This window comes from Sturnira hondurensis, unplaced genomic scaffold (assembly GCF_014824575.4).
Source record: "Sturnira hondurensis isolate 20B ecotype Veracruz unplaced genomic scaffold, ASM1482457v3 Scaffold0020489, whole genome shotgun sequence".
Classification (NCBI taxonomy): Eukaryota; Metazoa; Chordata; class Mammalia; order Chiroptera; family Phyllostomidae; genus Sturnira; species Sturnira hondurensis.
Window position 1 is genome coordinate 1,387,501 of NW_028093120.1, and position 229,041 is coordinate 1,616,541.

At 37.4% G+C, this 229,041-nt stretch overlaps 3 protein-coding genes across 9 annotated transcripts; 1 reads left to right on the plus strand and 2 right to left on the minus strand.

The window, feature by feature from the left end:
* Positions 1–7,251: 7,251 nt before the first annotated feature.
* Positions 7,252–30,442, minus strand: FAM76B (family with sequence similarity 76 member B). 4 transcript variants are annotated; one of them, XM_037029707.1, is made up of 10 exons: positions 30,018–30,442; positions 29,104–29,168; positions 27,950–28,004; positions 26,786–26,941; positions 24,822–25,021; positions 21,978–22,025; positions 21,706–21,786; positions 20,916–21,048; positions 17,101–17,202; positions 7,252–9,896 (listed from the first exon to the last, which is right to left on the minus strand). In XM_037029707.1, the coding sequence occupies exons 1-10, from the start codon at positions 30,102–30,104 to the stop codon at positions 9,807–9,809; spliced, it is 1,017 nt and encodes a 338-aa protein (XP_036885602.1). In that variant the 5' UTR covers positions 30,105–30,442; the 3' UTR covers positions 7,252–9,806. The 4 variants fall into 4 exon arrangements, with proteins under 4 accessions (XP_036885602.1, XP_036885601.1, XP_036885599.1 ...); XM_037029706.1 differs by having other exon boundaries at positions 20,916–21,051; positions 30,018–30,441; XM_037029704.1 differs by lacking the exon at positions 30,018–30,442 and adding an exon at positions 29,489–29,999.
* A 653-nt stretch (positions 30,443–31,095) lies between these two features.
* Positions 31,096–85,775, plus strand: CEP57 (centrosomal protein 57). The gene is made up of 11 exons (XM_037029708.1): positions 31,096–31,378; positions 46,587–46,743; positions 51,730–51,909; positions 52,229–52,350; positions 69,280–69,396; positions 70,229–70,306; positions 75,030–75,137; positions 75,642–75,719; positions 81,655–81,896; positions 82,205–82,349; positions 83,987–85,775. Exons 1-11 carry the CDS (start codon positions 31,334–31,336, stop codon positions 84,218–84,220), a joined length of 1,506 nt encoding a protein of 501 aa, XP_036885603.1. The 5' UTR covers positions 31,096–31,333; the 3' UTR covers positions 84,221–85,775.
* A 10,736-nt stretch (positions 85,776–96,511) lies between these two features.
* Positions 96,512–209,349, minus strand: MTMR2 (myotubularin related protein 2). 4 transcript variants are annotated; one of them, XM_037029731.1, is made up of 16 exons: positions 209,107–209,192; positions 198,945–199,015; positions 167,433–167,538; positions 137,284–137,359; positions 132,405–132,499; positions 132,126–132,236; positions 129,980–130,081; positions 128,614–128,697; positions 125,997–126,146; positions 125,080–125,268; positions 113,565–113,750; positions 111,443–111,649; positions 104,512–104,604; positions 100,946–101,059; positions 98,730–98,906; positions 96,512–97,861 (listed from the first exon to the last, which is right to left on the minus strand). In XM_037029731.1, the coding sequence occupies exons 4-16, from the start codon at positions 137,327–137,329 to the stop codon at positions 97,700–97,702; spliced, it is 1,716 nt and encodes a 571-aa protein (XP_036885626.1). In that variant the 5' UTR covers positions 137,330–137,359; positions 167,433–167,538; positions 198,945–199,015; positions 209,107–209,192; the 3' UTR covers positions 96,512–97,699. The 4 variants fall into 4 exon arrangements, with proteins under 4 accessions (XP_036885626.1, XP_036885627.1, XP_036885624.1 ...); XM_037029732.1 differs by lacking the exon at positions 209,107–209,192 and adding an exon at positions 199,446–199,511; XM_037029729.1 differs by lacking the exon at positions 198,945–199,015 and having other exon boundaries at positions 209,107–209,349.
* Between the last annotated feature and the right edge of the window lie 19,692 nt (positions 209,350–229,041).

The following is a 229,041-nucleotide window of genomic DNA, read 5'->3' on the forward strand; positions in this document are numbered from 1 at the left end:
GCAACTAGCACAATACTGGCACACATTACAAAATTCATGTTCAACTGATACTGAGATTTAATAGGAAATTTGCCTCTCTGAAATGGAATGACTTGTACAACGAAAATTTAGGTTCTCGATTAATTCAAAGTTAGCAATAACTCAGACACCATTCAAATAACTGAGATGTTTAAATTATGTGGCATTATCAAGGACTTTTAGCCACCGACACTTGCTGTGTTGGATACTACTATGAAAAGGATAACATCTTTGCCCTGAATTCAACCAAAGTGTCTCAAGTTTTATGCATTGGGACTCTTGATAACATTGTATTTGATTAAAGAAAATTACTTCCATGACTACTAATTAATTTAATCAACCCTAATATTTTATTGTCATCAGACCCATCAGAGAAAGATGAAAATCAGTTAGCCTTCACATTATCTTAAGGATTTTTAGTTGATTAAATAAATAAAACAATTGTCTAATCATATTGTAAATCTAGTATGTGCCAGGGAATATGTGAAATGCTTCCCATATTAATACTTTTTCTTATTTAGGTCGTTTAAAACTCAATAAATTGTTAATGATACAGGTAAGGAAATTGAGGCTCAGAGATGCTAATCGATATCCCCCCCAAACCCCGAGCTAGCAATGACAAAGCTGGATTTGAAACCAGATGAGACTCCAAAAACAATGCTCTTGAATACTATGCTCCAGTGCCTCACATGTATGGCTGTGAAATTGTCAAATAGTTTTATACAGGCAGGGGTTGTTATGGAGGTGAAAAGTGAAGAATGGTTGGAACCAGAAGTCAAATTTACATTGTGGCATCATCATAGTCATTACTTACAGATGCTGCTGGAAGAAAATGTACAAAAGAGAAACATGAAAGTCTCCTGGTGGTAGAATTCTGGGTGTTCTTTCCCATCTTTATTTCTACTTTTTAAATATTGTCTGCATTTTGTTTTCAGTGAGCATGCCATGTTTAAGATGAGCTATAATTTGGCTAGCATGATGGTGTGGTGAGTGTTAGTTTTTATTATTGAATAAACTTAAAGATATATAAAGTTGAACCATAGTATAATGAACTGACATATAACAATTACTCAGTTCCAATAATTTAACAACTCACAGCCAACCATTTTATTTATATTCCCACCCATCTCCCTCCCTATGTTATTTTGAAGCAAATATCAAACATCATGCCATTTCAAGTATTTTAGTTGGTGTCTTGAGGAATCTTTAAAAAAATAAACATATTACTTCTCAGCTTTTGACTAAGTATAAAAAAATAATCATACTTGTAATATATAAAAATATCAAATCATTATTTTGTATACCTGAAACTCACTCACAGGTTATACTTCAGTTACATCTCAAAAAAATTAAACATAGCTGAAATGCCATATCACATCTGAAAAGTTAACAGTAACCAGTCAGTGTTCAAATTTCTGGTTGTCACAAATGATAATTTTTTTCAATTTTTAAGTTTCTTTGATTCAAGATCCATAGTGATCCATACATTGTAATTGGCTGATATCTCCTAAGTACCTCTTATGCTATAGGCTCCACTGCCATCACTTTTTTCTCCTTGCAATTTATTGAAGAAATAATTGTGCCAATTGCATCCATTCAGTGACAGCCAGTATGATCTTCTGTCTTATTTCCTGTAATTTGGTAGATGCTTGATCAGATTTGGGTGGAATTTTTTTTGGCAATACTCCTCTATGGGTAGCAGCATGCTCCTCCACCAGAAAGCATGTGGTGTTAAGAATCTTACCTTTTTTGACAGCATGGATGGACCTGGAGAGTATTCATGCTAAGTGAAATAAAGCCAGTCAGAGAAAGACAAATGCCACATGATTTCACTTACATGTGTAACCTAATGTACAAAGTAAACTAACAAAGTGGAGACAGATACATGGATACAGAGAACAGACTGACAGCTGTCAAATGGAAGGGGGTTGGGGACTGGGAGAGAAGGGTAAAGGGATTATTAAGCAAAGAAAAAAAAAGGCTCATGGCCACGGACCACAGTATAGTGATTGCCAGAGGGAGCAGGGAGGTAGAAGGAGGTCAAGGGGAATAAATGGTGATGGAAGGAGACTTGACTTGATGTGGTAAAGACACAATATAATATACAAATGATGTATGGCAGAATTGTAAACCTGAAACCTGTATAATTTTTATTAACTAATGTCACCCCAATAGAGTCAATAAAACAAAAATAAATAAGTACCATGGGGCAGGGGGGGAGTGTCTTCTGTACTCTCAACAGCTGACCAATACTTTTTATCCCATTAATTCATCGAAAGTTGCAAAACAGTGATATCGCAATTCCATCATCTCTTTTCCACTTAACTAGAAGGTGTTTTTAAGAGAAACTATCCCTCAGCTAACTTGTTTACCCTAATGGTACAGTTTGTATGGGAACTGCAGGAAATAGTTTTTTTCTGTTTCTTTCCCAATTTTCAAAATAAAATAATGAGTTAGCTCACTAGCATCCTCCAATGGTGAGTGATTAGTACTTTGGTTTTTGTATGATGTGTTTGTCTATTTAGTATCATCTGGGACTCATATTCAAACATATTCAATGTTTCAATCATTGTAATTATTTTCTATATTGATGTTCAGATTGTGTTACCTTCAAATTGGTTCAGGAGTCCTTTTGAGAGCATACTAAATAGTCTTCGAAAGTTTCCTTACTATCTTGCACAAAAATGTATTGTAGGCTCCTATACTTTTCCTAATGAATACATCTATTTTTCTTAAAGTATCTTGACTTTATACTGATAATGCTAATGAAAAACAGGAATACAGATTTTACTAAACATGTATCATCTTTCTGTTTTGCTAAGAATCCCAGTCCTAAGCAACAAGTGGAATGACGGAATTAGAAAACCGTGTTATTCACTCACCTTATCCTGCAGTGTTTTTATCCCACACGACAGTCTCAGAATAACAACACTAACACTGCCACCAAGGTGATTATTGTCAACAATGTAATATGATTTTTGCAGTTCTTTTTTACTATTTTAGGACATACCCCATGAGAAAGGTACACATTATTGAATTTTATAGCAATAAGAATAGCTCTCTGGGTTGTTATGGTACCAACTGGATATATATTTAAGTACATTCAGTTCATTTAAAGATTGCTTTATTTTATAATTAAAAAATATTTAAATGTCTCAAGTAAACTCAACAAAACATGATATATACAAAAATTGTAGCTTCTAACAACTTAAACAAACCAATCTTTTCAGTTAAAATACAAAATACAGTTTGACCCTTATGATGTAACTTTTTTCATAGTTTTAAGTATTTTTATTGATTATGCTATTAGTTTTCCCAATTTCTCCCCTTTATCCCCTCTCCACCCTGTCCCCCAAACCCTCCAGCATTCCCCCTCCTTAGTTCATGACCATGGGTTATACATATAAATTCTTTGAGTCCTGTTTCCTATACCATTTATTTTTCCTTGTGTATTTTAAGTCTACTAATTATGCTTCTTTTCCCTGTACCTTCCCCCCTATTCCTCCCTTCCCCCTCCCCACTGAACTCCCTCCATGTGATGTCCATTTCTCTGATTCTGCTCCTGTTCTGGTTGTTTGCTTAGTTTTTGTTTTCATTGTTTTTTTCTTTTAGGTTCATTTGTTGATAGTTTTAAGTTTGTTGTCATTTTACTCTTCCTAGTTTCTGATCTTTTTCTTAGATAAGTCCCTTTAATGTTTCATGTAATAATGGCTTGGTGATGATGAACTCCTCTAACTTGATTTTATATGGGATGCACTTTATCTGCCCTTCCATTCTAAAGAAAGCTTTGCTGGGTAGAGTAATCTTGGATGTAGGTCCTTGCCTTTCATAATTTCAAATACTTCTTTCCAGCCCCTTCTTGCCTGCAAGGTTTCTTTTGAGAAATCAGCTGATGGCCTTATGGGAACTCTTTTGTAGGTAACTGTCCCCTTTTCTCTTGCTGCTTTCAAGATTCTGTCTTTAATCTTGAGTAACTTAATGATGATGTGCCTTGGTGTGTTCCTCTTTGGATCCAGCTTCTTTGGGACTCTTTGGGTCTCCTGGACTTCCTGGAAGTCTTTTTTTTTTTTTTTCGCCAGATTGGAGAAATTTTCTTTCATTATTTATTCAAATAAGTTTTCCACTTGTTGCTCTTCATCTCCCCCTTCTGGTACCCCTTTAATTCGGATATTGGAACATTTCAGGTTGTCCCAGAGAATCCTAAGCCTCTCTTCTTTTTGGATTGTTTCTTCATTCTGATCTGGTTGGATGTTTATTTCTTCCTTTTGTTCCAAATTGTTGCTTTAAATCCTGGTTTCCTTCCTGTCACTATTGGTTCCCTGAATATTTTGCTTTATTTCATTTTGGGTATCTTTCACTTGTTTTTTCATTTTTCCACCAAGTTCAATCAGTTCTGTGAGCATTTTCATTACCAGGGCTTTAAATTCTCCATCAGGTAGATTGGCAATCTCCTCATCACTTAGTTCCGAGGCTTTGCTCTGTTCTTTCATTCAGGCCATATTTCTTTGTCTTGGCACAGCTGATAGGTTGTAAGGGGACAGGGACTTAGGTAATGACCTGGGCAGGGCGATCCTCCTTGTAGTGCCGCCACGTGCTGCCCATGAGGGAGGGGCCAGAGAGGGAACAGTGCAGCTCCCCTGCTTATCTCTGGCGCACTTTTCAACTCTTGTGCAAGACTGGGAGAAACTCCTACCAAGGCAACCCCAGCCAGAGCCCACAGTCAGCTCTGTTTTTCCTTCAAGTCAGTCCCTCCCTTGCAGCTCACCAAGCGCCGCAGCCAGCCCTGCCCCTCAGCTGCCTCGCCCATTTTTCTGAAGTCATCCTCGTGGTCTGCTGCCTTTCATGTCTGGTTGATTTTTTTCTTTAATTTCTTGGTTATTAAAGTTCCACGCAGTTTGATTTTTGGGTGCTTTTGGTTGTTTATTGATTTCAGATTGGTTGTTATCCTCCTTTTGGCTGTGTGAGAAAGGAAAGGATTTCTTTGCTTTCTCCATCCTGGCCAGATGCTTCCACCTTGGCCACCTATGCCTCCATCTTGGCCAGAACCAAAATGTACAATCTTTATGTAGAAAAATTCTAAATGCTCTAAAAAAATTTATAAGACCTAAATAAATGGGGAAAAAAACCCTCATGTTGGTGAAAAATAATGCTTAAAATTGCAAATTATGAAATATATTTATTTTCTGTATTTTTAATGCTTTGACATCTAGGGGGCCTTGATGAACCCTGACTGACTGCCTCTCCCCTCACGTAACTTCTCAGATTATATTTTTCCTAAGAAGTGGTGACTAGCACTACATATTCCAAATGTAATCATAAGCATTAGACATGAGAGAAAAAATACTGAGTTTGAGTCATCCACCATCTCCTTGGCAATTAAAAAACAAATTTCTGCATCTTAAAATATCAAGGCATTATTCTTTGTGCATAAACTTCTCATATTCACTTGACTTTTTTTCATTATCCTAAACCTCTTAGTGATGGCTGATACGACTATACATGTAACTCCTTAAAACTGATTGTTATTTGTGGCCAACTGCCTAGGTCACTTAAACCAAGCTACTCCAAATTCTTTTTGGAAAATGGCAAGGCTTTTAAATAAAAGTCAAAACAAGTCACATACCCTTTTTCTTGCTGTTTCCTTGGCTATAACATAAAGCAATAAAAAATAATAATAATAATTCCTGTATTTTCTAGTCTTCTAAACTAGTGTAAAATTATCTGGTCTTGCATCGTTTCTTTTTCAAAAACCTAGCAGTCTATACCCAAACTACTGTTAAAGTGGGTCTCTAAATAATTTTCCCCCAAATGTCTTCCATACATTATCCCTTCAACATCATAGATTTACTTTTTTGAAATATCACTGGTTCTTAAACTGTGGGCTCTAGACCAGCACTCTCGGGGAGACTGGAAGCGCTAATTTTCAGGGTCTATTCTGGACCTATAGACTCAATACTGCAGCTGAGGCCCAGCAGTTTAACAAATATCTCCCCCTCCCCCAATATAGACCTAGCAGCTGATGCATGCTCATATTGAGAAAACAGTAACAAGGTTTTCTCAGGATTCTTGGAATGCCCTTGCTAAAAGAGCACTTTATAATACCAAAGTTCTATTTTTTCATGTACATTGTCTCCCCAAGTACACTAAAAAAATCCCACCTTCAACTTTTAACCTGTCAAACAAACCTAGCATGGTTATAATCATGTTCTAAAGTTTTCAAATTTAACTATACATAACTTGATTTGTTGCTTTGAAATAGACCGTATTTCAAAAATAGGCCCTAAAGATTTATATAAATCTTTATTTATAAATCACCTAAAGACTTATATATTTACATAAATCAATCAATATTGAATGAACTGTTCATTCAATAAATATTTACATACTTTTTTTAAGCAAAGTATTTCATGAAAGCAGTCTGAATGAACAGGTAAGAAAATAGTTTGTTTGGCCTGAGCCAGTGATCTCAAACCAACTGTTTTAGGCCCCCATACTGGGGAAATGTAGATAAAGTCTTTATGGTGGGTTTACCCTGGCCTCTGATGGGTCATTTGGCTGGAGTACTACCCCATACACCAAAAGGTAGAAGGTTTGATGCCTGGGTGGGGAACATACCTAGGTTGCAGGTTCAATCCCCATACAGGAGGCAACCAATCAGTATCTCTCTCTCCCTCTTCCCGTCTGTAAAATCAATGGACATATCTTTGAGTAAGAATGTTTTTTAAAAGCTCATGGAAGGTTCAATAGTAGTTTTCATCCAAGATGTCTATGTTCGAATCCCTGGAATCTGTGATTGTTACCTTATTATGACAAAAGGGAGTTTGCAGATGTGATTAAGAATTTGAATTGGGGGACTAGTCTGTTCATCCAGGTGAGCCCAATGACACCCTTATAAAAGGGAGGGGAGGGAGATACTACAACCAAACAGAGGAGACCATATGATAATGAAGGCAGAGACTTAAAGATGCTACATTTGGGCTATTAAGATGGAGAAAGGGGCAAAGGGCCACCAAATGCAGGAATGCAGCTCCAGAAACTGGAAAAAGAAAGGAAATGGATTCTCCACTTAGAGCTTCCAAAAGATCTAGCCCCGCCAAAAGTTGACTTTAGCCAGTGAAATTGATTTTGGACTGCACTCCAGAACCATAAAAGAATTAATCTGTGCTGTTTTAAGCCACCAAGTTTGTGATAATTTGTTACAGCAGCAATAGGAAACTAATACAAAACTTTTGATAAGTTTTTATTGTGAAACATTGGATTTAGAAAAAGGTACAAAATGTCAACAGTCAGATGTGTACAAGTACAGTATTTCAAGTCTATACATGTGAACAGCTTAACAGGTTCACGCAGAATGCATATTTAGACCAATACAATCTAAAAAGGACTGTAATATTCACAGGCTATTAATACGTAAATAACTTGAGCCAAAATGACCCTCACTGGTAAATGCTAATAGCTGAAAACAGGCTAAAAAGCACAATACAGCACACCATAGTATCTCCTTACAGGTCCACATTTAAAGAGTATCAGCTCCTTGTGTTAACATAGAGATCCAGGTCTGGGACTCAATTGATAGTTTACACAACTGCAAAGAAATTAAGTTGTAAAATAAGACCATGAAATAAAGAGAAGGTATTTAATTAATGCTAAATAGTGTAAAACCCCTAAAAGATTTTAGCAAAGCTTAATTATTTGGACTGATTTTCAATTTTCAATCCATTACTTAAAAAAGTGGAGAGGGGCATCTTCCTTCTGTAGTGGCTTCAACCAGGTAAAGAACTATCACACAACTTATTTTAAAACCATAATAACCACTATGGATTGACAAATGACTATGAAACCAGAATATAAAACATTAAGAATTTTAGAGAAAGATAATGACTATTTCATAAACTTAGCAAATCCTGAAAACATTAAAATCTGTGTTAAGAAGGCAGTATGTAGCATTGTTGAAAGTACTAAATTTAGGAAAACTATTACATGAGGATATCATAAAAATAAACTGGTTTAGTTCTTTCAAGTCTGGCTGACTCAGTCCTTTGCTATCACTTGAAAATTACCCTAGATTGTATGTTTTCACACTGGACAATTATATGATATTGACATAATGAATAACCATAGGAGTAATCCACTGAAACATGAATAATGTTAAAAACAATTACAATTGTAATTGTTGGAATACATTTTTCATGTATTCCAAGAAAAATGACCTTTGATGACATTCGTAATCAATGTTTTTCCAAAAAATTTTCAAATTTGATTAAATATTCAGTGTACTTCAAACAAATTTACTCTTGTCTATAATTCCTAAGAGAGAGAACCTTCCATTCTACCCATTATATCTAGCAATGCCCGATGCTTTAAAATTCAACTAAAAGTCTGAACTGGCATATATAAAGTAGGAGATCAATTCCATTACAGGCTGAAAATCAATGGATCAAAATATAATTAGTCAATAACTTCCCATAACCTATCCCAACCTACCTTAATCTTTTATAGACAGTTTTAAAAAGACTCTTATATAAGTTTCTTATAAATAGTACCTGAAGCTTAAACAATAGATTCCCATTTATCAAAGATAGTCACAGATTGGTGTTAAAAGTTATTTAATTTTTTTCCCAGATTTGCCTTAAACTTACAAATTAAGTATGGTGTACATAAATATTAACTTAGATAACCACATATTATAAGGAAAGCAGATATATGGACCACTGCAGAAAAATTATAAAATTTTAAAATTTTTATAAAAAAAATAAAGCAAAACATGTAACTTACAAAATATGAACATGAAGCCATATCACATAAAAAATAAAATTACTCTATCAAGAAGTGATTTAAAATTAAATCTTTGGGGAAGTATTTTGACATAATTCAATGAAGTCAATGACCAATTGCTTCCCTTATCACACAGAAACAAACCACAAAATCATCTAAAGTCTATATGCATTATCAGTTCTTAATGCAACCTCAAACATTTTATTAGCAAGTTTGATTTCCTTTCGAAATAGGCTTCTGTACATATGCATTTATATACATTTATTAAACACGATTTTAAAACAAACTATATACAAAAGATCAGCATTCCTATAAATAAAAACATTAGGTGGCAAAAAGGCACTTGTAAGTAAAAATCCACAGTTGTTTTTACAAACCAAAACACATTTTACCTTGGATACTGTACAATAAACATTAATTCCTATAGCAATAATGAAAATACCAGTTTACTAACTAATGTTAATGATGTAAATTTAAAAAATATATTTACATATTCTCTGAAGTTCATTTAATAAAAGCACCATGATTCTCTCCTAAATTAATATTGATGCAAAGTGAAACAATCACCAAAAACCAGTATTCACCATTTTCCTCATTTAAAAGTTTTTGTATTTCTGAATTGAAACCTGTTTATCTAAAATTAGCATGGTGTAAAACAAAAATAAAACAAAAACCCTGCTTCTCTGATTTCTTAAAACCATACCTACTCTATTATTGCATGTTGCATTTTATAAAAAGCACTACTCATGCACTTCTTTTACAACTGTTTAATACTATTGCTGGCAAAAAAGCTCCTGGTATCATATAATTAAAAAGTTACTTCAAACCAGTTGAAGTTTTATTTGAATGTTTTACAACTTAAAAAATGCTGTATGTCAGTTACAAAAGTGAATAGGAAACACGCCAGTTCATTTGGTGTGCAAAAATATTTTTCCACTACACAGAATTTAAGGGCTTCACAGAGTATTTTTCAAATTTACATTTTCAGCAGAAACACTAAATCAGTAACTTTTTCAAGGGGATGTTAGTATGCTTCCACTTTTGTCAAACTTTTTACCCTTTGATAATGCTGCAACCTGTTTGAGTAGTTCTCTGTTTTTGGCCTGTGGGAACAAAAACATTTAAGATTAACAATGTTTAAAATAGTAAGTTATGTTGAAGAATACTTCTTATTTAATGCTGTTTTTTGTTTAAACTTATAGAACAATATTTCACTGATACACTAACAAAATTAAATGAAAGAATATATTTAGGTTCACCTATTTCACTACGGATATGTAGAGGGAAAATTGCAGATTGGTTTATAAATGTCAACACTGTTGTTTGAAGATATACAATCATTTACCAAAAAAAAGGAGAGGCAACTAAAGGTGAATCTGTTTAAAAGAATACCAACATTTTAAATGAGAAAAGAATGCTTGGCTCTTTATCCTAAAAACATGAAATGAAAATAAGTTTTATTTTATATAAAATCAATGACACAAGGGATGATCTCGGAGGAGTATTTCCCTACAAACTATACAGTCTTTCATTTGATGTTCACCTATTTATAAAATAAACATAAAAAGTGATTTTTGTAAAACACTGACTTTATCACTTTTCCAAAGGGACTCTCTTAATAATATTCAAAAAAATTTTTTGAAGCACCCATCAGAACCACCCTTTCTGGTCTTACTTTTGCTGTTTCAGTTGTCATATAGTCATTTGTTACTGGCTTTTACATAATTTGAGAAGTTATATCACCATTGTTTTTAGTTTCATGAAAGGCTGAAATTTTTTCCAAGATTCAGAATTTTAATTTGTCATCTATCTGGAACCCAATTTACACTTCATTCAAATGTCACCACTGACAGACAATACCTCTGAGTCAATGTGCTGTGAAAAATCACTAGTGTTTAGTGAGGAGGAATGTGTAAGTAGGGAACCTCAGTATACTTTTCATATTTTGACTGCCTGTCTCCCTATGCAATCTCTTAACTGTGGAAATGTAGATAATATGTGCCCTCCATATATATAAGTATATTAATGATCAAATACTTTTGGAGTTTTTGAGCCAAAATAGGGCAAATATTAACAGTTTGGAATCTGAGCATTGCTCTAAAATAACAAAATTTTAAGGTATCCTCAGTTCTGGCCAGGATGGAGGCATAGGTAGAAACCCTTCACTTCCTCACACAACCAAAAGGAGAACAACCACCCATCTAAAAACAATAAACAACCAGAAGCACCAGAAAATCAAACTGCTCGGAACTCCAACAACCAAAGAATTAAAGAAACAGTCAACCAGACCAACCACACCAGCAGAAGGGAGACAAGGGAGATCAGGGTGACAGATCAGATGGAGACAACCTGCAGCCAGGCAGGGGACCTTGAGAGCAGGGCTGGCTGATAGGACCCACAGTGAGGCAGTGGACCGCACAGGACGGGCTGACTGAATGGGGAACAGACTCAGAGCTGACTGTGGACTAGACAGGGAAGGAGGGGGGTTTGTTGCCCATGGAGGAAAACTCCTGGTCTCACAAGAGTCCACTGGAAAATGCACTAGAGACAAGCAGGAGAGCTGCACTGTTCCCTCTCTGGCCCCTCCCCCAAAGGCAGCACAGCAGGGCAACCCCCAAAGAGGGTTGCCCTGCCCGGGTGACTACCTAAGACATTGCCCCCTTACAACCTTTATCAGCTGTACCAAGATAAAGAAATGGGGCCCAAATGAAAGAACACAACAAAGCCTCAGAAAGAGAACTAAGCAGGGAGGAGGTCGCCAACCCATCTGATGGAGAATTTAAAGCCCTGGTAATCAAAATGCTCACAGAACTGATTGAGCTTGATCAAAAAATGAAAGAACAAATGAAGGATACCCAAAGTGAAATAAAGCAAAATATTCAGGGAACCAACAATGACAGGAAGGAAGAAACCAGGATTCAAACCAATGATCTGGAACAAAAGGAAGAAATAAACATCCAACTGGAACATAATGAAGAGAGGCTTAGGAACCTATGGGACAACTTTAAACGTTCCACTATCTGAATTATAGGTACCAGATGGAGAACAACAGCAAGAAATTGAAAACTTATTTGAACAAATAATGAAGGAAAATTTTCCCAATCTAGCAAAGGAAATAGACTTCCAGGAAGTCCAGGAAACCCAAAGAGTCCCAAAGAAGCTGGATCCAACGAGGAACATACCAAGGCACTTCATCATTAAGTTACCCAAGATTAAAGACAAAAAGAGAATCTTGAAACACAGCAACAGGAAAGAAGAGAGTTACCTACAAAGGAGTTTCCATCAGACTATCAGCTGACTTCTCAAAAGAAACCTTGGAAGCAAGAAGGGGCTGGAAAGAAGTATTCCAAGTCATGAAAGGCAAGGACCTACATCCAAGATTACTCTGTCCAGCAAAGCTTTCATTTAAAATGGAAGGGCAGATAAAGTGCTTCCCAGATAAGGTCAAGTTAAAGGAGTTCATGATCACCCAGCCCTTATTACATGAAATATTAAAGGGACTTATCTAAGAAACTGAAGAGGATCAAAAACTATGAAGAGTAAAATAACAACAAACTCCCAACTATCAACAAATAAACCTAAAAGAAAAGAAAAACAATGAGAACAAAAACTAAGCCAACAACTAGACCAGGAACAGATTCACCAAAATGGAGATCATATGGAGGGTTTTCAGTGGGGAGGGGGAAGGGAGAGGGGAGGAATGGGGGGAAAGGCACAGGGAATAAGAAGCATAATTGGTAGGCATACAATAGATGGGGAGAGGTTAAGAATGGTACAGGAAACAGAAAATTCAAAGAACTTATATGTACAACCTATGGACATGAACTAAGTGGGGGGGGATGTTGGAGAGCTGGGGGGGTGCAGACTGGGGGGTATAAAGGCAGAAAAATTGGGAAAACTTTAATAGCATAATCAATAAAATATACTTTAAAAACGATATGCTCTGGCTTATATTTGAGAACCATTTTCCTTTCCTTCATAGGTCTCAGGATTTCTTATCTAGATAAGACTTTTTTTTTAACCTCAGTGCCTCACCTACTCTAGTATTAGCCTTTCTATGGCAACATAACACCCTGCCTTCTCTGCATAGCATCTTAAACAGCAGTTTCATGAAACAGAAATCTTTGCAGGCTTTGTACTTTCAAACCCCCACTCTCCTCGAATCAAACCCTTCCTGATTAATACCTATGACCTCCAAAATGCAAATATTCTTAAAGCAATCGCATATTTGTAAGTCAAATGTTCTTTATGTTTGACCACACAATTAACAGCATTTCTCCATTCCTGATTATTAAATAATTAAAGGTGATAATGAAGAGTTTCGATTTAAAATTTAGAGAACCATCAAGAATTTAAAATTTTTTTTTCTTTTTAAAACTAAAGAGTTTGACAAATTCAGGATAAATCATTAAGAATGCATGGCAGTAAGTTCATGAAAATCAAGTAAACAGACTTATGATCTACTGGTTTATTACTCAGCTGACCAGTCCTAGTCAATGTTTTGAACTGTTTTCTCTCTCTTTACTGGGGTGACATCGGTTAATAAAAGTATACGGGTTTCAGGTGCACAATTAGAATTCTGTATTATCTGAATATTATATTGTGTGTTCACCACCAAAAGTCAAATTTCCTTCCATCACCTTATATTTGACCTTCTTTACCCTTTACTACCTCTCCCCAACCCCTTTTCTCTGTGATAACCACCATACTGTTATCTGTCTGAGTTGCGGTTTCTTTCATTTGCTGCTTTTGGATTTATACCTCACATGAGTAAAGTCATATGTTTCTTGACTTTTTCCATCTGACTTATTTCACTCAGTATAGTATTTTCAAGATCCATCCATGTTGTTGCAAATGGCAGTATTCTTTTTAATTGTTAGCTACAGAGTATTTAATTTATAATTATAATAAACTTACTGGCCGAAAAATGCATCTTAAGAAACAAATTTTAAAATACAAATTTAAGAAGAGCATAAAAAGAGATCAGTCTGCAAATTTGTTTTAATGAGATCACCATCACATTTTTCAGTTATGGTTATACAAAAGAATTTATTTTTTTAAAGATCATTTGTTTGTTTTTTCAAAGATTTTATTTATTTATTTTTAGACAGGAGAAGGGAGGGACAGGAGAGGGAGAGAAGTATCAATGAGTGGTTGCCTCTCATGTGCCCCCTACTGGGGACCTAGCCCACAACACAGGCCTGTGCCCTGACTGGGGGATCTAACTGGTGACCTTCTGTTTCGCAGACCCACACTCAATCACTGGAGCCACACCCGCTGGGGCCAGAAAGCATTTATAATGACATATGAAATCATTAAAAAGTTAATCTTCAAATTATTTTTTCTCAATCATTAAGAAATAAAAAATAGTTTATAATTTTCATATTCTAGCTATAAAATACCAGAACTCAAACATTTGGTATTGAAAGTAATTTTTCCTTTTAATTCTTTAGCAGCTAATTTTCAATCTGTATTTATATATTCAGTCTCTTAATCATGTCACTAAAAAATTTATCTGCCAATAAATTATGTAAGAAAAAAGCCTTTTAAGAAAAATATTTTAACAGTGCATCGGTTGTTAAATGGAGACAAAGCCAAATCTGTCTATTCTAATGTTGGTATAATAAAAAGATATTTTATAATGCAGTATTTAAATATAGATACAATTTTTATATTAATATTACTTTTCTATCCACACCCTCAAAACCCATTAAACTGTTTAAAAACTCTTAAGCAAGTTAAATTAAAAATGTTTAGAACATTTGGCTTTAAATCCTGGCTCTGCTACTTACCTGCTATGTAACCTGGAGTCTATTTCTCACACGTAAATAGAAACTTTACACCCCCCACAACAGGTGTTGAAAGAACTAATCAAATATATAAAACATTTAGTCAAACACAGTGGCTCATACATGCCACTCAAATGATAGCAACCTTTCCTTTTTTAACTTATCTCCTAAATGAAAGGTAACTTTTTAATTGGGCATTCCTGATTACTTCAGATAATTTAGGTTTTTCTGGTATTTTGTGCAATTTTTTTCTTATGATGCTCAGTGCTTTTTTCTTAGGTTTGATAGTTAAAAATGGTTCGAGAGCTATCACAACAGGGTAAATTTCGTACTACAGGGTTTAGTTTCTTATCACAAAAAGATAAGACAAATATTTAACTACATTTACTCACCTAGTAGTACATGGTTGCTAAAGAGAGTGGGGTTAAAAGAGTGTACTTAACTGTAACAGAATGTCTCTAGCAATAACACAAAAGATACAGGAAAGTGGTCTGATAACAAGGATAAAACAAAACCTAAGTAATCTGAGGTGGTAGGAAAGGTGTAGAACAGTAAAAAGTACAGTCAAATCAAAGTCAGAAAATGTAGGTTTCTATGTTATTTCTGACTAATCTTGTGAACAATTTCATACCACGTAAGGTATCTTGAGGAACAAATAAGATAGCCTATGTAAAATCATATTAGTTACTACTCTACCATACAAAAATTTAGGGGCCAATCAAGAGGAGGTAGGCTTAAGATATCGATCGGGCTGAAATGTCAAAGAGGTTCCCCTGTGCTTACACTAAAAAATAAAACAGCAACTGCCCTTCTGAACAGTGAGAAGCACCAAGTTTTATCATGTTAAAGAACTGCTCATAGTTTTTCTGTTACTTCATTCTGGTTACTCCAGAGTTACTCCAGAGTTTCAGTTAAAACATATTATATCGTATATCATCATACAGAAGATTCTGTTCCCAGGTAATTACTCAGCATTAATAACTGAATGAGAAAAATAAGAATATCATAAAACTAATACTGGTAGATGATAAATAATAATGTATAAGAACCCCCACCCAAAAAAGGAAACAAACAAATTGGCAATCCCCATACATCAATATTCATTCAACAAATTATTTGAATGCCTACTATGTTCCAGGTTCTATGTAAGGCTTCTCTTCAAAATTCTTTGTAATGGCACAAAAAATTAAGAGTTAGGAGCAGGCAATCTGTACCTTGAATTTAAACAGGTTCCCAAATCTACTTTCAATCTTACTCAATCTAAGCTACTTTCAAAGAGAGATAAAGAATACAAAGCCAAAAGACAGAAAGAGCAAATATTCCTTGGTGCTGCATTGTTTAAAACGAAAAAAACAGGGCTATATCCTTCCTTCTCAAGCTGTACTCTCCCACCCACTGTACGTGTTGGCATCATTTACGTTTTTTTTTTTAATGTAATTCTTGTTCAAGTACAGTTTTCTGTCTTATATTCCCAGCCCTGCCCCTGCCCCCCGCCCCCCGAGCGAAAACCCTGTTACTGAGGATTAATTCTACAAATGTAAGAGTATAAATCAACAGAACATGTAACTAATTTAATGGGGTCTAATTTCTAAGTCTATGAAAGCTAGGTAAGAAAAGCTTAAATAAGGAAATAATCTATATCCTCGTTGGATGCTCTCCATCTCAAGTGTGCCAGACATCAGATACCTGTTTGTAACTGGTGACTCTTGGTTGCACCACTCAATTGTTCTCTATATTAAAGTCCTACTGAGTATATATATACTTGGCAGTACTGAGGCTGACTTAGATGCCTTGCATCACAGCAAGCAGCGCAAATTTCCTCCACTTGAGATCCTTTAAAATTGGTTTTGTATACCCATCTCCCTTCCCATTATCTGGGAGGAAGTAAAAAGAATGACTGTACAATGTACTAAAGACCTGGTTTTCACAAATCTCATTTTTAATATTTTGTTTTTCAATGATCAATTGAACATATTGCAATGACATTCTCCTCTGAAAACATCACTTGAAGTTTAGGCAGGAGTTTTCAGAATCAATGTAAGTATATTAAATCCCCTATCTAGTAATTTCAAGCAGTAACTTTTTTTCAGACTTTATTTTTACTGTCGACACTCTCACAGATGTCCCCATTTTCCCCTGCTTTGCCTACCTCCACCCAGCCCCCCCACCCTTTTCCCTCTGGCCGTCACCACACTGTTGTCTGCATCTACGGATTATGTATGTATGTTCTCTGGCTGATCCCTTCACCTTCCTTCATCCAGTCTCCCCTCCTGCATCCCCTCTGACAAAAACCAGAGGCATGGATGCATGAAACAGACTTAACAGCTGTCAAACTATAACTTTTAATGAGAGCAGGCTTAAACTATTTTGCAATAGTTTATTGCAAAATCTGAATCAAAGCTGGAAATGCACCAAATATGCATAAAATAGGAATAGCAGTACCAGTCTAAGACAACGAATACTATTAACAAAATTTACTCTTCCTCGCCTAACACTTTACATATACAATGCCATTTACCTGAAGTTGTTCCACAGTTTCTTTGTGAGCTTTTTCCATACTGTTCATCTTTGTTCTCAAGTTTGACTCTTGGTACTGGAAGTCTGCCTTTAGTTCAGTTAACTGATTAAAAAAACAAAACAAAACATATGTATATATATATATATGCACATATACAAACAGATCATTTTAAATATTCTTTGCAATAAACTCAATTCATTATAAAAGTGAATTGTGAGTTTCTGAGTTTTATAACATATAGAATTTATGTCATATGAAATGATGAATTCTATCTATTATTAAATGTTTTAATTGATTTTCAGAGAGCAAGAGGAGGGGGAGAGGGAGGAACAAAGGGAGGGAAGGACATGAGAGAAAGAGGAAGAGAGAGAGAGAGAGAAGGCATTAATTTATTATTCCACTTATTTATGCATTTATTGGTTGCTTCTTATATGTGCCCTGACTGGAGATCACGTCAGATCAGCTAAAATAATCACTTCCATTAACTATACTTTCGAGTTGCCTCCAGATTACCCATTTCTGGATATTAAAGAATGTTTCTTTCTTACTCATGTTTGTATCCTCATGATCTAGTACGTGTCTGGCTCAGGGTAACACTTCAACCAACTGATGATACTGAACCATCAGTAAAACTTTTGAGAAGTTGTCTTTTTGTTTCTATTTAAAGGGTTTCACTGGACCCTTTAAAGAGAGCTTGGCAACTGATATGTTGAGAGTAAAGCTTAATGACTAATACCTTGAAAATGCTTCAACTAAATGTATTTTATGTTATATATGAACAAAGTAATAAAACTGGTTTCTAGTTAAAATATCTTTCAATAGTTAAGAAAAAAGTTTCACACAGGTGAGTACAAAGAGGAACAATCTTATGAACTGAAACCTATATTGCTTTCATGTGAAAATATAACAGAATTATGCATCCAATTCCAAGTAACATTTGAAGTTGAAATGGAGAACAAAGACACAAATACAACTAATAATTAACAAGGATGAAAAAGGGGTTACTTTAAAATTTGGGCTAAATTAGACAAATGTAAGAAAAAAGTCAGTAATCTGAGGAAGAAGGCAACATGACAAATTTTCATATCAATGATACACAAAAATAAAAAATATCATGAGCCCTGGCTGGTGTAGCTCAGTGGATTGAGCGCGGGCCTGCGAACCACACGATCGCGGTTCGATTCCCAGTCAGGGCACATGCCTGGGTTGCAGGCCAGTTCCCGGTTCCCGGCAGGGGATGCATGAGAGGCAACCATTCATTGATATTTCTCTCTCTCTCTCTCCTTCCCTTCCCCTCTAAGATAAATAAATAAAATCTTTTAAAAAAAATATCATGACACTAAAAAAATAAGTTGGCATTATGTAATTCCACAATCAGAATCAAGCATAAAAAAGCTTCTGGTCACTTTTACATAGTTTTCATTATGTTAAAGGTTTGTGGTTCTTTTTTATAATTACCTAGGAGCTAGAACACTGGAAGGTGGACAACAGCAAAAGGAGAGAAAGGAATTTATGGTGTCTTTTATTCTTATTTTCTGAATAAAGATCTACACTTTTGTCAAATCCAAATTGAATTCTCTCTTTTCCCTAGTACAAAGGAATTCCTATTCCCAATGCCAACTCACATCAGATCAACTATGATAATTATTCTCGTTACTATAATGTGACTTGCCTCCAGATTATGAATTTCTGTAAGGAATGTTTGCTATTTATTCATCTTCACATCCTCATGATCTAGTATGTGGCTGGCTCTAGAAGTCACTAAACGAAGTGAAATGAATTCAGAAAAATAACTTCTTTGACTAAGATTTACACTATAAGAAAAAAATGCAAGTATGTAGCTATTTTAGGCTTACAATTACTTCCCTTACCCATTAGTGTTTTTTAAGAAAAAAAGGAATGCTAAAAATAGCAGAAAACTCAACGAAGTACACTAATATACAATAATCATCCCAGAAAAGGACAAGTACCTAAAAAAAAACTTGTTTTTTGGTACAAGTGTTTTTTGGTACACTTGTTTTTTTTACTCAAAAAATAAGTGTTTTTTTTAGGATTCAAAATCCCACAATTTATTACTACTTGGTTATGGAATCATTATTATAGTAAACTTACCAGTTAACTTTTATCTAGGTGCATCCCAGTGCAATAGAAATGTCTCTAAATTTTAATTTTAGAGACGAAATTTAATTTTAAATTTGTTTTATAAAACAAATTTCCATAAAAACTCATTAATTTAAAAAATCCTGCAGTTACTCAAAATTAACCCTAAAAAATAAGATACAACTATCCTATTTTTACCTATGCCAACCCTAAATTTCCTATACTGATTTTGCTTCAAGTAAGGTACAAATGAATTAAAGTAAATTTAAATCTATTAAACCATCAAGGTATGGGAAAATGTAACATAAAAGTTGCTGAATGCCAGAGGAAAAAGCTAGCTCGGACTGAAGTACTACTATAGATACTCAGAAACAGATAATTCATATACAGGTAAATCATATCTTACTTATAATTTTAAAAATGAATGTTTTAATGTTTTCCTATTGCATAAGGTGTCTGAAATAGGTCAAACTAGCCTAGGATGATAAAACAAGTACAAAAGTAGGCTACACCCTCAAAGATGACCGGACCAAACATTAGTAATAGCATCTATGAGCACTTACACATGCCGGGAGTAAGTACTTTACATTTTCATTTAATCATAATAACCATCCCATGAGATGGCATTAATATTCTCATTTTTTTAACGTTTTTATTTTTATTTTATTATTTTTAAAGATTTTATTTATTTATCTTAGAGGGGAAGGGAAGGAGAGAGAGAGAGAGAGAAATATCAATGTATGGTTGCCTCTCATTCATCCCCTGCCGGGAACCGGGAACAGGGAACCGGGAACCAGGAACCGGCCTGCAACCCAGGCATGTGCCCTAACTGGGAATCGAACCTTGATCCTGTGGTTCGCAGGCCCGTGCTCAATCCACTGAGCTACACCAGCCAGGGCAATATTTTCATTTTTAAAATGAGGGAATTGAGGCTGAAAGAGGTAAAAGCATTCTGCTCAAGTTCACACAGAAAGTTTTAGAACTTTTCAGTAAATAGGCAACATATTTGATATTCCTCTTGATCTAACAGATAAAGTCCCAATAAATGTACTTACTTCCTATGAAATAATCTATACATGATTGGTATATCAAAGACTATACACAGTAACTTTTTTTATGCAATTACTTTTTTAAATCGTAAGAATTCACATAATGTACCATTTACATCTCAGTTTCAAAATAAGACATTAAATCTCTTTAAATTATAGGTTTAATGAAAACTAATGTTCAGCTCTGGCCAGGTGACTCAGTTGGCTTGGAATGTCATTCCATACACCAAAATGTTTTGGGTTCAATCTCCAGTGAGGGCAAATACCTAGCTTGCAGGTTCAATGCCCAGTTGGGGCACACTTGGGAGGCAACTAAATGATGTTTGTCTCTCACATCAATATTGATGTCTCACTCTTTCCTTCTTCTCTTTTCAAATCAGTAAACATATCCCCAGGTGAGGATTAAAAAAAAAACAACCAATGTTCAGAAATCATTACAATTCTAATTAGCTCTCAATGAACTCTTAGAACATAAATTCTGAAAGACTATTTTACCCATCTTCATTAGACTGCTAGGTTCCAATTTGGGCTTTTGTAATGTGTCTTAAAAGAATCACACACAACAAACATTACCAAATTATTAAAGGAAGTTGAGTAAAATTTGCAACTATCAAGCAAGAGTCAAGATGTAAATCTTAACCAGGCTTCAGTGAACCATGTTCTTACCTTTTTATCTTTTTCTAAAATGGTCTGGTCTCTCTGCTGTAAGAGACGTTTAAGTGACATCACTTCTTCTTTCAGTTGACTTATAAGGACAAAATTGTCTGTTCCCCCACTATCTGCTGACTGATTTATAGAGCTACTAAAAAGAAAAAAGTAAAACGCAGTTAAATGAAGTAGAAGGAAAATTAGCAGGTGTTCAAATTGCATAAATTAGACAATTCCACAAACATCCTTAAGGCTAATGCAAAAAAATATGTACCTGACAGAAATGGATGCAACTGGCAAATTACCTTACTAATGGCACACATTACATACACCTGCAGAAATATAATTCAGTATTAGCTTTTAGGGGGTCAATACTTCTAGTGTAAAGCAATAGGCAGCCAATTTGTACAGTAACATCAGCAAACTTTTGGCTAATGAACTAAAACAAAGTCACGCTCATAATACTTTAAATCTAAAAACATTTTCCAAGCAGGTCAATTTAAAATATCACAATTAGATTCGTGTTTCACTGAAGAATAATTAAAATAAAAAGAATGTTCTCTATTCAGATGTTTTCTTTTTTCCAAAACCCAAATTTATTCCCCGAATAGAACAACATAGTTCAGTGCCACTTTTTTATTGCCAAAATTAAGTTAAAAAATTTCAACTGATTATGTTTAGTTTTCTGGATGACTCAGAGAAGTCAATGTGGAAGACACATGTTTCTATTCTTTCACCTAGTAATAACCGGCAATCAACCATAACTATTCAACTAAGTTCAATTTTCGCTAAAGGAATTCATTTTTACCTATCTCCATTAGATGGCTTAGATTCCAATTTGGGCTTTTTCTTTGGAGTTTCATTCTGAATTGCTGCAGAGGATTTATGGCTGAAACCAAACATTAATAAGAATAATTAGAGTACAAATGGCTAAGGCACCAAGTTATAAGTTATTCTTCTTCCCTTACAATATTAGTGAACATCATTGATTTTTTTAAAGCCTAAGTAACAAGGATAAAGGGATATCACATTTGAAAAATACTTTTCAAAATACTTCAGAATATTTGTTAACATATTTACCTCTGTTTCCACAGTCCCTGCTCTTGTTCTGGACTCAGATTACTGATTCTGAAAAATATATAAAAAACATCTAATAACAATATTTATTTAATGCATTTGCATATCACAGCATTCTTACCAAAGAAATCAAGTTATATGGTTTATTATAATCTTTCACTCAGAAAAAGACATATTCAATTAAGTTTTTAGAGTAAGCAAATATATATTGAATAAATCGCATTCCAATAAGATAAATTCTAATCAAATGATTACCAGCTACCTTAAGTTCTTCAAGAAAGGTACAATGATAGGGACTGAGTTTTATTTTAATGAGGACCTCCAAATTCAGTTTAATATCATTAAGAATTAGGATATATGACCAGGAATAAAACAGGGTTCTATAATTACAGAGTCTGAGGATCACTGCACTTAGGCTGCCCTCACTATTTAAGATAGATGTTCTACCTTTAGATTGAAGGCCTTCCTAATAATCCTACATGAAGATTCTTACTTTGGAGTAACTCAAGTTGAACCAGAAAATATCTTAATTTCTTTGTTTCTTTCCTACTTCTCCTAAAAACTCTCTCCAAAGTCTCTAGATCTTTCTCAGTATTCTGAAGTCGTCATGCTGAAAATATTGGGAAATTTCAGTTAACAACTGATTTAGCTTTTACTTACTCCTTCATTTCCATTATGCCATAATGTTAATACAACCACATTATAATGTACTATGAATTCTACAAACTGTCCCCCTGTACCTGCACATTAGCCAACCCTTCATTAATCTCTAGTTTACTAACTCAACATGTATAAAGCATCTCCTTTGCATAAGACACCATATTTATACAACATAAAAGATATTAGAGATTGTGGGTTATGTGACATTTTGCAAGGTACTTAACATTCCTGAGCCTCAGTCACCTCACCTATATTACATGAGGATTAAATGAGTTATGTGTGTATTAAGTACAGTGCTAGCATGTATATGGTAGGTAGAAATATGTGTAGATGTATATAAAATTTACTGTTGTTTTAGCTGTCTAAGTTTTTTAAAGCAAAAGCAAAAAACAAACATACTCTTAAAAACCACTTTTAAGTAAATACCAAGTTGGGGAAATTAATTCTCTAATCTACGAACCTGAGTTTTTCTAGTGGCAATGTACGGCAACCCTACTAAGGAATTCAGTTGCAATTTTGTTGCTTTCAAAAATTTCATTATAAGCACTGGCAAGCCATACAATCACACATGACTTAACTGCACTATCCAGATCTCAAAACGAAAACAATCATACTAGCAATGATTAAACAAGAAAACAGAATTCTCACCCTCTCTTTCTGAGGGCCACTCCTGGATCCAGACTGACCAGAATTTCTGCCCTTCCCCTCCTCCATCACTATATATCTCAATATGTACTGTTCCTCATAATTGTTCTTATTTACTAAACTTAAGAGAGGACCCCACACACTGGTTAGCTACTTGTTGAACAGTTTGTATCTACCAAATACAAAATAGTATTTGTATTTCTTAAGTAATCAAAAAGAAAACAAGTCAACATCATCCTCTTTCTCTTTACTTTTGAAACCTATCACTTTTAAAAAAGATTAAGTTCTTGTCACAGAATTTGGTCCTTATAAACATACTCTGAGAGTGTCCTTTGATATCACACTAGGGACAAATTTATCTGTAAAGGACAAGGCAAAGGCACATTTCAGCTGAGTCTTAGGAGTAGGTCTGTCAGATCCCATTTGTCATATTGTTTATCAAAGCAAGAAGCAAAAACAAAAAAGATTTATGTTCCTTTGCCCACTGGAATATTCTTATACAAAGACCACGCAAGTTTTCTTCAAAATGGCCAGATTAGAAGTCTCTGTTCAGTCTACCACTGTTAACATCCAGAAAGGGCAACAGAGTGAGTAAAGCAAGTGAAAAAAAACTGTCCCTGAAGTAAACGACATCAGTGCCTCAATAACATTCCATTAAATTTAGTATGTGCTGACCTTGAGTCAAATTATATTATGTTTGACTCACATTACATTCCCAAAATATCACTGTGTTCCTGTGATAGGCACTGGATTTTTGTAAATAGAATTGTTTTTACCTATCTATAACTTTAAAGACTCATAAAGAAATTTTGGGAAATAACATGCATTCTTCTGAAAATCTGTATCATGTTCCTGTATTCTTCATTTAAATTTGTTTCAATATTCTTGATTTTTCCCCGATGACTAAAACCGCACTTAAGAACCTTTATACTACACATATAAAGTGTTAAAATATTACTACTATATAACTCCCCCAACTGCTCTTCAAAAACCACACAGTTGTTTGTATTTTAGACTTTCTGCCTATGTGTTTTTTAAAAATAAAGCAAAGCACCACCAGTTAAAAAAATTAGTTCTCATACTTTGAGAACCTTCAAAATTTAGAATGTTTCTATCATGGTCACAAATGACAGTGTTATAATCTCTTCTCAAAAATACTGAATGTACATTTCCTAGTCATCGATTTAATTTAGTTTTACCTAAAATATAATTTTTACAAGACTTAACAAGTACTGAAATAAAAAAATTGAGGTTCTTGACAACCTGAATAAATGAAGTATTAGTTACCTCTGATGTACCTGTATTTTGACTCCATGATACGATTATAATTTTACATAGTAAATTCCCTGAATGTCCTATCATTATTATTATGGTAAACAACTAAACACACTCAATATATGTAATTTTATACACTGAACAAAGTGGGGAAACAGCCCTAGACACTCAAGAAGTTTACCATATACAGTGGAAACTAGCACATAGCTAGTATTTGGCATTAAATGCCTGGAAGGATTTTAGAACACATGATTCTAAAGTACTTACTTGTGATGGCTAGTGCTGTGACGATGGTGATGGTGATGATGGTGGTGATGATGCTTTGAATGATGCTGGTCTTTCTCAGTAAGAGACGAAGAAGATGAATTTGAATGGGAAGATCCCAAGCTCTTCCTCTGTTCTTTTGTTTTCTGTAAAACTCTCTTGTATGATAAAGTACAGAGCCAGCATAATAATTTCCCATCAACCTTTAAAAAAACATATTTGTATTAGACTAAATGTACCTGTTAACTGGCCGTAAGATAAAGCACTCAACTTCTAGTTATTCTAACTGTATTTCACATATACACACACACAAGAGTGTTGCAAAATGAAAGTAAAATTAGACTACTGAACTTGGGAAAAAGCTTGTTTGGAGGATCATAAAATTGGTGAGGATGATATATGGACTTCCATTAGCTTTGAGGCTTTTTTTTTTTTTTTACTTTGGAGAGAAAAATCTGTTTTCTCATTACTTTGAAAATAAGAATTTATTGATGATTTATTTCCAAGAAATCTTATTAAAGCACTAGTTTGAATTCTTAAATTACTGTGTAATTACTCAAATGACAAAAAGTATTTCCCATTACAGTAAAAGCTATTAATTTATAGAAAAAAGGGAGAGCTTGAATGACACAAAGAGTCGATTCTCAATCACTGATTTCATATTTGTAAATTTACCACCTACTTGCTAAAATTTATCTGTAATCCCCAAATCAACTTGCAGTGCTTCTGTGATCACACACATACAGAGAGCAGCAATTTGTTCAGCTGGACTGAAAACCTTCCCAGCTCAGGTTGAACAAGGTGACGGTCTGCTGCCTTTCAGCTCTCATATTGTAAACAAGTATCCTTCTCATGATCTATTTAGCACCACATTTTCTGCATCTTGTCATTTTTTTGGTCAGTAATTTCAGTGTTTAAAATGGTTCCCAGGTATAGTGATGTGATGTGCACTGCATTGTTCCTAAGCACAAGGCTGTAATGTATCTTATCTAGAAAATAACATACGTTAGGTAAGCTTCATTCAGGCACACTGTAATGCTATTTGCTACAAGTTCAGTTTAATCAATCAACAATATAAAGTGTCTTTAAACAGAAACAGACAAAAAACAAAACATTATGTACTGATTACCATGTTGTGACCAGAGACAAAAACCTAATCCTGTCATTGCCCTTAGGGGCAATAGTTCAGTATTTACTAATTTAGTGTTGGCAGCAACTCAAGAGAGCGTAACTACTACAAATAATGAGAATCAACTGTATACACCAAAAAGAAATAAAAGAGACTTTTTTACAAAATTATTAAGACTAAACCTATGAAAATAAAATTGTTTTTAGCTTCTGTTTCTTCACCCGAAAAATGCCAGAGGGATGTTTCTTACAATTAGGGGACATATACTGCTATGGAGGCAGCTAAAAGCTCCTCAAAGACCATCATTTCCCAAATGAACTGAACACTGACAGATAATAGGAGGCCTGTGTGAATGCTGATCAATAGAGGAGTGTCACATGCATACACACACACACTTTTTAAGTCACTTTAGGTAGAGAAAAACAATGATTTAAAATATGAGCCCCAAATCAAGAGGCACAAGACTAACTTTGAATTAATACATGTTAATATGCCATCAGATTATTTTTTCATACCAGTAACTTCAAGTAACCAGCAAAAGGGTTAGGAGCTGAAAGGATTTAAATGCAGTAATTCTCCCAAACCAATTCTTAGACAACCAAGTAGTATAGAATAGCCATCCCAGAATATGTTTTAAAGCACAATAATCTCAACTGATCAACATGAATCTACATCCAATGCAAAAAAGAAAATGCACAATTTCTGCACCTTCATCTAACTACTTGCTTTCAGACTCAAAGAATACATCGAATCTTAGTAGTATATTAATTATAATAACTACCAATTTGTTTGGTGTTTTGTTTAATTTCCAGAATGTCAAAACATAAATAAAACATACCTTTCTTCTTCCTTCCTCCTTCCTATCAAAAGCACATTGTTGTTTGCACTGTTCACAGGTCTGAGGTGGTCCATATTTTTTTTCTGAATTTGTGCAACGCTGACACTTTGTACCAATAAATGCTGCAATTATGTTACAGTACTGACAAGGCTTAGGCTGAAAAAAAGACATATATTTTTACTTAACAGACATGTTTTAAAATACTAAAAATTTGCTACATAAGATATACCCAGTACACACACATATTCCTGGGATTAAGGAAACTAATAGGTAGAAAAATTTTTTGGTCAAATACAGCAAGTCCCAAGTTAACACCGACAATAGAGTATGTGACTTGAATAGAAATGATGTATATCAAAACCAATTTTACCACAGGACAACTGATATAAGTGAATTAAGTACCCATAGCATTTTATCAATTTCATAACAAAATGATGTTATTCAAGGACATGCTATAGGTTGCCCTATCATAGTCAATGACATTTATCATGTTTCTATTTTTTTAGTAACACTCACTTCTAGTTATGAAACATTTTGTTATTCTACTGAATAGTTTTTTATGAGAAACATTTATGATATACATATACAGGTACATAAGATGCAAGGAACACATACTATGTTTTCAACTCCAAAAAATGTCATAAGCATTTTCAATATAAACTATAACAAATACACCTTGATTTTCTTTGACATTCAAAAGACAATTCAGGATTTTATAGAGCCTTGAGGCCAGCACTTGGACTAATCATGACTACAATGTATCAGTAATAACTGGAATACACATGTAAGAATTTGTACTAGGATAATGTCATGACTTTTGTAAGTGCCTAAACTGTGCTGCTATATTAAAATTGTTGGAGGTTCTGAGAAAGGGAGAAAAGCATGATTATACAACAGTCAACAATAAGTAGGTTCTCTGTAACTAGGAGTTTGTCATATCTGAATCTTTAATGAATAAAGTCATAAATTTCCCCATTTTTTCAATATATGTGAAGCATATACATGACTATTTTTAAATGTCATCTTCCCCATAGACTTCTATAGAAAATTTATTTCCTGAAATATTTTGATATGTTGAGATATTTAAAAAACTATGCATAGTTTTTAAAAGGTCCATCTTTGTGACCAGTAATAACACAAAACGAAAATACATGACATACTTACCGTGCCAAACTGCTTCACATTTTGAGCACACTTCTTACAAATTGTATTAGTCTTGCTGAAAAGAAAATTGTAGGTAATCAAATTTATGTAACTTTCTGAGGTAATGAGCATGATGATTAACAAAGCAGATAAAGTGTACAACTTGTTCTAGTAGTATGTAAAGTTACTCTAGTATAAAACAAGAACTTAAAAAAATGCAATCATAAAGATCTTTTTATGGTTGTCTACTACTAAAATTTACTCATCTTCCTTTTTCAACCAAGGTGAATATTGAATATTGAATTGGCATGAATACTGTTTAAAACATGTAGTACCTGACTATTTAGTTGGGAGTACTGACCCCCTTTCCCTTAGATTGTCAAAAAAAATGACAACAGCCAACACAACAATAGCAGTCTGGTGCGAATGAATCAAATTATACCTATGTTTTGTTAGGTTGGAAAAAAATGCATTTTTTTGGTGTGCCAGAAAATTTTAGTAATTAGTTTACTTGTGCCATGAGAAGAAAAAGATAAAAAATTGCAGACCTAATGTGAATATTTTAAAAATATTTTCATTATGAATTTTTGGTAAACAAAAGCCTTAATGTTTCCTATCTTATTGCAAGATCTTCACACCTGCCACTATTTATGCACAGCATTACATGTTGGTGCCTACCCAAACTCCCACTGGGCCTTCCCTACTATTATGCCCATACCAAGTTATGAAGAAATTGCTTCTTCTTTTCTTGGGTTATTTTCATGTATAGACTCTTTTCTAACAGATCCATCCTATTTTAAAAGTACTAGATTTCACTCTTGGAAGATAGGTGGTAACACTACAGCCCTTTCCTCAGCCCATGTCAGCACTAATATTGTTCCATTTTTTTGAACTTAATAGTAACTGCTTATATTTGGAGTGTTCATTAGCAAGGCTATACATTTTCTATATAATAATTTACTTATTTCCTCACGTTCAAACTGAAGTCTAAATGTAAAATAACCATTAATTTTTTGGTCAACATTTTCTCTTCTACCATGTGTAAAATGCTTAGAACTTAAAATCTCAAAAGCTAAACCATTTAAAAAATACTTTAATGCAAATATGAAAATACAACCCCCAAGTATTTCTTACAGAAAATACTTTAACAATCAAAAACTGTTCAATATACAAACCTCTCTTGTTGAAATTCTGATCTGCAGTAAGTACATTTTACAATAGGATGTGCAATCCGACATTCCTGTAATAAGACAGTGAATTAATCAGTTATCTATCTCAACGTCCCAAGTTGCACTATTCTGGTTTAAGATTACCTAACCTAGACAATATCTAAAACATGAATAAAATCTGCCCCCCAATGTAGACAATTGTAGACGATTTACTATGTAAGTGGCCAATTACAGCATAACTGCTAAGGGAAGTCATAGGTGTCTTTGTCTTTATTAGATGTGTGTGTGGGGGGGGGGCGGGCATGCTACAGATGAATTAAGAAAGCTGTCAGGGCCGATTTCAAGTATTGGTTAAATGTGAAACTACTTATTATTTTGCACCGTTGCTCACAGACAGCATCCCGGCTTTAATGGGATGGGAGGAGCTCCAAATCATAGAGCATTCTGTTCCCAAGCCAGTCGCTTCGCTTTCCTGGACAGGGAAGAAGGATGCCATCAGCTTTGCTGCTTCAGGTTCCTAGCAAGAAAGTGCAAAAACCGTCCCCTGCCTCCGGGTGGAAGGAGAGGACCAGGCAAAAAAACAAAAAACAAAAAGAGATGAAAACATCTCCACCCCACGGTCTCTGCGGCATGGACAGGTGGATGCCTCAGTCAGCCCCACCCCTGAGACCCCTGAACGTTGTTGGGGCCAGGACCCGTCCTGGGCCGCCTGGAAGAGGGCAGGATTCTGTCCTCCTCTCAGGGGCCTTTCCCAGCTGTTGCCCAGGTCACCCGATAAAGGGGTGACGGGGCGAGGGGGCGAGGGCTCCAGACCCCCAAGACGCCGGCAAAGAGACCGGGGCTGCAGTGCAGCGGGCACCCAGCTCCCTCGGGCTACAGCCGAGGAAACCCCGCCCGCCCGCCGCCCAGCACCCACGGACCTTGCACAGCTGCTGGCCCTGGGAGAGCTCCTCGAACGGATAGCGCTGGGTACATTTGGTGCAGGCGTACAGGGCCGAGGCCGCCATCCTGCTCCTCAGTCTCCTCCTCCACGGCCGCCCGCTCCGAGGCGGGGCCCCACGGGGAACTCGGGCACCGCCGCCCGGGCCGCGGGCTCCTCCTCCTCCCCCTCCCCTACTTCGCGCCCACCAGGGCCTCGCAACGAGAGACCGAGTCCCTCTGGACGCCGCCGTCTCCCTCCGCCTCCACTTCCGCCCCAGCCCTCCCAGTGACGCCGTCCCAGCAGCTCCCGCTCAGTCCCGGATAGCGGCGGAGGGAGACCAAGCGGGTAGTTCGCTGCAGTTTAGCTGAGAGGCAGCGGATCCACTTCCTCCTTGGCCTCCCTTCCCCTTCCCTGATTAGCTGGGGAAGCTACTGCGTCACTTGGCCGCTCCTCCCAACCCCTAACCCCGACTACGCAGGGAGCTCCCACAAAGGAGGAGGGAGCTCCCACAAAGGGAGGAAGTCGCTGGCCAATGACAGCCCGACGCTCGAGGCGCGCCAAAGCCGCTTTAAACTCGCCCCGCCCGGAGGCCCGGGCCGTGGGTATTCTAACAGCCAGTCTCAGGTTTGGGTGAGAGCTCCCCAATCCGATTGGGCAAGTGTTCGAAGAGGTTTACTCTCTGCCTCAGCATCTTTTCCCTTGACTTGTATTGGACCAAATCACTAAACTGCTTCTCATTCTATTTGTTATTGGCCAAAAGGTGAGTACTTCACCTGGAGACGCGTCCCGGAGTCAAGCAAACGCTTTCCTCGGTGTTCAGTCCAAGAATTTTGATGGAGAGTTTGAACTTCGCACTCGCTTTAACTTGTGCCAATTATTCTACTCAATCGTCTCAGGAGACCAAACAGGCCCTTGCCTACGTTTCCTCCTTGAGAAGGCCCGCCCCTCAATAGAATCCCCTCCGAGTTGTAGAGTAGCCAGCCCCCTCCGTTACCGTCTCGGCGTTCTCGGCTACGCGCTACCTTGTGACGTCACCGAGGGAAGAGGCGGATTCGCTCCTATACCGGAAGACGCCTCCCTTTTTGATTGGCTGATCAAAACGTTCGTTAGGTCTTGTTGCCCTTCAGGCGTGCGCTCTGAGCGTGGGCGTCCCTGGGGGTGTGTGGTAGGGGTTTCTGGACCCCGCACCTGTTCGTTAGCCCTTTCCATCTGGGGCGCGGCTTAGGGTCGCCCCTGGTGGGCGGCTCTCGAATCTGGAAAAAGAGCACCAGAACCGGAGCGCTCCTGGGCTGCGGAGGTCCACTGTGCAGGAAGATGGCGACAGCATCGGTCTCTGCGACTTCTGGTTCTCAGTTCTCGGTAAGAAGCGGTTGACATTAGAACAGGCCCAGGTCTGCGCTGGCGCCTCTTTGTTTTTCTCATCCTCCAGAGTGCTTTCGGCCTGGCGTCTCACCCCAACCCGGGAACGGCGTTGGGCACCTGAAGTGTCGCAAGGTACCCGGGGTTCACTGCTTCTCTATCGAGGCTGCACCTTACCGTAGAAACAGGCCTAGCCGGTCTCTAACTCCCACGCCCCCTTCACCTTTTGGCCTTGCTAACTGCCCGGGTTACCGAACATTGCGACGACCCGCTAGGATGACTGTACCCACAGCCTGGATTACGAAAACCTTGCTCCTTTGGTCACGTGATGTAACGGCCCCTCTAGGAATCTTGCCCAAAACCAGGTAGGCGCCTAGTTCGGCCTAATTGGCAAGCATTGACTATTGAATAGTCCGCAATCTGGAGTGCCTACCTGCCCTTGCTTAAGTGCCTCCTTTGAGTGCAGTGCCTCCCCCTCGCATCTTCCCAGTAACTTTGTTCTATGCTTATCCTACACAGAGCTCGCGCCTCCCACCTCCCGCCTTATTACTGACTGCCACGTGTAAATGCCGATTAGAGAAGCGATGCGGGGAGCTGATCTTAATTATTGTTTTTACCTCCAGAGGGCCACTAGCCAATTAAGTCATTAATATTTGTCGCGTTGGAATGTGGAACACCTATCGGTTTGGAAACCGCCTCTAGGAATAATGCAGATAAGCAGTAAACGCGAGGAGCCCCAAGTTACGGCCATTAGCAAATACTGAGTTCCTGACAAACTTTTAGGCCCTAATATTACACGTAGGGTAGAATCCCTGCTCTAAGGAGCAAAGCACTGAAGAGAAACTGCAGTCATTAGATGATTACACAGAAAATTGATAAATTTTCCATACTGGAAAATCTTCCATACTGGTTGATAAATGCTTCCATACTGGAATAAACTAAGTGAGAGTGATTAGCAGTGCTTAGGTAGGCTACAGACAGTTTTCCTAGAAGGGAGGATGGGAAGGCTGGATGATGAAGGAATTCTAAATGCTTGTCATAAGATCAGGAAAGGAAAGAGAAAAACACACCCACCGGCGTTTCGGGTGTGTGGCAGGAGGGTAGATGCTTTCAGTAAACTTGAAACAATTTGGAATGAGCAGTGGTAATGGGGTAGAGTTGTATTTAGATAAATTATTAAAGTAGGTAAACACGAAAAAAAGGGATAATGAAGGAAGAAGACAGGAGAAGAATATCAGTGTAAAGTTATGGAGGCTAATGGGAAGTGTTTAGGGAATGTTAAAAAAGAGGTCAACTGGATAAAGACAGATTTTTCCTCAGTTTCAGTTTTTGGTGACTATTGTTAAGATCTGTGTTAATGAGGCTAGAAATAACCCTCAGGGTTTCAGCATAATGGGAGTAACAAAGGTTGCAGGGAAGATGAAGGAGAAATAAATGACTGAAGCAGTTGGAGTTCAATGAGGAATTAGATCAATAAAAGGAAATATAAAAGAGGAACCACTAGACTGTTAGTGTCAGTAAGTAGATGGATGCAATTATATAAGGATTGTGGTTAATTGAGCCTAATTGAGACCAGAGGTCTTTCACTGCTCTCAAAACAGCACTGGGAGGCTGAGTAAAGAATACTTTTTATACAGCCATACCTCAGAGATCCAGCGAGTTTGGTTCCAGACCATTGCAATAAAACAAGTAATCTTTTTGCTGAAGGAGGGTCTTTCAGTTTGTAAAACAAAGCAAAACAAAACAAATAAACATCTCTGAAGTGCAGTAAAGCAAAGCACAGTAAAATGAGGTATGCCTGTAAATGTGAACTGTGAGCTACAGTCTGCCAAGGACATCCAGCTGAGCAGTGGTATCGGGATGTGGTCAACCCTTAGTCTTTAAGGTAACCTTGTCAGAAATCTCAGTGTTTGACAGAAAAGCATACAGGCTTTATATGCTCAGCTGAGCTTTAAGTAGATTCTAAATAGCAAGAATACACTAAGAGTATCTAGGACCCTTTACAAATCAAAGCTTAACCAACTCTTAATTACCTTGACCTGCTATATCAGAATGTCTAATTCAGAAGTCACTATGTCTCAAAACAAAAATGACTAAATTTAGTTTATCAGAAGAAATGGCCCTTCTTAAACACTTGAACTGTCATGTCAGAAATAAGGCTAGTATTTACTACAGAATTTGTAAAGCGTTTTAGCTTAACAAACAGATGACCATAAAATATGACAATACAAAAAGACCTTTTAAAACTACATAAATTTAGAAGGCTACTCATACTCAGATTTCAGGAGCATTAACAATTCATACTTAACATTGATAACCCCAGCATGGAGCTTTTTTAAAAAAAATCAGGCAAATATTTATAACAGGCAGATTCACAAATAACACAGTCTTTAGGAAACAGCTACCATATAAATCTCAAAGGTGAACACCATGGAAGTAGGTGATACATTTGAATTCTTTTAAGTAGTCCTTCACTGCGAGAATAACAAGTAACAGTAACATTGAGTGAGTGCTCTGTATCAATTTACTAGTTGAGAGCAGCAGGAGAACAACAATGATTGGGCATAATATTAAATAGAAGAACAGGCAGCATAGTCTTGTTGGTCCTTTTTTGTTTTCCTAGTAACCATGGTTAGCACTTAGGACACTTTAAACTTAATTTATAAGCTAATCTAATTGGCCTCTCTGGCTTTTTAGCCAGCCCTTTAACCAGCCTGTTCCATATTTTTTTCTTCAAAATGTTTTATGAATATGTCAGATTTTATAACATTAAAAATATAAAAGATTTGGACTTCCGCCAAGATGGAGGCATAGGTGGAAACACTGTGCCTTCTCCCACAACCAAGTTTGAATACAACAAAGGTTTGGAGAAACAAAGACACAATTATACGGAAGTCCGACTACATCTAACCGTTCAACGGGGTCGGTAAGAGGGGCGGAGCCAGCAGCGAGCAGGGTCCGGCAGGACAGGGCCCCCGACCCAGGCCCGCAGGCAGCCCGGAACCAGTTGTGAGGGGCAGACCTCGGGCGCATATTCGCGCACAGTGAGACAGACCACGCAGGCCCCGGGGGTCGAGGGCTGATGGCGGTGGCACACTCGCATGCAGTGGGACAAAACATGTGGGCCCGGTGACGGCAGCAACTGCGGCACCGGTGAGGGCGGCAGGCGGCGGACAGGATGCCGTAGTCCCTCTTTGACCCCGCCCCCACATACAGCGTCACAACCCAGCAACTTAGTTGCCCTGCAATACCAGTGAGAGCCATTGTCCCCCTTTGACCCGGCCCCCACATACAACGTCACAACCCAGCGACTTAGTTGCCCTGTTCTAGTGAACACTTTAGGGCTCTGATCCTGCTATGGAACAGGCACGAACAGCCCAAAAGATGGTGCAAGAAGAACTCAAAGTCGCAGAGCCAATAGCTCTAAGCCACCGAGAAATTGCCAGCCTCTCAGAAGCACAATTCAAGACACTATTTATCAGGATGCTCACAGAACTGGTCGATTATAGTCACAAATTTGAGGAACATAGTCACAAATTAGAGGAAAGTATGAAGGCTAAACTAATTGAAATGAAGGGAGATGCACAGGAAACCAATAGTGATGGAAAGGAAACTGGGACTCAAATCAGTGGAATGGACCAGAAGGAATAACAAAACATCCCACCAGAAAGGAATGAAGAAATGAGAATTCAAACAAATGAGGAGAGGCTTAGGAACCTCCAGGACATCTTTAAACGTTCCAACATCCGGATTATAGGGGTACCAGAAGGGGGAAAGAAACAGCCACAAGTGGAAAACGTATTTGAACAAATAATAAAGGAGAACTTCCCCAGTCTGGCAAAGGAAATAGACTTCCAGGAAATCCAGGAAGCTCAGAGAGTGCCAAAGAAGTTGGACCCAAGAAGGAACACACCAAGGCACATCATAATTACATTAGCCAAGACCAAAATGAAGGAGAGAATCCTAGAAGCATCAAGGGATAAGGGGACAGTCACCTACAAAGGAGTACCCATCAGACTGTCAGCGGATTTCTCAAGAGACCTTACAGGCAAGAAGGGGCTGGAAAGAAGTATTCCAAGTCATGAAATCCAAAGACCTACAGCCAAGATTGCTTTATCCAGCAAAACTTTCATTTAGAATGGTCAAGTTCAAGGAGTTCATCATCACCAAGCCCTCATTATATGAAATGCTAAAGGGACTTATATAAGAAAGAGATGATGAAAAATATGAACAGTGAAAGGACAGCAAACACACAGTTATTAACAATCACACCTAAAACAAAAGCAAACCTAGAGAACAGCTAGATCAGGAGTGGAACCATAGAAATGAAGAACACATGGAGGGTTAGAAGCAGGGGGGTGGGAGAGGGAGAAGGGGGGAGAAGGCACAGAAAATAGCATAGATGGTCGGTAGAAAATAGATGGGGGGGAGGGTGAGAATAGTGGGGGAAATATAGAATCTAAAGAACTTGAGACACGTGGTTATAAACTAAGGGGGGGAGAATGGGGGAGGGAGTGTGCAGGTGGAGGGGAATGAAGGGGGGAATAGAACAACTGTAATGGTATAATCAATAAAATATATTTAAAAAATAAATAAATATTAAAAAAAGGTTTTAAAAAAGAAAAAAATGTAGTAAAACTTTTAAATCTTTTTTGTGATTTGTGTTTTGGGTTAAGAAAATCTTCTTTACAGCCAAAGCCTTAGTAATATTCTTTGTTATTTTTCTGTACGAATTTTAAAGTTGGGACCTTTTAAGTCCTTGATTTTCTTGAAATTTGTGTACTGTGAGTTAGGGATCCAGTTTAATGTTTTCATTTAAAATCCACAATTGTTCTAGCATTACTAGGTTGCTAACTCATCCTTTCCCCAATATGCAGTTTTAGCTATTAGTATATTAATTTCCATGTGTGATGGGTATGTTATAGGCTCTTTCTCTCATTCTATTTTTCTCTCCTTCTCTGTAGTCCCTGTCTTAGTGATTGTCCTTTTTATTTCTCTCAGAGAGTAACTGTCTTCCTTCATCCTCAATGGAAATGTTAACTATATTTGGTCCTTTGCTGTTCTTCGATAGAATTCTAGAGTCTGCTATTGGAATTTTTTATTGAAATTTCAAGTTCAATTTAGAAGCAACTGATGTCTTTACAATATTGAGCGTTCTATATGAACATGTTATGTCAGTCCAGTGTTTTTGGAACATTTTTTCAGTAAAATTTTAAAATTTCAGGTTTGGGGCTTCATTTATTAAATTTATTTCTAGTTTTCAAAAGTTCCATTTTCTAACTGAAATAGAAGTATTATTGATTCTTTCATATTAATTAGCAACTTTCCTGAACTCTTAATGCTAAGTCTTTGAGGATTCTTTGGTGTTTTCTATTTAGATGATCATAATCTAAAATTTGGAGTCTTCTTTTTCAATCTTAACATCTGTTATTTTTTTCCATTGTCTTAATGTGCGGGTTAGGAAATGCAGCACAACATTGAATAAATAGAGTTGTCTTGTAAATCTTTGTCTTGTTTCTGAATTTAAAAAAGAATGTTTTAAATTTTGCACCATTAAAATATATTGCCATTTTGGGGGTAATATTTCTTATCATAAGAAAATAGTTCTTTAATAATAGTTTTTGAATTTTATTGAATGCTTTTTTGCATTTATTGATGATCATATGTATTTTCACTTTAATGGGGTGGATTGCATTAAAAGATGTTACCATGTTCACATAGTCTTACCTGGAACAACCCCACCTTGATCATACTGTTTTGTCTCTAGAGTTGGGTACGGTTTACTAAATTATATTTAAACTTTCATGTACCGTGTCACACATTCTTTGAAAAGAAGGCAAATACACATTTTTTAATCATACTTTACACCTAACATATTTGTTAAGGAAATATTTGAATCATATGTATTCCTAAGTACAGTTTGCCCTAACAACTAAAACTACCAGAAAGAAAGTTGTTAGAAAAGAAAAGAAACATTTTGCCTTTAATCCTGAAAGTTTATCCTAGAATCGTGTCATTTTAGTTAGAAAAAAATTTATTATTGAGTGCTTGTGGTCGTGGAAGTAGTACTGGATTAGGTAGGAGTTGAACTTGGGCTGCTTAATAGCTATGAGACCTTAAGCAAATCGCTCTAAGTTTTCTTAGCCTGTTGTTTTCACCTACAGAGTGGGAACAGTGATATTTGCTGTGCTTACTTCACACGGTTCTTGTGATAATTACAGGGAAGTGTGAATGTGCTTTAAAAAAACAACAACAACAATGTGACAACAAGTCTAAAATGCCAGAATAAATTTAAGTATATCCTCCTGAACTATAAAGAGGAGATGCTTTCTTAAATGTCAGGATTGTTGTGAGGATCAACTCAGATAATGGAAGTGTAAAAGGTTAACTGCAATGCAAATTTATGGTTTATGGGTTGTTATTTTTAGTGTGTATGTGGGGAAAGGAACATTAACATTCTGCTTGAAGGATCTTTTGCCCTCCCAATAGTTTTCAGGTGCCCATGAATGGATGCCATATGGCATTGAAGGCAGGAAGAATAATTCACTTGAAATCTGTGATCCTAAATGAATGCTATCTTTAGAAAGGTCTGTTTACAAGGTTGGCTCTTGGTTGGCACTTATGAACTTAATAGTACATAATTTTCTACTCTGAGATAAAACTTTAGCTTAAATTAGCAATGTTCATCCACTGTGCCACAAGAATTTGTATGCGTGAAATATCTAACTATTTAGTTAGGAACATTGACCTCTTTCCTGTAGATTGTCAGATTAAAAAATAGCAACAGTGAACACAACAGTAGTTGTCTGTTGTGAATGAATCAAAATTATACCTTTTTTGTCAGATTGGCAAAAAAAGTTTTAGTGAGTCACAGGATTATAGTAACAAGTTTATGTGGACTGTGAGATGAAAAAGGTTGAATATTGCTGGTCTGAGTGATAAGAGTGGCTCGTCGTGCCTCAGCTGTTTGTACAATGTGGTTTATGCCGAACACCTGCTTTCTTTTTTCTAATTTTAATGTATTTTAGTGATTATGCTATTATAGTTGTCCCATTTTTTATCCCCTTTTATCCCCTCCACCCTGTACATCCTGTCCCACAATCATTCCCCCCCCCTTAGTTCATGTCCATGGGTCATACATATAAGTTCTTTGGCTTCTCCATTTCCCATACCATTCTTAACCTCTCCCTGTCTATTTTGTACCTACCATTTATGCTTCTTATTCCCTGTACCTTTCCCCCCATTCTCCCTGCTCCCCACTGATAGCCCTCCATGTGATCTCTATTTCTGTGAATCTGTTCCTCTTCTAGTTGCTTTCTTAGTTCGTTTTTGTTTTTGTTTTTTTAGGTTTGGTTGTTAATAATTATGACTTCGTTGTCATTTTACTGTTCATATTTTTCATCTTCTTTTTCTTAAATAAGTCCCTTTACATTTCATATAATAAGGCTTGGTGGTGACGAACTCCTTTCACTTGACCTTATCTGGAAAGCACTTTGCCTGCCCTTCCATTTAAATAATAGCTTTGCTGGATAGAGTACTCTTGGATGCAGGTTCTTGCCTTTCGTGACTTGGAATACTTCTTTCCATCCCCTTCCTACCTCTAGGGTCTCTTTTGAGAAATCAGCTGAGAGTCTTATGAGAACTCCTTTGTAGATAACTGTCTCCTTTTCTCTTGATGCTTTGAAGATTCTCTCCTTATCTTTAATCTTAGGGAATGAAATTATGATGTTCCTTGGGTCCAAGTTTTTTTGGACTCCCTGAGCTTCCTGGATTTCCTAGAAGTCTATTTCCTTTGCCAGATTGGGGAAGTTCTCCTTACTATGTTTTCAAAAAAGTTTCCAATTTCTTGCTCTTCCTCTTCTCCTTCTGGCACCCCCATGGTTCACATGTTGGAATGTTTTAAAGTTGTCCCGGAGGTTTCTAAGCCTCTCCTTGTTTTCTTGAATTATTGTTTCTTTATTCTGTTCTGATTGAAAGTTTATTTCCTCCTTCTGCTACAAACTGTTGATTTGAGTCCTGGTTTCCTTCTTATCACTGTTGGTTCCCTGTACATTTTTCTTTATTTCACTTTTCATAGCCTTCACTTTTTTCTCTATTTTGCAACTATATACTTAACTAGTTCTGTGAGCATCCAGATTACCAGAGTTTTGACTCTGCATCTGATGAGTTGGCTGTCTCCATCACTTAGTTGTATTTTTTCTGGAGCTTTCATCTGTTTCTTCATTTGGGCCATATATATATATGTATATATATATTTTTTTTTCTTGGTGTACCTGTTACATAGTAGGGGGCGGAGCCTCAGGTGTTCATCAGGGTGAGGTAACCCAAGTCCCTGAGTTGTAGAGCTGTATAAGGAGGAGGGGTCCAAGAGAGAATAATGGCATTTGCTCAGTTCTCATCTAGGTTTTAGTCACTTCTCCAGCTACCCACAAGCAAATTGGGCTCTTCTGGTGCTGAATCCAGGGTGAGTGGGTTTGTGTACGTTCTAGAACCTTGTGGGTCTATCCAGTGAACTCACCTGTGAGGCTAGGAGTTTCTCCCACTGCCTCAACCCCCCACAGGTTTTTCATTCAGAGGTTTTGAGGCTTTACTTCCCCACCCTGAATCCTTGGGTTTGCAGTCTGCCCTGCTCCGAAGTTGTTCCTCCCAGTTTATCTGCACACAAATGTGGGACCACCTGCTCTGTGAGCCACCGCCTTGCCTGCCCCAGTCCTCCAGTTGCTGCCTTGCCCTGAGTCCTCTGCATCCTGGCTACCCATCTCCTCCCGTCCTGCTGGTCTGGATGAATGTTTCTTCTTTAAGTCCTTGGTTGTAGGACTTCCATACAGTTCAATTTTCTGGCAGTTCTGGTTATTTTTCATTTTTAAATATGTTGTTCTTTTGGTTTTATGAGGAGGCAGAGTGTGTTTACCTATGTCTCCATCTTGTGAACACCTGCCTTCATTTTGAAAGTCAGAAATGTGACCAGCCCCCAATAAAACTTTGGCCACTAAGTGTGATTGGCCTTATTTATAGACTACATTTCCTGTAAGTTCTTATTATTAGTTACTAGAGGAATTACACACATCCCTTAAATAAGTAGAGGAAATTTTGAAAGCTTCCACCTGATTTTCTGTGGACTTCACCCTGTGTGTCCCTTTGCTGATTGATTCTGCTTTGTATCCTTTTGTTATAATAAATCACAGCCATGAGTATAACTATATGCTGAGTCCTGTGAGTCCTTCCAGCAAGTTATCAAGCCTGGGCCTGGTCTTGCGGACCCCTAACACTCATGGTAATAGTAGTTGGAACCTTCCCAAAATTCAGATTTCCAGATACTAGCCAAGAACCAACCTTGTAAGCAGACATTTCCAAGGGAAGTAGTTCTAAGTCTGCTGTTAACTCTCCTTCCTATGACAGTTGTGCTGTGTGTTTTTTCATACAAAAGAAACCAAAAGCTTTTATTGTCTTTCAGTGGGTTATAGTAACTTTATTGAATAGGATAATTCAGTTTAAAAACAATATAGGTTTTTTTTTCTGTTTTGTGTTCAACAGATTTCTTAAATGTATTTATAGAATGTCTTTATTAGAATTTAAACTTATTGGGGATGACTGTGCTTTTCTCACATCAGTTCCTGTGCCAACTGGGTGCTCTACAATTCATTCCACTCTGACAGTAACTTCCTGGAAATAATGCAGACCCCACAAGTTAAGGGATTAGGTGCCATATGGCTACTTCCACTTCAGTCGTCAGCTCTATGTCCCAGATGTCCCTAAGGTACCTACACTTCTGCACAGCCATCTGCAGATTAAGGGGTTACATAACTCTTCCTTCACATTTAATCAGCTTGCTAGAATGACTCTCAGAAGTCAGGAAATCAGTATACTTATGATTACAGGTTTTTAGTGAAAGACACAATTCAGACACAGGTAAATAGCAGACACCTAGGGCGAGATGTAAAAGGGTTTTCATGACCAATCCGGATGCTCTTGGAACCTCACTGTGCAAGAGTTTTTATGGGGGCTTCCTTATGTAGGGCATCACTGGTTATACCACTGGCCACTGGTGACTGAACTCAGTCTCCAGTTCATCTTCCTTCTTCTGAGGTCTGGGTGGGGGCTGAAATTTCTGGCTTACATCACTGTTTGGTTTTTCCAGCTGGTAGCCTCATCCTACAGTTATCTAAGGGGAGCTGCTATTAGCATAAATAACAAAGACACTGCTATTACTTAAGAAATTTCCGGAGATTTAAAATCTGTCAGGAACGAGGGACAGAAACCAAACGTATTTTTTATTATTCCACAGGACATACAGATAATAAATGTATCAGGTAGGGATAAGTATTTTTTTTAACAGAGTAAGGAGATTGAGTGACAGAAAGGCACTAGTTTAGATAGGGTAGGCAGAGAAAGCCTCACAGACTTTTGCACAGATTACACAACAGCATGAGGAAGGCAGCTTTCCAGGCAACATGAATTTAGCAAGTGAAAATGGAGTGTACTACGCATTCTAGAAATCAAAAGTTAGTCAGTATGGCTGGGAAGTGATGGTATAGTGGTATGGTGAGAGAGAGAGAGAGAGATACGGAATGAGGTCAGGGTTAACCTGGGTGAAATTATGTGGGGTCTTATAAGCCATGATGAGAATTGTTTATTCTGTGATGGAAGGTCATTGGAGAGTTTTGATTAGGGGTATAACTTAAATTGATTTACTTTTAAAAAAGAATCATGAGGACTACTATTTGGAGAATAGAGTAAGGGGATGCAGGCAAGAGTTCATAGGACACTTACCTGTTAGTCCAGTCACAATGGTGTCATCCAGGGCAATAGTAGTGGAATTGATGAGAAGTTGGAGAATTTCTCGATATATTCTGACAGAAACCCAGTGAAATTTACTGAGAGACTGGATGTAGAATGTATGAAAAATGCCTCCATTCAAGGGTTTTGGCCTGAGCAGCTGGGTAAATGGTGGTGCCGATTACTGTGGTATGCTGGAAGAGGAGCAGATTTTGGGACTTGACAGACCTAGGGAGGCCTGGGAGGAATCACCAGGCAGGAAACTGTACCATGGGAAACTGCCTGTTGACCCTACCCAGGACAAACAGATGCTCGGCTAAGATTGGGGTCTGGGGTCCGCCTATGTGGCATAACGGGATGCAGCTTTAACCTGACATGATGTATCAGGAACAATGGTCAGCAGAAACAGCACCCAGCCACCAGCTCTAGCCAGTCAGACTCTGACACCCAAACCAGTTACCCTTTACAGGTTTTTGTGCTTGAAAACCCTGCCCTAAGAACAACTGAGCAAGTCTTAACCTCCCTTGGTTGGTTCCCCAACCTCCCTTGGTTGGCCCTACTGCCCCTCTCATTCCCCACTAATAAACCTCGCTCCTTGGCTCACTGTGTCCGTCTGGTTTCTTGAATGACTCCAACCTAACAGGAGTAGATTCAGGAATTTGGTTATAGACTATTTGGAGTGCCCATATTGACATCCTAGTGAGAATGAGGGGGAAGTTTAATTTGAATATAGAGTTTAAGTGGGAGAGCTCTGGAAACCATATTCCAACTTGAAAGTTTTTAGGAAAGGCTCTTCAAAGGTGAGATCATCAAAGGAATCATGTAGGTGAAAATAAGAAGAGGTGGGGGAAGTAATAAGCATTGGGGACTCCAGAATTAGAGGAAAAGGAAAGAAGCAAGGAAGTTCTGAGGGAGGGGCCTGTATTAGGAGGAAAACCAAAACAGTGTGGTTCCATTCACTAAGGAAAGTGAAGTGATCTGTATCATTTCTGATGATACAGGTGAGCTTAAGAGCTGTTTCTCTGAATTGACAAAGACTCAAGTCTGATTGGAAGAGTTAGGAGGGAGGGGTAATTAAGAGGTGGCAGCAATTACTGTTACCACGAGGGACGTTTATTAAAGCTGAGGAATGAAACAGGAACTAGAGGGGAGTGCTTAAGTTCAGAAACTTCTTTCCCCCTTCTCTTCCTAGTCCTTCACTTTTTTCTTTTCCTTTATTTTCTTTTTCTTTCTTCTTTTCTTCTCTTGTTCTTAATAGCAATGTAAATGATCTGGTAGGGAGAGAGAACTAGATGGCACCCAGAGGGAGAGGAGTTGTATAGGAACCAAGATTTTGCATAGGTAACAGACATGTTCGTGACACCAGGCTCACTCCTTGTTTCATGGGAGGAAAGGCAGAGTGAGAACAGTCTATCCGTAGTGTAGATAGATTCGTGAGTTGTCTTAAGAACTAGTTAATTGTTCATTTAATCACATAGAATGTGATTCCCCTGATTCTACAAGAGATGAGGTTGGGAGCAGTGGGTATAATAGGGAGAGATAAGGCAAGTCAACTTTTTTTAACCTCCTTTCCTTTTTTTTTGGAAAACGGAGAGTATACTAGATTGTTTTTATGGTACTTCACAACTCTTTAAAAAAACTATTCTAATCCCGGAAGTTTATAACTTTTTCTCCATTGTTTTCTCACTTGGGGAGACCTGGCTATTAAAAATACTTAATATGTTTTTATTAGTCTTAGATGTTTACCTCATCTTTACCATCATAACCATTTTTAAGTGTACAGTTTAGTAGTATTAAGCCTATTCACCTTATTGTGAAACAGATCTTCAAGAACTTTTTCATCTTTTAAAATTGAAACTCTATATCCATTAAACAACTACCATTTACAACCTTGCTCAGTCCCTGGTAACCAAGATTCTACTTCTCTATTTCTATGAATTTAACTACCTTAGAGACCTCATGCCAGTGGAATTGTAAAATATGAGAGAGGGAGAGAAACGTCAATGTCAGAGAAACATGGATCAGTTGCCTCCCATATGTGCCCCAACCAGAGACCAAACTTGCAACCTAGGCTTGTACCCTGACTGGGAATTGATCCTTTCAGTTTACGGGACAGTGCTCCAACCAGCTGAGCCACACTGGCCATGGCATATCCATTGCTACTTTAATAGACATGTTTTGTGTGCATATAAATAAGACTTATTAGCTTTACATCTCTTGTTTTCACTTTATTTCAAAATAGTTATTGTAAATAATTTTTGCAAAACCATTTTATTTTCTTTCTTTTGCTTTTGGTTGATTTATGTATTCTTCTTATGTATTTATGTATTACTTGCTTCAGATGGGTGGCAAGAATGAGGACATTGACCCAATACATTCTTGATAACAATGATTTTCATTGATTAAACTTTGACATTCAAAATGAGTTGGCTAGCTTAGAAAACAGAATACATTTAGAATTGCTTTTCAAAAAAAACTTACTATAACTTGCATTTTTATATTAAAAAGCTTCGTATAATTTGTCTGCTGGCCCAACCCAAGCAGTATTTTGATAACATACACATAACAACATTTTGGGGACAAATCTTGAACTATTTTATAGGGGCTGGCAGGCAGTAAATTTAATGAGGTTGGCTTGTTTTCATTGTTTTGTTTTCTGGTAAATTATGCATCGTCCTTCTGCTAATATCTGTGCAATGTTCTATAATTCTAACAAAACTTGTTTTGAAAATTGTGAGAAAATTTGCAGGTAACTTAGGTTCATAAATGTATTGATAAGGAATATTTCCTAACCATTGTGACATAAGATTCTAGTGGGTTGTATGAAGACCTAAAATATTCTGTGAAAAATCATATTTAAAATTGCTATGTGATAATGCATGGTGCTTTGTGAGAGCTTTGCAGTATTTTGTGTGTGTGTGTGTGTGTGTATAAATATATATTTATACATATATTTTTTCCTTAAATGCACAGTTTGACAGGTTTTTAAAAAACATTTTATTTCTTTTTAGAGAGGGGGGAGAGAAGGAGAAAGAAATGGAGAGAAACATGAATGTGTGAGAGAGATATCTATCAGTTGCCTGTTGGCACCCAGCCTGCAACCCAGGCATGTGCCCTGACGGGAAATCAAACCAGTACCTTTCAGTTGGCAGGCCAACACTCCGTCTGCTGAGCCCTAGTAGTTATTTTAAGAACTGAAAACTCACCCTGATTTCTAGCCACCATAAAATCTGATGTGAGTTTGCCAGAAAGCTTGGAAAAATGTTAACTATCAGTCCTTGTGGAATGTCAACACATTTTTCACAGTAGACCTGGCATTTATTTACCACTTCTGGAACTTACTCCCAGCCCTTGCAAGTTCTTTGCCCCCTTTACCCCATAATGTGTGTGCTGCATTTGCTTTCTTAAGTCCACTGAAAAATTTCATGGTTTTTAACACAAAAATGGTGTTGATTTAGATACAATGTGGTTATTTTGATGGTATTTGTTTATGCAAGCAGGTGGTTTACTGTTACTATAAATATTCATATTCTTTTGCACTTTTCTGGAAACACTCTTCTGGTGCTTTATCAGTAGTATAGTTCTTCAAACGTAGGAGTTGGAAACCCAGATTGCTGTGACTACTTGAATAAGAAAAATGAATGTCTGAAGATTTTGAGCAGCTAGCAGTCATATCTGCTGCCTTTAGCTGTCAGTTTCTCCATTGCTTCCCCTGCTCTACGTGTCTTTTCCAACAGAAAGTTACCTATAGCAAGCAAAACTTCACACTTAGTGTCACCTGCACTGAAAATACCATGTGGAACATTGTCCCAAATGAAATAGAATCCCATTCATGACTGAAGGTGTATGTGTGGAAATAAACTTTGATGTTTAGGTGTTTAACAAGCTTTAATGTTTTCTTTGTTTCTCCTTTTTCCCCCTGACTAAATGTAAAGTTTTTGAGTCAAGACCTGTGTCTTATTTTCTTTATGTAAATTAATAGAGTTTTGGACATTTAATAAATTTTCATGAAATATTTAATTGGAGAGATTAATTTGGTCAATTTGTAGCAGTTTCTGGTACCGTAAAAAGATAGTATTTCCTTTTCTGAATGTATGCTTTACAGTAAGTATTTTTAAAATAAAATTCATTATGTCATATCTAAGTTTTTTGCACAGCATTTATATTCAAGTTGTGTGAACATTATCTCCTTTTTATGTCAGATACTATCTGACATGTAGTTGTACTTACACAAATGTGAAACAGATTCAGAGTTTTATTATTTTAAAGTAATGATTGAATTCTCTCATATATGATCAGTGGACTCTTTGTTTTGTCTCTACCAATAGAACGTATAAACAGTCCAGTTCTCAGTCATGAGCATTCCTACAAACATATATTTATATTTGCATTTAAAATTTTGAAAGGTAATTTCTCTATTTTTATTTTTCAGAACATCTTAGCCGAACCATCAAGGGCTAACGGAAATATGGTTCGCCATTCCTCATCTCCGTACGTAGTGTATCCACCTGATAAACCTTTCCTTAACAGTGATCTGCGACGCTCCCCAAATAAGCCAACACTAGCCTATCCAGAAAGCAACAGCAGAGGTAGGTAGTAAAGTCTATCAAAATAGTTGTTTTTTTGTGTTTGTGTTTACCCACTGCTTCCAAATTCTTAATTGTGTCTTCCATTTATTTTAAATTTAAAGGAGGAGAGTATATTTCTCCCTTCCTGTTTTTAACCTCCTCAAAATATTAAGGCCTTTTTAAATTTGTTTCTTGCCTGGTTGTTAAACATTGTAATTCTTATTTTATTCCCCAGTAATTTGTTTTTCTGTGAACTTTTTAAAAAGTTGTTTTACACAGATGTAAAGGTCAGAACTAGATGAACTGTTGTAACAGGAGCATTAATATCTAGTTCTTTGACCTTGTGTCCTGCTAGAACTCTGTTGCCTGGTTATTTTATTTTGACCTTTTCAAAAAAATTAAAACTTGCTAAAACTTAACTATTTTTATTCCACAGTGGACTTAGTTGTTTGTTTTTAGCTTTTTAAACCTATGTTAAGTTGTTTGAATGTTATATAACTTCTGTTATTTCTTAGAATTGCCCATCTTTAACTACTATATTCTGATAAATAGCACTTTATCAACCATTAAATTAATTACCATTTTCCTTATCATCATCTTGGAGACACAGTATGAGAGGGGACCCAAAACATATACTGGAATTATCTTCTGGAGGGTAGGCCCCATGTAGTATAGGCTTCCCTGCTAGGTGAATGTTCTAGGAACCCATCTATAACAGTACCAGCTAGTGGTGGTGTGAGAGATGGCGTTCGGCTTCAGTGGATTTTTTTTTTTAAGACTCTTTCGACATGTTTGCCCGTTTCCATGATGGATGATTTAGGAGCACACCTGCCCATACCACTCTTGAGTGTTCAGCAGTTCGTGATCAAAGACAGCATGACCCCATGACCCCCATATCCCGCCCTTCCTATTCACCTGAACCTCACCCTGAGTGACTTTGGTCTTGTTTACCTGGAAGAAAACTTACTCAAAGAGAAACGTTTTGCCAGTATGGAAGATGTGAAACAGAAAACTGCAGAAACACTAAAGGGCATCAAAATTGATGAGTTCCTTGCATACCAGGAAAAATAAGCTATCTATATTATAAAATGTATCAATCTCCTATTTGGGTCTGTCACAGTTTAGGCACTGAAAAATTTGGTGAGTGAATGAATTATGTTAATAGATGAAAAAGTATGCCTTATTTTTACTGAAGGCTCAATTTTTAAAAGATGACAATTTTTTCTACCTATTGTATAGTAGCTATAGTATACCTACTATAGTATAGTATAGTGGGTATAGTATACATGATGTTTCATTTAAATCAAAGTTTAGGCAAAATAATTCTAAGCATTTAATTTATGAAGATAATATTGAAATGGTTTAAAGACACAGAATATAGGAAACTAGCAGTATTAAGGATTATAAAATGTTAAAAATTAAAATATTGGCATAATACTAATGGAATCAGAATAAAAGGAAGTCCTGAAACTGACTTGGGCATATGTGTAAGTAGTAATTATATTTATATAAGTATATGTGGGAATTTGGGATCTGATAAAGTTTCTTTTTAAAGTTCTTTAATATAAAAATACAGTTTATTTTATTTATTTTTAAATGGTGATTTACAGTGGCTTTTTAAAATACTTTTTTTAAAGGTTTTATTTATTTATTTTTAGAGAGAAGGGAAATGAGGGAGAAGGAGAGAGAGAAATATCAATGTGTGGTTGCCTCTCATGTGCCGCCTACTGGGAACCTGGCCTGCAACCTAGGCATGTGCCCTGACTGGGAATTGAACCTGTAACCCTTTGCTTCACAGGCCCAGGCTCAATCCACTGAGCTACACCAGCCAGGGCAAAATACAGTTTATTTGACTTAAAGACTTAAATGTAAAAATCTGTGAAACTATTATACTTAAGTATAATAAAGGAAAATACAAAGTTTATCTAATCTTGTTTACAGAAAAACATTCTATATACATATAAACAATGTGATGGAAAAAATTGTTTCATATAACTGTATGGAAAATCAATACATCAGTACATCAAAACTAGAATTGAAAACATAATAAACAGAGGACTAGACTTTTTCTTATAGAAAAGTAGACAAAGAGAATTATAAATGGTAGAGAATTGACCAATAATATATTTAAACTTATAATAGAAATGCAAAATAAAATAGCTGTAAGTCGTATGTGTTCTATAGTCAGAATGGTGGAGACCTCTGGCCAAGATGGAGGCATAGGTAGATACACTGCCTGCTTGAACAATCAAAAGAAGGTTATCAAACAAACAACTAGAACTCACAGAAAATCGAATGGTATGGATGTCCAACAACCAAAGAGTTAAAGAAGGAACATTCATCCAGACTGGTAGGAGGGGCAGAGATGGGTAGCTAGGGTGGAGAGACTCGGGACAAGGCAGCAGCTGGTGGACCTGGCAGTCCCAGATTTATGTGCAGACAAATCAGGAGGAACAACTAGGGAGCAAGACAGACTGCACACACAGGGTTTCAGCGCAGGGAAATAAAACCTCAAAACCTCTGAATGATAAAACTTGTGGGGATTGCAGTGGTGGTAGAGGCACCTAGCCTCACAGATGGGTATGTTGGAGAGACCCACAGGGTTCTAGAATGTACACAAATCCACTTACCCAGGAATCAGCACCAGAAGGACCCAATTTGCTTGTGGGTAGTGGGGGAAGTGACTAAAAGCCTACAGAAGCCACGCAAGTGGCATTGTTCCCACTCTCACCTGTCCACCACATGCAGCTCCACAACTCAGTGACGTAGGTTGCCCCACCCTGGCAAATACCTAAGGCTCTGCCCCTTAGTATGTAACAGGCTTACTGAGACCAAAGGAAAAAAAAAGGCCCAAATGAAAGAACAGATCAGAACTCCAGAAAAAATAAACTAAGTGATGAAGAGATAGCCAACCTATTAGATGCAGAATTCAAAGCACTGGTAATCAGGATGCTCACAGAAATAGTTGAGTATGGTTACAAAATAGAGGAAAAAGTGAAGGCTATGAAAGGTGAAATAAAGAAAAATATATAGGGAACCAACAGTGATGGGAAGGAAACTGGGACTCAAATCACCAGTTTGGAACAGAAGGAAGAAATAAACATTCAACTAGAACAGAGTGAAGAATCAAAAATTCAAGAAAATGAGGAGAGGCTTAGAAACCTCCACAACCTTAAATGTTTCAACATGTGAATCATAGGGGTGCCAGAAGGAGAAGAGGAACAGCAGGAAATTGAAAACACAACGAAGGAGATCTTCCCCAATACGGCAAAGGAAATAGACTTCTGGGAAGTCCAGGAACCTCAGAAAGTCCCAAAGAAGTTGGACCCAAGAAGGAACACACCAAGGCACATCATAATTACATTAGCCAAGACCAAAATGAAGGAGAGAATCCTAGAAGCAGCAAGGGATAAGGGGACAGTCACCTACAAAGGAGTACCCATCAGACTGTCAGCGGATTTCTCAAAAGAGACCTTACAGGCAAGAAAGGGCTGGAAAGAAGTATTCCAAGTCATGAAAGGCAAGACCTGCATCCAAGATTGCTCTATGCAGCAAAGCAATCATTTAGAATGGAAAAGCAGATAAAGTGTTTTCCAGATAAAGTAAAATTAAAGGAGTTCATCATCACCAAGCCCTTATTATATGAAATGTTAAAAGGACTTATCTTAAGAAAAAGAAGATGAAAACTATGAACAGTAAAATGACAACAAAGTCACAATTATTAACAACCAAATCTAAAACAAGAACAACAACAACAAAAAGAAAACTAAGCAAACAACCAGAACAGGAACAGAATCAGGTAAATGGAGATCACATGGAGGGTTATCAGTGAGAAGGTGGAAGAAGTAATGGGGGAAAAGTACAGGGAATAAGAAATATAGAAGGTAAGTACAAAATAGGGGAAGGTTAAGAATAGTGTAGGAAATAAAGAAGCCAAAGAACTTATGTGTATGACCCATGGACATGAACTAAGGGGGTGGGGGATAATAAGTGGGTAAAATGGGACAACTGTAATAGCATAATCAATTAACTATATTTCAAAAAAATCGCAGATACTGTAATTAATGTCTGCTGGCAAAGACATACTTCTGATGAAAGTATAAATTGACGCAGCCTATTTTGAAGGTGATTTACTTTGTTTCAGGAGCCTTGAAAATATGAATATTTTTTACCTAAAATTTTTAGTTTTTATTTATTGGTAATAAGGAAATAACCTTTTACCGCAGCATAAGGTTATTATCTCTTGGTAGTAGAATTATCTGTTATTTTCCTTGTTGTAGTTTCCTGTGTCTTGTATAGTGAATTTATATTACTTTTTTTTTGTAATTAGGAACTTTTGTTGGGCAGTTACAGTGTGCTTAGATAATCTTTATCTACTTAGATGAAAAAATTGGGTATTAAACAATCATCCTTTTTGTTTGACTATTTTAACTCTGTGATTGGAATCTGCATGTGATCCTTTTATTGAAACAAAAGTTATAGTTAATATTCTTTGGGACAGTTGTATGAGCTTTGTATGATTAGCTAGATATTTTTACCGTTTTATAAAATTTTTGAAATGTTTTTACCATCATAATGTAGCTTTTACTTGAGTATTTAGCACATTTCAGAAACTCAGAAGATGTCTTTAAATGGATTTTTTTAAAAAAGAATTTCCCCCAGCTGGTGTAGCTGAGTGGATTGAGCACCGGCCTGGGAACCAGAGTATCATGGTCAGGGTATCATGTCTGGGTTGCAGGCCAGTTCCCAGGAGGGGGCGCATGAGAAGCAACCATACATTGATATTTCTCTTCCTCTCTCCTTCCCTTCCCCTCTAAAAATAAATAAATAAAATTAAAAAAGAAAGAATTATCGTGTGATGATAATTAAAATTTTGTCATTCCTAAAGTGATCCTGCACTGCACCCACCCATCAATTTTATTTTTTATTTAGATCGGGATATTATTTATAAGGGCACTTTCTCTTTTTATATTGTTATCTTATAGTATCCATATTTGTATTTGGCAGCCATATTCTCTGCTCTGAAGAATCTTCAGGATAAGATTCGACGCTTAGAACTTGAAAGGATTCAGGCAGAAGAAAGTGTGAAAACCTTGTCTAAAGAAACAATCGAATATAAGAAAGTATTGGATGAACAGATACAAGAAAGGGAGAATTCAAAAAATGAGGAATCAAAGCACAATCAAGGTTTGTTTAAGGAAATAAACACTCAAAATCAGTATTATAAAATTACTTCGAAATTGCCCATTAGCATTTTCTAGTAGCCACAAAACTGCGTTATATACCCTGGTGCGTTTTGAGGAATGAGGGCTGATGTCATTTTATTTACTGACTGAATTCAAGGCAGATTAGACCAGCATATAGGTCATCTGAGAAGGCTTCCAAGACTGCTGGAAAGTGGTTATTATATAAACAGTAGGCTTAATTCCTTTTAACAGCTTGTTAAAACTGTTCTACAAGTGACCTAATTTCTGCTTTTTTTTTTTTTTTTACATATTCTTTTTAGAACTGACATCTCAGTTGCTAGCTGCAGAAAATAAATGTAATCTTTTAGAAAAACAATTGGAATATATGCGTAATATGATAAAGCATGCAGAAAAGGAAAGGACATCTGTCTTGGAGAAACAGGTATAGTACCTCACAGATTCATTCTCAAGGACAGTTAATGGGAAAAATTAAAGTGACTGTAAGGCAGCAGGTTTCAGGGTTTTTAATGCTTTGAAAACCTGATTTTATGTTAAAGTGTAGTTAATATACAGTTTTGGGTGTACAGATAGAGATTTAACATTTATATACCTTATAATGTGATCATCGTGATAAGTCTTGTTACCATCTGTCACCATACAGCTATTACAATATTGACTCTGTTCCCTGTGTTGTACCAGTACACACATGTGACATTTATTTTGTAAGTGGAATTTTGTACTTTTTAAGTCCCCTTCACCTTTTTTCTTTCATTCCCCCACCCCCTTTTTGGGGGCATCCATTAGTTTGTTCTCTGTGTCAGTGACTGTTTTTGTTTTATTCATTTGTTTTGTGTTTTACTTTTAGATTTCACATATGAGTGAAGTCGTGCAGTATTTATTATGTCTTACTTTATTTAGCATGTTACCCTTTAGGTTCATTTTGTGGGTGTGTGTCTCCCTTATTTGGTTCATCTCTTGATGGACAGCTAGGTTATTTCCATATTTTGGCTGCTGTAAAAAATGCGGCAGTGAACATAGAGGTGCATGTATCTTTTGAATTGGTGTTTTCATTTTAGGGCTCTTCTTTCTCCACATCCTTACTACCATTTGTTATTTGTGGTTTTTTTGATACTGCTGTTCTGACAGATGTGAGGTGATAATTCACTGTGATTTTCATTTGTATTTCCCTAATAGTTACTGCTGTTGAGCATCTTTGTGGATGTCTCTAGACAAAGTATGTCTTCTGTGTAGAAATGTCTATTTAGGTCCTCTGCCCTTTTTTAAAAAGATCTATGAGAAGGGTGTTTTTGTTTATTTTTGTCTTGTTTTTCTTTTCTTATGCAGAGTTTTGTGATTTTAAAAAATATTTTAGATAGTTACCGTTACTGGTTATATACTTTGCAGATATCTTCTGCCATTCATTTCTTTTGTTGTTATGTTGATTATTTCCTTAGTTGTACAAAGGATTTTTAGTTTGATGTCGTCTCGTATGGTTAGTTTTTCTTTTTTTGCCTTTGCCTGAGGAGTCATTAAAAAAATACTGCTAAAACCAATGTCAAAGGGTTTACTGCCTATGTTTTCTTCCAGAAGTTTTATGGTTTCAGGGCTTATACGTAAGTCTTTAATCGTTAAGGTTGCTTTACTTTCTTTGGTTACACTGGGTCTTCTATGATTTTATATAAATTTTAGGATTATTTGTTCTAATTCTGTGGAAAATGCCATTGGTATTTTGAGAAGGATTAGTACATTGAATCTGTAGATTGCTTTTGATGGTATGGACATTTTAATGATAGTTTTTTAATCCATGAACGCAGTATATCCCTCCATTTATTACTGTCTTCAGCTTCTTTCATTAACATCTTATAGTTTTCAGAGTACAGGTCTTTTACTCTGGCTAAATTCCTGGTCTTTAACTCCTTGGTTAAATTTATTGCTAGATATTTTATTCTTAATTTCTTTTCTGTTTGTTATTTGTGCACAGAAACACAACTGATTCATGAATATTTAACTTTGTATTCTGCAGCTTGACTGAATTCATTTATTAGTGTTAATGCTTTTTTGGTGAAGTCTTTAGAATTCTTTTAACATTTTATTATATGTCTATATGGTTGAGGATTTTGCATCTATGTTCATCTGAGGTGTTAGCATGTAACTTTTTAAATATGACTTTAGTTTTTGATATTAGGGTAATGCTGGCCTCATAGAAAGAGTTTGGCAGCATTTCTTTCTCATGTGTTTTTTGGAATAGTTTGAGAAGGACAGTTCTTATTTAAAAGCTTGATAGAATTTACCTGTGAAACCTTCTGGTCCTGCAATTTGTTGTTGGGAGTTTCTTGATTACTGGTTCAATTTCATTACTAGTAAATGGTCAGTTTGGATTTTCTGTTTCTTCTTTTACTCTCTGAAGGTTGCTGTTTCTAGAAATTTACCCATTACTTGTCCAATTTTTTGATCTATAATTGTTTGTAGTATTCTCTAATGATCTTTGTATTTCTGTGGTGTCAGTTTTCACTTCTGTTTAATTTCTGATTTTATTTGGAGCATCTCTTTTTCTTTTTTTTTTTAAGTATGGCTAAAGGTTTATCAATTTCATTTATCTTTTTAAAGAACCAGTTTCATTGATCTTAACTTTCACTTATTTCTCTTCAGACCTTTATTATTTTCTTCTAACTTAGAACTTTGTTTTTTGTGTTTCTATTATTTTTAGATGTAAACTTAGATTGTTGATACAGGATTTTTCTTGTCTAAAGGTAGGCTTATATCACTGGGCACTTCTCTCTCAGAACTGTTTTTGCTGCTTTCCATAGATTTTGGAAAGTTGTGTTTTCATTGTCATTTGTTTCGAGGTATTTTTTTAATTTCCTCTCTTTAATATTTCCTTAACCCACTGGTTGTTTAGAAGTGTGTTTAGTCTCTTTAAGTGTTTGTGTTTCTTGCAGTTTTCTTTTTGTGATTGGTTTCTAGTTTTATATTGCTGTAGTTGGAAAAGATGCTTGCTATGATGTCAGTGTTCTTAAATTTATTGTGACTTTTTTTGTGTCCTAATGTAGTCTATCCTGGAGAATATATAAGTGCACTTGAAAAGGATGTGTATTCTGCAGTTTGGGGATAAAATGTACTGTATAAATCTGTTACGTCCATGTCATTTGATGTGTCCTTTAGGCCAATGTTTTATTTAGTTTTGGTCTGTAATGATGTATTTGTTGATGTAAATAGATTGTTAATGTTCCATATTTCTGTCAGTTTTTTCCCTTTATGCCTATTAATATTTTCTTTATATATTTAGGTTGTCCTATATTTGGTATATAAATATTTATGATTGTTATAAACTTTTTTGGAGCATTACATAATGTCCTTTATCCTTCATTACAGTCTGTTTTAATGTCTATTTTGTCTAATTGGAGTATTGCTAACCCAGTTTTCCTTTGGTTTTTATTTGCATGGCTCCACTCCTCGAAGTCTCTGTGTGTCTTTGTTATTTGAAATGAGTGTCTTGCATCTGGAAGGCAGTCAGCCACTTTTGACTGGAGCTTTTAGTCCAATTACATTTAAAGTAATTATTGATAGGTATGTTCTCATTGCCATTTCATTAACTGTTTTCCAGTTATTTTTGTAGTTCTTTGTTTCTTTCCTCTTTTGTTCTCTTGTGGTTTGCTGGTTTTCTTTAGTGTTATGTTTTGGTTCCTGCGTGTGCGTGTATTTGTTGTAGGTTTTTGGTTTGCATTTACCATGAGGTTCATATATATTGACCTGTATATACATACCAGTCTATTTTTAATGGGTAGGCTTTTAAGTTTGAATGCATTCTAAAAGTGCCACATTTTTACTCCCCCCGCACGTTTTATCTTTTTTACATCATATTTTAGATCTTTCTTGTGTGTATCTCCTTGCTACTTGATTGCAGTTTTAGTTGGTTTTATTATTTTTCTCTTAACCTTTTTGCTAACTTTTTAGGTGGTTTATCCACTGCCTTTTCTATATATTTGCCTTTGCCAACTAGATTTTTGTTTTGTTTATTTTATTACTTCTGATTGAGGCCTTTTTCTCTATTCTCCCATGTTCTTTATCTTTGAGCATTTTTATCACCATTACTTTGATTTTTTTTCCCAGATAAATTAACTTACTTGTGTGTCATTAGGGTTTTGGCAGGGAGATTGGTTTTGCTCTTTTATTTGGAACATATACCTCAGTCTCCTTGTTTTGTTGGTCACACTGTGTTCGTTTCTGTGAAGTAGGTGAAACAGCCACCTCTCCCAGTCTTGAAGGAGTGGCCTTTTATTTTATAGGGTCAACCCCTGCTTAGACTGTGCGTATCAGTGGCTTTGACAAGCTGCCTAGAGATGGAATGGACATGGCCAACATGTCTGGAGGCCACTCTGATGGGAGGGCTATTTAGAGCTGGGGCAGGAATGGGCTAAGGTGTCCTGTGGTTTGCATTTCCAGGTCCCTTCTGGTGGGTGGCAAGCTGGAGTTGGGTGGGCTTTTGAGGTATCCTGGTGCCCTGAGCTCCAGAACCACCTGATAGGCTGTCTGACTATAGGTGGAGAGCTATCGTCATCTCCAGGTCCCCGATGAGCTGGGGGCGCTTTATAGGCTGGCTAGAGTGTTAGCCCAACCCGTGCTACCCAGGTGGAGGGGGAATGTAAAGCGTGGTCTCTTTTATTAATTAATTTATTTATTTATTTATTTATTTTTTAGTTGCCTGGCATGAGCTACAAAGCAGTCTGCACATGGCTGCTATTTTGCTGGGCTTGGAGATACCTGAGAAAGGCCAAGCTGCAAACCAAGGCCAGTTAGTTTTGGGCCTGAGGCCATTTTTTAGGAAAGTCCACCGCTTCAACCAGGCTGGTTGTTTATATGGAAAAGTCACTGGAAAGGGCTTTTGTAGGCCTGCAAGTTGGATGAGGCAGGGCTTCAGGGCATCACCAGGGCAATTTGAACAGTGCTAGACAGGTAGGTGGAACCCAGATATGGTATACACCAGCCAGCTCTGTGAGGGGGAGGGAGCATCAGAAGAACAATGGCCTCTGCCATCTCTTCTGTCTGAGAAAAACTGCCCACCCCCGCAGTTCTTGCCCCAATACTAGGCAGTTCATTTCCTCTCTGTATGTCCCTCGTTCCTTTTGAGTTGCTGTCCTAGGGCTGGCGCTCAGAGAGAGTGAATGTGAGTAAGTCAATGTGCTGGCTCTTTAAAACAAATGCCTGGGACCCCAGAAGCATTTTGTGTGACTAGCCTCAGTCCCCACTGGTTTTTACAACCAAAGTTGTAGATGCCTGACTTCCTTTTCACTGGAACCTTGTTCTGGGGGCACCTGGTATGAGGGCGGGATACCTCCCTCCTTTGAGTGGACCTCAACAAGTGAGATATCTCTCCCGGTTTTTATCTGCCACGTGTGAGTGTGGGACCAGCCCAATCTGCATCTCCACCCCTCCTACCACTCTTGATGTGACTTCCTTAATTCCCTAGTTGTAGGACTTCCATTCAGCTATATTTCAGGGGTTCTGAATGATGGTTGTTTGTAGCATAGTTGTAATTTTTTAAACATTTTTTAAAATAATTTTATTTACTTTTTTAAAATTTTATTTATTTATCTTTAGAAGGAAAGGGAAGGAGAGAGGGAGAGAAATATCAGTGTATGGTTGCTTCTTGTTCATCCCCTGCTGGGAACTGGCCTGCAACCCAGGCATGTGCTCTGACTGGGAATCAAACTGCGATCCTCTGATTCACAGGCCCGTGCTCAATCCACTGAGCTACACCAGCTAGGGCATTTTTAACGTTTTATTTATTGTTCAAGTATAGTTTTCCACCTTCCCCTCCCACCCAGCCCTCCCCACCTCCCTCCTCTGTTTCCACTCCCCCTTGTTGTTGTCCCTGTGTCCTTTATAATTGTTCCTGCAAACCCTTCACCCTTTCCCCCTATAACCCTGCCTATCTCCCCTCGGGTCACTGTCAGCCTGTTCTTTATTTCAGTGTCTTTGGTTATATTTTGCTTGCTTGTTCATTTTGTTGATTATATTCCTGTTAAAAGTGAGATCATATGGTATTTGTCTTTCACTGCCTGATGTATTTCACTTAGCATAATGCTCTCCAGTTCCATCCAGGCTGTCACAAAGGGTAGGAGCTCCTTTTTTCTTTCTGCTGCATTGAATTCCATTGCGTAAATATGTATCGGAGTTTTTTGTGTTTTTTAAAAATTAATTTATGTATTTATTTACCTTTAGAGAGGAAGGGAAGGAGAGAAGTATCAATGTATGGTTGCCTCTTGTGAGTCCCCTGCTGGGAACTAGCCAGCAACCCAGGCATGTGCCCTGATTGGGAATCGAACCGCGATAGTGTGGTTCACAGGCCCTTGCTTGTACCAGAGTTTTTTTTGATCCATTCTTTTACTGATGGGCGCTTAGGTTGCTTCCAGCACTTAGCTATCGTTAATTGTGCTGCTATGAACATTGAGGTGCATAGGTTCTTTTGAATTGGTGTTTTAGGGTTCTTAGGATATAATCCTAGCAGTGGAATTGCTGGGTCAAAAGGCAGCTCCATTTTTAGTTTTCTGAGAAAATTCCATACAGTTTTCCATAATGGTTGTACCAGTCTGCAATGCCACCAACAGTGCACTCGGGTCCCCTCTTCTCCACAACCTCTCCAACACTTGTCTGTTGCTTTGCATATGTGACAGCCATTCTCAATGGTTTGAGGTGGTATCTCATTGTGGTTTTAATTTGCATCTCTCTGATACCTAGTGGTACTGAGCATCTTTTCCTGTGTCTCTGGATCCTCTGTATGTCCTCTTTGGAGAAGTGTTTGTTCAAGTCCTTTGCCCATTTTTTAATTGGGTCCCTTGTCTTCTTAGAGTGGAGTCGTGTGAGTTCTTTGTGTATTTTGGAGATTAAATCCTTGTCTGAGGTATCATTGTCAAATATGTTTTCCCATACAGTTGGTTCTCTTTTCATTTTAATGCTGTTTTCTTTAGCTATGCAGAAGCTTTTTATTTTGATGAGATCCCACGTGTTTATTCTTTCCTTTATGTCCCTTGCTTTTGGGGACATATCAGTGAAAATATTGCTGTGTGAAATATCTGAGATTTTCCTGCCTATGTTCTCCTCTAGGATTTTAATGGTGTCACAATTTATATTTACACCTTTTAACTACCTTGAATTTATTTTTGTGTATGGTGTAAGTTGGTGGTCAAGTTTCATTTTTTTGTGTGTAGCTGTCCAGCTCTCCCAACACTATTTGTTGAAGAGGCTATTTTTACTCCATTTAATGCTGCTGCCCCCTTGTACAATATTAATTTACTACTGTAGAGACTTGGGTTTACTTCTGGGCTCTCTGTTCGGTTCCATTAGTCTGTGTGTCTGTTCTTATGCCAGTACCAGGCTGTTTTAATTACAGTGGCCTTGTAATACACTTGGATATCAGATATTGTGATTCAGCCTACTTTGCTCTTCTTTCTCAAAATTGCTGCAGCTATTTGGAGTCGTTTATGGTTCCATATAAATTTGTGAAGTGTTTGTTCTGTGTCTGTGAGATATGCCATTGGTACTTTAATAGGTATTGAGTTGAATGTATAAATTGCTTTGGGTAGTATGAACATTTTGATGATGTTAATTCTTTTGATCCATGAACACAGTATATGTTTCCATGTTTTTGTGTCTTCCTTAATTTCTTTCTTCACTGTTGTGTAGTTTTCTGAGTACAGATCTTTTACCTCCTTGGTTAGTTTTATTCCTAGGTATTTGATTTTTCTTGTTGCTATATCAAAAGGGATTTTTTTTCTTGATTTCTGCTTCTGATGTTTCATTATTGGTATACCAAAAAACACCTTTGATTTCTGGATATTCACTTACTATCCCGCTGTTTTGCCAAATTATTCTATTAGGTCGAGCAGTTTTTTTTGGTAGAGTCTATACGATTTTCTATGTAAAGTACCATGTCATCTGGAAACAATGATAGTTTTATTTTCTCCTTTCCAGTTTGGATGCTTGTTATTTCTTTTTCTTGTCTGATTGCTGTGGCTAGGACTTGCAGTACTATGTTGAATAGAAGTGGTGAAAGTGGACAACTTTGTCTTGTTCCTGATCTTAGTGGGGAAGTTTTTAGTTTTTGCCCATTGAGTGTGATGTTGGCTGTAGGTCTCTCATACATGGCCTTTATTATGTTGAGGAATGTTCCCTCTATTCCCACTTTGCTGAGTGTTTTTATCATAAATGGGTGCTGTACCTTATCAAGTGCTTTTTCTTTATTTATTGATATAATCATGTGATTTTTCTTTGTTTTTTTTTTAATGTGATGTATTAGTTTATTGCTTTGCGAATATTGTACCATCCTTGCATCCCTGGGATGAATCCCACTTGTTCATGGTGTATGATCTTTCTAATGTATTGCTGGATGTGGTTTGCCAATATGTTGAGGATTTTAGCGTCTATGTTCATCAGCAATATTGGCCTGAAGTTTTCCTTCTTTATCTGGTTGTGTCTTTATCTGGTTTTTAGATTAGGATGATGGTGGCTTTGTAAAGAGAGTTTGGGAACTTTCTATCTTCTTGGATTTTTTGGAATAGTCTGAAGGACAGAGTTAGTTCTTAAATGCTTTGTAGAATTCTCCTGTAACACTGGTCCAGGGCTTTTGTTTGTCAGGAGTTTTTTGATTACTGTTTCAATTTCATCTGCTGTTACTGGTCTGTTCACGCTTTCTGTTTCTTCACTGAGTTTTGGAAGATTGTATTTTTCTAGAAATTTGTCCATGTCACCTAGGTTTTCAAATTTCTTGGCATATAGTTCTTCATAGTAATTTCTTACAATCCTTTGTATTTCTGTGGTATCAGTTGTAATCTCTCCTTTTTCAATTCTGATTGTGTTTATTTGGGTCCTTTCTCTTTTTTTCTTGATGAGCGTGCTTAAAGGTTTATTGATTTTCTTTATCCTTTCAGAGAACCAGCTCTTGGGTTTATTGATCTGTAGACTTGTGCTTTTAGTCTCTATGTCATTTAATTCTGCTCTGATCTTGGTTATTTCCTTCCTTCTACTTTCTCTGGGCTGTCTTTGTTGTTGTTCCTCGAGTTCTTGTAGGTGTAGGGTTAGGTTGTTTATTTGAAATGTTTCTATCTTTTTTAGGTAGGCTGTGAACTTCACTCTCAAGACTGCCTTTGCTGTGTCCCATAAATTTTGGGTTGTTGTGAATTCATTTTCATTTGTTTCCAGAAACTTTTTGATTTCTTCCTTGATCTCATTCTAGACCCATTCATTGTTCAATAGCATGCTATTCAATCTCCATGAATTTTAGTGTTTTTGAGTTTTTTCCTTGGGATTGGTTTCCAGTTTCAGTCCCTTGTGGTCAGAGAAAATGCTTGATGTGATTTCAGTTTTCTTGAATTTGTTGAGGCTGGTTTTGTGTCCTATCATGTGGTCTGTCTTTGAAAATGTTCCATATGCGTTTCAAAAGAAGGTGGATTTTGCTTCTTTGGGATGATTTAAATTCTATTTTGTCTGATATGAGTATTGCTACCCCGACTTTTTTCCCCCCATCCATTTGCTTGGAAATTTTGTTTCCAGCCCTTCACTTTCAGTCTGTGTAAGTCTTTTGTTCTGAGGTGGGTCTCTTGTAGGTAGCATATATGTGGGTCATGCTTTCTTATCCATTCAGCTATTCTGTGTCTTTTGATTGGAACATTTAATCCATTTATGTTTAAGGTTATTATTGATAGGTACTTATTCATTGCCATTTTTTCTTACCTGTGTTCCTCTCTATCTGTCTCTCTTCTTTCTTTTTCTTAAAGCAGTCCCTTTAGCATGTCTTGCAGAACTGGTTTGCTGGAGGTGTATTTTTTTAGACTTTCTTTGTCTGGAAAGCTCCTTATTTGGCCTTTTTTCTTGACTGAGAGCCTTGCTGGGTAAAGTAGCCTTGGTTGCAGGCTTCTGGTTCTCATTACTTGGAATATTTCTTGCTATTCTCTCTGGCTTGGAGAATTTCCATTGAGAAGTCAGCTGCTAATCTTATCAGGGCTCCTTTGTACGTTACTTTCCTTTTCTCCCTTGCTGCCTTTAAGATTCTCTCTTTGTGTTGGAATTTTGCCATTTTAATTATGATTTGTCTTGAAGTGAGCCCCTTTGGGTTCCTCTTGATTGGTACTCTCTGTGTTTCCTGGATTTGTGTGACTTTTTCTTTCATCAAATTAGGGAAGTTTTCCATCATTACTTTTTCAAGCAAATAGGTTTTCTAGCCCTTGCCTTTCTTCCTCTTCTTCTGTTATCTTTATTATATGGATATTATTACATTTCATGTTGTCCTGCAGTTCCCTGAACCCCTCTTCATTTTTCCTGAGCCTCTTTTTTGTTTCTTGGTCTTTCTGGGTATTGTTTTCTACCTTGTCCTCCAGCTCGCTGATCCGATCCTCTGCTTCATGGAGTCTGCTTTTGATTCTCTCTACTGTGTTCTTCAGTTCAGATATTGTGTTCTTCATTTTTTCTTGGCCCTTGTTGATAGTTTCTGTTTCCTTTTTCATGCTGATATAGTTTGCAGTGAGTTCATTGTAGTTTCCTTGTACTTTTGCTAATTCTTTATGAGCTAGTTGAGCTTCCTGATAACCATTGCTTTGAACTCAGTATCTGATAGCTGACTTGCCTCTATTTCATTTAGCATATTTTCTGAGGCCTCCTCCTTTCCTTTCATTTGGGGATTGTTAGTTTGTCTTCCCATTGTTTGTGAGACTCTTCTTGTTAGCCTCAGCTTCTTAAATTGATCTGTTCTGACTCCATGGTTTTCTGGTGTAAACTTATGTGGTAGAACACCTGTGAGGTTCAGTGGTACAGTCTCCTTGATCTCCTGAGCTCGCTGGTCTTGGGCTGTCATTTATGTTGGCTCTCTGTATGTCTTTGGGTTTTGATTGTTGTTGCACCTTTCTTTGGTGGGTCCTTCCCTTCAGCTGGTTAACTGAGGGCCACGCCGTCTACCATGTCTTGTATTCTGTTGTGCAGATGTAGACGGGTTGAGTTGAAGCTGGTTCTTGTGTGTGTACAAGGTTTTGAGGCTTCTCTCTTGCTCTTGTTCATTTGTTTGTTTTGGGTAATTTCTTCACCATTTAGTTCTTTTCCAGATCAGTTCTGGATTGAGGTTAGTATGGCTTCCACTCCCTCCTTCACCTTCTTCCATTGTTACCTGTTAGTGGTGCCTTGGTTGGTGGATTTCCTCTTCCAGCAGCTATACTGGTGTTCACAGCTCCTACCTACTCATCTGATTTTTCAATGTCCTCTATAATTCTTGGTCTCCAATCTTCATATACGCTGGGATACCATTGTCTGTTAACTGTCTTCCTCAGAAGATTGACCAGATGTTTCACCTGTGCACAGGGGGAAGTGGACTCTTAAATTGTGTCCTCTTAGCAGAGAGACTTCTAGAGGTTCCCCACCCTTTTGGCAGATGTTTTAGGGTTAATAAATGGATTTCTTTCATATTAAAGCCTAGGTGCCCTTTAAACCACTGGTTTGTTTGCTGTGTTCCAGGGCAAGTGAATCTGTGTGTGCCTCTCAGTGATCTTCCTCCATCCTGAGGGGTGGTGTGTCTGGGGTGCATTCTCACTGTTCTCATGTCTCTGTCTTTGCTACCCTTTTCTTTGTGGTTCCACTGTTGGTTGTTGGGAAGAAGCTGCTCAGTGAGCCTCTTCCAGAGGAGTTGCTCTCTATATTGGTCTATCTAGATATTCAGTGTGTCCATGGAAGAAACTGAGTTAAGGGTCTTTCTACGCCATCATCTTGGACCTGCACCCCACCCGTGCTTTGAAAAACTATGTGTATACCTTTGCGAGAAGACATCTGCAACATGTCGTGTGTGTGTGTGTGTGTGTGTGTGTGTGTGTGTAATGTTTTTAAATACCTCTTTTTCCTAAGAATCTGGACTTTGAATTCACGAATACCATAATTTCTGGGCATCTTAATTTTATTATGCAAAATTTGAAGTTTTATGTGTTTAACATTTTGCCTAGATGATCTGCAATATGAAAATTTTTGTGCTTTATACCTTCAGCCAGCTTTCTGTCCAAGTTAGAAATACTAGACCTATAAGAAATATTTGAATAATTACACAACAGTATTTGAGAAGATGGTTTACTAATTCTCAAGTGCATTATAGGTCTCTTTAGTATGGTATTGGGTATATTTTAGTGATGATATTTTTTGCTTCCAATTGGATCTTCTTTGGTCCACTTTCAGTTCACCATAACTTAAGTTTTTATTCCTTCCTTTTATCTTTTTAAACACTAACTTTTTTCAGTTTCTTCTTAATTATCTTATATCTTCAGAGTATCAGTTCTGTCGTTCATTGTATCTGTCGAGTCACTTTATGGTGTTTTTTTTCTATAGGAAATACATACACATATATATTTATATTTTTTCATGGTGCACTTAATATTCTTCTGAGTTTTTTTTCTTTTCCCCTGGGGCATTTTATACTTAACTAGTTGTGTTAACAATCTTAGGTTGCAGTTGTTAATTTACCTTTGCTCAGGCTTGATGGTTTTCATGGTTCCGGTGCAGATTTATGTTAATTTAGTGGCTGAGGGTTTTTGCATCACCAGATGGTACATTGCCTGAGACTTTTTGTCATGTGTATTTAATATATCAAGGCTCCAGTACTGCCTCATGTGATATTTCACTTCCATATCCCTTCATTGCTTTTGATTTCCTATGTCTTTTTCTTGCATCTGGAGATTTTTCTTTTAGGCTTTCAAACTTAATTACATAATAATTTATTGTTGCTGTGGTTTGTCTAACACTTTTATGTGATGGGTTGTGTAAGGAAGGGAGTGAGGGGGAAGGGAGTGTTCGGTTTAATCTGCCACATGCTTGGAAATGTAAAACATTATGTATAGTAATAGAGTAAGTCTCTTTATTGGAATATTCCAGTTTTTATGTTAGAAAGCATTTATAAGACAATAGTAAAATGTCTTGCCTAATACAGGCATACATCATTTTATTGTACTTCCTTTTACTTAGTTTCAAAGATAGTACTTTACAAATTGAAGGTAAGATCCTTTACCAGCAAGTAAATTACAGTTTGATGAACCCTGAGATGATTATTCACATTTTTTAACAATAAAGTATTTTTATTGTTATACACATTTTTTAAAGATTTTATTTATTTTTAGAGAGGGGGAAGGGAGGGAGAAAGAAAGGGAGAGACACATCAGTGTGTGGTTGCCTCTCATGCACCCCCTACTGTGGACCTGGCTCACAACCCAGGCATGTGCCCTGAGTGGGAATTGAACCAGTGATCCTTTGCTTCACAGTCTGTTGCTCAGTCCACTGAGCCACACCAGTCAGGGCTAAGTTATATATACATTGTTTTTTTATACACAATGCTATTGCACACTTGATAGACTACAATTTTGTGCAGACATAATGTTTATATGCAGTGGTAAACCAAATAATTCACAGGCCTGCTTTATTGGAATATTTGCCTTAATTATTTAAAGTATGGAAGCAAACCTACAAATTTGCCAAGGAATACCTGTTACACATACATCATGTGCTTTATCACAATGTTTTGGTCAGTTTGGACTGTATATACAATGTTGGTCCCTTAAGAATTTAATGGAGTTGAAAAATTTCTATCAGCTAGGAATGTTGTGGTTGCTGTAACACCATAATGCAACAGATTACTCAGTGGTGATGCTGATGTAAATAAACTTTTAATGCATTGCTGGTCACATATGATTGTGTACACTCTATTATACTTGAAAGTGATAAGTAACTATGTTACTGATTTCTGTATTTTCTGTACTATCCTTTTTATTCTTTTAGATTACACTGTTTCTCCTTATGAAAAATGAAAGTTTGCTATAAAACAAAAATACCATGTTATGCCAGCAGCAGCCCTACACATTCCCATATTTAACAACTCTTGATTGCATCATTTTCTCTTGTGTTTGATTTACTGGTTTGTTTTTTATTTTTGTACAGTAAAATGCTTTACACGCTTGTAACCTAAGAGCAATAGGCTATGCCATATATAATGTAGGTCTGTAGTAGTGTAGGTCTATAGTGTAGGTTTATTTAAGTACACTCTATGATGTTTGCACAATGACAAAGTCTCCTAATGATGCATTTCTTTTTTTCAATATCCTATTTGTATTTTATTATTTTTTCCTTTTTTAAATATATTTTATTGATTATGCCATTACAGTTGTCCCATTCCCCCCTTCACTCCCCTCCACCCTTCACACCCCTCCCCCACCATTCCCCCCCCCTTCGTTCATGTCCATGTGTCACAAGTTCTTTAGATTCTGTATTTCCCATAGTATTCCTGCCCTCCCCCCTGTCTATTTTCTACCTACCATCTATGCTACTTATTCTCTGTACCTTCTCCTCTCTCTCCTCCTCCCACTCCCCTGTTGCTAACCCTCCATGTGATCTCCATTTCTATGGTTCCGCTCCTGATCTAGCTGTCCTCTTGGTTTGATTTTGTTTTAGGTGTGGTTGTTAATAACTGTGAGTTTGCTGTCCTTTCACTGTTAACATTTTTTATCTTCTTTTTCTTAGATAAGTCCCTTTAACATTTCATAGAATAAGGGCTTGGTGATGACGAACTCCTTGAATTTGACCTTATCTGAGAAGCACTTTATCTGCCCTCCCATTCTAAATGAAAGCTTTGCTGGATAGAGCAATCTTAGATGTATGTCCTTGCCTTTCATGACTTGAAATACTTCTTTCCAGCTCCTTCTTGCCTGTAAGGTCTCTTTTGAGAAATCCTCTGACAGTCTGATGGGAACTCCTTTGTAGGTGACTGTCCCCTTATCTCTTGCTGCTTCTAGGATCCTCTCCTTCATTTGAATCTTGGCTAATGTAATTATGATGTGCCTTGGTGTGTTCCTTCTTGGGTCCAAGTTCTTTGGGACTCTCTGAGCTTCCTGGATCTCCTGGAAGTCTATTTCCTTTGCCAGATTGGGGAAGTTCTCCTTTATTATTTGTTCAAATAAGTTTTCCACTTGCTGGTGTTCCTCTTCCCCTTCTCGTACCCCTATGATTCGGATGTTGGAACGTTTAAAGATGTCCTGGAGGTTCCTAAGCCTCTCCTCATTTTTTTGAATTCTTGTTTCTTCCTTCTTTTCTGTTTGGTCATTTTTTTCTTCCTTCTGGTCCACTCCCTTGATTTGAGTCCCAGTTTCCTTTCCATCACTATTGGTTTCCTGTGCATTTCCCTTCATTTCAATTAGTTTAGTCTTCATATGTTCCTCTAATTTGTGGCTAAAATCAACCAATTCTGTGAGCATCCTGATCAGCAGTATTTTGAACTGTGCATCTGAAAGGTTGGCTATTTCTTGGTCACTTAGAATTATAGGCCTTGGGGCTTTGAGCTGTTCTTGAGCATGATGTTTGGTCTCTTCCCACCTGTTGTGTATGAGGGGCAGAGCCTTAGCTGTTCACCAGGGTGGAGCACCTCAGTTGCTGGGTTGTGATGCTGTATATGGGGGTGGGGTCAGAGAGGGGAAAAAAATGATGCTTTGCCCCGCTCTGCTTTCTCAGATTTCGGTCCCCTCTGCAGCTTCCCACAAGCAAATTGGGCCCCTCTGGTGCTGGTTCCCGGGTGTGTGGGCCCATGTACTCTCCAGGACCCTGTGGATCTCTCCAACGAACTCTTTGTGAGCCTGGGAGCCTCTCCCGGCCCCTCGACCCCAAGAAAGTCTTTCTAGTTGGTGCTTTCAGGCTCTAATTCCTATTGCTGGGGCCCTAGCCTGAGCAGTCTGTCTCACTGTTTGCTCCTTCACTTGGTTCATCTATGCACAAATGTGTAACCTCATGTCAGCCAGCTGCCCTGCACCCTCACTAGGTCCGCTAGTCGCCACCCCACGCCTGGGATCCACCAACTGCCTCCACCTCTGCTTCTGGGTTGGTTGGACCGAACGATCTTTCCAGCCTGACCCCACTCCGCTGCTGACTCCACCGCTCTTACTGGTCTGGCCGAGTGGTTCGTTGTTGTCGGACTTCTGTACAGTTCAATTTTCACTGTTTTGGCTGTGTTTTTGTTTACTAAAACTTCGCTATCTTTAAATTTTGTTGTGGGAGGGGGCACAGTGTTTCCACGTATGCCTCCATCTTGGCTGGAAGTCCCCTCCTAGTAATGCATTACTGAGAACGCATCCCTGTTGTTAAATGGTGCATGACTGTATGTAATAAATTACTTTGAAGTATAGCCCCATTTAATTGGTGAATTTTAAATATCTAGCCCTGGCTGGTGTAGCTCAGTGGATTGAGTGCGGGCCTGTGAACTAGATGATCACGGTTCGATTCCCAGTCAGGGCACATCCCTGGGGTGCAGGCCAGTTCCCGGCAGGGGCCAGTTCCCAGCAAGGGATGTACGAGAAGCAACCATACATTGAAGTTTCTCTTCCTCTCTCCTTCCCTTCCCCTCTAAAGATAAACCATTTAATTGGTGAATTTTAAATATCTTGCTTAATAGGAATTGTTCTAATGCTGGATAAAATATAATTTTTGCCAATTTTTAACTTAATGTATTAAGGGCAGTAAACTATCCACAGTGATAAGAGGAAATTAGTAGTTCACACAAATTCCTGGAAAAAAATTTGCTTTATATACTTCATCAAATTCAAATTGCCGGTAGTATATTACCTACTACTGTAGACTTGTATGTGAAGATATATACTCTTTACTAGTTCAGGTGTACAGTCTGTGGTGATATGGCTTTTTACCAACAGACCTAAATTTAGCATACATCCACTTCTTACCTAGTTTAGTATGAACAGTTCTTAAACCTGACAGATGACAGTGTTTTTAAATTTTTTATCCTAACCTGGGCGGGGGGAGATGTTTTACTTATAATTCAGAGGAAGTATAAATGGTAAAAACCAAAATCATAATTATTGCCTTAATTAAGAGATGAACTATTTAAGAGAACCAGACTAATTGAAAGTGTGTGTTTGTGTGTGTGTGTAGTGTATTGTTTGTCTAGTAAATATGCTATCTTAAAGTATAATGATAGTCTCACTATAATAGAACCAAATGTTACAATGTATAGTGAGAACAAAAGTATACTTGTTATTAATTGATATTTCTGCATTTTCATCTTAATCTTTTATTTCCCTAGAATTCTTCTTAACAGTATCTCAAGTTTTATGAAAGGGCAGGGAAAAAATAGCATATATTGTATTCTTAGTTACACTTGGTATTGTTTTTTGGAGTTGTGTTTTTTTTTTTTTTTGTCAAATTATCATGCTGTATTTACTATTATTTACCAGGTTTCCCTAGAAAGAGAACGACAACATGATCAAACACATGTTCAGAGCCAGCTGGAAAAACTGGACNTTTGGAATTGTTTTTTTTTTTTTTGTCAAATTATCATGCTGTATTTACTATTATTTACCAGGTTTCCCTAGAAAGAGAACGACAACATGATCAAACACATGTTCAGAGCCAGCTGGAAAAACTGGACCTTCTTGAGCAGGAATATAACAAACTCACCGCAATGCAGGCGCTTGCAGAAGTCAGTGAACGTACTTTTCACTCATCAGTGTACAATATCAGTTCGTTTATGAAACTGATCTTTTTTTTAAAGATGTAATTTTTTTATTTTTAGAGAAGAGGGGAAGGGAGGGAGAAAGAGAGGGAGAGAAAGATCAGTGTGTGGTTGTCTCTCATGTACCCCCTACTGGGGACCTGGCCTGCAACCCAGGCATGTGCCCTGACTGGGAATCCAACCAGTGCCCCTTTGGTTCACAGGTCAGTGTTCAATTCATTGTGCTACACCAGCCAGGGCTAAAATTGGTCATTTTGCAATACTAGATATTTATAGGAAGGTGATCTTATAATAAAGAAACGTAGACATTTTTTAAAGGGAGAAGTGTAATTTGGAGAGAATGTTCACATTTTAAAACCTTGATGTACATGAGAAGGAGTTTTGTTTTTTCTTAATGTTTGAAGATTAAATGTTTTTGAGTATTCCTAAGGCTTGTATCACTTGGTTTAAGTTGTTCTGTGACCTAAGTTTAGTTTTAATTGATTTTCTTGGGAAGCGTTTAATACCACTGACACTACTATTTCAGATTTAGCTTCCATCTAACCTGAGTGCCTTCATACGGAGCCGGGTTGTCTGGCCATAGATTTTACCCATAATTCTGTTGAACCTCACAACTACCTTGCAAATGACCAACAGTGAATCACAAGGGAGCGTCAGTGACACTGGCAGACTGAGAGCTATTACCAGAATGAACTAACAAGCTTGTGTTTGCTGTGCTAAATGTGTACTCATATTCTTCTGTTGCTGTACTAGACTTTTTCACTGTTAACCACTTTGAATGGTTTTTTTTTTTCACTAGAAAAAAATGGAAGAGTTGGAAGCAAAACTTCGTGAAGAAGAAAAGGAAAGAAAACGTATGCAGGCTAAAGCAGCTGAGGTACATTTTGAAATGTGAACAGTTCAGCCCCTCCTATATTGTACTACTCTCTTTATATGAATAGATGATTAACTGGGCTTCTTAGGTTATTTATATTTTGGAATGGTCTCATATAAATTCTTAGATATATAGCTTAATAGGGAAAAATTACAAGCATTTCTACACAGTAAAAACTCAGCCTTTCTTTAGAGTTTTTCACAATACAATCAGTATTTTAAAAAATCAATAGACTAAATATCAGACTATATACATAATAAGGTAATTATGTAAAACTTTTCACATGGGCCACTATTAGAAATACGTGAAAGCCATTGCTCAGTATCCTATAGGCGCTTTCTTTTCCTTGGTAGCCTCAAGACACCAAAATAGAAGCTGAGGTAATGGACTGCCCCAGTAGCTATTGATGTACTAATTCACCAAAGCTACCACATTAGAAAAATGAGTTTGCTCACTAGTCCTAGATTTTTCTCCTATTCAGCGGCCACTAGGTAGAATGGGTAAGGCAATGTGGATTCCCCAAAACATTTTTATATACAAAAACTAGAACTACATTTCTAGATGAACTAGCAATACTTCTGTACCCAATAAGTCTTACGGACAGGCTCAGTAAAAATCTTAATGTTTATAACTGTTGACTCTCTCCCCTTAGGATCTTATTCAAATGTCTCCCATATATTGCCCCCCCAATTCCAGTCTTTTTTTTCACATGCATAACATTTGCATCTATCTTTTCTCATTATAATATTAACACAAGAAGCAGGACCTGATTCCAAAACAATTAGGAGTGGGAGCTTTCTAATTCAGTCTATGATCAGATGCCTGGCGTCACTTCACGAGTGTGCTCACAGGACTGTAACCATTCTGTTAATTTCATCTTTGTTGCCTTGTCTTCCTTTTCATGATTCCCAGAATTCACTGAGTTAGCATATTCTCTCTCTATTAAAGCTGATATATTTTTCTCACATGTTTGCCTTTTGGTTGGTTTGTATATTTTTCCCCTCAGTGTGCTTTCTGAGCTGTGTAGTCATGTGGCTTTATTTTTGACTGCCAACAAACTTTGAAATTACTTGGTTTCTCTGCCAATTTCACTTTAAAGTGGGCCACTTACTGTATCTACATTTCCTCACTTGTAACATGAAACTTACGGGTTGTGCTTTATATATCTTGTGGTGAGTCCCATTGTACATGCAATACAAAATTAAACAAGTTCGTTATTTATTAATTCGAAAACTTATTTTATGGTATTTTTGCTTTTTTTATTTAGCAGACATAAGAGTAGGGACCAAATCAGTTATTACTGATAATGTAATATCAGTAAAGGTTTTACATTCTTATAGTGAAACTGTTGTAGTGAAAGAACAATGGCCAAATGTCATGGTAAATGGTTCGAAGTCTAGACCACCCAGATTTGTATAGCCTTAAGCAAGGTGTTTAACCATTCAGGGCTTGAATTTGACTGGTGATAAACTGGTCTTCTTCATTTTATACCTTCTTAGTGGTAGATCGAACAAGAGAAAAAGATAATTAAAGCGCTTTTTAAAGCATTTTTTATTGATTATGCTATTACACTTTTCCCAATTTTTCCCCCTTTACCCACCCCTGCCCTGCCACACCAGCCCTCCAGCATCCCCCCACCCTTAGTTCATGTCCATGGGTTTTGCACATAAGTTCTTTGAGTCTTGTGTTCCCTATACCATTTTTTAATCTCTCCCGTCTGTTTTATACCTGCCAATTATACTACTTCTTCCATGTACTTCCCCCTCATTCCTCCTTTCCCCCTCCCCACTGAACTCCCTCTGTGTGATGCCCATTTATCTGATTCTGTTCCTGTTCTGGTTGCTTGCTTAGTTTTTGTTTTCCTTGTTTTTTGTTTCTTTTAGGTTCATTTGTTGATAGTTGTGAGTTTGTTGTCATTTTACTGTTCATATTTTTCATCTTCTTTTTCTTAGATAAGTCCCTTTAACTTTTCCTGTAATGTAATAAGGGCTTGGAGATGATGAACTCCTTTAACTTGACCTTATCTGGGAAGCACTTTATCTGCCCTTCCATTCTAAATGAAGGCTTTGCTGGATAGAGTAATCTTGGTTGTAAGGCAAGGACCTTGCCTTTCATGACTTCAAAAACTTCTTTCCAGCCCCTTCTTGCCTGCAAGGTTTCTTTTGAGAAATCAGCTGATAGCCTTATGGGCACCCCTTTGTAGGTAACTTTATTTTTTCTCCTAGCTTCTTCTAGGATTTTCTCTTTATGTTTAATCTTGGGTAACTTAATGATGCAGTGTCTTGGTGTGTTACTCTTTGGGTCCAACCTCTTTGGGACTCTCTGGGTTTCCTGGAAGTCTGTTTCTTTTGACAAATTGGGGAAGTTTTCCTTCTTTATTTGTTCAAATATGTTTTCAATTTTTTGCTGCTGTTCTTCTCCTTCTGGCACCTCTATAATTCGGATGTTGGAACGTTTAAAGTTGTCCCAGAGGTTTGTAAGACTCTCTTCAATTTTTTGAATTCTCATTTCTTCATTTTGTTCTAGATATGTGTTTATTTATTCCTTTTGTTTCAAATTGTTGGTTTGAGTCCTGGTTTCTTCCTTCCTGTCACTGTTGGTTCCCTGAATATTTTGCTTTCTTTCACTTTGGGTATCCTTCATTTGTTTTTTCATTTTTCGACTAAACTCAATCAGATCTGAGCATTTTGATTACCAGGGCTTTAAATTCTCCATCAGGTAGGTTGGTGATCTCCTCATCGCTTAGCTCTTTCTCTGGAGTTTTGCTCTGTTCTTTCATTTGGGCCATATTTCTTGGTCTTGGTGCAGCTAAGTTGTCAGGGGGCAGGGCCTTAGGTATTCACCCCCCAGGCAGGGCAACCCTCTTTGACCTCAGAGCTGCCTGTGGGGGAGGGGCCGAACAATGCAGCTCACCTGCTTATCTGTAGTGCACTTTTCAATGGATTCTCTCTGGTGAGACTGGGAGTATCTCCCACCCCAGCCACCCCCTCCATAGTCCACTGCCACCTCTGAGACTCACTTTCACCTTCAGTCAGCCCCTCCCTTGCAGGCTCACCAGAACCAGCCCTACCAGAGCCAGCCCTTCCCCCAAGCCCTCCCCCCTTCAGGGCTGGCCAAGGTTTTTGAGTCCTCCTGCATGGTCTGCCGCCTTACTGGTATGGTTCTCATTGATTTTTTCTTTAAGTCCTTGGTTGTCTGAATTCCATGCAGTTTGATTTTTTGGTGCTTTTGGTTATTCATTGATTTTAGATTGATTGTTATCCTCCTTTTGGTTATGCAAGGAAGCAAAGGGTTTCTACTTTGCCTCTATCTTGGCCGGAACTCCTAATTAAAGCACTTTAAAATGTTAAAACTCTGCCACACAAATATGACAGCTCCCAGAAAGAACTAAAAAGCTGGAAGTTAAATTACTGGAAAAATTGTTCTTTTGTGTACTTTTCAAACTCATTGGTTTTTTAGGTCTTCTAGGATAGTAATATCATGTTCATTGAATTATATTTAATCAGTTTATTGCTTATAAACATTGTTAAATGTGTGGGAATTTAGATGCTCCTCAGAATGAAGATTCTGTCTTCCTTTGTCACTGACTAGAGCCTTTCCCCAGAGAATTCAGTCGTTGAGGGGAGTGTTAGCAATGATCTCAGTTTGGGTTTTTTGTTTTTTTTAGGTTTTATTTATTTATTTTTAGAGAGAGGGGAAGGGAGGGACAAAGAGAGAAAGAAACATCGATGTGAGAAAGGTCAATTGGTTGCCTTTTGTACACAGTCTGACTAGAGGTCGTACCCACAACCTAGGCAAGTGCCCTAACGAGGAATCATACCAGTGACCTTTTGGTTTGCGGGATGATGCCCAGCCCACTGAGCCACACTGCTCAGGGCTCAGTATTTCTTTTAACAAATCCATTATTTTGGATCCATCTTAATTTCCCAAGGAACTTTAAAATACTTTTAAATACAGGTTTTCCAAACCTGGAAAGTTCAAAATCATGAGGTCTGGAGAGGAGCAATCTGACTTTTTCTTATAATCTTCAGATGATTTTGATACACAGGCGGGTTTGAAAACCACATTCTAGACTAAGAAACTTGTAAATGCGTACGTGTGTATTAAATTTTTTAAGTAAAGTTGTAAGTTGGTTTAGAGAAAAGAGCAGCCCTTATTTGAAATCCTTAGTAATCGCCTGTGTAATTTCTACCATGTAGACGGAGATTATTTGTAATGTAGTTACTAACCTTCTGAAGGGGCTTGGCATTTGCTGACATACCTTCCAGTTCTTTTGGACATAAATTTTCGGTCTTTTTTCTTATCTTTTAAGTGTATGAGTTTATAAAAAAGGAAGAAATGTGTTTTGCTCTCAAACTGGTTTTGTGTCTGACACTGTTGTAGATTCTGTGTGTAAAAGGAAGAAAATACTGAAGCATAAGTTTGCAGGTAGATTTAGTGCATTTAACTCATTAGCTACAATTTGTGGAGCAACTATGAATAATTAGGCTAAGATGGGACAAATTATAACACTGTACTTCAAGATAAATTGAGGTACTGGTTATTGATTTAAAATGTTTGACAGATATTGATAGATTAGTTGAAGACTTAGTTATACAGCTAGGATGTGTTTCCTAGTCAGATTTTACTGACTGAGTGTAGGTTTTACAGGCTTTTACATGACAAATCTCAAATCGTAGCTTTTATTTCTACAGCATTAACTAAAGGCTCTCTTATTTTTTTCTAGTTGCAGACGGGTCTAGAAACAAATAGACTTATCTTGGAAGATAAGGCAACTTCTTGTGTCCCCAGTGCAAGAAAAATTAAAAAAAAGAAGTCAAAACCACCAGAAAAGGTATGAAAACAACCAGTAAGTCAAAGTACTGATTACTGTGGGGTGTAATTTTTATGAAAACACTCATTAACCATGTGATACTACAACCTTGGATAAGCACATTAAATCTTCTTTATTCTCAGTATCTTCTTTAAGAGAATGGAGATAAGTAATACCTATTTCTCAGTTTTTACCCTGATAGTGAGGTAATACATATGAAAGCATTTTAGAATTATAAAACACTGCATAAATGTTAGTTGTTAATATTCAGTATTGCATGAATTACCTGTTGCTCTCAAAATGTTTTATACACACAACACCAGGCTGTAACTGCTATTTTGTCAGGTACCGTTTTTTCTTTCCTAGGCTAGGATGCTTGTTGACAAGTATTAGGATCTTGAGACCATAATGCCAATATTGATGAGGCAAGTAGTAGACCAGCATAAGCTGAAGATTCAGGTTAGTCATGTATAGTTAGCTTTTATTGTCATGTGAGTAAAATTGTTTTTTTCCCTCTCTACTCAGAAAGGTTCTAGGAATTATTTTGCTGCACAACCACATTATAGATTATGCTTGGGTGATATGCCATTTGTAGCTGGAAAGGTGAGTTGATTGAACTCTGGATTTTTTTTTCTGTATAATTTAAATCTCTGCATTAAATGTACTCATTTGTGTGTATACTTGTATATGGTGAAAACATTTTCTGTTCCTTTATCATTGTGGATCATTGTGGATCATGGTAATGGGAGAATGAGATGGAGAAAGGTTTTATGGGATTGGGGAAGCAGGGAGGAGAGACTGTGGGGCGCTTTAAAGCAGATAAAGTATTTGTGGAAGGGGATTTACTAACAAAATAGAGACTGGTTTGGAGAAGATGCGGTTGCAGAGAAGGTCAAGGGAATAAGAAACAGTATGTTTGTAGCATTGAATGTTTAGTATCCTATTGATTTATATTTAGATATATTTAAATAAATAATCACATTCTGTTACCCACTTTCATATTGCTCATAAGACTCATTCTCCAAGAAGCACTTATACATGAACTTGAATCTTATGTTCTTTTAGTGCTTAAATGTAGAGGTGATAATTTTGTCAAATATCAGCAAGTAATGAGAAATTTCTAAGTGCTTAGCACTATATGTTAGTTTATACCACTTTTTGATTAACTGCTTGTATTGTTGGTTTCACATATAGATGCCTTGAACACCCAACTAGATTGTGAGTTTAAGAGGCCTTGGAAGTACATTTTAATTTTAATTGCCATATTTATTTGATTTTAACCCCCCCTGCCCCCCCATCAAATCCTCACTGAAAGCTTGGGGAATAGACTGTTTCCTGGGTTTTCCACTTGCCCTTTGCAGATGTGTGAGGCCCAGAGCACTTGAAACAAAGCATTGCTGTTGGCTCTGCGCTTCCCTTACCCTCCACTCACTCCCCTGTTGGACTGCAGACTATCTTTTGACCCGTGTTATTTTCTCGATCTTTTCCTCCTACCTGGCTTCTTTTGTTTCACCATAGAATCTTTGCCTTAGGTTGGAAATACAGGTTTCTCAATGAATGACCAGTTGCATCAGGATCACTGAGTATGCATTGGAAAAGCAGATTACAATTCTACTAAATCTGAATATTCTGGATGTGAGGTCTAGAAAATATTTTTGACTGTACCCTAGTCCCCGTCTTTCATTCAGTTTGATTACAGGCGCACTACATACTTCCCTGTCCACTCTTTTCATTATGTAAACATCCGGAATAATGATTGCATATTCTTTTCAAATTTGCCTACCCATGAGACATCATTATACCTCAGATATCCCATCATATTTCTTGATAGCTTTATTTGAAAGTTCTGAAGTGAGTTCAAATCCATCACTGTATAAATTCTATTCATCAGTCTTTTTCTACTCTTAGGGATTCACATGAAACATAAATGAACCCATGACTATTGTAAAATTAAAAAATTTTTAAAGATAGCTTTATCTTTATTCTCACCTTTTTACTCTGTACTAGGTTATAAGTAAAGGCGACATTTTCCTCAGCTCTTAATCATAAGATGTGCTTTATGAGTTTTTTTATTGTCTCATCACTCTTTTTCTTCCAAAGTTGAATGTAGCCCTCTAAATGTAGTGTGACTAGCACAGAGTAATCTGTGTCATATTCTGGACAGTCTGCTAACTCAGCCTAGTACCTTGTATGTTATGGGGGGAGCCACACCGTCCCTTCCACTTGTCACTTCTGTAGCCAAACGAAATTACAGAAAAGATTACTGAATCTTTTCATCAGCCTCTGTGGGTTCTGTACTTGTGCAGTTGATTTTTTTATACGGACTTCTTAATGAAATGAAGCTCTATAGGCAGAGATTCACCCAGTCTCACATTAGATTAGAATTGAGTTTGGTTTTCCCTTGTATTTGTATTATTCCCAAATTTAATCACCTATCTTTGGTAATTCTCATTGATGTCATTAATACAAAGGTTGAACAAAACAGGTTCAAAGACAGAGCTTTTCAATCTGAGCTCCCATTTTGAAGTTATTTGTATTCTTTGGGAAATATTATTCAAACAACTGAGAATGTGCTGCCACCTAGCTGAGTGTTTCTCAAACTATGGTGAAGGACCAATTTTTATTTTTAATAATATGTTGTCATAGAATAATTTTTTTTTATCAATGTATGGTTGCTTCTCATGCGTCTCCTGTTGGGAACTGGCTCCTGCTGGGAACTGGCCTGCAACCCAGGTGTGTGCCTTGACTGGGAATCGAACTGCGATCGTCTGGTTCGCAGGCCCGCGCTCAAACCACTGAGCTACACCAGCCAGGGCAGAATAATACTTTTGTAAAATGCAACAAAAATGAATTACTAGAAGCATGAAATTAAAAAGACAAAATACAAGTCCCAGTGTTTTATTATTAGATTCAACATACATTAATAAATAGCAATCAGAAAAATAACAGGAAAAAGATTTTCAAAAGCTATATACTGCTTGAGAGTGTGTACATAAACAATTAGTATGATGAATACATATTACAAGTTATGAGCACTGTAGTGTGATTTCCCATATTTAGCACATTTTCAAATATATGTCAATGTTTAAAGTTATGAATGAGACATGAATTTGTATCCTGGTAATCAAGGTTGTATTGATGACATTGTAACTTGCAAGAGGAGTTACCATTTCTAAACCTTTTGATTGTAGTTGAATTTAAATTATCTTGATAAAACATGGATTAACTTTTTATTTTGAAATGATTATAAATTCATAGAACATTGCAAAAAATAATATAAAATGGTCCTATTTACCATTCATCCAGCTTACCCCAATAGTGATATAGTACCTAACTGAAGTACAGTATCAAGGCCAGGAGATTAACATCAGTTCAATGCACAGACCTTTCAGGTTTCTGTAGTTTTACATGTACTCCTGTGTGTGTGTGTGTGTGTGTGTGTGTGTGTGTGTGAATATGCAAACACAGGTCATTGCAGTTTTATCATGTGTATTTGTGTAACCACCACCATATCATATCTACAGTTTTGTCATTTCCAAATGTTACAAAATGGGAGCATACAGTTATGGGGTGTTTTGAAATTGACTTTTTCACTCAGCATAATTCCCTTCAGATCCATCAAATTATTATGTGTTCATAGGTCTTCTATTGCCAAGTAGTACTCCATAGTATGGACGCACCACAGTTTGTTTACGCATTCACCCATTGAAGGACATTTGGGTTGTTTCCAGTTTTTGGCTTTTCCAAATAGAGCCAGTGTGAACATTCATGTACAGGGTTTTATGTGGGCATATATTTTTATTTCTCAGGGATAAATATTCAGGATTTTGACTCTTGGATTGTATGGTAAGTGTATATTTAGTTTTTAAAGAAACTGCCCAACTATTTTTAAGTAGCTATATCATTTTACATTCCTAATAGCAATGTGTGAAAGATGCAGTTTTTCTCACCATTTAGTATTGGTATTATCACATTTTATTTCAGCTATTCTGATTAGTATTTTGTGAGACCTCACTATGATTTTGATTTGTATTACGCTAATGACTGATGATGTTTGAACATTTTTATGCGCTTATGTGCTACCCATATACCTAGCAAAATGTGTATTTATATATTTTGCCCTTTTTAATTGGATTTTCTTTTTTACTGTTAGGTTTTCAGGATATATATACACACACACACACACACACACACACATACACACTAGGTACGAGGCATGTTTAAGATACGTGGTTTGCAAATATATTCTCCCAGTAGTAGACAGAGTGTAATTAATTTTATTTTTGCTTTGCTTTTATGGATCATGCATTTGGTTTCATGTGTAAGAACTCTTTGCCTAGACCTCTATTGTATTGTTGTATAGATTTTTACTTATGTTTCCATCTGTGTTTTATAGTTTTGTATTTTATATTTAAACCTGTAATTCACTTGAAATGGTTTTTATGTGTAATATGAAGCTGTTAGGTCAAGATTCATTTTTTATTCTGTTTGATACATGTGTTTACCTCTTTGCCAGTACACACTACCTGGATTACTGTAGCTTTGTATAGTAAGTCTTAATGTCAGACAAAGTGATTCTTCCTATCTTATTTTTTTTCAAAATTGTTTTAGTTTTTCTAGTTCCTCTGCCACCCCATATGAATTTTAAAATAAACTTGTCTCTATCTTAAAAACAAGTCTTACTGGATTGTAATAGAAATTCTATTACATCTGTAGATCAGTTTGGGGAGATTCCACATTCTTGTTGAATCTTCCAGCCCATGTGTATAGTATGCCTATCATTTATGTAGGTCTTTGATTTCTTTTATCAGTGTTGTACAGTTGTTGACATAATAGTTCCATATGTTTTATTAGCTTTATGCTTTATACTCAATTTGGGAGGGGGGTTGTTTGTGAATTATATTTGGTTTTAATCTGTTTCTACATGGTCATTGCTAGTATATTTGGTTTTTGTATGTTGGTCTTACATTCTGTTACCTTGCTAAATTATTAATCCCAGGAATTATTTTTTGGATTACTTAAGATTTACTATGTAGAGAATCATGTCATCTCAAAATAGGGACAGTTTAAATTCTCCCTTTTTAATTTGTATGCCTTCTATTTTCTTTTCTTGCCTTACTGCACTGGCTAGGATTTCCAGTGTTATGTCATGTAAGAGTGATGAGAGTAGACATTCTTGCCCTTTTTTCTGATGTTAAGGGAAAAGCATTTGGTCTTTCACCAGTAAGTATATTAGGTATAGTTTCTTTGTCAGTGCTCTTTATCAACGTGAGGAAATTTCCCTCTGTTCATACTTTCCTGAATGTTAATGCCCAGAATGGGTATTGGATTTTCTCAAATGCTTCATCAAATGATATGATTACACATTTTTTATTCTGTTGAGGTACTGGATTACATTGACTGATTTTTGGATCTTGAATTAGCTTTGCATCCCTGGAATAAGCTTTACTTGGATGTGGTGTATACCTTTTTGTATAAATTGGCAAAATCAACTTACTACCTAACAATAGAAATTAGGGTTAGAAAAGAACATACATTTAGCTTAGCACAGTGGTTTCCAAACCTCAGAGTCAATTTGGCAGTCTTAAAAATAAGTATCTCCAGTCCATTACCCCACACCAATTGAGTTTGGAGTGCAGCCTAACAATCTGCATTTTAAATATGTTATCTGGGTGATTCTTTTGGAGCCAAGTTAGCTCATCCATCCGTTTGTGAGTTGAAATAGCATGTTAAATTACTGTGTAATGTTCAAAACAAAAATTTTGAGGAAACTACCAGTTTTTTTGTGTTGATTATGTGGCAGACATAACCTTAGTGCTTTCTAGTGTGTGAGGATAGGGAAATGAGTGTAGTAACAATCCCTATCACCGGGAAGTACAGGCACTAATAGGTGAAACAGATGGAAGTACAGTGTAGGGCGATGAGCGCTGTGGTAGCACCAAAGGCTAGAAGTAATCTGAGTTGGACAAATTAATTACCTGAAGGGGTTAAGGAAATCTTTAAAATTATATATTGGAACTGGGTTTTAAAGAATGGTATAAAAATGTCACACAAAAGAAAATGGCATGTACAACTATGATTTTTTCAAATAATGGAGGGAAATCATTGCATGGAACATGAGGCTAGGAAGTATAAATTGCAGCTCAGTTTATGTAGGACCTTATTTTTTATATTGAGTTTGGAACCAGTGGGCTTAACATCGGAGGGTTTCAAATAGGAGAACAACATGCTCAGAATAGTATTTTAGGGTAGCTGATAGTACTGTGGAGTTAGAGACCGGAGAGGCTGGGAACAAAGAGACCAGTTGGGGTAATCTTCCTGTGGCTAGGAGGTGGGTGCATAAGCCAAGTGAATTGACAGTAGGGTGGGGAATAAAAGGACAGGAGATATTTCAAATGTTAAATGCAGAAGATTTGGTTATTGATTTGACTGAACTAAGGCATATCCTAGGCGTTGGAGGGGAGGTAGGGGCTCTTTTTAAACAAGGTTAGGGAGTCAAAAAGATGGCTTCGAATTACTTCTCTTCGTTTTTCTTCAGTCCACCAGTCCCAGTCATGCCGTGGTAGCCAATGTTCAGCATGTCTTGCACCTAATGAAGCAGCACAGTAAAGCCCTGTGCAATGACCGAGTCGTCAACAGTGTTCCTCTGGCAAAGCAAGCGTCTTCACGAAGTGGTAAAAGTAAGAAGTTGTCCGCAACGCCTCCCTCGTGTAGCAGCATTAATGAAGAGTTGTCGGAGGTCTTACAGACTTTACAAGATGAATTTGGGCAGATGAGCTTGTGAGTTTTAGTTAATTACTTTTAATTGTAAAATCTTGTTTTAACTGTAATGACTTCACTAGTCATATCTTTTGTTTGTTCAACAAATATTTGCGGAGCACAATCCTTGCACCAACCACTGAACAACTTATTAGGACTTTAGCAAATGCAACTCTTACTATCACTGATAATTTGTAAATGTATTACTCTATTTAAAAAATGGAGACATTTTTTAATGCAGAGAGTAGTGGTCCTGTGGTGAGTGACATACGTGGACTAACCATGAAAACATGGAAATGTAACCAAGCCCCGCTTTTGTTTCCATGTAGTGATCACCAGCAGCTTGCAAAACTTATCCAAGAATCACCAACTGCCGAACTGAAAGACAATTTAGAGTGCGAACTGGAGACCTTAGTGGGAAGGATGGAGGCAAAAGCCAATCAAATAACTAAAGTTCGAAAATATCAAGCCCAGGTAACTGAGGTTCCCTTTACTCATTTCTAACAATTAAGAAAACAAACAACCCTGTCTTCACATGTGGTAATTGATGACATTGTGAATGTATCATAGAGAGGGAGCTAAAGCAAGTCATTTTTTACTGTAGACATTTGTTAATTCAATTTATTATTAAGAATTGGTGTTAAGTTGGCTGGGAAAAAGACACTGTCTTGTCTCTCAGAATAGATTTTTGTAGTCTAAAATGCATCTTTTAAATACTGAATGTGTTTCATATTCTGATCTTGACATGAACAGACTTCCAGTCTCTGTGATGAATATAAATGGTTTCAGGTTAACCCAGGTTTTTTTAAAGCACCTAAAAATTCTCATTTCTCAAGGAATAAGTTGGTTGTTACTAATTGCATTAAATTAATAAAACAACCATCTATTTAGCTATCTGCTAAGTGCAGTAGGAAGCCACATTCCAGAGTTTTCATCTGGAGAGAAATGTAATGATTCAGAGAAATGTAATGATTCAGAGATTACAGTGACTGCGAGGAGGGTCATTGGGGTGGTGCACAGAGGCCGAGAGACCCGTGAGACCATTAACCCTCCCTCCATCTGAGGTTGCCAGTGAAGCAGAAAGATCTGAGATGTGTGTTTTGAAAGAAATGTCAAGGCAACTTGGCATCTGGATCTCATGTGGAGGGAGAGGGTGGCGAGTAACCACTGTCTGCAGTGGAGAAGGCTGACAGCAGAACAGGTTTGGCTGACATTTAGTACTAGGTTGCTGTGTAATGGGCACGGGCAGAGTGCTTTGAATATGTATTCCCATTTATTTGTCACAGAAGGCTTGCGAAGTACATGTATTATGTCATTTTATAGATGAGAAAACTGGAGCTAAGTTTCCTAGCAGGTAGACATATCCTAAATGAAAGTAAGTAACTTGCCCAAGGACGTACTAAGTGCACTGTTAAATGGCACAGGTAGGATGCCAACTTGGGTCTTTTAAACTCCCAAACCTAAGATTTTAAGCACTTTTTTAAAGTTTGTTTTCAAAAAATAAATGGGATTCCTCTAGGAGTAATGATCTGACTTGTTTCTTGTCTCAGACTTGATACTGTGCTCTGTGATGGAACGGCAGCACGCCAGCAGCAGTTTCAATTTAGTCAGCGGCTAAAGTAAAAATAAAGCTCCCTACGTTAAATCAAATTATCTGATAATAGTGAAATCAAATAAAAACCCACTTCATAGTATTACTGTAGTACCACCACTTCTCTTTATCCCTCTGGAAAGGGCTTCCTCACCTGCTCAAACCAGGTGCCCTCCCCTTCGTTCCCCGTGTCAGGTTTCCCTCCTTCGGGAGGTCGTCCCCAGACCCCCTGCTGCTCGCCCGCCCTGCTCCGCGACACCCCCTGTGGCAGCAGGGCCTCCACTCCTGCTGCTGCACCAGGGCTAACCTGCTCACGCTCATTTTCTTGTTCGGCTGCCACTGTGTAGTTTAGGCACTGAGGAGTTAAGTGACTAGTACATTAGAGTTTTGAAGTCTTTAAAAAACAGTCAACCCAGAACATACTATTTGCGTTTTAATTAGTATGAGAGTTTAAAGTACTGGTTTGTCACAGAGTTTTCATTAAATTTGCCTTTTTCTCTGGCTTGGTTATTTGATGTAGCTGGAGAAACAGAAGACAGAGAAGCAGAAGAGGGAATTAAGAACCACCAAAAAGACTCTTGATGAAGAAGGAAACAGCAGCAGCCGTTCCTCTGGAGCCACAGGGACCACAAACAAGAAGGACTTTACCAAACTCAGACCTGGAGAAAAAAGCAGGAAAAATCTTCAGTTACTGAAGGACATGCAAACCATACAGAGTTCATTACAAAGCAATAATTTGAGTTGGGATTACTGACTGGTACCAGGTCATAAATTTTATTCAGATAATGTGTACCTCATCAATCAAATGTTGCCACTTTACTTTCCGGGTCTCGTCCTCTTATGTTGGAATTAATAGGTGTTAAGGGGTCCACGCTTTATACATTACACATTCTTGTGTTATCCATCACGACTAAATGTTAAACCATCTAAATGGAAATCGGGGGAGTTTTAAAAGCAAAGAAGCCACACATACTCTGTTTCTTTGAGATGAATTTGCTGTACTGAAATATTGTGCTTTGTAAACAAATGACCAATTTTTTACTTGTGGGTGTGATTTTTTGAAATAGTTCTTTATATGTCTGAGTGAAATTAGGTTTAAATTGTCAAAATGTGAGGCTGTCCCATAGGCAATGATTGCTTGAAAAGTCTCATTTTTAAATCTTCCCGGGGCATGAATTGCCTCTCTAGTTTCTACTAAAACCATTAAATATACTTTGTTTTGACTTTTGATGGAGTTTTTCTATATTTAAATATTTATACATATTTAAGAAGATTGTTTTGTTTTGCTTTTTGTCATTTCAAACATCAATCCTATTGAATACACTGGTATTAATTTTTAATCCACCGTTAAAGTTTTTGGAAGACCTACGCTTTCATTTCAAGTCAATTAACTGTGAAGATTATAAAAGAATATTTTAAAGGATAAACAAATTGTTAATGAAGTAAATGAGATTTTGGAATCAAGTGAGAAAGGGAAGGTGTTGTAAAACATGCCTTTGTTGTCCTTATATGGTACGTGTCTAATCATGCTATTCCATTCAAAGCATTGTGGGCTTTAGACTTTATGAAGAACCCTTTAGATACTTACTTTTATTGGTGTACAGTGTCAGTGCAAGCTTAACTGTACACATGCAATTGTCATGTTAATAATGTAAACCAATTTTGAATATATTAAAACTTGTTAAGTTTTTATAAATTTGCCACTTAATAAAGCAGCTTTTTTAAGGAAACACTGAATTTTTCCTTAACAGCCTGTTAATAAAGGCTTTGTTTGTTATAATCTCTTCAAAAATGCATTTCTAAATAGGAAATTAACATATTATGAGAAATAATAAGAATATATGGTGTTTAGTACGTAATTTACTTGCCTTTCTCCTGCTTACATGGAAATTAATCCCAAGAAAACTGAATTATCTCCTGGTATATAAGATAACAACAGTACTAAGGAACACATTAACCACATAGTAAAGGGATTCTTTTTTATGACTCCTCTGGGATTGGAATAGATTTCTAGGATTTTATCTAAATAACTAGCATGAATCGTAGTGGCTGACTGGGCACTAAGGCTTGTTGGATTATTTTTCAAGAGAGTTTTTACTAGGGTCTTTAGATTTGGGGACATTTGGGAATCCCCTGAAATTGTATGTATACTTTTGCTTGCATGTACAATTTTCTGATGAGCAGGTTTGTGTCTTCATTGAATTCCTAACAGTGAGTCCATAGACCCAGGGAATCACTGCTCTGTGCAATGGAAAATATTTCTTGTGTTTCAGCCACCTTTTTAAATATTAAAACTTTTGTTACCTTTATGTTTGAATGTCAGGTCATTAAATTGTATACTCCTCACTCGCATTGTACTGGCTCCACATCCTAATTAGACGAGTGGTCTGATGTTGATAAAACCCACCCCACCCCTCAGAAGGCAAACAAATACCCACACTAGCTTTGATACACTCAAGTGGAAATTGAAAGCAAGGAAACACTTCAGCTGGCTTATTGGAGAGATTGCAGAGAATTATGTTGTCATTCGTCCACTCCTGTTTGTGTATTCTTTACATGTTTAAACTTAAGTCACCTTCAAAGTTCTCTTCATTTGAATGAACACACCTATCAAGACTTCTTTTCCACTGCTCAAAACAGTTTTTGAATTCGTCCATTTTTGATGCCTTTTAGTGGTTCCGCCATTTTTTGGTTTCACCTCATCTACCTCAGCAAAACATTTCTCTTTGAGGACTGTTTTCATACAGGAAAACAGTAAAAAGTTGCTTGGGGTGACATCAAATGAGTAGGGAGGGTGGAGCACAGGGGTCATGCCACTTTTGGTTAAAAACTGCTGAATGCTTAGCGTGATGTAGGCAGGTGAGCTCATAAATCATCCACTGTNTAGCTTTGATACACTCAAGTGAAAATTGAAAGCAAGGAAACACTTCAGCTGGCTTATTGGAGAGATTGCAGAGAATTATGTTGTCATTCATCCACTCCTGTTTGTGTATTCTTTACATGCTTAAACTTAAGTCACCTTCAAAGTTCTCTTCATTTGATGCAACACACCTATCAAGACTTCTTTTCCACTGCTCAAAACAGTTTCTGAATTCGTCCATTTTTGATGCCTTTTAGTGGTTCCGCCATTTTTTTGTTTCACCTCATCTACCTCAGCAAAACATTTCTCTTTGAGGACTGTTTTCATACAGGAAAACAGTAAAAAGTTGCTTGGGGTGACATCAAATGAGTAGGGAGGGTGGAGCACAGGGGTCATGCCACTTTTGGTTAAAAACTGCTGAATGCTTAGCGTGATGTAGGCAGCTGAGCTCATAAGTCATCCACTGTGAAATGAGCAAATGCTGTTGTCTTAAAAAATACAGAAGCCAAATGCTTCCTCTCATAACAGTGCCAGCTGGTACAGTGACACAGATAGGTTCCTAGAACACTCGCCTAGTGGGGGAGCCTGTACTATAAGAGGCCTGCCCTCCAGAAGATAATTGTTTTGGGGCCCCCCTTGTATTCATTTCAATACAATGCGAATACAGTGGCAGTAGTGTGTTCACACTGTGTTACAAGTGCACAGAGGGAGGTGGGGCACGGCAGAGATGGTACTGATGAATCAGGAAACGCTTTCTGGAGGAAGAAATGATGCCTGAACACTAGAGAACAGGAATTGGCCACAAGTTTCTGGTCAGTAAGATGGAATGAACACAAGCAAGGAGCAAGAATCTGCAGTTTACATAGAATTGTGACTAGCTAAGTACTGGTATACAGTATACGGAGAAGAAAGATAAGCAGGTAAGTCACAAGAGGCTACAAAGGAGCTTCAACTATACACACACACACACACACACACACACACACTGGTCTTTAAATGTTATATCCCTGATCATAAAAAATAACACCTGTACAAGCAACATTCATAGATATGTATAGTTATATTTTCTTTGGGGAAATGTCCTAAGTTTTGTCCCCCTTTATTTGGAAAATCATATTGTTGGGGGTTTCAAGTTTGTATGAGCTCAAGTTGCATATCTTTTCAATTAAGTATGTATTACAGTTGTCCCCTTTTCCTCTATTCCCCTATGCCCTGCAACCCCCCTCCCACCATCCTTCTCCCACTTAGTTCATGTCCATGGGTCATACATGTAAGTTCTTCGGCTTCTCAGTTCCCTGTACTATTCTTAACCTCCCCCTGTCTATTTTGTACCTATCATTTATGCTACTTATACTCTGTACCTTTCCCCCCATTCTCCTGTCCCCTTGTTGCTGATAACCCTCCATGTGATCTCCATTTCTGTGAATCTGTTCCTGTTCTATTTGCTTAGTTCATTTTTTTGTTTTAGGTTCAATTGTTGATGTTTGTTGTCATTTTACTGTTCAATTTTTTTTACCTTTTTCTTAGATAGATCCTTTTAACATTTCATATATTAAGGGCTTGGTGATGATGAACCCCTTTAACTTGACCTTGTCTGGGAAGCACTTTATCTGCCCTTCCATTCTAAATGATAGCCTTGCTGGATACAGCAGTCTTGGATGCAGGTCCTTGCCTTTCATAGCTGAATACTTTTCAGCCCCTTTGTGCCAGCAAAGTTTCCTTGAAGAAATCAGCTTATAGTCTTATGGGAACTCCTTTGTAGATAACTGTCTCTTTTTCTTTGCTGCTTTTAAGATTCTCTCCTTATCTTTAATCTTGGGGAATGAAATTATGATGGGCCTTGGTGTGTGCTTCCTTGGGTCCAAGTGTTTTGGGACTCTGGACTTCCTGGAAGTCTATTTCCTTTGCCAGATTAGAGAATTCCTCCTTTGTCATGTTTTCAGAAAAGTATTAAATTTCTTGCTCTTCCTCTTCTTCTGGCACCCCTGTGATTTGGATTTTTGAACATTTAAAGATGTCCTGGAGGTTCCCAGGCCTCTCATTTTTTGAATTCTTGTTTCTTCATTCCGTTGTGGTTAAATGTTTATTTCTTCCTTCAGTTCCAAATTGTTGATTTGAGTCCTGGCTTCCTTCCCTTCAATGTTGATTCCCTGTACATTTTCCTTTATTTCATTTTTCATAGTCTTCACTTTCCCCTCTTATTTTATGACCATACTCAATCATTTCTGTGAGCATCCTGATTAGCAGTGTTTCGAACTCTGCATCTGATAGTTCGGCTGTCCATCATTTAGTTGTATTTTTTCTGGAGCTTTGATCTGTTCTTTCATTTGGGCCATTTTTTTGTTCTTGGTACACCTGTTAGGTATTCGCCAGGATGGGGCAACCTATGTCACTGAGTTGTGGTGCTATATGTGGGGGAGGGGAGGGGTCTGAGAGGGACCAATGCCTCTTGCTCAGCTATTGGCTGACTTTCAGCCACTTCCACCACTACCCACAAGTCAGTTGGGCACTTCCAGTGATAGTTCCTGGATGGGTGAGTGTGTGTATGTTGTAGGATCCTGTGGGTCTCTCCAACAAACATTGGTGAGGCTGGAAGTTTCTCCCACTGCTTCAACCCCCACAGGTTTTTTTAGTCAGAAGTTTTCAGGCTTTCTTTCCTGACACTGCAGCTGTGGGCTGTCCTGCTCCCCAGTTGTTCCCAGTTTATCTGCGTGCAAATGCGGGACCTCCTGCTCCACCAGCTGCTGCCTTGCCCAACTTGGTCCTCTGGCTGCTGCCTTGCGGCAAGTCCTCTTCACTCTTGGCTGCCCTTCTCCGCCTAGGTCTGTATAAATGTTTCTTCTTTAATTTCTTGGTTGTTGGACTTCTATACATTTCAATTTTCTGAAAGTGCTGGTTATTTTTTGTTTTAAATTTGTTGTTTTTGGTTGGGTGAGAAGAAAAAGTGTATCTACCTATGGCTTCACCTTGGCCAGAAATCCCTCTATATTTTCTTAAAGAAGTCCCTTTAATATTTTATATAATGGTTTAGTGATGATGAACTTTAATTTTTTTTTTGTCTGAGAAGATCTGCCCTTCCATTCTAAATGATGTTGTTGCTGAGTAGAGCAATCTTGACTGGATGTACCTGCTTTTCATGACTTTGAATATTTCTTGCCAATCCCTTCTAGCAGGCAGTTTCTTTACAGAAATCAGCTGATAGTCTAATGGGAACTCCCCTGTAGGTAAGTAACTTCTTTTCTCTTGCTGCTTTTAATATACTCTTCATCTTTAACCTTTGGCATTTTACTTATGATGTATCTTGGAGTGGGCCTCTTTGCATTCATCTTGTTTGGGGCTCTGCTTCCTGGACTTGCGTGTTAATTGCCTTCACCAAATTAGGGAAGTGTTATTTCATTAGTTTTTTTCAAATTTCCAACTTCTTGTTCTTTCTGTTCTTCTGGCATCCCTGTGACGCAAATGTTAGAATGCTTAAAGTTGTCCCAGCTGCTGCTTATATTATCCTCATTTGTTTGGATTCTTCTTATTTCTTGTTCTTATTAGTTGTTTTTTTGGTTCCTTATGTTCCAAATCACTGATTTGATTCTCAGCTTCATCCATTCAACTGTTGTTTCCTTGTAAATTGTTCTTTATTTTAATTGGTGTATCCTTCATTTCTGACTAGATCTTTTTAATGCTGTTTTCTTCACTAAGTTCCTTGAGTATCCTTATAACCAGTGTTTTGAATGCTGCATCTGATAGATTTCTTTTCTGTTTCACTTTAGATCTTTTTCTGGAGTTTTGATCTGTTCTTTTATTTGGGCCGTGTTTCTCTGTCTCCTCTTTGTGGCAGCCTTCCTGTGTTTCTTTCTATGTATTAGGCAGACCTGCCTTGACTCTATCTTGTTGCATGACCTAATATAATAGGTGTCCTGTAGGGTCCAGCGGCACAGACTCCCCTATCACCCAAGCTGGGTACTCGAGGGGTGCTCTTTGTGTGTGCTGAGTATACCCTCCTCTTGTAATTGAGCCTTGGTTGCTAAGGGGGATTTACCCAGGCCAGTCAGCTGCTAGGACTGGCCGTGTCCACTGACCACCAAACTCTGCCCTCTGTGGAGGATCAGCTGTTCAGTGACAGGGTGGTGGTGTTCTGATGTGGTCTGTAGCTGTTCACTGGGTGAGCTGGCCCTAGGGTTTCCCAGAAGGCAGAGGTCGAGGTCAGTCCCCAACTGTGTTTTGCCCAGGGCCACCCTGCCTAAGCTATAAAGCACAAGTGGCAAACACAAGGCTTGCAGCCCAAATCTGGCCCTCCACCTTGTAGTATCCTGTTGTAGACCACTCTGCCTGGTCTACAGGATACAGGAATTGTATCTCGACCCCCTGTGGCTAAGGGCGAGGGACAACCTTTGGAATGCTAGCCGCAGGAGACAAATCTTGTCTCTGGTAGCAAACGCTGCCTCAGTTTCCTATCCCTGCCCCCAAAGCCTGGTCAGAAGTCAATGACGGGTAAGACCCCTCACAGCGGGGGGGCGAAATCAAGAAACAAGCCAGAAAGAAGCCAGACTTGATCACTTGGGAGGCCTTCATGGAAGGACTGCAGCAAAGAGCAATGGACTCTCACCCCCTGGCTTTGACATAGTCTGAGTCCCCATGTTCTCTGGGAGAAGTGCTTCCTGGCTCTAATCCCCTTAAGCCTGAATACCTGTGGGGAGGGGTGCAGCTCTTTGCCTTGCTAGTGGGGAATAATCTGGTATCACAAAGACTTCCTGAAAAACCTGTGAAATCTGCTCTGCTAAGAGTGCTTTCATTCATATGCTAAGGGTTTGAGCAGGAAACCCTAAAACTCTGTTCCTGACAGACTCAGACTCATACTAAGCCCTCAGATTTCTTTGAAATGTTATCTACTGTTTGATCCTTGCTGCTCTGTATTCCTGTGTATTACAACCCAATAAAAGGCCCTGAGGAGGGGGCTCGAGGCTTTTTTCTCCTTGGAGAAACTGGCCCCTGCTCACGGCCTTTTTCCTCTGGGAAAATGGCCACTCCTCCTCCCTAAGCAGATCACATCATGTCTCAGTCATGTTTACTTTCATCTGTGGCACCTGGGGGGGAAGTGTGAGGAAAGTCGCTTCCACTTTGTTTCTACCCGGCAAAGGCCAAGCTCCTTGCCCCTAGTTAAGGAGTAGTTACATTTATACAGTCCTAAAATTACACTCGGCCCTATGAAGGCAACCAAGAGATTGATGTGGCCTCCGGTAAAAATGAGTTTGACACCCCTACTATAAAGCAATCTGAGATGGCTGCTATTTGTGCTGGGCTTGGAGGTTCCCAGGTGAAGCCAAGCTGCTGCTAATGCTAGGCTTGGGGCTTACTGGAGCTCCCTATGGCTTGTTTAATAGGATTTAGGAAGTTGTGAAGCATGAGCCAAGTCCAGCCATTCATACGGAAAAGTAGCTTGGGTGGGCCAATTCAAGTGTCTTGGGATCTCCAAGGCAGATCAAACAGTGTTAGCCAGGTTGATATGGTCTCAGATACGGTACTAGATTACTAGCTCACTAGCTCTGGTGGGTGAGGGGAGGGATTAGAAAAGAGACCATTGTCTCTGCTTTTGAAACCAGACTTCAGTTTCTCCCTGTATAGCACTGGTGCCTTTCAAGTTGCTGCTCTGGTGCTGGAGCTCAGATGGAGTGAGTCTGAAAAGGTGGGTCCCTGTGTGGGTTCTTTAAGAACTGCTTATGGCTCCAGAATTTTCTTCCACCAACTCAATCCACATTGGCTTTTGTACCCAGAAAGTTGTTGGGGCTTATTTTCCTGGCACTGGAACCCTGGAATGGGTGCCTGGTGTGGGCCTGGGACTCTGTTCCAAAGATATTCTTTCTGAATTTTTATCTACCACACATGAGGGTGGGACCATCCTGTTCTTCATCTGCACTCCCCCTACCAGTCTGGATGTGGTTTCTTTAGTTCCATAGTTGTCAGACTTCTATTCAGCTTGATTTTTGAGGTTTTAGTTATAATTTTGATGTGGTTGAGCAAACAGGCAAGCCATGTTTGCCTAGATCTCCATCTTAACTGGAAGTCTGTTTTTATGCCTGTATCATGCTGTTTTGATTACTATAGCCCTATAGTATAGTTAGATAGTAGGTAGTGTGATTCCTCTAACTTTGTCCTCCTTTCTCAGGATTGCTGTTGCTGTGTGGGGCCTTTTATCATTCCACATAAACTTTATAGAAATATTTGTTCTAGTTCTGTGAAACACATTATTGGAATATTGATAAGAATTGCATTGAATCTGTAGATTGCTTTGGGTAGTATGGACATTTTAACGTTAATTCTTCCTATGAACATTATGTGCTTCCACTTATTTGCAAATTATCTTTTTATTCTGTGAATATGTTAAATTGGAGTAACCAGTTGTTTTTAATGCTACTTTTATGCTATAATTGTTTATGCTGCTATTCTAAAGGAGTTACAGTTCTCAATCTGATTATCACTTTAGTAATAGTCCTGTGCAAATTTGTCTTTTCATTTCAGTTTGAAGACCTTCCTTCAACATTTCTTGTATGTGGTGAACTCCCTCACTCTTTGTTTGGGAAAACCTTTATTTCTCCTGCATATCTGAAGGATAACTTTGCTTGAGAGTGTTGGGTAGCAATTTTTATCTTTCAATACTTTGAATATGTCATTCTACTCTCTCCTGCTCTGTAGAGTTTCTCCTTATAAATCTGTGGACAACAGATTCCTTTGTATGTTAGTCTTTTTTTCTGTGCTGCATTTAAAATTTTTATTTTAATTGTTCAAATACAGTTTTCTGCCTTTTATCCCCATCCCAGCCCATCCCCCATCCCTCCCCACCTCCTTCCCATTTTCACCCCCCTTGTTATTGTTCATGTGTCCTTTATACTCGTTCCTCTAAACCCTTCCCCTTTTCCCCTGAAATTCCCTGTCAGCCTGTTCTCTATTTCAGTGTCTTTGGTTATATTTTGTTTGTTTGTTTTGTTGATTAGGTTCTTATTAAAGGTGAGATCATATGGTATTTGTGTCTCACCACCTGGCTTATTTCACTCAGCATGCTGCTTTCCAGTTCCATCCATGCTGTTGCAAAGGGTAGAAGCTCCTTTTTTCTTTCTGCTGCATAGAATTCCATTGTGTAAGTGTACCATAGTTTTTGGATCCAGTCATTGACCGATGGGCATCTAGGTTGCTTCCAACTCTTGGATATCATAAATTGTGCTGCTATGAACATTGGGGTGCATAGGTTCTTTTGGATTAGTGTTTCAGGGTTCTTAGGATATAATCCTAGCAGTGGAATTGCTGGGTCAAAAGGCAGCTCCATTTTTAGTTTTCTGAGAAAATTCCATACAGTTTTCCATAGTGGTTGTACCAGTCTGCAATGCCACCAACATTCGGGTTCTGCACTCGGGTTCGCTTTTCTCCACATCCTCTCCAACACTTGTTATTTGTTGCTTTGTATATATGATGGTCATTCTCAATGGTGTGAAGTGGTATCTCATTGTGGTTTTAATTTGCATCTCTCTGATACCTAGTGGTACTGAGCATCTTTTCCTGTGTCTCTGGATCCTCTGTATGTCCTCTTTGGAGAAGTGTCTGTTCGAGTTCTTTGCCCATTTTTTAATTGGGTTGCTTGTCTTCTCAGAGTGGAGTCATGTGAGTTCTTTGTCTATTTTGGAGATTAAACCCTTGTCTGAGGTATCATGGCAAGTACATTTTCCCATACGGTTGGTTCTCTTTTCATTTTAATGCTGTTTTCTTTAGCCATGCAGAAGCTTTTTATTTTGATGAGATCCCATGTGTTTATTCTTTCCTTTATGTCCCTTGCTCTAGGGGACGTATCAGTGAAAATATTGCTGTGTGAAATATCTGAGGTTTTCCTGCCTATGTTCTCCTCTAGGATTTTAATGGTGTCAAAACTTGTATTTATGTCTTTTATCCACCTTAAATTTATTTTTGTGTATGGTGTAAGTTGGTGGTGGTTTCATTTTTTTGCATGTAGCTGTCCAGTTCTCTCAGCATCATTTGTTGAAGAGGCTATTTTTACTCCATCTTATGTTGCTGCCCACTTTGTTGAATATTAATTGACTGTAGAGACTTGGGTTTACTTCTGGGCTCTCTGTTGCACTTAAAATTCTTTATCACCTACTTTTCACAATTTCATTATGTGTTTTGGAGGTCTTATGCATTGAAATAATAAACTGTTCTGTTAGCTTCTTGCATTTGTATCCCTTGTTTCTTCCACAGCTTTGGGAAATTCTCAGCTATTATTTATTCAAATGTTCTGCTTCATTCTTTTCTCCTGTCATACCCATTACTCTCATGTTGGCTTTCCTAGTAGAATCTGATGACTCTTGTAGTATTTCTTCACTTTAAAAAAACCTTTTATGAAGATTTTATTTTTAGAAAGAAGGAAGGGAGAAAGGGAAAGAAACATCAATGTGTGATTGCTTCTCACGCACCTCCTACTGGGGCTCTGGCACATAACTGAGGCACGTCCCCTGACTGGGAATCAAACTGGCAAGCCTTTGGTTGGTAGGCCAGTGCCCAATCCACTGAGCCACACCAGCCAGGGGTAAGAGTTTTTGTTGTTTGTTCTTTTTCACCTAAATAATTTTTAAATTCCTATCCTGCAGCTAATATATTTTCAGTTCCATCTGATCTTCTGCCATACTTGCTAATGTATTCTTGTCATTCATCTGAGTTCATCAACTCCAGCTGTTTTTCTCCAGAATTTCAGTCTCTTTGGTAAAGTACTGCTTCTGTTCACTAATATCACTCAAGTTCATTGAATTGCCTTTCTGAGCTCATAGCTTTCATCATAGTAGCTATTTTGAATTCTTTACCAGTTTGACCATAATATTCTGTCTTTTGGTTTGCTGAAGTTTTTCTTTTTGTGATATTACCAAGATTTTAATAAATGTCTTAAAAAGCCCTGGCTGGTGTAGCTCAGTGGATTGAGCACGGGCCTGCGAACCAGAGGATCGTGGTTCAATTCCCAGTCAGGGCACATGCCTCAGTTGCAGGCCAGTTCCCTGCAGGCCAACTCCCAGCAGGGGACGCATGAAAGGCAACCATACATTGATGTTTCTCTTCCTCTCTCCTTCCCCTCTAAAGATAAATAAATAAAATCTTAAAAAAATAAAATTAAATTTAAAAAAAATGTCTGAAAAAGTGTGCCTCTGCTGCTACCTTCGGGTAGTGAACACCTTTTTGGTTTAGGTAAGGCTAAACTTCTATTCCACCAGTTCAACAGTGGGCAATTAGAAGTTTGTTTCCCAGAAGGTGGTGCTATAGTGTAAATTTTTGTTTCTCTGACTGAAGCTGACTTGGGGTAAAGTTGAAAATGTAAGCATTAAAATGGTGGCTTAAAAAAAAGGCTGGTGGCAGAGTTGGGGGAAGTGCAGGCTCATTAGCCCTTGGGGCTCTGGGTGTGCCCACAGCCCAGTAGGGAGATCCTTGACTGGGGGAGCCCTAGAATCCAAGGGCTGACAGCAGGAAATGTCTTCCTTCAGTTATCGTTGCCTTCTCTTCCCTGTCCTTCTCCACCTCCTCTTCCCCAGAGAGGTCTCAGAAATCCAGGTGTTGCTGAAGAGCAGTGGGCCCCTTGACTACAGTCCATACGGCTGGGCAGACTTCGACTCACCCCTTCCACTTTCCACCTCCTCTGCTAGTAAGTTTGCCACCATCACCACTGGTGAGATGCCTCTGGCTCTGTAGCCTCCTACCAGGTCCAGTTCACCTGCTTTGGGACACAATGATGGATGACCCGGAGTCCTAGGGCATAGTGCACTCATCTACGTGACCCGGGTGACAAAAGCTTAAGTAAGGAAAATGGTGGAATGGACAGGAGAGTATGGATTCATAAAATATTTTAAATAGAAAACTTAGCTTTCATACTGATAGACTGCTCACTTAAATACTGTTATACATTTTAAGACACTATGCATGATGACCAAATTATTTTGGTGCCAATTTTGCATAGACCAAGAGGAGCAGGGCTAAGGTTCAGACTATAATGAATTAACAAGTGAAAAAACAGTATATAGTTTTTAGTATTGTCTGATTTGTGTATTAGAAGAAGTGAGCATTTCATTTTGAAGCGGATGCTAGGAGACACTACTTTCCTCAAAAAAGTTTGGAAATAACATTTCTGTAAAAGAAACTTAAGGTAAATAACTAGAGCAAGAACAAAGGTTAAAAGTCAGCCGAAATCTTCTTTTAATTAAAGACCCAATGGACAAGAAGCTCCTTTGTTACAGGGCATAACACATGGCTGTTTTATAGCGTGAAACAGACCTCAATGAGCTGGTGTTCGTGCCAGCACTGACTCCTCCAGCAGGTGACCAGTGAAGCGGGGTCTCCCTACTGGCACTGAGACTGCAATACATGTTCACATGCAGTAAGCTCTTTGGTAGACTTCATCATTCAGTGGAATTACAGAATTTGCAAAGGAGAGTAATAGTAAAATATTACATGTGAGATGTGAACATAGTGCTTCTCAACATAAGCAATTTATACAGACCTCAGAAAAAAGTCAATCCTAGTAAACTTTTTAAAATATTGCCTGAAAACTTACCAAATACCTTCTGTGTTCAAATACATAGACACACAAAACAAATCTAAAGTAGGGCAGATAATGAGTTTCTAAAATGTTTGGTCATGATATTCCTAGTAATTGGCCGATGGAAGTTAATCTGAAGGACGTGGAATTCTTTGAAAGCCTGGACAGCTACTCCTTCCTCCTCTCTGACACCCCCACCCCCAGCACCTCTCTAAGGCACCATTTTGGACAGCTGTCACACGAATGATGGTAATAATATTTTTCAACTATGACACTATAACGTCCTCAAGACTTTGCCTTATCATATGAAGCATGTGGGTGTTTAAAGGCTGCTCTTAAGTAGATCACTTACCACAAAAAAGATAACTCTGTGATAGGGACAGGACTATCAATGTGCTCTGTCACGAGACTGAAGAGTGCAGAACGCCAGGGAATTGCAGTGTTGACTCGAAAATTGGTGCAACAAGCTCTCTTCCTTCAAGGGGTATGTTTTTGAAATGGTTTGCATTTTGATTTTACCAGACACCAAAATTTCTAAGACAGCATTTTTCTTTTAAAATGAGAAACATTCCCACTGTGGATCCAGGACTGAAGCATTTTAATATTGTTTAGGTGACTAATAAGTTAGTGTTATAATCATATGATTACCTATGGGATTATTTCATGTAAACCACCTGCACTGCTACAGTTCTAAACTCAGATTCAAAATAAATAAAGTGACTGAACTCTTTCAGGTGGGTTGTAAATTCAGAAGACTTTCTGCTCCAAGCTGCCATTGTAATCAGGAGTCTGTGGCAACGCCGGCCTGACCCACGGCGCTCTCACACGACCGTCTGGACCGGAGTGCCGCACTGCGCGGGCGAGCTGGCCCGCTCCGAGGAGGAGGTGGACCGGTTAGAAATCTCTCTCTGCAGCTCCTCTACTTTCTTCTGAAGTTCTGCTCGTTTAGCGAGCAGTTCTTTGTATCTGTTGTGAATGGGCTCCTGTAAGAGCAAAACACCACAAAATTATTCCAACTAGGAAATCCTAAGCAAACCCCAAATCAAATTCTGGTATGTGGCTCTTTCCTAAACGCTGCAACGTGGCGGCGCGGCCCACGCCCACCTCCCAGCGCTGCGGCTCTTCCACCGGCCTGCCTGCCCCACGTCTGTCCACAGAAGGTCCGGAAGCTGGTACTTTCCCAAACACTGTCATTAACAACGCAATCTACAGGCCAGGGCTCAAAGATTTCCTATCATTCATCTAGTTTCAGGTGTTTAGTCTTTTTTTTTTTAAAGATTTTATTTATTTATCTTTAGAGAGGGAGAGAAGGAGAGAAATAACAATGTATGGTTGCCTCTTGTGAGTCCCCTGCTGGGAACTGGCCTGCAACCCAGGCATGTGCCCTGACTGGGAATCGAACCAGGATGTGTGGTTCGCAGGTCCGCGCTCAATCCACTGAGCTACACCAGCCAGGGCTTCAGGTGTTTAGTCTTTTAAACAGTTCTAAGTAGTAAATATTCCATATTCCTGAATGGACCAGAATTTTGTTAAGATTTTTATATTCTTAAAGCTATTTCTCTAACATATTAAAGCAAGGCCTCTAGAAGTTAACCAGTCCGACACTTCATCTTACGGAGAAGGGAAGAAAAGACAAAACTGAAGTGGTTTGTCCAAAGCTATCCAAGCAAAGTTATGGTAAGAACCGAATATACTGATTACCCCTGTGTGGTACTTTTTCTATTGTACATAACTATTAACAGGAAAAAGGGACAATTTTGAATATGCACAGATAATTTTCCTAGCTGCTTCAAAGGGAACAAACATAATTTATACGACTGCATGGATGACAACTCCCACTGCACAGCATACCTGTGGTTTCATCCGCGGATTCCACCTTACGTAATATCCCACCCAGAGCTCTAGGTGGCGCATGCTGGCTACTGGATAAAGGACGTGATTGGAGTAGCTCCCGTAGAGAGGGTTAGTGAAGTCTTCCAGCTGGCTATTTATGTAAGACCACAGTGACACAGTCCTTTTAGGAAGATTCTGCAAGAAGAAAAAAAGATTCTCCATCATATAAGCTGTTTATACTAGGTGGAAGTTGTAAAGGGGTATATTATGATCATTAAGATCTCTATAGAGGGAGATAACTTTGACACTTCAGTGCTTGCCCCACTTACATTAAATCAGAGGATATTGGAACATGGTGCAATTCCCCAAAAAGTTGAACTGAGAGTTACCATGCCAGCAATTCCAGTCTTTGGTACACACACAAGACAACTAGGAAGATGGACACAAAATCTTGTACACTGATGTTTGAAGCAGCATTACTTATAATAGCCAAAAAAGTAGAAACCCAGAAGTCTACCAGCTGATAAATGGGTAAGATAGTTTCTGTGTATAATGGAATATTCAGCTATAAAAAAGAACAAAGTATTGGTACATGCTACAAATTGAGCTGTATATTGGGTTGTCAGTGATTTTCAATCTTTTTCATCTCATGGCTCACAAACTAATTCCTAAAATTCTGTAAGCACACCAAAAATATCTTTTTTCTGATATGAGAAAAAATACGTGTAATTTTAATTCACTCAGACCGCACAGATATTGTTGCATTGGCTGTTGTCATTTTTAATTTGACAACCTAAGGGGAAAGAGATCCGTCCCCTGACTAGTCAAGTACTGCATGTTTTAAAGATTCTTGCAGCACACAGGTTGGAAATCGCTGTGCTAAGTGAAAAAGGCAGGACAGTAAGGCCACATCTTGAATGACTCCACTTCTCCGAAATGTCCAGAAGGAATCCACAGAGTAGATCAGTGTTTGTCAGGGGCTGGGAGGGAAGGAGAACGGAGAGTAACTACTAACAAGAACACAGTTTCTTTTCAATGTTCTGAACACAGTGGTGATGGTTATATAACCCTGTACCTACATTAAAAACCACTAAATTATACACTTGAAATGAGTGAACTTTGTGGAATGCAAACTATACCTTGGTAAAAATGTTTCTTTTTTAAAATAAAGACATGGTAAATCTTATTCAAGGCTTTAAAAAATGAAAGTAGCTTTGGAACTTAGCTATTCTTAATTATCCAATTTCTAATCAATCCCTGAGTGTCTCCTATACATGAAGGTATTTACTGTGTGCTAGTAGACACTGAAGATGTAATGGTGAATTAAAAATACAGTCTAGGAAGCACTCACTACATGGCAGTCACTGCAGTGTTTTGTGTGGTTCCTTTAATTCTCAACACCGCAAGTACTATCAGCCCTGTTTTACAGAAGCAGAAATTAACTTGCCCAAGGTCTCACAGCGAGTGACCAGTCCGAGGCTGGAGCCCAGGCAGCCTGGCCCCACAGCAAGCACTCTGCCACTGCGTTCTGCGGGAAGGCACCGCAACCCTTTCACAACCACACTGTTGAAAAATGAAGACTGATGAAGAGAGAAGCATCAATATGCTTCTCAAGAGAATATGATTAAGAATGTCATACATGGGATGGATACATTTTGAGGAAAATAGACGCATTTTACACTAAAACATAATGTGTTCTAAATAATACCAACCACTAGTAATATCTCTGGGAGATTAGGGTAACAGACATTAACTTTCTGCATAGTGTCTTTTGGGGTGTGAATGTTTTACAGTAGTATCTTAAAATTTAAAAAAACTAAAATGTCTCACAAACACAATATATTTGGATTTGAGCTGCTCATTCATTCAAATGTATATATTTTACTAATTATATCTGTCAGCACCTGCTTTGAAGGATTTCCATCCTGCAAGGACTAACTGGTGGCCCCGTGCTCCTCTGACGCACACACACTTCAAATCTCTCTAGTAGCTACGAATTCCCACCCATCAACTCACCTGACATCTGACAGCTGGCATCGTTAGCCTTGCAGCAAAGGTACTTTAAAAAGGTCAGGTTCAGCTATATAGAAGTAATCATATTAAAGCATACAAAATAAAGTATGGCCAAAGAAATCATTCAAAAGAACAAACGTGCTGCTGAAATCCATCATAAAATGCACTTTAGTAAAAAAAATACACATTGGGGGTAGGCCAGGATGGGGCTCATATTTTACCTCTTTTCCTCTCTGCTGTTCACTGTTACAAAGGAATGTTCCGAATAAGCAGCTGTATAGGTGGTCCAAAATGGTAATGAGAAAATACTCATTGAATTCAAATGCTGTAGGAAACTGCAAATCAAACACCACAAACACAAAACTTAGTATTTTAAGACATTTTTTCAAGCATAATTATCCCTGTATATGGGTAGATCCTTTCTAATACTTCTTAAAATTAGGCTAAATAATATTCAAAACTACAAGGTCCAGCAGAAGTAATGTCTGTTTCAGTGTGGTTGGCAGGGTAATACTATGGGTGTAATAGTTTATAGTTTTAATTCAAACATTTCACCTAAAATATTGTATGGTGTGCTTCAGTGTGATATTATATTACAGAATTACATGCTTATAATTTTTAAATAAAAGACTCTATAATAAAAACAGGCATTATTTGTTCCAGATCCTGTATAAATTTCTAAGCCATTCTGGCATCATCTGTTTGGTTTTTGGTTCAAATAATCACTTTACCACTTTCTAAGATAATTTCTCCCAAATCTGCATTTCATATGCGGCAAGAATTTGAATGTTCTGACCTTGATGCTTCTGTATCTCCCACAATCTGTTAACCCAACTAGCAGGCTAATGAATTTTGACCTGGGCAATTCTGGCAATTTTAATCTTTTTTTTAAATATTTTATTTTTTATTTTATTTTATTTTTTAAAATATTTTATTTATTTATCTTTTTAGAGGGGAAGGGAAGGAGAGAGGAAAGAAACATCAATGTATGGTTGCTTCTCGTGCATCCCCTGCCGGGAACTGGCCCCTGCCGGAAACTGGCTTGCAACCCAAGCATGTGCCCGGACTGGGAATCGAACCGCGATCTTCTGGTTCGCAGGCCTGCACTCAATCCACTGAGCTACACCAGCCAGGGCCAATTTTAATCTTTTTCTTCTAAAAATGACCATAAGCAACATGCTAAGATTTTTCTTAAGTTTTCAAAAACATTGTTTTGTTTTTAGGAATTACACAAAAAGTAGCATCAATGTCTCCAGAAAATGTCAGCAATGCGTAAAAATAACTATCCAAGGCAGCTGTGCACATCAATAAAAGCCAACCTGCTCATCTTTTTAAGGACCATCCAGTCACACAGGAGCACCTTGTAATCCAGTACTTGGGCAGCCTCTTTCTAACAAAGAAAATTCACTTTCTCTTTAACCTCAGGACAAAGGCTTACTGGTATCTTAATATTACACAAACAACACAATTTGTGGGGAACTCATCAAGGACAAAATACAGATCCCAGGAAGGTAAAGGCTTCAGTTTAATCCAGCCTGTCAATGGCACATTTCAAGATTATTCCAAAATTTCTATGTAAGAGTGGACAAATATGTGACCTGTGAAGAGGAATTCCATGAATATCTGGATTGCAGATTTGGGAAATATAAATATTTATTCCAAGTTTTTCTTTGAATGATCCCTACCCAAAAGTGAAGGAAAATGGCACAAACTATAAGCAAAAGGGGGTAGGAACCTGTAAGCAGGGTAATGGGCACATTTCTCAGACAACGAAGGGTAAGTGCCATGCAGTGGCTGCGAAGCTGAGCAGAGCGGGCACTGAAGCACACGCAACAATCCGAAAGGGCTGAGCCTGTCTGCGGTCTTCATCTCCTTGGCAAGACCATTAGCTCAGCTTTATCAGTGGGCATTTCCTCACAAAACAAAACACGAAACCCCAAAACAAAAAAATAAAACCTAGAATAGCAGAATATTAACTGCTGGTATTGCTTGTAAAGAGTAGTATTTTGTCTTTCTTATTTGTAAAACTGAAGACTGCCAATAAACACTGTGACCACCGAACATTTCAGTTCAGGAGGAAAACACACAAAAACATAACTAGATGTCCAAAATAAAGACTCATCACTATGTATATTTTAAGTTCTACCTAAGAAACACAGGGTTAAACTGATTTTCTAACTTTTACTAACTTAAGCTCAGAACTGAAGTTAAACTGCTTCTACAACAGACATATAGCATATAGAAAGTTAACACAATTGCTAAGGAAACATGTACTTGTCATCTACTCTCCTACTCAAACAACTGGTAGCTGTGATTAATTCTTTTTCTAGCAAACGCATCAGAACTAATATTTTCCCGTACGCTGCCCCCTGAGGACAGTCCCCCCCGACAGCAGTCCACAGAACCATCAATGATACCACGGCTTCAAACAACTTTCCAAGTCCTGTGATACGGTACACGTGATTTTTTTGCCAATAGTCAAATGTTATTTTTAAATGTTATTAAAAAATTGAATATGGCAGCACTCAGAACTGGATCCTACTGTTTTTAGTCGAACACCCCAAAAAAGGTTTCGAAGGATTTGTGTAGGTGATATACTACCTCAAAGGCAATTCCAAAGGGAAAATTCAAACCTACTCCAAGAAGTAGTGAAACTATTAAAATAAGTATGTAGCATCTCCCCTCCCTACAACATACAAGGTCTAATGTACAGAGGAAAACTGGGTTGTACACACATTTGTAGTATATGTGTGAAATACTGTGGTTAGCTACAATACAATTAACCTGGCAGGTTTCAAACTAATCTAACCAAACTGAAAATCTGATGGGGGAAAAAGACAAACTATTCAATATATTGTATAACTGATATATTGGTCCTAAGGATCACCCCCTCCTTTAAATGAAATATTTTCTTGAAATGCAAATGTGATCCTAAAAGGAAGCAGAGCCAGTGACTGTCTGGCCTCATATCGAAGGGGCACCGTAACAAAAGCCAGGTCTAATACACCCTGGGGTGAAGAGTTAACTCACGTACCAATAAGCTGGATCCAACTTTGGGGTTCTGAGATGATTTTTTCTTGAATAGAGTTAAATATTTTTAAGACACCAAACCCTTGCTTCATCACTGGGGTGATCCCATAATAAACGAGGTATTTTTTCAGTCTCCTCTGGTATCTTTCCAAAAACAACCAAATCCATTTACAGTAAATTTCACATGTGTTTGTTAGAAAGTTGGTAGACGGTCTAAAAAATGTAATCTCTGTATATCTAAGGAAAAAAAGAACTGAATCTATTATATACCTACCTTGCCATAGTTTACCACCTAACCCATTTTTTTCCTCATTAAAATTACCTGCCTATTTTTTCATCTCTTTACCTGTTTAGCAATATATAGATGAGCTTCTGGGTGAATATATGGCCATCATTTAATACTACTTGTCTAAAATAGAGGAGGAGGGGAGAGGTGGATTTAAGGGGACTGAAAGGTATTGTAAGAGAAAATACCGTAAAGATTAAAATAAATAAATAAACAAAACAAAGGAGGAACCCTCTTGGGTTACTATCAGTGCCACTCATCGAAATGCTCATGAAACCACATTGTCAAGTGTGTAACACAACTCTCAAATAATATTCTTTAGCCTAAATCACAATGTGATAATTTGGTAAAAGTTCTATTACTTAGAATTTCTGTTTTACATGAAATGTAGGATAACCAGTGGCCAAACCTCTCAACTCTGACTGGACAGCTGAAAAAAGAGCTGTAGGAATGGATACACAGAGCCGCTACCTGTCTCGTCATCTGCCAGACAGAGTCGACGAACTGAAGGAAAACGGGCGATCTGTCTGCATCCGCATGGTTCTTGTCTCCATGGCCAAGTCTCTGAGTCAAAGACAGTGAAACAGTATATGAACCTTGTGGGATTTTCCATTTTTTAATGGACATTATTTTCCAATAAAAGTACTATTTCTTCAATATTTTTAAAAATTCAGAAAATCTTTTTAAAAGAGCACAGTCAAGAAAACAGCAATAACTTGTCACCCTACCTGTGAAATGTCTATTAACATTTTGATGTACAAATGCCAGATTATTTTTTAACACGAGATGCTTGTAATTGGAATTACAACTCTGTGTAATAAGTGAAACCCAGAAGGTAAGAGGCTGATAATGGAAGACAGGAACAGTGAGACCTCAGAGCCCAGATTTTGGTCCTGGAGATCTAATTTTGCCCTGAATGTTACATGACTTGGGCAACAGCCTCAGAATGCACCCTTCTCCTTTAACGTACTGGCCAGTGCATGAAAAGGACCTGTTGTATTGCATGGCTCCAGTCTGTCTTTATCCAGAAGTATCACATTAGCACAAATCTTCATACACCTCTAAAAAATGGCTGACTTCTGCCCTCCAAGCATGCACTCCCCCAGTTTCTCCATTCTTTTTCTTCTCTGAGAACTTTTGCCACAGATGACCAAAACAGATCCCCACCCTGTATGCTGAAGTCATTGATTCTAAAGGTACGGCCCACAGACTTCTCAGGTGGGGGCAGTGCGGGGTGGAGGTGGGAGGAATGTGAGGTTTAAACTACTTTCCTAATAGTAGAACATTACCTGCTTTTTTCAATTTATTGATGTTTGCACTGATGGTGCAAAAGTGATGAAGGATAAAACTTTGGGTGCCTTAGGAGGAATCGAGCAAGACAGTGGAACCAAACTGCACTGTGGGTGGCATTCTGCCTTGCCACACACTCCCAGTTAAATGAAAAGGACAAAGCCAATCGCTCTCAAGCCAATTTCCTTGAGGAAGTGGTAAAAATTATTAACTTTATTAAATCTCTCCTATTGCACACAATTTTTTAATAGTTTGTGTAAGTACACAAAATGGAAAATACCCATAATGTGCTTCTGCTGCAAACTTAAGTAAGATGGTAGGAAATGACACTTTTTCATGGAACATGATTTTGACTTGGAAGAACAACTAATAAGTGAACTATGGTTATTAAGACTTGAATATCTGGAAACATAGAACTTCCAGACAAGATGGAGGCATAGGTAGACACACTGTGCCTCCTTGCACAACCAAAATAAGGACAACAACAATTTAGAAACAAAATAACAACCAGAACTGACAAAAAATTAAACTGTATGGAAGTCTGACAACCAAGGAGTTAAAATAAAATCACTCATCCAGATTGGTAGAAAGGGCGTTGGGCAGTTGAGCAGAGAGGGGTTGAAGCAAAAAAATCCCCAAAAAACAAAAAAGTGGTGGCACCAGGGCACAAGTTGGCAGTAGGTGGATGGACCCTGGGTGCACAGGCGGTGGCTGGCAGACCCTGGGCACGGGATGGCAACAGGCAGACCTATCCAGGTGGCGACTGTGAAGCAGGGCACAGCACACAAGGCGGCTGGCTGACTGGGTGGTTCCGCATTCACGTGCAGATAAACCAGGTGAAACTGGGGAGTGAGACAGACCGTGTAACCCGGGGTCTCAGTGCAGGGAAATAAAGCGTCAAAACACCAATTGAAAACATCTGTGGGGGCTGAGGTGCCAGGAGAAACTCCCAACTTCATAGGAGAGTTTGTAGGAGAGAGACCTGCTGAGTCCTAAAACATACACAAACCCACCCACATGGGAATCAGCACCAGAAGGCCCCAGTTTGCTTGGGGGAGCGCAGAAAGGACAGAAATCTGACAAAGAGTGGGGCAAGTGCCATTGTTCCCTCTTGGACCCCGCCCCCACATATGTCACAGCCCAGCAACTTGGGTTGCCCCGCCCTCGTAACCTACCACTCCGCCCCTCATAACAGGCGAGACAAGACAAAAAAAATGGCCCAAATGGAAGAACAGATCAAAGCTCCACAGCAAATACAACTAGGCTATGAACAGATAGCCAACCTATCAGATGCACAGTTCAAAGCACTGGTGATCAGGATGCTCACAGAACTGGTTGATTTTAGTCACAAATTAGAGGAACAAAAGAAGGCTACACTAAGTGAAATGAAGAAAAATGCACAGGGAACCAACAGTGATGGGAAGGAAACTGGGACTCAGATCAATGGAGTGGACCAGAAGGAAGAAAGAAACAACCAAACAGAAAAGAAGAAACAAGAATTCAAAAAAATGAGGAGAGGCTTAGGAACCTTCAGGACATCTTTAAATGTCCCAACATCCAAATTAGAGGGGTACCAGAAAAGGAAGAGGAAGAGCAACAAGTGGAAACGTTATCTGAAAAATACTAAAGAGAACTTCCCCAATCTGGCAAAGGCAATAGACTTCCAGGAAGTCCAGGAAGCCCAGAGAGTCCCAAAGAAGTTGGGCCAAGGAGGAATACACCAAGGCACATCATAATTACATTACCCAAGATTAAAATGGAGAGAATCCTAGTAGCAGCAAGACATAGACAGTCACCTACAAAGGAGTTCCCATCAGACTGTCAGCTGATTTCTCAAGAGACCTTGCGGGCAAGAAGGGGCTGGAAAGAAGTATTCCAAGCCATGAAAGGCAAGGATCTACAGCCAAGATTGCTCTATCCAGCAAAGCTTTCATTTAGAATGAAAGGGCAAAGTGCTTCCCAGATAAGGTCAAGTTAAAGGAGTTCATCATCACCAAGCCCTTATTATATGAAATGTTAAAGGGACTTATCTAAGGAAAAGAAGATAAACAACATGTATAGTAAAATGACACCAAATTCACAATTACTAAAAACCACACCTAAAACAAAAACAGAAACAAACTAAGCAAACAACTAGACCAGGAACAGAACCACAGAAATGGAGATCCCATGGAGGATTAGCAACAGGGGAGTGGGAGGAGGAGAAGGTACAGAGCATAAGTAGCATAGATGGTAGGTAGAAAATAGACAGTGGGAGGGCAAGAATAGTATGGGAAATACAGAATCTAAAGAACTTGTGACACATGGACATGAATGAAAGGGAGGAATGGTGGGGGAGGGGTGTGCAGGGTGGAAGAATGAAGGGGGGGAAATGGGACAACTGTAATAGCATAATCAATAAAATATATTTAAAAAGAAAAAAGACATGAATATCTTACAGACTTTCTGGAAACGTACAAAGTGACTATGCCACTTCAAGGGAAACAATGGGTGATATTTATTGCCAATGATAAAAAATTCAAGCTTTTGAGTAAAAATTTATTTTAGGAAAATTTTTATCTGGAAAACATGAGCTTGATAATAGTTAGACTTTTCTGATAAAATCAGTGGCGGTACTAACAACTGTGGTTTTATGGTATAACATAAAGAAACGCATTAATAATGGAAGAGGAATATAGCTAGACAAACAAGTATTTTTCAAGTAACTAACACCCAATATTACAAAATCATGTGTGGGTATAAGGTCTATTCAAAGTGCAAGACAGACTGATGGGACCTAATGGAACAAACAACAAAATCTCATTTAGTTCTGGATTCCACATTACACCTAACCTTCAAGAAACTACTACCATTTGTCAAGTTTTGGCATAGTAACAAAGTAGTGTATCAACGATTCCTTTAAAAGCTATTAAAATACTCTTTACTTTTCAAACTACATATCTGTGTGTGGTCAGATTTTTTTCCTCATATACGTCAACCAGCAGGACATATTGCAACAGACTGAATACAGAAGATACGAAACTTAGCTGTTTTCTATTAAGCCAGACATTAAAAAAATTTGCCCTCCAAAATGTAGAACAATGCCACTCTTCTCATGCAACCCCTTCTTGTTTTAAAAAACATTTTTCTTTAAGATGTTATTTATGTTAGTTTTTAATAGTACTGTAGTCGGAATGTTTGTGTTCCCCTCGAAATCCTATGTTGGAACTAATGTGACGGTACCAGGAAGAAGAGTCTTTGGTGGAACCCTGGTGGGTGGGGTTAGTGCTCACATCCGAGACCCCTCAGGGCTCCTTGGCCTCCTCCCTCCATGTGATGACACAGTGAGAAGAGGGTCTTCACCAGAACAGGCGAAGACCCTGTTGCTCCACACTTTGTCAGATTTCTGTCCTTTCTGGCTATGCTGGCACCCTCATTTTGGGCTTTCAGCCTTCAAAACAGTGAGAAATAAACCGCTGCTGTTTATAAGGCATTTGGTCTATGGTATTGTTACAGCAGCCCAGATGGACTGAGATAAATAATTTCTTTTTTTTTTTTTTTAAATATTTTATTTATTTATCTTTAGAGGGGAAGGGAAGGAGAGAGGGAGAGAAATATCAATGTATGGTTGCCTCTGCCGAGGACACACAATGTATCGTGTGTCCCTTGCCGGGAACTGGCCTGCAACCCAGGTATGTGCCCTGACTGGGAATTGAACCGCGATCCTCTGGTTCGCAGGCCCGTGCTCAATCCACTGAGCTACACCAGCCAGGGCTAAATAATTTCTTTAATTAATAAATATTTAAAATGTTTAAAATACAATTTCTGATACAGTAAATATGGATCGTTACCCTCTATTAACCATGTGTGAACATACCATCTTGACCAGATGCCCTTTATTTGTCAAGTTCTGCTTTCATATAACAACTAGGGGAAAAACTGCATCGGTAACCAGAATTAGCAATTTAGGATTCCATGGCAATTTCAAACAGTCTAAAATGTTTATGAGTTTGGTCACATTTACATGAACATGTGCAGCTTTGGCTAACTAAAACTTTATCCTTTGAAGCAAAAGTCTTTTTGTTTTTTCTTAAATGGTCTTCTCATGATAAATACATTTTACAGAGAATTAAAAAACATGAATCATCTGAATTGATACTCTCTCGATGTCCAACTTTATTTAACAACTGAAGTTCAAAAGAGCAGATCACCTTTAAATGTCAGTTTCTCTCAGGTCTTTTATAAACACTGCTCACTTACCCTCGTTACTACTGGATACTGAAGGCAACCATCAGAGACAGCATCTGGGCAAACATCTTTCAGAAAGTCTCTCCGCTAATCCAGGAAAATGCTGCCATGACCCACCCACGAACCACAGTGTCAGTGGTCTCAAGGTCGCCGACACTCCAACTCCCTCCCCTCTCCAAGACTCTCTAAACCTCATGCGCCCTCCTCTCTACTCTGGCCACGCTCAACGCCACCCAGACATATTTGCTCCCCCTGCTCGTCCTTCCTGGGAAAGTATGACTATTCTGCACTCTCCAAATTCTGTGATTACAACTAACAGATAGGCAATACATAACCACCAAATTTTCTGATCCCAAATTTAGTGCTTAGTAGAAGAAACAGCTAAAATGCACATGAACGTGTATTTAATTGAAAGCTACATGAATCCAAAGTGTGAGGTAACAAGAAAGCAAATGTGAAAGCATAGTATCCTTTGAAAGAGACACACCCCATTCCTCCATTTGATGACCTGTGGCTAGTTCTGGCCACCCCACCTGTTGAAAAGCCAGGACCGAAGTCCAGAGGCCAACTGGGCTGGTGAGGAGCTTCAGCTATGACAGAAGAATGGATGGCCAGTCAGAAGAAGTGAGGACTATCAAGGACATGAGCTGACAGCTACTTTCTAATACATGAAGGGCTGTTTTATATGGACAAGTAGTTACATTTGTTCTTGTCCCCAAAGAGGAACGTGGAAACATGGGAAGCAAATTTTAGTTCACCACGAGGAAGAAGTCTCTGATTGGTAGACTTTCTGAAGGGAGACTGTATAGCCTCAGGAAGAGATTCGTCGCTTATTTCTAGAGGTATTAATGAAGAAACTGAACAATCATTTTGGGGACACCACTGAAGGACCAACAATTGTTGCTGGGCTCTGACTTCCTTCTAACTCTTACCTTCTGCTGATGTTACCAACAATAACATCAGCATAAACTGTGACACACAGAGGAAAGAGAAATTTGTCATTTCCATAAAACTAACTGCAATACTTTCCATACACATGGTCATTACAGTGTTAGTAGCTTAAGAAACATAATAGAAATGTTGTTTTATTCCAAACTCTGAGTTACATTTTATTTATTTTTCTCTTAGTCCCAGATTTGTTTTAGACTCTGATCCTGTGTGAGCAACACTAGTTTGTAGGGCTGTTTTAAACTGAGACTATTAAACCATTCTGATCTTTTAAATCTATTTTGTTAAACTTAAAAAACTTTTAATTTATTTATTTTAGACAGAGGGGAAGGAAAGGAAAAAGAGGGAGAGAAGCATCAATGTGTGGATGCCTTTCATACGCCTCTCACTGGCGACCTGGCCCCAGGCATGGGCCCTGACTGGTAATTGAACCCACAACCCTTAGGTTTGCAGGTGGGCACTCAACCCACTGAGCCACACCAGCCAGGGCTATTTTGTTAACCTTTTAAAACATTTAGTTGCTGCTGCTGCTGCTGTTGTTCAGTTACAGTTGTCCTGCCTTTCCCCCTTTGCTCTCCCCACCCCATCCCCGCCCCCACTCCCACAGTAAAAGAAAAGCTAGAAGTGCCTTGTAATTCCATTACCATTTATGTTAATCTGAACTGTTAAGTGAAGGTGGAGAGAAGACACCCCTGGAAATCATGAAATGGTACTGAATGTCTCCTGGTAAAGATCAAGGAACAGACTGGGTCAGCCAGAAAAGTCACGACAGGATATCCTAACGCTTTCCAAAGCAAAAATGTTCTCCTGAGAAGTTTAACCCTCTAGAATAAACAATCAATTTTAGATGACTATCTAATGAATAAAAAGCATTATTTTCCCAAGTCTGATGTGAGAGGAAGGTAACAAACACATCAAGCCAAGGATCTTTACTCACAAGCTGAAATCGATGTCCAAAGCTCAGCCACTCTTTCTCCACAAGGACTTCAAACCCTCGGATGGTCCGATAGTGTCCATCCAGCATGAGCATGGCGAGGGACGTCAGCTGCGCTGTGCGGTCCCAACCGTCACTGCAGTGCACCACCACAGACGTCTTTCCCGACTCTACTTTGTCCGCAATCCTAAGAGCCCCAGCAAGAATAAGCTGCAAAGCAGATTTTTAAAAGATAAAAAATATTAAAAAATTAAATGCTTTCTTCTTCAAAATGTATTAATAGAGTTTTTCTAGAGATGACTGTGTCAGTAACACATAGAAAAGATTGGTCCCTTCCTAAAACAATGTTTTTAAATAGTAGAAGATACAGAATTTTGCTTTTAAAAGTAGAAAAATCTCATAAATGCAAACTCTAAAAAACCTGCACAATGAAATACCCAGGTGAGAGGTATCTCTGGGATGTAAACAGACCAACAGTGTGCGAGAGAGAAACAGATCTAAATTCTAAAAGGATCCATTTTTAAGAATCGTCAAATATTCCAAATATCATCCATTTAAATAAAAATAATATCCCAACTGAAGTCTTATCTGTTATTTATAACAATGCTTGCTTAACCAAATTAGGATATGCATGAAAACAATAAAATTGATCTGTTTTAAAATATTCTATACTTCCACAGCATTTATTTTACTGTTTTTACATATGTCACATAGCATACAGAAAGTATAGCATAAAACTTTAGAGTAAGCTACTTTTATGTAAGAGTATGAATAAAAAATTCTCATCACATCAATAAAACATGTTAGATACCATGTCAATTTAACTGGTATCTAAAATAATTTTAATTATTTTTTAAATATGCAGACTCTTTGTAAAATAATTTACCTTCTCTGAAGTTGATCTTAAGTTAAAACTAAATAGAATTAGATGTAACCAAAAAAGAAGCAAAAAAGTATCATCTCCTTTGAAAAGGACAGTCTAGCACTGTTCTTCTCTTTGGTGACCAGACCACACTTAAAAAACAGAATGGCTCCACAAACACAGATCGGAATGAAAGAAAACAGGGTTACTAGCTAGGCTAGGGAGTCTCATGAGAGGCTCCTTTTGACCATGACTGTAGGCACATTCTGGAAATGGGATACTGTGAAGCAATCTCAATCCTGACTGTGCCTGAGTCATCTGGGAGCACTTCCCTCCCCCCCCAAACTGCTTGGGCTCCAATCTCCACCAATCCTAACTCACGATTTTAAATAACTTCCACCAGTAATTCAAATGCATATGCAGATTTACAAATCATCAACCCAAAGGATGAGAACAGTTGGAAAGCTAAGACTGACCAGGAAGATATGTCCTAAGCCATCAAGTGGTCACTTCAATTCATGTACTCATTTATAAAAGTAACATCTATGGAGGCCCTTACTACGCAGCAGGCATGGCTCTAGGTACTGGAGACATAGTAGTCAACAGAACTGAACAAAGCATTGGTCTGATGAAGTTTACATTCTGGCTGGAGAGGCCAGCCAGATGCAAACAAATAAGGAAATACGTAACGTGTCAGAGAGCAGTAGCCGAGAAAGCACCACATGGTTCTAGGGGCTTCCAGGAGGACCGCTACTCGGTATGGAGTGGTTGGGAAAGGCCTCTCTGGGAAGGTGATATCTGAGGAAGGGAAAAAAGAAATATGGCTATGATTTATTCAGCCCTGATCTCCACTGAATTAACAATCTATGTGGGTTGACATGAAAGTAATTAAATGAAGTGCAAGATAGTGCCTGATTAAATGGAAAGAAAAAGTAAAGTGAAAACTTCAGAGGAAATGGACATGGATGGAATCTGGTAAGAGTTCACGGAATAAATGAAATCTGAACTGGGACCTGAGGATGGGCAGCACTCAGACAGGGTGGGAAAGAACATGAAAGAAGTTCAACAGAACTCCATGCACAAGACAGGAAAACCATTCGTTCAAGCATCAAAACTGAGCAGTAGTTCTGGTGATCAATGCAGGTATCAATTCTTCACTGTTAGAAATCATTTTCATTTCAATCATAAAAGCCAACACAGACAAAGGGCAGAGAAAGACCTTGTTTGATATTCTTTCTATAGCGGTATGATGAAACAACCCACCTTAATATGTTCCAGCCAGTGAGTAGATTCCAAGTTTGATAGCCAGTGGGTCTCCTCAATGTTGGGGTACACAATCTCCTTAAGTTTTCGTAACGATTCTCTCATAACATGAATATTGTGGATATCTAGAAAAACTAGTTCTGCATTCTGATAGGCATCTTCACTTTCATAACCTCCACCCTTTGCCTGGGGAAAAAAGCACACCCCACAGGAAATCTATAACGAATGCACATCCATTATATGTTGACATCCATGAAAAAGTGCCATAAAATATCCAAGAGCATGAAAGATGATACATGTTACGGATAAACAGGAAACCCTCTGGGAAAACATGGATAGCGCAGGGCAATTTAACAAAACTACTCTCTACCACGTTTTCTTTATAAAACAGGAATATACATTCTCACCCTGACTTTTTTATGTGGCTGTTATAAAAATTAAATGTGATAATATAGATGAAGGTACTTAAACATTTTCAATCACTAAATTTCCCCATGCGTATTTCAAAACCTGCCCCAAAATTTCTTACAGAAGGCTGAAATCACCAGACTAGTAAGTTCCACAAGCAGAAAATACATCTGTCTAGTTTACCACTAGCCCATGCTGCTTCACCTCATTTTAATTTTTTTAATTATTTATTTATTTATCTTTAGAGGGGAAGGAGAGAGGGAGAGAAACATCAATGTATGGTTGCCTTTCATGCATCCCCTGCTGGGAGTTGGCCTGCAGGGAACTGGCCTGCAACCCAGCCATGTGCCCTGATTGGGAATTGAACCACGATCCTCTGGTTCACAGGCCTGTGCTCAATCCACTGAGCTACGCCAGCCAGGGCTTCATTTTAATATTTTAAAAAAAATTTTACTTTAGCAAGAGGGGAAGGATTGGAGACAGAGAGGGAGACAGACATCTCTGTGAGAGGGAAACATTGACTGGCTGCCTGCCATACATCCCCAGACGGGGCACCAAACCTGCAACCCAGGCATGTGCCTTCACCAGGAATCAAACCAGTGAACTTTCAATTTGCAGCACACCAGCTGGGGCTGATTTTAATCTTAATATTTACAAAATACTTTGCAATCATAAAGACTTACTTTTATTTCAACCATATAATTATTTTTTCTAAATATATTTTATTGATTATATTATTACACTTGCCTCATACTTTTCCTCCCTTTTATTCCCCTCCACCCTGCACTACTCCTTGCACCCACATCCCCCACTTAGGTCATACATATCAGTTCCTTGGCTTCTCCATTTCCTATACTATTCTTACCCTCTCCCTGTCTATTTTGTACCTACCATTTATACTTCTTATACCCTGTACCTTATCCCCCATTATCCCCTCTCCTTCCCCACTGATAACCCTCCATGTGATTTCCATTTTGTGATTCTGTTCCCGTTTCAGTTGCTTGATTAGTTTATTTTTGTTTTTGTTTTCTTTAAGGTTAGTTATTGATAGTTGTTTGTTGTCATTTTGCTGTTCATAGTTTTGATCTTCTTCTTAGATAATTCCCTTTAACATTTCATATAATAAGGGCTCCGTGATGATGAACTCCTCTAACTCGACCTTATCAGGGAAGCACTTTATCTGTCCTTCCATTCTAAATGATAGCTTTGCTGGATTGAGTAATCTTGGATGTAGGTCCTTGCCTTTCATGACTTGGAATACTTCTTTCCAGCCCCTTCTTGCCTGTACAGTTTCTTTTGAGAAGTCAGCTGATAGTCTTATGGGAATTCCTTTGTAGGTAACTGTCTTTTCTTTTGCTTTGAAGATTCTTTCCTTATGTTTAATCTTGGGTAATGAAATTATGATGTGCCTTGGTGTGTGCTTCATTGGGTCCAACTTCTTTGGAAATTTCTGGGCTTCCTGAACTTCCTGAAAGTCTATTGCCTTTGCCAGATTAGGGAAGTTCTCCTTCATTATTTTTTTTCCAATTTTTTAATTTAATTATTTTTCAAGTACAGTTTTCTATTTCTCCCATCCCATCCCACCCCCGTGCCCCACCCTCCCATTCCACCCTTCTCAGTTGTTGTCCATATATCCTTTATATATGTTCCTCTAAATCCCTCCCCTCTCCCCTCTGGTCACTGTCAGCCTGTTCTCTATTTCAGTGTCTTTGGTTATATTTTGCTTGCTGGTTTGTTTTGTTGTTTAGCTTCCTGTTAGAGGTGAGATCATATGGTATTTGTCCTTCAGCACCTGGCTTATTTCACTCAGCATAATGCTTTCCAGTTCCATCCATGATGTTGCAAAAGGTAGGAGCTCCTTCTTTCTTTCTGCGGCATAAAATTCCATTGTGTATATGTACCATAGTTTTTTGATCCATTCATTTACTGACGGGCACCTAGGTTGTTTCCAACTCTTGGCTATCATAAATTGTGCTGCTATGAACATTGGGGTGCGTATGTTCTTTGGGATTGGTGTTTTAGGGCTCTTAGGATACAATCCTAGCAGTGGAATTGCTGGGTCAAAAGGCAAGTCCAATTTTAGTTTTCTGAGAAAATTCCATACTGTTTTCCATAATGGTTGTACCAGTCTGCAATCCCACCAACAGTGGACCAGAGTCCCCTTTTCCCCACACCCTCTCCAACATTTGTTGTTTATTGCTTTGTTTATGATAGCCATTCTCACCGGTGTAAAGTGGTATCTCATTGTAGTTTTAATTTGCATCTCTCTGATAGCTAGTGATATTGAGCATCTTTTCATGTGTCTCTGGATCCTCTGTATGTCCTCCTTGCAGAAGTGTCTGTTCAAGTCCTTTCCCCATTTTTTAATTGGGTTAGTTGTCTTCTTAGAGTGAAGTCGTGTGAGTTCTTTGTATATTTTGGAGATTAAACCTTTGTCTGAGGTATCATTGGCAAATATGTTTTCCCATATAGTTGGTTGTCTTTTAATTTTAATGCTGTTTTCTTTAGCTGCACAGAAGCTTTTTATTTTGATGAGATCCCATTTGTTTATTCTTTCCTTTATATTCCTTGCTCTAGGGGACATATCAGTAAAAATGTTGCTGTGTGAAATATCTGATATTTTCCTGCCAATGTTCTCCTCTAGGACTTTAATGGTGTCACGGCTTATATTTAAGTCTTTTATCGACCTTGAATTTACTTTGGTGTATGATGTAAGTTGGTGCTCGAGTTTCATTTTTTTGCATGTAGCTGTCCAGTTCTCCCAACACCATTTGTTGAAGAGGCTATCTTTACCCCATTTTATGTTACTGCCCCCTTTGTCGAACATTGACTGTAGAGAGTTGGGTTTATTTCTGGGTGCTCAGTTCTGTTCCATTGGTCTATGTGCCTGTTTTTATGCCAGTACCAGGCTGTTTTGATTACAGTGGCCTTGTAATACAGTTTGATATCAGGTATTGTGATCCCTCCTACTTTGTTATTCTTTCTTAACATTGCACCTGCTATTCGGGGTCTTTTATGGTTCCATATAAATTTTTGAAGTGTTTGTTCTATGGCTGTGAAATATGCCATTGGTACTTTAATAGGTACTGCATTGAATCTGTAAATTGCTTTGGGTAGTATGGACATTTTGATCATGTTAATTCTTCTAATCCATGAACACGGTATATGTTTCTGTTTGTTTGTGTCTTCCTTGATTTCTTTCTTCAGTGTTGTGTAGTTTTCTGCATATAGGTCTTTTACCTCCTTGGTTAGATTTATTCACAGATATTTTATTTTTGTTTTTGCTATATCGAATGGGATTTTTTCTTGATTTCTGCTTCTGCTGATTCATTGTTAGTACACAAAAATGCCTTTGATATCTGGATTTTGATTTTGTATCCCGCTGTTTTGCCAAATTCATTTATTAGTTCAAGCAGTTTTTTGGTAGAGTCTATGGGATTCTCCATATACACTACCATGACATCTGCAAAGAATGACAGTTTTGTTTCCTCCTTTCCAATTTGAATGCCTTTTATTCCCTTTTCTTGCCTAATCGCTGAGGCTAAAACTTCCAATACTATATTAAACAGAAGTGGTGAAAGTGGACAACCTTGTCTGCTTCCTGATCTTAGTGGAAAAGCTTTTCGTTTTTGCCCATTGAGTATGATGTTGGCTGTAGGTCTTTCATACATGGCCTTTATTATATTGAGGAATGCTCCCTCTATCCCCACTTTGCTGAGTACCTTTATCATAAGTGGGTATTGTATCCTTCATTATTTTTTGAAATAAGTTTTCCACTTTTTGGTCTTTTTCTTCACCTTCTGGCACTCCTATGATTCAGATGTTAGAATGTTTAAAGTTGTCTCAAAGGTCCAAAGCCTCTCCTCACTTTTTTGAATTCCTGTTTCTTCATTCTGTTCTGGTTGAATATTTATTTCTTTGTTTGGCTCCAAATCATTGATTTAAGCCCCAGTTTCCTTCTCTTCACTGCTGGTTCCCTATGTATTTTTATTAATTTCACTTTGCACAGCCTGCACTTTTTCCTCCATTTTTTGACTATACTCAACCATTTCTGTGAGCATCCTGATTACCAGTGCTTTGAACTCTGAATCTGATAGGTTGGCTATTTCTTCATCATTCTGTTGTTATTTTTTCTGGAGCTTTGATGTATTCTTTCATTTGGGCCATATTTTTTTGTCGCGGTGCAGTTGTTGCACTCTAAGGGGTGGAGCCTTAGGTATTCACCAGGCCAGGACAGCCCTCTTTGCTGTGTTGTGATGATGTATGTGGGAAGGGGTCCAAGAGGAAACAATGTTGCCTCCTCTGCTCTCAGCTGGCTTTCAGTCATTTCCCCCACTACCCACAAACAAATTGGGCCCTTCTGGTGCTGATTTCCAGGTGGGTGGGTTTGTGTACATTCTAGGGCCCTGTGGTGTGGGGGCAACTTTGCCCTTTAGTCCCCCCATCTGCCACGGATGAAAGTAGCACTACCAAGACATGATCTGCTTTGGGAGGAGAGGTGGCCAGTTTCTCAGAGGAAAAAGCCCAGGAGCCCTTTCTCAACAGCTTTTATTGGGTTGTAATACACAGGAATACAGGCAGCAAGGATCAAACAGTAGATAACATTTCAAAGAAATCTGAGGGTTTAGTCTGAGTCTGTCTGTCAGGAAAGGGGGTTGCAGAAACTTTGGAGACATACTCATTTCCTGCTCGGACCCTTAAGATAGGAATGAAAGCACTCTTAGCAAAGCAGGTTTCACAGGACTTTTAGAAAATCCTTCTTAAGCCAGATTTACTCCGGATCCCACTCTAGCAAGGCAAGGAACTGCACCCCCTCCCCATCACAGGTTTTCAGGCTTAAGTGGATTAGAGCCAGGAAGTGCTTCTCCCAGAGGACATGGAGACTTGGGCCATGTCAGAATAACTAGGGCATGAGGGTCCATGACTCCCTCTTTGTTGCAGCCCCCCGAGTCCTTCCATGATGGCCTCTCAAGTGATCGTGTCTGGCTTAAGTTGCCCCCAATGCATGGTTGATAGTCCATGATGGGTAGAGAGAGGACCATCATCGACTATCAACCATGCATTGGGGGCAGGGGAGTAAGCAGAGGCAGCATTTGCTACCAGAGACAAGCTTTGTCTCCTTAGTGGCTTGCATCCCAGAGGTTGATCACTCAGCCTTAGCCATGGGGGGTAGTTACAATCCCTGAAACCAGGCAGAGCGGTTGCCAACATTGTAAGTCTCTCCATCAAACTCTCCTGTGAGGCTTGGAGTTTCTCCAGCCGCCTCAACCCTCACAGATTTTTACTGCTAAAGTTTTTTGAGCCTTTATGTCCCCACACTGGAATTGGGGATGGTATGGTCTCACTACCCAGGTGTTCTTCCCCATTATCTGCACTCAAATGTGGGACCACCCCTGTCTGTCAGCTGCCACCTTGAGGCCCATTCTCTCCATCTCCACCCCTCCTACCAGTCTGAATGAACATTTCTTCTCGAACTGCTTGGTTGTCAGACTTCCATACAGTTCGATTTTCTCACAGTTCTGGTTATTTTTTGTTTTTAAATTTGTTGTCCTTCTTTTTGGTTGTGCAAGGAAGCAAAGTGTATTCACCTACGCATCCATAAAAGGCAAGGACCTACATTCAAAATTACTCTATCCAGCAAAGCTGTCATTTAGAATGGAAGGGCAGATAAGAGTACTTCCCTGATAAGGTCAAGTTAAAGGAGTTGATCACCACGGAGCCCTTATATGAAAGGTTAAAGGGACTTATATAAAACAAGAAGAAGATCAAAACTATGAACAGTAAAATGACAACAAACTCACAACTATCAACAACTGAACCTAAAAAAAAAAAAAAACTAAGCAAACAACTGGAACAGGAACAATCAGAGAAATGAAATGCAGATCACATGGAGAGTTATCAGTGGGGAAGAGGAGGGGAGTTAACAGGGGAAAAGGAACAGGGCATAAGAAGCATAATTGGAAGGTACAAAATAGATAGGGGGTGGTTAAGAATAGTATAGGAAATGGAGAAAATAAGGAACTGATATGTATGACCCATGGACATGAACTAAAGGGGGGGGTGATTCTGGTAGAAGGGGTGGTACAAGGCAGAGGAGAATAAAGGGGAGAGAAAATGGGACAACTGTAACAGCATAATCAATAAAACATACTTTAAAAAAAGAAAAAAAACAAACCCATGATTCTCCAGCCTTGTGTCATGAATTAGAAATACAGTGTGAGCCAAAGGTGCAATTTTAAACTTCCTCACAGCCACATTAAAAAAACTGAAAATAGACATAATTCATATTATTATATTTTATGTAACTCAGTATATCCAAAATATTATCATTTCAACATGTAATCAATATTTGAAAAATTATTAATACAACGTTTTACATTTTTTATACTACATCCTCAAAAATGCAGTCTGTATTTTACACATACAGGTATCCTTATTCAGACACTATATTTTCACTGGAAATAACTGATCTGCAGTTAGATTTAATAAAATTTATAGTTGAAAAGACATATTCACATGTTATTGAACATTCAGAAGTTTTTCCATAACTGAATCAAGTATCAGTTTTCAATTTAAGTTTAAATTAAAAAAATAAAGATTCATGAGCCACATTTTAAGTTTTAAACAGACACATATGGATAGTAGCTACCATACTGGACAGAGCAGATCTCAGCTGTAAACATCACACGGTCAAGGACTCAGTTGTCTTTTTCACCCAAGAGAGAGCATAAAATATAAGTGCTCAATAAATATCTGGGGAATGGAGGGAAGAAGGAGACGGATTTAAACCAACCTATTACAACTTTGCTTGCCATTCTTCCTTTAATTATAGTCAACTCATTTGGTATGCTAACAAAAGAAAAAATGCCCTGGCTGGTGTGGCTCAAAAAAAAAATACATGCATTCATAATGGTATTTTTAAAAAATAATCTTCATGGGATAATAGGAAATAAATTCATTATTGGAAAAACTGGTAACTAAGGAGAAAATCGAGCATTAACTCTGGCCTTCTTATATGAACTCAAGTGCTGGTTAACCAAAATATAGATAATAGAAAGTGTTTTCTTTTTAGAAAGAGTTCAACTAAGAGCTGAAAAAAATCATGAAATTAGAATATCAACATTCCGCAATCCCAGTGATTTAATGTATTTAGGCATTGAACTCAACAGTTGGTAACATCCCAAAAAGAGAATCAGCCATAAATTATATGCTTCATGACACATCTCCTATAGCCTTTCCAAAAATATTGAACCTGAATCTCAATAAACCTCTGAATTTGTGTGAAGGAAATTCAGGACAGAAAAAAGTTGAACCATACCATAGGGGAATTAGCAAAATCTAGACTATGGGAAACTTTTAAATATAAAGAAAAGAAAGAGAGAGGCAAGAGGAAGACTATAGATTAAGAAAAACTTAAAAGACACATCAAACACAATAAGGCAAGGCTAAACTGTATTGTCTAGGGATGTATGTTTTAGTAATAAAAGCATAAAGAAATGCAAAATGTCCTGGCAGGTGTGTCTCAGTGGAATGGGCGTCGTCCTGCAAAGCAAAAGGTCCTGCCAGTTCTATTCCCAGTCGGCATGTGCCTGGGTTGCGGGCTAGGTCCCTGGTTAAGGGTGTGCAAGAGGTAATTGATCAATGCTTCTCTCACACATCAATGTTTCTCTTTCTCCACCCTCCTCTCTAAAAATAAATGAATAAAATCTTTAAGAAAATAAATGCAAGAAGATGACTGCTAAAGAAGTTAGAAAAATGGTTATCTTTAGCAGGGGTAGAAGGTAAATTTGACTGGGGTGGGGTATACACAGAACACAGTGCCTAGCAAAGTTTTAATTCTTGCCATGGGCCATGGTTGCAAGGTCATCTGTCACATTCATATCAATTAAGCTATAAAACTTTTCTTACCATGCAGGCAAAAAATATTTGTTACAACAAGATATATAATTTTGCATATTAAAAAGGGGGATAGATGGGGAAATTGGGTGAAGGTGGTCAGATGGTACCAACTTAATTTGTACAAACTTATATAAGATGAATAAGTTTTAGAAATCTAATGTACAGTATGGTGACTGTAGTTATTACTTCTCTGAATATTTGAAAGTTGCTAAGAGAGTAGACCTTAAAAGTTCTCATCACAAGAAAAAAAACTGTAACTATGTAAGTGATGGATGTTAAACTGAAATTATTGTGGTAATCATTTCATAATATGGGGTCTGTCTGAAAAAGTCCAGCCATTGTTCATATAACAAAAACAGTTTGCCCAACATTCATGTAACCTGGCAGCCAAGGAGAGTGGACTGGAATGCACATGTGCGAACAATGACGACTTCACTGTACTAGTCAGTGGGTAGACACCATTCAGTGAGCATGTATACTGTGTATGTCGCATTCAAAATGAGTAAGTAGAGCAACCAATCTGCATCAAATTTTGTGTTAAGCTCGAACATTCCTCCATGGGAACTATTCAGGAGATTCAGAAGGCTGCAGCTATGGGCAACAGGTGATTGGCAGCTTCATCACAACAATGCGCCTGCTCATGCATGTCTTATGCAGTTTTGAGGCAAAACATCAAATCACCCAGATGACTTGGTCCCGCTACAGCCCAGATTTGGCACCCTGCAACTTCTGGCTCTTCCCAAAACTAAAATCACCTTTGAAAGGCAAGAGATTTCAGACCATCGATGAGATTCAGGAAAATACAACAGGGCAGCTAATGGTGACTGGGAGAACTGTGTAAGGTCCCAAGGTGCCTACTTTGAAGGGGACTGAGGTGTCATTGTCCCATATGTTTCTTGTACTTTATACCTTCTTCAGTTAAATGCCTCTATTTTTCACAGTACATGGCTGGTTACTCTCTGGACAGGTGTTGCATATACATATCTCAAATCATTATATTGTGTACCTTAAACTTATACAATGTTAAATGTCAATTATATCTCAATAAAGCAGGGGAATGGCATTAGGTTAGTAAAATAACTCAACCTTTCTGAAGAATATTTGCAATATGCAACAAAACTTTTCAAATAGGCATATTTTAAATTTTGATATAGTAATTGTATATCTAAGAAACTATTTTAAGGAAACAAAGATGCCAGCAATCCCTGACCAGTGTGGTTCAGTGGGTTGAGTATTGTCCTGTAAACTAACAGGTTGTAGGTTTAACTCCTTATCGGGGCACATGCCTAGGCTGCGGGCTCATCCCGGCAAGGGCACATGCAAGGGGCAACCAGTCTATGTTCTCTCTCACATCAATGTTTCTCTCCATTTCTCTCTTCCTTCTGTCCCCTCTAAAATCAATGGGCATGTCCCCAGGTGAGGATTAAAAAGAAAGATGCCAACAAAAGCTATTTATTTCAGCTATATTTAAAATACTAAATACTTAAATGCCCAGTATTACAAGAATGATTCAATAAATGATATACCTATATGATGAGTACCATTGTTAAGAATATTTCATGAAAAGAAATGATTCTTATAATGCAATAGTAAGATAAAAGAAATAACCAATACTTAAATGCATAGAAAAAAGTAGTGGAGGAAAATGTATCAAAATATTAGTGATTATGAGTAATTTTATATTTTTTTCTATAGTTTTTCTGTGGCTTCCTAGTTTTTTTATATATCCTACTCATATTTTGTAATCAGATTTCAGTCTTTAAAAATAGAGGGGATTTATATAACGAAACATATGTGGAAATTTAAGACGAGTATAACAGTTTGTTCTACCACCTTTTCTGGCTTACATTCATTCCCCTCTCCTTCCCTCATCCTAAAAAACATCCTAAATCTCATTCCTGCTAATTCATGGCATAAAGTTTAGAGAGGGAAACAAGTAATTACTGAAAAAATATGCCAGTCCCTGGGCTACAGGGTTCATATACACATTACCTCATTGCTCCTTTAAGAAGGAACATCACAGCCTAATAGAGAATGCCCAGAACTCACAAAACCCTCAAAACAGTAAACAAAATGAAAAAATCACCATATTTTGCCATGTATAATGTACACCCACATTTTTGTGTGCCTTATTCACAGGATTATACTTGTACTCATGGTATGTAATCATTATACCCATGTATAATGTGCATCATTATTTTGCCCTAAAAAATTTTAGTAAAAGTGCACATCATACACAGCAAAATATAACAGGTACCCACTCCACAATTTAAAGGATAATAACTGCAGCATTGTAATATTAGCAAAAAAACAAACAGAAATAAATTAAATAACTAACAACAGTTGGTGTTATTAGTTATTATACCCTTAAAATAATTTTATAGATGAATATTTATTGGCATAGAGTGTCAATTTGAGTTACAATTATCCCATTCTGTTTTAAATATATGAATGTATGCATATACACATAGGTCTGGGAGTATAACCATGATCTAATGATGTTTCTCTCCTAGTCATAGGATTAAGGGTGTTTTGAAATATTTTCTTCTTGCTCATATGCATAGGATAATTCTTTTATAATACATATACAATGTTTACTGGGGATTAAACAGAAGAGGTACCTCCTTAAAGCCAAGTTGTATTCTCTCACCTCCTCCTATGGTAAATTTTGTCAATGGAACCAGAATTGCTGTTTCCACAGTGCGAATATTTATTCTGTAGCAGTAATCAGGACAACTGCTCCAGCTAACTGACTGCAAGTCTTCAGTCTGAATAACTTGTACAGGCGGAAGCCTGTCGGAAGAGGGCACCACTGGTCACTGAGAGCACTGCTTCTCAATTACTACAGCAGTGCTGTGCAGACTTGCCTCAGTCATAAACTCAGTTGTCCAGTTTGGAAAGAGAAGAAAGAAAAAAAAAATTCCCAAACACCTACCTTAGTGCGCACGGGGTTACGCACTATTTTTTCGTTAGATGATTTTGTCTCTAACAATCCTGTTAGCTACTAGTATTCTCATTTTATAAATGAGCAAATTAAGGTCTAAAAAGGTTAAACAATGAACTCAAAGTCATACCACCAAATAGGAGGGCCAGAATGAAATCCACATCTTTATCACTGGAAAGTCTGAACTCTTTATACTGCTCTGTGGCTCCCACCAAATAGCTGATTCATGCAACTGTAATCTTAATTAATGAAAAATAATCTCACCTTATTGGCAACAGCATTAACACTTGGCCGGGCATCAAATATAAAGATTTTATGAGACTGGGCATTGGAGTCCATGATGGCTTGAAGGTATTTTTCATCTTCTTTGCTTCGCTTCCCACTCACTCCTACCATGGGCTGGCTGCACCGAGTGATTGTGGCTTGACTTTCTGGATGAATCCACGATAGAACCTAAATGGGGGAAAGTAGTGACACCCACTTTATATACTCCTCTGTTTATAATTCTTCTCAGAAACATTATGCTATGAAATTCTGCTTCCTAACTGAATCCAAAGCCTAGCCAGGAATAGGTAGATGAGGCTGCTATGAAGTATCATCACCTTTCTTTCAGGCAACTCTGGGACTTAGAAAACTTGGTCTAAATCTTTAATGAGATATCAGTTTAAGAAAGTCACTGACTATTGGTAAGTGTTGTCTCTAGAAAACCTACATTAAATGGGGACTAAGTAAGCCCCGCTTGTAAACTTTTATTACTATATAAGCAAAATTGTCCAACTATAAAATCTTTTAATCTATGAATTTTGTACCTAAAACTTGAGCTAATTTTTCTAGAACACAGTAATTCATCAAGATTTTGTAAAGATTTCTTCTTCCTAGAATTTAAAGGAAAAAAACTTATCACCATGACTAAAGAATGTGTCAAGAAATGGCCGATCACACAAAGAACCAACATTGTTTTCAAGTTAAGAATCACAGGATTTCATGCACTTCTCTGACACCAGACTCTCCAGACACTTCCTGAATCAAAGTCATTCCCCCAGTTTTAGTTTTATTAAATAACTTACTCTCTAATATCCCCGTAAAAGGCCTGCTGCTGTACCTGTTTCTATCCTGCATCCATTCTCCCATTTGTTAATCTAAACGGCATTTACAAAGTCTCATTAAAGCTTCCCACTCACTGGGATTCGGCCCCTCGATCTGAAGGATGCCACTCTCTTCAGTTCTTCATCAGGAATATTTGCTGGCACAACCAAGAGGGCAGGGTACGTATCACAAAGGTCGTATCGTTCATTTATCTTTGTTATCCTCCAACTTTCATTTGGAATTCCCTGTATGAGGAAAAACATAAAACAAATTACTGCCTTACTAAAGTATCATTGGACATCAGAAGAGAAGCTTATTCAGACTCTCATTTCCACTTTCCAGCTCTTCAGTAGCTGCAACAGTTACGATCCGCCTGTGACCAGCCTAGGACAATGAGACATTCTAAGGTAGTGATATGATATGTGTTCTTTTTAACTTTCAACTTCATGTTAATAGATTTATTAAGTCATTAAATACTGACTGTGTGCTGGGTCTGTGTTAAGCATATCCAATAGGAAGGAAGAAAACAGTGAGATTGCAAATAATCCCTGTTTTAAAAAAGAAGAGGCTCATTCCATTTCATTGGATTAATTTTGTTGCCATTCATCAATTCAAAGGAATTTGAGAGGGCAGGCACCAAGTGTCTACCACAATGCTGTATACATATTTATTATTCACATATTAGAAAAGCAAGGAAGTAACAGAAGCAAAACCAAAAAGACAAAAGACAAGAGAAATACTCAAAACATTAATAAAAACCACATTGATTATTTAGCTCTCACTGGGTCCTTCAATATTTACTACATATATAACTAGGGCACTCCTTTACATACAGGATTATCTTGTTGTTCTTAAAATTCTCCAGAAAATAAAGCCATTATATGAAATGGTTGGAATTTTTTTTATATTTCTTTTTAGATTTTATGACCTCTGACAACTCATAGCATCACAGACAAGAAACCAAATTACAGTAAAACATACATTTATTGAACACTATGTGCAGGTACTATGCCAGCAGCCTTTTTGCACACACAGACACAGAAAGTGTGCACAGAGCCCTATCATCTGCTTAAAAAATAATATCCATTCATTCATAAGCTTTGCAGGCATAAAATCTCTGGAGTGATACATAGATCATTCCAGTAACAATAGTTCCTAAAGGGAGAGGAACTGGGATAGCACAGGGACAAGGGTAGCCTAGAAGGTAATCTACCTTTCAATACACCCGTGTGTGCTTTTTGAATTTTATACAGAGTGCAAGTATTACCACTTTCAACTTTTTCAATCTTTTTAAAAAAGAAATACTCTGATGCTGTATCTCTAGTCTTAAAGTTTATATTAAGAAACTATCTTCATTTTCTTCTATAATATACATAAAATATATATATTAAAAAACAACAGTTCTTTCTCCACTAGACTTTGGCTTGGCTTATTCAGAGACAAGTAAAGTATCTAACTGCAGAAAAAGGTCAACAAAGTAATGTAGAGTTCAATGCTCTCTTCTGACTGCCACATTTCCTAATATCATTATTATTTTTTTGTGTGGACGTAGTTGTTAATTTACTCTTATTTATTCTTTTTAATAATAACTTATTTTCTCTGGGCGCAGCTGTCTCATATGCTTTCTAAAGTTCTATGTTGAATCCTACTAAAACAGAGCAATTTCTGCCCAGATTCCCAGAGAATATTCCTTTGTTTTTACAATTCTTAAAACATTTGTTAGATTTGCTGCTTGTTTTCCAGCTAATTTTGACATTGGATTTTTGGATTAGCAAAAACCTTACAATGTCACTTGTCAACTCTCGGTTTTAATTGATCACTTTTTAAAAATATTCTACTTCATATTTTGGCAGCAGATGGTTTTATAACTAAATGAAAAATTTTACTTACCACATGTGATTAAATGAGAAGCACTATAATTAAAATGCAATGTATGAAATCTAAATATAAAGTCACAGCTTAATGATTTTCATATCTGAAGTCTAGGATAATTTGGATATCAAATCTAATGATTACCAAGAAATAATCAATGTGCTTGCACTTAAATTCTCAAGAAAAGCACAGTGGATATGTAGAACGTTGAAAATAAAGACTATTTTAGGTGGAGTTTAAGTATTACAGAATAGGGACTCTTTGGGTAAGTAGTGTATTGATGAAGAACGGAGAATCACACACTCACTATGACAGATTTTAAGTATGGATTCAGCTATATCTCTTACTGTAGTAAATTAAATCATATTAATAAGCATTCAAATATTAAAACAACCCACCTTAGTCATGATATCGGATTTAATTTGTTAACATTTTACATAAAAGTGTAAAGTGTATCCTCTCTGAATATGTAAAACTTTCTGTTTATGTCTACTACATGCTTCTCAGAATTAAATCACAGGATTTCCAAAAGAGAAAATTTGACTAATTTTAATGACATAAGACTATTAAAGTATAAATGTATTTACCATATTGTTTAAAAATTATTAAATATTTTAAAAATGAACTCATTTACCTATAAAATAAAGAAAGGATTCATTAAAGATCATTGGCAGAGTCTGAAAATAAGTTAAAGAAACTGAAAGGAAACCCCAAACTCAAGACTACCCTCCATTTAAAGACACATACACAGTTGTATAAAGCTGTTTACTTCTACCTATAAAATGTTTGTTGTGACAAAAAGGATGCAATATATTAAAATTAAAAGAAAAACGTACATACCTGCCTTCTATATTCTAAAACAGGGTCATATACTTTCCATCCATTTTCAGGGAATATTTCTTTGTATTCAAAAGCAAAAAGAGGCTAAAAAAAGTAAACAGCTAAGAGTTAACAGCTACACAGACATTTAAGGAGGCAATGAATCAGAAATGTATCCTAATCAAATCCATTGGTGTCTTTTTTACACTGTTCTTTTAGCTTTTATTTTTATAATTTTAAAAACTTACTTTTTTCATATATTTCCACCACACAAAAAACACAGAGGCCCACCACCAAGATTTATTACAGGTTAACATGTCCTCGTATTCCCTCCAGATACCACTGGCAGCTGTTCTAGGTTTACTTCTAAATAATGAAAGACATTTCACAAAAATGTGTCTTCTGATATAATTAATTAGTTTGACATCACAGATATCAGGAGTTAAACAGCTTGGAAGTTTATGTTACATTTTCTAAGTCACACTGAATAAACTTTTTGAATATTTTGGGGTATGTAATGTGTAAAAAAATTAACTTATGTGGACAGAATGGCAGAACCTATTGGTGAAAAACATTCAAATTAGAATACTGATTCCAAATCTTATTCCCTACTAACTAGCTATGCCCTTGAGTTATTTACTTTTCTCTTCCTAGATTCAACTTTAAAATCAGAACAAAAAATATTTACCTCCATAGGGCCATTGTGGAAGTTAAAGTATACGACACAAATTAGAAAGCCTAACACTGCTGACAACACGTTGTAGGAATTCCCTCTTAAGGTTATCTGTCCTCTGAAAGTTGCTACACTTCACTGTCAACTCCAACTTAGAAAGGAGATTTCAAACCCCAATAAACCTACATACAGCTTTTCACCATGGATACACCCTGGGTAGAAAGAGCATATAATTATACAATGTCAGTACATAGGAATGGACCTTTGAAATCATCTAGTCCAGCTTCCTCATCTTATGCCTAAAAAGTTTGGTTTTTTCTTCACACATGAGGGGATCTTGTGTGCTGTTTGGAAATCTGGGTTGTCTCAGAAAATGAATTACGAAGATAAACTGAGGTGTGCTGAGGAAAAGCTTTCTCACAGTTACCAGTGTGGTGTGGTCTTGCAAACTGGAAGGATTCATGTGGAACCTGAACATTCATTCATAAGATAGACAGCAAATAATAGTTTAACAGATGATCCCTGGAGTGAGCTGAATGGTATCCCCGGAACCTCTACCCAGAACCTCAGATTATGTTAAAAATCTTAATTATACATCTTGTTAAATAGCAAAGCAGGATTGTAAATGTGGAGATTCTAGATAGCCTACACAAGCTTCTTTAAATTACATCAATAATTCTAATACAGATTTTTAAAAAATAAGAAACATCTTACCAGATTATTAGAGACAGGAAATGCATATTTCATTAGATTCTCAAATATGGATCGTCTCGTTCGCCCCTCAGGTTTATGAGCAAACCGTAAATTTCGAATATCCTAGAAAGATTTAGGATCCAAGTCATCTATCATTGTTTACTTTTTATTTAGTGAACAAATCAGGTAACTTGGAACTATCTTGTCAAATGTTAATGTCTGTGACTGTGGAATACAAAAATAAACTATACATCTCTCCTGAAGGCAAGGAAATCACAAAGCCTCACTGAGAGAAATAAAAAGAAACGCAAGGCACTCCAATACAAGGCAGAGCTCAGAGGACAGAAAATTTACCATTGCTTATGCACTCAAGACAGGTCAGCGAAAGAGGGCACCCAAGATTAGCGATACTTTATCTGAAGCTTAATATCATGACTGAGACATATTACTAGTATATGTCCCTTATCTGGGAGAGCCAATTTCCTGTCATGAATTTCTCTATTAAAAACCTGATTAATCGCTGTTATATTTCTCCATGCCCATTAGGCCTGGTAATCATTTTCCTACTTCAGATCTCTTCCCAGGACTCAATTCCACTGGATCTTCTCTTTATGAGTCTCCTGATATTACACTGATCTGAACTCTGCCTAAAGGCCTCCTTCCAACTCCACGTCTAAGTTCTTCAACCACCTACTGCCGGATTAAACAGTGTGATTGGCATCAGCCAGTCATATCTAAAGACCCAGATTCCCTTCCATCATTTGTCCTCAAAAATTTTCTATGTTTAGTCTGAATGTAGATGTTCATGTTCTGGTTTACTGAAGTCTTAACAGCACTGACAAAAAATTTAGGACTAAGAATAATTTCAAGACTTCATTTTATTTAAGTGTTTTCATCTAGGCAGAACTCAAAACAGCTTTATTATACCCTATTCTATAAAATCAAACAGAGACATCCCATTACAATGTACCTACAGTACATGACAAATGGACATTTCACTACAAATCTGACCCAAAACTAGGATGCGAGCTCCACCATCCTTTAAAACAAACACATGCGGGAATCTAAACTGATACCTTGTTTTTCCTCAGGAAATATCTTTAAAGATACTCAAAAACACTCTGTTAACCATAGAGCTCTCTCAAATCACCACGGCAGAAGCCCTACAAATGTCTGGGCTTGTTAATAGTCTTGTTTCATGAAAAAAAAATCATACCTAAAATGATCAAGATTTCCCAGTCACCCTCTTTCATTTTCTCTTTCAGTCTATGCTCTATTTACTTTTATACTACAAAAACGGGATCAGGAGACAATGCGCTGGACCCACTCTTACACTCTAAGTTAAAACAGGGCCAAGATCTAAGAGTTATTACACTCTTAGAGCCATTCTGAATACAATGAAAAAGCAAAAAGAAATTGTTAACTCAGTCACTAGTTTCAATAATAGATTCGCGAAACTTCCAAGATTAATGTAGGAAGGTAGCTGGAAAGTGAAGCATGTACCGTTGCCTTTATTGTTGGCTCTGGCAGGTCAGCAGACGGAAGGAACAGGGCAAAGTACAAAGAAATGCGATGTGCGCAGGTGTCAGGCCACAGTGAGCAGAAGAATGGCCTGCGGAAGTGGCACATGGTATTAAGTATCTACGACTGGATGTTAAAAGTGTAACAATCCGAGGTTCATTCAAGTATTGATACATTTAAAGAATGCCAGTGAGATGAGACAACAGGGAGGGTTAGCAGTGTCAGGTCTGCCCCACCACTGCTTCAGAAGCAGAAAATGACGAGGACCAAAAGAGGAAAAGCTGATGATGTTGACTGTATCAGAACCAGTTCTCCCACTACAAAGTGCCATGCCTCAACTGCGCAGACCCTTTTGTTTCTGATATGCAAACTAAAGGGAATAACGTCTACCATGCCTATGTCAGTACTTTTATGAGGCTCAACATGAAATAATAAAAGTGAAAGTACTTTTTACTGAGTCCAAAAGAATTCAAGCCTAATTCATAATAGATCAGGTTTTTATTACTCCTATTGTTTTTTTTTCTTACTAGAATGACATTTCTAATACAAATACATTTGATTTTTGGAAACCAGTTTCTAAAATAGGGGCTAATTAATAGAAAGCTTTCCAAACCAAATAAAATTGCATGCATATTATGAAATTTACCTTGCACACAGTCTCTAGTCCGTAAGAGTTTTCACCTCGACTAGAAGCACCACCAATTTTTTCTACTCTACTTATCACACCAAGAGACGCATCTAAGACAAATGGGGGATCCTAAAGGAAGAAAAGAAAAAATAACCTGAGCTATCAATGGATACTGTACAATTATAGCTGAGAAAAATCATAATTAGTAATGATTTAATTAAAACTTATCAAAAATGACTAAAGCTGTCTGCAAACAACAGAGATGTACATACATAAATCCAATCCAACAAGTCTTACCCGTTCCATGCTTTTGAAATATAACCTGTAATTCGTCACAGTCAGGGTTCCTCGGACAGCACCAGTGAACGGACATATGTAAGTTACATCTTTGGCTGCAAAGGCAAAGAGTCCACAATTTACTGTATATTGTGCACTATTAAAAACTGCACTCTGATCTTTTCACAAATAAAATTTAATAGAATTCTGATTGCTATTCAACTCATGCTAAAAAATCACAGAATCTGTGATTCAAAGTAAACACAGAAGCCAAATTCAATCTTCCAACCATGCAATAATCTGGGGAAGAAATCTGAAACAATTAGGAAGGACTGAAGAGGCAGACGATACCCCTTACCCTGAGACAGAACAGAAGGAGACTAAGATGGCCACTAGCCCTCTTGGGTAAAACAGATACGGCTGTTATAGTCATGGCTGAGGGGTGATGGTCAAGGAGATTAACAACAGTAAATGTCTCATGTCAGTCACCAGTCATCTTGCCACAGTTTCAAGATCACCCCACCAATCTGCTGGTCTTCTGGCTACAGTCTAGTCTGTCAACATACCTCTAAAAGTACAGTATCTGAACCACATAACACCAGAAACTTCTGACTTGATTATATTTATATGGAAATATTGTAGGAAAGAAGTACATGCGGAATATAAATAGTGTAATATAGAAAAATAATAGTATAATAAGAGGATATCATATTCCTGACCAAGCAACTGGTGCCCAACTTTGTAGATAAATAATCACAAACACTGTTTTATTAAATAATGATAATTCTATACAGCATTAGGCTTTTTATTTAATTTTTTTTTAGTTTTTATTTACTTTTAGAAAAAGAGGAAGGGAGGAAGAAAGAGAGGAAGAAAACATCAGCTCGTGAGAGAAACATCAGCTCGTGAGAGAAACATCAGTTGGCTGCCTCTCATACATGCCCTGACTAGAGACTGAAACTGCAGCCCAGACTTGTGCCCTTACTGGGAAACCAACCAGCAACCTTTCGACCTTTCACTTTGTGGGATGATGCCCAACCAAGTCACACCAGTCAGGGCAGCATTAGACTTTTAAAAACACACATTAATTAACTCAACTACCGCTGCCTCCAAATAGTATTTAATGTGGTAAAGCTCATAATGCCTAGTACAAAGTTTTTAATATCTTAAAATATTCATAAATCCCTGCAATGTCATTATTGCAGCAAATCAGCAAATAGATATCTTCATTGTTCCAAGGAATTAAGACACAATTAGGAGCAAAAAATTCCTAAGAACCTTAAAAGAGGCTTCTGGGAAAACTTAAAATGCATTTAATAAGGTATTGCAACTTCCTGACTTTGCTTTTTAGTTACCACTTTGAAGAAATGACTGCTTTGTAAGGAATTTGAAATGAGAATAATTTTCTAACGAACATGTTTAACCTTTAAAATAGTTCCCTTGGGAATGTTCAAGTATGAGCAACATTTTTAAAATCATCATTTCCAATGAATGTTTCATTTAAAGGGAAGCTTTTAAAATTAAATAAACTCATCATTACAGAAAGATACACAAACCTGCCTTGCATACATTTTCTTGTCCTTATGAAATCCCACCTCAACTAGGAAAGCTGTGTTTCCTGTTACTAAAGTCACTTCTGTGTTCTCCATAGAGCCAGTTCTCTCAGCCACACAAGAAAATCAACCCTACCATTCTATATTTCAATACAGAACACGTCCCTCTTTATTCAATGTTCTTGTTACACCTTCCCTTTCATTCTAAAATCATAAGATAATATACATGACAGTGACTCCAAAGTTAAAAGTATTATACAAGGGTTCCCACCTACATTACTATCATCATTAGGCTCTGCTTTGTTCTGTCTGCTTTACCCTTACCCCTTGGGCTTGGGGTAGCTAAGACACTCTGAAGTAAAAGCTTATGCTTAGCAGGGTTTGAGTAGGAGGGAGACTGTGACTAGGCACCTTACCAAAGCCAATGACAATAACAACAACCAGCATTGATAGCCTAGCACTTCAGAGTGTATAAAGTAACTTCCACCTGAGTACCTCTTTTAATCTTTATAAAAACCCATAAATATAAGACCTGGAATTAGCTACAATTTTGAGATGAGAATACTAGGGCTCAGAGAAGTAAAAACAAACTGCCTAATGTTTCAGAACCAGTAACTGCTAAGATTAAGACTCTTTGGGTCTACCATTTAAGTCTTGAATCCATTTTGAATATATTCTTGCATGTGGTGTAAGAAGATGGTCTAGTTTCATTTTTCTGCACATATCTGTCCAATTCCCCAACACCATTTATTGAATAAACTTAGACCCAAAATCATAAAAATCTTAAAAGAAAACATAGGCATCAAAAAAATCAGATGTAGCTCACAGCAACATTTAATCAGATGTACCTCCTCAAGTAAGGGAAACAAAAAACAAATGAATGAGACTACATCAAACTAAAAACTTTTTGCAGAGCAAAGGAAATCATCGACAAAATAAAAAAATGACCCACAATATGGGAGAACATATCCACTGATATATCTGATGAGGGATTAATTTCCAAAATTCATAAAGAACTTACTAAACTCAACACCAAAAAAAACACCCACACCCCACAATTTAAAAAAGGGCAAAGGACTTGAGTAAACACTTCTTTGAAGAGGCCATTCAGATGGCCAACAGACTATATGAAAAGATGCTCAAACTCACCAATCATCAGAGAAATGCAAATTAAAACCACAATGAGGTATCAGTTCACACCTGTCAGAATGGCCATCATCAGTAAATCAACAAGTGCTAGAGATGGTAAGGCAGCACTGGATGCAGAGAAAGAACCTAATCCAGTTCCCAGAAGTGGGAAGTAAAGTACCTGTTTGGATAGAGGTTAAGTGTACATACTGGTTCTCTGTAATTTACACTATATCGCACTGTCTCACTCCTCAGTTTCCCACCCGGTTCCTTTTCTGCCAAATAATTATAAAATGTTTACCTAAGCTATGCTCTTGGCCTTCTTCTCACTCCATATGCTCTCTGGGTTACTTTCTTCCTCTCATTTTTCAACTAATATCCATTTTCTGATGATTTTGAAATATAGGCTTCCAACCCTGGTCTGTCTCCTAAGCTCCTAAGATATCTCTCCTAGATATCTATCTACACTTGAAGTTTCCCATAGGTACCTGGAATTAAATTTACATAAATATGATACCAACGGCTCATGAATATTGAGAAGCTGAATTCAAAAAATTCTTAGAGATTGAGTCTTTTGGATATGATAACTGACTGGACGTCAGAGTTCAGAAAAAAGCAGTCTTGGTACAACCCGCAGATTTCTGCCTCAAGTGAACGGACAGCTGTCTTTAACATTAACCGAGGGAGAGAATAAAAAAAGAGTAAATTTAGGAGATGTTGGTTATGAGGGCTATATACAAGATACCCAAGGGTATGTGTCTAAGATGCAGGCATTTCTTTATATGCATTAGAAGCTGATATTAGTAATAACAAATTCTGAAGTCATCAGTAAATATATAGTAAATTAAGGTACTAATTTAGATATGGTCAACCAAAAAGAACACATGGAGGGAAAAGGGAAATGGGTCAAGGATGAAGTCCCAAAGGGAGTCATGCTACTTAAGGAGAGGAGCCAACAAAAGAGACTGAGTGGTAAATTGAAATTCTTTCATAAGGTCAGTTATCAAAGTGGCAACAGAATGTGCTTTAGGTTCAGACAAGGGAAAGAAATTGTCACAGTGTTAGCTATAACTTTACTACCTAGGTAATCACTCTATGTTTTAGTTTCATCTACTAAATGGGATTAATACCTTCTCAGATGACTACTGAGAGGATGATTAAATGAGACAGTACGCACAAAATAACAACTACTGTTATCATATAATATCCAATGCTGATAATATGTAATACCTAACTTTGTGAGCAGTTCACCAGAATAAGAGCCTAGGGTGTACCTGAGGCTGAGTAAGGGAAAAAACAAGACTGGGGTCGTATTCAATCAGGAGCGAAGAGTCAGAAGAGACAAATACCACAAAGTACGAAAGAACTAAATGTCATGTACACAAGATAACCCATTTGGGCGCAGTTTCTCCCTTTGGTTCACTTAGTTTTGCCCAAGGAAATAACAACTGGCCAGGTTAAAATAAGCGTTTACTATGTCCTTTTAAAATTTTGATTGATAATAAAATGAAAGGTGGTTTTACTCTGGCTAAGAAACCATTTGTTTTAATTATATTACTTTATATTCTCCTATTCCATTATTGTATATTATAAGAACTATGGGTATTTAAAAGTTAAAGCATGAAGAAAAAAAATAGCTCAAATGTTTGTTTCTAGTTTCCAGACTATATAAGCTAATGCTTGGTTCTGTGGGCTAGAAAAAGAAAGGCACCCATATGCCAATGGCTTGCTTTGCAATGGAGATGAAATATTTTCATACAAAAATTGACCTCAGTTTATTCAGAGTAGAAAAATAAAGAAAAGGGAGAGAATGTGTTCTTAGGAAAAATTACGTGTACGAAGTAACAATTCAATGTTTTTTTTTTTTTTTAATCTAGGCAACCCAGTATCTTCCTGTGGTAATTCAAAATAATGAAGTCTGCTTTCACAGAATTCAGCAACAGTTAAAAAATAAAGCCACCTACTTTCAATGAAAGTAAAGCAAACCAGAAGTAGCGGAATATTCCATTTGTATGTTTTCCTGCAGTCCAAATACAAACAAAACCAACAAGTCTAGACATAGGCTTAAGAATACACTAAAGGCTGGGAAGGCTGGCAGGAAAGAGCCTTGCCAGACAGACTGAGTCTCGGATAGCCTGTTCTCTGTCTGTCAGGAGGACTGAATAGTCTGTATAGTCAGAAAGGAGAAGGAAATTCAACAAAAAAATACCATTACAGACCCATGTCTTTAATATTTTCTCCTGGAAGCAAGGGCGGTTCTTCCATTTCTGCTAATTTGTTAGACTCTCTCAGGACCTGGATTGGAAAATGGAGGAGGGGCAAAAAAAGAAATATTTTTTTTACTCAAAGGTTAATTTTTCACTCAAATTTCAACTAAGTATGCTTGCTCTTATGTAAAGTTATTATATTACAACACTATATCAATTATAAAAACTGCAGTCTTGGCATATATAACAATGTGAAGTTCCTATTTTTCTACAAAGCATTTACCAAGTGCCTACTTTGTAAAAGGTACTATATTAAACACTTTACACATTTTCTCATTGAATCCTATAACAGCCTTGTAAGCACAGGTGTTATCATCCTCAATCCTAGAAGAAGACAAAAAGGCTCGAAGTGACAATTTGTTCAAGGTCACATAGCTAAAATGTGTCAGAATCTAGATTTGAATTACAGTTTCTGGTGGACTACAAAGTGTATTTTCTTTCTATTAAGTCATGCCCAAAGGCCTTGGGGCATTTAAACTCAAAGTAAATCAAGTTCTTATGTAGATTTAATTTTTACAGAATTTGGAAATAATGTTGAGAAAGAATCTTGTTGAAAAAGAGATATTTAAATTAATTAAAATCATGATCAACAATGTTACTGAGCCTTATGAAATGTCACCAACCTTATGAAAGATGCTACACTGGATTGTAAGAATGTAAAGATACAGAAACACAGTTTTGTAATGCAGTTATAACTCAGAGAAGACACACACACACACACACACAAAGTGGGTCATATGTCAAATACATCCCCTAGCTACCACAAGCCTCCCACTCCATCCCTTTCACTCCCAAATAATAAACTTCACTGCCAACAATTCTTTACTTCCCATTAATTCCGAAATATTCTGGAATTCTGGCTTTGCCACCTAGCCTAACCCCATGCAGGAAGGAACCTGCTTTCTCCCCAATAAACTTCTCATTATTAAAGATAATGGATATTTCCATCTTTATTTTTATCTGTTTGCTACTTCTGACACTATCTGCACAGGAGCTTGGCTAAACATCTCTTCTGGCCATTGTTTTTCAAAGACCTTTACATTCTCTTTCCTTGACCTTTCCTGTCCCTCAGAGGTTTGTCCATTTTTCATTTAGTCACTTCCCAATGATCTCATACTCCATCTATGACTTCACCTAATTTCAATCTACATTGACAATGGAGATTTTTCTTGGACTCTAGTTCCATGCCTCCAGGTGACTAATGTTCCTCCCCATCTAAATGTCCCACAGATACCTTGAACTCAGCAGATCTCAGATTGACCTGTGTTCCATACTTAGCAAGTAGCACTACCATCCATTTCGTTGTCTAAACCAGCTCTGAGGGAAGGCCAAGCAGTGGTCTCTGTGAGCAGATGCAAGCCTTCTACCTCAATTTTGATTTGTTTCATCACTGAGAACCAATAGCACTAAAATAAATGACTCTCAAACACTTTTTTAATCTTCACAGGATATGTTTATTGATATTAGAGAGAGAGGAAGGGAGGGGTGAGAGGGGAGAGAGGAAGGCAGTAGGGAGAGAGGAGGAAAGAGAGCGAAACGTCTATTAGTTGCCTCCCACACAAGCCAGAAACAGAAGGATTGAACCACAACCTAGGTATGTGCCCTGATCAGGGATCAAACCCACAACCTTTTGGTGTACAGTATGATGCTCCAACCAACTGAGCCACAGGTCAGAGCATCAAACATTTTTTAAAAGCTTTTCACTTTCATTTCCTTCAACCCAAGAGTAGACCTAAGAGTTCTCAATAGAAGGTATAAAAGTAAGAAAACACAAAGTACTGTATATTAACTGCCTTAAAGGAGACCTTCTGCAGGCTCTCAAACTGCGTTAGATGTCTCCTACGCATGAGCTCCAACATCTTACCACCCACTTTAGCTGCTTGTCTGACTTCTTCCCAACCAATCTCCTAAAGAGGTATCCCATCTTGTCCACTTTTGAACACTCAATAGAAATTGAGTATTCAAACAGGAGCCATATATGCAATTTTTAATGGTCTAGAAGCCACTTTAAAAAAAGGAAACACAGGTAAAATTGATTTTAACATATTTTATTCAATCCAGCAAGTCAAAAATATGATCATAAAAATGTAATAATTTTAAAAGTATTTTTAAAATATATTTTATTGATTATACCATTATAGTTGTTCTATTCCCCCCTTCATTCCCCTCCACCCTGTACACTCCCTCCCCAACCCTTCCCCCCTTTAGTTTATGACCACGTGTCTCAACTTCTTTAGATTCTACATTTCCCCTACTATTCTTGCCCTCTCCCTATCTATTTTCTACCTACCATCTATGCTACTTATGTTCTGTGTCTTCTCCCCCCATCTCCTACTCCCCTGTTGCTAACCCTCCATGTAATCTCCATTTATATGGTTCTGCTCCTGATCTAGCTGTCTCTTGGTTTGATTTTGTTTTAGGTGTGGTTGTTGATAAGTGTGAGTTTGCTGTCCTTTCACTGTTCCTATTTTTTATCTTCTTTTTCTTAGATAAGTCCCTTTAACATTTCATAGAATAAGGGCTTGGTGATGATGAACTCCTTGAATTTGATCTTATCTGAGAAGCACTTTATCTGCCCTTCCATTCTAAATGAAAGCTTTGCTGAATAAAGCAAGCTTTGATGTAGGTCTTTGGATTTCATGACTTGGAATACTTCTTTCCAGCCCCTTCTTGCCTGTAAGGTCTCTTTTGAGAAATCCGCTGACAGTCTGATGGGAAGTCCTTTGTAGGTGACTGTCCCCTTATCTCTTGCTGCTGCCAGGATTCTCTCCTTCATTTTAATCTTGGCTAGTGTAATTATGATGTGCCTTGGTATGTTCCTTCTTGGGTCCAAGTTCTTTGGGACTCTCTGAGCTTCCTGGATTTTCTGGACGTCTATTTCCTTGGCCAGATTGGGGAAGTTCTCCTTTATTATTTGTTCAAATAAGTTTTCCCCTCGTGGCTGTTTCTTTTCCCCTTCTGGTACCCTTATAATTTGGATGTTGGAACATTTAAAGATGTCCTGGAGGTTCCTAAGCCTCTCCTCATTTTTTTTAATTCTTGTTTCTTCATTCTTTTCTGGTTGGATGTTTCATTCTTCCTTCTGGTCCACTCCCTTGATTTGAGTCCCAGTTTCCTTTCCATCACTGTTAGTTTCTTGTGCATTTCCCTTCATTTCAATCAGTTTAGCCTTCATATGTTCCTCTAATTTGTCACTAAAATCAACCAATTCTGTGAGCATCCTGATCAGCAGTAGTTTGAACTGTGCATCTGATAGGTTGGCTATTTCTTGGTCGCTTAGAGTTATAGGCTCTGGGGCTTTGAGTTCTTCTTTAGCCATATTTTGGACTGTTTATGTCTCCACAAGGAGTGGAGCCCTAGGTGTTCACCAGGGCGGGGCACCTCGGTTGCTGGGTTGTGAGGCTGTATGTGGGGGCGGGGTCAGAAGGGACAATGGCAGTCCCCTCTGCTGCTTCCAGCCGCTAGGGCCTGCAAGGTCTGTCTCACTGCACGCAAATGTGTGACCGCAGTCAGCCCGCTGCCCTGCACCCTCACTGGGTCTGCCCAATGCTACCCCAGCTGCCTGGGTGCCTGGGGTCGGGGGATCTTTCTTGCCTGTCCCCACTCTGCTGCTGGCTCTGCCCCTCTTACTGGTGCGGGTTGAACGGTTCGTTGTTGTTGGACTTCTGTATAGTTCAATTTTCTGTTCTTTGGCTGCATCTTTGTTTACTAAACCTTTGTTGTATTCAAACTTGGTTGTGGGAGAAGGCACAGTGTTTCCACCTACACCTCCTTCTTGGCAGAAGTCTGACCAAATATTTTTAAAGTATTAATGAGGACTTCTGGCCAAGACGGAGGCATAGATAGATTGGCTTCACTTTCTCACACAACCAAAAGAAAGACAACAACCAATTTAAAAACAAAAACAACCAGAACTGCCAGAAAATCAAACTGTATGGAAGTCCTACAGCCAAAAGTTAAAGAAGCAACATTTATCCAGACTGGTAGGAGGCGCAGAGACAGGCAGCCAGGGCAGAAAGGACTGGTGGCGAGGTGGCAGCAGGTAGATGAGGCAGCCTCACATTCATGTACAGATAAACAGAGAAGTACAACTGGGGATTGACACAGACCATGTAACGCAGAGCTCCAGCACAGGGAAATAAAGCCTCAGAACCTGTGGCTATAAGAAGCTATGAGAAGCTTGTGGTGGTGGAAGAAACTTCTAGTCTCACACAGGAGAGTCTGTTGGAGGGGCCCATGGGATTCTAGAATGTAACAAAACCACCCATCCAGAATTGGCACCAGAAAGGTGCAATTTGCTTGTGGGTAGCGGGGAAAGTAACTGAAAGCATTGTGAGAGCCAAGCAAGTGGTATGGTCCCGTCTCTGATGCTTCCCCCACATACAGTGACACAAGGCAGGGAAGTGGGTTGGCCTACCCCGGCAAATACCTAATGTTCCACTTGTTATAATGTAACAGGTGCACTGAGACAAAGAAATATGGCCCACGTGAAAGAACACAGCAAAATTCCAAAACAGAACTATGTGATGAAGAGATAGCCAACCTATCAGATGCAGAATTCAAAACACTGGTAATCAGGATGTTCACAGAAATAGTTGAAGATGGTCGCAAAATAAAGGAAGAAGTGAAGGCTATAAAAAGTGAAATGAGGGAATGTACAGGAAACCAACAGTGACAGGAAAGAAACTTGGACTCAAATCAATGATTTGGAAAGAAGGAAGAACAACATTTAACCGGAACAAAATGAAGAAATAAGAATTTAAAAAACGAGAGGCTTAGAAACCTCTGGGACAACTTTAAACTTTTCAACATCTGAATCACAGGGATGCCAGAAGGAGAAGAGGAAGAGCAAGAAACTGAAATCTTATTTGAAAAAATAATGAAGGAGAACTTCCTCAGTCTGGTGAAAGAAATAGACTTCCGGGAAGTCCAGGAAGCTCAGAGAGTCCCAAAGAAGGTGGACCCAAGGAAACACAAACCAAGGCACATCATAATGACACTACCCAAGATTAAAGATAAGGAGAGAATCTTCAGATCAACAAGAGAAAAGAAGACAGTTACCTATGAAGGAGTTCCCATTAGACTATCAGCTGACTACTCAAAAGAAACCTTACAGGCAAGAAGGGGCTGGAAAGAAGTATCCAAAATCATGAAAAACAAGGACCTACATCCAAGATTCTTTTATCTAGAAAAGCTATCATATAGAGTGGAAGGACAGACACAAGTGCTTCCCAGATAAAGTCAAGTTATAGGAGTTCATCACCAAGCCTTTATTACATGAAATGTTAAAGGTACTTATTTAAGAAAATGAAGATCAAAACTATGGACAGTAGAATGACAACAAAATCGCAACTATCAACTACTGAACCTTAAAAACAAAAACAAATTAAGCAAACAAGTAGAAAAGGAACAAAATCACAGAAATGGAGATCACATAGAGGATTGTCAGTGGGGAAGAGGACTAGGAGAATGGGGGAAAGGGTACAGGGAATAAGGAACATAAATAGTAGGTACAGAATAGACAGAAGAGGTTAAGAATAGTAGGGGAAATGGAGAAGCCCAAGAACTTACATGTACGACCCATGGACATGAACTAATGCTGAAACAGGGGGGTTGCAGGATAGAGGTATATAAGGGGGAGAAAAAAAGGACAACTGTAATAGCACAATGAATAAAATACACTTAAAAATTTAAAAAAACTGAAATTTTTGGTGCACAGCAAAGCCTTAAGTTATTATATCTTCATATCCCTACTATAGCCAAAAGAAGAAAAAGAAGAGGAAAACAAGAAAAAGATTTACTGCCACCACACTAACTTCTGTATCTTAATTTCACCATTTATATCATGATAATATTAATATCCATCTTACAGGTTTCTAAGTATGAAATGAGATAGTTATAACATAAAGGGATTTGCAAAATGATATTAAAATGTAAGAAATACCCACTAATCACTCATTAATAATAGAAGCAACAACAGAAGTTTTCACTATCTCTTCTCACAATGATCTATTCACACGGTGGTTTGTTTTTCTGTTGTAAAGTAAATAGGGATTAATGATATCTTACAAATGTCTGAATTGCATTAATCTCAGAGCAATAAACATAATGTCTCCATAATGTCCTAAATAAAATATTAGATATACTATACAAAATAAAGTAAAATAAAATATAGCCATTAATATTTGAGACAGCATGTCATAAAGAGAACCATAAACCTAACTCTTAAACTACTGACTTCCAGATTTAGCTACAGAATAGACAGCATCCTATTCTAAGGAAAGCAAGATGAGGAATGATGTCAGTGTCTTGGCCGTGTCAGACAGCCCTCATTTTTGTTGCTCTTTAACTTCTAAAATTTGGCATCTATCCATGAGCAAAAGGGCCTCCATGGGAGCTGTGAGATCCAGCACCACATGCCAAGGGGCCCAGGAGAAGTCACCCCCACTAGTGCATCATGTACTAGACAGACCCTGGTGAGGGCTGTGGAACCAGCAGGAGTCTGTGAACTGACTCCAACCCCTCTTGGCCACAGCACCTGGAAAACAATGACTTGGGTATACACTCACAGATGAGAAAGCATTCATAGAAATCCAGGTCTCTACAGAAGTTGTAGCAACTTCTACTTCACTCATCTGGAGCAAAAAAATATACACAAGTTTGGATGCATCAGAGTGGATAAGAGGAACTCTGCCAGCATCACCTTTGCCCATGAGGCAGCAAATCTTAGAGAAAGAGGAAGTTGGGGATCCCTCCTGTGGAGAAAAGGGGTGAGCAGTGAGTGAGCACTCAACTCTGCCAGCTGTCGGGCTGCTGCTACTCTTGCCCACAGCACCCAGAGTACTAAAGCAAGAGCTCCATTAAGTAGGAAGAGCTTCCTTGAGGTAGGAAGGAGTTCACGAAAGAGGCAGGTAAGAATTTCAGAAGTCATTAAAGGAATGTAGTTCTCTGGGTTCTAGATTCTAGCAGAAAGCCTAATTACAAGATGCTGGAAAAATTTCACCCCAGGATTCCTTTACCTGACCCACGGGAGCCCCCCAAATCCTCAAGTGCCAAAACCAGACTCTCCCCTTTCTGCAGTCAGCTCCTTGTCCATGTTTCAGAAAACAATGGCAAGAGCAAGCTCAGGTACACTAGGACTGTCTGCAGAAGAGCCAGGGTCGGTGGACAAGGGAGAAATAATCATCAACTGTACTGCACCTCTGGAACAATGAAAGAGAGGTTCCAACAGCTAGCCTGATTTACTGTAAGATCAAGAGAAGACACACAGCTTAAGAATCCTGCCACAAGAGGAAGCAAGAAGTGTGGAACAGGTGTATTCATACAAGGACAGAAGAAGCCCCAGAATATAAGCCAAGCCAACAAAAAGAATCTCTCACATAAAGGCAGCTAGTAAAGGTTGACGGAGGTGGCTGCTACCTCAAATGCCGAAACAGCAACACAAAACTACAACTAACATAAAGAATCAAGGGAATGTGACATCATCAAAAGATTACAATACCCCCCAATAACTGAACCCAAAGACAGAGACCTGTGATTTAACCAATAAAGAATTTTAAAAAGCTGTTTTGAGGGAACTCAATGACCTAGAAAAAAATAAAGACAATTCAATGAAATCAAGAAAACAATAAATGAATAAAATGAGAAATAGACAGATAAATTTCATTAAAAATTACGGAAATTCTGGAGCTGAAGAATTCACTGAATGAAATAAAGAATGCAAGACAAGAGTACTAACAGCAGAAGAGAACAGGCAGAAGACAGAAACAGTGAATTAAAGAATAGGAACTTCGAAGTAACCCAGTGGAGAACAAAGAAAAAAGAATCAAAAAGAGTGAAGCAAACCTACATGATTTATAAGACACCATCAAGAGAACCAGTATCACAATCACTAGAGTTCCAGAAGAAGAAGAAAAAGGGGGCATAAAGCTTATTAGGAATTCCAGACCTGGGGGGGAGAGATTTGGACTTCCGAGTACATGAAGCTCATAGATCCTCTCATTATTTCAATGCAAAACAATCCTCTTTAAGACACGTTATAATGAAACTGTTAAAAATCAAAGATAAAAGGAGAATCCTTAAAGTAATAAAAAAAACCCCAAAACCAAAACAAAACACTTTAACCTACAAAGGAACCCCCATTAGGCTATCAGCAGATTTCTCAGCAGAAACCTTCCAAGCTGGGAGAGAATGAATTGATATATTCAAAATGCTGAAAGGTAAAAACTGCCAGCCAAGAGTACTCTATCTGGCAAAGGAATCTTTCAGAAATGAGGAAATACTTTTCCAGACAAACAAAAGCTGAGAGAGTTCATCACCACTATGTCTGTCTTACAAAAAATGCTGAAATTCTTCAAGTTGAAATGAAAATATCCTAATAGTTATACAAAAATGTACAAAGCACTGGTAAAGGTAAATATACAGTTCGATTCAGAAAAGTCTAATTCTGTAATGGGATGCTGTGTTAAACAACTGACTATGTTAGAAGCATTAAAGAAAAGAGTATTAAAAATAATTACAGCCAGGATGACTTCTTTATGAATACACAATATAAAATGTGGTAAATTGTAGGACTGACAACATAAAATGTTCAATACAATCCCTATAAAAATTCCACTGGCATTTTTCACAGAAATAAAAAAAAATTAAATTTGAATGGAACCATAAGATTCCAAATAGCCAAAGCAATCTTGAGGGCGGGGGGAAAGCTAGAGGCATCACAATTCCTTTAAACTATATTACAAAGCTACAGTCATCAAACCTGGATGGCATTATCCTATAAACAGATGCATAGGCCTATGGAACAGAATAAAGAGCACAGAAATAACCTATGCATATAAGATCAATTAATTTATAACACATTACCTAGAATATACAGTGAGGAAATAGTTTTTTCAATAAAATGGTGCCAGGAAAACTGGACAGCCAAATGCAAGAGTAAAATTGGATTCCTGTCTTGCACTATAAACAAATCCCAACTCAAAATGGATTAAAGACTTAAACATAAAACTTGAAAGCATAAAACTAGAAGGAACCATGGAACCATAGCAGGTAAAGCCCCTCGACATCAGTCTTTGCAATGATTTTTTTGCTTTGACACCAAAAGGAAAGGCAACAAAAGCAAAAACAAGCAGGACTATACCAAACCACAAAGCTTCTGTAGGGCAAAGAAGACTATCAACAAAATAAAACAGCAACTTACTGATTTGAAGAAAATGTTTACAAAGCATGTATCTGCTAAGAGGTTAATAGCCAGAATACATAGAAAAGACATACAACTCAACAGTGTGTTTGGAAATTTTTATAATGTAATACTGGGGAGGGAGTTAAGACTTTTAAACTTGACCAGTCACGTGAAAGAAATCATTGCAGGCCTCTGGTAGAGGTAATGGTACAGCAGAGCAAGTGCACAAAACTGGATATAATGAAGATGAAATTATAATAATCTAGAAAAGAAACATCAAAAGCCTGGATTATTCTGGTATTAAAAATGAAGTGGTAGCAGAAAAAAAGAGGAATATTTGATGCTTGTTGGAAGAAGTGGTTAAATTGACCATAGGCTTAAAAACACCTGATGATTTTTACTTGGGAGGAATTGCATTTAAGGTATATCAATAATGGAAGAAGAAATATGGATTAACAAAAAAGGAGGTAAGGTCAAAACAAGAGGGCGACTCAAAAATACCAGGAATCTACCTTCCTACAATGGGAACTAGGAAGCTAAGGCAGCAAAATCACACTGATTCATTGGCTTTTCTGCATTCACAGGGAGCTAGCATTAGTGGGAAAAAGTTATATAATTCTCCCATATGAGAAGGAGAGAGAAATCCCATCAGGAGAACCCCCCCAAAAGACAAAACACTTTTCTCTTGCTGGGCCAAAATAATGTTACTAAATGGCTATCTGATCTGTTTCCTATCAGATTCATTCGACCGCTGCCTGCTTCAGGAGCTCTGGTTCTATCAATAGATAAGATCATGCACATCTTCCCTTTGATTGCATTTAATACAATATTTAATTATTTGCTTATTATCAAGAAAAGTCTATAGAACACATTAAAATCTTACTGGTGAAAAAAACACAGATGGAAATTTATACGTTTTTTAACTCCTAAAACCTAATCAATTCACAGTTATGCTCCCCCCAAACGTGTTTTCCTTGTTGTCTTCTATGCCCTCTCTATCAAACCTGAACTTTCCATGTGACTTTACCCTAAATCCCTTCTCTCCCTCTCTCTGATCTAGAAATTACTAAAAAGGAAATTCAGAAAACTTATCTAAAATGATGATCTGGAAGTTGGCAAGTTTATGGGTCGGTTTTCACATGGAATGTCAGATGACAGAAAAACAGGAAAGAATTTTTCTGAAATGTGAAAAACACTAAATTAAAATCATCTGAAAGGAAAAAATGAGTCTGCAGAAGTTACAAACTATCCTCCAGTTTCTTTGTATGTACTAAAATGGCAAAGGAAAAAATAATGAACTTATTCTTCACTGAATAATTCTACTAAATAAAATTCTTTACATCAACTTTACTTTAGTCTATTTTTTAGTACAACCAGGCTGTGTTGACATAAAAATATCCAAACCTGTAAAGAAGCTTTATGAGTTTGAGCCAAATGACATATGCCACGGAGCAAGATCTCAATTGCTCCAGAGAATAACAGTTTTGTAGTTTCCTTTATGCATTTGAAATGAAGGAGGGGAAAAAAGGAAGATTATAGAAAGTGGAAGAAAGTTAAAGCAGGAAATTACAGGTGCTCTCATGCTTTAGAAGGATGGGGTCTGAAAGGGGGCATTTCAAAGGGGGTACGTTAATCTAGATGCACAGAAACGATGAACAGGGTTTAAGGCACAGATAAGCCTTCTAATAAAGAAGTTACATGCCTAGGGCATGAGTACCCAAATGACTGGCCCAGTTAGGAATTTATGATCAAGTCACTTGTGAAGTTACTTTCCATAGAACCCCTTTTTCTTCCATTAATTGACAAACAAGCAAGTAGGCAAATGAACCACACACATAACAACAATCTGGCCCTGGCTGGTGTGGCTCAGTGGATTGAATGCCAGCCTGTAAAGCAAAGAGTGGCCAGTCTGATTCCCAGTCAGGGCTCATTCCTGGGTTGCAGGCCAGGTCCCCGGTAGGGAGTATGTGAGGGGCAACCACACAATGATGTTTCTCTTCCTCTTTTCCTCTCTCCCTTCCCCTCTCTAAAAATAAATAAATAAAATCTTTTTAAAAATCTGAACAGGGCAGAACCAAAGACTGGCATCTGGGATGGATCTTACTGGTTATATATCTGAAAGCAGTACATCCAAATTTGAGCCCAAAGAAACCCTTTCGTTTCATAACACTGCCAACAACAGTTTGGTTTTCACCTGAAACCACACTCAGCAACAGTTGGATAACATTACATCACAACCATCAACTACAAATAGGGTGAGTAGCCAAAGAGGTATAGGCCGAAAAGCATCACTTTGTGCTACGGGTTGAACTGTGCCCTCCAAGAGATAAAGACAGGTTGAAGTCCTAACTGACAAAACCTCAGCTTGTGACCTCATCTGGAAGTAGGGTGATTCCAGGTAGGGTCACTGTAATTAGTCAAGACGACGATACAATGGAGTAGGGTGGGCAGCTAATCCAACATGATGTTGTCATTATTAGAACGCAGACCTGTGAAGACACAGAGACACTTCCATGGATGCAGAAATCAAAGTGATGGTCTACACACCAAGAAGACCAAGGACCCTTGCCCTTCGCTAGCAGTTAGGAAAGAGGTAACATAAGCAGAATTGGCCACTCCAAAATACGCCTTCTGGGATATTGATTTTAAACTGGTTATTAAAGAACAAAAGGCTAGCAACAGCCTTTGACCATCCCCCGTTACGTGCCTACAGGAACTTAGATAAGAGGACCTGCTCTAGAAAGGGAGACATCATAACAGATAATTATAGTTTAATATAAACTGTGTGGTAGAGAGGAACCTACCAGGGCCATTTGTTCGAAGTCCTTTCTGTGTTCCATTGTTGAAGATGGTCCGCCAAACACTTACTCAGTAAACACTTGCTTTTCCATCTGCATGTGAGTTATCTTCCTGCCCTGAGAAGTCCCGAATCCCACCCCACCCCAATAGTCATACTGCAGAACCACGGGACAGTAAATTTCTGTTGTTTCAAGCCATCTACTTTGCAGTGCTCTGTTACAGCAACCCTAGGACATGAATATACCCTAATGTCAACAAAAGATTAAAATTTGAATACTAAAATGCAACCTGTTCATAACTGCTAAACTTTGGAAGCAACTGAAAAGTCTTTCAGTATATGACTGGATAAACAAACTGTGTTACATCCATACAAAGGAATACTATTCGGTGATGAAATAATCTATCAAACAGCAAAAAAAAAAAATATGGAGAAAACTTAAAGGTATATTCCTAAGTGAAAGAAGCCAATCTGTCTATGTATTAAATGATTCCAACTGACAACCTGGAAAAGGCAAAACTATGGAGGCAGTAAAAAGGTCAGTGGTTGCCCGAGGTTGGGGCAGAGGAAGGGAAGGACAAATAGGTGAAGGGCAGCTGATTTTTAAGGCAGTGAAACTATTCTGCTTGAGACAGCAATAGTAGAAATACGCCACTCTACATTTGCCAAAACCCATAGAATGTACAACACAAACAGTAAACCCCAATGTAAACTATGAATTTTAATTAATAATGTATTAATATGATTCATCAATTGTAACAAATGCACTACACTAAGAAAAGATAAAAACAATAGAAGAAACTGTAGGAATGAGGTGGAAATAACATAGGGCTGCAGACTTTTAAAAAAGTAACTTAGAACATTAAAATAACCACAGTAACACCTACCACCTATTAGCAACATAATCTCATAAAAAAAGGACATTGTTAAAACCAAAAAAAGTTAGAAGGATACAATCTTCAGATAAAGAACAGGTCTTCCCAAAAAAGGACAGTGCATAACAGAATATCTGCCAAAACCAAAACAGAACAGAAGTAGATAGGAAGGATAAAATATTATCTCAGTTACCTTCATTTTGCCTCAAACCAAGAAAAATATCACCATGAACTGGCCCAGGAGATTATTCATCTACTGCTCAGAAGATTTTCAGGGGATTATTCATCTACTGCTCATAATATCCCTGAATGAGAAGCAGTATACTTACTTCCATTTTTATTTATTTTAATTAAATGTATTGGGGTGACACTGGTTAATAAGATCGTATAGCCTTCAAGTGTACATTTCCATGACACTAGATCTGTATGTGCACAGTATGCTCACCAGCTATCTTCCGTCACCACATATTAGGTCCCCGTCCACCCCCCATGCCCTTCCCTCTGGCGACCACCACACTGCTGTGTCCATGAGTGTCAGTTTTATACCTATATAGAAGTGAAATCATATGGTTATTTTACTTCGCATGACATTCTCAAGGTCCACCCATGTTGTCGCAAATGGCAATATTTCATCTTTTCTAATGGCTGAGAAGGATTCCATTGTGTATCAACCACATCTTCTTTATCCAATCCTCTATCAATGGACACTGGTTATTCCCACTTTAAAATGTGGTAATTGACAACAGTACAAGAACTTCATTTCTTTAATATGACTTTTTCCTTAATTCAACCTAGCTTTATCCAGTCTAACAACACCATGACTTACCTGCCTCCTTTCAACCAAATCCTTCTACCTTTACACACATTGTACATCTACTCCCTTAATTACTAAGCCCTCAGAACAATTAGGTTCTGGTCATTGTTAAACTACCTTAAAAAGCAAAGCCTCAGGTCTGTTGACCATAGAAACAGTGTTTCAGCCAAACTAAAGATAACATCTTGACCTCAGCTGTGTTTCAGCCCCAGACCCTTGAAAGTGGAATGACCCTACTGACCACATCCTTGCAAAGTCATACGGAACAATGCCATGATGACGTCAGGACCGCATGCAATAATCAACTAGCCCGTACCCTGGCTCCAACCAATCAGCAGAGCTCACAACCCGAACCCTAACTCCCTTAGTCACCCTGACTAATGATTTCCCCCTATATAACCCAGACCCCAGAGCACCGGAAAGCCAGGTTTTAGACTACTAGCTCACCTTTTCTCCAAACATGGTGCCATCTCCTTAAATAAACCATTACTTTCTGCTGCAAACTCCTGTTTATGCTTATTGGGCTTTGATGCTCGCAGGCAAGGGAATCCCTTTAGCTCAGGGGTGTCACACTCATTTTCACCAGGGGCCACATCAGCCTCACGGTTGCCTTCAAAGGGCCAAATGTAATTTTAGGACTGTATAACTGTAACTACTCCTTAACTAGGGACAAAGAGCTCGGCACTGCCACCGGGTAGAAACAAGGTACCAGGCAGGATAAAACAAGGTGGAGGCTGGATTTGGCCCGTGGGCCTTGTGTTTGCCACCTGTGCTTCAGCTGGATAACACCCTTATAAAAGTTAAGCAACTCTTCCAAGGTGTCATATACCTCACAACAGTGGCTGAACTTGAACGTATTTATGACTAATGCTATAATAATGACACGATGGCATCCAAGTGCAATTGTATAGCAATAAACTGATACAAGGGAACACAGGCAGAGAAAGAGATCTACACAAGGCAAGGATGTGGGAATCATCTATGAAGAGATGGCAGCTGAAGCCATGAGAGAAAATATGGGAAGCTTTAACGTGTTATACCCACATATATATTTTTAAAATTTGTCCCTTGCTCTACACGTCATTACCCTAGTACATGCCCTTCATGAATTTTTTCTTAGAATTGTTCGAACTGCCTCCAAACATTTTTCCTTGTTTCCATTTTGTCTGCCTCTACTACTATCTCCTTATGTATCCACATGTTCTGACTTTTACATACCTGCTATGTTTCTATTATAGTTAGTTGACTGTTTTGATCTAAAATTTGATCACGTTTATAGCTTTTATTCTTTTATGTCATAAAGGGGTTAATATCTATAAACCATGTCAGAATAATTGCAAACCCAATAAACATGCTATAGACTATTAAATATACACATTTCCGTAGAGAAGGCAAGATTTCCAACTTACTATTACCTCACTAATTGCTGACATCATAAGTTTGTGGTGAGTAGAGTTGAAGAGCTTTTATTCTGGTATACAACCTTATAACTGCAAAGTTCTAAATAGAAACTTTTAAAGAAAAGTTTCTGTGTACCAAATACTAACAATAAGATAGTAGTAAAAGTACTGGTGATTTAATTTTTTCCTTAATCTTAGTTCTATTTCCCATAAATTTTTATAATAAAAATAATTTTTTAAAAACCTCTCAATGTTATTATAAAAGACACAAAATTTTACAACGGAAAGTTAATGGTAACTTTGGAGAGAAAAGTTTCAGTAAAATGGAAATCATGAGAGTTTGGACTACAGTTCAAGCCTATTAAGGATGGAATGAGACAACTGTGAACATTTTCAAATGGATTTAAGTGGCTCTTTGATGAAGAAGAGTTAGTGACTATCTTACTTCTCTTTTGCAAACTTTTCTCATATAACTGCTTCGAAATTTTTTTCAACATTGGTATCTCTGATTTTTATCTATCTACCTCCCATCAGAAAAAAAAGTAAAGATCATAATGGGCTACAAGGGTCAGAGACGGGGCTAAGCCTATGATTAGCCAGCTGACCATGACCTGTTTCACTGAAGAGCACAAGACAGTATAGTCCAGATGTGTAGGTTGGTGTGAATGGAAGTGAGAATGAGCACATTGATAAGGGGCTCTAAGAAGAATCCCCAAATATGTATGTGGTTTTATTTGGGAACAGCTAGAGATACAGTGTGAGAGCACCAAACACAAAAACCCTAAACACAAGACCTAGAAGTATGTGCTTTCTACTATAAGAAACAAATATCCCCTTGAAGAATTTTTTAAACAGGGGTATTACATTATGAAAGTAATGTCAGAGAAAGATGAACCTTAGAGAAAGACAAGCCTATCAGACATAAGAAATAGGAGACAATTAAGAATGGAAAGTAAAAGAGAAATAAGTATTTCTCCAAAGATATGACATTTGATAAAAGGGAAAATAACAGTATTTATCATTCTCTTCCACTGAGTCAGTCAAATTTTTTCTAGGCAAATTCCACATTCCTGAGAGAATGACCTCTAAGAAAACAGTAATGAACAAGATAGATGTCTACCCTCAAGGGGCTTATAGGAATATATTCTTTTCTCCAGTAGTTTATCTTAAAATTCTTGTTTTTGTAAATACCCTCCAAATATTTTCTTGTATTTTTAAATGCAGTCATGTACAAGGAAACTCCCAGAAGACTGTCAGCTGATTTTGCAATAGAAACTTTGCAGGCCAGAAGGGATGAAACAAAATATTCAAACTGATGAAAAACAAGGACCTACAGCCATGATTACTCTACCCAGAAAAGCTATCATTTAGAACCAAAGGAGAAAGTATTTCCACACAAGATAAACCTAGAGGAGGAGTTCATCACCTCAAAACCAGTATTACAAGAAATGTCAAAGAAACTTCTTTAAGAAAAAAAAGATAAAAACTGTAAGAAAACATAGCAAATAAAAAACTCTCACTGACAAATACATAATAAAGTAGTGGATCCACCAACTATAAAGCTAGTACAAAGGATAGAAGACAAAGGTAGAAAGATATGTGTAATTACAATAATAAATTAAGAAATACACAAAAACACAGACAAAAAAAGTAAAGAATAATGCCAAAAACATAAACATACAAGGGGTGAGTAAAAATGATAGTGACTTTGGAATGTGTTCAAACTTAAGCAACCATCAATGTAAAATAGACTGATGTAAACCACAAATCAAAAATCTACAAGAGATATACAAGAGTTAAAGAGAAAGGAATCCACTACACAAAGTACACAAAAGCTAGAGACATAATAATAAACAGAAAATAATTACAAAAACAATCAGAAAACAATTAATGAAATGACAATAACATACCTATTAGTAACTACCTTAAATGTAAATGGACTAAATGCTCTAATCAAATCGAATGAGCTAGCATAGCCGAAATGGTAAGAAAACAAGACTCATGTTGCCCACAAGAGGCTCACTTCAGATGAAAGACACACACAAACTGAAAGTAAAGGGATCAAGGAAAATATTTCATGCAAATGGAAATGGAAGAGAAAAGCTGGTTTGGCAAAACTTGTATCAGACAAAATAGACTTTAACAAAGGCTGTAACAGGAGACAAGGAAGGACATTTTGTAAAGATATAAGATCAATCCAACAAGACAATGTAACTTAAAGCTCTTGTAAACATTTATGCACTTTACGTAGAAGCACATGATATATAAGACAAATGCAGAGGGACATAACGAGAGAGAGACTCACAGTACTGTAACAGTAAGGGGCTTTAACACCCTCCTGACATCAATGGATAGATTATTCTGACAAAAAAACAGTGGCCTTAAATGATACTTTAGACCAGGTGGATTTAATTAATAAATTTAGAACATTTCACCCAAAAGAACAGAATGTACATTCTTTTCAAGTACACATGGAACATTTTCCAGGACAGAACATGTTAAGCCAAAGAACAAGTCTCTATATATTTACGAAGACTGGAACCATAGCAAATATCTTCTCTAATCATAATGGTATTGAAACTAAAAACCGGTTACGAGAAGAAACTGAAATATACATAAATACATGGAAGCTAAATAACATGCTATTAAACAATAAATGGGTTATCAAAGAAATCAAAAGATGAGTTAAAACAAATAAAAATAAAAACAGACAACCCCAAATCTATGTAACAATAGCCAAGGCAGTTCAAAGAATGAAATTCATAACAATACAGACCTACCTCAAAAAAAAAATCTCAGATGATCAATCTAATCCTAAACTGAAAGGAACCAGAAAGAGGATAACAAACAAAGCCCAAAGTGAGTACAGGGAAGGAAAATAAAGATCACAGCAGAACTAAACAAAATAGAGTCTAAAAAAGGCAAAAGATCAACAAAGTCAAGAGCTGGTTCTTTGAAAAGATAAACAAAATTGATAAACCTTTAAACAGGCATGTCAAGTAAAAAACAGAGAGGACCCGAAGAAAGAAAATCAGACATGAAAGGCGAGAAGTGAAAACCAAAACCACAGAAACACAAAGGGCTATAATAAAATACTACAAATAATTATATGCCAACAAACTGGACAACCAGGAAGAAATAAACTCCTAGAAATATACAGTCATCCAAGACTGAATCAAGAAAAAACAGGAAATCAGAACAGACTAATACTTACCAACAAAATCAAGTCATCAATCAAAAAGCTTCCAACAATTTAATATCTATCCTTCTCAAACTACTCCAGAAAATTGAAGAGGAGGGAAGGCTTGGATTTGACAAGTCCAGCATTACCCTGATTCCAAAACCAGACAAGGATACCATAAGAAAAGACAATGACAGGCTATTATTTCTGATAATCATAGATGTAAAAATCCTCAACAAAATACAGTGGAACCTTGGTAACTGAACTTAATTCGTTCTGGAAAACTGTTAATTCAAGTGGGAAAACTGTTTAAAAAGAGATTCGTAAACCAAACCTCCTTTGTTGCTTGAGAGACATGTGACTGATCATATAGGTATCAGCACGAAAGGGTTGTCAGAAGAGAACTGAGACCCAAAGGTTTGTTAGATAAGCAAGACTTTTTCCCATGAACAATTTGGTTGAGAAATGAAGATTTTGAGAACAAAGGTTTGACTGTATTAGCATTCCAAATTTAACAACACATTAAATGGATCATAAACCGTGACCAGGTGGGATTTATTTCGAGGATGTAAAATTGGTTCAATATACGCAAACCAATCGACAAGACACACCACGTCAACAAAATGAAAGACAAAAGTCATTATCAATAAATGTAGAAAAAGCATTTCACAAAATCCAGCATCCATTTATGATTAAAAAAACTCTCAGCACAGTGGGAATAGAGGAAACATATCTCAACATGATAGAGGCCATATGTAACAAACCCACAACTAACCTCATGTTTAACAAGGAAAAGCTAAAAGGTTATTATTTAAGCTCAGAAACAAGACAATGATGGCCATCTTCACTACTTTTATTCAACACAGTATTGGGAGTCCTAGCCACAGCAATCAGACAAGAAAAAGAAATAAAATTTCCATCCAAATTGAAAAGATGTAAAACTCAATATTTGCATATGGCATGATACTACATAGAGAGAACCCTAAAAACTCTACCAAAAAAAATTTAGAACTGATAAATTCAGTAAAGTGGCAGGATATAAAAATTAATAGTTAGAAACCAGTTGCATATTTATATATTAATAGTGAACTATAAGAAAAATTAAGGAAAACCCCACATATAACTTCATCAAAGAAAAAAACACACCTAGAAATACATTTAACAAAGGAGGTAAAAGACCTGTACAAAAAATTGTAAAACAATGAAAAAAGAAACTGAAGACACAATTGAAAGTATAGATTATGCTCATGGATAATAAAAATTAACATTGTTAAAATGTCCACACTACCCATAGCAATCCCCAGATAGAATGCAATCTGTACCAAAATACTAGTAGCATTTTCACAGAAGTAGAACAAGTAATTCTAAAATTTATATGGAACCACCCACAAAAGACCCTAAAATGCCAAAGCAATCTCGAGAATAAAGAATAAAGTTAGAGGTATCACTCTACCTGATATCCAATTATACTACAAGGCTAAAGTAATCAAAACAGCATGATTCTGGCATTAAAACATATATGCACATAAATGAATGGAAAAAATAAAGAGCATAGAAATAAATCCATACACCTATGGTCAATTAATCTCTGAAAATGAGGGAAAAATGGTGGTGAGAAAACTGGACACATGCAAACGAATGAAATTAGATCACTTTCTTACACTGTATACAAGAACAGACTCAAAATGAATTAAAGACTTAAATGTAAGACCAGAACCCATAAAACTCCTAGAAGAAAACATAGGTAGTAAACCTGACATTTCTCTTAGTAACATTTTTTTCTTTTTTTCTGATATATCTCCTCAGGCAATGGTAACAAAAGAAAAAATAATCAAATGGGGCTACAACAAACTAAAAAGTTTTTGCAAGGTGAACAAAATGAAAAGACAACACAATGAATGGGAGAACACACTCTGTAACAATACATCTGACAAGAGCTTAATACCCAAAATTTACTACAAAAACTTATACAACTCAACACCAGAAAAACAATCTATTTGAAAAACGGTCAAAAGACCTGAATGAACACTTCTCCAAAGAAAACATAAAGATGGTCAACAGACATATGAAAAGAGGCCCAACATCACTAATCATCAGGGTAATGCAAATTAAAACCACAATAAGATATTTCTTCATACTTGTCAGAATGGCTATCATAAATCAATCAACAAACAAATGTTGGTGAGGATATGGAGAAAAGGAAACCATTGTGTACTGCTGGTTGCATTGCAAATTGGTGCCACCACTGTGAAAAACAGCATGAAGTGTCTTCAAAAAAGTAAAAATAAAATGGCCATATAACCCAACAATAATTTGTAAAGATATATGCACCTCTATGTTCATTGCAGCATTCTTTACAATAGCGAAGATATGGAAGCAGTTGACGTGTCCATCCACATATGACTAACTAAAGATGTGGCACATATATACAATGGAATACTAGCCATATAAAAAGGAATGGAATCTTGCCATTTGCAATAACATGGATTGACCTAGAGGGTGTTTTGCTAAGTGAATTAAGTCAGAGGAAGGCACATGCCATATGACTTTCCTTAGCACGTAGAAACTAAAAAACAAAATGAACAAACAAAACAGAAACAGAGTCCTAGATACAGAGAACATTTCAACAGCTGCCACATGGGAGGGCTGGGTAATAAAGGGGAAGGGATCAAGAAGTACAAATTTGACAGTTATAAAACCATCATGGTGCTATAAAGTACAGCACAGTCAATAATATTATAATAACTATGTATGGCACCAGGTGGGTACTAGATTTATCAGGGTGATCACTTTGTTACGCTACGTAAGTGTCTGGTCACTATGTCGTACACCGGAAACTAATATAATACTGTATGTCAACTTTAATTTTTTAACAAGGAGGCTTTGTTGTGGAGTTCTGATGGTTATCCTTTATCCAGCTGAAGTTCTATTCTTTTCATTTTTACGTTCTTATGAGTTGATATTGGTGTGAGATAGTGGTGGTAATCATGAATAAGTGCTAACTTTGATAATCTTTCCTCTATTAAAATGATTATGTGTAACTGATACTACACATAATCAAACATTGCTCCTGAGCCTTAACTCATTCTGACTAGATTTGCATATCTGAGAACATGATAACATTACATTCAGGGACATACTCAAGATAAGACACAATCCAGTGATCTCTGACATTTGTTCCATAAAGAAAATTTGAATAACATACATTTTGAAGGGATAATTACATTTGTGGATTAAAGACATTAAATATTTTAAGGTAAGGGCAGATGGTTAAGAACAAAACCCAAAACACTCTAATTTTAATCTCCTATATTATACATATATTTATATATACATAAATAACATATTCTGATTCCATTTTAATATTTGATTCTGAACTGTAGACAAACATTGGTATAAGTATAGGCATCACAAAGTACAAGAAACACTGCATAGCTCAACGTTTGATTTCTCTTTTAATCACTACCATTTAAGGGACATATTCTAATTAATAAAAGACCAATGCTAAGCAAATTTAAAAACAAATAGAGCTATGTGCTTGAACTTTAAAATCCTATATTTCATGGGATTTTTTCTTCAGTCACCAAATAAAGCAATCAGACACAAGTTCCCTAGGTTCTTAATTATACTGAAGTATCAAACTTTAAAAAATAGATTCCTATTAAAGAAAGCCTAATTTTGACTTTAGGTCAAGAGAGCAGCATAGGTAAACATGGTTCACCTTCTTACATAACCACCTCAAATTACAACTAAAATATAGAGCAATCATCACTCAGAACACTCAGAAATTGAGCTGAGTAGAAGTCTGACAACAGAGAAATTAAAGAAACCACATCCATGCAGACTTCTAGCAGAAGTGGAGATGCTGAACAGGCTGGTCCCACACCCATGTGTGGTAGATAAAAATTTGGGAGGGATATCTTGAGAGTGAGAAGTCCCAGCTCCACACCATGCCTCCCAGCTCAGGGTTCAGGTGCCAGAAAGATAAGTCCCCATAACTTCTGGCTGCAAAACATGGTGTGGGTTGAGTTGGTGGAAGAAACTACTGGAGTCCCAAGCAATTCCCCTTAAAGAACCCACACATGGACTTATTCAGATTGACTCCCTTGAGCTCCAGCCCTGGCATAGCAGCTTGAAAGGCACTTGTAGCACACAGTGGGGAACAGAAGTGTCTGGCATTCAGGTGATAGGTGGGGCACAGCTTTCTCCCAGACAGAAAGACAGACAAAGGCCACTGTCCCCTTTCTGAGCCCTGCCCCCACAGAGCCAGAGAGCCACAGAACCTACAGGTAGGTGCCATATCTGAGACTCCATCAACCCGACTAACACTGTTAGCCCCATCCTGGAGATCCCCTGAGACTGTGCCCCACCCAACTTATGGGCCCTCCCAAACTGTTAACTGTAAGTTTTCCATATGAGTGGCTAGATGTGGCTCATATTTCACAACTTCCTAAATCTTATTGGTCAAGAAACAGATGGCCTCAGTGACACCCCTGCTTCTGTATCCCTTGCTAAGTGGCCCCAGGCCTGGCACTAGCAGCAGCCAACCTAGGTCCATGGTTCAGCTTCGCCTGGGGATTTCTAAGCCCAGCACAAGTAGCAGCCATCTCAAACTGCTTTATAGCTCATGCAGGTAGGAACTGACATTGGCCTGAATCACCTGGAAACCCTAGAGCCTGCACACCCAGTGGACAGCTCCAGACCATGTCAGAGCAGCTCCACCCTGCCCCTGCACAGCTGATCTTCCACAGAGGTGGGAGGTTAGTGGTCAATGGTCACAACCAGTCCTTGAAGCTGGCTGGCCTGGGTAATTCCCTCCCATTGATCTGCCAACAGCAACCAAGGCTCAACCAGAAGAGGAGGGTATACTTATCCCATACGAAGGGCAAAACCCAAGTATCAAGCTTGGATGATAGGGGAGGATGTATGACTGGGCCCTACCAGACACCTACTATAGTAGACCATGCTACCAAGACAGGGAGTCATAGCAGCTCTATTTAATACCCAATAGAACTAAAGACAGAGAGGCTGTCAAAATAAGGGGAAAAAAGAAACATGGCTCAAATGAAAGAACAGGTCAAAACTCTAAAAAAACAACTAAAAAAAATGGAGACAAGCAATCTATCAGATGCAGAGTTCAAAACACTGGTTATAAAGATGCTCAAGGAACTTTCCCTGGCTGGTGTAGTGGATTGAACACAGGCTGCAAACCAAAGGGTCGCCGGTTCGATCCCTAGTCAGGGCATATGCCTAGGTTGTGGGCCAGGTCCCCAGTGGGGGCCACATGAGAGGCAATCACACAGTGATGTTTCTCTCCCTCTCTTTCTCCCTCCCTTCCCCTCTCTCTAAAAATAAACAAATAAAATCTAAATAAATAAAATCTAAAAAAAAAGATGCTCAAGGAACTTACTCAAGAAAATAACAGCATAAAAAAGATTCAGTCAAGCCCTGGCTGGCATAGCTCAGTGGAATGAGCGCCGGGTTGCAAACCACACGATTGCGGTTCGATTCCCAGTCAGGGTACATGCCTGGGTTGCAGGCCAATTCCCAGCAGGGGACTCACGAGAGGCAACCATACATTGATACTTCTTCCCTTCCCCTCTAAGGATAAATAAATTTTTTAAAAATCCTTAAAAAAAAGATCCAGTCAGAAGCAAAGGCTACACTAATTGAAATAAAGAACAATTTACAGGGAAACCACATTTGATTCTCAAGTGTTGCTGAGAATCATCAATGGTTTGGAACAAAAGAAGCACAAAACAACAATACAGAACAACAAGAAGAAAAGAGAATCAAAAAATACGAGGACAGTGTAAGCAGCCTCTGGGACAACTTCAAGTGTTCCAACATTTGCACAACAGCAGTGCCAGGAGAGAAAAGAAAGAGCAACAAATTGGAAGTCTACTTAAAAAAAATAATGAAAGAACACTTCCCTAATTTGGTGAAGGAAACAGACAAACAAGTCCAGAAAGCACAGAGAGTCCCAAACAAGATCGGTGCAAAGAGGCCCACTTCAAGACACATCAATTAAAATGCCAAAGGTTAAAGGTAAAGAGAATCTTAAAAACAGCAAGAGAAAAGCAGTTTGTTACCTACAGGGAAGTTCCCATAAGACTATCAGCTAGTTTCTAAAAATAGACATTGCAGGCTAGAAAGGATTGGCAAGAAATATTCCAAGTCATGAAAAGCAGGAACCTACAGCTAAGATGGCTCTACTCAGAAAAGACACCATTTAGAATGGAAGGGCAGATAAAAAACTTCCCAGACAAGGAAAAAACTAAAGGAGTTCATTATCATCAAACCATTATTATATGAAATGTTAGAGGGAATTATTTAAGAAAAAGATAAAAACTATGAACAATAAAATGGCAATAAATACATATCTATCAACAATTGAATCTAAAAATAAAAACTAAGCAAAAAAGAAAGAGAGAAAGAATTATGGATAGGGAGAGCATTTTGATGGTTGCCAGATGAGAAGAAGGTGTGGGAGGATGGGTGAAGATGCGAGGGGATTAAGAGCACATATAGGTAGTTACAGAATAGCCACAGGGGTGTAAAGTACAGTATAGGAAATGGAATAGCCAAAGAACTTATACTCATGACTCAAGGATATGAACAATGGTTGGGGATTGCCTGAGGGAGTTGGGTGTGCTGTGTGCAGCAGGATTAAGGGGGAAAAATCAGGACAACTATAATAGCAAAATCAACAAAACAGAATTTTTTAAAATATAGAAAGCATAGTTTAAAAAATAGCAAATTAGAAAAAATAATTTGCATTATTAAAAACTCTATATGAAAGGATTTTTAAAATGTTTTAAAAATGAAATTAAACAGGTTTTCCTGCCAAGTGAAGAGTACATGAAGCAAAGAAAAACTCTGTAATTATGTCACTGAGGAAACATGATCCAATTTACCAAGCCTGTATTTGTGCTCAACTTTTCAGAAATACATCTACTGGATTATATTAATATGTGGCTTTTCCACAACACATAAGGCTAACAAGGTGAAAATAATAATAGAATTCACTGAAGAAATACAAGTTGAAGATATCTAGAATAGTTCCATACCCCAGGTGGTTTTCCATTCTGCGTTACTGACACACAGATGGCAAATTTTGACTGCATAAGAAATCCTTAACAGCCCTGGTTGGTGTAACTCAGTGTATTGAGCGCGGGCCTACAAACCACATGATCGCGGTTCAATTCCCAGTCAGGGCACATGCCTGGGTTGCAGGCCAGTTCCCAGCAGGGGATTCACAAGGGGCAACCATACATTGACATTTCTCTCCTCTCCTTCTCTCCTTCCCTTCCCCTCTAAAGATAAATAAATAAAATCTTTTAAAAAAAAAGAAATTCTTAACAGAAGCTTTCACATTTGGCTGTTAATCTACTAAGACACTATCTTTTCAGGAAGGTGTCACTGCATGGTGCCTGAAGCAAAAAACATACACAACATGATGTAACATTTTTAATAAAACTGAATTAGCTTTTCAGTGTATTGTTTTTTCTGCCATTACTGAAGTTACTTATAAAATGTTGAGTCTTAAGTCAGGGATATATGGTGAGGCCATGAGAACTCAAAGCCTAAATATCTTTGAACGATGATTTTCAAAAGCATTGTACCAAGCCCCTCATCTCATACAGTGAGCCACAGTGTGGTCAGTCAAAAAGCAACACACAGCTGTCTGTGGTTAGTTCTACCCACAATTAACTAGAACACTACCATTTTATGGCCAATAAAGGTATATATACTAAAAGCAAAATATCATTAACAAATTGGGGAGGGGACACATTAGATTTTACTACAACACCCTCATTTTCTGATTATTTAGAAAAATGATTCTCATTTATTAAGTAACACTGAAAACTGCCATTTCTACCTAAAAAGTGCATAACAGATATTCTTTTGAACTAAGAAATTCTCACTTCACATTTGAAAAAAACAGCACAATCATGAAGGACAGTGTCTGGGTAACGTGCTGTACAGGAACATGACTAGCCTCAGATGAAGTAAGGGCAACAGCTGACTGTGTGCCCATACGCACTTGACTTATTCCACCTCTTCTGAATATCAGGTTTCTCATCAGTCAAATGGGGCAATAATGTCTGTCCCACAGGACTACTGTGAAAGTTAAATGAGGTATGTATATACTTTTATTACAATAGCAGGGTAGATTTTTTTTAATTATTAGAAGCTCATCCTCCCTCCTACCCTACCGCTGAAACATATACTTGAAATAGGCTGCATTTTCTAAATGATACTAACATTTAATATAATGTTAGTCATTCATCTCCCTCACACAACTGACACACTGTGATTCAAGCAAAGATATATCTAGCAATTGACGATGACTTTAAAAATGGAAAAAAAAACCAGGTAGGCAGACTAATCATATCAGTTCTCTTTTTTTAAAGATTTCATTTATTTATTTTTAGAGAGGGGGAAAGGATGGAGAAAGAGAGGGAGAGAAACAGTGGTGCATGAAATAAACACCTACTGGTTGCCACTCGTACACCCCCAGTGGGGGCCTGGCCTACAACCTGGCATGTGCGCTGTCTGGGAATCAAGCCTGTGACTTTTCACTTGGCGGGATGAGACCTAACACACTCACTTAGTCACACCAGTCGGGGCTAGTTTTCTTTTGTCACTTTAGGCGCTCTACAATGCAAAGTACAGTTAACCTTTGTTGACCAAAACCATTTTTTCCTTAATTTAACATTTAACAACTGTCTCTTCATTCAGCTAATAAAATGTTCTGAGGGCCCCACAAGGTTGTGAAAGATGCAGAATTCATATGGCATTAATGAGAATAGTTCCTGCAGTCATGGAACTGATGCATAAACTGAACAGATTCTCTTGGTACCACTGTGTTAAGAGAGTCAATAGTTCAGGATATTCTTGTGTCTACTGTTAAACCTGAAGGGACAGCAGGCATAAAATAAGTCTGCTCTGGACAAACTTGCATATATGATCACTCTACCCATATTATCTCCAAGCAGGATGCATGCAAATAATCTTTTGCTTCAAAAGGAAAATTAAAGGGAGCACACCTAGTATCCCTATCTTGGCTCCTTATTACCATTCTCCAATTAAAAACACTTTGGCTCCTTGAGAAACAGATGATGGTTCTAGAAGTGGGGGAGGAAAGTATCAACATGAGTTTGGAACATCTTGTAGTGCCAAAAAGGAAAGAAGGGCTCAAAAACAACAATAACAATGGCAACAAAACCACACCCCCAAAACACTGCAAAACTGCACACACACAAAAAGCCAAACTAAACAAAAACACCACAATGTGTTCAAAGCGACACAAGATGTGACTTTAAAACCTCACACTTTGGACTTGGAACAACATGAGCAACAAGGTAGTACTGGATTGTAATCTAAAATATAAAATAAATATCCATGACTCTGTACTGATATAAATGATTGCATAAATCAATAAATGAGGGAGAAGAGACCAATCTCCCATGCAGAATTTAAAAAATTCATGTAGACTCTGCACTTTTAACAAGGTAGAGCGAAACTTCACGCTTTTCAAGTGTGAGTTGTGTGTGCACAGCCTCTTCTTGCCAAAGAGTATAGTACAAGGAGAAGGAAGGGAGAAAAAGAGCATTTTACTACAAAAACCCCCCATCAAAACCTAACATAACCTCAACCAAGTAATTAAGCTTAAAATCAACAATGTAAATCATGTTGATAATATATACTCTTAATATGTTGTGATAACAATGGCTCTTTACCTCTGTAGTCTTCCACCCCCAAACAAATAACCCCAATCTACTAATGGGCACAAGGTCAGACATCCTATAGAATACCTGACCGGTGCTCTTCAAAACTGCCAGGGTCATCAAAACCCAAGTCTGAAAACCTGTCTCAGCCAAGGGGTGCCTAAGGAGACATGATTACTGAATGCAGTGTGGTATCCTGGATGGAACCCTGGAACAGTAAGGACTTGGGTTAAAAACTAAAGATATCTGAATAAAGCATGGACTTCAGTTAATTAAAATGTACCAACAGTGGCTCATTAATTTGACAAGTGGACTATACAAATGTGATATTAACAACAGGGGAAACTGGATGTCAACTCCATTAGAGCTCTGTACTATCTCTGCAATTTTTCTGTGAATCTAACACTAAAATTAAAAAAATTATTTAATGGAAATCAGAAGTAAATGGGCAATATTTAACATAAAGATTAACATCATGACTCTCAGATTGTTCCAGTGTAACCCAGTGCTCTTATTTGTGGTGCGTGTGGTGTCCTGAGGAGCTGAAGGGGTCTGTGTGCAGAGGAGCCGGCAGAGGAGGCCCCCTTCCAGCACCTGCTGGGTGCTGCAACGCCCGTGCGAGCCTGGTAGGGGAGTTCACTTAAACTCACCCTCACAAACATACATAAATGGTTTAAAACATTTCAGGTAGAACACAATATGAATAATGTACAGAGTAAAAGTGACATTTCTCTCACTCTTAGTAGGCATTCTTTATCAGTCACAATATGAGGTTAAAAACAAAGAAGTTTTTAACTAATGTGATCTAACCAAAAGTAGGCCAAAAAATTTCAAAATTATCAAGAGGCCAATAGGTCCTTACTGGATTTTTATTAATGTAGTGAATAAAACAAAAGTTAGATACATATATAAAATATGTATTTTAAATAGTAAAAAAATAAGAAGAGATGAGGAATCCACAATTATTAATGTACCCCAACCTAAATGCATGCTTCAAGATAATAGCTAATGATATTGAGACCTTCATAATTATTACAACATATATCCAGATTATAAATATAAATCTTTATCATTTGTAGTGACATTTAAAGTCAGGTTATACCCAATCTAGTATTTTATGACAATTAACAGAAAGTAATGACAAATTTGTAGAAGCCTTTATAGATGTTTTTTTTATCTGTCTACTTACATGGATTTGTTGGATTGTGCTTTGAAAATGAAATATTGAATACATGAAAGAGATATTCTCCATATATGCTCACGAAGAAATGACTTCATAAATGAAAATAATGTTTTAGCTAAAATTATGACAGCATAACACTGACAGAGCAGTCACTAAATCAGAATAAGAAGATTCTGAGGTAAACTTAAAGGGTTAGCACCACATGTGAAATTCATTTTGTATATCATTCATAGACAAGCAGTTGTAGAAAAGGAGATGAATCTAAAAACATAAAAAGTGCTACAGGATATTGCTGATGTGGTTAATTTCATAGCAACAAGGCCTTTAATAAATAGAAGAATACTTACTATAATGAGATGTGTAGCAACTACAGGGCAGCATTTAAGTGACTTAGCTCCAGAACTGAAATGCATGAGCTAGAATACTGGCAACAGAACTTAGTAGCTATAAGACCTGAAATATGTTACTAATCTTAGTTATTATCATGTGTAGAATAGTGATGATAATAGTCTCTATCTTGAAGAATTGGTAGAGGTATTATAAGAGATCTTTCATTAAGAGATCAGTCCTTAGAAAAATGCGTGGCACATGGAAAAGTATTCACTAAAGGTTAGCTATTACTGGAAGTAATGTTAGCTATTACATGGGAGTAATCATGAAAATCTTTTACATCACAATGAAAATCATTACTTATCTTTTGGCAAAGAACTTAAAAGTTATCAAACTTAGCAATGAATTACACATTTCCTTTTACAAATAAATAAGACTTCCAAATTTGCTGGCCTGTTCTGGGATATTTTATAAAGATTGAGTGGTCTTCGAGAATGTATGCCATCAACATTGCCTGCTTACTCAGTTAAGGATTATATTGATAGCACTGGCCACAAAGAGCTAACAGAACACTTCATCAGAACTTAGAAACAGTATACATACCCTCAAATCAGGAGAAAAGTTGTCTGCAGAAGTGGAAATGGAATCTGATGACACGACAGAAGCTGATTTTGAATGCACTGAATTCTCTGAATGAGAAGTGGAAGCACTACAAAATAAAAAGCATAGTATGTTGAAAAAAGGGGGGCTTTTAAAAACCACTTTCAGAAATTTTAATTATAACTCCATTATTTAACAAAACTTCCATTGTCAACTAGCCATACTTTACCCATCCAAACTTATCGCCAAATACTGATAAACTACAAACTCTGTATTCCTGCACAGTTAAGTATTCCTACCATCCACAATCCCTCTGGACAGACTTCCCCAGTACTCATGAATACACTCCCAGCTAATTTCTTTATCCAACTTATCCATTCTTTTGTTCAGTGAACATTCACTGAACGGCCCAATGTGCAAAACCATCACATGAGGCAGTATGATCTGGAGATAAATACAATATAATCCTCATGTTCATGAAGCTCACAAGTATGTAGCTAGGACAGATAATAAATAAATGCAATGTAATAATGACTATGACTATAGAGTGAATTAGATAGCCAGATAGACAGAGAAAGAACACACACTCGACGGAAGAAAAGGAAGCACCTAACCACCTGGGAAATTCAGGGAAGACCTCACAGAGGGGAGGATATTTCAACTGAGTCTGGAAAGAGGAAATTGCCAGGCTGACAAACAAGTAAGGGAATTTAAAAAACAACCGAACAAAACACACTACAATATTACAGAATTATCATAGAGCATAGAACATTTGAGAAACTACAAGTAGTTCAACAGGGCAGGATAAGCAGAACAGCAGAAGATAAAGATGGAAAGACAAGCCTATCATTGTACCGAATGTCTTTCTACCACATCAAATTCTGTAAGTTCTGTAAATTCTCTTTAACATGCCTATCTCAAATATTCACTCCTTCCATTATACTAAGTAATTACACTGTCCAATTACTTTTATTATCTTAAGTTCCTATAGAACTTTTGATACCTGGTCACATACTGCCTTTTATTGTTTATTGATGTCAGGTATATATATATTTTGTCTCACTGACTAAATTTTAAATATCCCAATAAAAAGGATTATGTCTTTATTTCCCACAAAATCAACTTTAATGCCTGTGTATACTGTTAATATGTATTGTTTGCTAAACTCAAAATCACAGTTACAATATATCTATGTCACAAACAAAATGATTTACATCATTTCCTTTTATCAGTAAAAACCAGTTAAAATTTAATGTAAGAAAAAAATCAATGGTGAAAAAAATCGCAAGGCACTTTGAATTGAAGTTTAAAATATTTTTCTAAAGCTTCATTTCCAATTTCTTAAGTCTCCCTCACAACAAAAGTCAAATATTTTTCATTAGATATTGATGAAATAATCCATCTTGAGGTTATGATCACATTTAAGAACCACATTTTTATTTTCAAATTGGTTCACCCTAAACCTGCCTATAACAATAATGGAATTATTTATATAATGTGAGATCATCTCCCCCAAGAGAGAGGATATGATTTTCCCCTCCTGTCACTTTATTTTTGTTATCTTCATCTCTGAGATATAATTCATAAGTAAAAATTGTATCTTGAAGTGTACATTTTGATAAAGGTAGAAATGAATACACTGTGAAATGATTACCACAATTAAGCTAAAGTACCCATCACCTAACAGTTATCTTTCGTGTGAGGTGGGGGTCAGAGTTTGAGACCTACTCTCTGGGCAGTATAGTGTTGCTAACTATAGTCACCACGCTGTACGTTAGGGCCCCAGAACTCATTCACTTTATATTTGAAAATTCGTCCCTTTTGATCACTGTCTTCCCTTCTCCCCCTTATCAGATACATGTCACAAACTGAATGATTTACATCATTTTTACATCATTTGAAACTATCCTCTTCCCTTCTGTAGGACACCTTTTCATTTTGTTGATTGTTTACTTTGTTGTGGAGAAAATTCTTTAAAAAACTTTTATTGTAATTTTTTTCCATTACCACATTTAGCCCCTTTATAGCTCCCTCCTCCCCAGAATCATCACACACTGTTGTCCATGTCCATGAGTCCTTTTTGTGGAGAACTTTTTAGTTTGACGTAGTCTCACTAAGCCTATGTTGCTTTTGTTGCTTGTGCTGACGATGTCAAATCCAGGAAACCATCCTCAAGACCAACGCCAAGGAGGTTTCCCCCATATTTTCCACTAGGGGCTTTACAGTCTCAAGTTCTACATTGAAATGTTTAACCCATTTTGGCATTTTGCGTTGATTTTTGTGAGTGGTGTAATATAAGGGTCCATTTTCACTCTTTTGCATGTAGATAAACACTTTTTACCAACACCGTTTTTTTTTTTTGCCACTGTAGAAAACCCTCAAATCCCCAGGGGGTCCCACATTTCACTCTCTTTCGACTTCATAAGGTAGCATTTCAACCTCTAAAAGTTGTTTCTTCCAATGCAGCCAGTAGCTTGGGATGTCACCCCACCCTAATGCCACTGTGTAAACAGTCCCTGGGCAATCCAAGGGTCGCAGGATCACCAGGCCCGTGTGAGATGGTTCCAGCACCCCACTCGGCAGCTTCCCTGTGATCCCACTCCCTCATTCCTATCAAGGATCAGTGAAGAAACAGACTGTATTTCTATTCACTTTTTCAAAGTTCAGACCTACCTCATTTATATATCAAGAAAATTTTCTCAAGTATAATGTGTTAAAAAAAGTATAATAATGTGTTTACCATTTTCCTATAGTTCAAATGACTGACATACATCTTTCCCCTACCTCTAAAATTCCTTTCTTTTTCACCTTCATTTTCTAAATTGATTCTTACTGTAAAAAAAACCTAAATGATGTGAATTTGTTATGCATATTAGCAATCTGTTATTGATATTAGCATATCAATACAAAAATGCACAGAGGTGGTATATAACACTTACAGTAACAGGTTAGAGTATTGAGTTGGCCAAAAAGTTCATTTTTTTATACAAAAGCTCTAGTAGTGTGTCTTTAACTTCATTCAAAACAATTTTGTTACACTGTATTGTGATAGCTGTCATATCAGTGTGCATTTTTTAAAAAACCATAAAAATTGGTGAATTTCTGTGCCGCCATGTTAATATTGAAGATGGAAAAAAACATGCAACAACTTTGGCATATTATGCTTTATTATTTCAAGAAAGGTAAAAATGCAACTAAAATGCAAAAAAAAAAGATTTATGCAGTGTATTGAGAAGGTACTGTTGATCAAACATGTCAAAAGTGGTTTGCACACTTTCCTGGTATTAATGACATTTTGGTCAAATAGTTCTTTGCTTTCTCTTATGCAATGGAAGATGTTCAGCAGCACCCAGGCCTCTACCCAAGAGATGCCAATATTGGGAGATAGCCAACATTCTCAAAATATCCAAATCAATAAAGTTACTGATGAAAATGAAAAATGTATTTTTTATCTTGCAAGAAAAAACTAAACAGACTTTTTGGCCAACGCAACACAAAGTCAAGAAAGAAGAATCTGAAGTATTAAGAGCTGTTCTGAAATAAGCCTATGTACAATGATACTACTGTAGCTTCATTAGAATTTTCCCTCACCAACTATTCAAGTAGTGTAAAAATCTGCAGTTAAAATACATGGCAGTCACTCCATATACTGCACCCCCAACCCTCCCAACTTCTGAATAGGGCTTTTTCAAAGTTTATGCCCTTTTAGTTTAAATTTAATTATAAATTCATAATACATTTAACAATGTATCCCCAGAGAACATTTCAAATTATCAAGATTTTAATGTGCCTAGAGAGAAATCTTACTGAGAGAATAGCAGTAACTATTTTCCAATAAATATTGAGTGGAAACCAATTTTAACCCCCATCTGAGGTTATACACTTGCTATTTTGGAGAACCCTAGTGCTATAAATGAGACAATTGTAACAACCATCCAAGACAATAAAAAACATGCACACACGCACATTGGCTATTGGCTGCAGGGGAGACAGGGCATCAATACCATTTCTTGAAGAGTCTATCATATTCCTATCATGGCACCATTTTCAAAGACAAATAGACTATATATGTATGGTTTTATTTCTGGGCTCTCTGTTCTGCTCCATTGGTCTGTGTCTGTTTTTGTGCCAGTATCATACTGTTTTGGTAACTATAGTTTTGTAATACAGTTTAAAATTAAGAAGTATAATGTTTTCAGCTTTGTTCTTTGTGCTCAAGATTGCTTTAGCTATCTGACATCCTCTGTGGTTCCACACTGATTTCAGAATTGTTCTTTCTTTCTATAAAAAATGCCATTGTAAGTTTTACAGAGAATTAAATGTGTAATAACTTTGAGTGGCATGGCCATTTTAATAATATCGATTCTTCCAATCCATTAATATGGGTTAACTTTCTATTAATCTGCATCTTTCTTCAATTTCTTCCACCACTATTTTATAATTTTCTTTGTACAGGTCTTTAACCTCCTTCGTTAAATTGACTTCGAAGTATTTCATTCTTTTTGATGAAATTACAATTGGATCATTCTCTTAATATCTTTGTCAAAGAGTCTGTTGTTACATATAGAAATGTATTTTCTTCAATGGGAAGTAGTCATGTCGATTTTATACCCTTCGGCTTTTGTACATTTGTTTATTAGTTTTAACAGATTTTTTTTAAGTTTTTATAGTTTTCTACATATAAGATCATGCCATCTCCAAAATGGCATGTATGTCTCTTTTTTATGTATTGATATAATATGAAAATCATCTCCCCTAAAAGAATTCAGTTAAATGGAGGAAAATGGTATTCCAGTGGGAACACTTTATACATTTTTCAAATGCAAACATCTCTTTATTTTATTAACTATTTCAAATTATGATTATGGTTGCTATTTATGTCCAATAACCAATAATATTATAAAAAGGAACAGGCATAAGAAATTCTATTATCTAGCCTTATAACAAAAGACAAGCTGATAGGGGGGAAATTTCCTTTCTTTCTTTCTGTTGTTTTTGTAGTCAACTTCTGACTAACTGAATGCCATCTGCATTAAAATAACAGGCAAAATGAGCAAACTCCAGGCACAATACTTTAAGAGAGATATTTGTGTGCTGCCTACTCCATATCTGTGTCTATCTCTACACCTGTGCACACACACTCCCTTTTTCCCAACTTTAATCTGGGTAGTTTGTGCCCAGCCCAAAATGAAGGTGACATGCTTGCTTTTGGCTTTTGTAGGGGCCAGGAAAGCCATGTGACATAATTCTGATCAATGAGATGTAAGGTAAAGTCTTGATAGTTATGGAAATTTTTTATTTTCTTAATAAAGGACAGCAGTAGTAGCAGAGTAGCCCTTAACCTCCCCCCCTCTTGGGGGGGGGGCTGGAACAAGAACGTAGGAATTGGAAATATTGTAGCCACCTTATCAGCATGCTGGTGTGCTAAGGACAGGGAGACAAACAACAGTTAAAACACAAAGGCCTCATGTTTTAGCAGCCAAATCTACACCAACAAATCCCTACTTGTGAAATTTCTGTTGTGTAAAATATATGGAGTTCAATTTTTAAAATAACTGTAATGGAGTTTTATATTCTGTATAGCCAAAAACAATTCTAAGTGATACAGCAATCAATACCTTATAAAGTACATTTTGGACAAGCTCACATGTGTAATAATACTTTTTATGCATGTGACCTTCTGGGAGAATAGATTAAACTCTTAAAGGCAATAAAACACAATTGGAAATTATGGGTAGTACATTACTCAGAAAAAATATTGACAGAATATAATAGCATGTACCACGAAGAAACCAAATGGTTCTTTATAGCCAAAGTATGAGTAAATAAATCTAAGAGAAATAAAATAACAAAACCAGGTTCTGCATATAATACTTCCCAGAGTCAGATTCAAAGAATCAGTCTTTCAATCATAAGTGTAGCGAATATTCTTTAATTAATAACTAATCATTTTAGTTATGCATTAACATAAATACTACAATCCACGATGTTATATTTCAATAAGTAATAATGTGTATATTAATATAACCAATCTACAAAAGGTTTTAAACTTCAGGCAAGACATGAAAGGCTGGGGTTGGGGCTGGGAATATACACAGTATGGTTTTTGTGATCATAGTGGACACTCGCACAGACACACACACAGCAGTAGAATCGATTTTTTTCTTTACTACAGATCATTTCTCCACCTTGCTCCCAATAAAAAAATGTAAAGTGTCTAAAAAATAATATCAGGTGCATTAAGCATTAGCTATTGTTATTTGTAACAACTGAGTGGTTACTGCACACATATTATTCAAGTCCAATCAGATACATAAATAAAATCATAATGGCAAAGCTGCTGTTTCATCTCTCATTAATACTACTTTCAGCTGGGACATATTACAAGTGAGAATACAAATGTCCCCCAGTAACTGTAACCAATGACTTACTGTAAGGAATAAAGCAACAAGAACAACAATTAAAGACCTGGTATTTATAAAACAAGAAATTATGTGTCTTGTACAATATTATGTTAGATGTATTTAAAACATAAATATTATTTCTACTATAAAAGTATTTGTGTTGGCACTGTAAATGTCATTTAAAAATTAAATCTGTCATTACCAAGGACTAAATTTAAATTATATTTCCCCCAAACCCCCTTCCCCTAAAATTTTTTATGTTGAAGCTCCAACCACTAAAGTGATTGTAATTTGAAATCATGGCTTTTAGGAGGTAACCAAGGTTAATTAAAGCCTAAGGGTGGGGGCCTAATCTGCTAAGATTGTTGGCTTTATAAAAAGAGGAAGAGACCCACTGGTGTTTGTTCCTTCCTTTAGCCCCTGCTCCATCTCTCTTTCTCTCTCTCTCTCCCCCCACCCCACCCCCCTCTCTCCCTCCCGGCCCCCCTCCCATTCATTGAGAAAACGCCATGTGAGGAATAATGAGAAGATAGCTATCTGCAAACCAGTCAAAGACAGCCCTCACCAGGAACCAAATCAGCCAACACCTTGATGTTGGACTTCCCACCCTCCAAGTATTGTGAGAAATAAACTTCTATTATTTAAGCCAAGTCCATAGAATGTTGGAAGCAAGCCCTAGCTGACTAATAGTCACTGAAGATGTGTGTCATCAAAGGAGTTTCTCTTAATTTTTGAAGTGAAAGATTTCCAAATTTGAAATTGTAATTTAAAATTATTTTTTCTATATAAAAATGGCTTAGAAGTTCTAAACAGTATTAAAAAGAACGGGATAGTCCACTGGAAGAGGAAAACTAATTATGTCATCAATAACATTCCTCTAGCCTTTTAACATGTATTCAACACAAAAAGTTATTTGTCAGATATTTTCTGTTTTTTATTTCATACTATGTGGTATGCATTTTACACCTACAGCACAACTCAGTTTAGACTAGCCATATTTCAACTGCTCAACAGCCACATGCACACGGCTAATGTACTGGATAGCGCGAGTCTAGAAGAACAAGTAAAATAAACCACAAAGACTCTATCCAGAATGCTGACTGTTCCAAAGGAAAAACCCAAAGATATGCAATGAAGTGAAAAGTGAAAGTGGGGAAACTGCTCTAAATTAAGAGGTTAACTATAAGTAATACTGGTACATGACTTTGGATCCTAATTTTTAAAAAAATCAACTAGAAAGAGATGGCTTTTTTAGACATGTAAGGAAATTTGGTACGAATGAACATTAAATAAAAAAAAGGACTGCACTTAATTTTAATCAAGTGTGATTTACGAGATTATGTGAGAAAATATCCACATTTTTTTAGAAATGTGCAATGCAGATTATAGGAATGAAAGAATATGATTTGCTTCAAAAATAGTTCAGCAAAAAAAGAAAAAGATAAATGTAACATATTCTTGGTAACTAACTGCTCTGTCTGGGTGATAGATAATCAGGGGTTTATTTTCTACTTCTCCCTTTTGTGTACACTTGAAAATTTGTTTAAAAATTTAAAAAATATAGCCCTGGTCATATTTATATTTATAAATATAAATATTTATAGCCCATTGTGGCCCAGTTGGTTGGAGCATGGTCCTGTACACCAAAAGGTCGCAGGTTGTATTCCCAGTCAGGGAACATGCCTAGGTTGCAGGTTCGGTCCCTTGTTGGTGTCTGTGAGAGGCAACCCATCAATGCTTCTCTCTCTCCCTTCCCCTCTCTCTGACATCAATGAGCATGACCTTCAGTAAGTATAAAAAACAAGTGAACGTAATAATAATTATAGATCTAAAAAAGGAACCTAGAATTCACTAGAACATAGCCACCAAGGTGTTGACAAGCAGCAGTCTTAAAAGCCCTGAAGCAGGATAGAAATATCACTGGACTGTAATACAACTGGCTGGAGTTATGGTTCTGACAACATCAAACGATCAATGTGTGACACCCTGGGCTTTCCTATCAATTTCCTGAAAATAGCTTCAAGTGATCTAAAAAGAGACGTTGAGTAACTTGCCCAAGGTCAAACAGCTGTGAGAGCCAGCACTGTCCAGATCCAGTTTGTAAAAAAAATACGTACATCTATGTATAATAACCTTTATCTGAGACAACAATTGAGTAGAAAATGGTTATTTTGCCTAGTTTTGTTTTCCACAGAACTACATTTCCCAAAACCATTTACACCAACTATATAGACACTCCAAATGAACAAAGTAATTTTCATGAAACAAGTTTATATTTGTTTCTTCCCTTCATTTCTTTCATATTAAATATAATTTTTTATTTCCGGTTTTCAAGTCTCACTCTAGCTCAGTAAACCTTGGCTCAAAAAAGCCAGAATCAGCCCTCATCCAGATTCACTCAGGGACATTGGTCTCATCTAATGTATTATATTCAAATCTGCAAAAACAATTTTCTTCCAGCAGCAGTCCAATGATTCCTTGGACTTGCACTCCTTATGGAAGATGCTTAAACTGGCAGTGGCACCCAACTGCCACGGAATCAAATTAAAACTCATCATCATTGCTTTCAGAGGGCCGTGCCTCTCTACCACACCTAATTCTACACCAAGGCTGTATCTCACTCCAGCCAGACAAAACTGTTCCTCGCCACAGATCATGAGAACCAGGCTCTCCTCACTTTCTACTTGGACTATCTTTTCATTTACTCTGAAAACTCTTCTTTTCTGACCAGTAAGTCTAGTCTTCCCAACATGTCTGCATTTGTATTCAGTTATAGTTAGGTTCATATTTGTGTCCTCTGTTTATACTGATTCATTTTTATTTGTATCAATTCATTATATAGTATATATATTCCTTCAAAAGAAATTTAACAGTTGCCAAACCCTAACTACGTACAAAACACTGCATCACAGAACAGCCTCTGCCGTTGAGATTTCAGCCCTGTGAGAGACATCACACCACATAAGCACATCGGTAATACCATGAGAGATACAAACAAGGGCTAGGAGAAAAAAACTCAAAGGAAATAGTAACTTGAAGATTAGAGGAAAGCAAGAAATACATTAAGTCAAACCATTTGAGATTGTTCTTTTTATAAATTAATGGTCAAGTATCAAGTATTTCATATGGTTGGATGTAATAAAATGGAGACAAGAAATTTCGATGGGCCTTTAAGGATGGCAAGGCACAGACCAAGGCTTTGCAAAACACAAGTACGCACTCAAAAAGAAGTATTTTTAAAAACTTAGGAAAGTATAGGGCATATTTTGTGACTAATAAGTGGTTTACTCAAACTAAATAAATAAAAGGCTAAAAAGGTAATCTGGTGCCAAATCACTGAAAATCCCAAATGTCAGGTTTAAGAGCATTGTTAAGAAAAAGGCAAGGGGCTTGCAATGTACCATTCTACACCTTGTAGGGTCATAACTATAAGCTAAAAGACAGAAAATAACAAGTGTTATCAAAGGTGTTGAGAAATTCAAACTCTCACACACTGCTGGTGGGAATGTAAAAATGGTATAGGCACTTTGGAAACAGTCTGACAGTTCTGTAAAAAGTTAAACAGTTACCAAATAACCCAGCAATTCCAATCATAAACATATAGCCAAGAGAAATGAAAACATATGTCCACATATAAAAAACACATAAATACACATGAATGTTCACAGCATTATTCATAATAGCCAAAGAGTCTAGAAGCCCCATCTCCCTAACCTGCTCTCCTCAGTCCAAGTACACCAGCCTTCTTCAAGATTCTCAGATACGCTGACCCCTCTGCAGGGAGCACGGTTCTACCAAACTCCCTCCTGACTTAAGTTCTTGAACATCGCTTCCTCAGTGAAACAGGCTGCATGCCCCAGACCAGTCCTCCTAGTGGTCATCCTCAGATCATTTTGTGTTCTTTCTTTGCACTTAGCCAAAATCTGTTCTTACATTTCTTTTCAAATGTTTAATACCTTAAGACTACAAACTTTACGAAGAAACAATGTCAATCGTGCTCACCATTCTATTCCTAGGACCTAGCATGGTGACTGGCATAGAGTAGGCACTGAGGAAATGTTTGTTGAATTAATTAGTAATTAATTAATTACTAGTTGAATTAATTAGTAATTAATTAATTAATTAGAATTAATTAGAACGTAAAGATTGGATTATTCTAATCAAATTCATCAGAGGCCATAAAGAGAACATCTAAAACAAAATGAAAAAGAAACATGGTAGAAGGGGAGGTGTAAAACAAGTTTAAGGGAAGATAAGCAGAAAGTCTCATTTTCTTTCTTAAGTTACTGTGTATATATTACTTTTTATACTATATATAGTGTCCCACTTCCATTTTAAAACTTTAAATCACACTAGGGAAAATATTTCTTTTAAAGAGATTATATCTTAAGTGAAGGACAAATAATCCTTACCCAACTGGTGGGAATCCATATATTTCCACTGGTGTAGTTAAAGTGGAGCTTGGGCACTGAAACACCAGGTTTTTCGTCCTATCTAGCTCACAGCACTATCCTAGGCCAAGAGGTGTAATCCCCACTCTCCATCACAGTTACAGTATCTGTGAAATGATTAGATTATTTTAGTGGTTAGCTTTTTGGTGATCATATACCTATTTAAGAATCTCATGAAACAGCCCTGGCTGGTGTAGCTCAGTGGATTCAGCACGGGCCTTCGAACCAAAGAAGTTCATGAAACCTAGTCCCTGAACTGCTTACAACGTCAGGGGCTTTCAGGTTAAGAACACTGGCCTAGATGATCCCTTTTAGTTCTAACGCAGTCCAGGGCTTCTGCAATGAGTATTCTACCTTTTAAATAATTAAATTAATCATCGAAAAAGCGTATGTGTATGAAAGTGTTAGTGTCTACATACATAGGGTGGAGCAAAAGTAGGTTTACAGTTGTTCATATGGAAAATAATACAATAATTAATATATAATAAGAATAAACTCTGTTTTGCATACTCACAACTGTAAACCTACTTTTGCCCCGTACTGTGTTTTCTAATTATATAACCACAGCTTTATTCTTGAATATGAAATTAAGATTCATAGACCAAATAAAAATATTCCAATATCATATTTCTTACAATAAAGTCTTTATGGAAGATTTATGTACAATAGAATAAAAAGGAAACTAAATCTAGTAGCTACACTTACTTCAGAAACTCTGGGCTATCACTATGCAAATTCGACACCCCTGCTTACATGTAAATATAAATGACATCCTATCAAAAAATATAAGCCACAATTTCTTTAAATATTTTCACTGTTCTCACATTAAGTGATTTCACCAGAAATTGCTTCTTTTAAGATACATTTGAAAAATATTCTAATATAGCTAAGTAATGATTTATTTGAAATGTCTTACACTTCAAAATATATCTGCAATAATTAAAGGGATAGACCCCCCCTAAAATATATAAATATATATGGTTGGCTCAGTAACTTTTCTCTTTGAAATAATTTCAACAAACTGAACTGGAACAGAGGAATATAAACTCAACTGTCTCAGAACATCACCCTTGCCAGTGCCCAATAGGGTTATGTTTACAAGACTTCTTATTTCTGTGATTTGCACACTTGCTCTAACCTCGTGACCTCAGCGCACTGGAACTCATTATTAGCATCAGCGGCCTGATTCATCTGGAGTACTTCTACTGTGCCAAGGTGAAAAACGAAAACACATGACTTGGAGTAAACTTGGCACTTGCATTTCCGACAGCACACTCATTTTTCTTTCAAACACTTCATGTGGTTTTCCTTCACAAATCTCTTTCCAAATCTGCCCACCATATTCCATTTCTTAAGAGTCTGGCCACCTTCCACACCACCACAAACTGCCTATCCTCACTGGCTCCATTTTCTCAGTGTCCACTCCGTAATCCCTTACTATCTGACTTCTGCCTCTACCGATCCTGTAAATAATAGTGTTTTCTCAGTTCTGATATAAATTCTCATCTCCCTTCACCAGCATATATGTTGGTTATCCCATATCTCAGCTTAATTTAATTAATCCCCTTGAGCACTTATTATGTACAATATACTACATTTCTAGGAACTTCTACAGAAACAGAGATAAATACTTAACACGAGGTAGCTGTTTCTAGTAAATTTTCATTCCAATGCCCTTGATTCAAATAAAAAAAAACACAACATAGTGCAGAATATGAAAAGTGAACGAGAGAAATAAAGCATCTGGAGGTTTAGAAACTGAAAAGCTCATATACGGCTTTAATTTAGGGGCTTATAGAGCAAGGGACATAAAGGAAAGAATAAACAAATGGGATCTCATCAAAATTAAAAGCTTCTGCATGGCTAAGGAAAACAGTATCAAGATTAAAAGAGAAGCAACAGCTTGGGAAAACATATTTGCCAATGGTACCTCAAACAAAGGTTTAATCTCCAAAATATACAAAGAACTCACTTCACTCCACTCAAAGAAAACAAGCAACCCAATTAAAAAATGGGCAAAGGACTTGAACAGACACTTCACCAAGGAGGACATACAGAGGATCCAGAGACACATGAAAAGATGCTCGATATCGCTAGCTATCAGAGAGATGCAAATTAAAACCACAATGAGATACCAATTTACACCAGTCAGAATGGCTATCATAAACAAAGAAACAAACAACAAGTGCTGGAGAGGTTGTGGGGAAAAGGGGACCCTAGTTCACTGTTGGTGGGATTGCAGACTGGTACAACCACTATGGAAAACAGTATGGAATTTTCTAAGAAAACGAAAAATGAACGTGCTTTTTGACCCAGCAATTCCACTATTAGGAGTATATCCTAAGAACCCTGAAGCACCAATCCAAAAGAACCTATGCACCCCGATGTTCATAGCAGCACAATTTACGATAGCCAAGCGTTGGAAGCAACCTAGATGCCCATCGGTAAATGACTGGATCAAAAAGCTACGGTACATTTACACATGGAATTCTATGCTGCAGAAAGGAAGAAAGAACTCCTACCCTTTGCAACATCATGGATGGAACTGGAAAGCATTATGCTGAGCGAAATAAGACAGGCAGTGAAAGGCAAATACCATATGATCTCACCTTTAACAGGAATCTAAACAACAAAACAAACAAGCAAGCAAAATATGACCAATGACACTCAAATACGGAACAGGCTGACAGGGTCCAGAGGGGAGAGGGGAGAGAATCATAGGGGAAAAGGGGATGGACTCATGTGAATAAGTATAAAGGACACATGGACAATAACTAAGGTGGGGGGTGGAAATGGGAGGGAGGTGGGGAGCACTGGGGAGGGCAGGGCTGGGAATATAAAACAGAAAGCTGTACTTAAACAAGAATTAAATAAAATAAAAAATAAAATTTAAAAAATTTGCACTTTTAAAAAAATTTACATGTTGTAGAATAGAACCAAAGCCATAAATAAAATATCTGGAGTAAAAATCCAAGCCTTTCAACAATAAAAAAAAGAAATATTTTAAGAAAAAGATGTCTATTGAGATTAGCCAGAATAAAGAAGTTTCAACATGTTCTCAACAATTTCATTAAGCAAACGAGCAGCACGAGGGAGTGAGTGGAAAATTCAGGGCATATTAAAGCAATTGTAAGAGATAGACCACTTTGGTTGAAGTACAAAGTACTCAAAACACACAAATCTGAAAAAAGCCTGAAAAGGTAGATTTTGATCAGACTGAGGCAGGTCCTGAAAAATAAGTCTATAGTTCTGAAAGCAATGAGAAACACCTGAAAGTTTCTGTGCTTTAGGAAGACTACTTTAACAATAGGTCAAAGAATGAATGATAAGAGGAGGAAATCTGTTAGGAGACCTCAAGTCAGATGTACTAAGGACCCAAACTAGCAGTAAAAATGAAATAGGAGTGGATACAAGAGACACTGTGGAGAAAGAATCAACAGAACTTGGCAACTGGCTTGACACGATGATAAAGGGACAGAGAAGGGACAAACTATTACCCCGAGTCTTGTTGACAGTGTGCCAAACTAGAAAGCAAAAAAGAAAAGTAGGTAGTCTGAAGAGGTGATGAGTTCCATCTTGAAATTCTTAAGCTTGAAGTGGCATCCAGACACCCACAGGAATAAGTGCAGCACCCCACGCAATAATAGGCGAAAGAATTTTGTATCTTACCCGATCACGCATCTATTCATTCGTTCGTTTGTTCATTCATGCAATGCTGATTTACTCTATGTTGGATGAGTAGAATTGTGAAGATACATGTGATACAGCAGTATTAGATGTGTTCCCGAATTATAGCCTCTTGGGAGAGGCGGATTCCATTTAACTATCTACAAATCTGATGGTGACAAATGCTATAAAAGTGGTTTAAAAATACTGTGGGAGGCAGGAGGAGAAAGGTTGGGGTACTGATGTAATTTTTGATGGACAACAGCCTGTTAGCAGGATTTGGTGGTAGAGTGGAAGAATAAAAACATTCCAGACAGAGAACAGCAAGTAAATAGATTACTTAAGGGAAACCAATGTAACTGACCTTTATGGATTGTGGCAGGGTGGAGACAAGAAAGGTTGAGCTGTGTTCCATAAAGAAACCTGATACCGTGATAAGAGTTCAGGTTGTATTCTGTAAGCAGTAGGAAGCCATCAAACATTTCTGAGCGGAAGTGTCATATATTCTGCTGGAGTTATGGAATACCAATTGTGCAGGGGGGTTCTAGAGGAAGATAGATTAATAAGCTATTGAGTCATATCACGTAATAGATACTGCAATAGGTCATATAATGACAAAGGTAGGAAATACAGAAGTAAGAAAAAGTCTGAATGGTTATGTGAAAATTAGCAGTAAATTTTAATGTTGAATTTGAGGTTCTTGCAAAATATCCAAGTGCATGTGTTCATCAAGTAAGTGGAAATACAAAACTTTGCCAGTTTTGCCATTTCTTGGAGAGGTTACAGCTAAGTAATAGTTAAATCCCTGATAGTGAATTATGTAGCCCAGGAAGAGGATATAAAGCAGGAAGAGATACGAGGTTTAGTGAAAGGAACTACATTCATCTTTACACAATAGAGACTCGAGGTAGATATGTAGAAAAAAATAGACAGATGGAAGAATCAAGAAGCACATTTAGTGATAACCAAGAAGAGTGTTTCAAAATAGGTAGCCAACAGTATGTAATGCTACAGAGCAAAGAAAATAAGAGAAAAATCCAAAGGATTTATTAAATAGATATGTTAAACCAATTATTATGCCAACACAGTCTATACAATGTTTTAGAAACAATAACCTAATACAAATTTTAAAAACTGAGGTAATGAGACATGGACTTCCTCAACTCTTGCTTTCCCTCAGCAAATTTATCTATATCCAAACCCACTCTTTCTTCCTCTTAGATGATGGCAAGTCCCTCTCAGGTTTAAGGACAGTCCTTCCTCCTCTGCTCTTCATCCTGTCCCAGCCAGTCTTTGGGAGGTATGGGTGTGTGTGCGCGTATCCACGAGTACATACATTTTACACAACACTGGGCATTTAACAGGAACTCAATAATGAGTTGCTGAATCTATGTCAGAATCATCAATAACCCATGGAATTTAACCTTTCACGACTCTATTGATACTGCTTTCTGGATGTCATTAATGACCTCAGAAACAAACCCAAAGGCTTGTTTCTCTCAGTGCTTGTCCTCCTTAACTTCTCTGCAATATGGGGTACTATTATCACTGCCTCCCTTTGGGATTCTTTTCCCTCAAAACTTCCACTGTCATTAAAATGTACTAGCTTTCTTTATACTCTTCCCTTCTCTAGATTCTCTTCTCCCAGTTGCCCTCTAAATATAGATTCTCTTAAAAGTTTTGACCTTGGCTTTGTTCTTTGTACTCCATCTCTCTGAAATATCATGGATTCCCACAGTTTATCACCTTTGTGCAAATGAGTTTCAAACATATCTTTTGTCTTCTTGGTCCCACATTCACATATACTTGCTACTAGTACCATCTGGTCCACCTTCTCTCTCCCATGCTATTTCTCTCTGAATCTGCTGGTCTATGGCCCACACATTATAGTGCCATTAAGCTATATGCTAAGTAATTAGAATTATACCAAATAGTATTTTTGAATTGCTCCTTTCAAATGCATGTATAGGCATTAGTTAACCAACTATTCTGAGAGGCAGCCAGTAAATCACAGATTATGACTCTCAAGGACCTCTCAGATCATTCTATTGAAACGCTACTCATTTACAAATACAGTTCAGCGCAGAGAAGTGAAGTGAATGGTTTGAAATATAATATCAAATTCATGGCAGGACCAGTAATAGAAGCACTTCCCCTTCTGACTAAATCCATTGCCTCTTGGAGGGAGGTACAGAGCCAAAAGGAGAAAGACCCTCAGGGTGCTTCCTATCTAACTGGGGAGATAAAATGCATGCACATGTAGCACACATACACACTCCCCTCACATGACCACTATTGCTATCACCTATGACCACTCTATGAAGACAAAGTTCAGTTAAGAACAATCAGGGAATGTTCCCTGGAGAAAATGAAGCTAAAATGGATTTAGAAGTGAGCAAAGAACAGGCCTATCAGAAAGTAGTACACTTAGGACTGTTTCCCCGAATTTCTTCAAGTTTTGGACAATACACACAAGGAACACATTCTATATAAGACTGAATTGTGAATTAAATCCCATATTTTTGTGAATCCAAGTAATACCATAGGATCTCAAAGTCAATGAAGAGAAGGCTCCAATGACAATCTGGTATCTCAGAATGTTACTGTTCCTTGACTCCTTGTCTATTTTACTGGTTATGGCTACTTCATATCCTTACTCTACTACTCAGCAGCCATGAGACCCTGTCTACATCTACCTCATATAACTGGTCATTTATTCAGTGCCCTGCATTTCAGATAAGGCCACTCATTGCACCCAGTGCCCAGCTTCCATCAGTAGAAGTTAAGAAAGAGCATCAGAAACCCAAATGCTATGGAGAAGAAAAGCTGTCCCTCTATCTTTCCCCTGGCCTCCCCAACACTATTCACAAAGTGAAATGAAGATGCCGAAATGGTGAATGATCCTTACAGGGACTCACAGGCCTCCCGCTCAACACAGTCTCACCACATGGCATCCTAAGAACTACAACGACTAATTTCACTCTACCCCTTTATCTTTGTTTTTTTAAATTTTTTTAATATAGTTTATTGATTATACCATTACAGTTGTTCTATTCCCCCCTTCATTCCCCTCCACCCACACACTCCCTCCCCCACTATTCTCCCCCCTTAGTTTATAACCACGTGTCTCAATTTCTTTAGATTCTATATTTCCCCCACTATTCTCGCCCTCCCCCCTATCTATTTTCTACCTACCATCTATGCTATTTTCTGTGCCTTCTCCCCCCTTCTCCTCCTCTCACCCCCCTGTTTCTAACCCTCCATGTGTTCTTCATTTCTATGATTCCACTCCTGATCTAGCTGTCCTCTTGGTTTGCTTTTGTTTTAGGTGTGATTGTTAATAACTGTGTGTTTGCTGTCCTTTCACTGTTGATATTTTTCATCATCTCTTTCTTATATAAGCCCCTTTAGATTTCATATAATAAGGGCTTGGTGATGGTGAACTCCTTGAACTTGACCTTATCTTTGTTTTCAACAGAGCCTGCAAGAAGGTCGAACCAACAGACTCTAATCCCCTCTTCTGATCCCATCTTCCCTCCAACTCCTGTGCTTCTGGATTTCAAGGTCAAGCATCAGCAAAATTTCCTCTACTTTCTATCTCTGTTAAATGATCTCTTTAACCTTTTACTCTAACTAAAGCCCAGTTTTCCCCTGAGGACATTGCTCTCTCTATAGCTCTTTCAAATGGAAAAATAGCCCTCATTTTCTCTCATATTACTGTCTCCTACCACTGGATTTGGAAATTGGGTCTTGTTCCTCATTACCACTTTTCAGACTATTCTTCCTTTTCGTGTGTAAAAGCCCCAAACGTTCAATCTCGGATCATCTGACTACACCACCCACCACCTCCCCTTGCTGAAGCCATCTACCAATCTAAGTCACTCCCCCTCACTCTGTGAAGAATTGACTTCTGGCTCATCATCTTTCTAAAATGAACGCAACTGCCATCATTCTTCATGATTTCAATTTGCCTATAAATGAGCACTTAACACCCAGCCTCTTAGCTCCTTGACCTCCTCTGCTCCAATGATCATGCCCTCCCCTCCACCTCAGATCATGACCATCCCCTTAACACCGACATTACCGACGGTAAGCCCTCCTTAATTTCAACTTCAAACGTCCTACTGGCTGACCACCAGCTCATTCTCTCTAGTATACCAGCCAAAACATCTTTAATTGTCCCATGAAAACCTCCCTTGTTCCTTCTACCTTTCATTGACTCTAACATAACAGTCCTCTTCTTTAACATAACTTGTTAAATTCCTGTTATTACAATAACTCCCTTGTTTGCTTCACGGTACTTACCTGGCAACACCCAAATGCTAGCTGAAGCCAACTTTGCCTACTGCAGGCCTGCACCCACACAGTTGAATAGTCTTGAGAAAAATAATACAGCCATCTGGCCTGGACTTACTTTTAATTTGCTATCACTTACCTCAACTACGCCCGTAATACTTCTCAGTAATCACACCACATTTCCCCTTTCCACATACCCTCATTCTTCTAGACAACTATTTCAGATTGTTTTTCCTTTCCTTACACTCTACTACCACCTCCATCTCGAATTTTAGTAGACAATCTAGAGCACTATTTCACTGAAAAATATAGAAGGAATCAAAGATCTTCCACAAGTTCCCCCAACTACAAGCTATGTGCACCTGTGCATATACATTCTGCCTTCCTTTCTCTCACTGGGGAGAAATCATACACACTCCCATCTAAAGTCAGCATCTCCACTAAACTTCATCTCCTCTCAACTACACAAGAAAATCTCTCTAGAATTTCTTCCCTCTGGTTCCTACATCATAAAATTTTCCCTCTCTACTCAATCAATCATTCCAACCAATACAGAAGTATGCTATTTTTTCTCTTTACTTAACCCCTCAGAACACCACTTCACTTCTGGGCTTACAGCAAAAGTCTTGAAAGAGGTTTATGCTCACTGCTTCCAACTCCTCACCTTTCACTCTCTCTTGAACCCACTTGTATCAAGCCAGCAAAAATGCTTCTGTCAAGGTTATCAAGAACCTCGACTTTGCTGAACTCAATCGTCAACACTTAGTCCACATCTATGAGTAGCATTTGACATAGTTGATCCTTCTTCTTTGAAATACTTTCTCCACTTTGATTCCAAAACATTTACGGCTACCTCACTAGTCACTAAACACTCTTTCTCTCAGGCCTCCTGTAATAACTGCTTTTTCACTTCTTGCCTTGTAACACGGGAGTACCCCTTAACACTCAGTCCTTGAACCTCTTACCTTCATTATGTACACCTCCCCTCCTTAATAATCTCATCCAGGTTTACAGCTTGAACATCTTTAACCTACTAAACCCAAATTTATAGTGCTGTCCCAGACTTCTCTCTTGAATTCCAGATCTCAGTAACTTGTTTATTTAACACCTCTTTTGGGTGTCATGTGCCCAAAACCAAACTCCTGCTCTTCTTCCTGAAACCAGCTCTAACATCTTAGTAAATGGTAATTCTATCTTTCTAAACTTTCTTCGTCCAAAAACTTTAGAGTCATCTTTGAAGTTTCTTATTACATGACAGGTTTAATCAGTCAGGAAAGCCTGTTGGCTGCACCTGCAAAATATGTCCAGTACCCAATTTCTACCTCTTCTTCAGCCACCGCTATCATCTCCCTCCTTGTGATTCCAATTGCCTGTACACCAGCATCCAAGCTTCTGCACCCCAGTCTGAGTGATCCTTTTGGAAGGACTGATACAGTCACTCCTCTGCAAAAAAACCTGACACTACCTTCCCATCTCACTCAGAATTAAAGCCAAAGTCCTTAAAATGGCCTAAAAGGCCTTTCGCAATCTACCTGTGCCCTTCCCTCCCTGACTTCACCTTGTCCTATCCCCTTTTGCTCCCTGTACTGCACCGGACTCCCGCCATTCCTCAAACACACAAGATCTCACCTCAAGACCTCTTTTATACTATCTATAATTAATATCTATAGTTCTCTTATCACAAATATTCCCATTTTTTCCTTCACTTCATTCAGCTTTTTTTCTGAAATGTTGCCTTCTTGGTAAGATCTTCCCTGGTCTTTTGTTTAAAATTGCAAACCACTCTAAACCCACTCATTCATTTTCTATTCCCTTCTTCCCTTATTTTTCCTGGAATACTTATTCCATCTGACATACTTTCTGTTTTACTTCTTTTCCGACTCCTCCATTTAGTGAATGCTTACTGTGTGCGTACTATATACCAGGAACAGTTCACATACTTGTAAAGATTAAATAAAATAATGAGTGCGTAGAGTTTATTACCAAACAGAAACACCAAAACAATGTAAGCAACTCTAACAATCTGATCCTTAAAGGAGTTAAATCACCCACAATCAGGTAATCTCTGCCAGAGAAAGTTTAATACATTTATTTAAAACAATACAAGTAAACAAAATAATCTCTAGAAAATGTAATTTCATCTCTCCCCTCTAGCAACCTGTTCTAATTGTTAAATCATTGTTGGAAACACAGATCTTTTGTTTTCATAGTAAATGTTGTGTTCCATTTTTATTTCATGACCAAAATGGACGTCTACAATTACATGTTTAACATGGAGACTATAAATGTAATCATACTAAAAATCATCTTCACAGTGATGCAAGGGACACTTCAGCAAAAGCTTACACATAGATAAACTACTCTCCGACTCCAACCAAGATGTGTAAATTAAGGTAGGAGAAAGAAAATTAGGTCTCACAAATCATGGAAAGTCATTTAGCCTCTCAGAGCCTCAATTTCATACTGCAAGTGAGTATAAAAATACTTGCTCTCCTTATCTCATTTGGTAGTTATAAAAAAACCAAGTGATAAAAAACCAAATGCTGTCTACATGGTAAGATTCTTTTATATATAAATACCACTGTTTTAAAAAAAAACAAAAAAAAAATAGGGGACAAGGAAAGGAAGGAGCCAGCATCCTCCCATTAATAATATGATAAATTTAGAAAATAGAGTGACTGCTAAAATGTGTAGGACTTGTGTTTAAAGCAGAAAACAAGCATGCATGGGGCTATCTAACAAACAGGCTGTCTTCTCAGGAAGACTTTCGAGATCAGCATCTATATGTCCCCCTCAGCACCTTCATGTTTAACTCCTCAGTATTTCTTTTTTTTTATTTTTAAAAGATTTTATTTATTTACTTTTAGAGGGGAAGGGAAGGAGAGACGGAGAGAAATATCAATGTATGGTTGCCTCTCATGAGTCCCCTGCTGGGAACTGGCCTGCAACCCAGGCATGTGCCCTGACTGGGAATCGAACCGCGATCGTGTGGTTCGCAGGCCCGTGCTCAATCCACTGAGTTACACCAGCGAGGGCAAACTCCTCACTATTTCTTCCTGGTTCTTTGCTAGTGTTTTCAAGCAAGTTTATGTGTTCTAGTCTGATGAAATGGACAAACTCAATAAATATTTACCAAGAAAACTTCCCAAATGAAAATCAGGATTCTTTAGAGATTAGCACTTATAACATATTCATTATGTTAACAGCAATAAAATAGTAAGCCAGATCTATTTATACTAAATAAAGGGATAACTGATTTACAGGTAAAAACAGTGAATAAAAAAATATTTGTGATTATCAAATCTGTAATTACAAAAAAAAGACTTATGGAAAAGTCACAAAAGTCACATAATCTCACTTTTGGCAAAAGCCGAAAATGAATAAAATTTGGCCATACTAATGAAAAGATAACATAAAGATTCACAGTTTCGTGGTCCAAATACACTTTTTAAAATGGCTCTTAGTTTCACAGATTTCAAACAATAAAGATTTTAAATTTGTATTCAAATAAAACTATAGCCTTTCCATAATTTCTGCTTTAATCACTAAATGCTACCTTCCCCTAAACCTCTGTCACCTGCAACCAAAAAGTTTTTTTTTAATTTTCCCAATGTATGCTTAGTTGAAAAACACAGCTAGGATTCCAAACTAAGCAATCATTACCCATATTTTTTTAATTGACAGGCTACAAAAAGGGTCACCTCCTAAATTCAAGGTCCTTTATCCTGAATGGTCACCAAAATGGAGCAGAAAGCATTCAGGAAGTGAATGATGACATTCAATGACATTCAATGAGTTCAATTCTGTGATGATATTCAAGTCCTAAGGAAGACTTGAGGGATGAAACTGTTATACCAGATGGTCTCGAAGTTCAAAGCTAAGACTGGATGTAAGATTCAGAACACATACATAGAATTCCAGTATCACAAATGAATCGAAGAGTTATAGTTCTAAATATTGTAAATATTTGCTATACTGGCTTTTATAATTTTTAATCCTTTTCATCTCTTGAGTCAAAATGCCCCCAACTTTTTCCCTCCCACACATTTAAATAAACTATTGTCCCATTTGAAAATGTGATTCACAGACTTGTGCCTCAAGATCTTTTTTTTAGATATCCACAGAAACTTTCCCCACACAAAGGCCCGTGGACAACTGCAACATAAGATTTTGTTCTCATTTTTACTTAGAGTGGGTACCTTTCTACCCAAACCTTTAATCAGAGTTGTTATTAGGAAATAAAATTATAACATGATTCCTTCTGTTCCTTTAAATCCTTAAATGGAGATTAAAAAAAAAAACTAACAAGGTTCAAATATTTAAACCATAAATATACAGGAAATTCCCAGGCCCTGGATAACCTGAAAGTAATTAATAAGAATAATGGAGAGTTAAGTGTACTTTGAAACAAAAACAATCATAATTCCTAAGAGTAGGTAAAACGTAATTCTTGCCCTCAAGAGCATTAATATCCTTATTTGTTTTGGTCAAGTGTGTTATGTCAAAAAAATTATAAACAAACACACATTTTAGAAATTAATGAACTTGTTACAGAGATATTTTCTCAAAAGCAATAAAACTGATAAAAATATAATTAGCACTGTGGAATACCCTTGTTAATAATATCAATTATTCTTTATACTTATACTTTTTCATATGCAGACTACTCTTCCCAAGAGGTTCAAAATACCTCTTAGAGTAAAACTGAAATTATATTCTAATGTACTAAATTTTTATTATTGACCCTTCAGAAGAACAGTTAAAGTGTATGAGCATGCAAACAGTTTATAACCAGAAATGCATTTATCCAAATTTGCAGAGCTATGGCCCCTATAAAGGGAAAGTTACTCTCCCTAGAATTCCCCTCTCTTTAACCAATTCTTCAGTCCATTCTAATCTATATTATTCTCTTTATCCCTAATTTGAAAGAATCAAGTCAAAATTATTTAAATGTTACCTTCTGGTTCCACACAATAACCAAGTGAACAAACACACACACACTTACATATGAAAGAAAAGAACTGAGGTTGACAGCATGAAAGGCATAATATAAGCCAGCACCAGTCATGCTGGTTTTTAATAGTCCTGCTACCATCTTAGCCAGAGTGGCAGTTTTCCTTCCACCACAAGATCAAAACAGAAATCCCATCACCTATTAGTCATTCCCACACATTTACTGGCCTGCTATTATTATAACAGAATGTCTTCCTCCCTGGCTCACTATTCTTAAGTGTGATGCCTCACCTTTTTGGTCTCAAACGTTCTATTTAAAAGTGTAACATTTAGGTGAACAGTTACACAAACAAATTATTGGTAAGGAGACAGAAATTACTGCTTTTCAAAACAGTATCATTAAGTATTTTTTTCTTTTAGTTGTAAGATTTTATTTATTTATTTTAGTCATGCTTATTCCTGCTCTGGCTATATGTGCGGTTCAGTTGGTCGGAGTGTCATCTCATGCACCAATAGGCTGCAGATTCAACACCCAGTCAGGGCACAAACCTGGGTTGCAGGTCCGATTGCCAGTCAGGACATGTATGGGAGGCAACCAATCAATGTTTCTCTCATAAATGTTCCTCTCTCTCTCTCCCTTTCCCTTTTCTCTCTCTCTCTCTCTGCCCCCTCCCCCCTCTCAAATCAATAAATATACTATTTTTTAAAAAGAAAATTATGTCTTAATAAATGAATTTGAGTAATTACTAAATAATACTTTTTGCCTCAGTATTACTGAACTTAAAAAACGCATGCATCCCTGTTAAAGCTGTAAAGGCAGAGAAATCTGTCTCTAGGTAGCACTGATCACCTCAAAACACCCCCACACCTCGAAGCACATGTCGGATGTCTTGGAAGGATGGAGACTAAGAAACTCTTCCTCCAACTAAAGGCTTCCTAGGCACCCTCCGTTCTGTTGTTCCCACTCTCCCCTTCCATTTGGGGAGCAAGAACCTCCTAAATCTCGTTTTTCATACTCTTTACAGACTTTTACTAACATTATCAATGTATTATATACTGGGAATAGAATTAAAAACTGATTCATTTTCTTCAAAGCACTTACGGTCTGAAGGTGCTGGATATGTTAAGTATCTCTTAATAGTGCAGTGTAGGAACAACAGGATATAAAGGATGCAAAAGAAACCAGGAACAGAACACAAGCACAGAATGGCTTTGTGGCTGAAAACATGAGCTTTAGTGTCACAGAGGCTTGGTTTCACCATTTAGCAAGTATAATTCAGGCAAACTACTTAACCTAAGTTCTTTCTTACAAAATAAAATGATACCTTGTAAGTAAGACTGTGAAAGGATCAAAAACACTGATACACAGTGTTCAACAAATAGCTCTCTGGAAATACAAGAGTACTCTCTTCAGAAGGGAAAACAAGAAATCAGAAATAAAGATCTCCTTCTAAGGAGGAATCCACTATTTAAATTTCTAAGGAAAGCTCTTAGCCCTAAAAGTATTTTTTCACTTAAATCTTCACTGTAAAATGTCCTTATTGCAACACGATAACTGAATGTACAAATTTCCTAACATAAAAAAAGAGTTTTAGTTAATGGATGAGTCACAATACAAAGTACAAAACTCAGGAGCAAAAGTTTTGAAAAATATATTACACACATATACACACACCCTATGTCACTTTCTATATATCCACGCAGAAAACTGGCCCAAAGCTTCCATCACCAAATCAGCTCTATCGCCAGTACTTTTCAATGAAAGTATTACGAAAGCGTGGACCCTCTCTGGCTCTGCTCACTTCCTAGAAGGTTAATGGAATTATCACTACTTTCTGGTCAGTCCCACTTCCACTTGTAGGTATTTCACAGCAATGGACAGAAAAATAAAATCTAAACACTAACAGATGTCATAAATATATTTATATCCCACTTCTCCCAATATATTTCAAAGTCCAATAAAAACAGTACTAGTAAAAGTAAAAAAGTATTTTTGAAATATTGATATTTAGAGATACAGATAAACATTACTGGCATTAGGCACCCTGAATTCAAAACAATCTGGAAATAATTCTCACGCATTTCATGTCACAGTAAACAAATACCTCCAGAGGACTTGGGAGAGGCTGCCTGGCTTTAATTTACGGTCATTACTGATCACAGTCATCACAGTAAGATCGAAACCACTTGCCTTATTTAAACCGCTTTGCTCCTACTGCCGATTCAACTTTTCATCAGTATTCCATGGAAAGAAAAGGTTCTTTTACAAAAGTACTCTCTGTAAGTAATGTCCTGATCACATACATAGCATGTTTGCTGAAGAACATTAAAAAGTGTGTTCTATATTCTGACTATGAACAAGCTTTTCTAGGAGTGCAAACTCTGTTCTCAATCCTTACACAATGGACTACAGTGTCATAAGCATTCTTCATGCACTATTAGTCATTCTGCTGAAAATTTCATTTAAAAAAATAATAAAAGGCCTGTAGTGTGTATAAAGCATTGGGACACAAAAGACTTACTGTCAGACTATTTGCAGAATACCAAAAATAAAAAAAAAATTACTCCCCCAAACAAATTAATGTATAGCTTTAACTATTTTTATAATGCTACCCAGAACGATGAATTTTTTAACTTGACCAATCTGTAGTATAAAAGAGATGGCATAAATGATCTTATCATCATGGCATGTGAGGGACAGAGATGAGAAAGCACATTCTGTATTCTTCAGAGAAACAAAGGGGACTTGCGTTCTGGGACAGCTGGCGCATGTTGGCACTTAGTCTGGAAAACCCCAAGGTTATAAAGTACGCGTGATCTTGGGTGCAGTTTAAGTTGTATCATTTTATTTTAATGTCCATCAACTGCATTCCCTAAACTGAAAGTCAGGATGTACTATCTAGTAGTGCAACAGTAAGTCCGAAAATCCGGATTGTATAAAAATAGTATTTTCTTCCGCAGAACACTGCTTCTTCAAAGATCTTATCTGGAAATAAAATTAAATAAAACAGGCAAATGCCTAAATATTACAGAGAAAATTAGTGTATCCGTAGGGGATTAGGTAAGAACTGGAGAGTGAGAGGGGCCTTGGATTTCCAGCTCTGATCAATCCCAATACCCTTAGCAATCCCTTAAAAGAGTTTCTCAGAACTCCTTCAAAAATCTGACTCAAACTCAGTCAAGAGCTAAAATAATAACTTACATGGATTCATAAGTAGCCTAGAGGGGAAAAGATATTTACATATCAGTTTAACTGAGAAAATGTCATACTAAACTGAAAACTGGTCAGATCATTACAGCTTAAAGCATTACTCTGAAATTGCATTTCCTTGCAGAAACAAACACTTCCATTCCACATTGAAATGTACGGTCAGAAACACTAAAAGAGCGGGAGCTGACCTACTCAGTAAACACTTGCTCAACAAACACTTTTACCCAGACACTCTAAACACCTGGGGAATGTGTCTCTCAAGACATGGTATCTTGAGAGAAGGACTGGCCCAATTTATGTATCCTTCTATCCTAGGATGAAAAAAATCCCCCAAAACGACAATGGAGACAGACTACTGTCTTTTAGGCTTAAATGTCTTGATAAATAACCTTGCATGTAATTTTCTCATCCTATCATAAAAATCTAAATTCATTATTAAAATTAGAAAGTCACAAAGCCATTCTACAAGCTATCAGATAGATATTATAGATAGATAGATAGATAGATACTTACTATAGAAAAACTGAGTGTAATGAGATTTGCACAAACTCAAAACCATAAAAGTAAAGTTAACGGGTATTTTGTTTTGTTTGTAGACACTAAGTTAAAACATTCAGTAGGAAAAGAAGAGCATTCAACGTCTCCTGTTGCTAGCCTGGATAGGTTAAGTTAAAAATCAACAGGATTAGCATCATTCAGTGATTTATCCCCCATAATTTTGAATATTGTTCCCTATTTACCAAACTAGTTGGTACAAATCATAAATAATAAAGACACTATTTTCTCACTTATTTTTGTCTTTTTCACTATCTGTATAAGGATAAAGAAATATCTTTTAAAATATTATTTTAAAGTATTAATACTTCGTATGTCTTTTTACAAATGTCCAAAGTGTTTTCACGCACATTATCCCCCATACATAATACCAAATCTGGAGCTAGACGGGACTGCCTGGTACTAACTGCTGGGTTCTACCCGCTGTGAGACCTTGAGGAAGTTAACCTCCCTGTGCTTCAGTTTCCTCATCTGTAAAGTAGGATTCTGACAATTCTTATAACTCGCAGAATTGTTAAAACAATTTAAACGAATATATGTAAAATACTTACAACAGTGCCTACCACTACATGGTACACACTACATAGCTGTTAACTTTTTAAAATATTATCATCATCAACCATTATGTGTAGGTCTGATAACAACCCTATAAAGACAGGATAGCAGGTATCATTTCCCCCTTTCCCCAAATAAAGGAATGCAGCTGAGAGAAATCAAGTGACTAATCCAGAGTCACAGTTAAGAAGCCGACTCGGAACTAAATATAATCAAGACTTTTCGCTGTACTGTGCTGTATCATTTAACACAGTATATTTTCTGAGTTTACACAGTTCAGTATACTTTGAAAAGCCACAGTCACTACTCTTTTAAATATTTAAACACTCGAATCACCTTAGGCAGCACACACTGGTAACCATGCTAAGAAAGAGTCTTTTATCCAAAAGATACCTACATATCTTTTATTTTTTTAAATAGTGAAATGAGTTGAACTTCTAAAGAGAAGTATGCACTAAATAATTTGGTTGGCTGGACAAGAAGAACCTGTCATGAGTTTCCCAAAATTTAGAATTTAAAATAGCAAAACACATACCCCATAAAACTTCCACGTTATAATTTATGACAGGCAGTGGAAGCAGCATGGCATTTAAAGTCAAAGTTCCAGTTCCACCTTTTCAAGCAGGGGACACTGGACAACCATGTCACTTCTCTGGACTTCATTTACTCATCTGTCAAATGAGGGCCTACCTCACAAGGCTGTCATAAGAAATAACTTAGATGATCTGGGTTACACAGCTTTGTGACTATAAAAACTACACCTAAATGTGGTAACATTACTACTAGCTACTTTTATTATGTTGATAATACTGAACATTCATTTATTCATTCATTAACCATTTTTTTCTTAGAAAATTTGTGACAAAATTCTTCCAAAACAGAAGTATCACCTGAGCATTCTGTATAAGCACAGTATACTAAGTAACAACGTGGACTGGATTAGCACAGTGAAAGAATTTTAAGTAACCTGCAAAGTATCTATTCTAGTATCACGTGCTTACGGGAGACTCAGTAAAATCTGAGCCACCAAAAATAAGAGAACAGCCAAGTGACACCAAGCACATGTATTTTTCTTTCTGATTTTAAATTAAACAATAGTAAACATTTTCAATTAAATCACAAGGAAACTCAGTGGATGTATTATCACAATACTGGTGACTATATTTTATCTGTGTGACATTACAGTTTTCAAAGCATTTCACACATATCATCACAGAAATACAATCAATGTTATTCTGTTTTTTTCTCAAGTGTATTTAACATTCATAAAACTTCCTCTCTTAGGCAAATCCCTTAACTTCAGTTGTCCCAACATCAAAAATGTAGGCTTTGGATTACATAATATACAAGGTCCTTTTTTAGAGCTATTATATTTATGATTTTGAATCTGTGATTACAAAAAAAGCACAAAAACATTTAATAGAAAGAAAATTTGTAATTACAAAATATAATAAATTTATCAGAAATAGTAAGTGATTTTAAAATGTCACTTTTTAAAATCTTACAATTAACACATATCCAAAATATCAAAAAAATGGGTAATTGTATTTTATAGTTAAACTTAGTAGTTAATTTCAGAATTAAAGAGTATTTTAAATAAAACTGGATAACTATGTTTAGTAATATAAGGTTACAATGCAGTAACTATCAATGTACAATACACAATACAAAATACACACAACACCAAAATTAATTCACACTCTTATAGTTCATGAAATACTTAAATATTTTGGTCCCTCAGAGATACTGTAAACACAAACCATGACAATGTAGTACTAAAAATATAAAATAACTCTAATTAGTGGGGTGGAAATGGGTGGGGCTGGGTTGGTGGGCTGGGATGGGAGTAAAAGACAGAAAATTATACTTGAACAACAATTAAAATTTAAAAAGTACAATAAAATAAAATTATGCTATTTCCATAAAAAAATAACTTTAATTATTTAATGTCTCTGGCTTGGTACATAGAGCATCAGATTCTGAACCAAGCAAATAAAACCATTCTTAATAGTATCTAATAGAATCCAAAGAAAAAAACAAAGTTTTTTCATACTACCTATGTTCATGTTTTCATACTACATACAGTTCATACTACAATTTACCAGGCACCTATTTGCAAAGCACTGTGCTAGTTACTACCATCATTCAAAGATGAAATCAGAACCCTCCTCTTCAAAAGCATGAAATGTAAATGTCAAGTAGAAATAGTGCAATGGGGAAAAAAAGAAAAAGTGCTTTTCCTCTACCTGGACTACCAGGGTTCTTTCCACTCAGTGATTTCAAGATCAAAATCAGTCACATAACTGAACACAGATGAAGAAACAGCCCATGTTTTTCATGCATATAACCAATATGTGCTTTTAGTTATTTTTTTAGGAATAGTGATGGATCAGTTATAATTTTATGTATATGCAGTGAAGCTGTCAGGCCCAACAAAATTCACCATGTGAGTTAGTGAAATCTAGCACTGGAAGTCAAGAAATCACTTACGGGACTCAATAGCTCTGTCACTTTGGGGGAAACAATACCAGCCTTTCCTGGGCTTCTATCTATTGGGCCTTTGGGTAAGTTATTAAATTTCTCTGGGTCTGTTCTCTTACCTACAAACTTACAGAGTTAGACTAGAATCCAAAAATATCTGGATGGGTGGTTTTCCCGTTAAGTGAAGATTTGGGGGCCTACTTCCAGGGATTCAGAACGTCTGGCTGGAACATAGGCAGTGAAGAGTTCGCCAAGCACCACAGGTGACTGAAATACGCAGGTGAGCTTCAGCTGCATTTGAGGACAAGTCCTAGTCACAGTAGATAATCACTTATGCCCCTAACTGTATAAAAAAACGACACAATTTGTTTCAGCGCCAAAGTCTTAGGAGTTCTGGCTCTAGCATACTGTGCAGAACACAGTAGATGCTAAGCAAATATTTATAGAGAGGAAGCAGGGAGGCAGGGAGGGAGGAAGGGAGTGAATAAAGGGAGGAAGGGAGGAGGCCAGCTGGGTAACTGGTCATAGTTTTGGCTAAGAAACATACAAAACAATAGTAAAATTAAAGTTGGGTAAAACACACATCAGCAGCTGAAAAGCAAAGACTGCAGTCTCTACACACATAAACGTTTTTTACACATACACAATTTTAAATAGCATGAGCCCTTGTCAAAGAGCAAAGGAGGAAAAGGAAAAAAACAGTACATGGAAGCCAAAGAATTCTAATGGAAAATTACTGATGACTAAAATTTAGTCACAGTTTTCCCCAGGTGGAAGAGAATACAGAATTTTAAAGAACTGGAACTTGGAATTGGGACTCAAGTTTGTAGTTATTGGTTATTCATATGCAAAAATTTCATTTGGGGTAATATATGGATTCTAGAATATTGTTGGCAATATTAACTTTTGTCCATTTTTAATTTTCATTTTCCCATTCACTTACATTATAATTTTTGAGATGTTTTATCTTCACTTCTGATGATCTTCAAATGTCAATGGCTCTTAACACATTAACTGTAAACAAACACAAAGGAACTTAGGGGAATTCAGATATTTAAGGAACCCTACAATAAAATATTCTAAATCACTCTGAAAATCCTGTAGGTGAGGGAGGAGTGGGGGGAGGGAGTAGAAGGAAACTTTGGCTCGTGTTTACTTGCTTCACAATTTATCTCATGGTTAATGTAAAATTCTTTTGAATTGTAATGATACTATCCTCTTAATCACCAAGCAAAGAAAACAAAATCAACCTATTTTCTGTGTGAAGAACAAAACATTCAAAGCTAGAGAAAATTCTGCCCAAATATGGACACTCTAAGCTAACATACTGCACACCTTATCCTTCTCCCCCCCAGCAGTGCAGTGGTCAAGGAAATGGCTTCTTTGTCACTAGGACCCAATTAACCTGCCCCGGACTGCCCACTAACCAAGCACTGGCCTGTACCTGCGCACCAGGTCTTCAGGTTCTCTATAGCACATAGAGCCTGGAGTTAAACAGATTTGGGGTCAAATATCAAACTGCTCGCCCTAATCTCCAGTTTTCTCATCTGTAAAACGGAAACAACAATACTGCTTACTTCATATAATTGTAAGGATTATATGAGAAAATATATATTAAGGGATTTAGCACTGTGATCAGCATACAGCAAGCTCTCAATAAATGTTAAGTGCTATCACATATTATTAATGTTAATAATAATTTATTACAACTATCTACTCCTTGAAAAGCAAAGCTTATCTCAGGTGTTTATATTTTTAGGTACTGCCTTTGGTTATAACTGAGGACTATTATCCAATACCAGTAACAGAGGACATCTTTATGATTAAAAAAAATTTTTTTGAACTATACTGAGCATCTTGGCTCAGCTCAAGAAAATTAGGGCTTGTAATCATTAGCCCATCAGCAGCCAAAGTTATTATCCCTTTTGCTAATGTACAACTGGAAAATAAAGTCCAACTTGGAGAACTGCTCACTTGCAGTCATCGGTAACTGCCAACTGTTAACGAAGAAGAGGATATATTTTTGACTCATGTCTATTAACCCTCTAAGCCAATGAATAATGCTATATTAATTCAAAGATTTCTCTACCCTCCTCTACTCACTCTCAAATGTTAAACTCCTCGTGTTTTACATTACATGCTTCAAATATCAATATTTATATTAGCTGGCAGAAAAATGCATAAGACACTTATTTCTCTGAATTTTCAATCAAATTTTTAGATCAAAGATATAAAAACAAACATGAAAATATTGACAAAAGCAGTCATAAAATAACCTGGTCCAAAATGACCAGCTTCATTTCCGTCATGGAAACCAAATCTTTAGAATTGAAATGAGGGAAATTACCTAAGTAGAAATTACCTAAGTAGAACCTGAGGCAACATTTTGGGGCAAAATAAAGCAAATGGATACATGGCTTGGAAATGAGCACATCAGACTGCTGGGGCATAAGCAGTGGGGACCATCATCCTCACTATCTCCACCTCTTTACCACGCGGTTCCTTGAGCTCTTCAAGTGAAATACATGAAACAGCAGTTATTCCTTCTTCATGTGCTTTCTATTTGCTTTTCACTTAATGATCAAGCAATTATTAAATGTGTCCCTTTTACTTTACGGTACTAGATTTGGACCATAAAAATGTGGCCCAAGAAAATACACCCAAAACGGTAGAAAGTTAGAAAACTCAAATTATTCCAAAATGCAGTTCTCTTTTTTGGTCTGCTACAATATATGACCTCTCTCTTTCATGGTATTTTCTATTTTGGTCATTGCATTTGCAAGTCCAACAATGTCTGTGGCATAAGTATTACAGACTTGAACTGGAAAATGCCTTCCTTGCTTTAAAATGATTCCTTTGGTATACCATGGGAGAACCTGCTGATTGTCTCCAATACCCAGTCTCTCCTATTCCTTGGAGACAGACGTCTAACTCTTGGCACGGCACAAGGCCTCCCAGGAGAGACTATGTGTCTTATCCTCCCTTGTGGCTAGATAGGGTCATGGGACCATGTTCTGGCCAACTGTACATAAGTTTAAAAAGACTATGTGTAACTTCAAAAAATATCCTTTCAAGAGTGAGAACATGGCTTTCTTTTTCCCTTTCCCCTTCCTTTTGACTAGGATGAAGATAGAGCTCCAACAGCGATTTTGGTTCCTGAAACAACAGTCAAGTTAGAGAGAATCTGTGTCCTTGATACTTCAAATTCACTGTGTCAGATCTATATCGATGACCTTTGGGCTTTGTTCTTTTATCCTCACCCGAGGACATTTTTTCATTGCTTTCTAGAGAGAAAGGTAGGAGGAGACAGAAATATTGATGCCAGAGAGAAACATCAACTGGTTGCCTCCCATATACGTCCAGATTGGGGACTGGAAGTGCCTGGACTGGGGACCCAACCTGCACACTAGGCATGTGCCCCAACTGGTAATCCAACCCACAACACCTCAGTTACAGAGAGATGCTCCAGCCAACCGAGCCACACCAGCCAGAGGGACTATCTTTGGGCTTTTGTGTGCGTGCGTGCGTGCGTGCGTGCGTGCGTGTGTGTGTGGTGGTGGTGGTGGGGGCCGGGGGTGGGGGTGGGGGTGGGGGTATTTTCTCTATTTTAAGCCACAGTTAGTTTGGATTTTCTGCTATACTCTCCTAAACGTAAACCCTAACTTAAAAAAAAGAAAAAAGAATTTCCAAGTATCAGTATTCAGATTTTTTTAAGTCTACAGATCAAAACATATTTTAAAAGTTAATTTTTATTATATTGAAAACATAGATTCGCTCTTATTTCACCTACAATAAAAACTGTTTAATGAGCCTAAGAGTTAATCACATGCAGTAAAGAATCTTTGAAAGAATGAAATGTCATCAGCAACTGCTGCCATGGGTATTCTGTACCTGAGCAGGGGAAGAATTCTAAAGCTTGCCCATTAGCTGTCTGTAGTGATGACCATGTTGATACATATATAGAAACACATTAAGAGGGATAAACACAATTAGTTCTGTGTACTAAAGTTACAGGAAAGAGAATTGAGGTTATTATTTTCATTAAGAGGACATCTTCTCTAGTCCCTTTAATTTTAATAACCTAATACCAATCTTTTCTTTCTTTATAGTTTCATTTTTAACCTGACTTCCTGTGGAAGCCAGGCTTACAAAATCACTCCCAATCTTGACTCTAACACCTCAATAGTTTTTAATCCATGTAAAGCAATACAGTAGGCACAAAGTGTGTTGTAGACCGCTCTGCCTGGTTTTAGGAACTGTATCTTGACCCCTTGTGGCTAAGGGCGAGGGACGACCTTTGGAGTGCCAGCCGCAGGAGACAAAGCTTGTCTCTGGTAGCAAACGCTGCCTCAGTTTCCTCTCCCTGCCCCCAAAGCTTGGTCATAAGTCAATGACAGGTAAGACCCCTCACAGCTGGGGGGGGGGGGCGAACAACCTAAGCCAGACTCGATCACTTGGGAGGCCTTCATGGAAGGACTGGGAGGGGAGGGGGTGCGGCTGCAACAAAGAGCAATGGACACTCGCCCTCCACCCCTTTGTCAAAGCCCTTGCTGGCTCTAATCCCCTTAAGCCTGAATACCTGTTGGTTGCGAAGCCTGCTTGGCCAAGAGTGCTTTCATTCATGTGATAAGGGTCCGAGAGGAAATGAGTATGTCTCCCAAAGTTTCTGCAACTCTCTTCCTGACAGACTCTGACTCATAGTAAGCCCTGAGATATCTTTGAAATGTTATCTACTGTTTGATCCTTGCCACCCTGTGTTCCTGTGTATTAGAACCCAATAAAAGGCTACGGAGGAAGGCGCTCAGGGCCTTTTTCTCCTCGGAGAAACTGGCCACTGCTGGTCTTTGTCTCCCCTGAGAAACTGACCACAGCTCACATCTCCTCCCTAAGCAGATCCAGCATGTCTCGGTCATGATTCATTCTTGCCTGTGTCGCCCGTGGCACCCGGGGGCGGTGGGGGGGGGGGGCGGCTCACGAGAAAAGTTGCCCCCACAAAAGTGCTTTACCTATTGAAAACTAATTACCTTAAAAGGAGAAAATACTCTATACTAAAATCCACTGGTCAACGACTGAATCACATGCCATCTTTGGCCAGGGAGATTCTGAACACAATAGCATTAACCCGGCAGCTTTCCAAAACAAACTTAATGCTCTCTGGACATCTGTATCTGGGTTATTTCCTTCCCTTGGGCATAATTCAGGCTTTATTGGTTCAGGTGATGTCCTGAATCACCTTTTCATAACACATTGTTTAAACGCATGCTACCATTGATGTAGCTCATTAAGGATCTATTTTTAAGAAAAAGCCTAAATGCGTATTCTTGATTTGTATTACTCATGGTGGAGAAAGAAAAGACCTGGGGAAATTCCCTAACAATTAGATACAATAAATCCATCAGATGATTTATTTTCCACTACTTCAGTTAATATTTTACAAAAATGCTCTCAAGTAATAGGTTTATAGTAGGTAGTGATGATTTAACACAGATCATCACTAAGTCTATTTCAATTAATACTGATACAGTTACTAGGCAACAATTAGTAAAAGAGTAAAGACAGTGGCTCTCAAACATCTCCAGGTATCAGTATCACCTAGAGGACTTGCTAAAGCACCACCTGTGGGCTCCACCCCCAGAGTTTTTCTTTCAGTTAGATATGAGGTGGGACCAGCGAATCCACACTTTTAACAAACTCCCAATACTTGCTGATGCTACTGATCTAGGAACTATGGATCTACATTAATAGAGGACGATTCATGACAGCATAAGGAGGAAAGAAGAAAACATACAGGGATCCCAATCTTAGCTTTCGTATTAACACACATTTGATTAGTATTGTAATTAATCTCTTTAAATGTGCTTTCAGAAAATCTACACAATAATTACTAATTAGTTCATAATAATATTGGGCCTTATCTTACAGAAACTTTAAGTTGTTTTTTTTAGAGTCCCAGAATAATGAAATACAAAACAAGTAATTTTTAGGCTATCAATATTTTCAATGTCAGATGCAAAGAGGTAATAATAAGGCCAAAGTTGGTGGTTCAACCTGTTAGCTTCACTTTGCTCTACAGCTATCGTTTCTGCAACGAATCCTGGCTAGCTGCCTCAGAAGACATGCCAACAGTCACAAAGGAAATGTAAGAATGTATGATTGAACACAAATCCATCACCACTACGGGAAAAACAACCCCAAAGCACATTTCCTACCAACAATGTATCTATCAGTGACCTTGAAGATAAAACTAAAGACAAGACCTTGCTAAAAAATGTGTTTTAGAAGTCTCAAAACCTCTCCTACCTCCTCAGTTTGTAAGCACCATCAAAGTTCACGGAAACAGAAATCCAGGATTTCTTGTTTTCCAATGATGTCAATTTTAAGGAAGACCCCATTTAAAAATGTAAACAGTTGGACAGTACATTTTCAGTATGCTATGGGTCCCTCCCCTTTGTTTTAATCTAAGTTACATGTAAGTATGGGATATTTATAAGTGATAATGAATTTATAAACTAAAAATCAACTGATAAACCAAAATAATCTGAAACAAACCAGTGGTGCCCAGAATAATTACAGCATGAGGCTACAACAAAAAGGATTAAAAAAATACACATTAAATAAAGTCACTGACAAGATAAGTTAGGAAGAATACAAAGGAATCAAGAATAGCTGATGGAAAAGTAGGTAGGCTAAGAGAACATAATATCATAAAGACATATAGGATTAAATACAGGAAATATAACGCACAAAAATCAGCTTAGGGTGTCAAGAAGCTTCATGCAAGAATGACTTCGGCTTGAACCTGAAGTTGTAATATTATAGGCAAAATTCAACAGAAGAAAACCCTTTTTAATCCTTTGAGTGGAAACAACAAATAAGACAAGTGGTGAACATTTAGTCACCATTTCTTTATTCAAATGTTCACTGGGCACATATTTGGCACTAGACGGATATGGCTGACCCTTGAACAATATGGTCCCTCCAGCAGTTGGAAATCCAAGTACAACTTTTGACTCCCCCAAAACTTAGCTGTCCTGTGTCTGCGTGGGACTGGTTCCAGGAACCCTGTAGATATCAAAATGTATAGATACTTTAAGTCCCCTATATAAAATGGTGTAGATCAATGCATATAGTGGCCCTCCGTATCTGTGAACTCCTAACCATGATGGAAACAGTACAGGTATTTATTGGAAAAAAAATCCACACGAGTGGACTGGTGCCATTCAAACCCATGTTGTTCAAGGGTCAACAGTATTAGCATTTGATTATACACAGTAAAAATAAAGAAACACACTCAAGCAATACATTTTACAGCAGTGGACAAACTGAAAGAACAGAAAACCAGACTAAGGCAGAACAGTACCACTACAGTTTTCAATTTTGCTGTATAACTCATACAATTCTGAGGCTCTCATAAATAGCTATTATAGCCTACAGTATTGTTTAACCTATATCTTGTATAAGTCGCATATTTATGTCAAGAATCAGAGCAAGGCCAATAAGAATAAAATGACAGAAAACAGATTATCATTGTGCTAAAGTGAATTTTTTCACAACTCTGTGGGTTCGAACATGTAGAAGAATGGGCAATATAGAGCACGACAATATACGAGAGCTGCTGAAGAGCTCGCTGTAGCAGGGCAACACCGCACAGGACTCACCTAAGAAAATCACTTTTTTTTAAGCATGCTAATAAAGAAATTGCTATCTTGATGTCATATAAAGAATCAAATGCACAAGGATGACAAGTATAGCAATAGGGTATATAGCCCAATAATACTGGAATAACTATGTATGGTACCAGGTGGGCCCTAGACTTATCGGGGATCACTTTACAAGTTATGTAAATATCTAACCACTATGGGGTGTACCCGAAACTAAGATAATATTGAATGTCAACTGTAACTGAAAATATTTTTTAAAAAGTCAAAAGAAAGAATGAAATTGCTCTTTTGTGACCAAAGGCAGCAAACTATGGCAACCTAGAAGGCAAAACTAGAAGCCATAACAAGTCTGAGATGAGTATATGTGTGTATACATATATATGTTTATGTGTGTGTGTGTATGTATATATATACATCAAGACTCAACATATGTTTCCTGTGCACTACAGATCCCACAAGAGCCAGTCATCCAACTTTAATGGAGTACGTCATTTACAATTTTTTTAAAAAGGGCAACCACATGAGTCTGTATATTGTTTTTCAGATTTATATACTTCCCAAAACATCTTACAAACTAACATATTTAAACATAACTCTATTTAAACTGAATCTAATAAAAGGAATTAGTGATGAGTATATTACCAACTTCAGTTACAAATTTGGTAAACTGAAGAGGATAATTCAGTTACATAGTTTCCATTTTCAAACAAATAAGAAGCACACAGAATTTTTTGCATAATTTTCCTTGGAGCTAAACTCAGCAGAAATTTATGTCAACCTAGTATGTAAAAGACAATCTATAACACGGAACTGTATTATTGACCATATTTTGCAAGGGATCTCAAAACAAATTCACAAGGTAATTTTCTAATAGAAAATTTGAAATTAAAAATTTCCTAAGTGTATAAAACAGAAAACATAAAAATCAATGACAACTTAAGGGCAACATTTCTGAAAAAGGCTGAGATAACATAGTTCAAACATCTATTTTTTGGTTACTCATAGGCTTGTAACAAGTAGAAACAAGCTAGACAGCCACACAACATAGATGGCTATTATAAGCATGGTTGTCCGTTCTCCCTTTGTACTAGAATCACCCGTGATTGTGAGCTTAGATTAAGTGTAAATATAAAGTTTCCAAAAAGTGTCTACAATGTATCTATTCTTTACTGTTGATAAAAGTGCCACCAATAGTTATAATGATTCATGAACTACAAGATATAAAAGACTTGGAAAGGATAAATTCTATACAGTAGGCATTTAATAAATGTTATCTTTCTACCTTCAAAAGCAGAGGAATGAAAAAAAAAGAGGAATGAAAGCTGGCACTGTCATGTGAAAGTGGAGAGTCATATTTTTATCTAGAGAGGATGACACTAACATGATAGTCAAAATTCTTTCAAAAAGTTCTTAAATTCTTCTACTAGTAACATAATTTTTTGTTAAGTTATTAAAATAGATCTATAAACTCTACAATTACTGAGCTTTCTTTTATCTTTTGGAAATAAATGTGTTTAAGTGGCACAATTAGGTACATTCATTTGTAATAATAAACACCATTTATTTAGTGTAATTTCAAAAGCCAAAAACAAAGGTTATTTGTAAAGGAAATAGTTGATTAAAAAAGCACTCACCTTAGTAACTGACAAAATACACCCATAATTAATAACTAATTGATATGAATGACTAAGAATGATTGATAAGAATGCATTCATCTTAGCATTATTAAGATAATGATAGAATTTTAGAATTCTAAGAAACCTTACAGAGTTTCTAGATCAAGCCCCTTATTTTAAAAGATGAGAAAACTTCATATAGAAAAGTTAAATGATACAGGCCAAATAGCTACCTAAAACAAGCAAGGATTTTAAAGCCTGGGCCTCCTGACTTCCAGTACTTTCCTTTTTCTAAGAGACTATGCTGCCTCCTGTAGTTTTAAATCCTCTGGCTTGGATGAGGTTACTGGTTGTCCCACTGGTTTTCTTTACATTCCATTCTGAACCATAGTTGTCATTTGTAACTTTCCCATAAAATTATAATTTTCCAATCTGTTTTCTGAATGGTTATACAGCAGAGTACGTAAATCTTCAGCTTTCTAAATCTCAGACTAGTAAACATGTTTCATAAAATGCTTGAAGTGCAAAATGTACACAATCGAATGCAAAGAAAAATTCTCTCCTGTATGATTCAATCTACAAAGTCAAAAATACAGTTACCGATCAATCTGGCATGCAAGGTCTCGTTAACTGCTGGGGATAAGCAGCTGAGCAAGGTATGGCCCTTGTGCTTAGTAGCTTATAACCTAGTAGAGAAGACAATTAAACCAACAATTAAACTGTACTTGTTAACAACTCCAAAAAACCCTTTTTTGACTGGTGCTTATAGGAAGGGAATCTAATTCAAAATTATGGAATCAGCTCATAATTTCCCAATGAGGTCCAGAACAGCAATAGGAAAAAAAAATGCCAGCATCACTCATATTTATGAATCCAAAATGAATTAAAACAGACATAGCAACTTCAGTTTACTCAGGGGGGAAAATTGTATTGCACTACTTTTCAATGGAAAAGAACAATTTCATTGTGGCTATATAACAAATACAGATCTCCAATTATTTCTTAGCAAAATTTTAAATCACTATCTTAAAGAAACCAAAGAAAAAACCTGCACCTAAAACCTGTCTGCTTGGTATTCACAAGAACTCTCTCCAAAGCTACATACTAAGTTCTCAAAATTACAGGGGGGAAAAGGATCTCATCAGGTAGAAGAGAAATAACCTGGAGAACTGGTAACCTAAGAAGAAAACTACCACTCACTATTCACTCAGGGATAAGAATTACTCAGATTTCTAGGTAATGACTTTCAACTAAAAGATCTAGACAAGAGAAGGATAGTGGGCATTTTTATTTACATTTTCAAGCAAAGTAGGAGGAGGGGTTCAGAGAGTTCGAAAAATTGTCAAAGATATGTGGAAGTGAACTGACAGAAAACAGAGGAAAGGGCTAGGCAAGAGTTCAAAAACCAAAGCTATAAAGATGGATGGAAGAAAAGCTGGAGGGCAGTTTGGGAAAGAGTAGTAAAGAAAAAGGCTGGGAGGAAATGGGGAGAAGGGGAGGGGGTAAGGCTGTCTAAAAAAAAAAAATGATTTGAGAGGAAATGAGCAACCAGAGAAAGGAGTGAACGGAGCTACCTCAACCGGGGATGAAACTAAATTGGCATACAAAAGATAGAGGCGGCGATAGAGAAGCAGTGAGCTTTAACCTCCTTTTTCCCAGCCTCTAAGCCCCAGAGAGGGTGGAAGTGGCTCTCTCAAGTCCCAGGGAAGGAATTCCACGCAGCCTTGGAGAACCAGAGTCTGCGGTCGCGACACCATCCAGCGGAGCGGGGACCCTCTCGTTCCCCCACCCCCTGGACGCTGGGCGGGGCCCTGGGCGTCCAGGTTACCTGGACAGGGAATCCACGCTGGGCGGCCGTGCTGCCGCCGGGTGGGGGTCAAGACTCTCGCAGCTCGAGCTCTTCTCCATGGCGCGGCGCGGGCAGCGGGACGGAAAGGCTAAAGCGACCTCCACGGCAGCCGGGCGGGAGGAGCAGAGGGAGGAGTGCGCCGGCCAGGGGCCGCGCTCAGGCCGACGCCGGCCCGGGAGGGAGACCGGAAGCGGCCATGTTCCCCCAGACTGCACCGCGCCCGGGAGCTGCGGGGGAGCGGGGGGACCCTGCGGCGCCCCTCGGACGCCGGCCGGGCCGTGCAGCTCCGGCGGCATCCCCTCGTACTCCCTCTGCGCTAGGGAGGTGACGGCTCCTGGGGTGAGAGAGTCCCTCGAGGCTGTAGGGACGAAGCGCCTGTGGAAGGAAGGAAATTTTAGAAATAAGAGAGGCTGAAGGGAATACTGGGGACGAGGATCTGAGGGGCGAGCATAATTGAGACAGGAATGTAAAGGTCAAGGAAAGCGAGATGACAGGGTCATAAAGGAATATGGGCGAAAGGTAGGATGGCGCAGAAAGTGCTGGGGGAGGCAGTGTCACGAAGGGAGGAAGAGAACGGAATAGGATAGGAGAGGTGAAATGGCAAAATATTCGCTAGACTTAGGGTCCGAGAATAATGATTAAATAATTGATTAAAGGATGCTTTAGAGCCAGTCAGACATCAACTCAAAATCCTGCCTCTGCCAGATCCTTGCAGTGTGACCGTGGACATGAACATAAACTTCGTTATCTGTAAAATAGGAAGAATAATAGTTTCGCCGTTTACGTGAGTTAGTACATGTAAAATGTCTAAAACAATGCTTGGTGCATAGTAAGCACTCGAGTATTAGCTGTCAGCATTACTACCCACTTCGTAAGTGTTGTTAAGATGGAATGGACTAATGTATGTAAACAGTTTCTAACTCAAAAACTACGAAAAATGGTGGCCACAGGAGGGGAAGATAGAGTAGGAGTGGCAGAGTGATTGGTAAGGGAAGGATGATAGGGAAAGTGTTGGACTAATGGGAGTGGGGTGGGGAGTGATAATGCTCATCTTTCTATTTCTACTCCAACCCTGGGCCAACATTCTATTTAGAAAGGGCACTAGAAAAGAACCTGAAAATTTCAGTTCTGCTGTGACTTGGAGTCTCCATGGTCTGCAGGTGCCTGAAGGGGAAAAGCACTTTGGCATTAATCCATTGTCACACTGATATGGAAGAGGAAATTCAGAGGGAACTGATAAATATGCCAAAAGAAAAAAGAAAAAAAAGAAAATCAGACACATGCTACTGGATGTGGTGGTGTTGGGTAGAGGGCAAACTTTCAGTCGTCATTCCCTGCCCTCTCAAATTTCCCTGCAGAGCAGGAAGGGAGGGGAAAGGATGGAATTGCGATAAGAGAACAGGAACTGGGTGCAGAGGAAATGCTTCTGCCGGTAATTTTTTTGTGTACAGAGGACACAGGAAGGACATGGAGAGGATACCATAAAAGAATTCTTCTGATTGAGGTTGAATCCCAGTCACCTCATGTATGGTGTAGGAAATGTGTACAAACTATTTCTGTAAAAGATCAGACATTTAAAAAAAAAACTCTTCCTTGCTAGGATAAGTAGAATTATGTTGATTTAAACTAGATTTAATTTATACTGACAACTGATGTTGTTAAGAAAATCTTTTAAAGACAGTGAAATATTAACTTGTAATTACATTTCCCAAAAGAACAACCTAGCCAAGTTATGTTCCTCGTAAGCTAGAGTACTTATTAAAATGAATTAATATGTGAGAAAGCACAAAAGGCTTTGCCTTTATGTTCCCTTCTAAAGCTTGGCAAGGGCAGGATAATAGCCAATGGTTTTTATTTCTATAATTTTTAAAGAGACCTTAACTGTACTCCTCTAATAGGCAGAGAGAGTAAGTAGTCCAGAAACACATAACAAGCATAAGCATCTACAATGGTTCATAAATAATATGCTAGCACTTCCCCATCCTACCTGCTTTCTGAAATGCTGACTCACTGTCACTTGATAATTCGACATGGGTTTTCCAACCTAAGTTTGGTGAAGACTGATGAATCTTTGAATGGGAGACCTGCATATTACTACCCAGTTCATTTCTAGCACTTGAAACCATCTGCCTGAGGGTGTAATAATTTGTATATGGGCCAATCTGGTGATTAATAAAGAACAGTAATGGTAAGTGTAGAGACTTTTAAACCAGTGAAATCTGAATTGGAATCCTGCTTCTGTCACATATTTGCTCCATGATTTTGATTAAGTTGCTTCTCCAAGATTCAGTTTTCTTATTCCTAAAATGGAAATTAAAATACCACATAATGGGTTCTTTTTCTATACACAGAGTTGGTCAAAGAGTAGGCTCTCAGTAACTGGTTTTGTTACTATTATTGTTCTGTGAACTTACTGTTTCACCTCTCACCTGAACAGTAAAACAGTAACTTCTCAGATTGAACAAGTAAATAATACCTTAATCTCAGCTGTAAGTTAAAGTAGTGCTGAATTCTTTTTCTGACAATTGGCTGCTATGTCATTCATATATGTATATCTAAGAGAAGTCAACTTGATTAGGACTTTCTGTACCTAAAGAACATTTTAGCTTATCAGGTCATTCAGAAACTAATGCTATAATCAAATTATAGTCTAGCCTCATCTCTCCTATTAAATGGTTAACTTGAGAACTTCCCAAGGATAATTTTCTTGCTTGCAATCTAAACCGGTGTTTCTCAGAGAATTATATGTGGGAAGAGCCAGTTTTTTGTTTTTAATTTCCATACCATCATCAACCAATTTTTTTTAATACATGAAAAATTAATTGTTAGAAAAAAGGAAATTTGAGGAAAACCAAAGGCATGCAAAATAAAAAGCCACTTTGTTCCTTATATTTAGCAGATACAAAATTGCTCCGTAAAAGATACATGAAAGTGTCAAACATGTATTCTCAATTCTGTCTTCATGAACAAGGCAACAAATAATTCATGTACTAACACTGGTTGGCAGGTCACAATTTAAACAGCAGCATTTTGGATCTAGGGGTTATTGCTTATCAGTTTATCAAAGACTTTACTAGATGATCTGAATTAGAATAAGGAAATAAACATCTTTTGAGATAGTAAAATGGTGGATTATAGTCAAGTAGAGGAATACTTCTGTTTCTCTTAAAACATGAATGCCAGAAGTAAAATCCTTGGAAATATTAAGCATACATAATCCTTAGAATTCATTATTTCTATCCAAACAGTTAAATTTTTTTAATTACTTTGGGTTGGAGAGTTCTATTTCTAGTATGGAGGAGTAAGCTTCCAACAGAATGTGGAGAAAGTAATCAGCAGAAAGTGAGTTTCCCATTTTGGCTTTGACCTATAGACAGACTGAAATTATGGTGCAGTACAGGGTGGCAAAAACTCACAAAGAAAGCCTGCTGTTTTTCTGGTGTGAGGAACCAAGAGAAGGAAGCTCAGGGAAGCTAGAAAATGAGGCAGAAATTCAGAAAAGGGAACTCGGAACTCTACAAACTCAGACAATCTCTGGATATGTCCTCATTTGAATAACAGGCAGAATGCAGGTAGCTCATATAAAAGTACTAAAAATAGAATATCCTCATACTTTTTCAGAAAAAAGAATTTAAACAAGGTTTCAGCTGTTACCCACTATAAGCAAGACAAAATCCTCATTTGGTTCCAACAAAGTTAATTTACTAAACAAGAATTCATACTTTGCAGAGGAATAAAACAGAATCCAGGGACTGAAACAATGTCCATAACACAGTTCAGAATTACCTGACATAAAAAGTAAGAAGAGCCCTAGCCAGGTTGCTTAGTTGGCTGGAGTGCCATTGTCCCAGATGCCAAAATGTTGCAGGTTCTATTCCAGGTCAGGGCATATATCTAGGTGGTGGGTTTGATCACCTGTTGGGGCATGTAAGGGAGGTAACCAATGGATGTCCCTCATATCAATTTTTCTAAGATCAATGAACATATCCTTGGGCAAGGATTAAAAAAACGAGGAAATGGGACCTAGTCTCAAAGGAGAGGATAATAAAGAAGAGGCTAAATTTCAGACCATGTAGATACTGGAATTATCAATGGCTTTAAAGCAGCTAATGTGTTCAGTGAGGTAAAGCAAAATACATTGTAATCCATGAAAAGGTATTAACACTCAGCAGAGGAATCAAACACATAAAGAACCAAATAGAAAGTATAGGAAAAATACAGTGCCTAATATAAAAAGATTCACTGTCTGGGCCTAATGGCAGAATGGGTTTAACAGAAAAATGTCAGAAACTTGAAGATAAATCAATACAAATGATCCAATATGAAAAAGAAAAAAGATTTAAAGATATTAACAGAGCATAAGAAACATGTAAAACAATATCCAAAGCAATATACATATAATTGGAGTCCCAGAAGTAGAAACAATTAGGCAGAGAAAGCTAAAGAAACTATAGCCAAGAACTCACCAAATTTGGCCAACAACATAAATTTACAGATTCAAAATGCTCGGTAAACACAGAACAGGATAAATACAAAACTATGTCTAGGCACATTATAATTAAACTGTTGAAAACCAAAGATAAAGAGAATCTTAAAAGCAGTTAGAGAAAGAAAACATATCACATAAAGGGGAATCACAGTTCTAAAGGTCACAGATTCTCCAGTAGATAGTATGGATGATAGAAAACACTAGAGAAACATCTTCAAAGTGCTTGTAAAAAAAAAGGTCAAAACAATATATCAAACAAAAACATATTTCAAAGATGATGGTGAAATAAAAACATTTTTAAAAGATTTTGTTTTCAAAGAGAGGGAAGGGAGGGAGAAAGAGAAGGAGACAAACATTGATCAGGCTCTCTCTCACAGGTACACACGCCCTGGCTAGGGACCCAGGCATGTGCCCTACCAGTAATTGAACTGGCAACCTTTCTTTCCCTCTGTGGGACAAGGCCCAACCAACTGACTCACACCAATCAGGGCAAGGGAAAACATTTTTAGATGAAGGACAACTAAGAAAAAATGTTGCAAGCAGACACACACTACACTACAAGATATGCTAAAAAACAGGTGGCAAACATAAGGCCCACGGGCCAAATCCGGCCCTGCACCTTGGTTTATCCAGCCCAGCACCTTGTTTCTACCCAGCGGCCGCTCTGAGCTCCTTGCCCCTAGTTAAGGAGTAGTTACATTCATACAGTCCTAAAATTACATCCGGCCCTTTGAAGGCAACTGCAAGGCTCATGTGGCCCCTGGTGAAAATGAGTTTGACACCCCTGTGCTAGAGCAAAAAGAAATACCAAAGGAAACATGGACATTCAAGATGAAGATTAAGAATAGGAAATATCTCGGTAAATAAAGCTATTTTCCCCTAATTTCTTTAAAATACTTTAAAGCAAAAATCACAGAAATTTTCTGGTGGAATTTATAGTGAAAGCGTATATCATATATATGAAAATTAGAGTATAAAAGTTGTCATTATAAGTAGGACTATGTCATTGCTAAGTTTCTACTTTCTATGATGTAGTTCAACATGAATTCTAAGCAATCTTACTGTTAAGGTATTATTATTGCTATTCATATTTTAAAGGGGGGAACTTTTCTGATGCTTTGAAAATTTAAATATCCCCAAATCACATAAAGCAGAATAGGGCCTAGAGTTTGGATCTGCTTAACTCTAATGCTCATCTTTATCACTATTCTGTGATTCTTCATGAATAATTAATAAAATTTTCACAACAATGAGCTAAATGTCCATTGAGGACTGGCAACAAAATTTCCTTTGCCGTAGTATACTTCTATAAATTTCTTGGTTAAATTTTTCTTTAGTCTCTAAGTCCCCTAAAACTCATCTTACAATTAATGGCCTTCCTCCAGCTTTCCAGGGAGCAAATGGGATTGGCAAGTTATGCTAGTATACTTTAAATTACTGTAATCTGCCCTGGCTGGTGTGGCTCAGGAGATTGAGCACTGGCCTGTAAACCAAAGGATCGCCAGTTCGATTCCCAGTCAGGGCACATGCCTGGGTTGGAGGCCAGGTTCCCAGTTGGGGGCATGTGAGAGGCAACCGATGGGTGTATCTCTCACACAGTGATGTTTCTCTCCCTTTCCTTCTCCCTCCCTTCCTCTCTTTCTAAAAGTAAATAAATCAAATCTTTCAAAAAATTACTGTAATCTGTCCTGTGCGTTTTTCCAAGAAAGCAATATTTCACACATTACTGTAAGTGGATAATTGTCTTCCAGGCACTTATTTCTGCAAGGCAGAAAATGAGTGTCAGGCCAGCATCAAGGCACAGGAATGGTTTCCTGGATATGACTCCAAAAGCGCAGGCAGGTTACAAAAGGAAAAACAGACAAGTGGGTCTACGTCAAACCTAAAAGTGTTTCTCCTTCAAAGGATGCAATCAAAAGAGTGAAAAGACAAGTTACTAAATGGGAGAAAACACTTAAAAATCACATATCTGATAAGGGACATGTATCCAGAATACGTAAGGAACACTTAAAAATCAACAACAACAAAAATCAAGTAGCTTTATTAGAAAATGGGCAGAAGACTTGAAAAGACATTTCTCCAAAAATGCTATAAAAATTACAAACATATGAAAAGATGCTGAACATCACTAATCTTGGGAGAAATGTGAATTAAAACCATAATGTGTTGGGCCATTAGTAAGGATACTATCAAACCTCCCCAAAGAACAAGTATTGGCAAGGATATGGAGAAATTGGAACACTGTGCACTGTTGGTAGGATTGTAAAATGTGCAGCCACTACAGAAAATAGTATTGCAGGTTGTGCAAAATAATTAAAAATGGAACTACCATATGATCAAGCACCCCATTTCTGTATATATATGTAAAAGAATTTAAAGCAAGATCTCAAAGAGATATTTGCACACCTATGTTCATAGCAGCATTATTTACAATAGCAAAGAGGTAGAAATAATTCAGATGTCAATTAATAGATGAATGGAAAAAGAAAATGTATATGTGTGTATGTATGTATATATATTCATATTCAACAGAAAATTATTTAAACTTAAAAAGGTAGGGAATTTTGTCACATGCTACAATATGGGTGAATCTTGAGGACGTCATGCTAAATGAATGAAGCTCATCACAAAAAGACAAATACTTATGGTTCCACTTATGTGAGGTAACTAAAGTAGCCAAAATCAGAAACCAAATGCAATCTCTTCATCATGTTATAGAAGCAAATGTAATGAGTTTGTCACATAAATGTAGTTTATGGAAATTCATATGTGAAAGACAAACCTGTAGCTTAGTGAATTTTGCAGAATTTGCTAAGTTATAATACCATAGACAAGAAATTTTCAACCTTTTTCAGCTCATGGAACACATGAATGAATTACTAAATATTCACAGCACACTAAAAAATACATTTTTTGTTTATCTGACAAAAATAGGTATAATTTTGATTCATTCACACTGGACAGGCTGTGGTCACTTTTTTAATTTGACAATCTAAGGGAGAAGAAGTCAGTGCCCCTGATTAAATAGTCAGGTATTGCAGGTTTTAAAATTTTCTTGTGACATACCAGTTGAAAATCATTGTCAAAGACAGATAATTTTGAAGAAAAACCAGATAACTAGAATGTTCTTAGGATCTTGATATAATAAAATAAAACATGGCTTTATAAAAATAAAATGCCTCTGTCAAATAGCAGATGGATTAATGGAGCTAGAAACTTAGCAGAATCCTGGCCTTAACACTTCCGATATAGCCCTGGCCTGGGGTTCAGTTGGTTGGATCATTGTCTGGTGCACCAAAAGGTTGTGGGCTTGATTCCCAGTGAGGGCACGTACCTGGGTTTCTGGTTCAATCCCCAGTCAGGGAGTGTACAGGAAGTAACCGATAGATGTTTACTCTCACATTAATCTTTCTCTCTGTCTTTCTCTCCACCCCACTTCCTCTTTCTCTAAAAATAATAACTGTATCCTTGGTGAGAATTAAATAAAATAAAATATTTCCTATGCATGTGAATTTACAGCAGTTTTTCTGAGCTCCTGTTAAAATGTAGCTAATATTTCCTCTCCTCCCCCATCTTAATGTGCATTAATGTGCACATAATTACACACATACATATCAGAATGTGAGAATTGAGAGATATATATAAAAGTATCTAATGTGGTACCTGACACATTATACATGTTGTACAAGTGGTAGTCTCCAATTTATTAAAAGAATAAAGAGATATGCAGTACAGGTCAGACCGAACACGGACAACGTTGCTGAAATTTGGCAGTAATTGAAGACTCCAGCATCTAGTTTTTTCTAATAATACTGGGGACATGTTAACATCAACAGACGGAAGTAGCTGAAGTACATTCTTTTTTAAATCTCTGCGTTTGAATCTATTTATCTCATTTTCAGATATTTTTATTTCTATAATTGTGATTTAATCTAGCAACTGTCATTTTTACATTGATGAATTTAAACAGTCTCAATTTGACCATAGTTCCTAACCTACACATCTGTGCACATGTTGCCTTCCTTTTTTGATTCATTAAAATTGCTTTCACATTCATGACATTTTCACGACTTCCTGATATATTACCTCAGGCATTGGGAAGCAGATAAAAGATTTCTGGCATCTGGGGAAGGATGAATTTGTCCTGGAAGAGATTACATCTTGATGTATTGTTATTGAATCTCCTGGAAAGTGTTGTATGAACTGTCAAGTTTTGGTACCTGTTTTCAGTGTCTAGTGTTGGGTATCTAATGTATATTGCACTTATGCAGTGTGAGTTGCTTATACTTTCAAGGTCATCTGGTGAATTTCTGCTCTAATTCACGATCACTAAAGTGGCTATATGAGACAATGGCTTCTCCTTGACCTTAAATGAAGTTTGTGGTTTGAACTGAAAACTAATCAAAAACCTACTTGTCTTCACCTAGGGCTGCAATCACTTTGAAACGTTCAGAATTGAAGAGAAAATTGAGTCAGAATAACTGGAAGTCCCTTTTTACTTCTTTCTCTCCTGTCATAACAAGATGATGTTGACATGTCTTTGCTAACAACTTTTCTAGCCTAATATTAAAGTTCTCACGCCTCCTTGAAATTTTTGCTCAAATGTCTCTTTCTCGAGACATTGTTTTCTCGGTTTGCTTTGATTATCCTATTTAAAATTTCACATACACCCTGCATTTATATCTCCTTTATTCTGTTCAATTTTTTTGCATACAACTCATTCTATGCTTGTCATATACTTTTCTTGTTTATCTATCTATTGTTATTACATGTTTCTTCCACCTAGGAATCATTGTTTGTTTTGCCCACTGATGTGTTCCAAGCATCTGCAAAAGTTCTTGGAACAAAATATGCGTTCAATAAATGTATCTTTGAATATGTTTTGTAGGTGCCTCCAAGAAAATAGCCAATCTGATTTGAGAGTGCTCATGAGAACACCACCTAATCACAAGAGAAAATGCTATTTACTGCCAACAATGTTTTGGGTGAGTGAAGACTTCCTGAAAAATATATTCTCTTGGCAGAACATGTGTGTGTATTCTTTCCCTTTCCAGGCAATCTGTCCATCATTAGGTTTAGTTGTAAAAGACATGCTCCTTTCTTTGTAATGCTTTCACTTTATTCATGATTTATAATAACTTACAGCGCAAGATATAACATCTGTGCAGTGCAACAGGGTTGGAAAACTAACACCATTCTTTGTATTACCCAAGTAGGGATCCCCTTTGCATATCTATACAAAGAGATCTTTGGACCTCCATGTCTAAATTTTAAAGCTTGGATTCTGTCACAATGCTATATTTTTAGATGTTATTCATATACTCTAAAGGACTTGAGCAAATTGAATATTGATTTTTTTAAATTAAAAAGTGGAGCACTAGGAAATCTCAAAAAACTGACATGCTTAAAAGCAATTTAATAACAAAGAGGAAACACTGAGAAAATATGCCTCCTGCCCCTGCATTTCAGTGCTACAGTTTCAAAATATGGAAAATCTATATATGTTTTTTAGGTCAGCAAAATTTGCATAAAGGAAACTTGCGTAGGGAAATTGAAGGAAAAAAAGAGATGAGTGCAAACAACTAAGAAGGAGGGTACTTGTGAAGTGTTGCTTTCAAGAGGAACTGTACAGGGCCGAATCTATTTTATTAAACCCTTGGAATACAATTTCAAGTTTAAACAATTTGTCACTTCCTTAAACCAGATTCACTAGAAATATTCAAAGAAGCCTAAACTGATGCAACTGTCCAAAAAAACAAAGAACCCAAACTAAAAAGAGATCAGGGATTTTGAATTACTAATCTGTTTGCTCCGGTGTTACCTGGGGAGATCAAAGTCAGGGAGCTCCCTGCCTGCCTTGGTTCTTGTCTTGCTTGTCAGAGACAAATTCAAATGACAGACAACATGTATGGTAGAAATAAGATAGCAGTTTATTTATGAAACACATATGAGCACGAAGCTGCAAGCAGTCGCCTGGCTAGTCTGAATGCCCCATGTATAGAGGAAATAAAGTTAGTAAGTTTGTTCTATACACTTGAGCCAATGTTACAAGTGAGCACTCAGCTAATCTGAGTGCCTTGACTATTAGGGTTCAAGGGTTATACACCTTAGTCAGATTTTATGTTCCCCCTCCTTTTTCTCCTTCTAAATGTTGGGAATAATATACAGCTACAAAGGCTTCTTTCTCAACTCGTGGAGGCTCTTTGTCTTAGAGAAGTTGCTACAGAGGCTCCCTTTCCCAGCACAGAGACTCCCTTTCTCAGCACAGAGTCTCAAGGACTTCCCTCCTCTGAGCCATCCCTGGTTGTGTTGTTCACAACACCCAGCAATTGTATTGAGCTGGGCTCAGGACTGCTGAGTTGATGGGTGAGACGTGTCTCCTTCCTCCACCCTGCCTTGGTTTACTAGCTATCCTACCTAACACTAGGATAAAGGAACCACTGGGTAGTTGCCTTCTTCATCTACATTTTATTTTTATTAATATTTATCAAAACCCTACCTTTTCCACAGAGGTTTGAGGTGGGTTTTAAAAGATACATGGGAGTAAAACAAAAACCTTCTGGTCAAGATGGCAACATAGCTAAACACAGCTCACCTCCTTGCACAACTACATCAAAATTATAACTGAACATAGAACAACCATTACTCAGAACCATCAGAAATCAAGCTGAATGGAAGTCTGACAACTACAGAATGAAAGAAACCCCACCCATCCAGACTAGTGGAGGGCTGGAGATGTAGAACAGGCTGGTCCCATATTCACATGTGGTAAATAAAAATTCAGGAGGTATATCTCAGGAGTGAGGAGTCCCAGGCCCATACCAGGCCTCCCACCCCAAGTTTCCAGTGCCAGGAAGATTAAGTCCCCATAACTTCTGGCTTCAAAAACCAGTGGGCACTGAGTTGGTAGAAGAAACTGCTGGAGACTCAAGCACTTCCTTTTAAAGAACCCACACACAGACTTACTCAGACTCACTCCCTCTGAGCTCCAGCACTGTGGTATGGTAGCAGCTTGAAAGGCACCAGTGGCATACAGGGAGGAAGTACAGGGTATGGCATCAAGGTAAGAGCTGGGAGACAGCATTCTTTTGGGAAGAAAGGCCATTGTCCACCCCACCCCACCAAATGAGGATAGTGCAAGCAGACTCTGGGACAACTTGAGGTGTTCCAACATTGCATCATAGGGGTGCCAGAAGGAGAAAAGAAAGAGCAAAAAATTGGAAATATACTTGAAATAACAGTGAAAGAAAACTTCCCTAATTTGATGAAGGAAAGAGTCCTGAAAGTACAAGAAGCACAAAGAGTCCCAAACAAGACTGATGCAAAGAGGCTCACTCCAAGACACACCAGTTAAAATGCCTAAGGTTAAAGGTAAAGAGAGGATCTTAAAAGCAGCAAAAGAAAAGTTACCTACAGGGGAGTCCCCATGAGACTGTCAGCTGATTACTGAAAAGAGACTTTGCAGGTTAGAAAGGATTGTCAAGAAATATTCCAAGTCATGAAAAGCAGGGATCTACAGCCAAGATTTCTTTACCCAGCAAAGGAGGGCAGATAAAGAGCTTCCCAGACACGAAAACACTAAAGGAGTTCATCATCATCATACCATTATTATATGAAATGTTAAAGGTACTTATTAAGAAAAAGAAGAAAATCAAAACAATGAACAATGAAATGGCAATAAAACATATCTATCAACAATATAATCTAAAAAACAAACTAAACAAATAAGAAGAAGAGAGACAGAATCATGGATATGGAGAGCATTTTGATGGTTGCCAGATGGATGGGGGATGTGGAGGATGGGTGAAGAGGTGAGGGCATTAAGAAGCACAAAGGTAGTTAAAGAATAGCCAGGAGGATGTAAAATACAGTATAGGAAATGGAATAGCCAAAGAAATTATACTTATGACCCACAAACATGAGCAATAGTGTGGGGATTGCCTGAGGGAGTGGAGGTGTTAGGTGGAGGGGGGAAGAGGTGAGAAAATTAGGACAACTGTAATAGCATAATCAATAAAACATAACTTAAAAATAAAACAAAAAAGAAATAAAACAGAAAGATAAAAAAGGTACTAAGGAAAAAGATAATAGAAAAAGAATCTTAAAAGAACATAAAATTTCTTTTAAAACAACTTTAGATTTTACATTAAGCCTCCATGCAGACTTACCTAAAAATAAACTCATAATCAGTTATATCAGTCTCATGATCAGGAAGTAAAAATCATTCAGTTTTTCAGAAGAAAGAGAAGCTTTTATTTAGAATTGAATTATACAAAAACTACCTCACTGAAATTTTACAAAAAGTATATAAAGTGATATAAAATAACATTCTCAACAGGATTTTTTAGTAAGTGCTATAGCTTCTATTATATGACTATTTCTTATAATAATTTTAAAAATAAGGGATATAAAAGACCTCTACTTGGAAAATTGTAAGACACTGAAAAAAGAAATTGAAGAAGATACAAATAAATGGAAGCACATATTGTGTTTATGGATAAGAATTAACATCTTTAGAGCATCCGTACTATCCAAAGCAATCTACAGATTCAAAGCAATTCCTATCAAGATACCAAGGTTGTATGTATGTCACAGAACTAGAATATATATTTCAAAAATTTACATGAAACCATGAAAGATCCCATATAGCAACAGTGATCTTGAGAAAGAAGAATAAGGTTGGAGGAATCATACTACCTAATATCAAACTATTCTATAAGGCTATAGTAATCAAAACAGCATGGTACTTGCATGAAAATAGACACATAGATCAATGTAACAAAAAGAATAGAGAACCCAGAAATAAACCCACACCTTTATCGTCAATTAATATTTGACAGAGAATGCAAGTACATACAATGGGCTAAAGATAGTTTATTCAATGAGTGATGTTGGGATAATTGAACAGTTACATGCAGAAAAATGAAACTACACCACCTTCTTACACCACACACAAGAATAAATTCAAAATGGATTAAAGACTTAAATGGTAGACCCCCAAACCATGAAAATCCTAGAAGAAAACATAGGCAGCAAAATCTCCAGCATTGCTTGCAACAATATTTTTTCTGATATATTTCCTCAGATGAGGGAGACAAAAGAAAAAGTAAATAAATGGGACTTCATCAAACTAAAAAGTTTTCCACAGCAAAAGAAATCATCAACAAAATAAAAAGACAGCACACAGAATGGGAGAATATATTTGATGAAACATCTGATAAGGGGTTAATATCCAAAATTTATAGAGAATTTACAAAACTCAACACCAAAAAAACAAACAACCCAATTAAATATGAGCAAAAGACATAAATAGACACTCTTCCAAGGAGGACATACAGATGGCCGATAGACATATGAAAAGATGCTCAAACTCAGTAATTATCAGAGAAATGAAAGTTAGAATCGCAATGAGATATCACCTCATACGTGTCAGAATGGCCATCATCAATAAATCAAAAAAACAAGAGCTGGCGAGGATGTGGAAGAAGGGGACCCCTTTTGCACTGTTGATAGTAATGCAGTTTGGTGCAGCCACTGTGGAAAGCAGTGTAGAGATATCTCAAAAAATAAAAAAATGGATTTGCCTTTGACCCAGTGATCCCACTTCTGAAATATATCCAAAGAAACCTGAAACACTAATTTTAAAGATCATAAGCACCCCTATTTTCATTGCAGTATTGCTTATAATTGCCAAGATATGTAAGCAACCCAAGGGTCCATCAATAGGCGAGTGGATAAAACAAACATGGACACTTACACAATGGAATACTCCTCAGCCATAAAGAAGAAAAGAATTTTACCCTTTGCAACAGCATGGATGGACCTGGAGAACAAACATTATGCTAAATGAAACAAGCCAGTCAGGGGAAAACAAACACCATGATTCCACTCTTGTGTAATCTAATGAAGAAACTGAGCTAACAGGTAAAACAGAGACAGACTCACACAGAGAGAGTAGGCTGACAGCTCTGGGCTGGAGGGTTAGTGGGTAGAAGAATGAGCAAACAGGAAAAAGGACTTGTGGACATGGACAAGAGTGTGGTGACTGCAGGGTGGGATATAAGGGGGATAAATGGTTAAGGGGAAATGCACTAAAGACAAACAATTGGGAAACATAGTTCGTAAAATATGAATGACAGGAGATGTATTATTAAAAAGTGGAAATAAATACACCAACCATAAGACTGCTCTCCCCGGCCAAAGAGATGACACAATTAGAAATAAGTACAAGGTCCTTTGGAGGCATTGAAGAGGGACAATTATCTCAATTTAGGAAACTAGGTAGGGGAGGCTTCCTGGAGGAGATGATATGTAAACTTGAGGTGTGTGAATCAGGTGAAGAAAGGAAAGAAGGTCATTGCAACAGAGTAAGCAGTGTGTCAATGCCTTTGTCTCAAACTTCTCTGATGACCGTATAGTTGAATGTTTGATTTCTTGTTTATATGAATAAGCAGCTTTCTTCCCTACAATAGTTGCTTGACATTTAACAAATTTCAAGAGACAAGAGCAATAAGAAATAAAATATAATGCACTCAATAAAAGGGTAACACAAGCTAACATATTTGTTAAATGCTTATGAAGCAGCATAAAAGAAAAATGTAAAAGTGGAGATTAAGCAATACGATTAAATGATAAAATGGGATACAGGAAAATAAAATGGAAAGAAGGCTTAAGAATTATTGATGTATGCAGCAAAATAATTACAACCAGAGGACTAAAAGATAAGATAGTAAAAAGAGTAAAACAGGCAGAAATGGTATGAACGCCACCAGTGTATGATTTTAGGTAGAGCTCATAAAGAAATAAAAGCTACGTAAGTTAAAAAGCGGATAAATCAGCACTAACGGTTATAAAGGTAATTAGAGGTTTCAAACAAAAGTAGACATCTAGAAAATCTCACCCACTCTTATTCTCCCAAGTTTTCCTCAGAGATTTCTGAGACTAATACCCTCAGAACACAGAGCAATAAATGTTCCCTTACCTAATTGTATGCCTTAAGCCTCAAATGCAGCCTTTCTAACCTATAGCTGTCAATGCATGCTTCTCTGAATTCTTTCTTCCAAAACAGCAAAAGTTGAGTCATTTTCCTCACTGGCCCTCTCACCTGAACACTTTAGTTTCTTGATATCATTACTTTCTGAAAAATACCCTACATTGTGTGAGACAGTGCTCCTCAAACTTCTTTAGCCGTGCTACTTCAGTCAGACAAAGCAAACAAATGAATTGAATCAATTTGGAAAAACTGGTGTTGAACTTAAACAGAAATCAGTAAAATGTTAGCCTTTTATTAACTATAATGTACATAGTATTCTTATTACAAATACACATACATCAATATTTGCATTTTGTAGAAGTGAATTTTTTAAAAAGATTTTAATTATTTATTTTTAGAGGGGAAGGGAAGGAGAGAGGGAGAGAGAAATGTCAATCTATAGTTGCTTCTTGTGGGTCCCCTGCTGGGAACTGGCCTGCAACCCAGGCATGTGCCCTGATGGGGAATTGAACCTCCATCCTGTGGTTCGCAGGCCCTTGCTCAATCCAGTGAGCTACACCAGCCAGGGCTGTAGAAGTGAATTTTTTAAAGGCCAGCCAGAATGTATTCTTGGGTTAAATTACATAGGACAGCATTTGCCTAACCATACTATAGGATATCATTTGGGGTTGTATGAAAAAGGTAAAATGAATTTAGGAAATTCCAATTTTAAAAATAAGAGTTTTGTTTTCTAGAGAAAAATTCCTCTTATTCATCTCAAAGAATGCATTCTAGTACTTTCTAACCTAATTTGACAATAAAAACCCTGTGTTGATGTGTTGCAAAGCCCCTAACTAGTCACAGTTCATGAAATACACTTTAGGAAGCATGTTTTCAAGAAAAAGAACTGTATATGGAAAGAGGTGGGAAATCTAGGTCTTTAACAAAATCTCTACAATCTTTGAATCCAACTGTGTTACTAAAGGACTAATAGGAAATATTCATGAAGTCATCTCTGACTTTATATTACCATGGGAAAACAAGTATCCCATCTTTGGGAAAATGATGATAGAGTTATATGGATTTTCTTTTTTTTTTAAACCTGGACTTTCTTAATGGAGCACCACATGTTTTAACTTTGAAACTTAAAGTAGTTTGAATATAATTCTCTGAGGTGAAATATATCTTGACATATTTTGACTTTTAAAAATTAAAGCAAATAAATACACATATGTAACAATGTTTAATAACTCACACTAAGGGAATTTAAAATTTGGAGAACCAAATTTTTACCCAATTTTTTTTAGTTAATCAGTTTTTCTCTGTGTTATAAAGAGAGCTCACATCACTGCACAAGTGCAAATAATGTCTTCAGGAAAGAAAAATAATAAAACATGGCTATATTTCATGCATCAACTGAGACATCTGTGCACACAATTGACATTCAGGACTCCCTGGTACCATTATTTTATAAGCCTTTGCCTTTTTTGCTTTCAAGGTCTATTATTTATTTCAAGCTCTATTTAAAAGAAGTGAAACTTTTTTTTCACATATTATCCACTAGCTTTGAAATGCTAACGTGAGAGTCTTTTAAATGAGTTTTGGAAAAAATCTTGAATAATCCACCTCATCATAGACATGTAACTGAAATGAATTCACTCAGTCACTGCCCTTTAACAGCTGTGTTTCTTCTTATAACCTTTAATTTTGATATTTGCAACTGTATTCAAGAGTAGCTATAGTGACTTGTCTGTAAATATACTTTCTGGATTAGGTAAGAGATGGGGAATATTTTTCCATGATAAAGTAGTCATCTGGATTGAGCTGTCAAACTCTAATCCTCACAACACTCTCATTTGGTTTTGTTAAATGAACAAAGACATCTACTTTAACACACTCAGAGCAGGATTAAGACATCCAGCAAACCTGCTGATCACTCCATAGATGAACAAAAATTCCTAGCTAAATTTATCCCAAAGACCAGATGTAGAATAATCTTCTATTTTTTCAGTAAGTGTTGAAAGGCAGATATATAGAAATGGTGACATATATCATATATAAATGAGGTTTGTATATCTATCTATTTATACTTAATTTTTTCCAGTGCTTTGAAAAGTGACGCTTTCAAGCTAGTATATGAATAAGTAATGAGTAAAAACTACTTTGAAGATTATTAATGTTATATTTATTCACACTGGAGATAATCTTCCTTAATATTTAAAAAATATTTTTCTCAGAAATAAATGTTAAGGATCAAGCTAATTCTTCAAGCATACATAAATTCTGTCCCATTGTACCCTCACCCCCATTAGTTCCCAAATAAAGCCCTATACAAATTAAAATCTTTAGCTAATTTTCTTAATGTTTAATGGAGTAGATGTTCTGTTATATGATGTGAGTAGAAGTGGCCATTGGTCAGTTAATTGAAGGAGGAAAATAAAATTGAGTTAAAAATAATTATTATGTATGTCTATACATACACTATAAACATACAAATATACATAAGTGTTTTGAGTTAAAACATAAAATTTAAACTTTTTAATTTATAGCTTGTAGAGTGCCTTTGTTCATAAATCTTTTGATGTTAGCACTTTCTTTTTGGTATGGTTTTGCTAATGGGAGGTCTCTGAAGTTCTTCTTGCATGAATCCCATACATAGTACATCTTCTGTGATTTCAAATTCTGATTTCATTAAAATAGAATGAAAACTTAGAACAATTGCTAAGAAATCTAAGTGCAAAATCCTGGTACTTAATGATCAGTTGATTGATTGATTGATATCCACCTGTTTTTCACATATCTAATTTGATGGTGTTTAAAAATTATTTATTGTGAAATATATCAAACACACAACTTGTAAATAAAATAGATGTGTACAATTTAAGGTATAATAATATAACCAGCTCTGGTGTACTCACAACCAGGTTAAGAAATAGAACATTACCAATACCTTAAAATTCCTTTCTGGTTCACCCTCCAGAGGCAACCAATAGGCTGACTTTTATGGTAATCATTTTCTTGCATTTCTTTAGAATCCTGCTGTCCTGTAATCTTTAAGTAATATTTGCAGTTTTGCCTTTTAAGAAATTTTAAGTAAATGGAATAGAGGTTTAGGTATTTTTCTGTGATTTCCTTCTTCCCCTCAACATTATGTTGATATGTTTAGCTCATTCCCTTGTACTGTGACATAGGCTTCCATTTTATGACAGCACCTCAATTTACTCATTTTATTCTTGATGGACATTTGGGCTTTGTTTTAGATTAATTCCCCTCAAAACAGATCCTAAGACAAAGATTTGGGTATAATATTTAGGAGACAATCCTGGGAAGCACTGTGAAGGAGTGAGGAAGTAAGACTCAGAAAGAAGAAAAACCAATAAAGTGTGTGTAAATGAGCAGATTATCACTATGGGCTTACTCCTTCTGGTAACTCTGAAAGACATTGCTAAACACACATCAGATTTATCCACTAAGTGGGGATGAAGCTAGAATAGTTAACCACCTACTCTTACCCTAAATTGGTTGAAGGCCATCCCTGGGGCATTAACTCCTTGCCTTTTATGGCTTGTCCCATGGGTGAGTTGAGTATGACGAGGACACTGTCAAGCACAGGAGCTGTCCAGGACAAGGTGACAGAACATGCGTGACGAACTTTTTGAGTCTGTCAAAATGTGTTCCTTGCATCAGTCTGATTGACTGAAACCCTATCCTATGTTCACTCTCTCCTGTCACTGATTCTTTAAATTTCAAGTTGCAGTTCCTTGAAAAAGGGAAAAATAATAAAAGGCTTCACAATAGGTGGACTGGTGGGATAAGGTGCAGTCCCTGTGGCTGTAGTTGGTTTGAAGGCTATCACTGATATTCATTATCTCCATTATCACCTGTTGTAGATTTCTCTTGGTCAGAAATTCTTGTGCATGTTTGTTTTTGTGGCGTGACCTAGTTGTTCATCTTTGAGGGGACTGAATCCTTGGTTACCTTGCCTTTTTCAAGACTACATTGTTGCAATGGCCTATGTACTAGTATTGTTAAACACGAAAGTACCAAGAAGTACCCTATGAATTCCTCTGCAGAGAAAAAAATTGAAGACATAATATGCAATCTCCTGTCCAAGAATATGGTATACAGTCATGTTGTTGCTTAACAGTGGAAATACATTCTTAGAAATATGAACATCATTAGGCTATTTCATCGCTGTGAGCACATTATTGAGTACAATTACACAAACCTATATGATGTAGCCTACTACACACATATTGCTTTAGGCTATTTGCCTTTATGACATGTTATTGTACTGAATACTGTAGGTGACTGTAACACAATGGTAAGTTATTTTTGTATTTAACATGTCTAACCACAGAAAAGATAAGTGAAAATATGATATACAGTTCTTTTATAAGACAGTCAGCACAGTAGGTTTGTTTACACCAGCATCACCGCAAACACATGATTA

What these genes read in the sequence shown, in the direction of transcription:
- FAM76B (XM_037029703.1), bottom strand. Translation starts at nt 29,593, where the DNA reads ATGGCATCCTTCTTCCCTGTCCAGGAAAGCGAAGCGACTGGCTTGGGA. An exon ending in AAGCCATCTAATGGAGATAG is followed by an intron (nt 21,052 to 21,705) that starts GTAAAAATGAAT and finishes TTTTCTTTTTAG; the next exon opens with TAGCTCTATAAATCAGTCAG. An exon ending in AAACTGTGGAACAACTTCAG is followed by an intron (nt 9,897 to 17,100) that starts GTAAATGGCATT and finishes TTGTTCCCACAG; the next exon opens with GCCAAAAACAGAGAACTACT.
- CEP57 (XM_037029708.1), top strand. Translation starts at nt 31,334, where the DNA reads ATGGCGACAGCATCGGTCTCTGCGACTTCTGGTTCTCAGTTCTCG. An exon ending in CATCTGTCTTGGAGAAACAG is followed by an intron (nt 52,351 to 69,279) that starts GTATAGTACCTC and finishes ATTATTTACCAG; the next exon opens with GTTTCCCTAGAAAGAGAACG. An exon ending in TGCAGGCTAAAGCAGCTGAG is followed by an intron (nt 70,307 to 75,029) that starts GTACATTTTGAA and finishes ATTTTTTTCTAG; the next exon opens with TTGCAGACGGGTCTAGAAAC.
- MTMR2 (XM_037029729.1), bottom strand. Translation starts at nt 209,186, where the DNA reads ATGGAGAAGAGCTCGAGCTGCGAGAGTCTTGACCCCCACCCGGCGGCA. An exon ending in TTTTAGAATATAGAAGGCAG is followed by an intron (nt 126,147 to 128,613) that starts GTATGTACGTTT and finishes TTCCTCATACAG; the next exon opens with GGAATTCCAAATGAAAGTTG. An exon ending in TCTGGCAGATGACGAGACAG is followed by an intron (nt 101,060 to 104,511) that starts GTAGCGGCTCTG and finishes TTTGATTTGCAG; the next exon opens with TTTCCTACAGCATTTGAATT.